A 224,208-nucleotide genomic window follows, 5' to 3' on the forward strand; every position below is an offset into this window, starting at 1 on the left:
AGATTTGGAGTAACAGGCATGTTACTGGGAGGTAAGCAGACTTCAGACATACAGACACCTGGGACTGGAATTGAACCCAGAACCTTGGCAACGTGAAAGAGCAGCACTTACAGTACAGCTACACCACCCCCTTCCAAATGCCTCTGTCACTGCCATTCAGTACATTCCTTCATTCCCTTCATAGAGTGTGTTGTCTGCTTCAGGCCTTCAGCAATTGATCAACAGTCTAGCGTGATGAGCACAGCTCTCCTTGCCCCTGCCGGAATCCGAACCCAGGTCCCAAGCACGCAGGGCACCACTCCCTAGACAGAGGATAACTCTGCTATGCCAGAAGGCCAAGCAGGTCCTCTGCTACAGCAGAGCTTTATAGTGTCTAGATTTCAGAGAGGGGTGATGTCACTTCTGTAACTGGCTCAGTGCGGGAGCCCTGGTACAGTATATCCTCCTCTTCTCCATATTCTGCTGCAGCAACCTCACAGACAGACACCAGTCTGAGAAATCTGAGTCACGGCACCAGTGTGAAGTGTGTTGGTCTTCCTGCCTGCTGGGATTCGATCCTGGGTGCTTGCAAGCTCTCAGCATACACAGTGCCCCTCGCAAGATAACTCTGTCACACCAAAAGACTGCAGCAGAGTTTCACACTGCCTACATTTCAGAGGAGAATGACTTTGCTTCTTTGACTGGATCAGTGCGTGAGCCCTGGTACACTTACAATCCAGCACTTTCAGGACTGTGGCTTCTTCAGTTTTCAGGAGTTTTCTAGCTTAGACCACTGCTCGTACTTTATGCTTCTGAGATGTCTGACCTCGAAAACTTTAAATAGATGGTCCAAATCAAAAAAGGAGTCCCCTAGATCTGGCAGGGAGCCATTTTTTTAATGATAAAAAGATAGATCGAGTTTAGATTCATTCATGTTCATTAATATTTTATTCTTAGATATTTAGTCTCATATTGGCCTAGTACAGTACGTTTCTCAAAGTCTCTGCTGCTTACGTACCTCAAAGTCTCTGATATGAAGCCATATACAGTATGGTTAAACTGTTGTGAAATATAGTAAAATTCCTGATAATTAACAAGGATTCAAATGTGACAGATTCGGAAAATCAGTCATTAGGAGAAAAGAGAAAAAGGCGCAGGGGGGAAAATAAGTTAAATGGAAAATTACCTGAGCAACAGGCTGTTTAATCCTGCTGTCAAGAGTAGTCAATAGTGGTTTACAAAGAGGGAGAAATCAGAATCGAAGAATAGGCACTGTCTAGCACTTAAGGAAAACTAGAAGACAGTGGTGATAAAAATAGTGCATGGAAAGGCTGTTTCAAAATGAAAAGAGATTTCAATGGGAGATTGATCACAGAGTCATTCTTATTTTAAAGACATGGTTTCTGCATTGAGAACAATGTTGTCCAAAGAGTGAAAGTTTCACCAGCCATGTGCAACATTGTAGCACCAAGAAAGCTTATCTGATAACTGAGGGAAACATTTACAGTCAGCATGTTAGTGAATTAGGATGTCTGAGAAGCAGTCTTTAGGATCACATGTCAAGCTTACCTGTCTATACTATAAAGGTGAGATAAAAATACAATATCTGTGTGAAGAGCAAGTTGTAATTGACTATTCCTGTCTTGCTGTAACCCCTATTATTCTAGAGGTGCCATTTGTCTGCTTGGTTTGCCATTATCACCTGTATGGCTGAGATCAGTGGGAGCTTTCGCCAGTAAAAGCAAATTTCTAAGCTTCACATTGAAAACACCCTTAGAGAGAATAGGGTCTCTGCAGCACCGCTGGTTTTGGGGTGTCTTGTGTGAGTTTTGAATGCACAAAGGATGACTGTCTGATGGCCATGGGAAAAGCATAGGTTAATTCAACACTGAAAAGTAAAAGGAACAAGAGTAAAGGTTTCAGCCATGGAGCCTTCCTCAGGTTTGCTCAGTGGGAATAGAGAAGCCCTCACGTTAAACTCACAGCTCCCTGCTCTAACATCTTCTGATACAGAAGGGTTTTTTTTGGAGATGGGCTGCCTTCATCATGCTTTGCCCTCTCCCTAACCCAACACACGTGGAGCCTATTTTGCTTTAGAGCAGTGAAGAACAAGCTGAGGGGTAAACTAATGCAGAGACTCATCTGCGCGTGATTTCCACCCTAAAAGCATCACCCAGTGTAACGCCGTTGGGCTACATGTTGTTGAAATAGCAGACAGACAGGTAGCAGACTGAGCTACTGCACTGGATATTCTAGTCCGAAGAAGAACGCCTTGGGCCCACAGCAGACCTAGCACTGAATTCAGGAGCAAGCAGCTCTATCCCAATAATACAGAGAGGCCCAAGGGTCAAGTAGCCTTGCCAACCTTATTTCTCCAAACTAATTGTACATCCTTGGGTCTCCTGGCCATGGCTGGCTCACAGCCTAAATCCATCAGGCAGTATCTGAAATGGAGCACTCAGCCTGGTCTCCAAATCAGCTCCTTACCCTACACTGAGTCATGTGGGGGTCCGGATGTGACAAGGTTCCAGCACACGGGCACTTTTGAACGATGTGTATTTACTTTGTGTGGCAGCACTATGTTTATAAAACATGAATACGTTTATGGGTGGAGTGCATTGGTGAATGTTAGACACAGATATTTTTCAAATGTCAAATGCGGAAACAAGCACCTTAATAAACGTAAGTTTCTTTTGTAGATTTCTTGTGAGCATACACGCGACATTAATCTTGAATTCTATGGGACATTTTTCAAGAAGTTTTGGGCTTTTTATCCAACATTTGCAGCCCTGTTTGCACAACTCCAGTGTCTGCAAGTCTCCTTACCACTTCTGCTCTTATTGACTTGATGTAGCTGATCATTAGATTAATTGGACCAGTTTAACACTTTTCAAAGGTCTTCAGCCGTTAATAATGTAAAGAGAACTGGAAAACTGGCTAGATTCTGGCCTTCGAGGACTGGAGTTGTCTGCCTATGATTAAAGATCAAAGGTCTGGCTTTATTCATGTAATCAGAGAGTGTGCAGGCTGTGTTATTTCAGAAAGTTTAGGACACTGGGTTTTCTTCTAACACAGGATTTCTCAGACTTGACCCTCAACACCCTGCTGTGTCCAATCTTGTGATTATTTAATTTAGGATAAGACTGGACTTGTGACTTTCTTTACACTGTCTTTTGTGAATGTGTGGGGGTGAATAATTATGGTATTTGAGGCAAAAATATTTTACTACATTTTTTACTTTTACTAAATTTAATAAAAATTGATTGTTTGCTTTAAGTAAATACGTTTCAAACTTTTATTAATTTCACTTTTACTAAATCAAGTCATTTTTACAACAAGTTGTATTCAGTTTGTGAATTACAATTCATACTCAGGAACTGAGAGTATGAATTCAGAATAGAAATTATTCTGAATTGAGAAATCAAAATCACTCTAGCTCACTCGCTATATACAGCACAGTAAAAGAACAAATAACTTGCTCTTGTGAGATGGTAACTCAATGGTAACGAGGTAATTGTTATGTGGTAACACAATGGTAATATGATTATTGTTAAATGGTAACACAATTAATTGGTAAATTGCTGGGAAAGTAGCCACACATATTATAAGAGTCTTTAATTGAAATCAGCCTCTTTAAATCTTTAAAAACATTAGGCACTTCATGTGACAAAAACTACAAACCTCCATTGTAGTACACAACTTCACAACACAAAGAGGTGCTGCAATTAATTCCAGTTGCTAAACATTGACAGAAACTTGACAATTGAATAATAATTACTATTATTCAGTAGTTGTTAAGCAATGTAAATCCCTGTGAAGAAAGGTCTAATAAAACGATATGGTAATGTTAATCCAAATTGTAAATCCCTTTAGTAAACTAGAACATAATTTCATCAGGCATTAAAATGAAACATAAACTATGGGGCAACATAGCTTTAACTCCATTTGAAAGGAAGCAGTTGGTTCTACATGTTAAGATAAGGTGACAATATCAGATGCTTGGAATGTTAAACCTTTTGGAAGTAAAGAGCATGTGAAAGTCAAAGATAAGAATGCTATTTTTTAGCAGCATTTATCACATCACTGCTTGTAATACGTACTGTTCGAATTGCTGGAGTCTGATGCTGGGCAGTATTTATAGTTGAACATGAGATAATTAAAGATATACTGTAGTCATGACCTCATCTTTAGCCGGTTGTACTAATCACAGGCTTCTTTATGGAGCAGGTCACTGCAAAGGCAAAGAAGCTGTTGTGACCTAGGCTCATCAAACAGCATTGACTTACAAAAATAACAACAAGAGGCTCATATTCAACATGTTTCATATTGAGAGGCGCCAGTCGAGTCCTAGATTTTCACTGGACGTCGATCTCCGGGAATGCTCCAGTCACCTAAGTATATCCAGCATCATGCTGACATTCCTGAGTGTCTCGTGTAAGGTCCACATGCCTGCCGAGAGCAGATTCGCAGTTAACAGGGCAGAAAACAAACCTGAGAGGGCACTTCATCATTGCAGTAGGTTTCCGAATTCAGATTGCACAGCAACAGCACAGAGAAAAATAATAGAGTCCAGAAAGGTCACCTCACATGCTTGATAATCTGGAATCTTCATCTGTGCTGTAGAAGTGAATGGTGGGAACTTTGCAAAGACAAAGGGCAAGGCAGTGGAAAATATATAATGTGGCAAAAAAAGTTTTCTTGACAATATTTTTAAAAAGAAAATAGATTTTGTAACAATTTCTATTTAAAGAAACGGATAACAACGCTGTGAAGCCGATTGATTACCAAGCCATACCTTTGCTATTTTTAACCAACAGCTTTTCATAAGGCTTTTCTTTTATTTGAGGAAGGGTGGGTCAGTCAAATTTATTTCACTGACTCGTTTTGAAAGTGTCTGAGATCATGTCAGGTAAGCTTATTGCACAGATTTCACTTAACGATAAAAAAGAACATTGCAGTTTACTGAAAAACAAACAAAACAATATAAACATTAACAAGGAAACATTAACAATTTAATACTAATTGCATTACATCAGTAAATCATGTGCTGACTGCAATCAGTGCAGAGTGAAAATACTAGCCATTGCCATTGCCCTGCCATTGCACTGTCCATGCTACGCTCCCTGACAAAATTGTCAAAGCACTGAAAGATGTTGTACCTGTACAGTATGTGCTCCAGTTCTAGATGTGTATTGAGAGAAAAGACGTTAAGTCATTCATGAGTTACAGTGGTAGTGAACTCATTCCTTCAGATCTGTACATTATTTATTAAGGTGCCAGAGCAGCTCCTTCTGCTAGGGGTCAGCAGGGACATGTCTGAGTCTTTTTGTGATTATTTAGGGCATGCCATTTCATTGCCTATCAATAATGGAACGAATCTGTGTTTTGTTCCGGGGACTGCGGAGAAAGGTAGACTTGGAAGAAAAAGCACTGTCTCGTCTTTGTCACAAGAGTTTTTCTGGGGCTTTCATTAGTACCAGTGCACACTGTTTGTTCCCCAGCATCCCCAGTATAATTCATTAGAATCTGTTTGAGGTGTTACTCAGAGGTCTGTAACTTATCATACTAAAAGCAGTCCTAAACAAATATTTGCTACACAATTACTGTGCGTATTCAGGAATTCTGCTGAATTCTACACAACCTATTTTGCACTACTGTATGTACAGTATATACAAAATACTTCTACACTCTACAAATGTGTCACAAACACATTTGAGATGTACAGTATACTCTGGTTCTATCTACAGCGTACAGTACATGTGGTACCGTAATAGCTTAATAAAAAGCAATGAATTCCGATTCATTACCGTAGAAGGAAGAACAAGAATTTATTTTAGAACAATCTTTTCAGTTTAGGAAGACTAAACGAATTTTAGTGTTTAATAAACGAAATATTTTCTTTTACTTTAAGCGTGTTTCTTCCCAGCCCGTGTGTGCTGACGCAGCTCCCTACTGCCTACAAATTCATCAGCATTATGATGCGAGTATTGACCTATCGATTTCATCCACTTTCAATGAAATGAAATGGAAATCAGGTGTTGCAATAGGCTCTGATGAAAAATATGTGGTTCTCTCAGGCAAAATTAAGCTGAAAATACACATAACTGTATACAAACTTGTTCCAAAATAAAACCCGTTTTCTTGACGTCCCCGGGCATTATTACTTTTTAATGCCTGAAAAAGGGGCACTGCTATTGTATATGCTGAAAGAGACCTTGTGTAGTTTTTTTTAATTTAATGTTTTATAGCATTTCACACATATTAAAAGTACCAAGCGTAAAACACCCCCCTTGATTGGTACAGCTTATCGCAAGACAGCGTCCCAGCTTGAACTGCCCGAACAGCAGCTACCAAGCTACCTTATCTGGGTAATGAATTACCCGGAATCACGTCTGTTACATTACACAAAACGAGAAGAAAATAACTAAGCCGGCACAAGGAAGTGTTTAGTGTTACAAAACGCCGGGTTTCTGCGCTATTCTCCGCGTTGACCCCCTACACGCTCAGCCAGGCCCACGGCACAAATTGAACTTGTTGGTCGTTTCCATGACTACGAACCCCCCCCCCGATTGAAGCCAATGAGCAGGTCCGCAGCGCCACTGGAGGCACCAGCCATCTTGCTTATTATGGGAGCGCGGTGTGGCAATATTCCCCCCTTTTATACTGGAATAAAATAATTTATTCACTGGAAACCAAGGGCTGAGGGGAGCACGACGGCGGATGATCGCGGGCGCTGAGCATGTTGTTACTGTGCTGCCACCCTGACTATCCGGCGGCAGCTAGCGTCTGGACCCTAGACTGGCATGTAGGATGCAGAATAGTAACGTGACTCTGCGTTATCTCCTGCTCTGCCAAGCACCTTGCAAGCCGTGTTTTGTCTCCCTGTGAAGAGACGGCGTTACTGCTGCAATGCAATTTTAGCGGACCGCCGTCCACCCCGCAGGAGAGGAGCGAGTGCATCCCAAATCCGGTGGGGGGTGTGCTTCCCTGCGCCCACAGTCTCGGAGGAGCCTCTGTCGGACCGACGCCACCGGGAGAAGCAGGTGTGTGATTGTCGCCCGGGCTCCGGCGTGAGGAGTGGACTGCAGTCCCCGCTACCGCGAGTTTGCATGGACCTCACCTCACTTTGCCGCAAGTGCGCTGGGTCCCCTTGACTCCCGAAACGCAAGCAAGCCGATTTTCCTGGGATAACCCGGCGCTAGGTAAGGGACAAGGTAGCCCAGATGCGTCCTCGTCTGCCTGCGAATCCCTTTCTGGATGGTGGGATTCAACCAGATTTCACCTTTGTGGGTTAGATATCTCCCCCCCCCACACCCCCGCCGTGCGCCTTCAGCTACCTTTTAAAAATAGGCTGCTGCCTTTGTTACATGCTTACTGTTATAATGTATCATCATATAAACGGATATAGTAGCCTGCCGTTTGTCAATCACCAGCCGGCGTATTATAAAGGAAAAAAAAACATAGAGGAGGCTGAAGCCATACAGTATGTAATGTTGCAAAAACAAGAAGGCAAAATAAAGGCATTTAACGGCCCGGTGTTATTTCAAGTGAGCGGTACTGGACATGCATTATTTATTTTTACTTATTTATTTACAAATACTCGAATAATAAGAGTTTGGGTTTCAACGCGACAGCTTTTCGCCGAGTTCTGCTTTACATTGCGCTGTAGTTATTGTCTCCGCCAGGCAAATGACTGGGACCGCAATCAAAAGCCTTCATTGTCGGGGCTGCTGTTCGCGGTGGTGTCTTCAATCGGCGCTTCGAGATCGGGGGGGTTTTGAAGTCCGATACACGTCGGGGAAACGGGAGAGTTCGGCCGTGGCATTCTTGTGAAGCACTTTGATCGGAGGCTGATTAGAGGTCATTATCTCGCCATGCCCGCGTCGTTTCCAGTGGCACATTGACGGAGGGAGTTGTAATAAACCGGTTTTCATCAACCCGATTGTGTTTATACAGTCAGGTTTGAGCTGACTGTAGGTCACTTCCACAGTAATCGTCGAACACTCCGCTGTTTATGTGTATAGTGTATAGATAGATTTATGTGTATAAATAGAGACCGTGCTTATTCCCAGAGAACTATATTTTGTATCGAGCCTTGTGGATTTACAGGAAATGCTTTTAAAAACTTAATTTGCCAGAGGAAACGGAACGCGTCACCTTAAAACCATGAATCCTGATTTCATTATTAAAATTGCAAAGGATATGCTAGATGTTCATTACGGTCTGTTCAGGCATATTCAGTTGCTTTCCGGAGTTTTTTTTTTCTTTTAAGCGTTGAAATTAGGTGATCGTTTCCAAATTGTAATGCGTTTTCGGAGTTATAAAAGTAAACTAAATTTTAATAAAGGTATTTGCAGGTTGCTCCCCCCCACCACGATTCAATCTGTGTTGACACATTTCACACCTTAACTGAAATCTTATTTGAAATTTGTATTTGTTTCTCATTTAAAAGCGACTGTAAAACAATGACGTACTGTAGATTCATCGCAGCCTTTCAGCAGTTTATATCACGTGATCGGATTGCATCGCATTATAATTTCGCACTAGCAGCTCTGTTAATGAATGCCAGAAACAGCAAATCAACTTATTTTGCCGCTACCCCCCCGAGTTGCCACACTTTAAAAGTATTAACCTTTTAGCACAGGATAGGACAGTAGCACAGGACACTGTAGTAATCATGTTGGCACGCTGCCTTAAGGTAATATCATTTAAAATTGCATTCATAGTATCGTGTCACTGGTTTTAACAGCATTGGTCTTAGATTATGGTTGCTATACAGTCTGTGCACTGATGCAAGACAAATAGCCTTTTTGCTGCTGATATTGTAGGGGGGATTAATTGCTGAATAATTAGTTTGTTCTCGGGCATCTCTAATCAGTCACTTGAACTATATCATAGAAATTCTTAAATTCCCTTAATTTCTTAAAATCATAATGTACCAATGGGATTTTTTGCCTTACTAACTTAATTTAACATGTAAGTTATATGGGAAAGCTTATATACAGTATATAGCTTACATATCAAACAATAAAATTTATCAGTATTTTTGATGCTCACAATGTACTGTACTGATGCTCAATGTGGCACAATGGTTTGCAATGCACAAATAATTAACAATAGAAACAGATTTTTACACAATCACTGAAACTGTAAAGACTTAAAGCAAATGTTATTTTTATGAGCCACTAAAAGTGCATTTGCTTAGCAGTATTTACAGAAATTGCCAAGTCTCAAGTGCTGTTCTCTGAGATCTGCACAAAGCTTCTCAAATTATCCATATGTCAAAGATGCTTTGCTGTCATCGACACAATAAGCATGTCAGTGATCACAGCTTTGTGCTGTGAGCTTGTAACCAAGCCATGCTGCTATTCTGTGCGCTGTCTTCACCAGCGACGGGATGAGCTGGTGCCGTCTTCTCCACTCCAGCTGTCCACCTGCTTTTTGTATTTCCACGCCGATGTCATATGGGTCAGGAGCCTCCGGCCCTGGCCTGAGGGCGTTTGTCCTGACGGGTGCTGTTTATATGGCAGTCTTTTGAGGCCACGTCGCGTCAGGTCCACGAGCGTCTCGGCTTTCACGTTTTCACACGCCCCCTGGAGGAAACCTTGCTCCTGGGGGCCTGCTTCTCTCGGTAAGGTAGTGTAGCAGCTGAGACTTGCCAGTCTCTGAAACATGTTTTTAGAGACACCTTTTAGAGAGATCTCGTGCTGATGCGCATCACTACAGCTTCGGTGAGCTTAGGGTCTGCCGAGCACTGTGGAGGATCTGCTTTGCTGTCACGATCCTTCTTGGTGATGCGTCAAGGCAGACATTTATCCCCGTGGAGCTCCACGACTTTGTGTGTGTCCCCACCCTCATCGCCTCAAACACACGTTTACCGACATCCTAAGGAAAACCAGCATTATGCTGGCAGAAAAATACATTTTTAAACGGGACAGGAATCATTTACTTGCGAGTAAAATGACCTTTAATGATTATTTCTTTTTGTTTAGTAAAGCAGGGTTCCGATTTTTTTTTTTTACTAGTCCCATTCCAATCGCTGTGGGTTTTCAAGTGGTGGCAGGACGGGAGGCCAGTGCCAAGATGAGAATCGTGCACAAGTGTGGGTGGAACATCGGTTCATCAGAACCTCTGAAGCGCCAGCACACTTAGCATAAAAACGGTGTCACTAAAGGCAAGCGCAGCTTGTATAATAACCTTAAGCAAAATGTTTACAATGCGTGAGTGTGTATTTACCTCCGGCGAGTGATGTCTCATCGTCTCCAGGCTCTGGCCTCATCAGGAGTGAGTCAGATGTACTGCTCTGCACCAGGTTATTAGTCCTCGTGATGTTAACGTTGTCACGGCGGAAGAGATGGGGCTTGATTTTGCCAGGCTGATGCTACGGCTTAACTAATAAGCTAATGCTGATCACTACTGAAATTAAACTTAGTCTTCTGTCTTCAGCCCTTGCACTACTACTTGTGTCTTTACTTCCATCCTTTTGGCTTCTGCCACTGGCTGAAATTTTTTCATTTGATGTGGTGCTTTTAGGTCCGCTAAAATGATCGTCAAGAAATTATTTATAGCTGTTTGAATTTGTTTTGTGGAACAAAATAATAGATTAAAAACCTTGAGGTGTCAAAAAAGGTACCTTTTTGGCTGAGCTACCATATACAGTGGATTATGAGTGCACATAGGAGGCACTCTTTCGGACACACACCTTCCCTTGTTTCCTGTCCCGTTACAATGGAAACTGCATCTGAGTTCACACAGGCTGCTTTCTTCTGCCACACTTCCTGGTCAACTCCTATGGCATCCTATTCCAATGAATAAGGCAAGAAAAATGCTGGGCCATATACACACACAGTGGTAAAATCCAAATCAAGGATATGTTAAGAGTGTATAATGGATCATAAAACCTATTTTATTAACTCATATTACTACTAATATGAAAGTGTATTAACTGAAAGTAGGGTAGTTTAGAATATTGTCTACAGCTTTTGTCGGGGATGTGATACAATTATGCAAGATCCTCAAAAGCATTGACAAAGGCAGTGGTTTTCCTCAGAATGAACATGTGGTTGAAGCTAGTATTCAGTGTTCCTTCAAGAAACAGCTGGATAAGATCCCTGGACCGATAAACTACTAACGACGTAGTGATACAAATGACCTTCTTTCATTTCTAAGCTTTCCTGTGTTCTTTGCTATAAAGCACTTCACCTGACCTTGGCACATCTCCATGTTTTGTAGTGTTTCACTTTGGTTGTGGCATCACCACCACTACCTTGTACAGCCCTTACAGATGATTTCCTGCTCATTAATAAAAACTGGAGTTGGTGCTTCTGTCAGCTACAGCTGACACAAACCCACTGTGTTCTGTTAGTTCTGCTGCCTAATTACTCTCTTGGATGGAGTCATGACAGGTGCAGTCATTTATGTACTTGAGTTCGACTTTGCTGACTGTAATCTGCATAAACTGGCAAATTTAATCAAAAGTGGTTCTTCCTTGGTGATAGAAGGCAATGCAAAAAGAGAAGTAATGTCTTCATGAGAAATGCTCATCTTCGTGTCTTCCGTTGTATTCCTTCCATTGGTGTCTGCCCAGGATTTTTTTGGACTTCTTGACCATGTACAGTATGTGTTTCTTGCAACGCATAATTGTCCTGTTTTATTTGGGGGATCTTTACGGAAGAATTTATACCTCCCGCCCGAAGCCTTAATGCAGTCTGCCGGATGTTCAGGGTGAATTTGTGATAAACTCAGAGAGGTGTACAGTAAGTATGCAAAGTCAGACTACACCCTGTATCAGATGCCTTACAGTCACGGGGCGTGCACACACACACACACCGCTGACAGAATCCAGTTAATCGGGTCAGCATGCAAAGAAACCAGTGCACCACGCAAAACACGCAGAATCCACACAGATCAGCAGCCTGCAATCGAACCCAGGGCCTGAGGGCCATGAGGCATCCACAGTAATTGCCTCAACCCCATGCTGCCCTTGCCTTCTCCTCATGCTGTGCATGAGGTCATTTGTCTCCAGCTTGACTAATTACTCAGATTGACCATCTTCCCAGCCCTACTGTCGCTTTGCCACATTTGATGGCAGCGTTGCTGGGGTGGAAACGGAGAAAGAGTGAGAGCTGGGGAAATGTTGTGCTTTACTGGAAATATCAGTTAGCAGAATCTGGGATGAGACAAAGCGGTCTGATTAAAGCATAGAGCCTTGCCTTGTCTTAGAGGAGGTGATTAGTTATAGTCAAAAATCAGATTGTTCATTGGGCTTGAAGCCAAAAAATAATAGGGTCTGTCAGGTGTCTTTGCTTGTCCTAGACTTTCAGTGTAGGGATTTTCTAAACCTAGCATACCATCCCCTTCCAAGAAGTGGATATTAAATACTAAAATATGAACAAAAGACGACTGCTCAAGAACTACCAATCAGATGTCATTACTTTGCTAAAAATAGTCATTGATATTGTAAAATTCAGTGCATGGATTCACAACTGAACGCTCCCAGCAATCTGCCCAAATGCTTTTTTAGATGTAGATTCGTACTACGTAGTTTAAAGTGATCATGATTCAAGTTTTTCCCAATGAAAGTCTGTGTTTTCTTGTTTCACCAGTTTAGTGACCTAATATGTTTCTTTTCAATTGAACAGACAATAAAAATAAAATGTGATTATTGGCATTTAAATTAGTCATGCTGAAAATCTCATTAAGCCATTTTGACTCCTCATTTTCAATGACCAGATGCACACAGCTTTTTCTCACTACGATTGATAATATAATGGTTGGGGAACCTTTCTGCCTAAATTTCAGATTCAGTTATCTCTATGATGTATTACAGTATACTGCATATGTGCAGGTTTTATTTGATATCTGGTAGTGCATTGATCTTTGGTTCACTGTACATCTAAACTGCCAGTTACTCCTGAAGATGGGTGCATTTTTCAATTTTAACTGCCCCTAATCGATTATGAATGCATTTATTTTGGAAAATCTTAAATCTTTTCATTAATTGACCAAAAGGCACATGCTATACAGTTTGTAGAGTAACTGCTCTTTCGTTTTAGATCTCATTCTGTTAAAGTTACGGGCATGGAACAATAGCAAATATCCGGCACTGATTCACATTTTGTAATTTAATTTCTCATGCAATATAGAGATATCGACATTTCAAAATTCTTCATGTATTGCTTGCAAAGAACAGGTCAAATTAATTAGAATGCTGTAAGACTTCTCCTTTGTGTCAGTAAAGAGCTTGAAATAGCAGAATTCAGGAAAAAGTAGTCTTTCTTATCCATGTGCTGTGTCAGCTTTTTTACTAATAATGCTAAGACTTTTCCTTTTAAAGTTAAGAAGGCCTTTTCATTGTAAAAGGTGGAAACCTGTCCCATTCCATTTTATGGAGTGGCATGTATTTTCTGATGTGCTTTGTTTTCAACATGGGGACATTGAGCACTTTTTTGCTCCTTCCAGGCAAGACCTAAAAAATTACTAGATTTACTCTGGCTTTTCCCTTTCCAATTATACAACTGACTGTCATTGCTGTGTTAGCAGTTCAGGGATTTCATTGCTGTGCTAGCAGTTCGGGGTTGTGAAAAAAAATCATCAACCATTTTTATTTATAGTTCCTCTGAAAGGTTTGAGGAGCACGGACCTAAAAATTTTCCTGGTCATCTATACTGCATGTACTGTAGGATTTTTGTTAATATCATAGTAATGCACGTCGGAACCTGGTTAGAAATATTGCAGTTATGCAGTTCACTAAATCTTTAGACCAGTTATGTACTGTAACTGAGAGTTCAGGAACAAGGACCTGAAGACACCTCTGTGATACAGGTTTGAAAACCCTGCACTGAAGGGACACTCCGACCCCCCCATCACAAAAATAAATACAGTCGAAACTATATCGCAGAAACGCAGGGATTTAAGTTTTCTACTGTTAAATGAGAAGTGAATAGAAAATATAAAGGTATATGACTAAAACAGCACCAGCATTGACTGGTGAAGCACAGCCCTGATTTTTGAGAACCTTGCAAAGGCCCATGCTTTTAAACGGGGAGTTAAAAAGGACACAACTTGTGTTGTAATTGTATGTTGGAGGTCACGGGTCGAATGTTTGCTGAGCCTTAACTTAGCCATAAAAGCGTCACAGGGACCTGACTATTTGGCTTTGCATTCCAATGTTATAAGCGTCATCCCTGGCAATACTGTGCAGAAAATGTGAGATGGTCAGTTGTGGAATTTTATGGAATATAGTCAAGATGACCCTTAGAAGGCCATCAGTTTTCTGTCAGTCCTTAATGGCTTAGTTAGAAAAGCGAGCACAGTGCTGAATGAGGAAGCTCTTTTGAAATCTGAATCAGCAATGTCTTTTTATAGCCCAAGTCTCTGTTTGACTTAAGACTGATGAAATGTTTTTAATTTTCTTACTCAGGCTAACATCTCTAGTCAGTCTTTTGATTTATGGTTTGTGCCTCCTAAGAGTAACGCTTCAAGGAGAAGAGCACTACTGTGATCTTCAGTGCAGATTAAATCTCTTGCTGTACAGCAAAGCTGTATTCCTACAAATGTGTTGATGCTTGCATTAATACATTTGCAATTAATATTTTACAGTAGAATGCCTGCTGTCCCCAAACTTGTTTACATTTTGTGAGGCGTGATATTCATTTTGGTATTACAGTTAAGTGTCTTGTTTTTTTTCATGTCTACAATAGTAAAGTGTCTAGTACAGTATAAGCTGCTGCATACAAGTTTGAACACACTTTTTCTTACATGGGTGGGCAACTCATTTAAAAAAAAAACACTAATTTAGAAGTTACAGTGGATACGCAAAGTATAGCATAATATTTATTTTCAAGGTTTATTTTTTGTACTTGTATAATTACTGTAACTGGGCATGTGGTGCATTCTGCAGTCTAAAAGTTTAAGACCATGTAATATGGGCTATACCAACATAAATGTGTATAATTTTTTGGCTTATTCAAGCCTGGAAGTTATGACTAACAGGAGCTACAGTATTTGCCATTTCAAAATGCTTATTTTGTGTGACTATTACATTAGCTTGACCTGCCAGTCACACAACAAAATCACAGGGTGATGTAAGACGACATGTCTGACATCTTGTCCATACTGTATAATGGTTTGACTTCCTGTAGGCCCAGTTATGCAGCTTCATTCACACAGAATTCCTTTTCATTCAAGGTTAGCTGTCCGAAATGTATCCCCTGTAACACGATCACTGCTGAAATACAAGACTGTGCTTCAGAATACCTTTGAATTTGAACAGAGAAAGGGTAAGGCTGTTCAGTCACTGCGTAAAACTCTTGGGGGGAAAAGTAGTTTGGCTAACAGTGCACAGTTAGGAATGTCTGAAAACCATTTGCAGACTCCATTGAATTTGATAATACTGTGGCTATTTGATGTTGCATTTTAATAGAGCTACGAAAAAAATTATTTGATTACACCCGCTCTTTGCCAGTTTGCAAATAATACAGGGCAATGTGTGAATAACAGGGAATCGGAGAATGCCACCCGTTTGTCCACGGGGAAGAATGCTAAATTCTGTGGCCTGAGATGAAACGCATCTTAGTGTTGTTGTTTTTTTTATTTGCATTATAAGGCAGACATCCCCTTGGTTTCTTTTCAGGGTCTCAGTATCTTCAGCTTTGACCCCCACGTTTTTGAACACTGCACCTTAGAAGGAGGTTTTTTTTGTTGTCACCTCTTCTAGCCAATGAACAAAAGTAAATTCACTTTTTAAATTAAACTATTGAAGCATGAGTGCTTGTTCTTGCCCAAAACCCGAGTGGCTTTTCACAACGAAAGAGGTAGGTTGCCGGTGGTATCTCTGTCTGAATGAGGGGAAACAGAGTTAACTGTGAATCTGTTTTAATAGTCAAGCTATAAGAGTCTAATAGTGAAATCAACCTGCCAGCCAGGATTCTGATAGATTCAAGCCTTATCAGAACCTGACATCTGCTAACAAACAAGACACAGACGCTGGTAATGACTAAATTTTGGTAGCAATGACTAAAAGCTATCATAACCACCCACCCCCCAGGAAGAAATGCTTGAGTGAAAAAATTGAAAAGAAGTGCTTTGCATGGAAATGTTTTGAAATTACAGTTATTTCCTTGTTATTCTCCACAGTGAGCTTGACACATTGTACTTGAAAGGCATTACACCTGAATGTTAGAAAAAAACACACTTTTAGAGAGCAATAGATATACATTTACTATAAACGCAGAATATTTTAATTAGGATTGGTTATTTGTTTGTACATCTATGAATGGACATTTGACCATTTGTATGAGTATTATACAGTAAATTCAGGTTTATTGAACATTAGCAGGTGGGTTACCTTCGGAATTCCAGATGATATAGTTATCAGTATGGTATTAGTTGTCGTTCTGTGATTTATGGCACGGGCACACCCTGTATTGTCTGTGTAGATGTCAGTTGATTAAACCACATTTACCCCGTTGCAATCCAGGATTACTTGGTCTTTGTGAATGTGTCCTCTAATGATTGTTTAGGGGGTTATCGTCAGTGTTGGTCTTATGGCGAAGATAAAGTTGCATTGAGAATTCAATGTCCGTTTTCCCATCGCTCATCACTGTAATGGATGTGCAGTGGGTCACGTTCCAGCAGCTGGGCTAATGTGACAAACCTTGCAGAGTCTTTTAAGAACTGCAGCGACATTTTACGTCTGAAAGCTGAACAGTTTGGTTTTGCTTATTTAAACGCAAAGAGATCGGCTTAGCATAAAAAGCAGTCACTTGAAATGTGCCACACCACTGAACCAGGTGCAAAGCCCCTTCTGACACCTTTGAAGCACAGGCCTGTACACACTTGTGTCCTGGAGTTGGACAGGGACACAAGGAGCTTAATAACTTGTCAGGCTGGAGTAACAAAGAGGGGAGAGAAGTCACGTCTGTGAATTGAGTGTGAGAAAGAGATCAAGTCTATTTTTGTTTTGTGTAGGATTGTGCTGTTGTTCGTTGTATATTGGCATCTACTTTTATCCAAGGTTAAATGCTGTTATCTGATGTAGTGCCGTTTAAAGGAACCTTGCAAAATCAAAGCTCACTGTGAACAATGTACAGTATTACCGCAATACTGAATAGAGTGGTGTAGCAAATTGCAGGAATCTGCCTGCATCTCTACACTGAGAAATATAGCTAAACAGATGCTCACAGGTAAAGTACTGTACCTCATGATTCTTTCCCTCATTAAGTGTCTAATTGCAGGACAAAATGTCCAGAGAGCAAACATACAGCAGGGGAAGAAGGTGAAATGATGTTTTATTGAACATTTTTACGGTTATGTTGAACAATGGTTTTTTTTGGTTGAGCAAACCTAAAGTTTTATTGTTTCTGATTTCCAGGGGGTTATTTGACCTCCATAATGAGGTTGCATCTCTTACTTTAGTTAAACCATGTGCTTTAAAAACATATCCACATACTGGGAGGTTTCCAAATTTCCAATTGCTCTTTTGCTATTAAGTACCATGTATGGACTCCAAATCTGTATTCAGGAAGAAGGATGACTGTTTGATGTCTGAAATCTGCCTATGTGTTTCCGCAACACATTCATTATTTACATCCCCTTTTTGATCAGATTCTGCTTTAGAGTAAAGATACTTGAACTGTTTGTTTTTTTTGTACCATTGTATATTACAAAAGAAGCTCCTTTTATAGAAAATCTGCAGCAGTATTTCCTTTTAGCACTGTCCACTCGTGCTCCCATTCTCCTATAGCAGTTCGATTATAGGTCCTCACTAGGCCATTTACTATGTTTACAGAGCAAATATAGTTCTGAGCATATAAAACCAAGTATTGCTGAGGTTTCTTTTCCCTGGGATGCAGATAGGTGCTGTACTACTAGGAGTGTTTATTGTGTAGACTTCCTTTTAATTGTAGCTATTTATAATTTACCGCAAGGAGGTTAATGAGATTGCATTCCTAGCTTATAACGTATTGGCTGTTGAAACCGAGTCAGTAAGATGATGTGGAACAGCTCTGCCTTCTGCCATGAAGTCCACAAGGAAACTATCTGGATGTACAGTGGTGGAATGTGCCCTCAAATTAAAGGTCCTCTAATTAAAAGGGGGAATGAGGCTGAGGTGAAATGAGAAGTTTGGTGACTAAACAGATTTATCAGTTTGGGCGAATATTAGTCACTGGCCTCCTACTCATTTTGTGGTCCTGGTTTGTACCCTACTCTTCTAGGACAGGCTCTGAGTAAGTGCACCCCTTGCTAGGAATTAATGGTTATCTGATGATAGATGGATGTTTTTCATACTGAAAATGTCTTAGACCTTCACAAATGGACACCTCTGTGAAGTAATGGCTTTTCAGACAGCTTTTATTTGTCAACAAAAGACATGAGGAAGGCTGCAAGCAAGAAAAGTCCACTCGGTCTGTCTACCCTATTAGTTATCAGGTGATCCGACAATCTCATTCAGTGGTTTTTTGAAGTCAGAATATCAGCTCCAAGAACATGGCTGGGTCGCTTGTTCCACACTCCTGTGCCTCCCGTTCTCAGTTTTAAACAGACTTCCACACTGTTCGTTGTTGATATTGAAGAACTCCAATGATGGACTGTCAGTGTCTTTGGGGATCTGGAAAACGTGAATCAGGTCTTCAGTTCAGTTTATTTCTTTAAGCCTGTTGGTGTAGGACATACTTCCCTGGGCTCAAAGGAATCTTGTCCCTCTTCTCTGGACTGGCTCCGGGCACCAATATCCTTTTTTGCGAGTGTGTTTACAGGCAGGTGGTGCCATTGGTGAAGGACACATCTCTGAAGGAGTGCTGAAACTCTGCTCCAGAAGTGCGTTGACAGTAACACGTAATGAGGTAGTGACCATCTTCATGGACAGTATTCTTAATGAGGCCTTACTAGAGCTTTGTCTTTCTCAGACCTTTGATCTAGTGTAACCTTTCGGAATATTTGTGGTGGAATAAAGCAGTAATATTAAATCTCACCTTTCAGGTGCCCGACTGTTGCCAGTGTTCTCATGTGTTTTATACAGTGTGGCCAGAGCTGACACTTGAAAAATGAATGGCAGTATGCATTTCAGATCTTCCTGAAGTCTTTTTGTCTCATGTTAGACAAACCGTTGTCCTGGTTGCCATCTCTTCTGGGGATCATTGTTCTTCATGATGCTTGGCTATTGCCCATCAATGCCTTGTGTGCAGCAGCAGCAGCTCTGTGCAGTAATTTGCCCCTTGGTTATGGACGTTCGGATTTCCGTCTTGCTCTTTGGGTTCTTTAGTGGTGGTCTCAAAGCTCAAGATAAACTTCGGAACATTGGATAAGGGAAAGTGTATCCCCCAAGTATAAATGACCTCCCCGTCCTGCCTTCAACACTATCTCAATACTGTCCACAATGTGATTTTACTTACAGTACATCAGACGTGGGTAAGCTGAAGAGGTCACCTATGTTGTCAGAAGCACATGCCCTGTCTCATAGTCCCACATTGCCGCTCACTGCTGAAGGCGAGCCTGGGCTTGACCTTGCAGCATTGTCATACCGACTGCAGTGGTTCCTGCAGAGCTTTTGGAAGCTCTGGCAGATCTGCCCTTTTGCAGGATCCTGGCATAGAACCCGAGTCATAAATAATGCATAGCCGAGATCTATTGTTTCTCTTGCACATCTTCCCTTTCAGAGTAGCAGGGAAGCTCTTGGCTGTGCCTTGATAATAATGATGGCATGTTTTGTTTGTCGTCGCAGATCCTACACATCCATTTTGCTGTGGAAAACCTTTACACTTCAGCTGTACTTTTACTCTGGTTGGTGAGAGTTGTGAAAGAAGATTAGTTTTATTTCCACTTTGCTGTAAGACCTGGAAGTTTAATAGAAGAAAATGCCTTTGCATTGAAATACAAATTGGCAATTGAGAACCTGACTGCGCAAAGGAAGCATGTCATTCCCACTGGTCAACCACTTACAGTGCAAAAGTAAAACAGCTGAGCAACAGTATTTAAAAACTTGTCCTTGGTTCACCAGTGAAGGCATTGTTTTTCAAAATCATTTGGCTTAGATTTAAACAGCACAAAATGTTTTATATTGTGGTCTGTACAGAAAATAACATTTGTTGAAGGGGCATATTTTGGCCGTTATGAAAGTCCTGAGTAAAAGCTATTTCCACAAAGTGTAAAGATGTCTTTTGAGTCAACTCAGTGTTTCAGCTGTTGCGTCTTCTTCAGGTGTTTTCTTGTTCCACTGCAGCCAACGCATACTGTTAGAGTCCCCATTGGATTATGCAGGTTGGAAGAGGGTCAGAACACACCATATTGGAGCAGGGAGGTGGGACCAAAATGAAGGGAGGTCCCAGGCTTTTGTGGGAGCTGGCTCAAGCTTATAAATAGCAGTGGAACCAGCTATTTTCTGCGTCTAGTCTGGGGGGAATTAGTGATTTTTAATCCCGTTAGCAGAACAAGCCTGAGGGAAGCCAAGACTGCACTCCACACCTCTTTGTCGTGACAAAGAAAATTGTTTTATTTGTTACAGGGTTTTGTACGTGGACAAAAATCAGATCCTACAGGCACTATTGAAAGATTTTTTTTTTTAGAGTAGTGCAAAATAATATAAGTCTTCCTTCATCCTATAAAGATGGTCAAGGTATCTTGATTTACCTTTGTCAATTCCAATTCCTCGCTCCATTTTTAATTATAGTAGAAAACTCACTGAACTCTTTCTTTCCAATGTTAATCTGTGATTATCTTGGTCCTATTTTAACTCAAGCTGAGCATTTATTTTTAAGTGCTGTTTTTTAGGAAATAGGCCAGAATACTCTAAAATCTCTCTAGTTGTGTTATTTATTAATTGATTAGTGATCATATTGATTTTAAACTTACAAGTAAAATAGAAGACATAGAGCAAGCCCTATATGTTTGTGTAGGAAAAATCATCATCATCATCATCATCATCATCATCATCATCATCATCATCATCATCCAGTTCGGGGTGCAGGTGGCCTGTCCTGGGAAACATTGGGCTCAAGGCAGGATATACTGTACCTGGAGAGGATGAAACAACACAGAGCCCATCAGAATGCTGAAAGTGGCAGCTGTCGCACATAAAATGACTACAAAAAAACTCCATGCGCAAATTGCAGCCGACACAAAGATTTGTTTGGTGTGGGTTGCGGAGCTGGATATAGAAGCCTAGTATTTATATACCACTGGTGTGAAAAAACTACAAGTAAAAATGTTGTTCCTTCTCATTTGATTGTGGTTTAGCAGATATAAACACAAATGGAGATTTGTTTGAGTTCTCAGCTCAGACTACATTTTCAGTCATTCACAAATTGAAGTCCTGGTTTTGGGATAATGGATCTGGAATTGCAATATTATAACCCTGTATGTCACTGAAGATTACAGAGGATCATTGTGTTATTGACTATTATGCACTGCTTATATATGTGAGCACTGCATTATTTAGCTTAAAAAAAAAAATCTGTGGCAGGCTTCATGCAGTACAGGGCTAATTGCAAACACTGACACCTACTGTATAGTGTTTCTCTGCATTAAAGTTTGATTGAAAAAGCAACATGGCAGAAAAACATCAAGTGGAGAGGTAGCAAAGTATGACAATAAAGAAAATCACGCTGTGTCCATGGTCTGTCCGCAGACCTTGTGTATAGTGAAGGACCTGCTGAACTGCTTCAGTCAAGGGGGTGGGTCTCTAGGATAAAGTGATGGCCTGACGGGGTGTGCACACCGCTGTAGATGCACCCTCAGACCAGTCAGTCTGACAGCTTTCACCAAGGGCAATCTCGGGCTCCAGATCAGCTGCTTCTGGTTAGGGGACGTTTGGTATCAGTCTGGTGTTCACGGCTTTTGAGTGGATCTGTGAGATGCAGAAACTTTCCTGTCCTACAATTCACTGCGGAGGGCTTTGGAGTCTGTGGTCACTAATAAGTATATATATGTAGGGCATATATTGTACTTGCTGTATAACTGAGTTTAACTGTCAGTTTAAAAGTCATTTATAAAGCAAACTTCTTTTTTTCTTCCAGGGAGACATAAACAACATATGTTGAACAAGAAAGGGTCAAGCGGTCAGCTGTGAAGCACAATACTTTCATCGGTTTGAAAGACACTCAAAGCACACATCCAGAACCCTATCTTTTCTTGTTTCTGCTGGTGATTTTTCAGATCTGTATACGTTGACTTAAAACTGCCACACTGTGCTTTTTAAAACTTTTGCTTCACGGGTTTCAGCTGTAGAACTTTGTTCTCAGACCTTTTTGGCATACATCGAAATGCTGCGATTCAGTAGTTGAAGCATGTATTGTGTGTGTGTGTATATATAGCTTTCCTGCATTCTTCAGAGTTTTGGTGTACTAAGTGAATTGGTTCGGGATTCAGCCCACTGGTGGTTTGGTGATTGCGTTGCTGGTTAAGCCCTGATTAAAAAATTATGCTGACTTGGCTTTGTTTTCTCCTCAGTTGCATTCTGTAGATGACAGATAGTATGATTTGGGCTAGTTTTATTTTGGATTTCTCTGGGAAGCCACCCAAAGCATGCAATAATTAATGACCACATGTGATCAAAAGCCAAATGTAAGACTGAAATTGAAATGGCTGTCTCACACCCCTCCGGACAGCCAGGGATAAAGACACTTCATGGTGCTTCCAGTGGGTGTTGTCCACCTGGAGCAAGCCGAGCCTTAACTCCCGACCCGTGAGTGTGTGCCTGCAAGGAGTACCGAATTCACGGGACCGCCTGGCCCCGATAATTAACGATCCGAAGTGAGCAGTCACTTCATTTATCTTTGCACGGCCGCAGTCCGACAGGATTACTTTCTTGGCTTGCTCTAAGCGGTGTCCGTCTCGCTGACGGACGAGCGCTGCCAACAGCATGAAGCTGTAGCAGGTAAAAATAGAACCCATGCCAACCACCTGAAACATCACGTACAACTTTAAAACCCCTTTTGTCAAGAAATCCCGCTAGAGTTCCGGCAGTGCCGTCTAGAAAGAGGGCTGTCCTTTTACGGGGGAAGCTTTGGGGTGCGCGTGCTACAGTACCTTTCAGGCTGCGCAGTCTGCCAAGGCAGAGGTGAAATCAGAACTTGTTCATAAAGCGCTGCCAGAGTTATCTTTGATGGTTTCCCGTGGCGTTAATCTCACAAGATGCATGCCTAGTCGTCGCATAGCTGAATTGCTCCCATACTTCACACAAAGTTGGTCCTGTGTATGTGTTGTCACTTTTCCCCAGAGCGCTGGAGTAACTTTCCAGCCCTGGATATATGGGTCTGCCTCTGAAAATAGCGCAAACCACACAGACTACAACTCCAGCAGGAACTGCGATTCTCATGCTCTCTCTTTTGCCTGCAGTCACCAGGAGCGGGCTTGAGTCTAAACCCAGAAAGAACAGCCAGATCCTTTGAGCAGAAGGGAAGAAGCTTCATGTGGATCTTGACTGATGTCCAACCCTCCAAATAAGTAGCTGAACAGTTTGGTAAGATTTATTTCTTTGTGTTCTTTTGTTAGGCAAGTTCCATTACGTTTTTGCAAGATACGTTTGAACACAACTAAGTGTTCTTGCATTTATCTGATTTGTGTCTTGATCTGATCTGATCTGATCAGTGGCTGGTTGACTGCTGTTTTTCTGTGTACTGTAGTTGACAGTTTCCCTAGTGCATCATGTAGATTTATGCACAAATGAACATTTTATAAATTAAATGTAAAATAATGATAAAAATATAAATCAATTACTGTAGTATGAAAAGCAGATAAGTGGTAGCAGGATGCTTCGTCTACTATGCCGTGATACTGAACAGTATTTTGTGATTGCATACTATTAGACCATATGGATGCATATCCGAGATCCAGAAGTCATTTTACTTATTAGTGTCTTGTGAAATTATCCTTCAGTAAACAAATACCATCAATTAAGTTTTTTTTGAAAAAGCAAACTACAGGTGAAATATTCCAGATTCTCTTTTTATTACTTTTATTGCAGGAAGGATTCCTTCTTGAAATTGTTTGACTTTCTTTCTTAAAGCTACAGTAGGCGAAAGTATTTTAAGTTCATGCTTAACCCAAGGCATGAAAGCATCTTATTTGCAGTTTAAATCATCAAGTCCTTTTCCTTTGATACTGCTATTTGCTGCTTCACCGTACTTTCCATCAGGAGATTTGTTGGATCAGGTTATTGCTTTGTAAAAAGTAAAGAAAAGAAGTGGTTCCTTGTCGGCATTCTCCGAATGCTTCTCCGCCTGCATCCCTGAGAAAGAGGGTTCGATTCCATCGCCTGACTGACGGGGATGTGAATTTGGAGGCTGATTGTAGACTCCTGGAGACGTGTTGGGAGAGGTCACATTCCCTGTGGTCAGGGGTTTAATTCTTCCTGTAGGAACAAAGCGATTACTAAATGGTTCTTCTTTGCCACAGAAATAACACGGTTGCTGAAAAAATCTGCCATTCTCTGTCCAGAAGCATTCGATTACATATGAACTTTACACTTCATATTTAATGTCTTGTATTTGTCTATGGTGAACCATTAAAAATGTTTAGTAAACTGCAGCTTGCATTGCTTATATACTACGCTAATATGATGTTCCTAAGAAATTCAATGATTTAGCTTGTTATATGTCAGTGTAATAAAGTGTAATCACACTTTATGCAGTCTTTAGAGATGGTAGAAAGCTTTCTTAAATTGTTTTTAAAGATCTTTTTTGACTTGACACCTTAAGTTTAGTTTTCAGTACGTTATCCCCAAATCACCTGAAGATGAAGACAAAGTGAAAACCCTGTATTCCCACACAGAAAGTAAATAATTTACTTCCTCAAAGCCATATCACACAAGCCATTAAGTAAGCAAATGTTGCTGCCTTTTTCCCCCTCCCGTCTTCCTGGTCCCCTTTGTGCTATTGTGTTGTGCACACAAATGCTGTACGTGAGCCTTTTACTGTTGCACATAATCGGGTTCAATCAGGGAGATCCCAGAGGTCCGAAGGAATTTCGCCTTCTCCTTCAATACACGGTGCTGCTTTCCCCGATACACACAGTAGCACTCTGTGCCAGCCCTCCGCTCGCTCAACACTGCGTCTCTTATAGTTGGCTGCAAAGAGTGACGTTAAAAATCCGCGAAGACAAAATAAATGTGCCGGGCTTTGTTTACACAGAGTGTGTCTGGAGAATTTAGCATCTCTTTTTTTATATATAGCTTGTTAAAGGTGAAATCTTACATTTACAGAGTACAATGGGGCATTGATACACGGCGAATGTAGTGTGAAATACCTTGTCAAGAGGAGTGTATCATGAATTATTTTTTTCGGGCTTTTCCTTTTTTTTTCCGTCAAGCAGTTGCTCAGCGAGTTATTTTTTAACACTTCAACAAAAAGAAAAATTCTCAAAAGAGACATACTTACAAAAGCCTTTTCTTACATTCGGTTAAAAATTGAGTTACTGTATTTTATTTCTTTTTTTCATCTTCTAAAAAAATCAGCTACAGTATGTAAAACTAAATGTTAGAAGGTCCATGAAGAGAGAACTGAAAGAACTGCACACCTGTTGAAATCACTGTGTGTCACTATTGAATGTGACGGTGGACTTGGTGTTAACTTGAGTATTTATGTATTTTAAACATGTCGGTGTGTGTGTGTGTAACTTTCCTTCAGTCCCGATTGAGCTGTTGTGCAGAATGGGATGTACTGTACCTTATTTCTTCTTTCCACTGGCAAAGATTTCTCTTTGTAAATAGTACTGAGTTTTTTTTTTGTTTTTTGTTTTGTTTTTGATAGACCTTTTAACCATTTTTTCAACTGACTTAACAAATAGAAAACTCTTTGAAAGTTTTGGTGAAGGTGAATGTCTTGGGTTCCTTTAATATTTTATTGTCATTTAGTAAAGGAATTATCTTATTACACGACAAGTAATCCATACAAACCTGAAAACAACTCGTGAGAAATGTAGATTATTACCTGATAAATATTTAGGAATTAAACATAACCTTCATGTTTGGGCTGAGCCTTGAAATCACCCTTTTAAGAAGTCTTACTCTTCGTTTAAACAAGAACCCAGTTTAATGCTGTTTTCTTTCATTGTTTTGGAAAACAATGCGTTTACAGTAAAATCAGAAAAAATGTTTTCCACACGAGGATTATCGTGTTACTAATACAGCTTTCAAATTCTCATCGTGCTCTGAGCAGCAGGGTGTGCATAACTCCTACTGAGCTGCTGGGAGCTGTCAGATTACTGTATGTATTTCTGAAATCGTGGTTTACTGGTATGATTCTGAAAGTATTTAACATGCGTTTCAAACTCTATAGGCTAGATGTCAAAGCTTTGCTTTTTGAGCACAAAGCAAATATCAGCTTGGTTCTCTAGGCCCTGGAATTTACTATTCCTAGTTTATTACTCACAAAGCAAAGAAAAGACCCTGTCTCCATTTACAGGAACACCACTGTATTGAAGTAGTTTCTGACTATTGATTAATATATTTCATGGCTCATTGATTTGACAGAAAGCACAAGACACTATTAAGACCTGATTTATAATATGATGCACAATGTTGGTCACTACTTTTTTTTAAAAAAGATTGGAGTAGTGAGGACTGTTCAGGCCCTTCTCGGGCTTGCAGGAAGGATCTACAGTACAATGGTAGGCTGAAGGAAATTAATCTTTTTCAGTCTTGAACAGAGAAAACCACATGGACACCTGATCCAAGTATTCAAAATACTAAAAATGGAGTCTTTTAGAAATTAAGAGTTGACTGCACAGTTCCACAATACTGTATGTAGAAAATAAATCACAAGTCTGGTGGGGGACAGATTGCAGCCTTTGGCAGAAGCTATAAGGTCACTTAGTACATGATTGTGATAAAAATGGAGAGCAACAATGACGCCTTTTTCCCCGGTATCAGGAATAATGTGGTTTAGCTTTCCTTGTTCATTTCCATGGAGATGTTGTTAAAAAGGCTCACCATTGAGATTGTGTTTCATCTCCCTAGCTAACACAGAGAATACAAATATCAAGTCTTTCCTGATTATCATTGGTAAATGACAGTGACCCAGCCAATTCATGAGTGGCTGACAGCAGTAAGTGATATCTGGTGCAAAAATGTCTCGGTCAGCAGGGGTATTTTGCAGATATGCATGGAAACACAAGAAGTCACACACTGAAATAACCTAGCTTTTTTTTTTGACAAACGAGTTAATTTGCTCATCTTATGAATTTGGTTCATATATTCTAAATTGGTGCTGAAAACTTCCAGATCGCATTTTCTGAAAGTAGTTTGCAGTACTGTATATTAAACATATGCAGAAGTCTGTTTTTCTGAAGTGAAAAGGGCATTGTTTGTACATATGCTTAAGAGACAAATCTTTAAAAAGACAGTCCTTTAGTCTCTTGGTTCTTTAACTTCATTTGAACTGTTGACCTTTCTTGTTTTTTTGTATAAAACCTCAGAGTGGCCTGTTGTTAACAATTGACGGTATCCTTTTAAAAAGAGCCATTCGTACCACTGCAGTTAAAGGAGTCAAGCAGTTCCAATTCACGTTTAGCCATGCAGACACCCTTAAAGAAGCCAGCAGACTTGTTTTGTGCTCATGACCTTGCTTGGACTAGGATGGTGTCTTATCTCCTCTTATCGACTTTAACGACTAGAAATATAGCTTTGGTTTCCTGACACTAACAGATTTGAGAAAGGAATTTACAAGTTGTACCCATACTTTAGAAATAAACTTGTGGTATGATCAATGTTCAAGTATAAATTTCTTGTCATTGCCCGTTATTTTAAAATACCATTCGTGTACAAGATTTTTTTTCCTTCATTTTTATTCATTAGCACAGCGGTGTGACTTATTCACTGCAAGTGTGAATAGTTCTTTCAGAGTCAAAAATATTGCAGAAAATCTTAAATATTCTAAATGGGGGTATTGTGAGACATTTAATGAGCCTTTCAATTCCCGTGACATGTGCGAGTATTACAGCTGTCCTTGATTCCTATGTCACTGAAAAAATATTTATGCTGGCAATTGACTTCACATCTGACAATGCTACAGCAGCTAAGCTAAGAGTAATCTGCAACACAACTATAACCTCTGAATTGCTGTTAAATTAAAGGCACTTTGTTTCAGATAGTTCAATTTAAAAAAAATTTTTGAATCAAATTTGTTCTGTAGTTGGTTTTTATGTGTCGTATCTGATAATCTCTCGTTTCTACTGTATGTCTAACGCGGCAGTTTTGTTGTTTAATGAAAACTGAACAAAAACCTAATTCTGTAGAGCTACAGTAGGTTCTGCTTCCATATTAGTGCTCGTTTTAAGATGCAGGTGAGACTTGATACAACTCCTCAGAAGAAAACCAGTTACCGTGCAGAGACAATCCCAGAGTTTTGGAGGAATGCCCTTTTTCCTTGTATTTGCACAGGGTTCAAGTGTGTGTGATCTGTAACCCTGTGGGTTTTAGAAACACAATGCTGGACCTGATTGTTTTCTCAGCAGCGGTGGTCTTCTCAGAGGCTAATGGATCGCTCATACAGTATGGACACAAGGCCTGATGGAGCACCACACACTCTGGATATGTCAGTCCCTTTAAATGTTGGGCAGATATCGTGAAGGAGAGAATTCCACTGCGGTGGCTTTTAAGTGGAAGTGCTTGTGTGTGTTCCTGAGCTTTATCGCATGGCTTTCAAAAGGGTCAGAGGAAGTGCAGGGTAGAACACCCTTATAGGAGAAGAGGGATGCATTCTTGTGCTCTTGGCCACTGGAGGAGTCCTCTTGAGAAGCTAAATGGTGTCCCTTCCACGAGTGCATACAATACAAATGAAGGAATGTACAACAAGTGATACAAGGAATTTAAATTAATGTGTTCTGAATGACCAGAATAATGTTAGATTTTTTTTTTTTTTTTTTTACTTTTTCCATCTAATTAATTTCCCTTAACCAAGCAGCTCAGACCCAGTTTTTTCATATAGGTTATTGCATTTTTACTGTAGGTATATATTTCAGCTGGTACAGTATGTACATGAATTCATTCATGCAAAGTAAAAGGGGGCGGCAGTGCAGTTCCTGCAGCTCTTGCGGCCCGAATTGCCTCTTGCAGGCAGTTATTCTTATTCCAAACGTTTGATTGCGTCTCTGTATATATGACATTTCTGTGTTCTAGCTACTGTATACCCAAGCCTTGGCCTTCCAACTGAAAACTCATGCATATGCCTTTGTTCACATTCACTTATGTGGTGCCCGTAATGTCCAGAGTGATGGAAAGCAGTGAAAGTATTGAGAGCTGAACAGTGCCTTTGACATTGCTCGCAGACAGATGATGTCCAGATGGCGAGTATGCCGAGCTGTGAACAAGCAGCGGTTCTAGACAGTGGCTGTGCTGTTGGATGTGAAATGTTCCTTTTCATGTGCAGCAGGAATGAATAATTGATTAAGAAAAGTGTCCCTGGCGATCGGTGTGAAAAAGCATACCCTGTACAGTGTGTATATATATATGTCATGGTCCTGATAGTGCGGAATGATGTGGATTGCCCAGACGAGAGTTTGCTTTGGAAGCCCTTCCTGCCCTATTTCTGCTCATTTTCCCCAAACAGCCCACCCTGAGGAGAAAAAAAAAATATCACGGAAAACACTGTGCACATTTTAAACTCCTGGAGGGAACTCATCACGGAGGGCGGAATGCCACCCGGTAGGGTGATCTCGATTATGTGTCTGTTGAGCTGGTGCTGTTGTTTCAAGCAGAATGTCCTACAGGAACCTGTTCCATCCATTTTCAGAAACATGATTCTTTTTAACAGTGGTTTTCAACGTTGTAGGACTGACAACCCACTTGAACTTGAAAGTACTTAAAACGAGCCCTTTCCGAACTAAAAGCTGTTAGCGCGAGGGTTTTGCCTGTTTTGCAGCAGAGCACGCTGAGTGACTGTGGGATTGTTGACAGATGTTCCTGCCGGCCATGTGCAGCCAGAAACATGGCTGACAGTGGTGAAACATCTGTTTCACAGGCACATCGATTAAAAATGGTTCATTTGGATTTCTACAGACATTCCGGTTTCCTCTCGCCTTGCCTGAGAGTCTGTGGGCCCTACAGTGGACTGGTGTCCCGTCCAGGGTGTATCCCGCCTTGTGCCCCTTGCTTGCCAGGATAGACTCCGGCTCCCCGTGCTGCTGAACTGGAAGAAGCAGTTGGATAATGAATGAAATGCCTCCCGTGCTGTTTTTGGCTACTTGGGAACTGACCCTATCAGTTTTCTGCCTTGTGAGACTGAAGTTTCAGTGCGCTACTGTTGGAGAGCTTCGCAACATTTCTTCCCGTTTTCCCTTTACAATTCTTCTTTTAGACACCAGAATTGTAGCCAACAGTATGTTACAATAAATATTGTGTGTATCATTTTCAAGTGTTAATGCTAAGCGCGTAATTTAATGGCAGCCCATTTGTGCTTAACCCCTGACCCACAATGGGGTCCTGACCTATAGGTTAAGAATCAATCCCTCAGAGGGGGCAAGGCTACACCTTGAGCAGGGCGACAGGCTGCATGAGGGCACACATACGCACAGTAACGTGCACAGCCTGCAGTAACTGGTGCAGGGCAACATTCCAGTCATCTCTTCTAGCTATACAGTAGTTACAAGCATTAGGAACAGATGAAAACGATAGTAAAAAAGAATGTGTCTATTAACTTGGAGAAAGTGGATGGTTTCATAAACCATTTTATCAACATTTCCAAACTGTTTTAGGTACTTCACATTTTAAATCGTCATAAAATAGTTAATGTTTCATGAAACGCACCTACCCACCCCAGTTTTATGTCCTTGAAAGATGAAAACAAAGACAATGTGCTTAATTCTTATTTCCATAGAACACAAGTTAGCCGTTACGAAACTATTCAAGAAAACCCGGACGTCCAATGAGTCAGATATCCAAGCTGGACAATCTATTATCCACCCCCACAGTTTGTGCGTATTTGTTTCAGAAAACAAGCTCAGACAGTTTTTTGAAGAAGTTGGGTTTTTTTTTTGCAGCATTTCTGAATACATTAATAAATTACTGTGGCTACTTTTCAAATGTTTGGAAGAGGTTCCAAGACAGGCCTAAAATGTGCATCTACAGGTAATGCACAAAAGCAACCTTGAATAAATGAGCAACATAAAGTACTGTATATTGAAAGCTTCCACATGGGTGTGGCTCATTCATTAAGCAAATGATATCCCAGCATTCTTTGCATAATGTAGAAAAATGCTGGACAGGCCTGTTTGCCATAATTATAGCTAGTATTGCTGCGAGAGGAAACCTCAGTGACTTGAAAATTGTTGGGGCTCATTTGGCAAGAGCATCAGTGAACAAGACCAAATTGCTGTTGTTTCACAAGCAAGGATGTGTAAGCTGATGTCAGCATGTCTATCCCAGTGGAAAAACATCGGCAAAGGGCGACAATGGGATGAAAGAGACGCAAACTCCAGGATCAAGCGTTAACCTGAATGCAAGACGAAAAAAAAGAATTAGGAAGTGCAGATCAGGTAACTGCAGTTTGACATGGTGAGAGCATCCAGCTGCATTAAAAAATGGGTCTGAAAAGAAGTCCACACAGTAGGATATCAGTCAGGTTTCCATGCCCAAGCCACTCAACACCACCCCCAGTGCACAGATCACAGGCAGTGGGCTACTGCGCAGGGCTGAAATGTGATATGCGGAGATGAATGATCCTTCACCATGTTCTCCACAAACTGGTGAGTGCGTGTGTGGCGCCAAACTTCAGCACAGCACAGCCTTGGGTGCTTGGTTTCAACAGTGAAGGGTTCTGGTGGCTCTTTGAGGTTGTGGAGCATATTTTCCTGACGTGATGTGGGTGCACTTGTTCCCCTAGAAGGCAGAGCCCATGCTAATTCCTAGTTGAACTGAATGATCATGTTCACCTGATGTTGCAGCATTTCCTTCCTGGCTGGAGAGCCATCGTCCAGGATGACAGTTCCCCCTTCTTTAGAGCTCTGTGGATGGCCAGTGACCTGATGATCAGGACACTCGAGTTCTCCATATGTCTCAGTCACTAGATATGACCCCTGTTTATGGGATGTTCTGGAATGATGCCTGAGATGGCATTCTTCACCTTCACCTTCATCAACCAGGTGTGAGTTGACTGCTTTCTTGTGGACAAATGGGGCTGCGTCCTTCTTCCAGATGCTATGAGACCCTGTGCCACAGGACGTACAGGTTACTTTGGCCACACATGGTGGCTCAGCACCCTGTTCAGAGATTTGCCATTGGTGGCCCATGTTTGTTTTTAACCACTGTCTGTATTTTTTGTAAAAGCTAAATGCAGGAGTTTATGCAGTTGCTAGAATTCTTTAAGACGTCTTTAAGCCTTCCCTTCCTTAAGGTGTAATCATGCTTATATGCAAAGCTATGTTCCCCTGCATTAAATGTGTAAAAGAGACAAACAATGCAGTGAACTAAGGATTACAGTCATGAAACCAAGAGTCGTTCTGTACAGTATATGGCAAATAAAAATTAAAAATAAATTATACCATTACTTTATAGTATTGAATATTCAGTCTGTGTCTCCATGGACTATAGCTGCTGTTCTAGAGCTCCATGTTTCTCATAATGTTATAATGTGAACACATTTAGGCTGGTGAGTTTCCTGGAATCCTGAGGCTTGATTTAAATTCTGCTCACGTGATTGTGATCACCAGAGCGGGCGCTGTGATTCTTTCAGCTATCTAGAAAATCTGCTCTTTTAAAACAGATGTCTGCAGTTAAGCTCTCAAAAAGTATGTTGTCCATCGTGATAAAGATGTGTCTGTCCTGCTCAGGGCTTCAGCTGTTGAATCCTGCCCAGTAATTACTTCCCATTAGCATGAAGGACTAATTAATTTCTTGTTCAAGAGTGCGGTCTGAAACTGCACTTGAACTATTGTTTTCAGCTAATGTGCTGTGCCAAAGAATGCAAGATATGCAATGTTATATAAAATAATGGACTGTCTTTAGTCCTTTGGAATTTGTTGCTAAAGATTTTTCACGTTCATGATTTGACACTTGCCCAGCAAACACGGAGCACAAAGCAGCATTAACCCAGTTGAATAGTGAATTTAGAAACATGGGAAACCCTTTGCGTCTTGTGTTGTCAGATCAGTTCCTTGTCAAATGTTTAAGAATGTACAATGCTGTATTATGTAATTTCATTAGTCATCTTCCTGTTAGTTGCTGTTAGTTTTACTTACTTCACGTGTTCATGGTGGGTCCTGTATGATTGTGGACGTAATTGTAAAACAAAGAATTAATCTCTATTTCAGTGAAATGTGTGATTTGTGTAGTGTGTCCTAGCAGTGGATACAACACAGTAACTTGCTTTGTTTTTGGATGGATGAAATTTCAGTTTTCCCCGACTTGCAAAGATTGATTTGGTTAAACTGCATCAGCTGTAGTTGTCAAATGTAGTTTTTGTTCACCACTCAAATTAGCTTAGCTCTACCAAAACCATTTGTCAGGATGATATAAATTACAAATAATTGAACTCCAACTTAGTAGATAATACTAACTTCCTCCTAGTAATAAATGAGAACTAAAAGTAACTACAGCTAAAGAAGAATAGAAGTAGGTTATTTTCTCTGCAGAAGTATGTGGAAGATCTTTACCTCTACAGTTGTGTTGTACTTTATGTAGTCATTATGCAGACATTGTACTATATAACATGATAGTGTGCTGCAAAATACTCTTTGCCCTTGTATAGAGCAGTGGGCTGGGGTTATAGTTCAAGGCAACTGTATTGTAATTTCTGCTGCAATCCAACTGCTGTATTCCCACATTTGTGTAGTCGGTTGGTACACTTTCTTTATCACTCACGGTTGTTCAGAACAAACAGATGTGCTCTGTACTGTAGGTTAAGGGTCAAAATCATGATATCAACATTCTGAAGGTAAGGGATTTTGTGTTTAATTTTTTCTTTGAGTGTTCTCCAGCATTCACGATCATGGTTTGAAGTTACAGATGAAAAGATCATGTCAAACCGGTATATTTAAGTGGAGAAATTAGTAATCAAATTAACAAACCTGCAGCTTGTATTGATTGTTAAAGTTCTGCTATAGGGCTTGTTGAAGGTGATATTGTGCTTAAGAAGGAAAAAAATCTGTTGTGTGTTTGTGATCAAATCTAGTTGTCAAGCGAAACAGACTGGCATGGTCTGGATTTGATTGTAGTGTTAAAAATCAATATTAATAATCTAATATAACTGATGGCGGAAAACAAACAGGAAATTGTTGTGGAACAGCAGGTGCACGAGCTTTGATTTAGAAATTGTGCGATTACTCTGCCTGTCAGAATGAGCTTGCATTTGACATTGGGTCACTAAGCCAAGCAGTGTTAAAGACTGCTAAAGGCAAGTGATTTAGATCTGAAAAGTGATGGAATATATGATTATTTACCCCTGGAAACTGCATTTAAGAGCTGTAGTAAACAAAAACATATGAAAATGGCTTGCAGAAATTAATTTTGATCACTATCACTGTCTTGCATAACTGCATTTCCTGCATTTCTGTGCCTAATATTTGTACATTTCCTGATTCCACCCCTGCTCTCATTACTACCATTGTTCTACTAAAAACAGTCATTGTGACGTCACAATATGCACATCCTGGGCACATTTTCTGAAGTGTATTGAAATATGTTTATCAATGATTTAAAGGAAGATCTGCACTAGAAATGCGATATCGCAACAAACTTTGTTGTCTTCTATAGAGAAAGCATTAGCTCTTCAGACAAAGCTTGCCTGTGATATAAATGCCATTTTCATTTTAACTGAAAACACCTTTTAAAGTATAAAAATACTGTAATTTAACAATTTACAAATTAATCCATAACTTGTGTGTGTGTGGCATCATGTTCATGCTCAGTCATTTCTTTATTTGTTTTCCAAAGTCAAATGTTATGCTTTTTCTTTATTGTGAAGCTATTTTTTTATAGAACCCCTTTCTAGAACAGTATTTGTTTGCCGCAGCAGCAAAATAACCTCTAGAACTGTAGCAGCTCACAAACCTGCAAGATAATTCGCAGTTTAAGAAGAATTTCTTTTTTTTTTTTAATCCGTAGATGGTTTTATAAGACAAATCTCATGAGTGACAAACAGGCATAAATTAACGCTGTAACAGCAGCACATTACAAAAAAACAACGCTAACCCTGCTTTTCCACAGTCCACATTGCCGTGCTCTCCCAGATTATTTTAGGAATTATGGTAAGTAGATCAGACCTGGAATCCACATTGCATGTCAGAGTGCACCTGCAGAAGTAGAGCAGAATTCACAACAATGCTTCTGAAACTTCAGTGCTTCTCTGTCACTCTAATAAGGTAAACAGGAGTGGCCGTCCTTCCTTAAGAGGGGCATTTATCCTCTCAATGTCACTACGGAAGGCGAGAGCTGTACCCCCAGGGGAAAGTTATTCAAGAGAGACTTATCGTCTTCCACCACTTTTACAGTGCATGACCCTGAGCTTCAGAATAGTCCTGTACCCAGGTCTTGTGTTAAGTTATTCAAACATTCCAACATTCTGATTTTGTGGGCATTAAAAGTAAAAATTCTATTACTGGAATTGCTTTCCTTGAAGCAATATTACAGAAGCAAGAACAGTCCAGCTACTAACTAGGTTAGAATCTTTTATTTTTTCTTTCCAATGCAGAGTTTAGAAGATTTTAAATACAAAATGTGACATTGTTTTTTGTACAAAATGCAGTTTGTATGGAGTGGTGTGAACAAATTAAGATACATTTATGGGATAATAATAATAATAATAATAATTAATATATTTTGAACTGAAGATGAGAAATATCTCAATATTCTTGATGGTTTAGTTCTATTTAAGCAAATTGTGTTAATTTGATGTTCATTTTTTAATATCACTTTTTTTTTTAATTGGCTGTTCAAGAAAACTGTTCTTCCTAGTGCGCAGTGCAGCATGATACTGTACCACATCTGATTAATACCTTTTAATAATGAGTGGCTTGCTTTTAACCTCTTTTGAAATGTGAGATTCGATCTGCTCATTTAAGAGGAAATGAAGTGCAGTCTCAAGAGAGCACTTAGAAGGCTAATGAATTACTATTTTTCCTGGGGTTCGTTTGGGGTTGTGGAGATTGAGCCGCCTGTCAGTCGTGTTAAGGTCTCCAAACTTCATCAGCGTGTCATAGGAGGGGGGAGTCGTACAGTATGTTAGGAATCCCTGCTCTCAGGTAATCAGGGACAGTAATCCAGGACTCACGAGGCCTTGACTGGGACCTACAGTGCAAATAGAGGGTGAACTACTGAAGCAAAGTGATTTAAAACACATGTGATACTGAGCATATACAGTGGAGAGAACTTACCTCCTACCATACGCTATATTTTAAGAAAAACCAAGAGCAGGTTTGCTGTTTATAGATGAATATTCCCATTACAGGTGTGAGTGATTACCGCCGTGCTGATCAGAAAACCACCAGCTGTTTCTTGCAATCAATTGCCCTTACTTTATCATTACTCAAACCTGCTCTGGCATGCCGTATATAAAAATATTAACAGCTCTGTGCACATTCAACTTTCGTTACAATAGAAATTCACGGGTAGGGTAAACTATATTTCACTAAACTACAGTATATTGTCTTGAAAGCATGGAAACATTTTTTTAGAGGACCGAATGGAAGCGAAATGTGGCTTTCGGTGCTACTAAACAGAGAAAAACCAATAAAAAAAGCCATTTTAATTTCTAGATACCACTAAGAAGAACCAGATCAGATCTGTTTCCAGAGTTTAAACATGTTAAGCCTGTTTCATTAGAGGTGGAGCTCTGTATAATAAGAAAATCAAATGGCTGTTTTGGTAATTTATGGAGAGTAACAGACTTTGTTCAAACTCAACCATGCAGAGAATTCTCGGCTGGCTTGTAAATCTCCTTAAGTGAAACTTGTTCCACTATAAATAAAATCCCTATTCCTTGTAGCCATAGCTTTCACAGAAATATGTAACTAACTAAAGGGTGCTCAAGTCACACCCAGCGCATGAGAACTATGCACAGAGCTAGTATTGTAGATCTGAAATGAACATGGAACAATGGCACAGGAAATCTGTATAACTGTGGTACCACAGTTGTTCTAAAGGATACAGTAAAGATATCCTATAATCTGTAATGTACCTTCGTGTAAGCAGGCTGAGTCTCTTCACTCCTCATCTTATCTTTAGGCTGTTGTAAGAGGCGAGTGTAGAAATAAACATCAGACATAAACTGTGTCAAAGTGCAACTCAGAATGTATTACATCATTGCAGGATACCCATTTGCTCCAAGACATATAGCATATTGATTGACAGAAAATGCCCTGCTTGCATTTTGCAGGGACTGTGGACACTGTGAAACAGCCACACAAACACTTTAGGCAGGGAGTAACATAGGACAAAACCTCATAAATCAACAGGAGGCCGTAGTACACATTCAGAAATTGACTCTGTCCTCCATCCTTCAATTTTTGCAATCTGTATAGCTGCCTTTAACTACAGTAGGTTGTAAATAACATACACTTGTAGTATAATGAGTAAATAAGATTGGAGAATGAATAGAATATCGGGAGCCAATTTAGAGAACATACAGTATTGCACAGTATGATTACAACTGTGGGATCAGAAATAGGCCAACAGCCATCTCTGCACACGTTTTGTGGGCCTGGAGACTACACAGGGAGGACTGACTTTGTGGTGTTACAAAGCTGTATCATTATCCTTTGTTCCAGATCAATAATGGAATGTGCTCTGAAATGCAGTTACAGTAGGTGTAGTTCAGACTTTTAAATTCTTGTCAGATTTCCTTTTAATTGTCTAGATAGGTGATAGAAATTTATTTTATAGATGGTGTTGAAAATTTCGGTTGAACTGCTAACATCACAGATGTGTTTCTTAATAAAAAAGTAAAGTAGATTATCGATTCTCTGGAGCCAGAGGGGGGCAGGAGTTGCCTTATTTTCATAAACAGTGGACAAAGCATCAGAGCTCTTTTAACTGTTTAACTTTTGCACATTCTTCTATAAAAGTGTGTTTTAGGGTGTAGGGCAGTATGAATGTTTTTAGTGTTCTTAACTTCTTTAATGTATAAAAAGGTTATGAATTAAGTATGGAGTGCAAACAAAAATGCAAACAGGCTACATACGGTACAGTACATGTTTAACCTGCTGTACAATATTACCTGTTTAATGAGGATTGAAATATGGTTTATGAATGCTGTATGACATTTTCACCAGATCACTTGAAAATGTTGGAAGATGAATTATCGTTCACCAAATAATCAATGATGTAATGTAATAGCATGTACGGTAATTATTAAGAATCTTAAAAATAGCAACTTTACAGTTGTTGCACTTCAGCCCCGTTAGTATGTGGCCCTGAATGTCTTCCAGTTACAGTATCTTTACTCTGAACTGTGTCCTGTAATTGCTAATAGCTGATGGGCACTCGGGGACACTGACCTCCTGTGACTTTTCTAAGGATGCTGCAGTGTGAGAACATGAGGGCAGCTCTCCTTGCCCACCCGGTGCACTGTGGTAACTGAAAACAGACTATAAATAAGACTAAGCAGGGGACAGAGCAGGGTTACCAAGGGAGAGCTGACCAGATTTACAACAGCAAATGCAGCAAAGGCCTTATGTGCCAAGAGCACCAATTTCTTTCTTCCGGCATGGAAATGTGCAATCTAAGCTTGGATTTTCTTTCCTCACCTATGATGCCGTTAAGAGCATTTAATATCAGTACTGATGGCTAGTGAGTGTAAGCAGTAAGAAACGCCTTACTGATACCACAATGCAATGCATTCAATATGGGCCCTCATTGAGTTGCCTGTAGCTGTGCATTGGGCTCTTGAATTATAGCACTCATCATTTTTTGCATGAATAATTTATATGCATACGTTAGGGTGCCATTTAACCGAGAATTTACAACGAATGGCTGTTACACGCAATTCCATTCAGTGCTTCCAAATTGTGAGGCTTTCCCACAACTTTCTGAAATCTACATGTATAGTACACGTTCTGAAACTTGGAAAAGAAACCAACTTGTGGAGTGTTACCTCTTTGTATATTAGTTGTAGATCAATTGTTTTTTTTTCTCCCTTATAATGATATTGTCATTAGCTGACCAAGTACAAGTGGGAAGAATGTACAACACAGCTGTTTAATCAAGGAGCCACAATCTGTATTCAAAGTAGCAAAATAATAATTAGCTACAATGGTACAGACTGTGTTGCAAGTTTGTATTCTAAGGATGAATGAAAACAGATGGCTCACCGGCTGACCGTTAAAGGTTTGTGCAGGCATGCAGGAATGCAATAAGAAATTGCAAACTGGGAGTACTAGGGAAATAAAAATCAAACAGGAAGAACCAGCGTACATTCTGGAGGAAAGCGTGGACCATTCAGTATCACCCTCTGTTTTGATACGAGGGTCACAGGGATGTAGCCGAGTTAAATAAACAAGGCATTTTTCTAAAAATAAAACAAAGGGCCCTACTATGATCTTGTTGAAGAGCATTCTTATAGGTTTTAGAGTAGCTACATTCTGTCAACGAGCCGAGACCTAGAAAACGTAATAACTTGTGCTAATTAAGGCACTTCTTAATCGATTTGGAGCTGGTGTGCGGAATGAGAAATAGACTCTCTGTGGTTTTCTTGGAGCAGCGTTTTGGCGCAGGGCAGCAGCCTCCGTCCGGAGTTGGAGCTCTTTACAGCACGTTTGTGTTCCTGCACGGCAGAGGCTGCATCTGGAAGGCGCCCAGTGGTGCTGGAACAGCAAAATCAATGAGCAACATTGAGCGAATGGCGGTGAGAGGGGCTGTTGTTGTCAGCTTGAGAGTGCTTTCTTAGTCCATTTGCTTTGGTTCTATATATGATTGTGGTATTGACCGGCTTAGCTGCTTGGCTGGCAATTCATCAGGCCCTGCCAGCGCAACCCGTACAAACATAGCGTAGCGGTTCGAAATAAATCACTCAGTCAGTGCTGGCAGAGAGGGCTCAGTGGCGAGTCTGCCCACTGCTAAGCACGGCTGTCAGAGAGGATGAAGAGCTGAACAGTTGATGGGATCGAAAAATGTTTCCATGTTCTTTTCATCAGGAATTCTAGTTTAACCAAGATTCCACGGCGACGTTGTTTTTGAAAGTTTAGTGATTGAATATCCCTTTTCCGCCTGCCACATCTGTTGTCTCCAAGACTGCTCTCCTTCATTAAATGCTGATGGGTCTGTGCGACTCTTTGATTACGCTGGGCGTGTTTGGTGTAAATAAAGTAGTATTTTGTGTGTGCTTTAAAGATTTCTGGGGAGTTACATGCGAGATTGATTTTGAGGTTGTGTTTAGATTCTCGCCATCTTTAGGCCTCTGTGAGAAGCAATCTTTCACTTAGTTGAACGTGGCCCACGTGTCAGTTTTTGTAACTTGGAAATTTCCCAAATGTATGTGCTATTAGGACAACTTTCAATGTTATTTCAGTGTTATTTCATACAGCTCAGTCCGGTGAAAAGTAACTATGCCTGTCGTTCAGCAGTTATAATTCACATTGACATTCGCGTCTACAAAAGGTGAATTGTAGAGCCAGCATAATGTATTGAATTGCTGTCGCTAATCCAGCACATTAACCAATCAAATCCAATTGACTTATCCTTAGATGACCATTGACTTCAGTTTTCCTATTCAGTGCTATGAAAGCTATTACAAAGTTTATCATATATCCTTATGTCACCACCATCAAAATGTCTGTTGACAAAGAGGAAAAAATGAGTGAAAATAGTAGAAAAATACAAATTGGCTAAGATTTTTGTGTATATATTGGAATCGGGAACAGTAAAGGCATCAGTGCTATACAGTAGGTTATAAAGTAAAGATAAATCATAATGGTAATATTCCATCAGTTATTAAAAGCTTTTTTTCCTCCTGGTTATTATATCAGATGTAGAAGCAATATGGCCTGCTGTGTTGTTTCCCAGTAAACACTCACTTTTTTCCTCTTAAGGAGAATCCTGTGTTACCAGGTTGTGCGTGGCATGAATTTTATGTTGTCGTACTCATTGTTGTTTATTAAATGCTGAAATCGACAGTGGGCAGCAGTCAAACTTGTAACGGTGCGGACAGTCCGTTAAAATGCCAGCGGGCAGCGTGGTCTCTTTCCACGACGTCCCCGCGGCACACCTCTCTCTTCGGGACTGAAGGCACACTGCAGAGAAGGAAAGGAGGGCTGGCACTCTGACCTACATTTCCTCTGCGTGTGTGCCCGTTTCTGTTCTGCTTGAACACGAGCTGAACATCACCCAGACTCCGCCACGGGGACAGTGGCCCTGGCGTGAGGAATGGCTTGTGTCCGGGGTGAGGGCTGTGAACGGGGGCGCTACGGATGAAACCCGCCAAATACCAGACTAAACAGGAGCATTGTATAGTGTCGTTCTCATTTGTGGCAAAACTGTTGATAAAAATTGGTTCCCAAAATGTGAAGTGTTAGACCAAAGAGAATCATCATTGAACTTAATATAGAGAGAGATTATACTGCAATGTCCTGCTTATTTCAGCCAATTTATTTCATACAGTGTGCACTTGTATGGGGGAGCTGGGCATATTTAATCCTTAATGTCTGTGGTGGATCTCAGTCCTCCTTCCCAGGTCATGGTCTGCAGAACCTGAGTCAGGAAGTCTCTCCGCCGAATCCCTACTCCCAGTTGCCTCAACTTGAGAGAAAATAGCTTTTTTTTAAAAATATAAATTATGACAACAATCTGTGTTCACTGCATCCCGTGAGGTCTGTGTTAGACTGAGTCCCTCTCCATCCCTCCCTGAGTGCCGATTTCAACCTGCACCTGATTTCAACCTGACCCTGCTCCTTCTCTCCATATCGACTCATCAGTGACTCCACAGCAGAGTGGAAATTTATCCGGGAAGACCAGGACATGCTTCTGCCCCCGTCGGCTTCTCAGTCTCAGACTTCCCTGGCTGTCAAGTTATACATCAATCAATGGAAAGTATAGTCCCTGCTGCGTTTTAATAGGTGGGTGGTGCGATCTCAAGATCAGCTGCCTGGCTCAGTTGGGATGAACAGTGAACCAGGGGTCACTAGTGCAAACTACATGGAAGTGTCTCTAAAACAGAGAACAGGAGGTACTTCTTTACCTCTAGTGCTGTGGGAGTCTGGAACGCGCTACTTTCTTTCAGGATGCAGCTTGAGCAGATTTTAGGTTCGGTTACTAACTACCAAATGATATAGGCCTCCTCCTCTCATTCTGAACTTTCTTCTTTTCTCTCGTCGTTCTGATGTTCTGAAGCGGTGAAGCGTCTTGTGAGTTCGCTGGGATCTCTTCATGCTGTTTCCACTGGCCTGATATTTACTGGGCATGCAGGATGTCACGCTTGAAAACGGACCCAGTCGCTGGGTGTGAAGACACCGAGTTGGCCCGTTTCCACACAGCCCACTCTTCACACTTCACACAAACGTTTGACATGGCTCCAGCCTGCCGCATTTCCAGCTTGGGCAACTTTTTTATACCCTCAGTGGTACCGAATACTTGTGTGTAGCCAGATTGGTTTTCCAAGTTTAAAGTGCAGTGCCTTTGCTATTTGTACTCCAGTGCTGTCACACGACACTGCGCCGCCGTGTACTAACTGGTACAAGGAATATGAGAGTACTGGTGCAGCACGGTATGTCAGTAGCAGGGTCTGCTCACATGCTGCCATCATTATATCCACCATTCACTTCAGGGAAGGATATCAAAACGTATTCAATGAATGTATTTCCTTTCAGTTTGGTTGCGAAAAAGGAAAATGCACACTATGTTTTGGCACTAGAATGTTAAGTAGCTGAATCCTAATTGAAGCTTTCAGCGTTTCTTGACTTTAGTGTGCAACAAATGGATATTAAATCCACAGCCACATCACAAGGTGAAGGTGATGTTTTTTCTGTACAGCAGCGTGAGAGAAGATATGATGACACAGCTTTTTCATTTCCAGACAGATATCAGACCTGAACACGTGCAGCCTTCTGTAAGACGTAACGTGTCGATCTATACCAAGAATACGACTGCGTGCATGTTCATCTGCTACCGTAATTGCTCCTTTACGTACAGTAAGCTGCCGTTGGCTTGCTGTACAGACGGTGTGCGTTATTTCAAACCAGGAGTCAGCAGAGAGCCATAAGGCAGGGATGAAGCTCCACCTGGTTTTATTTTAGCTTATCATCCAGTTCAGGTGTGTCATACCGTACAGTGTGTCATTCGAGTGACACTTGCCTGTTATTTTGCTGAAGCCACCTTTCCCCCTCGTAATCAACCTGTGGCACTAAGGTACGCTGACTCTCCACAAGGCCCAAGGACTAAGCACTGCCACCTTTCTGCTGAAGATGTAACAACACACTGACGCAGGAGCAGCAGTAACATCAGAGGCATTTGAATGCTCTGAAAATATGACAGTTAAGTGGGTAAATTGAATGACGTAGAGACTTGTAAAAAGTATTGAATTCAGTTTTTTTTTTTAAGTATGTGTTTAAATTGGCTCTAATAAAAAAAATACATCAAAATAACTCCATAAAAGAAATAAAGCATTTCATGTGATGCTAATGAAATACTTTGTATCCCTTACGCTGCTGAGCACATTTGGAGAAAAATAGTAATATAATAATAAACAGCTTTATTTTATATAGTGCCTTTAAAGGTGTCTTCTCTGATATACACAGGCTTTCCTACAACCACAAACATATACAGTATGTGACGTTAATTTAATAACTCTATCCTAAGCTGCTTAAAGGCGAGAAGAAAGGAAGAAGAGAATTCAAACAACCATAAAGTACTGTTGAGGGAAAGGCAAGGGAAATTTAGTTTTAGTTGAACTAAACTGAATTTAGTTGTATTTTTTTTGTTTTCTTGTGCTTTCTCCAGCAGTTGCTGGAGTTAAAGCAGGGGCTGTGCTGGACGTTCCTTAAATAGCTGCACTGTCATAACTCATTAGGCTCTAACAGACAGGAGGAGGTAATGGATTAGACCCTGCTTACATATTTGTACACTCGGGCAGTCTTGTACACCAAGCATGTCTCCTGTCCCGAGGTATTTTCACACAGCTCTGCTTGCGTGAGTGCTGAAATGCGGGACGTCCCGGTCTCGGCATCCCTGCCGCCTTCAGCTTAGGTCCCAGATCAGGCGTGCTCGTGTCTGCGGTCTCTCCAATCCGTGCCATTTCAGGATCTTTCTAAAATCACTGGCAGGATCAGTATTGCAGTTAAAGGGCTGGTACTATCGGAGCGCTGCTCTGGGGTGGGTGGGCTGGGTTGCAGGTTGAGTATCCCCGCACTCCCAGTAAATCATCACGAGGCGCCGATCCTTCATCGTGTGTGCTGCACAGTTAACGGCCTGCAGGGACCCTGTCGACTGAACATTCTCCTCAGTCAGGCTGACGGAACGTAGCTTAAAACTGTAGCCGTTCCAGTCAACATGAAACACAGATGTTTGGATGTGGAGTTACACTTAATTGCCATCAATCTTGAGAGTAGCGCAACTTAAATAAAATAATTGACTTGAGTGTTTTTATTAACTGCACGTTCTCGGTACAGACTCGCCCTGGTAATGTTTTCGCTGCCAGTGTGATTATATTTTAAAGTGCACCTGGCTGGCTGGAAGCACCCCAGTGTAATTTGTTGCAGATTTTAATTTATTTGGACTTTATATAGTAGATACTAGGGTCTTTTAATTAATGAGCATTTAAAGAAACTGCAGGGTAAGCCTGTTTTAATATCCTGGAAATATAGGTTTGTTCAAAGTGTGCCTCTTCAGAGAACTTGAAAATAACCTGAATGATGTGGGCAAAATTTTAAAATGGCTTCTCGAGCACCTGCATGACTTATTTAAAAAACATATTTTATGTTTGCAGGTCAGCGTTTTTTTAAATCTTCAGTGTGTGTCTGTTCTGTATATAATTGTTACAGATGGTATCAAATTGAAAGAATTCTGTTTGAGCAGAAGTGGATATTCTTGCATTTCTATACAGTAGTCGATGTAGGAAAGGGAATACTTCTGTCTGTGTGATATTTATAATTATGTCCAGAGATAAACATTCTCCTTATTTATTTTTGTAGGATCGCCTGACGATTACAGTATTACAATAAAGCGACAGATTCACCATGAATACAGGTATGTCAGTGGCTACTGCTATTTGTTTTGTTTTTTTCCAGTTTAGGATTAGAAATGTTTAGGCTTTGTGTAGCAAAAACAGAAGTCTAGAGTGTACAGTATGTTTTTTTTATTGAAAGTTACTTCCAGGACATCATACTTTATAAGGCTCTAGATGTTTATTAATTTGCACAGATCCACAGGCAATGTCTTACAGACAGTGATCAAAGCGATGGGTTTAGTGTGCATAATAATATAGTAAAAGTAAAAAAATACATTTTATATACAGTAGCACCTTTTAAAAGCAATCATGTTTCTTAGTGCTGCAGTTTCTAGCATTCTTGAAAAACGGAACATATAGAGAATTTGTAGTGATAATTGTCCATCTGACAAAGAAAATAGTGTAGTGACCATTTGTGTGCTAAATGTGCTAAAATAGACAAAACAGGTTCTGGGAACATTGTTATAGTTGCTGCATTATTTTTATAGGAAAGGTTGTGCTTAAGTGTTTTAAATGTTAAACCAAATTGTATGTTCAAACTAAAAAATAGCAAATATTCTTTCATGAAGAGATACAGTATGTGAATGATCCTGCTACAAGCCATTCACAAAATAAAATCAATCTACAAAGTAACAGCTGTGAATTGTAAAATGTATTGAAAAGAAGGAATTTTCAAAGCCTAGATATTTTTCAGCCTAATGGTGGCATTGAACTATTAATAGAAAATTAACTACAGCTAAGAGATTCTTTTCATATTTCATATTCACAGGTGTCTCTTTTGTGTCCTCTGTAGTGTTTATTTTGCTTCAGCTTCCAATAATGTCAGCTTTCTGTACATCATGAATTATTGTTTATGCACAAGAGCGTCTTGCAGTTGTGTCCAGAGAAGGTCAGGGGAGATGTCAGTCACAGCATGTATAGTGAGGAGCAGAGTCGAGGCCCTGTGTTCTCAGTACACAGTAAAGTGAACTGCAGTGCTGTCTATGTGTAGGAGCAGAGTCAGCAAGGGAAACAATGATATCTTTCACAGGCAAATAAATCAGGCTGTTTTGCAGCCGAAATCTTGGTAACCGTAGTCTGGTGAATAAAAAGATTTTTCTTGAGGGAAGGTACAGTAGGTTTGGGATATAAACACCTCTCCAGACCTTGTTGGGAAAGCAAGGAGGCAATGTGGGATTGAGTGATGCCTTCAAGGCAGAAGCTGGTTTACCCCTGCTGGAGTAAGAGTTTGAATAAGACCAAGAGTTTAAAAAAAAAAAAGAAGCATTTTCTCTACATTTGATTTTAATGTGTACCATGGTATGTGTGCAGTAGGAGCATTATGTGTTATTCTGCATGACTGCTTAACTGAATGTGGTCATTTCTAAAGATTTTTATTTGGCTTCTCCTGATCACATGTTCTTGCTAAGGGCTTTCTGTTTTATTAATGTGACTATTGTTTAGGTTTTTTTTAGCGTGAATCGAAATCATTGACATTCTTTTATTCTCTTGATTTCTGAACACCTCTAATTAAATAGTAGTTAAATAGTTAACAAGATTTGCCTCTATGGTGTGTTAAGATTTCTAGCCTTAATGATATGTCTTTAACCCTGTTCTAATCCTCTGCATGCTGTATGATTTGACGACAAAAAATGTGGTAATGTGTTTTAATTTCAGTGGAATTTGGCAGGCATGCGTGTTTAATCTGCATTTCCAAATGAATTTGTTTTGCAATCGGCGATAATGCATGTGCTTGCCTCCTGCTGCTGGGGCGTGCGTCTGTCTGGTGCTGCGCTTTCCAGACAGCGGTGGATGTGCTCGCGAAACTGCTGCCGTGTTTGTCACATTAAGACCTATGAAGAGAGTCCAGAGTTCTCCAAACCTGTATGTGGCTGCAGGTAGTAACTCCGACTATTAACATGCATGCTGATAACTGACAGAGTTCCAATTCACCCTTTATTTATTCTATTTATTAGCACTGACTTTGAACCTCAGCTTGAAAAATCTGAAATGTTTTTTTTTTTATTATTGTTGTTGTGAGTAATTTCTTTACAGGCCCACCTGCAAGTGACACAGCATTTTAAATTCTAAAAAAACAAACTTCAGATGTTAAAGGCCCATTTTGCAAAGCGTGGCCCTGGCATGATTTGCTTTCCTTTTTATGGAAACAAAAATTCAGACGGCAGTGTCCCCCACATTCCATTTTCATCCGTTCCTGCCTGCTCTGTTCCTGCAAGGGCTGTTTGTGCCTGTCAAGCGCTGCCTTTCCTGACTACTTTGACCTACAGTAGAAGCAGCCACCTAATGATGTGAACCGCCGGGGTCGTAAAGGCAGTAGAGTGGGTTTAGAGGTTGGAGCTTTCACGTCTGGAATCTGCAGTGAAATTAAATCGGTCAGGATGGGGAAGAGAGGGCCACTAGATGCCTGTGGTAGTGGTAGCTGACCTGTAACTATTGTCAAACAGATCCATGGCAACCGTTAGGTTTTTTTTTTCCCTCATCGCCCTTGCTTCCTGTCCATAGCCCCTCTTTGTTTGAGCGGTTTCGTAGACTGTTACCACACAAAGATCGCGCTGGTGGACTTCAGAATGACATAGACTGCCAGGTAGCTTCAGATTGGGAGTCTCCTGAGCTGGTCGCTAGCTGAAATCCCCGGGACACCTACAGGATCGAAAGGGGTTCTTGAACCTCATTTCCTTCGGTGCCTTTGAGTGGCTCCTAAGCAGCTCGGCTGCTTCAGGATGTTCCTAATAACTTGGCGATCACTGGTTTGATTCCAGTGGCTGGCGAGATCTTTGCTGACACCACAGTAAGTGGGGGGGGGGGTTGGATTCTGGGTGAATCACACACCAGACACCCCATGAACAGGCTCCTTCGAACGTGTGCCGTTATTGGCGAACACTGTCTCGACCGCTCGTATGGCGAGCAGGAAAGATTGCGTGGAGCTGGCACGGAACTGTGCGTGGACTGGGGTCTGAGTTTGTTTAGTACAGGAAGGACTGTGTTTAAGAAAGAAAAGAAAAACAAGCAGCAGGTACAGTATTTACTGTTTTCCTTGTTCCTTGACTTATACTTCTGTGTAGAACTCATTAACGTAATGCCATCTGTATTATGAAAATTGTTTTTAGTTTAATTTATCCTTTGAATTTTTAAAAGGCCATAAACCTTCCATGGTTTAGGGAGCCAAAATTGCTCAATTTTGCAATGAGTGTGATAAGCCCACCTCTGAAAGCATGGGCAGAGAGTTACAGGAGCTGCAAGGAAACCATTAAGCAGCAATAACACAAAGTCTGAACAGAATTAAGGAAACAAATATTGACTGCCAAGTTTCAATTTTTCCCAGTCCTGATAAAAACTGGAAAGTATTGAGTGTTTAGAATATGTTCCATTTTACTCAGCAACTCTTTGCTTTGCTGGCCCATCTTAATTAAGCTGCTTAGAGACTAAACAGCAGTATTAACAGTAGCCTGTGGGATTTCAAGCCCTTTCAATCCGATTGCTTTTCTTTCCACTAGAACATAGAAACAAAGCAATTTTTACCTGATTCAAGCACCTTTGAATGGAGGGTGATTTCTGCAATATAAAATATAAATGGAGAGCACCCCACTGTAATGTCAGAGGTGCTCAGAGCCTCCGAGAACAGCACTGACTTTCGTTCTGTCTTCCTTTATTTCCTTCCTTTATTACCCCACTGCTGACAGAATTCTGCTGATAGCCTCCCTCCCCCGAAACCTCTCAACAAAGCAAAAGCCCATCAATTTGATTCGCAAGTGAGAGGCACTGATGAGGCCAGGCGGTCAGCTTCGATCGCAGTGACCGTGGCCCGCCTGGCTCTCAGCAGAGTGGTGCCATGACCTGTCCCACACAGGTGTGTGTGTGTGTGTGTTTTAGGGTGTCCCGATTCTGTTATTGCAGGGGTGCCCCCGGGCTTAGAGCAGATTGGCTTCAATGGTCTGCTCTCGTTTGCATTGTTCCACATGCTGCTCTGAGCTTGGAGTGCAGATGCCTACACTGCCCCTCCTTTGACTTTGGAAATGGTTCTCTTTTGTATGTTGCATTGTTACTGTGTATTTACTGCATGGGTATTGCTTGCAAATGTCACACAGTAATTTTGAAGGTTTCTGTTGCGCGTTTACAGTACATTTTTATTTCAGTATCCAAGTTAAAAAAAGGTTTGAATACCAACATCCTTCAAGGGAGCAGTAAAATCGGGTCGGTATATCCCCCGATAAAGAGTCCTCCTCTTTATACACATGAACTGAATGGGCGCTCGTTAAAAACGATGCATGCTTTACATGAATCTGCTGGATGTTTTCTTTTTTGTCCACATCCACTAACCCATCTGGCCGTATCCCAGATTCCCACCTCCTTGCATTCCTGAGGTCTCTGTGAGGGGATGAACAAAGCCCTTGGAATTTTCCCACAATCTCCCAACCCTGTCGAAATAATAATCCCGCTCAAAAGCCCTCTGAGCAGGTGAAGGCCCAGATCGTCTGTCCCGCTATCTCCAAATCTGCCACCCCTTTCAGCACCACATTGAGCACTCATCCCATCTCAGGTCTTGTCAGTACAATTCGTCTAGTGGCTTAATCAAAGGGCCATTTGTTGTCTTTCCCTTTTTACTGTGTAATTCATTCTAATCTGAATAGAAAATGTTCTGATGTTTCACCATTTTCCTTTTTTGCCATGTCAGAAACGTGAACAGCTTTGTACATGAGAAACCTTGAAACGGCCAGATATCTGCTGTGTCACGCGGACGCTTGTTTGAGAAATTAAAGGCTGAGTTTGCATTGCTCGATCTGTTAATTTAAAATCCGACGTGAAGCCTAATGTTTGTTCATGTGTTGTGTTGTTTTAGGTAATGACTCACAGTCATCGGATTCAGGTAAGAAATTATGATGTAAACAGGTATGTTCCCCGTACGTATGAAATAGTGCAACAGTGCATTCAGCATTTTGTTGTGTTTACAACTGTCATAGATTAAATCTAATAAAGCATGAAAGTAAAAAGTACCTTGGGCAGAAGAAAACGTTCTTTGCTTCTACATTGTGTTTCATTATTCTGTAGATGTCTGGAGATCCTACAGTGTGAATGACGGACTTAGAAATGGCGAGGCAAGCAGTTCCTCTCTGGCTGCGAAAGGCTTCAGAAGTGTCAGACCGAATCTCCAAGACAAGAAGTCTCCAACACTGGTAAATCTAGATTCAATGTTTCCACAGTGCCTTTAGTGACTGGGGGCAGCAGGCTGCTCTTCCCAGCTATTAGCATTTGCATACTTGTTTTGTGAAAATGCTACAGTTGTATACTGGCAGTTATTTACCACTCCAAATGTTGGAGAGGCATAAACCTAAGCGTTTCATACCCTTTTTCACTTCCCTTCTTTGGTTTGCCATTTTCTTTTGCACTGTCTTTTAGCCTACGTGTCTTTTGAACCACAATAATTTTGGCACTGTAGGCAAGAACCTTCCAACCTTTCCTGGGGAAAGCACTTTCGAGTGCTGTGGTCACTGAGCCTGTACTTGGTTTCACCAAGTCAAGAAATATTCAAGGTCTGAAAGCCTCAATATCATACCCCTCATCAAGCCTGTGAGGCAGCTTTCTCTACATGAGAGATGCGCTTTTCATAACACCTGCTGCTGCATGGGCTGGGCCACTCAGCTACCTCAATGTATTTTGATTGATACAGTATGTCAGTACGAACGAGAATCAGTCACTTTCTGTGACTCACATATAAAAACTGCACTTGTAAGGACTTCTGGCCCAAACAGTCACCTCCCTTTTTACTCTTCCTCCTCTTCTGTGGAACCTCATCCCCACATCTCCCGAATCACGCAGCACAGCAGACGTAATGAAGTCTACGAGCACTCAGCGTATTGCCTTTTATGTGAACCTGGATAATGCTTCCTTTTCAGAGGAATGTTTAAGGTCAATTAAACCCAGCACAGCTGCTTTAAGGCTTCATGAATTTTATTACGATTTTAGCAGGGGCATCGTGCCAACTTTGACCTGCCCATTATATTACATACACGTATATGATGAAGTCTGAAAATGCTTAGGAATGTACTCGTATGTGTATTTGGTTGCGGAGTGGAAATGTCTATGGCTCTTTATTGCTGGGATGTATTGTAACAACAATTCTGAGAATATACCAAGAATTTTCTGGCAGTGTACACTGGCACAAAGTTTTAATGGATTACCCTCAATGTTTAACGGTGAAGTGGTGAAATGTTTCACAGTGACTGCTGAAATCCATAAATATTTTCTTTTCCAGCTCTCATTTATTAGCGTCATCCTTATAAGGGCAAAAGTGGACAATATCACTCTGTCTGGAATATATTTCTGGTCTTGGAAAACAACAGCTGCATTAAAACCTACTTTTCTTTTTAAGGTTTGATCTGACAATATCAAGAAAGAGCATGGACTAAGGGCCTTATATTTCAAAACTCTTAGGATCTTAAATATCTTAAACAGTGGAAATTTAAGCACTTAAGTGTCGTGAATATAGGGCCCTCAGTGTTCAAACAGCTTGGAACTATACTGTATTCTCTGTGGGCATTATTTTAGCAGTAAAAGAAGAAAAACGTCACTTTTCATTCTTTCTCTTTTGTCTTGGTTGTCTGCTGTGTGGATCTCTTTTGGCTTACAACTAGGCGCCACTCCCACCTCCAAGGAGAGACAGTTTTCACAAATCCCCAATAAGCACTGTTCCAAATAACCCACCTAGTTACATTCACCAGCATGTGCGTGAACAGTCCTTTGGGACACTGTACATGAAGAAAACCAGGAATGAGAAATTTGTACAGAAGGAGGCTTACTCGAGAAGTACAGGCTCGTCCTTCTCCCACAAGGAGGACACCTCTGTTACATCAGAGGCCACTAGCTCCACGTTATCTGTGCCCGGCACTAATATTTCCTCTCCGTCTAGTGGAAGCCAGGTTCAAGAGCGTAGAGTTTCTTCCCTCAAACTAACATCCTCAGAGGGTCAGAGTGCAGCTAGCACTCCCAGAGACCCGCTGACACCTGCGAATGTCACGAAAGCGAGCCCTAAAGAGCACCGACCCCCATCACCAGAGGCATCTAGAAGCCAGCCTGAGAAACACACAGCTTCTCTTTCCATCCAGATAGCTCCACAGGCCGCTGGTCATAGCTCAGTGCCTGGGCCAAAGAGTACCCAGGGTCAGGCCTCGGCCACTTCTTCAGAAACCAAAGGGATGGACTCAAGCGACAAAGGACAGAGTTCGTCACTTCCTTGCTCTTCTGGGGCTCACGTGGTACAAACAGTTTACCCCGTCTCCGAGCTAATCCGCTTCCCACATGATGTGTCCATCTTCACAGCAGCACGACCTACCTGTGGCACCTTTGACTAATCTCCCACTTCCACTGTAGATTTCAAAGGCCAAAATGCATGTTTACAGCTTATTTGCAGAGACGGCTGGTCATTCCCAGAGGTCTGTATAGTGACATGGGCTCGAAGAATATACCTCAGTATCGTAAACTATTACATTAAACTGATAAATGTAGATGCTTCTGGTCAAAAAGTAAGAACCTGTGAGGTCATCAAGGGACACACCTCTCCACCAATGTGCACTGACTCTCCTGTCAGGCGCTGCTGAGTCGGTGTGTCAGAACATGAATGCCTCTAACAGATCAGTGTGCTAGAGGAAAGTGTTGACTGGTCCTCGTTCTGTCCACAGACCGCAGGGCTTGTTGCCAGAAACTCAAGTCTTAAACAGCCGATGACATCAAATTTGTTAGGTATACAATAGCTCCAAAAAATAATGGACAATTCTAACACTCTACAAGTTCCTCACCAATGCATCGGTGTCACATACAGGACTCGCTATGAATATGTGTTTTGGCCTTTGATCACGACTGCCAAAAGGACTGCTTGAACTTTGCCAAGTGAAATCAAAGTGAGATTTAAGTTGTTTTTAAAAGGCGTCTTTAAATGAATGTAACGGCTGACGTGACTCGGTAAAAAGTTCCAGCAGTTCCATCAAATCTGCAGTGTAGTTTAGCATCACTTTCACAATGTACAGCAGTTAAGGATGATAGTCTCTATAGTATTGCTGTGTTTGTGCTTCACACTTACAGTAGTTCATTTCTTGATTTCATTTATTGCAGACTCTTTGTTTGGTTTCTGGATTTAGCTAATATATTATAGTTTCTATTTGTGGTTCAGCACCACTTTGGCAAACTGAATTTCAATTATGGGATCCGTAAAGGGCTATTTTTTCTGCTTTGCTACAAAAATCTTCTAGATCCAGACCATTAAAGAACTCCACCTAAAACCAGAAACTAAAAACAGTATATTCCACTGCTTTCTTTAATCAGATTTCCCCTCCTGTCTGTTCTTTCAAAGGCAGTAGTGCATTTTGGCTGTAAACAATAAACACAGTGTCCCCAGTTCTGCAAGTACCGTTACTTTTAGAGAATTTTCAAAACAAAGCATTCATTCTCTGGGGTTTCAAAACCCTGATGTGGTCATTTTAACTGCAATAAATACCACTTCTCAACATGGTTTACAGTAAAATGAATATTTTGTGATTGTTGATTTCATTATAAAGTACTTAGATGGTGTCCTCTATCTCCCCAGCAGGAGAACCGTACTACCACTGAGCTTCAGCTCTACCGATTGTACGGAACATGCACAATAGCCACTTCAGTATCCCCTGTATTCCTAACCTGTCATTTGAGTCGTACAACGTTCGTTTTTACCCGGCCTTTTCTGCTTGCTTGTTTACTGAATCTGTACGTTTTTTCCCACCTTCAGCTTGGAAGCCCGAATGTTTCTTCAAACACTTCCCAGACGCACCTACAGCCATCGCCGAGCCCGTTCCATCCGTCCTCCCTGTCGCCTGTTAACAGATCCCGTTTCCCACCCGAGAGCGGCACCCGTGTAGAGTCTGCGGAATCGCTGCCCGCTCACCTGCACAGAGCCACATTCCCGGTCCCTTACTCCCCTTCCGAGTACAGCTGCCCTGGCCCAGACATCACACTGCATCTGAGGGAAGCCACTTCCCCCGTCACAGACTCCTCGCTCAGCGAGCTCTCGTCCCGCACCCTGAGCGAGTCGTCCACGGCTGTTCTGGAAGAGCTCCAGATCTGTGGTGCTGGCACCAACGAGAGTTCAGAAACACCTTCCCCAACACTGAGTCAGATGTCTGCTGTCACTGACGACACCACCTTAACCTCCACCGCTACAGTCACTAATGTAATTATCCTTCCACCTTCCTGGTTCTTCAGCTCCATAAAGTAGGAGCCCTGTCATCAGTCACTAACCCGGGGATGATCTTTGCTAACGTTACTGTGCTGGTTATCCTCACTTTTGTCACTCACCGTCTCGCCTTGCGAGAAAGATTATTAACGTCCCCCCTTGTGTTTTGTCAACCCTGCCTTTCTAATTCAGGTTCATGGAGTAAAGTCCAACGTACTGCAGGTGTTTTGGCCCTACAGCTTCTCAGTGGGCTGTGTAGCTGGTAACCGTGTATCTGAGTTGTGGTGCAGAATCATTTGCATGCTGAATGTACTTTGCAATTTCTATTTTTGTTCTTTAACAGTCAACGAATTCTTAAGGGCTGATCACCCAATTGTTTTAAAGTTTGTAATCTGTTACTGTAGTTCCCGATACCAAGAAGATGCTCTTGTCTTGCTGATGGATGACTTGTAAACTACTACCATAGTGAATTGAATTTTGTCCATGATATGATATGTCAACAAAACTCAGATATCATCCCTGTTATAAAATACTTGGAATTTATTTTCTGCTGCAGCTGCATAGGATCTTTGTCTTTGTACCAATATTTGTACAGCAGCAGGCAAATTAAACTATACGAGAAGCTCTCCAGAAATGTACGCAGCCAACGTGCTGTGTTAACGTGTTGATCTTTTAACCCTCTGGCCCGTGCCGGTAACTTGTACTCTGCCCAGCAAAGGAGAAAAAACAAAACCAAGGTGATCTGTTTACAGCTCCCGTGACAGAAAAGCTTAGAAATTTCCCGAGCATTGCAAAATCACCTGCAAATGGTTTTCTGCTCACTAACCGATCACGGGGAAGCCCTTATTCCATGAATTAATCACCGTCTGTCTTAAAGCCTGCATCATTAATGGAATGTCCTGGTGGAGTTTTTTCTTGGCTATTGGTGTCTTAAGCAACGGCAAAGCACCCTGCACTCTTCCCCGTAACCATGGTTTCTTACTTAACACTATTTTTTTTTCCTGAAGTGTTTGGGAGCTGACATTCTTCTAATGCTGACGAGACTCCAGAGCCCCGTTTGTTCCCTGGTGCTTGGGGAGGTGCCTCCTTGTGCAGTGGCAGTGACTCTGTGTTGTCTCCCCCCCCAGGGCCAGATGACCATCAATGGGAGCTCCGCCACGGCCAGCAGCCCCCTCAGTCATGTGCAGAGGTCCTTCTCCCCCCCCTCCTGCCCCCCCGCCCCCCCCTCCCTCAGCCCCAGCATCGTTGTCATGCAGCACAGCCGGCGCATGGGTGAGGAATGCCGCGCAGAGCTCGTTCTGCCGGGATTAATTAAACTCTCAAAGTTAATTAAAACAGAACAATGGGCCTTGAGGTTGATTTTAAAACGTAACAATGCACATTCCTGGGGTCTTTCAAGGGGTAGCACAAAAACCCAGCTGTCAGTGTTGCGAGCAGAGCATGGAAAAGAAGGAAGCCTCTTTATTCACGATTCAGAGTCATATCGGTCAACCAAAATGTGATGGTATGAAACTGTTGCCGAAATTGCACACAGTCTTGTTTCTTTGAGTTCTTTTCCTTTATTCAAACCCCGTTCTGCTCTTCATACCATGCTGGTCTGAGTATCCGTGCAGATGACTTGGAACAGAATGAATGTCCATGTGCTGAATGTATTCAGGGTGCTGACATGGACTTTCTCATTTTGCCATTTTGCCGAATTGGCAGTGACTTGCCGTTTTGTAGAGCCCGATCAAAGGCTCATAATAAGAGCAAGCCATCATTTTTACAAACACACTGCATGGGCAGCGTACTAGCGCCATGTCACCTCCCAGCTCTGGAGCCGTGTGTCCGACTCGAACCCGGGACAGCTGTCTGGGTGCAGCGTGCTGGTCCTCACGGGACATGGATGGGTCTCCTCCCACTTCCAGAGTTCTGCCACGAGGACACACCGGAGAGGCTGATTGATCTTTCCTAACAGTCCTTTGCAGTTCAGCACATTTCACCGATTAAAAAGAAAATGAAAATGAAAAGGTGATCACACATTAAAAGGATTATTGTAGCTCTAACCTGTGTGAAAACAGGAATTATCAGCTTTACACCAAGAAATGAAAGCAGGAGTCCGAAATGTAACAGAGTTACATGTAACAGATGTCAGAGTTTTATTTTTAAATAATGCTGTTCCAAGCTGGTGTAACACCTACGTTTCATTTTTGTGTTTTCAGTTAATGCACAAGTTTTTTTTTTTATAGGCATGACATTATATTGGTATTTTTCCAGATTGTCAGCAAGCTTGTACAGTATATTGTACCTACTGTACTGTACTGTAAATGTGAGCAGTTCAAATGCCTTGTGTTTGTCTACTTTAGACGTTTGCTTATTAGTAAATGTACAATATTATTCAATTTAGTTTATATTAATACACATTATAATCTAACAGAAATTATCTAAGAATGCAGTATATGCTCTGTTTTAGGAGATTAAAGAATTCAAGTGAATTTGTGGAATCAGGTTTTCAACATTTTAGTAGGAGATACAGACACCTGTCTGTTCAGTTTAATTGTCATTGTTCAAATGTAAATTGAAGAATGGCATTTAGAAGTCTGTTTTGTGTAGGTGAATAAGTACCTTGCAGTGCAATTCTGTGACACAACATTTACAATGAATTACTTTTATAAGGCTTTAATGAAATTTCACATACAATGGCAATCTAAATTGATTACCTTTTGTGCAATAAGTTTAGGCAATTTTCTCTATGCTTTGTGTCAGATATATTTTCCAATTATCCTTGGATTGATCTGATAAATCGGCATGTTTTTTTACAGTTAATCACTTACAGAGGCTTTTTAGAGTTGGCTGACAGATATTAATGTTCATTGTTCGTTTTAAAGTACATTTTCTTTCCTTACTTTTCTGGCTAAATAAATTATACATCTCATAACCTTAAGAAAAGCAATGTGTTTTTGTGCACAGAGTGCACTTTTCATGTGAAAATGCTGTTCACGTCAAAATTAAAATGAATTTAATGTAACTGTAAGAGCTGCCCGTTTGAAATTTCATCAAGACGGGACACAGAGTACATTCACGTCCTCAAGACACTGACACAATCGACATCATTCGTTCTACTCTTCTTACTATGATTTTACGATTTTGTTGTTGCTAAAATATTAGACTGACGCACATCTTCAGGATAGGATAGTTATTGTTAGGAAATTACTGCTCTGAGTGAAATTACTTATTTCGTCTGAGACTGTACAGTATGTTGCCTGTCTGCGTTAAGTGATCTCTTTAATCTCCCTCACCAAGCAGCAGGGATTACCCGTAAATCTGTGTGACGGAGTATTTTAGGAAAAAGGGTCTGGCACACTGGGATTAACATGGCTGCGTCTGCAGTTTATTCTCTGTTGTCTGAAAATCATACACCGTCTTCTTTTCGGGTGAAAGATATTGTGGATTTATGCATTTAAAGAAAGGCAGTTGCAGGCAAGTGAAGAAAGTAAGTGCCTTCCGCACATTTTTTTTCCCCTTTTGTGCTGATATGAGGCAAGTCTTTTCTGGGGGAAAAAGAAAGCCAGCAAGGATAAAGGATACAGCACGTGGCTTTCAGCAGAGTGGGGTACCTGAGTGTTCTGCGCCTCTGTGATAGACATGTTGGTAATTCAGCGAGTGACATCCAAGCACCTTGCTCTCATGCCCCGTTTCAGTGGCTTGTTTTGCGTTTCCTTCTGCAGAGTCGTCGGAGTCCATCACCCACGAATCCCTCTCTCACAGCTACTCTGCTGTGAGCACCATTCCGATCGCTAGGTCTTCAGAAGAGGAGAAGAGAGTGTCCGTTATTAAAGCTCCCCATTATGCAGGAATTGGTCCAGTGGATGAATCTGGAATTCCAATAGCAATCAGAACGGTAAGAGAATTCCAGGTCTTTTATTACAGGTCTAGCATTTAAACAAACTGTAGAAAGGTTACAATTGTGAAGATGCCATATTAAGTACATTGTTAGTAGTAGCACTAGAAATTGTTAGTTTGATTTTTTTTCCTTTCACTTTCTAAAAAGCTCTCCTCAGCCGCGGTGTTGATCAGTACAGATGTGTTTCCTTTAGTATCCAGGCATTGAGAAAATCTGTGGACTAATACCCAGTGTAGCAAAGTATATTTTGTATTACATGTCTCCACATATTGTAATTATCCATTATCAGTCTTCACATTTAACCTTAAAGAAACTGTATATGTTTTGTAGAAAGACAAACACAAAATATCCACTTCTTATTTTGTACTGTTTCAGTTTAAATAAACATATGCATTGGTAGAAGATATGAAATGTTCTCCAAAAGCCGAGAGGAAAAATAATTCTGCCTGCTCTGCTTGGATGTTTTCTTTGCTTTTATTTTCCTAATCTAACGACAGTTCTTTTCTCAATTACAAATACTGTCGATGTTTGAGAAGGAATATGAACCGGTGTTTTGTAATTCAAGATTAGTGAATCATTTGAATTTAACCTCTAGTTTATTCCTGTATTCCTTCTTTGTTATTTAGTGTTGTGTTTAGTGCAGGCCTCATAAGGAAATGTTTCTGTCCTGCACACAATAATCCAGTCTTTGTTTGCAGTAATCATAGACTGGGTAAAGTTCTTCTGACATTCCAAAGATGAAGTTGTTTACATTTTCAGCCACCATAGCTATGCATTTTTGCACTTTGAATACAATACAGTTGATTTGAAAAGTTATTGAAAGCCCAGCATTTAGGTCAATCTTTAATACAAACGCATCTTGGCCATGCATTCAACATTTCATTTCTTTTGGTGTACAGTATTTGCATCCTAATGTCACAGCAATCCCTAAACCAGTGTTGGCTTTTCCTCCTTCTGTAGCTACAAAGTTGCATCTGCGTGTTATTTAAACATGTAAGATACTCTGTTGGGTTTATTGCCTTTTCAACTTTCTTCAGGTGTTGTTGACCTGAGCCAGAAGCCAACTAATTTATAGTCCATTTCTCAACACAAGACACAGGCATCTGCAGACAGTCCTGGGCAGCACAGCCAGTGGAGATGGCTGCTTACAGCACAGGCTGAGCCATGTACAGGAGGCTGGATTGTCGCCGATTTGATTCCAGACAGTGCCATTGGCAGCTGTCTTTGGGATTCTCCCAGTGGGGCAGTATAGCACCAGTTAAATGCCAGTGTGGTACATAAGAACTGTTACAATCAAGAGACCGTTTGGTCTGTCTAGCTCTTTTGGTTGTTAGCAGTCCATTGATCAGAGGATCTCACCCAGAGGGTATCCGCTTCAACCACATGGCTGGGCAGCTTGTTCCAGACTAACACAATCCAGCCTCCTGTTGTCGGTCTGAAACGCACTTCCACATCTTTCCTCTCATGTCGTCTAGTTCGTGATTCAATCTTGACGTGAGTTGAGTGGGCCAGAGTATCTTCGGCCTACTGGGTAACAGCAACCTCCTGTGCTGTTGTTGAAGGGGGCTTTACTCCCTCAGACGGTGCTCTCTGCTGTTGTGCTTGTGAGGCAGGGGATTCATGTTGATGGACAGCTGGGGTTGCGTGACTGGATCTTAAAAGAAGAAAAACCTGTTTCTTATCGTCATTTGATTTTGTATGAAATAAGTCGCAATAGATCGTTATTTTGGTTATTAAGTTGGAAACAGTAAGGCAACTAAAGTACTGCACTTTTTTGTTTGTTTCACATAACTCCTAAGCATGTTGAATTTGTTGTTTTTTTCTTATTAGACTGTGGACAGGCCAAAGGACTGGTATAAGACCATGTTTAAACAAATCCATATGGTACATAAACCAGGTATGTACATAAACCCAGTTTTCGGTATAAAACAGCATGCGATGTTTCTGTGTAGCCCAAAACCTAAGCACATTTACATTGTGTATCACTGGACATTAAATACTATGGTGTAACATTTGATTTTTGTTTCTTGCAATGTTTGCCATACTGTATCTACTCTAGAATTTACATTTAACCAGTGACATTTTGAGCTTTTTTTATTTTTTGAGCATGGCATTTTGCAGAATGGGCGTGCTTGCAGCTCTTCCATTTTAACTCCGTGTGATTAATGGTGATATGACCCTGTATTTACTGTAGTCTGCCATGAACTGGCGGCACAATCCTCCACTCACTCCGTGGACTGTAAGTGTGCCTCCATATGCAGGGTAGCTTCTGACCTGTTACTCGCTGGTACTCTGAAAGGTGAAGGCTGGGAGGGAAAGGCTGCTGCAGAAAAAGAGTAGCTTGGCCTTTTACGAGCTTGACCTCGGCCGCCCCTTCGCCCGCTGGCGCGAGGATTGTGGAGACGGCTCTGGCTGTACCGGTGTGCTTGTGCCAGACCTCGTTAAGATAAAGCTCCATGCCGGCAAATTAGGCGAGGGAGGGGGGAGAGGGGGGTGATTGGTATGAAATTATAGGGTCAAGAGTACAAAATTAAAAGCAGCATGTTTGAGATGCATTATGTAAAATGCAGCAGGCTTTGGATATTTCAGACACCAGAGTAACCTTGTTACTTGAGTAAATTTGTTTAAGAAAAGGTTTTAAAGAAAGATGGGTTTTTTTTTATCAAAGTGTCAGTTTCACTTTAGAAAAGGTTTGGTGAGAGTTGATAGTGCCTACAGGGTTATATATATAAAGTAAAACTTTCTAAAGTGGACTAGCTACAGCAGGGGTAGCTTACTGTCTCAATTCACTGTGCTGTCTCAAGCACCCCCCGTCTACTTCTGAAGAAGTGGTTTGGTAGTAAAGGACTATTCTTAACTTTCAGCTTCATCATTCTCTAATTAGTGTGCACATGATTTGATCCACCCAGTCGTACTGCGACAGCACTTTGCTGATGAAAGTATGTTTAATGGGTTTAGACTTCTCCTTACTGCATGTAGTAAATCAGGAATATACTGGAATTCTCCTGAAATGGCCACTCTGGTCTTTCTCCAAACTGTATGTTTTGCAGGGTTTGTATTAAAATAAAGTTGAACTTTTTTCTAAATGATACAGCATGCTTATTAACTCTTAGAGTTATTAGCAAAACAGATGTTGTGAAGTTCCCTGAGCTTAAAACATCCTACGGCTGAGTAGGTAGTAATGATTTGGAAATTATCAGTGTCATATGGGATTAATCCCAGATATTTCTGAACAGCACCTTCATTTAGACCCAAAGTTAATCACCCTCTGCACAGGATCACAGGGATTTAAAAAGATAATAACAGTGACGTTGAGACTGTATGTTAACAATTATGAATATGGCACTATGAAGGTAATCGTTTAAGAATTTATTCAGTTTTTAAATCCTTTTCAATGCTGGATTCTGATTAATAATTGAGTCACCCTTTGTTTTCAGTCAGTGTTCTGGACTGAGGCTGTTTGGGGACTGTTGATGCTTGTAGCTTTTTTTTTATTAACAGAAGTAGAATACAGTTCTCGGAAGTGGGTTGAGGCTGTGGAGGTGTATAGTGTTATAGAGTCCCTCTGGTTTTTAAGTTCATACAGGTCAGTGACTATCGTATTTAGTAGTCTCGGGCACTTGGTTATATAGGAACACTTCGTTTTTACAGTATATCCCTAAAGCAATACCGGTTGCCATAATTATGTGAATGTGCTTTGTGAAACATTTAATTTCCAGTGAAACCTTAATGAGAAAACTAAGCAGAATCTGAATATAGCTGATGACGGTTCTTTGTTGTCCCCTGTGGGCTAAGCGCAATCTATACAAAATGAATTAATGGACACAGCACCCAGGTTAACCATAGGCAGACCCGTGCACCAGTGATCTCACAGTGCTGAATCTTTTCACTGATCCTGTACATTACAGTGGACTCTCCTTTTTCATGTGGGTAGCTGCGTCAGCATGCGTAGGCTGCAAAGGAACAAGTAATAGATTTATTCCATGCTGAAAAAAAGAAGAAAGAGAACACAACGTTTCGGCCTTGGAGCCTTCTTCAGGTGTGAGAGAGACAGGGCAGTAGGCAAAGGTAAAGTAGCGGGAGAACAAAGGCTGGGAGGGAGGAGGAGCGAGAGGCGGGAGCAGGGGACAGACAGAGAGGCCAATCAAGAGGTGTGAAGTCAGAATGGGTGCAGAGAGGTGTGAAATGAAACTTCTCCTTTTCCTTTTTCATGTTTGCTCTCCAGTTCAAATGGTGTCTTAATTTTAGACTAGGACACAACCATGCTCTGTACCTGTGTGTCATTTTAGGATGTTGGACGATGCATGATCGGCAGAGTGACAGGACGGCCGGCGATACTGACTCGCTGTTCTCTCGGTGTTTGTGTGCGTTCTGCTCTGGCCCCCCTGCAGTCCGGACACATGTTGTGTGTGTTAATTGGCAGCTTGGCATTGTCCCCCGTGTGATTGCAATAGGCACGTACCCTGCCAAGAGCCAGCTGGGTTGGGCTCCACCTCACCTTGGCGCTCTTGAGTTAAAATATTAAAAGGGCTCAAACTCAAAATGGGTAGATAAAAGGGCAGTAGGTCTAGGTTGCGGTAACCTTTCTTGGGACGGAAGAGCTGCATGGAGAATTGTTGGTTGTATTTTCATCCTTAGTAAATGTATACTGGGTTTGGATTCAGGCTCGGAAGCAGGTAAAGAAGTGTGGCGATCAGTGTGCAATATTATTAACGATCCATTCTGTTTCCTACAGATGATGCAGATGGAGACACGTACAATGCCACATATGCATTAGTAAACACGGGTAAGAATGCGGAAATTATGTCTTCTCTTTTTACTGACATTATTCGGCACTCCCATTTAATTGAAGAACTTTAAGCTTTTAACGTATTGCGTTTACTGAAATGTGAACAGTCTGAGATGTTTGACTTTCAGCAGTTTTTGTTAATGGAATATATAACCTTGGTTTTTTTTTCTGTATAAAGCACAGCTGCTGTTTCCTAATCACATTTGAATATTTGGCAGGAAAGGTAGATGAAACAGTTTTGGATGCAGGCTGTTTTATTAGTTTGAAGTGGTACAATATAATGAAGTGAATGCCTTTTAAAGTTATCAGTTTTAACACTGCAATATATATTGCTTGATTTGGAAAGGCTCATGACTCTTATTTTACCGTACTTCAGGACGGCAATTTTTTTGTTTTCTATGATGCAATTATAAATTTGTTTTTTTCATCCACCAGATTGGTATAAGCTAGACTTCAGTGTTCTGACCTTATTTCTAGGGTTGTGTAATCACCTACATTTTGTAGTATCTTGCCTGCCTTAATTTCTAATTGATTGCTTGGTTTTAACTTATTAGTGGTTTATTTAAATATGGTGATTTTATTTTCCCAAATTCTGCAGAGTCCCTGTCCATAGATTTTAGCTGGTGAGAGACCAAAAGCAGAGGAAAGATGCTTTAAATTGAACAGGCACACTAGTATTTTTTAAAAGTGGGTGGATGAATTATATTTACAGAGACATGCAAAAAAAAGGGAAAGAGAAACAAGAGAACAGTGGAACAGTAACTTACTGAAATAACAGACTATTGGAATAACATTGTAAAATTCTATGTAGAATTAAAATTCTGTGTAAAAGTCAATTTACAGAAACTTTACTGTGAAGACAATATGATGACTTCAAAAAAAGGCACTGCGGCACAAGAATCATTTAACAGAATACCTCATGCATCGTAATTTTGCATTACCTGTGTGTGATTTAATGAGCTGGGAAGGTACATTGCTTTCATTTAGTGGGCTGCACAACAAAATTTGTTTTTTTTCAGCCCTGCTCTTGTATAGTGCTTTGGGGACGTATTTATTAATAGCTGTTAAAAGAAGGTAACTGGCCTCCAGAAATTCAATCTTCTGCTTAAACCTGGGTGGGAAAAAATCCTAAAGCAGGACCATTGACCCAAATGAATCCCATTTTTCAGTCAAAAATCCTGAACAAAGCATAGTCAGTTGAAATTTCATGTGTGCACCCCACTGCATTTCAAATTAATGTCTCGGGGGAATCAAGTTGCCTGGTAAATTCTCCTTCTCTGACAAAACTGTGTTTAATGTCAGGAGGGTCAGTTTCTGTCGGTTTTGACATTTGAACTTTGTGCTGCAGTACTGAGAGCACAATTGTTGATGGGTGACAAGTATTGCCTGGAAATCTCTAAATGCCAGTTAGCATTGTGACTAGTTGAAAAAGAATAACATGTTTGAAACTGCATGTGATTTAGCCCCGGCTTATAATTATTATTCCATAGAGGACTTTAAATTTATATCTGCTGTGATAGCAGTGGCAGGCCTTATGCCTGCCTGAAATAGGAGTTTTGTGCCTTTTCACTCTTGTATCAATGTGGAACGTTGCCCGATTAATTGTAATTGACCACGCACACAATAATGGCAAGTTAATTCACCATATTCGCACTTTTCCAAAACCTGATCCTTCCCTGGGCGTGGATTAAAAACCGATTTCTTGAAGGGCCGCGTCTCCGCCCGTCTTTTCGCCTTCCAACACAACGCCGGGAGCTGGTTCTGAAAGCGTGGGCTTGCTGCTCTTGCAGATACCTACGGCGTGCCTCAGCCGGTCCAGGCCCACCCGGCGCCGAAGACGCACACGTACCGCCCCCTGTCGAAGAGTACCTCGGACAACGGCCCCAGTGCCTTCAAGGAGTCTTCGCCCGTGCCCCCGCCTCCTCCCCCGCCCGCGCCCTCGCCGTCGCCGCTGCGGCCGCGGGACAGAGCCGCGCCGGAAACGTAAGCCCGGTGCCCGACGACCTGCGCGTGTCGGCGTCTCTCGGTGTAGCTTGCCAGCTTGAGGGTCGCCCAGTGAAGCAAGGCAATGGCCGTGGGAAGAAACGGCAAAACCAACACCTAGTATATTCCGGGGGGGGAACTGTGGGGAAGAGGGCATAGTTGAGACGCATTCGTAGCGTGGTAAACCACGGGAAAGCACGTGCTGTATGATCGTATGATTCACAGCGGCGCGTCGTTCCCGCCTGGCAAGTTACAAACTTTAAGGAGCCATGATGTTTGAGTTTCAGAACTTTGCTTTCCCCCTTCCCTCACCCAAAGGAATGAATGGGGACCTCCAGACAGAAAAGTAGATACCAGAAAATACCGCGCTGAGCCCAGAAGTATCTTCGAGTACGAGCCAGGAAAGTCCTCCGTTCTGGAGCAGGAGAGACCAGTAAGTATCCTTAACATGATCTCAATAAATAGTCATCTTTTTTTTTCTTGTGTGCATATAATATATGTTCCGTCTTAACTTCCTTCTTCACAGGAATGACTGCCACCCCTCGGGCTTACTGTAACAGGGGCAGTGATTCAGTAGGGATAATTGCTGTTTCTCTCGGCTTTCAGGTAGAGGTCTCCCTCCATGTGCAACCAGGTTAATGATAAATTTAAAGAGTTGTTGGGTGGTGGGTGGCACTGTAAGTGGAGCAGTTCAGCAGGAGGCGACTCCACTTTGTTAAGAACCGTTAAAGAGAGGAAACGGGCACTGTGTCAGGGTCATCTTGTCAAGGGGCCTATGAAGGTCAGCCGTGACATGAAATGTCATAGAAGGTCAGCGACCTGTCCTTTCGCCACTAGTATTATTGCATTGTGTTTCGTTGACTCCTTGTAATCAAGAACGAGGACAACCTTGACATCTCGGTTCTGTGCACTCCTGTACTAATCCGGTGTCTGCCAAGGCTGTTAATTAGGAGTTATACAACTTGAAAAGTTGCCTGGATTATCATCTTCCTCCTTGCGCATTTATATTTTCGTAGCTTTCAAATCAAATTGTACAGGGGAAAAAAAAATCCTGCCATCTGTCTCAAAGCCTTTTGAGGAGAGTTACCGTAGACATAAAATATTGCAAGCTGTCTTAACTTTGCATTAGACAACTACAACATCTGCCATTTATTTGTCCCATGACTTTATATCACTTGCAAAGACAAAAACATCCTTCTTCCAACATAAGCACAAAATATTTAGTATAGTAAGAGCCAAATCACATTCCTTAAGTACATTTAAAAAGGGCACAGTGCAATTAAACTATTTCATAAATGTTATTGGAATTTTGCAATAAAACAGTATTACAAAAACAGTGCTATCTGGGATGAACATTGCCAGCAATTATATGACTTGTCTTTACTAACAGTTCAGGTAAATGTTTATGGTTGTTAATAGTCCAGTTAACACAATTTCACATGTGAAAAAATACAATTGAAAATAAAAAATGAGAAGGAATGTTACCAGCTGTTAACACTGAGAAAATGAATTAAAAAGCGATGGAAGTGTGTCTTCAGACATTTGTCCAGGACAGCCACCTACAGTTTGTTCTTTCATACACCTGAGTGAAAATAAACCGTTTCAGAGTAATATAGAACACTGCTGACTGATTTTGCAATCTGAACTGTAATCTTGAGTCTTAATGACATCCTGAAAGGAAGATCCGGCTTTCCTTACTCCTGCGGAAGGTGTTAACCCTTGGTCAGAAGTGTGCATTCCTTTCTCATACAGAGCCCTCTGGACATCTTTTGGAATCTGAATTGTGTAGCGCCCTCATCAGGCAGTGATGGGCACCAAGCAGAGCAGTGCAGCTGGTGATGTCAGCCCCGGGGGAGCATGGGATAGCTGGCAAATATCAGGGCATTGGGAAACATGGGACAGCCACACACGTACACTCACATACCATGTACACAAACCCCTGTCCTTCCCCCCCCCAAGTCCCAGGAGTTAGCAATGTCCCTGATAGTTCCCAGCTATCCCAGACAAGTTCCCATCTATCCCAGCATGCTCTCCTGGGGCGGACATCACCAGTTCCACTGCTTGTCTGCCTGACGAGGGCGCTACAATTATTTCACATGAGTCACATGACTATCTGGATTAGAACCTAGTTCGCAAAGAAGGGTACAAGGGACACCCTATTGTAATAATGTCATGTATACAGTATGTGGATATTATTACAAAATTAAATCTTCTTCCTGTTTCCATTCATTTAATATTACTGAATCGGTATGTGCTTCTGGATGTCATAATGTTTGCTGCAATAATGTTCAGTTTTATTTTTCTTATCAAACCTAACAAGGCTGGTATGTTCTGATTAATGCCTTAAAAATGGCTTTAACGGGTATTTTGAAACCTCAGTTTCTACTGGTTTTGGGGAGGAGGGAAATCTGTCCTAAAAGATTCCAGATTGTCTCACCTTTAAAAACTGTAGAAAAATTACTGGAGATTTGGAGGAAACAATGATTAATCCCATAAAACCAAGACAGTTATTAATTATTTACCTTTAGAAATTAAAGTTCTTGGGGATCTTTTAGCCTCTTAAATATGTCTCTGTAAATTATTTAATGGCTGGAAATGCTTTAACGCTCCCTAATGGATTACAGGCTTAACAGCACTGGAAAGGATGTCATTTTATATTGATGTGCTGAGACAAAAACATTTGTGATTAATGACAAAGATCTTGCAAGACAAGCGCTGGAGATGTAAAATGTGTTTTGCCTGTGCTAAATTATGAATAGGATTGCCATTTATCTGTGGATATTTTACACGTCTTTAAAGCTAAAATATATTTTTGGTTACATTGTGCTAACATTTTTGTGAATGCCTATGTCACTGATGCAGCATTCAACTCTGATGAATTTAATGAATTGTTTCAAATAATACTCACATTGGGGAAAATGTGAAGACAAATACATATTATATATATATATGAAGTTTGACACAAGTCCAGAATGAAAACATTACAAAGTTACTAAGGATTGTCATGACCTCCCTGAGCATGAGCACATTGGTTGCTCTTTTCTGGACTGGTCCCAGAGAAGCCATGTGTCTTCTATCACATGGTGACCAAAACTGGGCAAAGTGACCTAAATGATGCTGGTCTTACTAGTGTTTTATCCAATTTTAACATAACATCCCTTGAATTAAATTCTGTGCTTTTAACTATATAACTTAGCATTTTGAGGTGATGAGAGTCGGGTATTTAAGCAGTTCTGCTTAAAAGCGTGTTTTAGACTGTATTATCAATGAACTCCTAACTAACCAGGTTGGACAGACCGAATGGCCTTCTTTCGTTTGTAACCTGTGGAAGGATGGGAAGATGGAAACACAGCTGTAGACTGTTACCTTGATTCCAGGTGTTCAGAGCTGAAGCAAAGGAGCAGAATGTGAAAGCCGGCTACATTGTGTGATTCTCCTTACATGACCCGAGTTCGGAGGTGTTTTAAGCAGCCATCGCAGGGAATTTCAGATTAAACCCAGCTTTGATTAAGCTTTTGGATTTGTGCACTGATGCCTAACAGAACCTTCTTGTACTTGTAATTATTTAATAGTTCTTCTTAAAGAACTTATTCCATGCAGAGTTTTAATAGTTTATAGCTGGTTACAAAATACAAATCCCATTTCTCAAAATCAGCCTGTCATGATTCATTACATTGGTGTACGAGATGAAAAAGATTTTTTTTTCGGCAGCTTTTCCCTCAGCGCCCTTGTAAACAATACAGGGACGTTTTTAGCAAATGAAACACGACAGCTAACATTTTCTCAGCCGGACTCCAGGTCAGTTTAAGGAACATAGTTGTTTCCTTCCTGTAGGAGTTTTTTTCCCCACTTTCAAAAGAAAATACTTAAAAAAGTATTTTTAAGTTAAATGTAACATTGCTTTGTAACAGGAGAAATCAGAGCAGCACCATCTCCATATTGTGTGGGTAATGGGATTTGATAATGTAGTCAAGAGTGCATGGGTTTGCTAAAAATTGACATATATTATTTTTCTAACAATTCATTGCAAGTGGTTTATAGCCAAGTGTTCTGTAAAGGGCTGAGGTGACTGTTCATCTACTTCCAAAACAGAAATCTAGGGATGTGTTAGTCTTAGGATCTGATATTAGCCCTAGTTTTTTTTTTCAAATGATCATTTTGCAGAACAGTTTTTAAAGCTTACTCTTGGAGCTATTCGTTTCCATGTATTTAAAAAAAACCACACAGAGTCTTTCTGTGAAACTGTATGTTGAGCTTCCTCATGTAAACTGATCTGTGTTGTCAAACTGAATGATTAATGCTTCTTGTATTGCTGCCAGTGTGACTGTGGGAAGGGGCAAAAATGACTGTGCTGCCCTCTGGTGCACAAACTGTGCTATAACATGTTACCTTGAGAGAACTTAGGAAGAGGCTCTTTGGTTATGCCCAAATATGCCCATTTCCAAGACTGTATTGCACTGTATTTGGTAGGATTGGGCTTCAAACAACTTCAGACTTAGGATTGTCGGGCTTGACCACTCAGTGTCCACAAACCCTGTGGGGTTGATCTCCCAGTTAGTGTCTGAGTGACTCACCCTGAGAACTTTGTAGTAATCAATAGAAATAACTTTTGTGCCTCAGTGAATTACATCAAACATTGCTCCTTGGAATAACTCCTTCACGGGAATTGTGCGCGTATGTGGTTCGCTGCTCTGCGTTCTTCCGTTTGTTGCCGTTCTCGGTCGTGTGTCACTTTTCTTTGCCGGAAACGCGTTGCATGCGTTAGGCTTAAGATTTATGACAATCCATCTCGCTTAGTGTGCTTTTTTTTCCCCCCTCTTCCTCCCTCCCCCCTTCCTCCTTCACCTCTGCTCCAGATTAATGACTTAATCCCAGACGATATAGATTTAGAAAATGAACCCTGGTATAAGTTCTTTTCCGAACTGGAATTCGGACACCCGGTAAGTGTGAAGGCCTACACAAGTAAACCAGGTGCGCTCGGCCTGCTGAGGCACTGCAGGGCCGACCGGTGGGGCGAGCTTGCCTGCAGCTGAGGCCGAGGCTTGGCATGCTGCGAGAATGGGCCGTGGTGTGTGGGTTTGCTTCGTGCAGTGCACTAATGGAATGGCGATGTGCTTGCCGTGGATGGCCTCTAGGTAGCCCACATACAGTAGTGCCGTACTATGAAATGGCTGGTAGGAATAGCCAAACAGCGTGGCAGGTGAAATCGAAAACCTGCGCCCTTTTAATTTGAACCGTGCTTTGGCTTGGCTTCCTCTGCCACCTGACGGGGTGTGAGAATTTACTTTAGAAGAACAGTTCGCCTTCGGTCCAGAGAAAGCAAAGACATTTTCCCACTTGCTTCTCCCAGCTTGCGAGCTGTGGGGCGGGTGGCGTATGTTTTTTGTATGTAGACGTTTTGAGGTCACCAGGTTTATTTGATATGATTATACCTAAAAGAAGGTCAAGCTTGTGATTTCAGTGTTAAGTGAAGGCAGGCACATCCTGCTGTTTTTATTGTATAGTCCTGTTGAGCATGACGTGTGGGCAGCAGCTATGCTTTCCAGACAGGAGAATGAACAATGAATGCACAAGGCACAGGAACACAGGTGCAGTTCAGTTTCATGGTGATGACTCGTCCTCACTCGTGTGGAGAATAAGGCACCCAGCGGATCAGTAAGTGAAAAACCAGACTCGGATCACAGGTGGCACAGCAGAATACCACGGGGATCTGTCTGTGAAGAGCCTAAGAGCCTGCTAAGAGCTCTTCTGTTGTTTAGTGGAGCAATAATGGAAGGCTTATTAAGCCTCATATTCACAATGATATGACATAATTCTTAATTTAAAAATCTCCACTTTTTTTTTTCACCAGTTGCTCTACAATGGAGTGGTCAGGTAGTCTTGTCTTTTACGTAAAAGAAAATTAGCGCATGTTAGACAGGCTTGTGGTTTTCTTCACCTTCCTCGTTATCATAGATTAAACGTCAGTGTTCTCTTAATCTACAGTATCTGTACCATTGATTCAGGCAAGAACTGGCACAGACAGCTGTTCTCAAGTCCAAGATGACAATAACTATTTATCCAGTAAGCCAATATGCCAGATCATATATTCAAAAAATATATAGATTCTTAGATTGAAATAATATTTATGTAAATGTGACTCAGATTTTGATAAACTTTTGGCTTCACTTTACTCCACTACATGTGACTGTTTCTGTGCTTAAAATAAATTTGTTTTTGATTACTGCTGTATGTAGTATTGAGGGGATGAATGGTTAAATACATCTATTTTGAGTTTAATTTAGGATGAGTTACCTTTGGCTGTACTGAACAAGGGCTCTTGAAATTCAAGTCGGAAGTCATCCAAAGTGGTGGTTTATGTCTTGTGATTTCAGTTGACGGACACAATAAATTTTCAGCTAGCGCAGCCTGTCTGAGAGCAAACGGGATGATAATTCTTCCCTGACATGTGCTTTCATATCGGAGGAGATGATACGTTTTAAGCCTGGATATAAACAGATTTATCAGATGAAAGTTCTGCAAAAGTATTTGTGTAGATATTGTTTCCAGGAAGTATTATAACAAAAAATAGAAATGTCAGGGGAAATTATCATGCCCTGATGGTTTGAATAGCTGGAATAAAAGTCCTATTTTTAAAATCTCATTTTTGCACCAGCCATTTATCTGGGATCTCCTTGCTTCACTTTGTCGCTTGTTTTCCACTCTGCATGTGTGTGTTTGGCGTCTGTCTGCTGCTGTGTGTGTTTGGCCTCCAAGCTGCCATGTTTGTTTTCTAACCATGTCACTTTTTCCACGTTTTTTTCCCATGGTGCCATTGACTTTCCTTCACCTCATCTCCGCATCTCTTCCTATTCGCTGCTTCCGGCACAAGCCTCCTAAAACACTTTTGGATTATATGCCTGAAAGCTCGCCGTGCGTCTCCACTGAGGTAAAAATTAGTTTTTAGCTGCGTCAGCTTCAAGAAAGTCTCTCGGATCTGTCCAAATCCTGTCGTTGTCCTCGATCAGAAACTCCCTGGTACTTCCGCCAGGTTTGCTTGAAGCAGCCAGTTGTACTTGTGGTTAAACTTGGCTGAAAAACATGAAATAACTTTTATTATGGAGTTGTGTGGCAGTGTGTGGAGCTACAAGTGTGACAAAATGTTATATTTTCGTTCCCTAACCCTAAAATAGTTATTGCTTGTAGTCTCTGTCCTCATTTTCAACTGTTAAACAATTGAGAACGTGATCGTGTCCCTTCCTTAGCTTCAGAGATTGTAAGAAGATGATCTGTTTTTAGCGGATGGGGCCGAGCACAACACAGAGCAAAATTACTTTTTTATGGCCTTCAATTGCACATCCCCAACGGAACTGAAAATTAGGAAAATAAGAAACTAAAAGTTTATTGAATCCTTTGGGCTTTGAAGCACTTCTGTGAGCTGAAATATTAACCAATCTGACCATAAACAATATTACTGAAAAGGGATAGATGTTTCCAAATACGAGGAGCAAGGAAATTGTAGTAGTGTTCTCACTTTCATTACGTCTTACAGGATAAGGAAAACGCTACATAAGGAAGTCAGATGCTGTTAAAACCGGTACATAGCCCTGAACGTGTTTAAAATGGTCCCTGCGGCCTTGCAACCCAATTAAGCGATTGCTGTGGAGGTAGTTGTCACTTAGAGAAGTATTTATGTTGACAAGTGACCAATGTAATAGAGTGACTCTGCATTCCAGAAGGTGAAGATCACTGCTACTTTTAAAGATGGTTTAAAAAAATGTATCAGGTCTTGTTTGGCTGAAGAGCCCCACTCAAGATGAGCGGTGCTGGGCTCAGCCTGGGGGAGAATGATCGCTTTTTCAAGCAGTGTTTACAAAGAGTTTCCTGCTTTATTTGATCTCGAGACACTAGTGAGTAAATTCCAAGGCTGTGTCATGTTTTGGGTATCAAGCTATTTTGACAACTGGTTGCTTTTCCTGCCCAGGCAGCAGAAGAATCCTGTTAACTGTCTTGCTCTCATTGCTAATACTGGTTCAAGAATTTATCTTTCTGGGTCATGTCTGCCAGATTATTTGCTTGATCTCAGTCAGTCCTAGACTGCCAGAGGAAGCTAAGAAACTTGCAAGAAAAAAAATCAAGGAATGTTATTCACTGGAAGTTAATTTTCGGTTTGTTTTTTTTGTTTCCACAGACTTCATTATATCACTCTTCAGCAGACAGAACTCCAGAAAGACCGTCAAGGTAAGCTTCTTGTCCATTTTGATGTAAACCTGGAATTTCAGTGGAATACATTTTAGCTTTTGAAGAAAAACTGATTTATCACCACCTAGGCATTTGTAATCTTAGGCTTTGAGAGACTAATTTGCTTTATGGAGGCAAAAATGTCCATCGTCTTTGTGTATTATTTGCATAGTTGTTGCTCATGGTGGTGTTAATTGCTTATTGGCAATAGTGAGAATTGTTGTGCTTGATGAAATGGATTTTTACATTTCTGTTCTCTCCGGAGGAGTGTGTGTGTGTGGGCCCACGTCTCTTCTCACAGTAAATCGGGGAAGTATTAAATGTCGCTTTGCACAGACAGCACTGGTAGCCCTGTCCTTATGGGCTGTCAGCTTCGTGTCTTCCATCGCTGTGATGACCTGTCTTTCCTGACCTGTCCTCCCCCCACGGTCATTTTCTAAAGCGTTAATGTCCCATAAGTGGGCAGTATTTAGTGGCCAGAAACTCGCATTAACATACGCCTTCACGCACGGCCCGTGCTTTGTATGCACATACTGTACATAAGTAATAACTAACATGCAGAATTCTTGTTCCTGAAAATGTGAAGACTCATTCCCAGTTCACATGTACGGAAGGGGTCATTATTCTCATTTACTGGGCATCACGGTGGCTGATTTAAACTAAAGGTGTTTAACGTTTTCTTTCTTGAACCTACTCTCAATTACAACACCCACTGCAGGCGTGTAATCAAGCTGAGGTCCTGATACTACTACTACTACTACTACTACTACTACTACTACTACTACTACTACTACTAATAATAATAATAATAATAATAGCAGAACTGTAGAAGAACAGATGTGCGGTAAAGTCATGAGTTGTATGAGAGACTTTGGCTGCAAGGATTTCTCTTGGAACCCTGGTTAAAAACAAACCTGGTCTTAACCACCCTGGTGACAGAAGTCTTGTCATGCCTCCTCGCCGCTGTCATTGTCTGTAACATGGTTCTGACATCACAATTCATATTGTTTTACAGCTCGGCAAGTGATTACAGAAAAAGAAGGAAGTCTGAGCCTGCTGTAAGCCAACAGAGATCCCAGAGTGATCACAATGCAAATCAGACTTCACCAAGGGCTGCAGACCCACATAGGATTAATAGCACACTCAGAAAGCCATTGACTAGTTCCTCACCCTCATCCCCATCTAGAGCAAAAGGTAGGCATTTACAGAAGTGTAGTTTACAAACCCTTTTAACTCACTGCATAAGACGTGCCTTGTATGGGTAAACCGATGCCTTAATATGCAGATGAATCTCCCACCAAAGATAATGTTATCTCATTATGAATGGTAATCGTAATGGTAATTTTATCTCTTCATATTATCTTTTCGGCCCTTATTCTGCATGACCTTCTTTAAGTGGGTTGTAGAATAAGTTTTGAGCTTATATGTCCTTCCAGCATGTATGGGAATCAACAGGACTATTCTTACTGAGTTTTAAAGAGAACTGAATAGTCATTTAAATACTGTCCACCAGAGTTGTTTATTGAGTTGGCTTTTAAGTCCACTTCAATAAATTAAATGCCGTTGCTTTTTAAGAAATGTTTTGGCCTCCTGGAGATAGTTTCACGTGGTATAGCTACATTTTGGGCTAGGTTGGACAGCCTATTCCTGCCTTTCATTTTACAGCTTTACTCTCTGAGAACACTAACGCTCTTCTTTTCTCCCTGCTTTTTATACGCGATTGTCCTTGCGAACCTGTTAATGTCTTCTTGTATCTTTCTCTTGCCATGCTGCTCTTGTGGATATCAAAGGTGGGGATTTTAGCAAAATGCACTCACCCCTTTTAAGTTGTTCAGGTCCCAACCACAATGCCTCGCACGAGTCGGACTACAGCTGCTACAGCGATCACTCTTTCCCCGTTATCCCTCTCGGCTCGAAGAGATCCATCTGCTTCAAGAACGGGTGGCAGAGCCACCGCCAGAATGCGGAAAACTGGAGCAGTGCGGAGGAGGCCGTCTCCCCAAAGCTCAAGTCTCGTAGCTGCGACGACCTGCTGACGGACGAGCGCGACAGCTTGACGGACACGCAGACGCGGTCGGAGAGTGTGGGCTCCCTGCTGTGCGACGAGGAGGCGAAAGGTGCCTGTCATGGCTGCCGGGAGGGCCCGGACTCCCAGAGGCCCAGAGCCCGTCACCGATCCGCGCACGACGCGCCCGGGTTCCTGAAGCTCTACAGGAAGATGCACCACATCAACCGCAAGGATCTGCTGACCTCCGAGGTAATTTGTTCGGTCAGGTCCCGGATATTGCAGTATGAGAAAGAGCAGCAGAAAGACAGGCTCGCGGGATGGAGGGAGTTCGGCGACGAGGTGCCCAGGGACATGGTGCCAACAAGGATTTCTGAATTCGAGAGACTCATCCAGAAGTCCAAATCCATGCCGAATCTGGGCGACGAGATGCTGTCGGAGGGAACTCTCGGGTCCTCTAAAAGGGGAAGCCGCCCGAGGCGTCGCTTTTCCATCGAGTCCTTGCTGGACGAGGAGAATCCCAACAGGAATCCACCCGAGGGCCAACCTCAGTACTTGAAGAGCAAAGCAGTTGTGCCAATCCACATCGAAGTCACCAGCGATCATCCGCAGCGCGCCGCGTCCCAGTTCGACTACTCGGACAGCGAGCACGACGCGCTGGTGTCCGACCTCAGCGACTTCATCCAGATCGAGGGCTCTTCCTTCTGCAGCGAGAGCGACTTCGACCATTTCTCCTTCACCTCCTCGGAGAGCTTCTATGGGTCGGGCCCCCATCAGCACCACCACCACCATCATCACAAGCACCTGGTCAGCTCCTGCAAGGGCAGGTGCCCCGCCTCGTACACCAGGTTCACTACCATGCTGAAGCACGAAAGGGCTAAGCAGGACAGGAAGCAGCAGCTGAAGAAGGAGGAGGCGGAGTCCAACCTTTCCAAGTTGGCATTCCTCGTCAGCCCAGTGCCTTTCAGGAGAAAAAAGTGCTTGCCTCCTCAGAAACAGACTCATAAGCCAAAATCTAAGACCTCAGTTTATGAAGCGCTGGACTCAGCTCTGAAGGATATCTATGATCACATTAAAGCCGAGAAGAGGAGAGGAAGCCTCCCGGACAACAGCATATTGCACAGACTCATAGCAGAACTGATCCCAGATATCCCTGAGAGAAACTCCTCCCTCAAAGCCTTGAGGAGGAGGAGCCCCGAGCAGCAGCCTTACCTCCACCCGCCACCAGATGGCGGCGTGAATTACACCTCATACCCGCCAGATTATGGAAGATCACCCTTCAGTGCCTCTTACCAAGATATGGATGCCAACAACAACCAGGGGAATGATAATGCACGCTGCTTTCAAGGTTGACCATACGGCCCCATTTTCATTCGTTTTATTTTTTGCCATGTCTGTCTCAACTTGCTGAACTTCACTGAAACCCCATTGTCCATCTGTCGTGTGAAAGTCTTGGGGATAGTGAAAAGAAAGTCAGCTCTAGAAAGAGGTCTTAAGGAATTTTTAGATGAACTGTTATTAAAGAGCCCCTACTGCTGATATGATGGTTTGTTTTAATTGCCATTATGTGTAAATACTGGAGTTAAAGACGATTAACTGCAAAACAACAATGAAAATGTTTTTTATAGGCATACTGAAACCATATTCGGATAATCGCCTCGTATATATTGTGAATGAGCAAGGATCTGTCTGTATTGTGTCTTTAACTTCAGTAGGTAAACTCTTTGAAGGGTTTAGTGTTCGTTCTGTCCTCCCATTGTTACCCCTTCGTTTTTACCTTGTCTGCAAAGTGAGTTCTCGTGAAAGTAGCTCTCTTCAGTGACAGCTCGGAGCTGTCTGGAAGAAATAATCCAAGTTTGTGATCTAAAACGCTGCTAATTTTATTTAAAAAAGAAGGATGGACACTTTCATTTCCGCTCTGTTTCCCATGTTGTCATCACCGTGTTCCATCGTTACGTCGCATCGCTGGGTGAAATGTGGAGCATTTTATTCCCTTCCTTTTTCGAGCATCCTCTTCATAGCTGTCTGCAGCTGCTCTGCTGCTTGCATGTATAATCACCGTTTTCAACTGGGGGCTGTTGGCTAAGTGTTGTGCGGAATGTCCCTCTGTCTTGTTGAGTGTTGTGGTTCTCCGTCATTATAAACGAACGAGTACATCGTTCAGAATAGTCCTTAACAGGTTCATACTGTTTCAAATTGACGTGTATATATACAGTACGTGAATTATTGATGACCTGTATTCTTTTATTCCTGTGCTGATACCAGTGTATCATAGCACTAAGCACAAAACAGAGCAGGCATGAACACAGCCGTATGTGGTAGTTTCATGTTCACAGCCTCTCACTTGCAGCATGTCTGGTCCTTCAAAATGTTAAGACAGCTAGAAGGTATTTTCTTTGAAAGACTTCATAAGCACATAATGAGAGGAGTCCTTTCAGCCCACCAAGCCCTTTTCTAGAGTTAGTAGCTTATTGAGCTGAGGGTCTTGTCCAGCCTTTTCTTGAAAGCAGCTGGGGTTTGGGCTTCGACAAGTTGGGTGGGCAGCTTGTTCCAGACAACCCCAACTCCAGCGTCCTCCTGAAATACGTTACGGTCAACAAACACAGCGCGAAAATATATTCAAACGCATTATCCTCGCGCTATGCGTCCTTTTAACAAAATGCTTTCACTTACAGAAATAAGCAGTGACATTTGATAAGTGCAGATTGGAGCAGCTGAAGTCGAGTTTAGAGCTACAGGGAGTCTAAACTGGGGCTTGGGTTCTGGCAGTGACTGATAGTTTTGCTTCAGCTATTTTTAAGCCTCTTTTTTTAAAAAAAAAGATCCCTGTGCTGCCTCACTTTCCCTCTTTGGTGAGCACTGTCTATATTTGAAAATTTCCCTGAGTGACAGACTGATCACTCTAATCATGTTGAGGAGCGCCCTGCATAACTTAAATATATCTGCTATACCTTTATAAGCTCTTGAAGTATCCAAGTATCCCAATTAACAGTTAGCACTGAGCTCTGACTCTGGGGTGAATGGAAAGAATGGAAAAGCTGACCCAGCTGCAGATGTTTAAATTGAGCCTGTGAATTATATTTAATAAGCACCGCGTTTAATATTGGCAATGAAAAATTGGTTCAATTTTTATTCTTTTGAGAAGGCAATGAAATGCAGCAGGATTCTGTGGCTGACATTCTGCCTGTGTTTTTGTGCTTGGTCCTTTCCAGCAACATGGAAAGAAAGTACTGTCGAGCAGCTTTTCAGAGTACCATAAAAAATCTAAAAATACTTTCTGTAAATGTGCTGAACATTATTTATGGATGGGAACCCCATCAGATTCATAAACAGGTCATAGTTTCCCTGTCCTTCATGCACTGGTATTGATCTGAAAAATGCCTAACACTATATAAGTAAAAAGGGTAGTCTTTAACCCTCTGCTGCACACTGTAGCTTTACATTCCAAAGGAGAGGAGGCTGTCTGGCCCAATTGGTAATTAGTGGTTAATGGATAGCATGTTCTCATACAGCCAGGGTATCTGCTTCAACAACATGGGTGGGTAGCTTGTTTTATACTGTCACCGCCCTGTTCGTAAAGAACTACCTCCTGTGCCTCCTTATCTCAGTTACAAATGGAGACTCGCATAGTTTTCTGCTTTTTAAATTGTCCGAGCAGTATGGGTCCATTTAAGTCAGAAATGCAAAGAAAACCTCTTTCCTGAATGCCTGCAGCACAGAAAATGCGATGTCCAGTTAATATTAATTTCTCAAGTGTACGGCTTTAATATAGAGCCAGGCATCTTGCACATTTTCTCTGTAGTTATGGCTCTGTGATACACTTGTAGTCCTTAGTTAGATCCCAATGAACGTGAATGGGTACGGACTGCCATAGTGCAGGACACAGGGTTCCTGCTCACTGTGTGCCCTTCTATTGTGAATAGATCAGGAATCCTCAAGAGGCTCGTCTTCTTTTCCTGATGTGGGTCAGTGCACTCCCAGAGACAGAAGAGCTACACCAGACAGAGAGGTGAGGAGGACACTGTGTGCCTGTGCATTGTTTGATTCATTCAAAATATGAGTAGCTGACGTATGCTGACATGTAAGATGTAATCTTATTAGCCAGCAGCCATATCACTCTGCAACTCACAACTGGCAACCCACTGAAGCTCAGCAGGTGTGAGCCTGGTCAGTACCTGGATGGGAGACCTCCTGGGAAAAACTAAGGTTGCTGCTGGAAGAGGTGTTAGTGGGGCCAGCAGGGGGCACTCACCCTGCAGTCCATGTGGGTCCTAATGCCCCAGTATAGTGACGGAAACACTATACTGTAAACAGGCGATGAGAAGTAAAACCGAGGTCCTGACTCTTTGTGGTCATTAAAAATCCCAGGGTGTTTCTCGAAAAGAGTAGGGGTGTAACCCCGGCGTCCTGGCCAAATTTCCCATTGGCCCTTACCAATTATGGCCTCCTAATAATCCCCCTCTATGAATTGGCTACATTACTCTGCTCTCCTCCCCACTGATAGCTGATGTGTGGTGAGCGTTCTGGCGCACTATGGCTGCCGTCGCATCATCCAGGTGGGGCTGCACATTGGTGGTGGAGGTGATCCCCATTATCTGTAAAGCACTTTGAGTGGAGTGTCCAGAAAAAGCGCTATATAAGTGTAAGCAATTATTATAATAATTATTAATCAGGACTTTGATTCGCATTTACCATGATGGCAATTCGATCATGTTTAATCCTCCAGTAATTTAAAGTGCAGTATGCCATGTTGACACTAGAGGGGGCGTTTGCGCAGCAAAAAAAGTTTTGTGCTTAACCACTGCTCTGTTATTTTCATAGAGTGATGCCTAGCTAACATTACCTCTTATTTTCATATGCTCTTTATTAACGTTAAGCCTTTATTTTATCCTCGACAGAAACAGCCTGCCAGAGCAATATATGACTTTAAGGCACAGACTGCAAAGTAAGTTTTATGTGCTTTCCTGATGTACAAGACGCAAAGCAGATCATATCTGAGCTTGTAATGCATTCTACAATTTTGCAGTTTCTGGTTATATCTAGTTAGGAACATTTGTGTCGTCAATACATTCTGAATAATATTTTAAATCGGTAGCAGACATTGTAAAAATGTATCAAAATTTCAAACTGGTTATGTTTTGTAGAAAACTCTCGCTTGATTGTATAGTTTAAAATTTAATTTCATGCCGCTTAGGTGTTTGGCCCGTTTGCGTGTCGTCAATAAATTCAGGTCACTAATATTTTGGTAATTTTGCAGACTGAAAGAGCATCAGTTCATTTCGTGGTTACATAGGGTGGCGCGGTTGCGATGATATCACCTAGTACTGTTCAAGACCCGTGGCTCATCAGCTCTATTTATAAATGCTGGGGCAGAGCTTTTCAGAAAGCTATTCATCATTGCAGGAAGAAAAAATTAATAATCTGGGGCAGCAGTGAGCTGGAAGCATATGAAGTGTTGCTCCTTCCCATAATGCTCAAGCCTTGCCGTTCTCATGTGGAGCTGAAAAGTGGGAGTTTGTATGGTGAGGAGATCTGCACCATATCGGTCATTGGATGGAACACTAATGTCTTCTAGGGAGCTGACGTTCAAGAAAGGGGACACGGTGTACATCCTCAGGCAGATCGACCAGAACTGGTACGAAGGAGAGCTCCGGGGGCAAGTCGGCATCTTCCCCATTTCCTACATCGAGGTGCGCCAGCCCGAAAGCCGCTCGAATCTGTTGGCACCTTTCTCCGCCTCCGGCCGCCACATCTCCCCCCTCTGTCCCTCTCTCTCCGCGCTCCCGCAGAAACTCCCGCCCGCCGAGAAGCACCTGCCGGCACGGCCGCCCCCGCCAGCACAGGTCCGAGAGATCGGGGAGGCTGTGGCCAAGTACAACTTCACCGCGGACACCAATGTGGAGCTCTCGCTGAGGAAGGTAAACCAAGATCCTGACTCCTTGAACCCCAAGGCGTTTCTCGAATAGAGCAGAGTTGTAAACCCGGTATTCTGGGCCAAATTCCCCCCCTGGTCTTTACCCACCATGGCCTCCTAATAATAATCTCGCTCTGCTCTCCTCCCCGCCGATACCTGAAGTGTGGGGAGCGGACTGGTGCGCTCTGGCTGCCGTCACATCATCCAGGTGGGGCTGCACCTTGGTGGTGCAGTGGGATCCCCCATTAGCTGTGAAGTAATTTGAGCGGAGTGTCCAGAAAATTGCTACATGAGTGTAAGGATATTATTCTTATTGTTATTGTCATTAGCCCTGGGTCTCCTATCAGGTGCTGTGGATCTCGAGCGTCCCAGATGCGAACAGCCCTCACAGGTGGCCATGTTGGGGAGCGTGTCCAGGTGCCACTCTCGTCCCCATGGTTGCAGGAGCCCCGTGTCAAACTGAAGTCAGGAAAGAAGCTGCGGTGCTCGTCCCGTTCCGATTCTGACAGCCTGCCTTCCTTCCAGGGGGAGAGAATCATTCTTCTGAGACAGGTGGATCAGAACTGGTACGAGGGGAAGATCCCAGAGACTAATAAGCAAGGCATCTTCCCTGTGTCCTACGTGGATGTCCTCAAAAAGTCCCCTACCAGGAGTCCAGGCCACTATCCTGACCCGCCCATTCCTCAGAGCTACTCCAGCGACAGGATACACACCTTAGGATCCACAAAGGTACGAGGCTGTCCCACTCCCTTTTAAACCAGTGTTTGTCTTCCGGTCCCCGGAGGTGTTCCGTAACTTAGAATGATCTGATTTTCCTAGCACCAGTGATTTTGTCTGTTTCACACGTTGCCTCTCTCTTCCGCGGTCTCGGTAAACCACGTTTATCAGAAAAAGACAGGCGCCACTCAAGAGTGAAGATGTAGCAAATGAGCTGTAACATTCAGCAGAACGGAAGAATGAGATTGAGTTGACATGTTTCGTTTCAAATGCTGGAAAAAGACCGTCACTGCACAGACAGACTGGTTTAACTATTTTACTTCAGACAACAGCATTCCAAGCACTCACATAAACTGCTTTGAGGTTATTAACGTATTTAAAATTTCACATGAAACCAACTGCTCTCAAACTGCGTTGCGATCCCAAGGCAGGTCAGCCTTTTTGATTTCATAGGTTGGCCTGAGCAGTTTTTTAAAACCGCTGTCAGCTTCAAATGCCACTATAATTATGTGAAATTGCAGTTTTTGTGTTATCATGCGTCAGTAGCCCTACGTCTGCCCTGGTCAGGACTGAATGAGACCGTTACCTAGCAACCAGCTGAGTAGGTTGTGATTGAAGACCATTTGAGAGGCTGCTCTAGAAATAGTTTTTTTTTTTGCGTTGGGCTGTTTTTTCGGAGGAAAGGGGGAAGGAAGGAGAGTATACGAAGGAGAGACTCCTACCACCTCTAGGAGAAAAAGGGGCTGGCCGCATGATTCGCACAGAAGTAAAAAAAAAAAACAAGAAATGGCAAACATAATTCAAATTATTTGGAAAGTGGATGGTAGTTGCTCTGAGGCGGACCCATACCCACAGAGTGTGGCTTGATGTGTGGAACTTCTGGCAGAATTGTCTGAAATTTAGACAGCTCTTTAATGGAAAAATAAATACAGGGCCCATTGCGCTCTTGAAGATGATGTTACACGGGACCCTGCTTCGGGGCTCTGCGCTCGTCCGTACAAGCTCGCCTCTCCCATAACCTGCACGTTTTTACCTGTTACTGCTGGAAATAAAGTTTTAGACTGTGTTTTTTGTAGCTATTGCCTTCTAGTATAATATTGCATTTCTTGTTGAAAAGAGTATTAGTGGTTCTCATCCCACAAAGGATACTGGAGTTGTATAGTAAGTTTTTCGGCATCAGTAATACACCACAGAGCAGAGAGGTGTGACGCTAAAAAAAATACCTTTTTGTTTTTTTTTAAATACTTCTTTTGTCCATATTTTTGGGATTAAGTGAAATGTTATAGCCAAGTGGTAAGGAATTAAATGTTTGATAGCCATAAAACCAGTACTGAATATAATAATTTAAAAGGCATAAGCAGTACAAATGTATATACTTTATTTTATAGTTATAAGAGATAAATTAAGCATTATCTGAAGTCTTTTGATAAGTTAATTTAACATTTTTAAATGTTGCTGGCATTAACTGATTGATGAAGGTCTTCCCTAGTGTACTTTATAACTGACAGACTTCGATTTCATATACACTTCAGTCAATTTCATTTCATGTCAACTCCAGTCGAAAGTAGAAGGGATAAAGTGAATACCCAGGTACTTATACAGCTTGCGTGGACTTGAACAGTTCTGTCTTGGAATGGATCAGATTAAAAGTATTACTCAGATTAGTTCTTAACGCATTTTGATGCAATGCAAGCATGTCTTTAAGTTTCCTGCCATGTGGTCATTCGAGCTACTTCACCTTTGGATAATTTAGTCCCTACATGGCCACAGTAATGCTGGAATCATTGTTAATACCGTCTTACGCTGTGACTAAGCTGTTTCCCATTGGGAAGATGTGCACTATAGTCAACATCCACAGTCATTTAACAGTCCCTTACCAGCCAGGGGGAGCCATGTGTTGTTTAGTGTGGAAAGTACTGGACTTGGAGTATCTCTTGACTCGGTGTGATGTTTTCACGCTTCACAGAGAAGCTTAGCTCAATGCTGGGGATCTAGCTGCTGAAGCACATAGAACTCAATAGTGTCTCCCAGTGCGGTTCTGTGCTTGGTTTTCCAAGAATTCTGAGCACGGCATATAATTGTAGGAGAAAGGCAACAGGATGAGTAACAGGTATAACTAGAAAGTAAAGGTGATCCTAACTGCATACACCAAGTTTCTGTACTTCTCCCTGTGCAGTCTCTCTGAGCCGAGCAGCATGTTTCTGTACAGAGCAGATTCTCCAGATTAGAAGAACATGAATTTCTCTGGGGATGTGTATTTCTCTTTCACATTGATAATGAGCTTCATCCTTCAGTGTTTTTTTTGCTGCCTGCCAGCTGCATGAAACCAAGGGAGGCTCTTCTCTGAACGATCACAGGTCGGCATCCCTTTGCTTTCCTGCTTCTGAGGCGGTGTGGTGTTTTCCTTTATCTTGCCTTCTGTTCTCCTCCTTCCTAAGCGCCTGTCTTCTCTCTTCCAAGATCTCGACCCGCCCGCGGTTCAGCACCCCGTCCCCCACTTTCAGACAACGCTCGTCCCCTTCTCTCACCCCGCAAGGGGCCCACCTGCAAGCGGTCACCAACGAGTGGATTTCCCTGACTGTAGGGATGTCCCCCAACGGCACGCCCGCGCCCACTCCTCCCCCTTTCCCTCACAGCTTCCTGTCTGACCTGGAGGACCTTGATTCTGTAGCGTCCCCAGCTTCTGCCCCTCCGTTAGGACCTTCCGCCTCCCGGAGAATCATCTCCTCTAGAGTCGAGGAAGGGCAGTTCATCCCCATCGCCTCCCCTGAAGCCTTCTCCAGCCCGCCAGAGGCGGCCCCCTCTCCACTGCCCTGTCCGAACCCGAACGGCCTGAGCGAGGCGCAGAGTTCAGACTCCTCGCGCGGGAAGGAATGTGGTCCCGGGGGAGCGGCTGGGTCCCGCCGTCCCGGCGGCGCGGTTGAGTTTGACTCCGATTGGCGTCTTTCCGCGCGCCAGGGACTGTCCCCCACGGCAGACCAGGAGGAGGAGCTTTGCCAGGAGCTGCTGTCCATCACCCCAGCCAGCCAGTCACAGGGGGAGGTTCAGCCAGGGGCGGGGTCTCGCAGGCGAGCGCCAGGTGTGCTAGGGGAGCTTCCTGAGCTCTACATAGAGGAGGAGCCGGGCGAAAACTCACAGGCTCCCCCAGCGTGTAAGAGCCTGGCCCCGGTGAATAGCGAAGATTCAAAGTCAAAGCGGCAAGAGGTATCATCTGCGTTTTTTACATACACCTGTGGTTGTGCTTTTCGTCTTCCTACAAACCTGCATACCTTAACCCATTAGGTCCAGCAGTTATTGAAGTGCAATAATAACTCCTCCTTGACGTAGTGCACCTATGTTGGGGCAAGTATGAAGTTTTTGTTTTAACCAAGCATAGCATCCTGGGATAGCCTTTGTGGGTGAGGCAGAAGCTCAGCATTAAAATAAGCACAGCGGACTTATTGTGATTGAGGGAGACCAATATAGTAGAATTTTATACCTACTGTTTGGTGAACTTAAACAGGCACAGAAAAACTCTGATTCCTTTGTACATGTTTGATAGACTCAGGCTAGTTTACATCTTCAGAAATTAGTTGAGTGCTGTGCTCTTTGTTGCTTTCTCCATTGCCTCTTTCACTAGGCTGCTGTTTCTTCAGAGGCGCTGCCGCCTGCTCCTTCTTCCATTCCTTCACTGCCTGCACCCTCTTCGAAATCATCGTCCCCCCCTCCTCCCCGCTCCACGCCCCCCCAGGCTGCTGTCACAAACTCCCCCCCTCTCTCTCCAAAGCACTCTCCCCGACTGGAGTCTAGGTCTCCCAAAATTAAGGTAAAAAAAAGCTGCTGTGTTTTTCCCCGTAACTCATTTAACTGCACCGCTTGATAACACACTAAACGTGTCTGTGGACTCTGTCTTTGACATGCTGTTTATTATCCGAGCATGGCTGTGAGTTCACACTGCTTACCTGTGCTACTCTGGACTCCTCACACTACACACTGCAACACTGTATTACAGAAACAGCAGTTTTTTATTCCCTCCAGCACTTGCCTGTTTTTAAGGCTGTAGGTTTAACAAGATTAACTGAAACTTTTATTGTCAATCTTAAAAGGTAGGAGGGTGACCCACACAATCATGGGTGGAGAAAATATTTGATCATTTGAATTTAACGGATTATCTAAACAATTATTTAGTAGAGTCTGACTTCAAAGGCTAGTGATTTTTTTTGTGCCAAGTGATTTATTTGCCTTAGAAAGCATGATTTCCATCTCAGCCCAGATACCACTGTAACTAAATCACAGCGGTTTTATAAGTTTTAATTGTCCTTCTATTTGCAGCCTCCTCCAGCTGCCTTTGAAATAGAGGCTGAATGAGCAGGAAGCTGTCTGTATACTTAAAATTTAGATAAGGATATTGAACCATATTTAAAAACTAACATGCATATAATATGTTATTAATTTCCCCTGCCTTCGTAGCTAAACCTTGCAGCTTAATAACTTAATAAAATACAAACACGTGCCTACTGTTTTGTTTTTTTTCCAGTAGGTGATGTTGTACGTTTCCAGTTTAAATCTGTGGACTTTGTGACTTTGCTGTGAAATTGCTGTGACAGTAAAACCCCTTTTTGTTTTTCGTCCACAAAATCATTCCCGGCTTGTTGACGTTGTCCTTCACCGGGAATCTTCAGAGAATGCTCCCGGGTGTTGTTTGGAGAAGCATGTGCGTTCAGTGTGTGTGCCCCTGCCAGCTGTAACGTTCACGGGGTGTTCTGATTCTTTCAGCACGCTCTCAAACGCGATGTTGTTGTTGTCGGTAAGCCTCCTCGTAGCCCGGTGATGTCTAGGAGGTCCTGTGGATCACCGGTTAGAGGTCAAAGCTTTTCGCCATCACATAGGGTATGGGGGATGTGTCCTCTGAGTGTGTCCTTTCCGCAGGTGTGGTCATGGGTCTGTCGCATAATCTTTAAAGTTCACGTATCCCTTTTTTCACAATTGTTACACCATACTTCGTAATTGGTTTACTGGAGTTGATTCGGGGTTTTGTAAAAGGTAGCGTCAAATTATTCATTTTGAAATGTACTCTTTTTGTGGATGCGGCGCTGGGATACCTTCAACTTTAATGACTTGTCTGCGTGTGTGTGTGTGCATTGAGCATTGTGAGGAAAGTAAAGTGTAACGCAGAGAGGCTTTCACGGGCTGGGAAAGCACAAGAAGGCTGTGCTCTGGGGGGAAGTGGGACTTGTGCATGCAAAAACCACGTGCTGGAGTGAACCTGCATGAGCCCTCTTGGTGACATCGGTGAAGTCAGTGTGGACTTTGGGAAGTGTTTTGTTAACTTCTGCTGTACTCAGTGGTTGAATTGTAAAGGGCATTACGATTGTGTTGCCTTTTCGGAAGTTGTTTTTTTTTTTCTTTATGATCTTCTTGAGAATCACAAGGCATGTGTTTTGGTTGAAGATAGCAGGGCTGAATATATAAATCTGTAGCAAAGGGTTTGGCTTGCACATGGTAGACATTATCCTAAAAACAATATCATTTTGTATCTATATGAAATGTTTTTTTTTCATCTTAGGAATGTTGAATTATGTTTTCTGTGTACACAGCTTAGACATGGTGTACCTGCCAGGTCCAGACAACCATCCCTTTCCCCCAAATTCCTTCCAAAAAAGGGGAGTACAGTCCTCGTTGTCAGCATTTGGCTTTGTCCTCTTTGTGCTTGCACAAGGCCGGAGTGTGCAGTGGCTCTGGCTTTTCTGTCGAATGCTTCAAAGTTGTGCTGTGAGACGTTTCACGTGAACTGTTGCACGCTCGTATAATTTTGCATTTTATTTTTCAGCCACAGCGTCCGGCGTTCGTCCAAGATGCTTTACACAGTGGCGGAGAACCGTGAGTGTCCTTCGCTTCTCCTGGAAAGATTTCGAAGTTGACCTTATTCGACAGCTTACCAAACAAATTTTACACTTGTAATTATTTGGTAGATCAAGATATAGGTATACTGTATATACAGTATGTTATTTCCACTCCACAACATCTTGAAGCCTGTTATTGGTGTAATTATGTGAAGAGGGTGGAAATGGAAGGCAGCGATATTCAGTAGGCAGGGGTGGGTGAGAGCACATGCTATCTGTTCACCCCTGAACAGACAATGTGTCCTCTTTAAAAATGTGTTGAGGAGGAAGTTGTACGATACGAGCCTGATGGTTGTAATGCTTACTAGGAAAGCTACTTACTGTATGTGGCATCACACGCCTGCTAAAAAGATCCATTGGGCAGCCATTGCATCCACGAGACAACTTCTTTGGCAGTGTTTTTAATATGTGTTAGAGATGACACCTCATGCTATCTGTTGAGGAGGTGAAGAACAAGCAAAATTAGTCATTTATTTGGCTTTTATCCCGATTGACTTAAGTTCACAGCTGTGAAAATACTGCCGTGAATTTTACCGGAGCGATCTGGGTGAAGCTCAAGGGTTCCATAGCACGGTCTCACCTAGGCATTGAACCTGCAACCCTGGGTTTAAGAGTCTAGAAGTCTGACCACTGCTCCACCCTGCTGGACGCGGCCCCTCGGTCCATCCACGCATCATCTGTTCCTCCCCAACTCTGAGTCTCGTTAGGCTCTTCTTTAAAACAATCCTGTTTTAAAGATTGTTTTAAATCCTCAGTGGTCACATGGGTGTGATTTGATACTCTGTGAATATAAATGTGCTCTTTTGATTGTGTCATGGAAAGACCACTCTTTTTTGTGTGTGGCTTGACTGAGCTCTGTAATTATGTGGCCCCTCCGCTCCCCGTGCTTGATCCTCTGAGCCCCAGCGCATCGCTCGCTTGGTCCTCTCTCTGGCCAGCGCCGCAGGTAACCGGGCCCACAATCTCTCCCCCCCCCCGCAGGTTTCAGGCTCTGTACAACTACACGCCGCGGAATGAGGACGAGCTGGAGCTCAAGGAAGGCGACGTCGTGGATGTCATGGAGAAGTGCGATGACGGCTGGTTTGTCGGTGAGTGTCGCGAGGCCCAGAACGAGGCGGGTGGTCCGGGTTCGGCAGGACGGGGGCAGCCAGTTCTTTATCAGGCGGCCCTGCGCGCCGCGCCTGCCGCCATTCCTCCGCCATGACGCGAGCCGTTTTTCCAGATGTGAGCCCACCAGGTGGTCTCCGTTCTGTCAAGAGCAGCTGTTGCGAGCCGGCGGGATTAACGAAAGAAACGCGCAGAGGCGTGGGAAACCTGAGAAGTTGAAGAAGGCTGCTGAAGGTCTACCCAACCGAGCTTGTGCTGGCCTTGCCTTCTCTCGACTGGTCCTCACGCCTCTTGGCCATACTGACATGCTCCAGCAGGGGGAGCTCCTCTTCATGCTGCTTTCCCTGGAGCTCTTGGTGTCTCGGTACAGCATAGCGTCGCCTGCGAGCGACCAAGCTGTGGATCAGCAACATCATACTGATTGAATATGCCCATACTAGCTGGATGGCATGTTGCCTGTAGTATCTTAGGTCAAGTAGATGTTGAATCAGTCGTTGTGTGGCAGTCACCTGCGATTTCTGTGCAGATCTGCATGACTCACCAGTCCCAGCGAAACATATTTAGGATGAAGGTACCTGAGCGTGTCAAGAGGCTTGTGCTTTCTTTCAACACCTGCTGTGTTTCCTCCCTTCCCAGGAACGTCAAGGAGAAGCCTGTTCTTCGGGACCTTCCCTGGGAATTACGTAAAGAGGCTGTAACATTGCAGATTGTTGTCGGTGATATTCTCGCCTGCTCAGCACAACTCCTACAAGACATTGGATAAGAACAGCCAGAGAAGAAAAGGAAATACCACACAGACGCGTGGGTTTTACACTGAAGATAACCTTTAGCTATAACTAGCCATCTTTCTAGAAAAGTAGTACGGTAATGTTGAAGTAAATTGAATTATGTTTCAGTTATCAACTTAGCCAGGGAGAAATACAATGGAGGAAAAAAAAGGATGGAACTCGTCCCCCAGCTGAAGAAAGGAATGAGACCCCCCCCCCTCTATCTCGCCACAGTCCAGAGGGGTAGTGCTGCTGAAAAGCATTTCATCTCTTTATTTATTAGCAGTGATGTGTGAGATGTGGCTGTTGCAGAGGGCAATGAGTATGAACGGTTCGGCACAGGACGATGGAAAGCTTCTTTGTTCGATATCGTTCTCTTTATTAAGAATCTTCAGTGAGTCTTGCTGATAGATTCCATAACTAGGATATTGCCTTGTGCATCGTTGCCTTTTTTCTGTTTTTTTTGTGAGGCACAATGTAAGTTAGTATATTAGATTACAGTAGATACATCCTATAGCTTTTCACCATAGGGAGAAAAAGGTTCACGTTGCATCGGATGTAGACGGGACTTTGGACTTCAGACTGAATCTTCCCGAGAGAAAACGTAACCAGTATGCAGTGTTATATTAGTGCCAGGCATTATGGCTTTCATCTAAACCATTCCTACATTTAAGTTCAACTACAGTAGATGAAGGATCTTGAAATCTCGTTACTATAAGAGGTACAGTATCAGAGGTATCAAATTGTACTATAACTTCAGTGCATTAAATGAAACTAGTCTGGTGAGGAGCATTTGGAGATTTAGAGGTCTGAAAAAGACGTCTAAGCTGTTTTGAATTGAGATTTTTTTTAAAACAATTCTTACCAGAAGTTTCTAAAAGTATTTTACAGATAATAAAGACTTGGGTGCTCGAGGTTAAGGATAAACACCTGTACATGAACAAAAGCCAGTTTGAAAATCCTATCTTAAAAACAGATTGAAAACTCCCTTTTTTTTTCTTCATCTGAAACCAAAAGCTGTAATAGGCAAGGTTTCTAATGACAAAACTGCCTGCCGTCTGTTTCTAAGGTTTTTGTGGAAGATGATTTGGGTCTCGTGTAGTGTTCAAACTTACTGGGGTGGGAGGGCACCTTTTTTAACTAATCTTGTTGCATTGCATTTGGCACTTGCTAATGCAGATTGGAGTTGTTTTATATGTTTTTTTCCTGTAATTGATATGACTAGAGAAACTGGGGGAGAGTATACCTGACTTTTAAGGGACAACTATGATTTTTTTTTAAAACAAGAGTTCCTTAAAGATCAGTATAAAGCAGTAATCTGGTCATTGCGCATTTCTTTCTCATGTCCAACAGTCAAATTCCTTATATATATATATGTGTGTGTGTGTGTTTGTATGTATACGTTAATTATTTAAAACATTTATGAGGGACGTAAATCCCCAAAGTTTATTTAATTGTTCGGTAACTTGTTTTGAACATTGCTTGACACATTTATTTCTTTACATATTGGAGAAGAAGTAACTTCCTGCCACAGCAAGGGCTTCGCCAGAATATTCTAGGGAGTGTTGACGTGAAAGCCGTGGCATCCCGCTAATTGAAACAGGAAACAGAACTGTGTTTGTTGCAGCTGAATGGTTCACATTAACACCACGACTTCTATCATCTTTTTCCACAAGAAGCAGTAGATCCCTCGACATGTGAAATAATACTGTGTAGGCACTCAGTATTGAAAGTGGTGTGATTGAAAACACAAACTACACGTATGGCAGTATCATATTTTAAGCACCTTAAAATGTCATTCTTTCGGTTTTCACATCCATGCCTGAATTTACCACATTGTCTGTAGCGTTTTGTAAGTCTTTTGTATGGAAGAATCCACTGCTTTATAAAGTATTTCTCACCCAGCATCAGTTTCCTTTTATTTTATTCCTTAAAACGTCTCATGCATCACATTGTTCACATTCACATCTAGATGGTCCAAATCTGCAAAATAGATTTATGCAAAATTTAAATCATTAAAAAAAATATTAACACTAGTATTACCAGCAAAAAAAAATAATAAACTGTGTACATAAATCTTTGTAAGTATTGGGTTACAAGAAATTAAGAAATATACGGTACTCTTTTACAGTACAACTTTGTTACAGCAACTTACAGTGCGTAAAGTTTTGAATTTTGGGAGATTTCAATTTTGAATTAAAGCATGCAGCTTTGCTACGAGAGTCACCTCTGTCAGTGGCACTCTTTACAATGAACCTGCAGTGTTTTGGTCCGTTCCAGTGAGACTCTTTTCATTTTATTTTAGAAGAGTTCTTCATCTGGTGAGCTCTTAAGGAAATGATGCAGTGGCGTTCTTACAATCAATGTTTTTTATGTTTTTTCTTCTTTTGTGGAATTGTATACCTAATAAATTCTGCCTGATATGTTTTTGCCCTATTTTTATTTTGTATCAGCCCATATATACGATTGGCATTTACTCATGATTGGTCCAATACTAATATTGAATGCCCCTTTTCTTAAAGATGGAAATAGTGTCAAAACCATGCAAAGCCAGTTACAGTTAGCTCATCGCATGATGTCTGGGAAAGCTCACGTGGGTGTTGTGTTTGGGATAAGTCGCTGGAAATAGCTGGGCGCCCAAAGGGAGTTCAATACTGGCACCCTCAATCGCAGGGCCATGTGAAAACAGCTGGACTGATTTCCTCGGCTGTAAATTACTGTGTGTGTCCTAACATTCATGAGTTCAACATCTGAGCTTTCTGCAGGTGGAAAGGGGGGAGGAGATCTGTAGATAGTACATGTTGAAGAATGGAAACAAAATAATGCAGCTGTTCTGTATCGTTCACATGGAAAGAGACACAGGACAGCTGCATTAGGAACATTGCATTTAAGTGATTGTGGATGCATTCACTAGAAAAGTGATTGCATTTGTATAGCCCCTTTTTTCTCAAAGGATACTAAAGTACTTTGACATATACAGTATAAAAGAGAACCTGCTCGATCTGCTGTCAGCATTTTGTCCTCCCCTGGGTGATGCAGTTCTCCACCAGGAGCCCTGCTACACTGCAGATCGGGTGGAGAACTGAGGTTACCTCGCCGGTTGAATTGAGGGAGAAATCCTTTGAGGACTGAATTGAGGTTGTCTGGGTTCAAAGCGGAAATTAGCCAGGACACTGGGTGAACACCACTACTCTCGTGGGCAGTGCCTTGGAGTCAACTGAATCTGGGACCTTGGATTAAGGTCACATTTGGAGGGTGAAGTCTCTTTCATCACAGTGTCTGCTGTTGCCATACGTGAGCATCTGTTTGGAAATTCTGACCATGGGAGAAGAGTGCCACCTACTGGTCCACCAACACCCCCTACAGCAGCAAGCTGGTTTCCTCAGAGGTCTCCCAACTCAGCACTGCCCGGGACCAGCCCTGCTCCATGCCGACGATCGGAGGGGTTGGGTACAAGGCGCTAATGCTCTGGATGTAAATGAGAAGGCACACCTCAAAGGTTTTATTATTAAAAAATGACATTTTTATAACAATACACCGTTATAAAACAGGTTTTAGATTGCTGTCGTTTTTCCATCGCTGTGAGCGGAAAATCTAAGATAATGTGTCTTGGTTTTAAAATTGAAATGGAATAAAAATTGTACAATTGTGCCTCCTACGAAACTAAAGTGGGTTTAAATTCAAATTGTATTAAATATTATTCCTCAGTGCTTTCTGCTACCTTGAAAAATACAAATATTTTTCCAAAGTTCAGTCCTCTGAAACTGAAAGTTTCTTCTTTTATTAAATGTATACCCTTTCTTGATCGCTGCAAAGAAGCCATAAAATATATTATGTGAAATCTAGCTACAAACAGGGTGGCATAGTAGCAGGGTGGTCAGCATTGCTGCCTCACAGAACGGGGGCTCTGGGTTCAATTCCAGAGCTGCTGTCTGTGTGGAGTTTGCATGTTCTTCCCACGCATGCACGGGTTTGTTCTGGGTGCCCTACTTTCCTTCTGCACTCCAAAGACACGCTGGAGGGTTAATTGGCTTCTGGGAAAACTGGCCCTGGTGTGAGTCTGTGTCAGTGGCCTGTAGCTGTCCAGGGGGAACCCCGCCTTCCACCCATTGCATGCTGGGATAGACTCTGGCTCCCCCGTGCCCCTGAGTTGGAAGATGTGTTTAGAAAATGGATTGATGGGTAAATTAAAATATTACATAATAAATGGCTTAAATATTGTATGCCTTCAATATTTTATCACATCTAATACAGTTTTTGTTTTTGCTGTTAACTACATTATGAAATTGTCTCCTTCTGAAAATACTGTACATGTGCTCATGTGCCCATAGGCTGTTTCCCCAGAAGCAGTGCCAGCTTTTCACATAGGCGTATTGATGGACGCTTCTGTCAGCAAAAACAGACCAAATCGCTTAATCGTCTTTACTTTACCTTGAGTGTTTTTCTTGCTTTGAAAAACTTGGCCGTGTCTCAAAGTGACTAGTAATTCTGGAGACGGGAGCCGACCCTAGCATAACCTTCCTAACTCACCAGGCACGCAGTAGCATTGCTACTTCTTGTCCTCTTGGCGTGTTTATCACATCCTAATCCTTATACTCTGTGCTCCCACTTCCGGATACTGATCTTAACCACTGGACAGGGTCCTCCTCAGCACCTCGCTGGTGGGAGTCTCCTGCTCTCTCTGCAAACCACTGTCCTTAATCCCCCTTCATTTATGTGAAGACTGTTTGGTCTCTGTGCCTCCATAGCAACCACTGCTAAATAACTTGAGTCAAGAAATCCACTCCAAAAAGACCTTGGAAATCTGTTTTTCCTGTCTTGGAGCAGAGTCATCGCAAGGACTTTGAATCGGAAGCGAGCGCAATTTACCAATTAAAAACGGTTGAATTTTAAGTATGAAAAGTTTTACTCTATTTAAGAATAGCTGCCATTTAAACATCCCTTTGTTTAAATGTACAAAGATTTATTATGCGGCTCGCAGGACCATCAAGCAGGCTAAAAGCGAAGTTTCTCCTTGTGGTGATTCCTAATGACAAAGAGCCCCAGAAGGTACTGTACACACACACCCAGGGGATTAATGGAGGAGGAACCACAACAGAAATGTGACTCTGCTGCTAACCAAAGGATTTTGTGTGTAGGAATTCAAAAAAAAAATCAATGGCATGTGCTAGTTAGCGAATTTTCATTTAGACTCCAGAGCCTCTTCATAAAGAAAAAAAAAACTTGCTGGGTTTGTTCCAGATCAATACGTCAGGAATGTGTCTGCATAATCTCAGTTGCCTGATCAAGCTTTAACTTCAAACCAAATAAGGACACAAGTTGCCAAACTTAGCAGAGCTGTTTAGCCTTGGATCTGAGGAGAGGGGTCGGCCCCTGATGAGAGGAGAACGCTTCTGATGCAGAGCCTCTGGAAAACAGAGGGCGTTTCAGCAGAGTCAACCCTCACCTTTTACCATATGTAGTGTTATTTCGTTTTGCCCGTATTGTTTTTGACTGTCAGTTTATAAGATCCGTGACAGGATGGCATTTGTTTTCTGTTTCTTAACCAGCTCGTTCCGCACCGCTGGTGCTGTGTAATAGTTTTTCTGAACCGGAGGATAAATGACAGTTGGCGTTTTCGCACGGGGGTGTGATGGCAGTCCCCTGCCGGGTCCTGCTCTGGGGATCCTGAGGTGGGAGAAGAAGCCGGATGCCGCGTTTGTAATATTTCAAGAACATTTCAAAGAAACCTACGAGTTTCTATTCCAGTCGGGGTCCTGGAGCCTTCTGCAAGCCCGGTGCTGGTGTACAATTGTTAAACAACTCAAACCTTGTACGGGAACATTTTTAACCATTTCATGCGAAAACCCACCTCTGGGTGCCTCAGATCAAAACGTTCGTCTTCAGACATCGCTGTTGAGGCTTCACAGGAGTGAGTGAAGGGGGGGCCTGTGTTGCTCCTGCAGTCTTTTTCCTCTGTGGCTAAGGGCCGTCGAGTCGGGTGCGCAGGTGTGCTCGCCGCGCCTGGCGCTCACGCGGTGGGGCCGGGGGGCCAGGGGGCCGGGGGCTGGCAGAGAGCAGGCCTGGGCTGCAGCAGGTCCCCCGCTCTGCCCCATGAGCTCACTCGCAGGCAGAGCCCCGCCTTCTGCCAGGGAGGGTCTCGGAAAGGGCCCAGGGCTTAAGAGCTGCTGCTCAGCTCCGGGGAGGAGGCTGTTGCCGGAGGAGCGAGGGCTGCACTGATCGACCGCTCTGCCGCCGGCCGGGAGGCGCGCACGGGACCCACGCTGAAAATGCCACAGAACGTGGTTCTAGAGGGTCCAGCCCCGTGGGGATTCAGACTGACGGGCGGAAAGGACTTCAATCAGCCTTTAACTATTTCAAGGGTGAGTCCCTTTAAATCCGTGAATCACAGGGTTCTTGATTCAGGGCTCTTTAGACAGTCAAGACGAATGTGTTGCATACAGCATGTGTCTTTTTCTGTTTTCTGATCTTGCTGGTCCTTTTGTAAGTAGAGAAAATTGACTAATAACACGATAAGCCGTCGCCCAGGATCTTCAATTACGGAAAAGGTTCCAGAACTGATTAACGACTTAACATGCATGAATACAGGAGAGGCTGCCAGAGAAGAGCAATATCCACAGTTCCAGGTTCTGCCGATATGCATGCAGCACGTACTCTAAACAAGTTTGAAAAAGTGTCCTAGTTTGATGCAAAAATGTCTCAACCAGAAGAAAGACAACGACGCAACAGCAGAAACTGATAAAATATTGTCATGCATTCCCATTTCACCCTTTATATTCTACAGCTCTGAGCTCCCTTTTGAGAGTTTGTGCAATGCCTTGGCAGTAGCAAGAGTTGCAATTTCTCTTATTTCTTGAATATAATATCTGCAAACTGGGGTCACCGTGCAGCACCGTGCAGCTTTGTGAATTGGTGATGTGGCTGTCTACTGTCATCCTTAGCAAACTGAGATTTTAAGCTACATTTTGGCTAAATTATTTGATTAACTTCAAATATTGTTTTAATTGATTTCTGAGGACAAAGAAAACTGAATACAGATTGAAATCAATTACATACTGGAAGGATCAGCTCCAGTAAATAAACTGTAAGATAATGGAGGATAAGTACAGGGATGTAGTACATTCAGTAAACTGACAAAAATGTATAATCAAAATAAGACCAATAAATGCCATCTTCTTTTGGAAGGTCTTACTCAGATCTCTCGGGCTGCCTTAGATAACAAACTGGTCTAGGTATTTATATATTAAGTTTTTACTGAACAGCAGTTAATAAACAAGAATGTTTTGAAACAAAAGTGTGCGCCTTGATTAAATGTAAATGTGTATATTGCCACTGATATGATATACTCTGATAAGAAATACACTGCCCTTCCCGTAATATCAGAGATTGGTGTCTTCTGTAGGAAATAAAACTTCATTCCAGAATATGGTACATCCCAAGATTCCCACGGTCTGTTAAGCAGTAGCAAACCAGACCTTTACATCAGCGTGCTGTGCTATGTTCATGTAAGGTACTTCCAAAGAAACTCAGATGATGGTGTCAATTCTTCTGATGTACCTCTGAAGGAAACAGCAGACCTGCCTAACGTATCTATCCAGGCAGCACTAGGGTTAAGAGGCAATGTCTAATGGATAAAGACACCTTTGCAGAGTCCAATTCAGGCAGAAAGATGCTCCTGAGTTACCGTATAGATTTCATGCAGATCTCCATTAACTGTCGCTGTATCTCCACAGGCACCTGAATCTTTATTGGAATCAATGCATTTTACCTGTTGCGTTTCTGGTCGCTACGCGAGCCCCTGTCTGGGTAGAAAGGTGTATATGAGTATATCGAATCCTCACTCAAACATACAGCAGAGTGCAAGAAAATGTGTAGATCGGGAATGGATAAAAATCCTAGCGTTAGATAGTAAGAAAATGAAAACTAATGAAAGTTTGGCTAGGTGTGTTTTTTTAATGCTACTGTAGCAGAGCACAGCCCGACTGTATCTTTTCTTAGTATATACTGAGACACTCGGTGAAACTGGTCTTCAGAATCATGCTTGAAATATCGGCTTTACGACAGGTCAGCCAGGAGCACTAACGAAAATAGAAAAGCCACATCGCACGATGAACGGCTTTTTATACCGCCCTCCTCCCTTCAAAATCACACCAGCCCAAAAGTTTACAAAGTGAAAAAAGCCGTCAACAATGCACGTCTGTGGGGCGCGATAAATGCATTTATGGGTTGTGAATCATTTTCGTTACCTCTGCCATTTTACAGTTACCTGCATTCATAAGATTTTCATAAACAGGAAAGACGGCGTCTTTCTATAAAAGGCACTTAAAACACTTAAAAGGTAGATTAAAAGTCGCACTGACTGCAGAAGGGCCTGTATTAATAGAGCACACGCGATGAATCTACTTTTCTTATGCTCAGCGATTTCGGTGACCGTGCAATCCAACAATTAATACGCGAGGGCTAATCCTGTTCTCGAACTGGCTATATATAGGCATTTTGTTAAGACCCTTGCCGAAAAAGCCCCATGCTCTCACAGGAGCGTAATGCGTGATGTTTGCGCCGGCGGGTGAAATGAAACACTGCAGGAGTCGCCGCACCTGTTTTCAGAGCAGATGTCGGTCCCCCTGGCCGCTCTCGTTAGGCAGCCCAAAGGCCGTCAGGCAACACTAAACAAGCTGCTGGACTCCGTGTTGAGCCAAAGACTAATCAGGCTGTCCCCTGTAGTAATGAGGTCGCAAAATAGCGAGCCGTGCCTTCCTGCAAGGCCAGCGACAGAAATGGGTTCTGAGGGGAAATTAAGGAAGACAGACCAGCTTGTGTCTAACAACTTTATCCAACTTTTCAGTCATTTTGGGGGAACATCCACCTTCGGCAGGATCTTTAAGAGAATTTCCCCTTAAAAAAACGAATCAGAAAATAATACACTAAGTGAGTCTTCCATATTTTTTCCACGCTCGATTGAATTCATCGGTCCGCGCAGTGAGTTTTGTTTGGTTACTTTTTCTTCCCATCTTGTCCTTATTTGGTAGGCTCGTCCAAAGGACTGTAAACCCCCCACTTTTTTTTATAGGAATCGAGACGAGGCTTCCCATAAACAACAGGACTCTGCTTTCCTTCAAAATGACTTTTATTGGCTGAAAAGCCCCAGGATAAGAATCAAACTGCGGGCCGACGGTCCGAGTTTGTGGCGAGCTGCGCTTCAGTTTTGCGAGCTGCTGGCGCTGAGGCCGAGTACGACAGGACTAGTGAGAAGGGTTTGTTTTGGGTTTCAAATAGAACCGCATAAGACACGCACTTTCCTGACATGCATTAGCTCTCGTTTTTTACTGCGTGACTTTTATTTTTACGCCGTCTCCCGAGCCACAGCACACGATCATTCTACGTGCAAACAAGAGACAAACAAAAGTACGCCACATACAGTACTGCACAGGAAGCTCCCGCTTTCATTTACTACTGGGTAAGATTTATTTTTCAGTTCAAAAGCAGGAGGGCAGTACAGATGTTCAAAGCACTTCCCCCCCAGTGTTCCCGTTTAACGCGCTGCTCGTTAAGAAGCTCTTACCTGCCACAGCGTCTGGACGAGCGCCCAGTCCAGTATCGGCGAACTTACTGGAAGATCCCGGTTCGGTTTCAGACCGGGAGCTGCTGTCTAATGACGGATCAGGAAGCAAAGCCCCAGCTGTACGTGATACCGCACAAAGGAAAAACCAACAGGCTTTGGCAACCAGCTCCTAAATCGTTATTAGCTTTTTGACAAGTGCCAACGGGCTCTGAACGTACACGGTGTTTCATTTTTCTGACTCAGAAATGCCCTCCGTCACAATTCACAGTACCGAAACAACGGTCGCCGGCCTGTTCCAAGCCACTGTATCATTACTTGATACAGACATCAAAACTTTGAAAAATTGACTTCCAGGAGGGGGGTCACAGCTATATAATTAAATAATTCGCTGATAGATACTATAATATATATATATGCAATACACTATAGATGCCATAACTCACCAGTTCAGTGGGATCATCTCACTCTCTTTGCAAACTGTCGTTGGACAGAGATACAGAGGCTTGTTCAGCACATTTGAGCAGATTCTCAGACGGTTCAAGGTCATGTTATATAATTAGATAATTAGATCATTCGTCGATTATTTTTTTGGACTGAGGGTGTCGCCAACAGAAAAATCGGGGAGGGGGGGGCAATTTCCGGGAGATTATGGATCACCTGTGGGAGTCGGGGAGGACACGCTGATTTCCGGGAGACTTGGGATGTCAGTTGATAGACGTTGGGCACAAATGGTGACCCAGGGGGGAATTGTGACCACAATGACAGATTGACACAAGAGGGACCTCCATATCAGCTCAGCGTGACGACTGTTTGTATCCGTGGCGCCTCGTACTGTATGTTACTGCACAGGTAGGACTTACAGCGGCTTCAGGTGGCGCAGTCTGCACAGTCACTGTCTGTTGAAACATGCTCCCCGGTTCAACTGCGCCCACAGAGATCTATCCATCCCTCCATCCATTCTCCACGAAGAGGCTGCTTATTCCTGGCCAGGTCCATGACGATCCTGAGCCTGCCCCAGAAGCACAGGAGACGAGAAGGACCGGCACCCAGAACGGCACCCCAGGGCTCTGTTTGGAGCACACGCACACTCGTTCATCCTGGGCGTGCCATGAGACCCCGCCAGCCTGTGGTCAGGGAGAGGAGAGACCACCAGGAGTGGAGCACCCTGGGGGCGAGCACGTGCCAGCTCCACTCAGACAGTGCGCCAGTCTGGAGTTGAACCCGGGACCCAGGAGCCGTTTGGCAGCTGGGCTAACGCCTCATCACCGTGCTGGTAACGCTGCTGGATGCAGAGTCCTCCTTTTTATCAGAACAAAATCCGCCTGGATTTTATTTGTATTGACGGTTCACTAGGGTTAGGGTTTGGTTTAAATCCAACATTCGGCTTGACTTGAATATGTCATGTGCATCATCTTGCTCATCGGCAGGGCCATACTTATGAGGGCCATTATACTGTAACTCTCTGTTACCTAATTATTCTGGCGTTTGCAAACGTTTACGTCTCACTTGTTTTCCAAGCTCCAGTACAAAGAACAGAAGAGCCCACCTGAAGTCCCTACAGTATGAGTTGACCTCAAACATTAATGGGTTCTTTGTGCTTTTACAAAAACCTGCAGTGAATTAAGCGTGAGTTGTGTTCTGTACAACATTGGGGAAAATTGTTCTGAAAACCTGTACTGCCCCCCTGCTGTCTAATTAAAAAATAAATCTTATCCAGCAAATGAAAGTGGGACCTTCCTGTTCAGCCTGTGCCGTAGACTGCTTGTCTCTGTTTGGACTTAGAATTGTACATTTTTTTGTTGTTTAAAATTCGCAATCTGAAGATTTAGCATATTCTCAGACGTTTATAAAACCATCTCTAACATGCAGTGACATGTTTACTAAACACTGTTTTTCTGTCTCATTACAGATTTCTCTGTTGACCAAAAACAACAATTAACAAAATAGTTTAAGCATCAGTTCACCATCTGTTTGTGGCCTTAAATTTTTATTTTTTAATCTTAGAAAATACACAATCGTTTAGAACTGTTCACTAACAATTACATTTTCGGTTTTTTTACATGCTCTGTCAGTTGTGTGCTTTCTGCCGTAGAGACTCCCTGCAATGGGTTTTATACAGTCTGGTTGCCTCATCTCTCAGCAGCGCCACCTGCAGGGGTTCCTTTGATAGGCAGGGAGGGCTGAGCCGGGCTGTCTGCAGACTCGGGTGTGTTGCGATGTACCGCACAGTGAACTTGCAAAGGGATGCGATGTGATGCAGGGCTCTTTCTGACAGCTTGTTACTCCACCTCTGAAAAACCCAGCTGGTTTGTCAGTTCATGGGGCTTCATTCAGATTCTCAGTACCGTAAGGAGCAATAATCTTGACACCGCATGCAATAAAGAATAAAGAAAAAGTTTTATTTATTATAATGCAGTAATTCAATCCTTGCATTTGTGTAGGACTTTTGCTTCCCAAATGCTCCCAAAGTACTTTAAATATAAGAGGGAATCTCCCCCCACCACTGAGGTGCAGCAAATGCCTGGAAGAGATCCTGAGGTCGATCTGCTGTCCCTCCACACGCAGCAGATAAGATGCAGGAGTGTGGGGTTGCTCCACTAGTTGAATTAAGGGTGAACATTAATTGGGAGACACTGTGCTTGCTCAAAGAGGAATTTCATCAGGGCACTGTTTAAACCCCTAGTATTCCGAAAAAGCGTCACATGATCTTTGAAAACCAAGTAGTCAGGAGCTTGGATTCCTGTCTCAACTGGAAGATGACACATCCTACAGCAGTGTCCCTGCTCATCATACTGGGATAATATGCGGTTTGGAAAGTTCTGCTCCAGGGGTAAGATCGCCCCCTACTGGTCCACCAGCACCACTACCGGCAGCGACCTGGTTTTCCCTGGTGGTCTCCTATCCCAGTTCGTCCAGGCCCAGCCTCCCTGAGCCTCTAAAGTCTGCTGAGATCTGGCCAGAATGTAATGCAAGACGGTAGGATGAACTATTGTACAGTAAATGATTACTCGGGAGGTTTGGGAATATGCAGTTGCATTCGGTTCAAGTGAAAACCAACAACAACATATTCCTGGATAATTTGGATACAAGAAAAACAAACTGTCATGTCTAACTTTCAGACACTGAGCTGAAGAAATACAATATACCTCTTGGGCAAACCGGCACAAAACTACAAAATAACATCATGTTGTGGTTCAGGCTATGACGGGCTATGTTAAAGTGTGGGATTTGTCCAGAAAAGCAAGAAAATGTCATATTTGTGAGCCTGTCACAAATCTGAAATAAGTTAATGGAACTGCAGTATGCAGGCTGCAGTAATACTACATTATATTAGCAGATGCAGGGTATTTTGCTGCACAAAAGTGTGTGGTAATGTATTTTATTATTATAAATTCGTTTTAATTATTTCTGATTTGAACTATTCCTTTTACTGTCCTTTTTGTTATTCGTGGTTACCTATACAGTGAAAGTGGTCTTTCACCTTTTTGTTGATATCATCAATCACCCTAGTTTACAATGATTTTCCTGATCAAACTAGTTAGGTGATCAGCTGCTTATATGAAAAACAGACTGAAGAAGCATGAAGAGGCATACAACCCAACTCAAAATAAAAGGCTGTCGAATCGCACACAGCTGTTTTGATCTCACGATACATAATTCTGCTTTAAACCTTAAAATAAAAAGTCTCGGTGACTCAGAAGACCTAAAAGGGAAGCGCTGTCATGAACAGGAGGCCCAGACTTCTCCAAAAGATAAACTGATGAAGACGAGCAGCTGTGCAGAGAAAGAGAGGAATGCCCGGGGAGCTGTTGAAGGCAGTGTGAGACGAAGGACGAGGATGATGATGTCAGGCTCAAACTGTGGCTTTTGAGCTCTGTCTGAAGGCAGGATAAATGCCTCTGCGATTAGATCAACGGCCGGTCAATGAGAAACTCCCTCCCTCGTCTTGTAGTATGACACCGCACTCAGATGAATACATCCTCACTGATCTATTAATAGTTCATTTTCAACACAGAGCTACAACAACCCCTGAACAGCTATCGCTCTGATCTTCTTTCCATTAATTCCGTGTCTCTTTCTAATAATTGGCACAGTAGAAATTCTAAGACGAATTTAATTTCTTTTTGAGTCACTACTGAATTGACTGAGCTGATTCCTGGCCTACAGTCATTGCGGAGTTTGTGTTCCCTATAAAATCTTGTCCTCCCAGACCAGGAATAAGAGGAACCTGCGTAACATGTCCAGATGACCAGAAACAAGATTAGAGAAAGTGATTCTGAACAAGGTCGGTGAGATCGTAAGCATTCAAAGACCGTGTGTTCATGATTTGTCAAGAGATGGATTTCCACATTTAGAAGTCTTATAGGGTTGTTAAAGGGGGAAAGTCGACGGAATAATAATTTCTTCCTCCTGCACATCTCTGCTTTTCTGTAGATTACTCCAGGAAGCAAGGCTTCGCTAGCTAACCTCTGTCCAGGAGACATCATTCTGGCCATTGAAGGGGTTGCAGCTGAGGGTATGACTCACTGTGAGGCCCAGAATAGAATCAAGGACTCCATCAACCAGCTGAATCTGAAGATTGAGAGGTAAATATGCCTATCTGGGCTCCTGCCACTAAGGCATTTCCGATAACAAGCAGGACGGATGAGCACAGATGGGTGATACTGTTGTATCCACATTGCCTCGGAATGAATCCTCCGGGGCTGCAGTCTGAGGAGACGTGAGTCAGCAACAGCCAGTCTGTCTGTGCTGGGGTCGGTCGTACACACCCTGATCACACTCTCTAACACTGCAAAAAGCACATTTATGTTGACAAAGTGCAAGCACACTTGTGCACCTGGCTGGAGGAGCGCATACAAACTCCTACTGTAGGTCTAGGCAGTGATGAGGGCAGAGCAGTGGGGCATGTCCATGTGGCGTTTTCTCCAGAGACGGGCAGTCAGCTTTGAGAGCTTACTCAGTGTTTACCTGGTTGTCAAGGCCGAGCTCATCCGGCCTTTCTCAGGCTCCGCCGAGTGAACTTGGCTGAGGGTTTGCAATTGCATTCCTGTGTCTTGATTCCTCCCCTCATGAAATCAGAAGGGGAAAATAAATGTTCCTGTTGAGGTGGGGCTCTTTAGGGCAGTTTAAGGTTGCGGCTCAGGAACTTCCTTGGTCTTTTTTTATGTCTCTTTGCCAGCTTCCCTTAATTAATAGGCCCATGACCCTGTCCCACAACAACCTCATTCACATCTTGGGGCATTTCGCTGGGAATCAGGCTCACTGTTCTTTGTTGCAGACCGGAAACCGAACTCTGGTCTCCACAAGTCACAGAAGATGGCAAAGCGCACCGTTTTAAAGTTAATTTGGAATCTGAACAGAAGGTAAGTAGCACTACACTACACATTGGAGCTGTATGATTTTTTTTATTATTATCATCTGCTCCTCTGGGCAGGGATATATTATTTTTCATGGAAAAAACGGTGACATCTTTCACCTTTGTATTGGCATTTGAATTGTGTTCAACAGAAACACCACAACGTTTTTTCCACCTGCTCTTCTAAGGCTCTTGCATTTCATAAAAATGAGACTACTGTTAATACCTTACTTGGAATATCTCTAATGTACTAAATATTGATCTCTGAGAAATGTAGAGAGGAGTTTAAGGTTCTCCTGTTCCTAGTGTAACACTAGGAATGGTCCAGGTTATCTTAGCTCCAGGGTGTCTTTAGGACTTATTCTGTGAGTATAATGCAGCTCTAATCTGAGGTCCGCTGATTCATTCAAGACTAGGACCCAATAAAAATGTATATGCTGCACCTTGTCTGTGTTCAATCTAGTGTCCTGACTGTGGTAGTTTTTTTTTTTTCATTTTCCAAATTGTGTCATTTGTTCAGCCAGAATCTAACACAAGAATTGTGGGAAAGACCCAGAATTTAAAATTACAATCAAATCCTTTTTAAGAAAGATTCTTGCAGAGATTACTGAGTGCACACAGCTGACTTGAATGTCCGATGAACCTTAACCAGTTATGCAAGATTGTATTGTGAAGTTGACCATTTACAGTACATAAGGTTCTTATGTCAGCTGCAGATCTGTCAGTGTATGCCAGTGATTACTGGCAATTGATCATTTACTAAAACTAAGAAAGCTACTCTGATTTTTCCAGGAATTTAGTCCAGACTCCTGCAACTGTGACCCTGCAGTAATTCTGTTTCTTTTTCCCAACTGGAATTGAATTGTTTGTTTCAAAACATTCATTGCTTCACAATAACTGAGTAAAATAACACTTACACTGAGTCTTTGTTTAAGAAAAGCACTACACATCTCAGAATACATTCTTAGGTAACTGGTTGTAACTAAAACCTGGGCAATTTACAGAGGCCCCAGGGTCACATTGTCAAAGAGCCACATACAGTTCTCAAGTGCTGGGCAGTGTGAACTTATGGTTGCGTCTAACAGTGTGACATGGTCTGTGTTTCGCCCTGGTGTGTGCAATAACTTGACAAGACCAGTGCTTGACAAGAAGACTCAACATGGTACCAAGCAGCTTTCCCGTCCAGTTCGTTCAGGGACCTCTTACCTTTTATATATCTTTTCTGTTCAGTATCACTCTTAAATGGGTTCATTTTCAATAACCTCAGTGCATCAGGTATTGATCTGTAAAATCCAGCTTGTTGTTGTGCTTAGGCTTTTGAACCCGTGGTAATGTAAAATGAGCACTGTGTGATTTTGCCATATGTTTTCTACAGCGTCAAGACTGAAAATCTAATTTAATTAAAATCATTTTATCCATTCCAGTTCGTTTATTTACTAAGGAACACTATATTTGTTTGCTTGGACATGTTAACTTACATCAAGCACCGCTGCAATGACAAGTCGCTCAATTAAATGCTGAAAATATTCAAAAATGCTGATAAAAGGCTTGGAAATCACAGCCCTTTCTGCTAATATCACCTATAACCCAGCCATGTTTCTAGAACTCTGCCAGAAGCTTTGACTTACATCGTTTTTCATTCCATAGAATTCCTCTTGAAAGAAAGAGAGATTCTATAGACCTTCTATTAATCTTCTTCCATGGATAAAATAAGTCTGAATTTATCATTGTCACTACCAATTGTGGGTTAAATGCACACGGAGTGACAAAAAACCTGTGGAAGGATATTTCCCCTTTACTAATTGACTAGTTATTTACTTAGTTCAAGCAGGGAGCTGCGTCAGCTTGCAGTAGGCAGCAATGGAACAAGTCAAGGTTTATTCCATGCTGAAAAGAGAAGAAAAGAAACGTAACGTTTCAGCTGTGGAGCCTTCTTCGGGTCCGCCTGAAGGTTCCACAGCTGAAACGTTGTGTTTCTTTTCTTCTGTTTTCAGCTGGAATAAACCTTTACTGGTTCCTTTGTAGTTATTTACTTATTCCTGGACAGACTGATTTCACTGGACCAGTTTAACAGCTCGCAGCTCTTCAGACGTGTCCAGTCTCCAGACCTAGAAAAGGGCTCCAATCCCCACATTCGCCCCCGGAACTTGCATTTTAGATTGATAAGGGAACTTTTTAGCGCACCGTTCTAGTTCCCAGTGTACATAAAATACATAACTCTATATTTTTAAATGTACGCAGTTTTCACTGCTTTATAGTCTGCTTCAATACAGATGATACAGATTTTTGAAGGACAGATAAGCACCACAGCCTGCTCAGAGCCGGTTTAGGTTTCCTCCCACCCTTCCCACCACACAGTAGAAACATGTGCTCCGTGTGCGGCTCGGCCAGCCTGCAGTGCATGTGTAGGGTCTTGACCACAGCATGGGGCTCTGTGTGTTTCTGTCCGCCTCCACGTGCAGGAGTATACACCCATTGGCACAGCTCACAACAGGAGGGCCCAGCCATTTGTCGCTGCCGCCAACGTTGACGAGAGGAGGCAAGTGGTGAGCTCGGCCTACAACTCTCCGATAGGCCTGTACTCTGCTGGCAATATCCAGGATGCCCTGCAGGGGCAGCTGCGCGGCCTTATCCACGACAAGCCTGAGGAGGGGTGAGTCCTGTGTGTTTCCTTCGGTCTGGCTGGCATGCTTCCCATTGAGCCCTGAAGCCCAGCTCTTGAGCCTGTCATCCACTCTACTTCAGGCCTCCTTAACTGTGGAATGCAGGCCGCGACAACTGTGGCCGTTAACCATCCTACTCATCACCCTAATGCTCGACCTCCGCATGTAACACAAACCTCACCTTTTTTATGTCTTGCAGGATCTTGGCTACTTCGAGCACAAGTTTAATGTCAGACCAAAGCCATTCAAACCACCAGGCCAAAGCAGGTTACATGCATTAGACGTCCCCTGCCAGCACGCAGTCTGTATTGTATGGCTGTCAAACGATAGATTGAAGATTGATTGATTGATAAAAATATAGAATGAACAATTCGCTGCTGAGCAGAAATCCAATTTAGGCACTTCTGACAATGAAAAAAAACATGAATTCCCTGGGCCCAGTAAAATCCTGAGGATGGATAACTCCAACCCTCCTCATTTTCATTTAATAAACACCTCTGATGATTACTAGGACTTGAACTATTGATATAGAAAAGAGGACAACGTCTTTCTTTCAGGCTTTAATCAGCTGCTAACTGAAGTACTTGTTACACTTGTAGGATTCTGTAGGACTCTGGGCCTGCAGGGCTGGTTTAGATCAGTGATTCCCAATCCTGGTCCTGGTGACCCACACAAGCCCTGAGTTACACACGCAAACCCTTTATTGACTTAAGAATAATAAAATGAATTTGAAATGCTTGTTCCTAGCTCTTAAATGTGTCAGAGTGTCAGAGTTTAGCCATTGTATTTTGTCAAATTTGTGGCGAGAAACAAAATGCAAATATTCCATTGAAGCAATGTCTTGGATCAATTAACGTTTTAATTATCTAACGAAGGAGGCTGGAATGAAAACCATCAGGTGTGTGGGCCACTAGAACCAGGCTTGGGGATCTCTGGTGTGGACCAAATCGAATCAATCAAGTTCGATAGCTTAATTTGTGAGATTAAGAAAGAAGTGCCCTGTTCTTCATAAATATCCTAAGCTCATGCACTGCCACAGCATGATGGCTAGCTGTAACAAAACACCAGGCTGTAAAGCATTGCTGCGGTCTACAGGCCCCTGAGGTGATTTTCAATTTCTTCTTTTTCATATTCCCTGCTTCTATGATCGATAGTTATGGCCATTTAGCAACAAAGTAAATAGGTCAGCTCTTAGTCTGCAAAGCCTGGGTTCAATCAGAAGAGATATTCCCCTCCTTGTTACCGTACAATATATAATAATCAAGAAAGAGCTTGCGGGTCAATTCAAATTGAAATAATGCTGTTATTGTTATGATTATGATGCAATTAGCGAAGCTTGCTCGCAGAGTTGTTTTTCATGTGCATGACGCATGCCCGCCTTCACCACAGTGCCCCGAAGGCTCAGAAAATGTTGCCGCATGCTTCATGAAGCTTCTCTGCACAGCTTAAAAGAAAGTATTTTAACTCTTCATCTCTGACCTCTAACTTTCCATTGTTCACGTCGTTTCGCTGTCCCTGGTCCCCGCTCCCGTCTTCTCCTTGGCTGGTGTCGCTGTCGTGTCCTGGTCATTCAATGTCACCTCCCTTCGTGGCCCCACGGCGCCCCTCAGTGGTTTCAGCAAGCCTGTGGCCTTGGCTCAGCGGCCCCCCCTGGTGGCTGGTAGCACCTCCTGCAGTGCCTCACAAGCAGCACCCCCTCCTGTGAACTGCAGGGCTGGCCCGACAGGGGCTAGGGTCCCCAGCTCTCAGTATAACTCTCCGCTGCCGCTGTACTCAGATGCCACTATTCTGAGCACGCTGCAGGGAAAGACGGCGACGTTAGGCGAGCAGGCCCATCTCAGGTAATCAGAGCTCTGAGAGTGCCAGGACTGTGGGCCTGCACAGTCAGTGCACGCTTGTGCAGTGTTTTTAGTCCCTTTCTCCTCTGTTGTATCTTCCTCCAAACAAAGAAACGGTTCAATTGGCTCCGGCGTCACTGGCATAAGCCTGTGGTAGTTGGTAAACGCTCTCCAGCGTCGGACGTGGCACCTTTTTGTACGTCAAATTCTCGCTCAGATGAAAACGCAGAAGAAGTGCCAGTCTTGGGGTGGCACCATCCATGGGGAATATACAACACCGGATTTAAAAAAAAACAAGAATACATTTTTATTGAAGATTACCCTTAAGTAGAGACACTACTTAGGCCTCAGCTTCCGTCTGGGGCATCTGTGCCTGACTCCGGGCAGCAGCAGAAAACGGGTTCTGGAAAGATGCGCAGCACCGCGGTGGCCTGGCGTCCCGCGCAGGGCGTTGCACCCGGTGCTCACCCGGGATAGCCCCCTGCTCCCCCACGGCCCTGTGTCGGGTAACGCGGTCAGAAATTGGGAGACCTGCAGGGGTCGTCTTCCTGGCGGTCGCACGAGTGGCCCGCTCACGCCCGCGCGCTGTCCCCCGCAGCGCGCCTGCCACGTCCTCCATAGAAGACTCCCACGTGTACCGGATGCTCCAGCAGGACCAGGAGGAGCCTCATGAGCCGCGCCAGTCCGGCTCCTTCAGAGCCCTGCAGGACTACGTGCAGGACGGTGAGGACTTTCACGCGCCCGCCGGGGCTGCTTCCGCTTCACGCCGCGGCTTCTGTCCGACCGCGTCCTCCTTTTGCCCGCGCAACGGAAAGCATCCTGGTGCTGTGAAAATACCAGGCGCATACCCGCAGACGGGCAGGCCCCTTTCAGACTGAGCCTGTTCAGGCTGCAGCGCACTGTGTCACCAGAATGACAGCAACACGTTAGATTAAGGGTCCCAGTTGTAATAGATAAATTCCTTATAGATACAGAATTACAGAGTATTAATAGAGTGTTAATAACTTAGTAATAAATGGTCCCTAGTAATGGTAAATGGTAATTACCACTATTGTCAGGCGTTTATAAAGGGTTATTTACAACCCCTAAAGTAAAGTAATTTAGTTTAATCTGTTCCTATTGCTTTTATTGCTGTCATTTTTGGTACATCCCATTTTTTTTCCATTATTTCCTTTATTTGCCTTGTCCCTAAATGTCGGAACATCCTACACCAGATATGTAGTCATCATCGGCACGAGGAGTAGACCGTTGTTCTGAGCCGTTGTTTGGAAACAGAAACAGGTTTTTTTTCATTTTCTTTCGGCCTTTTGGTGATGTTTCTGTTACATCGCTACAGATCCAGAAAGTTGAGAGTGTAGTCACACTCGGTTTGCTCGCAGACATCCTGCTCCTCTTGAGCCCTGACTGAGAACTGCGCAGTGATTTCTGTCTCAAATCAAATCAAAGATTATCTATCCAATGCACAACAATGCAGTGTGCAGCAGTAGTTGCTGGCGATGAAATGTCTTTTCTGTAAACTCACCAGAATCACAAAAATCACAAGAATCACAAAAATCACAAAATTAAGGTTACGAAAATAAGGTTACATCATAATGGATGTAATAATGTAATGGAAGAGGTGTTAGTGGGGCCAGCAGGGGGCGCTCACCCTGCGGTCCATGTGGGTCCTAATGTCCAGTATAGTGACGGGGACACTATACTGTAAACAGGCGCCGTCCTTCGGATGAGATGTAAAACCGAGGTCCTGACTTTCTGTGGTCATTAAAAATCCCAGGGTGTTTCTCGAAAAGAGTAGGGGTGTAACCCCGGCGTCCTGGCCAAATTTCCCATTGGTCCTTACCAATCATGGCCTCCTAATAATCCCTCTCTCTGAACTGGCTTCATCACTCTGCTCTCCTCCCCACTGAGAGCTGGGGTGTGATGAGAGTACTGGCACGTCATCCAGGTGGGGCTGCACACTGGTGGAGGGGATCCCCATTACCTGTAAAGTTATTATTATTATTATTATTATTATTATTATTATTATTAGAAACGGAGCTGCTGTCTCCCCCGGCAGCGGTGTCCCTACTTTAACAGCCCCGCCTGTTTGTGACTCCTCCGCCAGGCACGCGGCCCAGCGGGATCCGGAGCGTGAAGGCCCCTGTGACGAAGCCCCCCAGCTCGAGCGGGACCCTCCAGAAGCTGCCCATCTGTGACAAGTGTGGCAACGGCATCGTGTGAGTGGCCACCCTGTCCGCGCGCCGCTCGGAGCCCCGCAGAGCCATCCCAGCGCCGGGCAGCGCCGGCCTCGCTTCCTTTCCGGGAAAGAAACCAGAGTAAAAAAAAAAAGCAATGCGGCCCACGAATAACACCTGCTGCTCGCATCAAAAAGTTCCTTTTTTTCAAAAAAACATCTCAGATTTGGCATTGGTGGGTTGAAAGGGAGATTTGGGGTTAAATCTTTGGGGGAAACGTCAGGAGAGCAGGTCATAGGCAGTGAAAACGCGGTCTCTTTTGCGTTCGTCTACGAGCTTGTTGGGCTTTTGGCGATGCAGTCTCCCTCCAGGGGGTGATTCCGTCTCAAACTCGTTTTTACTTTCAGAGGAGCGGGCCAGCGGAAGTGGGGAGTTTCTCTTTTTTTCTCCGTCTGGGCCTTGACACTTACCACGTCATTTATGCTGTCTGCAAAAAAAACTCCAGCGCAATGGACAACGCGAGGCAAATGTTTTGGTTCGTCGGTGCCGTGACAGTAAAGATGTCTGGGGCGTGGCGTTATTTCCTCTGACAGGAACCACTGTCCTTTCCTCCTCACGCAGGGGGACGGTGGTGAAGGCCCGGGACAAGTTCCGCCACCCGGGCTGCTTCGTCTGTTCCGACTGCGACATGAATCTGAAGCAGAAGGGCTACTTCGTCGTGGAAGGTCAGCTGTACTGTGAAAATCACGCCCGGGCCCGGATGAAACCGCCAGAGGGATACGATGCTGTCACTGTTTACCCTACAGCTTAAAACGGACTCCGAACTGCAGACCTCGTCCAGTCTGACTGTTGCAGTATGTCTGTTCAACAGGTCATAATCCGCACACACATAAAAATCGAACTATTGATATAGCTGAGCTGTAAAAATCTCTCTTTTTAAAAATAAGTCCGGCTGCATGGTCGGTAGGTATCATAAGAAGGGATTCAGTCCGATAGGTTTTTAATCCTTTTGAAATGCACGTAGGTTAATATTGAGTCAGGCTGGAAGATCGCAATCTTAATACCTTATTCAGTAGACTGACAAAAGTCGGAGGAAATCCACATTTGTTTCCCTTAAGTGTCAGAACTGAGAATGAATCTTACACGCAGTGGCCAGTCTGTCAGATACTGTATATAAGGTTACATTCAGCTTCAACAGGAAAGGCTGTTTTGCAGTAAGCAATTTTATTAGCATATGTATTTGCATGTGCTTAGATTGAGTTATCCAAACCTAGCACTGAAACGCGATTTCTCTTCTCTATCATGAAACACTGCATTTTGTTTTGTTTTTTCCAGTAACTGAAGTAGGTATGATTTGTTTTTCTTTGTTTATCCAGAATACAAATCACTTCTGCAAATGGCTTTAATGAGTAAAAGGTATATACAGTCTTTAGAAATAGTGTAATGCAAGAGTTTTGATGTTGGGAATGGCAGAAGCATGAAAAAACATACAGAATTCAAATGTTTAATGAAATGAAATGAAATGTTTAATGCTCTAGGTGCTCTGGATGCTGGGCAGGTACTTCAACACATGTAATTTCAGAGAAATTTAGTTTTGCTTCTTGCCCACGTGAAAAAAAAATATAGCAAATAGGCAAATAATATGCTGGATTATTATGGCATCTACTTACATATTTTAAAGTTGCATTTTGCACATTTAGTCTCATGGAGAATGTATTTCATTTAAATGAATTTCAGCTGTTGCTTCCCTTCAACAAAGCGATTCAGACTCCATCGGTTTAATCCTCTGTTTTCAGCACAATAGCAATTAAAAAAGCAGTGATGAAAAGGTGATGGCTTGTCTTTCTCTGAAGAGCATTTATATCCAAAACATCTGATATACAAATAGCCGCGCAGACCACAGAGTTGTGCTGTCTGGTCATAAGGCAGGATCTGTGTCACATTAGAGAGTTCCTGTCTTGAAAACAGACGTGATTCTATTATGAGTCACAGCCACGTGAAGCAGTGTCAGGGCTAAATATTATCATGATTCTGAACATCAGTTTGTGAAAAAGCATCATATATAGTGCTTAGTATACTCCCTGTGTTCTATTTAAGATGCACCCATCCAGGATGTATCCTGCCCAGTGATTTTGTTTGACAGTGAAAATGAATGGATGCTCCCATTTAAGAATGGACACCGAGCTGTCACACCAACACTGAGACAAAATAGGACACAGAGAGATGTAGCAGGAGCACATAAAGAGGTCAACATTAATTCCTGCTTGAAGGGCTGTTTACATGTCGAACTGGGAAAGACTTAAAACCAAATTTTATATATACATACGAATCAAAGCAAACATTTATCATTCGGCTGCAAGACTATTGAAAGTATAAACACCTGAGATTATGGTTTTCCTATAACTTTGTGTACAGTGGGAGTGGGAATGAGCTGAATTCTGCTTTACCTTGATGTTTAGTCCTGTGCTGATGCTGTGAAAGTCTTCCGCAACCAATAAGTTTAAGAACCTGGGAGTCACTGCAAACCAACCAAGTGCATAGTCACATGAATGCTCACACAACCTCAGTGTTTAATAGGCCATATCCTCTGTGTTCATATCAGGTCCATTCACGACCAACATCACAAAAAAGCCTTAAGAGCCATCATATGATATTCAGAGATATTCATATGCTGTTCTTGTAGTGGTCACTCAGAATTAGTGGAAATTTTAAATCCATAATTTGAACGTGTTATTATTATACAGTACCATTACACATCCTCCCTTCATAGGCAATATACTTTATGACATTATGACATCTCTGCGTTGTGGAGGTATGAAACTAGCTGCTACTGAAGACTCCCATCTCAGGTCAATGGGGGCACACCGGAACACACTATGACTGATGGGGCCCCAGAGATCTAGGATAGCCTCTAACTTTATTAACACATCAGCTCTCTGGTGCATTAGCTGTGGCCTACTGAAGGCACTCTCACCCAGACTGAGGCACCTTCCAGCCGAACGAAGCCAGAGAGCGCACTTACTCAGTGAATGACACTGATTACAAGAAGTGTCCTTTCAGCTGAGGCTTTGGCCTGGCCACTACACCCCCGCATTCCCATCCAGTCTGCACGATCGATACCGTTCCCGCAGGCCAGGGGTTCCCCGTCCCGGACACGGGGGACCCCTAAATGTGCTGGTTCGTGTTCCAGCTGAGCTCTGAGTCACCGGAGTTTATCATGAGGAGGGACAGCAGCCAAGTTCACTTTCACCTCAGCGGCCCTAACTTGTAATCATTCCTGAAGTCGTTTCCCAAATTAAAAAAGGCCTTCAATCCCTTTCGCACCTTGGTATATTAAACGATCCCTGAGCTGACTGGCGTGTTTAGAAAATGGCTGGATGGAAAGATATTCTACAATATCAACGCACTGCCATATTGGAAGGTCATACTGGAACACAGAAGGAATCTGTACGACTTGGTCTCGGGCTCAGATTGGACACCTTCCCAATGAATGTCAATGAATTAAGGGATTACAAAACCGGAAAAAAATATGGTTGATGCTACAAGATGTTTGGGAGTAAATCTTCTTTGAAGGGACTCTTCTCCAATGGGTGTGTGCACGAGTCTCAGAGCTACATGAGGTGCTCCAAGGAGTGTTGCAGTCGTGTGGGGTTTTTCACTGAAGGCAGCGCTAGATTAGAAAAAAAGCTTAACATGGAGAAAGGAAAACACGCACATCCTAAATATCAGATGGGAAACCCAGGAGACAAGCCCTCAATTCTGATTAATACCCTGTGGGCATCCCTTTGGCCTCATAAAGGGTGTAGTGTTACAGTGTCCGTAGGAAAATATTATCCTTAAGCTTCAATCCTTCCTTGTCAACGGTGACCTGGGTCACACTCATTTTCAACCGCTGCCAGATTTGTTCCTCTATCCGAAAACCATCCCAAAGATCAAGTGTCAAGTGTATTCCATAATTTCACGGTGAATTAACCTCTGGGGCATGTGTAATTCTATTTGGACAAGGTTGCCTTGGTGACATGCAGTGATGACTAAATGCTGGTGTGAAAATTCTCACAAGGATGTATGAGGACATTTCCTGGCCTGCTCATTCTGCACAGCCTGCAATGTGAATGAAGACGTACTGTTTTTTCTCCCATAACCACTGTTAAATCTACTTAAAATTCATAAAACACACTTTATCCTTTTAGCTGTGGCCTAGATGCACAAAAACTATAAGGAAAATTAATGCTACATAATTAATAATACATTATTATTACTTTTTTCCTAAGACTCAGAGTGGATTTCAGGACAACTACATTGCATAGTAAAAGCTTAAAAATCCCAATTTGTCAAAAAGTTTATTTCTGTACACTATACAAAGAACACACTCTTTCGATTTTTTTACACTACTACTCCAACTGCGGGTGTCATTCAAGATGGGGGTCAACACCTGGTCAATACGTCTCTCCGGTCAGTCGGTGTCCAAATCAAGCCAGGCTGCTTCAGTCAGAGTGCAGGAGAAACATTGACAGCTGCTTTGTCACAGCAAACCAAATACAGCAAGTTATTCCGAGGAGCACCAGAAAACACAAATCAGTTGGTAACAAATACTTCATATTTTTATGTTCGTTAAAAGATGAGGCAGAATATAAAACTTTCTGACAGTCACTCCAACACGAAAAAAATCATGCATATGAAAAATAAAGCTACATATTCCCTTAAAAGCAGATACCATATTAAATGCACTAGGCATGAAAAGGGCCATAGTACATAATCATCCATCGTTAATGAGAAACAATGTCAGTGACTGGAGGCAAAGTGCACAACATTAGAAAGGATACAAACAAGATGAGGCCACGTTTGCACATAGTTAATGGATCTTAGGATCTCAAAGAGCTCTTCCTGTATGAAAGCAAGGTATCATTTTCAGCAACTTGACTGGGTATATTGTACCAGGCTCCCACAACCCTTGGTGTAAAGACGTGCCTCCTCTACCTGTATCCTATGATATGTACTTCACCATTATTCACTGATGCCTGGTTTACAGCCTAATCTGAACAGATGTTTAACGTCTCCACTGGTACATTGCTGGTCCTGTATAGACCTCTACAGACCTTTATAAATTTTTGGGTATAGCTTTCCAATCACAGTCCAAAGCACTTTTGAATTAAGACATGGTCCCAGTCATTCAACTGATGAACAAAAGCCCCAGTTTTTATATTGTCCCACACTGGCCCTGGAAGTGACGCTCCTACAGTATTTAATCACAGTTAAATGACCAATTTCAGTTATATTACACTAGTTTCACTTGATGTTATAATAAAGCGATAGAATACGACTAAAGTAACAGAAATCATGGGCTGTATTTTGGAAAGCTGGAATGTAATCATCTTCGTGCAAGATCTCAATGACTTTGACATTTCAGGCCAGTGGTAAAATATGATTAGGGATACTATTAATGGGACGGATGTTTTTAAGTTTAAAACTGTTTTTTCCCTCTTTCAAATCCTGCTCCACAAAGGAAGTTTCACATGCTCCCAATTTAGTAACATCTTGTATTTCTGACCCCGAGGACAAATACTCGAAGACAGCCTGCCAGAAAAGGATGGCTGTAGCCTTTATAAATAGCTTATGGTAGCTGACCATGAGTACTTGTAATAAATAAAGCGCTGGCATCAAACTAGAAATGCGCTCTCGGATCTCCTATTCGTGTCATTCCTCTTTGGTCACATAAGGATAAAAAAGACTCAGAAAAAAATATTCCTCGGAGGGCACTTCATTTCTGCGGAAGACCCGGCAACAAATTATTTATGGAAGCCTCTTTGGGAAAATTCTGAATTGTGAAGCATATATTCATTGAAATGGAGATTTTATTTTTGCACATCTTCCGCAAGTACCTTTGAAATGTAACTTGGTATCCGTTTAGCTGGGGGTCACTGTGCTGGCAGGCGGTTGTGTCCACATACTTTTGGGAGAGTGGTAATGGCCTAATTAAAAGACTTTAACACTTCACAAGGCAAGAAGTATGAGGGGAAGCCAGTGACAGTCTGTATACACTGTTCCAGCGACTACTAGTGTACATCAGTTGTCATCACACCATTTAAGTACTTTTGAACTTCATTTTCAAGGAGGAAAGACAGCAATTATTCTTTCTCGTATTCTTATTATTATTAGGAGGGCAGCTCAATGGAGTCCTCAGTTCCATTCTGGACCTGGGGTGCTGTCTGCATGGAGTTTGTATGTTCTCCAGGTGCTCCAGCTTCCTCTCACAGTATGTCGCAAAGACACACTGGAAAGTTAAGTGGCTTCTGGGAAAACCGGCCCCGGGTGAGTGTGATGCGATGGACTGGCGTCCTGGTTTGCCCCGCTATGTGCCCCTTGCTTGCTGGGATAAACTCCAGCCCCCCTGCAGCCCTGAACTGGATGAAGAGGTTGGAAAATGAAGGGATGGACATAAGAGGCACTCTTATCCAGGTCTTTTAACATACAAGAATTACACTTCCTTAAAAAAAAACACAGATAATATTATTGTTGTTATCCAGTTTTGCACGTTATAAAGTGTACTTCACAACCCTGAAGTCAGCAGAATCACAGGAGGGTTATATTGTACCTACATGCTGTAAATTTAAAGGTACCGTAACCTTATTGCCTGTGTTATTGTTGTTTTATTCAGTTACTCAGTTTAAAATATTTTGAGTTATTTAGAATTCTCTATTTCAGTTGGTAGTTAGATTAAGGTTAATATACTTTTGTTTTGTTTGTATTCTTACAAGTTTCGGGATAATGTAACTAGAAAAAGAGCGAGATCGGGTAGAGAGAGAGTTTTGAATTATCCAAAGAATATTCTTCCCATCCTCACTGGCAGAGAACCCTTCATTATTCGGCCTCCATCGGCGACACTTGGCGGCGCAGCTGGCGGGCTTCACCCGCGAAGAGCTGCGCTGCCACAGCCGGGCGCCGCGCTCTCCCGGCCGGCGCGGCTCCACCGCAACCCCGCGGACTCAGAGGCCGAGGCCGCGGCCGGGCAGTGTTTGCGTCACCATGGCAACACCCCCGGGGGAATCCACCAGGACAGGAGCTGTCAGTTGCGGGGCCGGTGAGCAACTTGAGGGCGCTTGAACGGCGAGGATTTATTTTGCAACTTAAAACTGCAGAAAAGGAGTAAAAGCGACAGTCACATGGCATTGAGAAACTAAGGGCTTTTGGCTGTGTTTTTTTTTTGGAAACGGTAAAACACTGCGATTTTGTTTTTAAAAAACATCCCAACTGATATTTGTCCAGGGTGTTTAGGCTGAAGATAAGCAATTGTAATGAGTTTAATTTAACTTCAAGACGCCCCGTTTATGATTTATTCTGAATATTAGTTTTTTTGGTAAATAAGTGCCTGGTGCTTGGCAAAAGTTTATTCCTGTGCGTGTTTTTAACCGCAATAAAAAAAGCGAAATAACCTATAGTTTTGCTGACTTTTGCTGTGTTTATAATTGCACTTGATTGGTTTGCGCTGTGAAAGCCAGATGCCTCTTCAGCAGGATAATTTGTTCGTTTTGCATGTGTTGAAAATGAAGGCTGCGGTCTTCCCTGGACTGAGATGGAGAACCAGGACGACTCGGCCTTGAAGGTATGCAACAATTGGATCGATACTTCTTATTTCAATCGGAGTGCCTGAGAAACGACCCGGAGATATTGAAACAATGTTTAATCCTCACATGCTAAATACGTGGTCTATGATAATATACCTATTGTGTTGCTATTGTTGCGTGTTGACATTAAAAATGAGGAAATCTACATACTGTCTTTAAGCAAGTTGAAATGACGCTAGGAATACTGTATCTATTACTGAAGTCGAGATGTATTTGAAGATGTCTTTGCTACTTTATGCACGTCATTCGTAAATCCCAATCTGATTTTCCGAGGGGGTCGTTCTTCCTTCACGTCCTGCTCATGTCTCTTGTTAACGCAGGTACTGCGACAACAGCTGGAAACGTTTGAAGCGCTGCGTCTGCAGACCTTGAAGACCGTCTCTTCAGTGAGTAAAACCCCACCCCGGGATGATCCGTTCTTGTATGGACCCAGAGCTCCGTTACAGGTCCAAACTGTGACCGCCGGCGGCTGCCTGTGTGCTTCAGAACTACAAAAGCAGTTCCCAGTCAGGCAGGCTGTGCCCTGAGTACAACAGGGGGGCTGGTGTCAGTACTGCGCAAGAACAGAGAGAGGTCAAAAACCAGAAGAGGCCATTCAGGCCAGATAACGCGTCCAGATAGGTGGCACGGTGGCTGGGGTCCTGGGTTCAGATCTGGGAGTTTGCATGTTCCCCCTGTGTTCGTGTGGGTTTCCACCAGGTGCTCCGGTATCCTCCCCACCGTCTAAAGTTTTCAACGAACAGTAATCGCGCCTTGGCTAAACCTCATAGGCTAGACGTGCACAGGCTAAAGAGGTGCTTGACAGTTAACTGACTTCTGGGAAAACTGGCCCTGGTGTTTAGTGTTTAATGTTTCTTTATTAGCCCTATACAATTTCTTGCATTAGGAATTCGTCTTTTCGCATACCCCAGCTTTTCACACAGACAGGGAGAAAAGCTTGGGGTCAAAGCGCAGGGTCAGCCATTGTACAGCAGAGCAGTTGGGGTTAAGGGCCTTGCTCAGGGGCCCAACGGAGTAGGATTCCTCTGCGAGCCGCAGGATTTGAACCGGCAACCTTCCAGTCACAGGCGCAGATCCTGAGCCACAGAGCCACCACTCTGGTGTGAGGGAGTCTGTGTCTTTGTGCACCCTGTGATGGCCAGATGCTTGCTGGGATACTGGGAGAGGCTTTACTGGATAAAGTAAAGTGGTGCGGATTGGATGGATGTTTTTCATTTTGTGAAGTATCAGGTCTCCTCTTAATCTTCTCTGGTCAAGACTTAAATGGTTCAGTTCTTGTTTCCTGTGAGTGTAGGACATTGCTTTAAGCCCTATATGGTATCTTTTCTGGACTGATTCCGAAGCAGCAATATTTTTTTTTTGGTGGTGATTAAAATTGTGCGTAATATTCTAAATGTGGTTTTACTAATGCATTATCCTTTAAATATGATATATCAAACATGAATCTTTAACCTGATTTTTTTCTAGGTCCAGTCAGAAATTAATGAAATATTGAGCAGTTCTGAGCCTGAGTGCAGAAGTGATCGTGCTAGCCCTTCAAATCCCTCAGGGTCAACTTCTCCAAGGAGGGAATTGCAGGTACAGTATTCTTTTTCATCTAGCTGTAATTGTAATTTTTAATAAGCAGATTGAAACTTACTGTATTTTCAGATCTTTTAAAATGTGAGAAATGCTTTATTTTCAGGGCGTGCAAAATCCACTTTTTATATCTGCATTACAAATTCAGTTAGTGTGTTAAGTATTCAAAAATACCGATTTCATAAATTACATATATCAATTATTATTAAATTCATAACCATTTGATTAGTTATTATTGACCTCTTATACTGTTGGCTAGCAAAATATTTGATCAGCTTTATGTTTTTATTTGAATGTAAAAGGATAGAAATAGGTTCTAACGTGTTTGATGTTATTTTTCCAAACTGCTTCTAAAGACTGGAAGAAATGTGCCAGATTCACCACAAGGGGGCGCCGTGGGACCTCTGCAGACTGATGTTGGGAGCAATATAACGCCCGTTCCGTCTTTAAAGAACAGCCTCAGCCATGCGGTGACCTCATCTCCAAGGGAGTCTTTCGTCAGCACTTTGTCTTTTAAAATGGGAGGACAGGAAATTAAGCGCGCCTCTAACGAAAACAAATCACACAGACAAGAACCCTTACACTGCCTTGCTGATGCTGGTATGTATCTGGACAATGGTGGAGGTCCCCAAAACCGACATTCACCAGCTGCATCCTCCACAGTGGGCAGATATCCCTTGTCCCAGGCTTCTCCAGACCGTAACCAGGACCTCTGGAGCACCCTGGAGAAAGTCAGCATCGCCAGCGAGCTGATGAAAGAGGAGATGGAAAGGTCCCAGAGGCGGGAATTAGCTTTGGCGCTTGAACTCGAGTACCTCAAACAATCAATGAGGCCTTCCTCCAAAGGACTGAGTGATGATGAGATGAATCACAGTCCAAGGGGAGCTTTTCATCACGAAGGAGACCTGCCAAATGCTTCAGGTCTTCCATTAAACACGGATGGTAAATGCGAAAGGATTGCGAAGTTAGAAAAAATGGTAGAGAGACTACAGAATGCCCAGGTTTCCCTGGAAGAAAATAACCTGAATCTCAGGAGGCCGATCAGAGGAGGCAGTGAACACCAGATACCTGCAGATTCCAATTGCACTCACCCGCACGCTACCCAGGACACAACACATACAGGACAAGGAATGGCTGATAATAGGAACCTCATTCCCAAGGCCAGCCAGATGCAAACAGCACAGTTCTGTGTTTCTGAAAATGGTTTGGAAACACAAAGAGAGGGCCCAGGCAGTGAGGCCAAAGGTGATCGGAAGGAGACCAAAGTCCTTGTAAGGGAAAGTGAAATGCCTGTGATGATGAACTCCTTGCAAAGTGATAAATCAGAAAAAGAGGCTGAAGACATGTCGGCGCTGAAGGGCCTTGAAATTGTAAGGCCTCGTGAGCCCTCCGAAGAGCAGAATCTGGCAGATGCGGACCAAGTCACTCGTCTCGAGAAGGAAAAGCAAGAGATTGAAAAAAAGTTCAAGACGATGGAGGAATATAGTAAACAATGTGTTAAGGAACTGAAGAAACTCTTGCGAAAATATGAAGACCTGAAAACCCGTAACAGAGCTCTTGATGGCCAGAACAAGCAGCTCTTGTCAGAAAAACAGATGTTAATTAGCTTCCTTGACGCAGTGAAAGAGGAGAAACAGAGAGCTCACGACAACACACTCAGCATTTTGAAGGAGAACGACAATATCAAAGACTTGCTGGACAAGGCGAATCAAAGCTTTGCTCAGCTGAGAGGCGAGAAACAGCAGCTGCAAGGCAAGGTGGCTCTTTTGGCGAGTGAAGTGAGTCACCTGACAGAAGCGCTTGGAACCAGTAAACTGGAAATCCAGAGACTTGAAGGGAAGGGCACTCTGCTTCAGCTGATACAGGAGGTCCACGAGGAGAGGCCCAGTGCTGATCTGGCCCACCAGGATCCTGACAATGTGAGAAGGATCCTGCAGAAGGAGGTGGGGCAGCTGGTTTCCCAAAAACAAGCAACCGAGAAAAAGCTCCAAGATGATATCCAGACAGTCCAGGCAGAAAGAGTCCTGAGCAGTGTGAGCAAAGAGTGCGAGGTGCTATCTGTTGTGGTGGCCCAGCTGAGGGAGGACAATCACGTCCTGAAGCAGGAGCTCGAGCAGAGCGCTCACCAGAGCCTGCTCCTCGAGAGCACCGTCAAGGGACTGAAGGAAGAGCGAAGGCTGTTGGAGAACTGTCTCTTCACCGTGCAAAGCGAGAAGGAAATTCTGCAGCTGGAAGTTCGAAAGCTCCATCGGGATTACCTTGATCTCAGCAGCACCGTCGCCGTTCAGCTGGGGAACAGAAGCCTGGATGTGTCCAGCAGTTCTCTGGGCTTAAAAGATTTATCTGATGCTAAAGATGGCGACTCCATACATGATGGCCCAAGAGGTAAGGTTCATGTTGTTTACTCTTACATAGAAATACTATTTCATCACGACTAATAGTAAATTATTATATCATCACATATGGAACTGAAATATTTATATTTTATATATGTACATAATAAGCGCTGTTTATTGCATAAGAAATTTAAACTCTGTCCTTGATCAATTCTCATATTTCGATTAAAACAAAATCAGCATAACTGTTGTACATTCTCTACCTTATCAACCCCTAAGAAGATGAAAACATTTATTCCAAAGATTCTACCATTAGTGTGTTTTCAAACCTTATTTTTTAAGGAATTTAACAAAAGCTTTTGCTTCACACAAATAAATAGGACTTGGTTGTTTTTCTCTGTTTCAGAATTATGCAGACAAAGGTCTCTACAATATGAATGTTTTTTTTACAGTGTATATATTTTGCAGACAATAAACTATTTAAATTCTTTGTGCTATCAGTTCAAACACAATCTGTCTGTCTTCATGGCCAATTTCTTTAACATTGAAAAAAAACAGTCTTCCCCACTGAGAAGAAAAGCGAAACACGAAGCTGCTGGGCATTTAAAATAAACATTCTTCACACACAAAATAGGACTGGTTTCAATTCAAAAGCTCCTTCTGAAAGGTCTGATGTGGTTGTGATCCCACAGAGAAACTGCAAATCGATCTGATAAGGAAGCGGTTTGAGGAAGGAGAGCTGAGAAGAGAACAGAGATCTAAAAGTCCTGGGGGTCGGTGTGACCTGAGGCTGGAGAGAGGCCAGGCAGACAAGGATCCGAGCATCACGTAGCCCCTTGTCAAATCGCCACCAGCAGGAATGAAGGAACTCGACCAAACAGGCTCTTTTCAAGATCTCAGATGAGCTAAATGAAGCGGCGTGCTCTTAAGGCACCAAACATTATTTTATTTTCCAGCAGCAAACTACAGAAATAAAAATATGTGCTTTTTTTAGTGACTTTTCTTTGTTTATCCTTTGCGCAAAATTCCGTGAAGCAGGGTGATGCTTTAAGTTCTTCTGTATATAGAGCAACGTCAATCCCACTCTGTGCCACAGTGGCTCACTGGGTCAGAGCCTATCCCGGCTTCCTTATGCTCCCAAGGAAACAAGCATGTTTTTGCATTCACAAGTCACTCAAAATGCTCTTCATTCAAGTTGCAGAATATGAAAACAAGATAAGTGATGTTTCAGGTCTCTTAGAAAATGCTCCAAGAAGACTTCTGAAATATTGCCTTGTTCAAGCTTCCTATGGCACCTTTACATTCCATAACAATCTTCCTGTTTCCTCCCTCCATCATTCCTGTCTGACAGAATCAGCCTAATTTATCAGCTATGTTGAATAACATGTTCTCAGTAAATAGATCTACTCTTTAAAACATAACTTTATTTGAATAAATAAAGTGAAACAGTCTCCCACTGACTGAAGTGGTTTAACTGACACTCTTTCACTGTGGTGGAGTGGAGGAGAAAGGTCCACGTGAGCAAGAGGAAGACGTGAGTGCTGTGGCCACGTCTTCTTCAGAACAATCCCAGGAGTCTGGGGATCAGTATGCCATGACAGCAGGTATGCTCATGTAGTTCCCAGCATGCACTGATCTAAAACAGAATGAAAAAGCCCATCACATCAGTGTCGGTGAACAAAACAGTGCTTTACTTCACTGCCTACCTGCAAACCTGCTAATAAGACATTATTGTCAAAAAGGACATAAAACTTTTCATTTCAAAGGACTCCCAAAGTAATTCATATGTACAGTAGTAAGGGACACAACCTCTCATGGTCTCCACCAATCCATAGCAGCAGCATAGCAGATCAAGTCTTGCCATTTGAATTAAGGGGGAAAACGAGGAAGACCAGATTGCACAAGCCCAGAGTGGAATTAAACCATGACACCAGAATCAACACCCCTCCTCTTCCGAACATTAGCTTAGTTTCTTTAATGACATTGATGTGATGAGTCAGCTCATCACCAGAGCAGCACTTCCTACAAAGTTGTCTCGCTGGTCACCAATTCAGCTTGAATCTGATACATTCCAATACTTTTTGAAGTCACAAAATACCCATGTTTTCCTTAAGAACAGATTTAAGTTGTTTTGAGGTCGCCCTGACTGAAATAATTGTAATAAATTAAACACCGGCATCCTCCAATTGGTTGTTTTGAGTTTACCCTGGTTGACTACTGAAATAATAAAAACTGGAATCCTTCAATTGTTTGTGTCCCATACTCTCAGTCTTAGTCTGACCTATGTCAAGAGCCAGCTGTGATCAAGATTCCCCAAGCAGCAGTATATTACAGGACTGGGCGGCCTTGTCTTGGTGAGAGTGTGGGACTTGAGGACCGTGCCCTTAACTACTCCTGATAACAATTACGCTCAAGTAGGCGCTGTGAGGCTCGCGCGGGATACGCCCAGCAGCCCTAGTGCTAGTGCTGGCCGAAACTGTACAGTCTGTTCCTGTCCTGGCGGGAGGTTTGCAGCCATAAAAGCTGTGCCGATTAAGAGATGGCAATTCAAAGGTGGCGAGGACAACAACAAAAACAACAGGGGCTGGTGATTCTGTTATTTTAAAGACAGGATTCAATTCAGTGTAACATACCTCGTGAAAAACAATTTCCTCCAATACTCACAGTTACTCACAGGGAAGCTATAGCATTTGGGGTCAGTATCTCTCTCTTCCACTTGTACAGATATGATATTACCTCCTTGTTGATTTGCACCATTATTCCAGAATGTCCAATATACTATTGGTTAAACTTCTGACTAGGAATCTTACTTGTTGACGTTTGCTGTGATGATGCTTTTCACAGGCATGCTCTTAGGTCCAGGTGATGGGTGGAATATCTTCCCCTCCTTGTTGGTTATGGCAAATTTGGGCTTCTTCACGATGTATAGGTCTGCAGAGTGGGAGGGATAAGGATCGAATGTGCCTGATTTCATGCCACCAATCTGGAACAAGAACAAAATGAAAAAAGGCTAATTTTCATTTAGTTATATACTGTATTTGTGGGGAGTAATCTACCAATTGCTTTTATAAAAACTCAACCAACTTGTAAATTGCTCTTAAACCAAGCTTAACAATGCCCATGGCAAGGAAGCATGACCTGAGCGCTCCTGCAGCAGGCTTACCTGGTGTGCCTCCTGAGAGCATCTTGACCTGGTTTGCCTCCTGACAGTATGGTCACCTGGTGTGCCTCCTGACAGCATGCTCACCTGGTGTGCCTCCTGACAGCATGCTCACCTGGTGTGCCTCCTGACAGCATGCTCACCTGGTGTACCTCCCCACAGCATGCTCACCTGGTGTGCCACCTGAGAGCATCTTGACCTGGTGTGCCTCCTGACAGTATGGTCACCTGGTGTGCCTCCTGACAGCATGCTCACCTGGTGTGCCTCCTGACAGCATGCTCGCCTGGTGTGCCTCCTGACAGCATGCTTGCCTGGTGTACCTCCTGACAGCATGCTCGCCTGGTGTACCTCCCCACAGCATGCTCACCTGGTGTGCCACCTGAGAGCATCTTGACCTGGTGTGCCTCCTGACAGTGTGCTCACCTGTTGTGGCACCTGACAGTGTCTTGACCTTGTTTGCCTCCTGACAGTGTGGTCACCTTGTGTGCCACCTGACAGCTTCTTGACCTGGTTTGCCTCCTGACAGTGTGCTCAACGGATGTGACACCTGATGACACATTCTATAGTGCCTTACAGGAGAAAGGATGCTGACCGGAGCACAAGTGTCATTTCTGAGTGTGAAGCTGAAAAACCACGGGTGACCTCAGCCCACATTACCCTAGCAGAGTTTCATCAAAAGTGGATCCCTATGTGGGGATTCTGGCAACAACTCATTAATGACAGTCACACTCAACCTTGGACTTGTAGAAACACTTGAGAACCCCTGACTTAATTGATTGAATCCTTTGTACTGTAGAATTCACTCAGGCATATCTCCTGTACAGTACAATTGCAGGCAGATAAAGGATGCAGAAGACCTGTTGTTTGACTCTGGGAGTGACAAGTTCACCTTACTGAAACAGCGTGTGACAAACAGTTGAACATGTATGGTACACAAGAAACTCACAGGAATGGAGCAGTGTTTGGATAATGAAAGGCCTTGGAAATGGCCTTTTTATTTTAGATCAGAGCAGACAGACAGAGCAGAGCACAAAAGTACATTGTGCTGTCTTGCTTCCCCGCTGTATTATTAAACTTACAGTGAAATGTGTAAGGATGGATGCTGTTCTTTGGGGGCGGATTCTATATGAAAAAATACTTACCTTTTTGGCGGGCGAGCTTGGCTTAAATGGCGGTGTCCCTTTCTTCTTCTCTTCTGGTTTCTTTACAGGCGGCAGGGGTTTATCGAACTTGTAGGGATTGGTATCGAAAACCTCCTTTGGGTAAAGGTTTAAACGAAAGGCTCCTCCCTTGAGCATGGACCTGTGCGCTGCCACCTCTTTCTGCAAAACAACATTGATTCTTTTTTCTCAGGGAGAAGAATGGTAATTTACAGATGTGAAGCATCGCGCATTCAGTCCCCACGTGGTCTCCGTTGTGTTCCTTTAAACCCGGCCGCAGCAGACGCCTGTCCTTCTTCAGAGTTACGATCCATCCACCCGTTCCCTAACCACATTATCCAATTCCGGGTCATGGGAGAGCCGGAGCCTTCCCAGCAAGGAACGGGCGCAAAGCCGGATACACCCTGGGCGGGACGCCAGTCCATCACAGGGCCCAAACACAGACACACGAACACTCACACCTAGGGCCAATTTTCCCAGAAACCAATTAACCCACCGGTCTTTGGACTGTGGGAGGAAGCCCACATGAACAAGGGGAGATCATACAAACCCAACGCGATAGAGCGTCCCCGGTCCAGAATTGGCTTGTTTGCAGAGGGCTTGGATTTGAGGGGACATAGCTGATGAGTTTCAAACCATACATGTACATGAGTTATCTAGCGCGTTGTCAGGGGAATCCTGATCCTGGAGAGCTGCATGCCTGGGGGGTTTATGAAACACCTCACGTTTCCAAATGCCTGAGAGACATTGAGTGCAAAACAATATAACGAAAGAGTCAGACCATTCAGTAACTGACAGCCTCAGGGAATGAACACCCACACGTACACAAGACTGTATGTGAATCACCAGCGAGGAATTTATAGAACTAAAGACAGGTAGACTTCAGCAATAACAAAAGTGATTTAGATGAGTGGGGTAAAAGTAAATGTAGCTCAGTTTACTACCACATCTTGGACAAGTACTCCTGGATAAAGCAAGAACAGAATCATGAAGCTGCTGACAGGAGTAATAAAAAATGCCTGGACAAGCACAAGTAGGTGACGTGCTCCTCTATTCCATCTGCATTCTTTGTGTCTTTTGTTTAAATCTGTTAATTGGCTTTACAACAGAAAAACTACAGCTCTTGAGAAATAGCTTGAAAGCTACTTCTCTGTAGGTTAAGAGGTAGTTTTACAGGGTGAACATATAAAGACTCTGATGCTAACTTGTTCGAATTATTTAATGACAGGATTTTTATGAGTGCTTTTCCAAATTTAAAACATTTCATGCCTTTGTGTTGGAAAGACATTGTTCCTAAAGAAACAACTGCAAAATAATCCCGTGATTATTGTCCATGATGATATGTTTGCTACCATCCATATGATAGCTGTTTTTTTATCAAACCAAGCTCACCTTCCTGATTTCTCTCGCTCTATCAAAAGGGTCAGCAGTGTATGGGTACTGTTTAGACAACGTGACATTGGGATACCTGGAAGAAATGAGTTAATAAATAAGAAAATAAGAAAAAAACGAACTGAATATGGTAGTCTAACTTAATGATTAATTTATTCTGAATTAAATAAAATTGTAACACAAAGAGAAAATTGAAACTGTTATTGCAAACACGATGCATGGTCCTCTATTTCTTACCCGTATCCAGTTCCCATTTTTAAGGGGTTAGTTAAGATGTTCTTTCCTGGAGACTTGTAGGGCTTCTTGGGTACCTGCAGTGCACTCATTGCTGCAACAGGGCCAGACAGTGTTCCATAGCAGCTGCCAAGTCCTGACCTTGAGCACACAGAATCAACACGATTTAAGCCAGAGTTGCCACAGTGACTACAGTACCTGAAGATCTGGGTCTCCCTGTGAACCTCTCATCTGTGTTTAACAGGCTCTCTGTGTTTAACAGCTGTTTAATCATGTGACCCAATTCACTTTCGTTGTCACTATGCCTTGAAATATTTACTTTTAATCAGCTGCGAAAAACTTTGTTACAGCAATTTCCAGCAATAAAATGACTACAATGAAAGCCCCGTGTTTCTTTGGCTACCGCCTCGCAGGCAACAGCATGGGAAAAATGCTCCCGGCGTCAATAATCCAAAATCAACCGATAACCTGACAGACCCACTCCGACCAAGAATATCCAGACATCACGTGTTTGCATAAAACAAGACTTTAGCAGTGGGCTGCAGGGGGCGCAGTTACGATCACTGCTGCCCCCTGCTTGGGCCCTGGGTTCAGTCCTGGTCTGCGTGAAGTTTGTAGTGTATATTCCCTGCGTTCACGTGGGTTTCCTTCGGCTGCTCCAGTGTCCCTCACATATCCCAAAATTATGCTGGTACGTTAACTGGGTTTTAGGAAAACGAGTCCTGGTGTGAATGTGTGTGCCTTTGTGTGTGCCCTGCGATCGACTAGTGTCCTGCCCAGGCTGTGTCCTGCCTTGGGCCCATTGCTAGCTGGGATAGGCTCCGACTCCAGTTAGAAATGGATGGGTGGATGGAAGTATTTATCAGTTCGGCAGGGCCTCGGTCTCTTCATAATAATCTCTAGTTCTGGCTCGAATGAAGCTTAGCCGTGCCCTCCAGAGTGTTTAACGGAAGACACCACAAGGCACACAGTTCACATACAATAGAATCAATTGCTCCCACGACCTGCGAGAACATCCCTTCAAGCACACAGCAATGGTACTTTTGTGGCTTCGAATTTAGTTTTTCAAATGGGGATATCGGGACCACAACCGAGCGCGTCATTTATACTGTCGGCAAACGCAGAACAACCCCCCTCCCCCCCATGTGTACAGTTAGGAAAAGGGAAATCCTTACGGTTTCTTCTCTCCGTTGCTGGGAAGAAAGGCCTTTCCCACGTTCTTCTTGGACTGCTGCAGCCGGAACTGTCTGCGGAGCTTGATCGGGTCGCTGTAGGCCTCTTTCTCAAAGATTCGTTTGTACTGGGAGTCAAAATAGCCCACCTGTAGGGCAGACTTCACCTTGGTGCCGCCTGGCATCATCTGCTTGCTCTTCTGGGCAGATTCATTGAAGGGCCCTTGCACGCCAACAAGTAATAAGTAACTAATTAGAAACGCTGACCGTAGGGTTTCAATCGATCTATGGTTGGAAATATATTAGTCTGCAAGAAATAAATGTTAATGACTACAGGAGGATTTACATACCTTTATATGATAATGTACCTACTATATGAGAATTTACACCGTGTTATATTATACACTGATGGTTCTTACAAATAAAACGTGTGACATAAGAGCAACGTCAGGAGGCTGTATATCTGTACATGTTCCTCTGCATAGTCAAATACGTCCAGTTAAGAGCTAAGCTGGGAGTAGGTAGGTGATGAAATCCTTCAACTGGCCAGTACAGGACTTAGATCAGCTTACAATTACTGAAACATATATATTTTGGTTTTTTTTTCTGACAAATTTCAATAACACAGACAAAAACCCATGATGGGAATAAAAAAGCAAACCCAACTGTTGTAGGGGGAGGTGTACTTGTCTCCAATGGAGATGTAGCCCATCTCCCGGAAGAGACCGATCCTCTCCATGTCTGACTTTCCTTCCTGAGGCATGGCTGGGGAAACAGACCGCTGTGGCGCAGAGCAACACCGAGGAAGACTGTTCGGTCAGGAGGGTGTCTGTCTGGAAACAGAGCGAATGAGACCAGCTGCCGCAAAAAATCAGAGCTTTCACCGTTTCTCAAAAGGATTGCTTTCCTATTTGCAGAATTAAATGATTCCCTTTCCAATTCAGCAGCATGGATTTAGATCCATAATTTAAAGATTCTGCTTTGCCATATTTATTATTGTATTTGTATTTGTACATTGCTTGTACAGTATGTATTATTTGTATGTATTTCAACTCATCATTGATGTCTCATGTTTATGTTGCAGACAGGGAATTAAATTCATCCTTTTAATGTTAAGAACTTCACTATTATACATGAACTAAGTCAAAAAGAAGGACAAAACAGCATGGGTGCATTACCTAAAATAAAAAATAAGAAAACATTTTTTAAATACCTTGTTTAAAAATCAGGACCTATCACCACCTGCAAAGCGTCTGTAGTCTATGAAGATGAAATAATAATAGACTTTTAAGCAAGTACCTGGACCAAGTAGATTTGCAGTCAGAACCAAAGTGTGATTAAAAAACAATCAATTGCATGAGGTTTAATTAGGTATCATTATCATGTAACAATCCATACAATAAAGCAGTATTTATTTTCATTTGCATGTTTTCAGAAACAAAGGCAAAAAACATTCAAAACAGCAGGAAATCTCACCCGAGCGATTCAGTATGTTTTTTTAAGCTATTAAATGAAAGATACTCCGCTTTTTCTGCAGCACTTACCAGCCGCTCATGCCTGAAGCAGATTGAGTCTATGTTTCTTGCTGGCTTCAGATTTGTTTACACCGTTACCTTGGAGCCGGACGGGCCCACGAGAGTCTGGCAGTCAAAAAGGATGGGGGTGAAAATGTATACCACGTAAAAAATTAAGGAAATGACTAGAATATTTATAGACGATTTCTGAAGATTTAGTATTTAAATTTATAATTCTAGAGGTACTAGTGTATGTCACATTTACGTTTTCTGTATACAACAAAAACAATTCTTTATAATATAGTCACTACCACGTCATACGCTTTGGTCTTGTCCAAAAGGTCAGCGGTCGCAGTGCATTGTGGGAACTGTAGTCCTAACAATAAAAGAGTTGATCGTAGCCTGCCGAGAAAATCTGTATCTTCTCAATTGCCACTCACAATCAGTCTGGGTTTCTCACAGCGCAACCTTACAAGCCTGAAGGTAAACTATTCCTGAAATTTCTGGATATGCTTTGCGAGCCGAAACACTACAAATACCATGGGAGGCGTGTCTCTCCGGTACTGCGTAAAGGACACGTTGAGTAAGTGTGGGTACGTAGCATGCCCTCTGCTTAAGGGCTTTCATGTTCTCTGGGAAATAATATTGTATTTAGGAAAACAGAAATATCCGTTGCAGACTGGAAAATGGTATGTCGTTTTATTTCTTTAAAAAAACAACTTGTATCTGCATGCAGTCAATTTATTTAAACAGTGCCCACCCTTGATTTTGTGTTTCTAGTACAGCTGACGTATATATGCCCTTACTGCTGTTCCGTGTTCAAAACAGTGCAGTTTGCTGCTGCCCCCGGTTTCAACAGACTGCCAGGTTGAAGCATTTCTGTAGCTTCATATCTGAAGCTCAGCTGCTTTCTCGATTTCACCATTAATAGTATCAGCTATTTGGAAATTATGCTTTGATAGTAGCTGCAGATAATCTTGGAGCACTGAGTAGGCAGTAACACAAGACCCCAGTTAATTTGCTTTCCGGTATGATTTGTGTCTGCACTAATGATATTTGTAAATTGTATTTCGAGGACTACTATGACGGACGATATTTTAGATGGTCTGTCCTTGCTACGATGTGATAATAATTCATTTTAAATAATGAGCAGACTATAACTTACAAGATCTATTTCAGCCATGTTCAATATTTACAATCCCACATTATTCTGGTAAAACCATAACCTTCTGGGTTTAAACCTACAGCGACCGAAAGCCGTCTCCTCCGTTTTGAATGTTTTCACGGTCATTCCAGGTCGTTTCGGACCCCTGCGATGTCAACAGCATTATTTTTCGAGTCAGAGGAGGTCTGGACCTGAGCTGTCGGCTGGACAGTACCGAGGGTATGCATTAAATTGATGGAAAATATCGACGAGACGCTTGTGTTGGCTATTTTATTAAATGAAGTTTCCGCACAGAAATAATCCGATTTTGACCAAGCAGCCTACTGCGTCCTCCTCCTCCTTGTATCCAAGGATGTATAACTCAAATGTCTGTTGAGTAAACGTAAATTCACATCTTACCCTGAAGGTCCCTGGTCACAGTGCAACAGTGGTGTACTTACCGTGAACAAGCACTCCGCGCTTGACGGGGGCTTTATAAAAGGGAGGTTATTTAAGGTGTCAAGCTTTTCCAGAGAAACAACATCTTACATACAGTACACGAGTCGCAAAGAAGTATCCTGTAATACAAGCACAATAGTTGCTTTTAAAGATGGAAGTGGCCTTTAATTATTTAGCTGGATGCAGTAAAGATCAAATCAATAATTAAAGAACCTGGTGAAGCGCAGCCCTTCAGTCCAGAGGACTCCCAGAACACAAGCGTCAGTCCCGGAGCCTCATCTTCTACCACGACTCGTAAGAGACGGGCTACGTGCGGTGAATTGCCTCGATTTTTTTTTTTTTAAAACAGAAGCCGTGCACCGAAAGGGGATTGCAGTAAGACATCCGTGGCACCTGTAGGGGAGCTATCCGAGAGGGCAGAGACTGCCGCTCTGTCGTGAGACTCGAAAGCTCGCCAGCGCAGCTTTTGGAAGAGGCCTCAGGAATGATCTGTTGCAAAGTGGTTCCTGTCCAAAGCAGGGTTTTTATACACCTGCTCATGGATATTGCCGTTTTGCATTCAATACTATGCATTGCCTTTCTGTTGTGGTGTGCTGTAGTTATCGTGTGATACAGGTGTAGTTAGGTAAAGAGGACTCATTGGGCCAGTGGTTTCTGTAGCAATGAGAGCACATGACTCTACCTCTGGGTGGTACACTGGTCCCTTGCAGGGATAAACCACCCAGCAGCGCGGGTCCCCACTCAATACAGCAGGGTGAGCTGGAGCCACTGGGGTATAGAACCTCACTCCAGGGACAAGGGCAGCGCCTGCGGTGAACTGAACCCCCAGACTGTCTCGCACACGGCTCACCCCCTGAACCGCACTGCCCCCGCCTGTACGAGCTGGAAGTGTAGTCAAAGCCTGGCGAGGCCTGCGGCAGAGCGCCTTGCAGGACTTCAGAATGCGGATGCGTGGAAAGAAATGCAAGTGAAATAAAAAAAAATGAATAATGAATGAAACTGTCCTCCCAGGTTTTCCTTTCATTGCTTTTCCATCCCACCCATTGCACGGCCGGCCCCTGTGTCGTTTTCAGAGTCCCAGGTGAGGGAGGCCCTGGCCAGAGCCTTTGAGCGCCTGCGTGCCGAGCTGACCTCCCCGTCCCTGGTCTTGGGGGTCTGTAACAGCTCCGTTTACATCTGGCCCAACAGCAACCTCCGCATGACGCCAGCTGAGGTGACTGCGGACACGGCCTGCGGAGACCTCCAGCAGCTTGTCCAGTGGGTGCCACCGTCTTCTGTTCAAACTTTTGCACGAAAACACCGTCGGCGTGTTTCAATACAGATTGGCCCGTTTTTACTTCCTGTTGCAGTTGAACTTGGCGGAATACTGCTAGGTGGAAACTGTGCCTCCAGGAAAAAAGAAATTCTCTTCTGAAATGTGCTGAAATGCACAGGACGTCCGTTTAAAACGTGACGCGAGAAATCGTATGGTACAGGAACAAAAATATTTCTCCCATCATCGGATTGATTTGTTAATGACGTTTGAGTGGGCAGCTGCGTCGGCGTGCGCAGGCTGCCAAGGAACAGGTGAAGGTTTTTTCCCACGATGAAAAGAAAAGAGACAACGTTTCGGCTGTGGAGCATGAAATGAACCTTCACCTGTCTGTTTGTTCATGTTTAATCGCTGTGAAACAGGCTGAAATGGACTGTTAAAGGTTTTTGATTCATGTACGCTTATAGCCAGTTTTCTAGGATTTGGGGTCATTTTTCAGTTCATCTAAAGTGTATTTAATCATATTTTTAAAGCTGCTTTTTGTTTTAAAAATTTTTACGGCGATTTCCTTCTAGGGCCAATGACAGCGATGCTGCCAAGAGACCAGGGAAAAAGAAAGACAAGAGAAACTCAGCTGCTGTAAGTTTCAATTCTTCCTTCTGTGCTGGGGGAAACAGTATTGCCACTACGGATACTGAGAATTGCATTCGGCTCCTGTCGTTCGCTGTAAGCAGAGCTCACTTTCCTGTTGCCTTCAAGAGCCGGAAACGTTTTACGCGCTCTTTGGTGCTGCCCTCCGCAGAGCGTCGTGAAGGTGCAGCTGCTGGCGGAGGCGACCGGGCCGGCCCGCTCTGCGGCGCCGCTGCTCCTGAGGGCCGGCAGGAAGCACCACTGGCTCCACGCCACGCTGCCTGTGGACGCCGCGGTGTCCGCGCACCCACAGGAGACGGTTGGAGGGTACGTTACCCAGCACTTGTCTTCTCGTGCCCCGAAATCTCAATGCGGGAAAGAGCGACGGTTTTTGTGAAGCGTCTTTTTTTTTTGTAGCTCAAGTACAGTAGGTGGCTGCGTCGGCGCGCGTAGGCCGCAATGCGAAACGGCGAAGGGACAGCCTGCAACGTGCTGCCCAGAGTGATCACAACAATTAAAAGGCCAAACTGCGATGGCAAGCGTTCTGAACTGATATTAATTGTTTTAATTATCCATTTAGGTAATTAGAGTTCCTAAGAGCCCCCCCGACCCCCCCTGTGAAAGCTTTCAGAACAGTCACACGCCTGCGCCGTTTCGCTCATGGGACTTCTTGTGCTGTTGTGCAGTGTGGCAGGCCGCCTGGTGGGGGCGCTGTGCTCCCAGCTGTCGGACATGGAGAAGTCGGCCCTGCAGTACGTGAAGGGGACGTCCCTGCGGGTCCCCCAGCCCTTCCACTTCCTGCTGCCGGAGCCTGCGGGGCTCGTCACGGTTGTGTATCCGGCAGGGGTACCTGACAGCCGACTGGACACGGTTCGGCAGGCAAGTCCCGTCCGATTCCCGAGGAGATGGAGCCGCGGAGAAAGACATTGTCACCCCTGTTAAAATAAGGAGCCTTATTTTATACGCTTTACAGTAAGAAAGCAATGCACACTACGAGAAGAGACAGCAGAATTACATCATTACAGTAAGGGAATAGAGTGGGAAAGCACAGGGGCAGATACAGAACCAGATAGGTAAGAAAAAGGTATTGAGTCTTGATTTGAAGGGAAGGTGACTGATTTCCCTGGGGAGAGAGTTTCAGAGCTCTGGGGCGCAGCAGGGCAAGGCCCTGTCACCCACAGAGTGTAGATGGGCTTGAGGGACAGACAGGGGACCAGAATTAGATGAACGAAGGTTGCACGGTGGGCAGTAAGATGATACGTCCTAAAAATGTTCAGCCATCAGTTTTGACTTTTTTTTTAGGGTTATTAAAGGGACAACAGATTTACTACAAAGAAGTTATAAGGAAGAATAAAACAAATCGTTGAACTTTTCAGTTGAAAAGTTTTTTTTTTTTTTTTTTTTGGTGGTGTGGTTTGGCTAATATGTGTCGTGAGTTGGGGCCGTGCAGAATAGTGGTTCGAGGTTGAGATCTTCGAGGTGGGTGAGGAACGGACCCTCGGGGTCGCTGCTGTTGTACCCTTCAGCAAGTTACTCATCTCTCGGGACCACCTAGCGGTGCCAGTGCTAATCCTGACGAATCTAGGACGATCTTTGGCCTGGAGAGCCACTAGGCAGGAGTGTGGTCTTCACCTACCTTTTTCTTTGTTGTGTTGCTCGAACAGGAGTTGCACGCCAAGTTTCAGCTCCCACTGGACAGACCCTACCTGAGAAGGGCCAATGCCTATCACTTTCCCGACGAGCCTTACAAAGACGGCTACCTCAGGAATCCCCATTTATCCCTGCCTCCGCCCAGCCTGGAAGACAGTAAGGTCTGTGGTGTAAGGTGTAGAGGGCTGTGCAAATGTGTGCACAATTATAGGAGCTGAAAATCACTTCTTGGCTTTTGGAGTTCCTGTTTCTGTAAATATTTAGTTGATTAAAGGATCAGTGCGTTTTGATCCACTTTTAATGAGAACTTTCATCTGCACTTTCCTCTTTCCGCGCTTCTTGAAAACGCTTCTTGGCCCTCATTGTCAAGCAGGATATCGCGGAGGCCATCGTCGTTCCGCACTGGCACATTTAGTCAACAATAAATTAGCTGTTGTAAGGCAGGTTGTAAAACGAAGTAGATACATAGTAAATGAATGAAATTTGAGTAACATCTTTCTCAGTGGTGTACTGCAGGGGACCATTTTAGGTCCACTGCTCTTCTTGATCTTTGGGATATAAAATCCAACTGGGTATAGGGAAGCATGCCTTTCCACACGGAGATCTATCTGGGTGTCTGGAACAGGTTTCCCAGAACATTTCCCAGAGATGCTTAAGGAGAATGATGCCTCCACATGGCCCCTCTTATGTAGCCATTCTTAAGTTCTGATGGGTGATCCCAAGCTACACACAAGAAAAGCATTACAGAAGGTCAAAAGCACTTTCATTAGAATTCTAGAAGTCTAGAATTGGGTCAACACTGTAATTTAAGTAATGAATGAAACTAAATATCTGTGCACCGTGGGTGATTCTGTACTGTAAAAGCAAGAAGGATCACATTTAACATGCTTATTAACACTGAGCTGATGCTACAGCTGTTGAATATACCTGACTGATTCTTTCACAGTCACTGTTTACAGTAGATGTGCCTATAAAAGGTCATTGGTGTTTTTATATTATTATTATTATTATTATTATTATTTATTAATAATAAATATTTTACACATTTGAGCTCTTAGGTTGCCACACTAAATTTAAAGAGTGTTTCCAGTGTTTCTCTGCAACACACGCTGACTGAGCCCATCGTGTCTCCTCCTCCTCTGCGGGCAGCTCTATCTGGTCCAGGGGGTGTACAGCTATCACCACTACATGCAGGACCGCGTGGACGACAGTGGCTGGGGCTGTGCGTACCGCTCCCTGCAGACCATCTGCTCCTGGTTTCAGCAGCAGGCCTACACGGACAAGGGCGTGCCCACCCACAGAGAGATCCAGCAGGTATGAGGTCGGCGCAGGCCAGCAGAGCACAGCGGCGAGAGCCGGGGGCCCTGTATTCTGGGCGCGGATGATCTCGTCAGTGTGTGAGTGTAGTGGATGCACTGCACTTTCACAGTAGTGCTGTAACCTGCCCAGCACTTCCAGTTAAAAACACTTTTAGTGTGTGTGCCCGGCGCAAAGTTATAAAACCGCAAATTTTTCATGATAAGAGAGCTCTAAAGGGGAAGTGGTTTTACTTTATATCATCAGAACACGATAGCACATGGATGCCAAAGCCATCGAAGGTCTGGCTTCGCTTAAGGAATCATTTTGAAGTTGCAGTTGTTTGTAGGAGAGGGCTATCCTGAAGAGGTGGTTGACATAGCTCTTTAGAGTTGTGTGTCGTTATGTTCCTTATGCAAGTTTTTAGAGTGAAATAAAATATGTAGCAGTGAGTGCTTTTTTTTATCAGATTTCCTAAGCTTTTCGCTTAAGTGAATTCAGCCTTAGTTTGAGCCAAATGAAATTAAGCTATACAGCCTTGACATCTTTCTGTACGTGTATCGAGATCATTTTACTGTATTCCGTAGTGCACAGTAGCAGTATAGTCTTACCAAAATTTGTAAAACAGCAGGCAAATATTAAAATCTTGGAGCATTTAGATTAAATGGTTTAGAGCAAAAGTTGTAAATAACGGAGCAGAGTTTGCGATTTTGTTGGGAAAATTACATTTCAGTGATTTAAAGTCCACCTCTTGTTTCAGGATAGCTGTCTGAAGTCTTGGTATACACTACACAGACACAGCCTGCACTACAAAACTGAAATAATGTCAACTTGTCTCATGCAGGCTCTGGTAGACGTTGGGGACAAACCTGCTGCCTTTGTTGGGTCGCGGCAGTGGATCGGGTCCATTGAAGTCCAAGCCGTATTATCTCACCTGCTGGGGATCAGCTCTAAAATACTCTTTGTGAGGTACAGTGTGTCTTCGTGCAGAGCATGTCGTGTGAAAACACGTGATCACTTGACCGGCGCTGAAGAGGGGAATGTGTTAAATTTTTAGATTAGATTGAGGATTACATTTTTTGAGACGGAACACCTTGGATCCAGTTTATTTTGTTTCCACAATAGGAACGTTAAAGGATGGAATAGAATCTTTTAGAAAAATAAAATCTCAGTATGTAGGTTTCCTGTATTTTGTCGTTGTTGTCCCAGCTGTAACACGTAAAGCTCCTTTATTCCCCGCTGATGTACATGAATCTAATTCGAAATTGTTTCCCCAAAGCCAAGGGTCTGAATTGGCATCAAAAGGAAGAGAACTGGCAAATCACTTCAGTATGGAAGGGGCGCCTGTCATGATTGGTAAGTCAAATTGCTAAGAAAGCCAGTAATTAGAAAAAAAACCCACCATTGAGCCACTGAAAACAAGATTTTCGTTTTGGTGATTTTTTCTATGTGTTCTTTTTTCTGGAGCTTTCATTTGTTCTTAGATGTGAATTTAATTGAAAAGGTTGCTGCTATGTATATTTACCTTTTTTTTATTTTAAGTATTGGTCTTACTTGTCATTTATACCATTCTTAAAATGATCCCACGCTTTAAGAAATGTAAACCAAATGGACTGTATTTTCTCATCATGAGAGACCGCACGTCCAGTGCTATTAATTAAGATTTGCATACTTCCTTACAAGAATGTATACAGCGTGGATATTTATTCATGTTACGTGCAATTCAGCATCTTACAAGATCGCTAATTCACCCTGAGGTGACTGAGTGAGGAGCAGCGAGGACTGGCCAGCTGCTCCACTCCAGGGTCTTGCATTTAGAGTCAGTGTGTGTGTGTGAACAGACATGTGTCCCCCAGGTCTGTGAGGGTCTTGTCTCCCCCATCGCCCAAAGATGCGCACTGTAGTTTGACTGATTATTTAAAGTCACAGGGTGTCCTGCCATAATCCCAGGAACTCTTACAGGTCTCCTACATCTGTCCTTCACCTGGAGCTCAGCAGCAGTTGTTTGAGTGATTGATCGATTTAAATAATTAAATGTTTCAGTGGAGTGTGCACTTGTCTTGAAGGGCTGAAGAATATTCTGATTTTCATTCTAAGTGAACTGTAAATTACAGAACTGAACTCGCCCACCGCCTGTTGAACGGATCGTGGTTAGACTATTGAAGAAATTCAGAAAGCATCCTGTTTGTTTCTGTGCCAGGTGGAGGGGTGCTGGCGCACACCATTCTAGGAGTGGCGTGGAGTGAGACCACAGGACAGATCAAATTCCTCATACTGGATCCACACTACACTGGGGCCGAAGACCTCCAGGTTATTACTGAGAAGGTAGGGGAATGACTCTTGACCATACTGTAGATCAATTTCAACTAGTGCTGCCATTCCAGAGCCAGGAAACCCCTTCCTCATGAACTGCGAGGCAAGACCTGAACCACATCATTTCTAAATACATCCCATTCTCCCTGATTCATGGAAGGCGGAAGCAACATTGTGCATGCGATACAGGAATTAAATAGCATGTTGAAAAATGTGCAGTGAATTTGTCAAACTACATCACAGAACAGCAGGAATACTTGATTCCCACAACCGACTCAGTGTTTTTCAAAATATCACTAAAATTTTCAAACGACAGCTATTTCTGTCCTTGTGAGGCATCCTGCTAGGGTCACGGTGGATGAATGCAGGTTATCCTGTAATTGTGGCACTATGTAAGGAACACAAGGGCACGACCAGCGCTGCATTCACAGTCTTTTCAATCCAGGACCAAGAGCATCAATTACAAATCTCACTCTCTCAAGTTGCACTCTCTCCGTGGCAGCTGTACCTATGGATAAACAGGGCTAGAGTAGCAGATGTCACATTTATTCGCCTTGAACGAAACGTTTCCTTTTGAGTGTTCGCTTTCATGAGATTAAGTTTTAAACCTGTTTTGTGATTTCAGGGCTGGTGTGGATGGAAAGGACCTGACTTTTGGGATCAGAATGCGTACTACAATCTCTGCATGCCTCAGAGGCCAAAGGCTATATAGTGTGGTGCCCACTAACTCAGGTGTTGTCAATGTACCTGCAGAATACATTTTTTTAATAACATCAGAATTTACTCTGGAGTCCAAAATAAAACATTGAATAAAAAAAGTGTAAAATTTTATTTTAAGTAGCAGCATCATTTACTCATCAGACCTCAGTGTTGTAGAATTTCCTTAACCTTTTTAACAAACACTTAACAGCAATAGATCTGACTCAAATCATCTCTAAAAGTGTTTAAGTTAGCAACTTTTCAGATTTCATTTCAGGAGAGAAAATGACATTACACAGGTTTGTCTTTAAAAATGCTTCAGGAAGGGAATAATACACACGCAAAAAAAAAAACAGCTCAAGCCCATACAATGGGCCAGTAAACAAAAATAATCACAAAGAATTGTGACTAATTCCAATGTTGCTAATTTAAAGAATACATCTTGAATTTCCTGTTAAACGATTGCTCTCATTTTAAATTATGCACAACACCTCATTCCAAAACACAACTGTATGTCTTCTTCATGGAAGAAAGAAAACCCTGTTGTTCCAGGATGGAGTCTGAGTCGGGTTGATATTCTGCACAGATGTTTAACCCAGGGGTGCGTCAGACAGAGACAGTCACAGTAAAGTGACTTTGATTATTTCGGTTGCTCCAGGCTGAAACTGGGTTGAAAAGCGTGCAGACTTCAGGCAGGAGGACAGCTGGGTCTCTGCGACTGATCACATTTAAGTCATAGAGGAGCAAAGCGCCCTGCTCCTGATGATACGAGTCTCCAACCCCCTTACCTCGAACGCGCCCCGCGGGACACCTGCTGTACAGTTTGTACAGAGGCGGTGTGAGGTCTCCTCCGGTTTGAAGACAGACTTTGTCTTCAAAGGTGAAAGCTCTTGGGCTGGAAACGGGGCCAGCTGACTCGCTGCGGGCAGTGGGGGCCAGATGTCTCACCAGTCCCTGGCCCTCTTCCTCTCGCCCTGCCCGCTGTCCGCGCCGCCTCGTTTCTGCCCCGCCCTGTGGAGCTCCAGGGCAGCGGTGCGGGTCGGCGCTCTCGGGTTCAAGCTCCGGTTGCTCCTGGCAGCCGCCAGGAATCTGGCACAGTCGCTGCCGCCGCTGGCCCGCGCCAGCCCCTCTGCTGTCAGCCCGTCGCTGGTGCACAAACTGACGGGGGGAGAGACGGAAACTCGGTTATGCGTGCAAGACGCAGAACGCACCCTTCTCCCAGTGCAGAGTAAGGTGGAGAAACTGCGTGAAAGTCACCTCCCACACAGACCATCCACAATCTGGATTATTTGCGCATGGAGCCCACGGTCCCTCTCCCTGCTTACTGAACACCACTGTGGCTGAGCTCCTGCCAGCGAGAAGCCCCCCCGTATCCCACCACTGCTGCACAAAACCTAGGAGCTGTGCAGGAACCAGGACAGCCTTCCACCAGGTTTCTGCTCCTGGTTCTCGGCAGAAGTAGCCGGGAAAACCCTCAAGTTGCCTGCCCTCTCCCGCAGCGCTGGGGAAGCGATACTCACTCGAGCCGAGCGTCGCTGGCGACCAGGAGGCTGACACACTCCAGGCTGCCCGCCCTGGCGGCCTTGTGGAGCGGAGTCTCCCCGGAGCAGTCCTAAAAACAGAGGCGGGAACACACACGTCAGGAACGAAGCTCAAGCAACGCCATTGGGCGTGGTCGCGCCTTTTAACGAGAATCTGGACCAGCGAGCGGTCCGGCCCTTTCTATGCTGCGTTCCTGTTCTTGCGCAGGGGAAAGCAACAATTGCAAGCACTTCGCCTCGAAATAATACGCGGCCCCCCGGGTCTCTCGCAAACGCTCTGCGACTGTGGTACGAAACCAGACCCCCCTCGTCATGGAGGGCGCCTGGCGAGTTTCTTCCTAAAAAAAAAAGCGGGTTCGGTGGCTGACCCGAACTTGGCTGAACCGGGACAACAACGGGAAGACGGGGTTGAAAGAGCATCATCACCTGCTGGTTCGGGTCCCCTCCGGTCTGCAGCAGCCAGAGCAAACAGAAGGCATCCCCTCCAGACGCGGCCAGGTGGAGAGGGGACTGGCCGCACGGGTCGCCGGCGCAGTTCACCGCAGAGCCCGCCTGCACCAGGCCACCCCGGCAGTCCAGCTGTGCCGGCAGAGGGGAGCACACACACAAGCACACAGCGGGCGTTACTGCAGGAAAGGGCGCTCTTCGAAGACCGGCGCTCGGCAGCGATCAAGGTGGGGAAGAGCACGCTGTCCAGCTGTCTTGCTAATGAATTTAGCAAGAGGCTAAATTCATTAATTTCACATTCCACTCTTTTAAAAAAAGAACTGCATGTATGGACACGCTTCGGTCACAGTTAAATCGCGTCTTTTGACTCGTTTTACCCCCTCTACGATTATTTTGTTTCCCCTGCCTTTTAAAACGTTCCGCAGTGAAGTTATTTTTCCAGGCCAGTAAAGACGCCGGGCGTGGATAACTGCAGCGGCAGACACGCTTTAACGGTACGCTTTGCTACAAGGAACTCGCGGCGCTAGAACCGAAGACAATAGGAAGCAAAACACGGCATCAAAAAACCTCGGATTATATCGGCCACCACAGAGCCCGGCGAACAAAGTTAAGAACGGGGACGACGTTCACCCGCGGTGAGGGCTGACCTGCGAGTCCGGGTCCAGCAGAAGCATAGCTGCGCAGCGCGTCAGGAGCACGGCGAGAGCGAAATGGCCGGAGAGCGGTGCGAGCTGTTCCGCTTTCTCCTCCTATAAACCTCCCCGGCCGGCTCGCCAGCGCACGTACACAAACAAACGCACATGGGGGACCCGCGGGGGGGGGGGGCGGGGCGGCTGCAGCAGGACGCGTGCGCGGCACGCTCTCAGCCCCGCCCAGCCGCGGGCCGGAGCAGGGCGCTGTGCGCTCAGACACGTACACACACACACACGGCCCTGCTGGGGGGGGGGCCGTGCTGGGCTCCTGCCAGAACAGGGAGATGTTTATCGTTCATCTTGGAACCCTCCCCCACCCAACGCATCCTCCAATTAAAAAATAATCCGCTGGAGAAGTGGAAATTGGAGAAGAAATTCCGCTTGGGGCTGCAAACTGGGGGGGTTGGAGGGGGATCGCTTTGAGTGGCGTGTCCAGAAAAGCGCTATATATAAGTGCGAGCAATTACAATTATAATGCAGCGCCACGCAGGGCGGGCTGGGAACAGGGACTACGGGACTGTGCATGTAATATAGTCGGGCGGAGAGTGGGAGACAGCCTCTTCCCTTCGTGTGTGTGTGTGTGTTAGTGAAGGTGCAGCGCTGTAACCCCTGTCCCTGTGTGTGTGTAATAATAATAATAATAATAATAATAATAAACTATTTTATATAGCGCATTTAAAGGTGGCTTCTCAAAGCGCTTTACAGGATGACAATAACAATAAATAAGAGGACTACAACAATAAATAAGAAAATTTCACAAGACAGGACACAATTATAATTACAACAATAACAATAGAGGAGACCGTGGAAGATGGTATTAAGAAGAGCAGAGGGGTGAAGAATGGAACCAGTTAAGTAAAGGCTTTTCTGAAGAAGAAGGTTTTGAGTCTGGATTTGAAGGAGTTTAGTGAAGGTGACTCTCTAATATCCTTGGGCAAAGAGTTCCAGAGCTTGTGTACCTTTCCCCGGTTCGAGTTAATAAATGTGTTGTTCAGCCCCATCATTCCCCGAGTCCCACGCCTGCTCCATTCCGTCCCGAAGCCCGCGGTCGTTACAGTAATTATTAACAGCAACGCTCTTAGTCTGCAGTCTTCTCTTTCCTAGAGCATCCAAGATGGAAAAAGGATCAAGTCCCTCCAATGATTAACGTAAAAGAACAAAGTTACGGTTCAACACGTTGTTGTGGCGCATTTTCTAGACGTTATCGAGGAAGACCTCAGGAAAGATTTTAGCAAAAGCTGCTAAAATTACAAAACCGAGCCGGCACCGTCATGAGGTCGGCTAACTGCTTAGAAAAGAGAAGGACTGAAGGCAAAATAAAAAAGGTATCGGTGCTACTAAACCCATCTTTACATAACCGAATGTGTATATTCTGTTATTAGAAGACAAACATTGTTCTATAGAACATATACATACTTTATATAATAGGGAGGACCTATTTTTCTATTTGAAGTTGAGATTAAATCACTCCATTTATATTTAAAACACAAAAACGACGAAGAATGGCGTATGATGTTATGCAATTCAGAAACAACAAACGCAGGGCAATTAGTGATAATGGTTAACAAGAAGCGCTCTAAAGTGCACCTTAATGCGATATGAGCCAAACAACCTGGCTCATAACATTTAAATAACCTTTCAAATGTGATGACTTCAGAACTGGACTGAAATGAAGCCTGAAATACGCGATTGTAATGACTGCAGTCCTGTGAGCGGTCGTCAGGGAAAACGTCACCTGGCAACATCACAAACGCCGCTCTGAGTCACTGAGAAGTGAATGAACCACGCCGAAGAATGGATTTGCGTGGACTTTCCACCAAAGCCAAACTCTTTTAATGCACGGGAGGTAAGAGCTTTTGAAGATTTAAACACCGGCTGCAGTGGGAATCCTGAAATCTCCTCCGCAGCGCGCACGTCCATTGTGAAAGAGCGCTTTGCTGGACGAAGACGCGCGCCTTGAACCGTGAGCCCTTCTGACTTCACTGTCCACTTCTCTTAAAGGACCTGAAACGGCATGGAGCCAGGCTGTGCCACCGGACCTCTTGCAGAAGGCAGAGCAAAGCAACTCCTCCAGGCGCTGAGAGGCTTGTACAGCGAAGGGCTGGGAGATGTCGTGTCGGCCAAAGAGCCAGGTAACAGAGTCGGTACCGAGCTGTGGCTCAGATCTCAGGCGCTGAGCCCTCCCTTCTCCACAAACAGACACCTTCCTGCCGGGTTCGGAGATTTCTAGCCTGCTGCAAGTTTCCCAGCATGTTTACAACCACATATTAAGGTATATACGGTGCATCTCTCTCTCAGTATAGCGGTTAAGACTTTGAACTGCGCTGTACGCGCACAGGAGACAGAAGCAGAGATTGACATGTACTCGGGTAACTATACGTTTGTTCCAGGACTTTAGGACAAAAAAGTATAAATAAATGAGTTAAAACGTAATGGCAGAAGCTCAAAGATGATTTTGATGTACTGTCTCATAAATACAGTAATGAATACACTAGGCAAACACAAGACTGTTTTCGCAGGGTTTTGGGGAGATTCATCATCAGTGCAGGGCAGCTGTGAGACCCTTGTGGTAGTTTTCACCCTACAGTATCTGTCTGGACTCTGCTGCCTGCGCAAAGACAATTTAAAGACAGCCCTTGAATCGCTCAGTGCCCAGTCTCGGGTACTTTCGTCCTGAGCAGTGACTGGGAGGGACAGTTGAATACCCAGCACATTCACATACATACAGTATGAATACTGTACCAGGAATCCCTGAGGTTCATTTCAGAAGGGAGCCTGTTTCTCGATGCACCAGCGGCTGGCCTGTCCAGTTACAGAGTGTCCCTTTGCAGCCCTGAGACCAAGGTTAACCAAGGTTAAGCGCGTATGGAGCATTCCTCTCGGAGCTCCTGAAGCATCCAGGTATTCAAATTTGCCGGTTCAAATCCCGCGGCCGGCAGAGGAATCCTACTCCGTTGGGCCCCTGAGCAAGGCCCTTAACCCTAACTGCTCCAGGGGTGCCGTACAATGGCAGACCCTGCGCTCTGACCCCCAGCTTCTCTCCCTGTCTGCGTGTCTGTGTCTCCTTGGAGAAAAGCTGGGGTATGCGAAAAGACGAATTCCTAATGCAAGAAATTGTATAGGGCTAATAAAGAAACATTATACATTATTATTATACATTATATAAAATGCCTCCAAGGCTGAGGGGTATCCCAGTGGATTCCCACCATCAGCAGCACACAACTGGAAACCGCAGTTACTGCACAAGGGCGAACGGGGGGGGGATGGAGGCGGGGGCCTGGAAGCTTCCCCCACGAGCGCCGCCGCCCCGCGCCCCGCTGAGAAACGGGCGTCAACCGGGCCGACCAGCCCCCCCCCCCCTCGCCTGAACCCCCTCTCTCGCGTCCCCCCGGCAGGGGGCTGGGCCCGTGTGGCGGAGGAGGCCGAGAAGCTGCTGACGAGGCAGGCCGAGGCCGGGGACGAGCAGGCCCTCTTCCTGCTGGGGCAGCTGTACTTCGAGGAGGTACGTGCCGACCTCCCCTTCCGCCGGCCCCGCCCCTTTCCCCCCGCTGCCCTCTACTGACCCCGCCCATCTCCCAGACCCCGCCCCCCATATGCCAAAGACCCGCCCCATATCCATCGACCCCGCCCACATTCCCCTCCCTCTGCCAACCCTGCCCCGCCCACAGAACCCGCCCCTTTGCCTCATCTCTTCACACCAACACCCTAGAATCCCACAACACTGCTCGCTTATTCCTTCACGTGTAACATTCCCAGCGGGAGCAAACGGAGAATATACAGCACATACGGTGGCTCTGCTCAGCAGCGTACAGGGAAGCCCTTCGGTTGTTCAAGTATTGCTTTTCACTCACTATGCAACATCCGGCGTTTGCAGTTCTGCCCCAAACCGTTCCGGGACCGAGCCTGTAGTTTTAAAGGAAAGATGGATTTACATCGCCATTTGGAAAGGAAGGGGTTAAAGAATGTTCACTTTTTGGGAATACTTTTGGGAAAATGGATTATTACTTAGGTTCATGTGAGGTTGATCAACGCCAACATATTTTTTAATTTGCCATAGGGGTTGTATGCAGAAGCTCAAGATGCGTTTGAAACACTGAAGGACACGGACTTGAGGGCTCTTTACCAGCTGGCCGTGATGCATTATGATGGACTGGGAATGGAAGCCGACCCAGTAAGTGAGCCTTATGGCTTCATTTCACCTGGTCAGAACTGGGATGGGAGGCCTCTGAGGGAAACCTCTCCTGGACCAGCAGGGGGCGCCTCTCTCCTGGAACAGAACGTCTCCGCGCTGTGCGGAGGTGCCGTCCTGAGCTGTTATTAAACCGAGTTCCTGGCTGCCTGGTCATCAGCAATCTCATGGCGCTGTTCGTAAGTGTAAGGTCATCAGCCCCAGCGTCCGACAAGAAAAGAAAAGACACACAACGTTTCAGCTGTGGAACCTTGTTCGGGTGGAAAAGAAAAGGCACACCCGAAGAAGGCTCCACGTGTTTCTTTTCTTCTCTTTTCAGCAGGGAATAAACCTTTACTTGTTCCTGTGCTGCCTATGCATGCTGACGCAGCTCCCTAGTTTAGTTTTAATAACAGCAGAGTGTATTGGTCTATAATTACCTGATTCAGCTTCCTCATCCTTCTGTATAAACGGGGACTGCATGAGCAGTTCTCCAGTCCCTGGCTAAGACTGCTGGACTAGTTCCGTCAGTGGCTTCTGAATAACATCTCTCGTGTCCTTGAGAACAACTGGCAAGATACCGTCAGGCCCTGGGGATTTAATCATCTTGAGAGCTTCTGCCTTACCTGAGACACTCCTGCCTCCTCTCTGCCGATACTCTCCACTTCCCTTGTGAAGACGTCAACAAGAGCCCTTAAACAGTTTAGTGCTTACGGCCTTGTGCAAGTTTTTTTTTTTAAAAGGCTCGGGGTGCACTGCAGTGAGAAAACGGAAGAAACGGTTCTCGCCCGCCTGTGTTTGTGAATCCGACAGGAGAGAGCTGTGGAGTACATGCTCCGAGTGGCCTCCTCTGACCTGCCCGAAGCTCGGCCGTTGAAATACGCCGCGCTGTACAACGTGGGCAGGGCGTACCTGGAAGGATGCGGTGTCCAGCCCTGCGACGCTGAAGCAGAGAGGTGACGAAAGTTAGCTCTGTCCGTCTCTCTCTGTCCTGCCCCTATGACCCCCGAACAGCCTTACGACTTTCCAACACCACCTGTTACTCAAGTAAGCACCATAACGGTTCCATTAAGGGGGCACTAGTGCTTTGATCTCTAAATTACTACATTTTAACTGATCACCTACTTATTTTTTGTACAGCTAATCCCAGTTTTTAAGACAGGATGAATTAATGACCTTGCCGCACCAGGGCTCTCCAGGACCCTCGAGTTCCTCTCTTAAAGGTGGTTTATTCTGAGATCCACAATAAAAGGCAAAGGGGGAACAAATCCAGTTTTGAGGGCTTAAAAAAATAAATAAAAAAAAAACAACAACGAGATGGCAGTGGGAAGAAAATCAAAGAGCTCAGGGACTCAGACACCCTGCCTTAAAAGAATACTCATTTCCCACACCTGACTGAGGCTTGACTGGAAATGTCCCGTTTTTCCTTTGCCTGTCCCTCCCAAGACTTTGGCTTCTCGCCGCAGACGACGGAAACCCAAAAGCCAGCGTCCAAGCGCAGACTGCCCTCGGCATGTTTTACAGCCGGCCCGACTCCTTAGATCTGGAAAAGGTGCGTCCGGCGCGTAAAACCCGCCTTTCATTTTCATTTGAATCACCGTTTCGGACCTGCCAGAAGACAAACACTAAAGCCACGTCAGAACACGCTAGATGTTTGTTTTTTTTTAAAAAAAAAACAAAACAAAACAAAACAGGAACTGGCTTCAGCTAACGAGCAAGAAATGAAAGTTTCGTTGCGTTTAAAAACGGCTCATTAGCTTCACAGACGGAGACGGGGGCTCTTGTGTTCCCTGCGCTCCAGGCCTTCTTCTGGCACTCCGAAGCCTGCGGAAACGGCAGTCTGGAGTCCCAGGGGGCGCTGGGGGTCATGTACCTGTACGGACAGGGAATCCGCTCGGACCCCGAGTCGGCCTTCGAGTGCCTGAAGGAAGCGGCCGAGCGAGGGAACGTCTACGCGCAGGGACACCTGGTGGCCTGCTACTACAGGAAGAAGCTCTTCTCCCGGGCCGCCGAGCTCGCCAAGAGGTAGTCTGCACCGTCGCGCAGCACGGCGCTCTCTCGGGAGTTCTGGTTCCGCTGCACCGGCGGAGTTTAATTTCGGGGGAACCCTCAGCTGGCTCCCCGAGCCCCGTATTTGAGGGAACGAATAGCAAATTGAAAATGACCCCCTCCTTTTTATTCGCCTCCGCAGACTTTGAAAAGCGGATGCTAGCGGTTAAATTAATCGCGCCCACCCACCCCCCACCAAACTAAAGTCAGCAGCTTTAATTAGAAACCAGAAGGGTTGGTGAAAGATCAAATTCCATTCCCCCCAAAAACAGAGACAAAACGCAGAAAGAAAGAGAGGCCATACTGTGCAGTGCTGTGACCATTGCGTTATTGTGAAATTGAGCCTTATGTAAATGGGGTTTATCCATGATGGAGGGATTCCGGGTCTCAGTAAGTAGGAGGAAATACCCAGCAAGATCAGAGACAGATCGCATAGGGGAGACTGTTAGACGCTGATCGGCTGTTTCAGTTCAGAAGAGCCTCAGCTGACACAAGGACTGGCCGCTGGAGAACAGGGATTCGAGTCACTTTGAGCCCGAGGACAACCAGAATGGGGATTGGGAGATTTAGTCTGGGAGCAGAGCAGAGGAAGGGCAAGGCAGACAGACAACGGGACACGGGGGTAGAGAGCGAGAGGGGGGTCTGGACTGACCTGGGGCCGGTGCAGTCACGAGTGGTCGGCCAAGCCATCCTCTCCGTACTGGAGCCCAGCTGCTGGGGGTGGGGGAGGGTCATTCTGTATTGCTACAACCCAGACCAGGCTGTGCCATTAGGGGTACCCCACCAAGCCACCACTCAACTCCCCACAGCATCCCCTGCACATTACCAGCCACCTGAATGCAATGAAAGGCAAGGCTGCGAACTCAAGACGGTCAGCTGGAACTGTTACACGTAAGGACACACCGACGACCAAACAGGGCCGAGCTGAGAAACTTAAACAGCAGGTAAACTGGAGCAGATCTGCCCCCCTAAACTACGCGCGGCTCTTAAAACGGGAGCAGGAAAAGAAAGTGTGTTCCGTCTTGGATTCCCGCCCAGGATAGCGGAGTACGACGACATCCCGGCGATATCGCGGCTCACCGACTGCCTGCCGGAGTTCATCGCCAAGGGCATGGCCGTGGCGCTCTTCTGCTACGCCAGGTGCTTGCAGCAGGGCCTGGGGGTGCAGCAGGACAAGGCGCAGGCGGAGCTCTACTTCTCCAAGGTACAGTAGGCGCCGCCCTGCCCCGATCAGGGTGGTGCTCTCGCCGTGTCGCGCTGGAGCGGGCGATGGCGGTACACAGCCCGAGCACGATTATCGTCGTGTCTCTCGGGTGGCGACACTTCCTTACCTACAACCTCTCCCAAGATGACCTGAATAGCTGAAGCGGGTCTCGGGGTTGATTTGCTTTATATGCACCAGGTGAGGAAACTCTGGTTTTTTTTTGCGAGAGAATCTGACCGATGAATTCTGTTTCCCAGGCTGCTGTGCTGGACTTTGACATTGCTGCCGATTTACAGCTGGATGTCGCCTACGGGAGAATTTAGCCGAAGAATAACTCCTCTGCGGCTGGTCCTGGCGCCTAGCGATGCTTAATCAATGTAGTACTTGACAGTCTTATCACCAGGAAACAACATTAAAAACTGGACAATTTAGTAGATTTTGTTTCATGTCTAACTACTGTATGACTTTAGATGTCAGTTTGACATACAGTAAGAACATAAGAAAGGTTACAAACGAGAGAAGGCTGTGCAGTACTCAACTGTCAGTTGATCCCAGGATGTCCAGACATTTCTGGACAGAAACCAGGGTAAGGGCTAGACCAGTATGGCTCTGTAGCTTGTTTCAGACCCCCACAACCCTCTGGGTCATCATGTTTGAACATTACTCAACCCAGGAACTGCTGGGCTGTGGCCCGGAGTAGAAAAATACAGTAGTCCACAATCCTCACAGAAGTCAAATCTAGCTCGCTGAAAATACCTGTACCTATGAGTGTTTTTTTTTGGTCTGACAACAAATATTTCGTGTACTATTATTAGATGAATAGCCATGATTGAATATCTAAAAGTAATTTATATGCTTAATATGCATCTATATAAAAAAGTGAATAAAGGTTTTGTAACCAATACAGCCAATTTCTTTTGTTTACCCTTACATTTCAACCTAGTGATGTGGTGATACAGATGAAAGTTTATTTTTCTAAAAAGCATCAGTGTGTGCTTGCCTTGTCTCTTGGAAAATCCAAATGAAAGTGTTTTGAAAGCAGGTGTTCTGTGTTTTTAATGCCCCTCGGATAGCTGTAAAAACCAACCTTACAACGTCAACCATTTGTATGCTCAACCTGCGGCGGAGAACCACGCCACTCCAGATCTTTTAGCAAGGCTGTAGATATCTGGTATAAACCTCATTTTTTCACACATGGTGACAATGCGGCAGCGGACGAGCCGAGGCGACACCCCGTGTGAGGTTAAAGGGAACCGAAAGACGACAAAGCAAAAAGGAAAAATAGAAAAATGCGCCGTTATGTGAAGCGGCGCTGCGCCGTCGGGGCAGAACGGCGGCCCCGGCTGGACTTACCCCATCTAATTTCCAGCCAGGAAAAAAGACCCCGCTCGGCGGCGGGGACCAGACTGGACGTGCCCATTCTAGCGAGGTCCCGTCTGGGAGCGCAAGGCTGAAAAAAATCAAACTTGTGAAAATGGAACAGCCTGCCCCCGCGGAACTGCACAGCGGGACAGGCGGGGGGAAAAAAGAAAAAATATCGACCTCATGATCGGGCGCAACCCCTCTCCAGGACTGCCGGTGTGGTGTAGCCCTGCTCGCGGTTCTGTACTGCCTGTGCAGCTGTTCATCACCAGGCGAAGGCGGTCCAGCTGTGACTTCGTCCAGGGCCCCGCCCCCACACTGAACACGGCCCTCGCGTACCACAACATCAGGGCAGGAGCTGCACCCCTTTGTTTCACCTTTCTTCACAAGTCTAGCGACATATCCTTTTCCAAAATCTCTTCATCTACAAGGCAGACCGGGGGGTTTAACCACAGAACCAACCGCTTTGTGTCTCACACCTCCGGGAAAATTAAAAATAAAGTCAAGTAATTTATTCTTTTTTTAAAAAAAAAGTTTGAAAAGACCAGTTGTTAGGAATTGCTACTCTTGAGCTGAGGCTCTTGAATATTTCATGTCTTTGGAATAAATCCCGTTTGAAATTTAAAATCCAATGTAAGACAAATCTTACATAGTAATGTTAACAGCAAATGGAAGTATACACACATATGGTGCTTATCTGGCTATGAGAATTCCTATTGCACAAACGTTAACAAATAAGCATAAAGAGGATAGCATTAGATTTTTGCAATTTATTGCTTATAAATGCTCTACGCTATCTTTGTTAAAAATAAAATCTATTTCTGGTCAACAATAAAATAGTCACAATGACTTTACATGAAGTATTGCACAGTAAAGCTCTTTAATAGACACAACAGAGGACAGGAATGTTCAAAGTACTGTTTTTTTTTTTTACATGGGTACAACATTCATCATTTCACAACTATTAACAATATACAAGACCCTCTCAGGTCTCCAAAAAATCCCTGGATCTCTCCAAAATAAATTGGCAGTTAAACAATCAACCTTTTTAACAAACAGAAATAAGGAGACTTGAAAACAAAAAAGAAGATTTGAGTGCTACACCATCAGGTCAGTTTGGATAGTGGTATTAAAACAAAAAAAAAATCCACCAACATATTCACCAACGCTCTCCTCTGTAACAAGAGGATATTACAGTTCATGTCTACATGAGCAGACAGACATATTCCTTCACTTCAATTTTCCTTGTGTGTGCTTTTTTGTCAGACCTGACTCAATCGGAGCTCATCTCCCTTGACTTCCAGTTCAGGACAGAGTTCTAGAAGCAAAGTTTCCAAGAGAACCTGAAAAACAGAGGCGACAGCACTTTTATTGCTACAGTAGCTGCAGCGCCGCTGACTGCTCAGAATTTGAGAAGCAGTCCCGTTTGTGACCACTGGATGGGAAAGGTGGACATTATTAATCATCCAAGGGAACGGAGCAGATCCAGGCGATCAAGTGCAAAGTGCAGCCTGTGTTAACTGAAGGAACTAATGCCACCTGGTATTCAGACTTCATATAATAAATCTGGGAGATTACATTTAATTTTTATAAAGCCTAGTAGAGATTAAGATCTAGAGCTGGCATGACTAATATAATTTCCCACTTTGCTCCCTCTCAAGAGTGAGACATCGTTGAAGTCGTTTTTTTCAGTCCCGTACTCCGCTTCCCTATTAGACTTCCTACAAATCTCTTTTAAGCAAGCAAGCGCAGTTTAGGTGCAAGAACTGCATTCCCAACACCAGACTGCCGATGGAAAGTCAACCAGTCCCGAAGGGCGTGCGTCGGAAGATCTACGTTAAGTTTTCAAACGTGAAGTAAGCAGAGGGGTAAAAGAAGCAGCAGGGCCCAGCCCGCACGGGCGAGAGGGAACGCTCAATTCAAGAAAGGGCAGGATGTGGACAGGCGGTTTCGATTACCCAAGGCAGCGATGAAAATGCGCGCAGAAAGTCTTCTCTTGCAAAACAGACCACAGATAAAAGAGCCCTAAGAGGCCAAGAGATGAAGCGCCTGAGATGTCCTGGATGAGTCCAGTTGTAACGTGTTCGTCTCTGTCCTTTAGGAATCCACTGCGGGACAGAGGCCCCCTGGGACTTCACCTTGCTGTGCTGGGAAGATTCAGCTCCACCGACGAGCTGTCCTCCTGCCTGGGGTCTAACCCCCTGCTGTCACGGACATCCAGAGGGACTAACCGTGGGGAGCAGGAGAGCGGAAAAAGACCCATATGCGTAGAGGCGAGACGGGAAAAAGGCCCGGGCTCATTAGTGCAAAGAGTTCAGGAATGCCGTACAGAAACCTATGCCCTCAGGGAGCGGACGTGGGGTGCCCTGGTGCTAGGCGGGTCTCAGGACATCCGAACGTCAATGCTGAGCAAGGACAGAGTGCAAGACCCGGAAATATATAGCCCAAGGGAAAGAGAGGGACAGGAAGGAGAGCAGACTGGAAACTAGGGACAGGACAGAGAAGGAGCGCCCTCTGGCTGCAGAGGGCGTGACACCTGCTCTTTTGGTTGCTTTGCTCCAATAGATATACTCCGATCTGTTTTCTTGTGCTTCTCTTTTGGTCTGTACTTGCCATCCCAAGCCTTACATCTCGGAGATCTTTCCTGGGCTCACCTGTAGCTTCTGGTTCAGTTGCAGACCCGCGGTCTGAATTTCCACATCAGACTGCTAATAAAATGCGCGCGGCACATACCGCGCACCCTTGAATTCCTTCCTCAACAGAAGACCCTCCCAGAGAGCTTACTCTTACTTTTCAAGAAAAAGAAATGAAGACACCTTCAGAAACGCGTATAAACTCCGTTAACTGACACTTACGTAAAGCAGATGCTTGTTGGCGTCTCTTTCCTGAAGTGCATTAAATATCTTGACGATTCCATATCGGGCATTCTGCTGTCCAACGAGGTTCTGTAGTGCATCTAAAGAGGGACGTCAAGCACACACAGACTCTCAGTACAAAGCGCTCTGCCAGTTCCTGCATCGGCTGTTCAAACTCAAGACTCCTAAGTTACAGGGCAGATGTCACCACCTTTGCAGAGATCACCTGGAAAATGCAAGAGACTTTTCCTCACTGATCTACAAGCATGGGAATTCACTTTGGAAACAAAGGAAAAATGACACGTGACTAATCAGAATGCTTTCGGTAAAACAGAACTTAGTTAATAATAATAATTGCTTACACTTATAGAGCGCTTTTCTGGACACTCCACTCAAAGCACTTTACAGGTAATGGGGATCCCCTCCACCACCAGTGTGCAGCCCCACCTGGATGATGCGACGACAGCCATAGTGCGCCAGAACGCTCACCACACACCAGCTCTCAGTGGGGAGGAGAGCAGAGTAATGAAGCCAATTCATAGAGGGGGATTATAAGGAGGCCATGATTGGGAAGGGCCAATGGGAAATCTGGCCATGACACTGGGGTTACACCCCTACTCTTTTCGAGAAGCGCCCTGGGATTTTTAATGACCACAGGGAGTCAGGAGGATGGCGCCTGTTTACAGTATAGTGTCTCCATCACTATATTGGGGCATTAGGACCCACGTGGACCACAGGGTGAGCGCCCCCTTCTGGCTCCACTAACACCTCTTCCAGCAGCCACCTTAGTTTTTCCCAGGAGGTCTCCCATCCAGGTACTGACCAGGCTCACACCTGCTGAGCTTCAGTGGGTTGCCAGTTGTGAGTTGCAGAGTGATATGGCTGCTGGCTAAGACATTTGATGTACAGTATGCTAAAAATAATTTGCAATATATTCAGAGTTTACCTGTTTCTGTCATTATTATCAATACTGTACAGTTTATACAGTTTAGATGTTTGATTTCTGATTTTTTTGTTTTCAAAATTGACAAATCTCTCTGGAAGCAATTTGCTATCAAAAGGTTCACATGGCTTTCAGTCGCAGAGCTTGGTTGCTCTTGACTTCTCTTTAAGGGGTCGTGTATATCTGTAGAATTCACTGACCCAGACCGATGAAGTTCAATGATTACAAAACACATCAACTTAATCTTAATGGAGTAGAAAACAATTAAAAACTGAATCTACTGCTGGAAAGCACGTATTAAATTCCCTTGCTTTGTGGCCAGTGTGAATGTCTCTTATTGGAAGCAAATCGGTTATAATTAACCCAGAGACAGCGGGGGAATTAAGCAACACCAGCCAGTACCGCAGAGTGGACTGAATGAAAAACTGGGCTCCCCGTCTCTCACACAGGCGCCCTGCGAAGTGAGAAGCTACCTGGGATATTGTCCAGCAGCTTCTGCTGCGCTCTTTCCTTCGTTTCCTGTCGCTGCGATTCTGTCCTGGGCGCCGTTGGAGGCGCAAGCTTCCCGTTTGGCCAGAAGGTGTCCCGGAAAACGTTGATGTAATAAACCAGCATCTGCTCGCTGAAGATCCAGTTCACCGTGTCGCGGATCTGCCTGCAGGGGAAAACCCTCAGTCAGATCTCTTGCAGCAGAAGCTGTGTCTAGGGGCAGGGCTATTAAACTCCTGGTCTGGTCACAGCCCGCTGGGCTTTATTGACAATTGATAACACTTCATGAGTGAAGACATGGAAACGAGACGTTAGAATGTACACTTATTAAGTGAACAATGCATTCAAAGCAGTGCCATTAAAAGTCTAGGATGGAGCGTATTCCAAGATCAGGAGTCAATATCGTTGGCCTATGGGACACTCGTACAGTTCAGGAAAGTACTGAGAACATCACACACTGTGTTTGGCAGTGTCTGATACAGTATATACCGTACACTGTACTGTACATGCAATTGTTTTTTTTCCCCCCTCTTAACAGCTATGCATTTCCCAGCTTAGGAGACAGATGACGGATGAAGAGTCCCAGTGAAGGAACAAGCAGAATGCTTCACAGACTGGGAAACGTTTCTTGTTCCACTCTGTGGCCAGCTGTCCATCTTGCCAACTGCCTCAATACACCTGTCTACAGAGCTGGAATCGTGGGCGATCACCCTGGCAGCGAGGGGACACATGGGAAAGCACGTCACTGTGGGTGGGGAGCTGTATTGTGTTCTCCCTTCTGTATGGGGACAGAGCTGTGCTGCTGCTGCACCTACACGATTTACAAGATACAGCCGTCTGAACGAGCCCCTGCCCTAAGTAACTCGCCCCGTATGTGCGGGACCACGCCAGCACACACATGTGCCGGAGTTTAGAAAGCTGCCGTGTGTTGAGTGGATTTGGTGGGAATACTAGAAATACTGGGGCCCTTCCCGTCTTTGAAATATTACATTAGCGATCTTGCAAGTGTTCAAACTCTTTCAAGTGCTTGCGAACTGGCGAATCTTCCCCTCCTCCCAGTAATCACAAAAAATCAAATGTAAGGCTTCTGTCAAGCTGCATGATGAGAAGACAATTCAATTTGGTGTTGATGTGCAGTAAGCAGTCATTTTAAGGCATCACAGTGCTGAGAACCCTCTTCTACACTAATGGAAGGACCCATTGTCAATATCAGATTCTCCCAGTCAGTCAGTCACTCCTCTGATGGTCATGATCAAGGAGTCTTTTGGCAGGATACTGTAGGTCAGCTTCAGCTGATGCAACTGAAAAGGATTCATTCTTGCTAATGGAACAGAGTAGGGGAGTGTCCTGTTAAGGAAAGCACTTCACATTGTAAAGTGAAAATCAGTTACTCGTAGGAGAGATGTAGGTGCTGTTTATGACCCCGATCAATAGCAGCAGGAACATGGACATCATCCACTCTCTGTGATTACATCATTTAATCTGCAGCCATTACTGGGAGAAAAACAGAAATGCTGAAGTCACAAAGTGCCAACAGCTAATTTCAGCTAATAGTCATCATGGAACAAGAGGTACTGTAATTGCAGCGTGTTAAGTGCAAGCAGCCTTTTCCTGGAAAAGAGAGACCAATTGTTTTTTTTTCCCCCTCTTAACAGCTATGCATTTTCCAGCTTGGGGGACAGATGCCGGATGAAGAGTCCCAGTGAAGGAACAAGCAGAATTTTTCACAGTCTGGGAAACGATTCTTCTTCCATTCTGTGGCCAATTTTCCACCTTACCAACTGCCTCAAACATCCACCTCCAGCTTGCAATGAGCACCTATTTTTAGGTGCAATTAGCAGACATTCTTGCACCTGACTGAGTCTCGGCAGCTCTTCTCAATGTCCCTGAAAACTCACAAGAGCCTGGCGCTCTGCAGGAGCTCCTGACACCAGGACTCCTTGGCCGACTCAAGGCTGTCCAGCTAACTCTGTAAAGCCTTCACCCCCCCTTGGACTTTTTGACATTTTATTGTGTTTCAGAATGGAAACATCACATTTTTAACTGTAAGTTTTTGCCCCTGCCCGTTGATCAAAAGAAAAAATCCCAAATAAATACATTATAATTCTATTGTAACACAGTAAAATGTGAAAACATGTGGGGGGGGGGCTGAATACTTTGATAGCCACTGTAAGTCTTCAAGTGGACCATCCTTTTCTTACCTTTCCTTACAGAAGTTATGGTTCTCTACTGTTACACAATAGTTCAGTCCAGCATGCCCCTTACTCTAAGGTGGCTGGAGTAACTATTATGGTTCCAAATTTACAGCGCTTGTTAGTGAATGTTACTTGGACATTTTCATCTTTTGTGCTACATCTGCATAACCCTAATGAGTAGCTCATCTGGGAAGAATAAGCAGCACTTACTTGTTAATGGTTCGTCCAAATGTGACTTGAACTAGTGCAATTAGTGTCTTCCTCACCCACTTAAACACTACAGTAGAAAGATGCCAAAAGACAAAAAAAAAAGAAAAATGTTTTCAAAACATTCATGTGATATAATATGAATGCTCATAAAAAAACACTTTTGCACACAGCAGAACAACAAAGTTTAAAAGCTAAGCAGTGGATCCTCTAAATTGTCCAGTAAAATTTCCATTTGCTTGTTATACAGACACCAATAAACACCAGGTGACAAGACAAATTATTTTTCGCATCTAGTATGAGCTCTGCTAAAGGACGGTGTCCATTAAAATAAAATATGAGCTAGACCTAACAGTACTGAGGTATGGCAAACCAACACTGGCATATCTAATACGAAGTAAATCAAAGTGATATCATCTGAATGACTAGACATGGGGCTCTTATGTCAGCAGCTGAAAACTAATATAGATGGTAAAGAATGCTCACAAGATATCTGAATGCTGAGTACTGTGCACTCGGGTATATATATCTCGGGTGCACTGAGAAGCAGAGCAGACACACATGCAAATGTACGAGTTATTCAACAGCGAAACTGTGGAGAGGCCTCAAGGGATTTCACAAGGAGTGCGTTCACCGTGTACGAAAGGACTGCGAAAACTGCCACAAGCCTCAGCTGTACCTTGTCCACTTGAGGGAAGCATCTGATAAAACTGTTATTTCGAAAGGACATTCCCATCGCCTGCGACGGACAAGTGCCGAAAGCTCTTTAGTAATTCAGTGCGCTGACAACAAACACAGCTATTGAGGACCACAGAGAGCGGGAGGCAGGTCTTTATCCAGAGGGCTCTGGGGGTACAGAATAAGCCACCCAGCCTTGCTGTTGAAGCCAAGACACAGCTGGATGAGATCCCTGGATCAGTTAGCTATAAAAGCAGGCCAGAGGAGCCAAATGACCATGAAAAGCGAACTGCTGCGTTCTTTTTCCTGAATGGGCTGATCCCTCCCTTTGGCCTGTAATAACAACAAGGCACACCGAGTTCCTGCATTAAACTCACAACAGAAGCTACACTGAATATTAATACCCCTACATAATCAGGGTGTATTTGTATTACAGTATATAAGCTACTGTATATAAGCACCAGAGTCCAAATGCAGAGACTACAATGGACACTGCTCCACGCCAAGCCACAGGGAGTATCAGGTGCAGGGAGAGAAGAAGATTAAATTCAGAGATACAGGAGGCCAAATGAGAAGAGAAATGTTCCCACCCCTGAACACCAAGTTAATTTAATGGCATGTCACACAGTTGTAGCACTAAAATTGTATTAAACCCCAAGCTCACCTCTGAATTACTTTTTACTTGATTACATGTTATTTATGTTATGTTATTACATGTTACTATTATTGCTATTGTGTTACTGTCTATTGTCTTATCTTCTGTCCTATTTATATACTGCACCTGAGTGACTAATGAGAAACACTTTTCATTATACTATGCACCTGTGTAAGTTTAATGACAATAAAGTTGAATTGAATTGAATTGAATTGAAGCTGTGTCCTAGGCTATTTACTGTATTGGCACCTACAGAACCAAGAACTGTCTTTCCTGAAAATGTCTGCTGTCATTGTTTAACAGACATTAACGATTCGGTTCAATATTTTCTTTTTAAAAAACTCCTTTCTGTATAAAACACCAGCACAGCTCAAATAGAATATAATTGGAACCAGGGAAAATGCAATCTGCTTGTAGCAGACAGCCCGGGGAATAGTCATCAGATTAAAAGGATACTATTCTACAGCTGTCTGGCAATGTTGATCAATTTCATCTACATTCACCTACAGCCGAAATATGATATACTTCAAAGTGCACAGAATCTGACATTCCAGTTAAGTAGAGATAGTGTCATCAAAACATAAAGAAAATGCTGCATCAATCCAGCTCTTACTAGTCCAAGAAGTATTTAATCTCTTCATTTGATGGGGGGAGGTGGAGGCAAATATCTCTGAGTGAGATGAGCCAGTTGTACAATCTCAAAAGGAAATTCAAAAAGAAACTCCGTGACTTGACAGGAACAGCAAGCTCCTGCCAAGTGTCTGTGACATGACCTCCGGGAAATCTAACCTAACAATCGCACTATTCAATTAAAAGGATGGTGTTTCTCAGATTCTAACACAAAGAGGCAAATGAGTCGCCAGAAGTGGCATCACAGCCCTGGATGTTTACCAGCAATTCCTCCAGGGTGTTTTTTTATAAAGCAGTTCAGCCCCAGCCCCATCCCCAGTCCCTTCATGGGAACCCCAGGGGCCACAGTGACTTACTGCCCCGGAGCTCGAAGATTTCTCCAATCAGCATGAAGCACGGCTCCGCGAGAGAATCCTTCTTCCCGTCCATCTCCTCCCCGTAGTCCGAAAGGTCGCTGTCCTCCTCAGCTTCCTCCTGATGGAGAGAGGCCCCCGTTACAGAAGGCAGGTCGACTCCTCCCCCCGCACACTGCAGCGCCGCTTACAGGAGCAGAGGGTTTCCCACTGTGTTCTGCGCTACTGTCGGCGTGTGTCAGTTCGGCGTCTGTCCGGAAGAATCCCGGCACGCGGAGGCCACGATCAGAGTCATGCTGCCGACGCAACGCTCACATGAAGGCCTTTGCTCTGTTTAAGCAGCAGATAACGCCCTTAAACGGTTAAAAGTGAAAGTGAAAGAGAACAAACCTCTTTGCAGGTTTAAGAGGGGCTGGAGCCCTAAAACTAGGCTGCAATGGCAACAGGGGCTTCATCAAGGTTGCAACGCACCGATGAGACCTAACCAAGCCACACCTCGTTTTATCTCTTGGGGGTACTGATATACGTAAGAGAACAATCTGAGAGAATCAGTTTCCTTCTGCCTGCTATACACACACTAGCTAATACTGGAATAATTAATCGAGGCACAGAGCTTAAACTGTAGCCTGGAGGATACTGGAGGGTGAAGGATACTTGATCCTTCATTGAATCCTTTGAATCTGAGTCACTGCTCAAGGTTGAAGCTATGGCTTTTTGGACCTTAACTGGTCAACTCATGATTGATTAGTTAGAGCGTCTGGGACTCTCTACGGGTTTGCACATTATAGGGAAAAAAAAAGACTCCAGGATTGTGCTTCAATTATGGCCCATCCTTGCAAGGAACCCAAAGAGAAAAAGAAACCTACTTGATGCCTACTTGACAGGACCGCCAATCTCCCCAAGTTGCAAAGTGCTGGGCGTTGCGGGCGGATGGGTTTTGTTGCCAGCCTGTACGTACTGTAAAGGTTCTTTTCTCGCCCCGAGAACACGTGTGGTAAAAGCCCCGCAGCTGGTCGCCGGGCCGGCCCTCACTGACCTCCTGGTGAGAGAAGAAGTCCCCAGGCAGCCGCTCCAGGAAGGAGGCCAGGGAGAAGGAGGGCTTCTTGCCCTGACTGTCGACGGCCTTCAGGTGCTCGGGGGAGGGGCTCAGGAAGGCGTACAGGGCCTCGCTCTGACACAATCGCTCATCCGTCAGCGTTTTCTGTTCAAGAGCGAGACAGAGGGGGCGACAGCTATGTCACCGGAGAACACACTCCGCCTTCCAAACACGCCGGAATCTAACTTGAGCCTCATTTCATCTGAGGTACCTAACGAGCCTGTCGAGCCAGCAGACTTCACAGGGAACGAGCAGTGGTTTCTCACTGCTGAAACAATTTATGACGCTGTATGCCGCACTGAAGAAGAAAATCTCCTTCATGTCGATGAAGGACAACTCCTACCTCACTAACATCCAAAACAGCACATTTACAAAGGTTCCTATTATTTTTTGACACGAGCACAGTGGAGTTAAATCACACACAGAAATTTGGGATTTAAAATTCATCTGTTAATTGCTTGACGAGGTCAACTGTTTTCAGAGGGAAATTATTTCACTTCACTATTGTGAATTCATCCTTCCCAAGTCTAAATAGGAAACAAATATAACACACTGTGATTACAGACAGAAAAGGGCTTGAACAGAGGTATGCATTAATTTCACAGTAAGAGCATGTCTCACCTGTAAGAAGGTATTCAGCTGGTTTTTGGATTTCTCCAGGAATTTTTGGTCTACGGATTTAAACGGCAGCTTGCTGACAGAAGGCAGCTGTACTTTTTTCAACGATGGGAAACACTGGAAAAAACAGCGGCGAGAATATTGAACTGCAAGACTCGGACCTCGCTTCCCATCTTTTCTTCGGGTTTCAGGACCAGTTTTCCCCCGAACGTATCAGGAGAGATGCATCCCCGCTCGCTCCGTTTCTACGACAACACAGCCACACAGTGGGCTGCGTTATGAACGCTTTTCCTGGACCTCCCCCCCCTTCCGAACGACTGCACATCGCCGCCCGCGAAAACACTCGGAAGGAACTGTTAACAGATGCTTGTGGGCGTCGTACATTAGTGGGGAGCAATTAAAAAAAATTACCTCACTGAGCTTCCTGTGCAACATCTGGAATTCGCTCAGTCTCCTACAAACTGTCCACCTGTTCTTCTCCGAGTCCCCGGCTTCGAGCAAGTGCACGGAGACCGAGTACACGGGCATCTGCTCCCCGTTCTCCTCCGTGGCCTGCGGGAAGGAGAAGCCACAGCCCAGTTTTACCCTTCGGAATGGCAAAAGCCCAATCTCCCTGATCTCGCGTTTTCGCTTAAAAAACAAAAATCAGTCAACCGAAATTCCCTTCGCTAAAACAACAGGTACTGTTCTTTTCCCCCAGCCCACTTCGTCCAAGGTGTGGAAAAGGAGTCGTTTTTTCAGGATACTGGGCAACCAGAAATAACCGCGAAGTATCTTTTGCAGGACTTGCATTCTTTCAAAAATCGAAATGAAATTCACGATCTGCATTGTGGAACACAGACATTATGATTGCCACCAGCAGTGGATTTCATTATTATTATTTCAACTTCATCTCTGCAGTTCACTCTGCCCATGCAGTACAGCTGCTCATCAATTCCCTGTGTGATTAAACCCCTCCACAAAGCTTCAGTGATCTCAGCAGCAGGTTATTGCCATTCATTCATGTCCACAGTTAAGGCGCTAGAAGGCTCACGTCAGTCCCAACAGCAGAGAGGCAGAAGCAGAACCGACGAGCGGAAACCTCTCTTTGCCCTCCAGAAGAAACAGGAAAGCCTACATGCCTTTCGCAGGGTCGGGGGGGGGGGGAATTGTGAGATTGACCACTGAGGCACGTGGCCCACAGCGGAACAGCGGCTCGAGAAGCAGAGGCAGGCAGCAGCGCTCCGACACGCCCCCCGCGGCCCGCTACCTCTCCGCTGTGGATGAGCGCTCGCCACATGCCCAGGTTCTCACACCACCAGTCGGTGCGCTTCAGGTGGAGCTGCAGGCTGCTGTGCTCCCTCTCCATGGTGCCGATCTCCTCCTTCAGCCTGGACACGATCTGTCAAGAGAGGGGACAGGGCTTGGGACCCTCCTCTGGAAAACAGGCAGGTGAAGGCCGCCTCGCCGGCCTTTTCCGCAAGGAATCCGGGCGGAGGGACAACAGAACGCATTACTGGGATGGAACAGGTCCAGGATAATTCCATCCCAAAAGGCAGAGGAAAGGAACACAACGTTTCGGCTGTGGAATGATCTTACTGGGATGCTACTGTCGTCACCGGTCTGGAGCAGACAGACGTCTAATGTTAATAAGTGCTTTTTTGTAAAGGCCGTGCTTTGTGGAAATGACAGAACACAGAAGATCAATGACCTCTTACGGCTCAGTGCTGGGTGACATTTCTATAATTGGAAGGACACGGGTACTGTGCTGCAGAAACTGACAGTTACGTCCCTCAAATCAAGAGAGCACTGTTGCCCTGCGGGGGGAATATCAATGAGGCAGAAGGCAGGGGACATTACAGAACGTGACTGCCGTCGGAGCACACAAGAAAAGAAAATGACACAACACAGATCTCCCCTGGGCCACTCATCTCAGAACCTCCAAAGTCATTGATGCACAAAGCTGTGAACACACGGGCTGCACAGAAAGCTCAACGCTGAGCCCTGCCTGGGGGGGGGAGAGGAGTTAATCCAGATACCTTCCTGTCGGGTTTGGGCGCGTTCAGAATGGAGCCCAGAGCCTGCCTCTTGTACTCCAGCTTCTCGTGCAGCTGGCTGAGCTTGCTGGCAGTGTAGGTGGCTTGCTCATTGATCCCAGTGCTGCCGTCATCCAGAGCCCCCTCACTGCTTTCACAAGCCTGGCTCTGGAAGAGCAGAAACCAGCCTGACAAAGGGCAAGACGTGCCAGGGGCACAAACTTCATCTTAATTGGTTAGACAATTAAGGGACAACCTCAGCAGCTTCGTGCTTTAACTTGTTTTCAGTCACCTTGTTCATCTTATTAACTACCTGGACCCGACCCAGGGACATTTGCCTAATTAAATAAATTACCCCTGCTCCTGCAAGAAAACCTTTTTTTTGGGGTCTTTTTGGCGGAAATTGCGTAACATCTTTTAGAAATTAGTATTGCTTCTGTCTAAAAATGAATCGGCTCCTAGTTTACATCACAGACAATAATTATTTCGGTGTCACTAGCACATATCGGAAACCAGAAGCATTCCCTCATTTTCAAAGGCACGTGTGAGGAAAAAGCAATACAGCATCCATGCTGCAGATTGACCAGAGCCTGACAGTACAGCCCGTGAGACTCGAGATACTGTATCTGCTGCTAGGGGGACACAGCCCCCTGCAAGAACACAACTCACAACTCACAGAACACAACCCAGCACGAACAATTACTGCCCCACTCCAATCACTGATTGAACTCTAAAACTAGCGACTAGCGCTGGAAAACCGACTGGGAGCTCACATGTCCCATGAACAGTGCTGTACCCTTGTCTGTCTTTCTTTGAGGCTCCTTCCAGTCAGGAGGACCATTCATTAGATCGGTCCTGACATGGGCCTGAAGCTGTGATAAGGGTTGTGGGAAAACCCCCCTTTCCAAGACAAGGAAGGAGGTTCAGGCGGCAGAGGTCCTGTGGTTCCGGGGGGTTGGGGTTTGTTGTCGGAGACAGGCCTCCTCACCGCCTCGTCCTTGTCCTCGCTGCTGGACTGGGAGCTGCTGCGCTCCTCCTCCTTCCTCATCAGCCTGTCGTACACGTCGCTGACCAGGAACGAGGGGTAGAACCGCTCCTTCATGGTCTCGTAGACGTCGCCCTGGACCTTGCCGAAGACCTCCGTGCCCTTGTTCCCTATCAGCGTCTGCTGGATCTCTTTGTACAGGGCCTTTTCCACGGGGATCTCCCTGCTTTCCACAAAGAAGTTCTGGTAGATCTCGCCCACCAACTGAGGGATTTCGTTCTGTGGAGCGGTGGTGTAAAAAAAAAAAAAAAAGTTGTCAGTACATGTGCCGGTTACATATGGCCATAAAGTTCAACAGGTTTATTGTATATGCAGTGCTGGCCCTGGTGTGTGTGTCTGTGTCTGCGTCACAGTGGACCAGCGTCCCACCCAGGGCGTACCCTGCCATGAGCCTGTTGCCTGCCAGGGTCTCCCCCGTGACCCTGTATAAGGGATAAAGCAGTTAGACAATGGCTGGACGGGGTCTGTGCTGCCTTGTGAGTCACCCGATTCTTGAACCGCTCGTCCCACTTTTAACGGGACATCTTCTGCAGCTCCTTGAGCACAAAGAAACCACATGAGACGTTCTAGAGGGGGTAAGGGCTGGTCCTCCGGAGAGCGTGTGTTCTCTGTGGCTCCCGAGCCCTGTGGGTCTTGTCATTACACGTCACTGCTTCTGTCTGAAAGCAGGCTCCTTCGGTCATGAGGACTGCTAGGTTTGTACAATCCTTATCAACCTGAAGGTGCCACTGGCCTGTCTTAGTCTCCCCCAAGGCACAACGGGCAGCTCCTCGCAGCCCGAGACTCCCGACCTGCCTGCTGCTCGCATTGGGGCAGTGACGGACACCAGGTGGCGTTACCTTGTTAGCGTTCTTCAGGTACTCCACGGACTCCCAGAAGCTAACGAGGGCCCTCTTGTCCACCCTCTCCATGTAAATGCGGAAATGCTCGCGGTACTTGGCGCTGGACATGATCTCCTCGAACTGAAGGATCTGGCGAAACAGACCGCTCCGCGTCAGAGGAACATGCACTGCACAGAGTGGTTTCAACAGTAGAGCCAGGAACTACAGTTTCAGTCACCGCTTTTTTAATCTGGCAGGTGTGGAAAAACTATGAAAACAGGCATTAGCAGATGTCATACCCCTCCCCGATCAGACGTATGACCCTTATTGCAATTTTCCATTCGAAGAAAAAGAAAGTTTAGTCCAGCAAGCTTTTACCAGTGGGGTTTGGGTTGTGCTACTGATCTCATCATGGTTAAATCAGGACGTAGCCCTCATGAGAACTACTGTGGAAACCATCGCTAAGACAGAGCCCACTGAGATATTACAAACCATTCTTTAAACATAGAACGGGATTCAACATCCCATTCCACCTCAATACGTGTGATCAAATTATGTTCTAAGGTGCACACTGGGTGTATTATGACTTAATATCAAGACCTACACAGTGGGATTCCTTTCCTGACAATAAGGTTTATGAAAATGGATCATTAACATTCCAAAAACCAATTTTCCTTGAGCTGAGTTTTCTGCAAACACACTGCACTGATTTACCGCCCCTGTTGCGCGGTCGGTGTCGGATTTGAAATTATAATTTTCATCGAGCCGCCAGCGAGGCTCGGGCAGTGGCTGAAACGGATACCAGCCAGGAGGGAAATGAAGAGAACTTACAAGGACGCCACAATTATGTGCATTGTACATTAGGTGTTCATTTTTACTCGGCTTTTCTTTTGCTTGATGAACGCAAGGCTGAGAGCCATTGAAGTAGGACTGGTGTGGCTTCTCAGGTTCAGGGGCACATTTTCACTTGTTCATTTACAGAGCTGCACACTTAGACTTTTCCCTCGTAGATAATTTTAAAGGATTTATGCTTCACATCCGAGGTATAAAAAACGCTGGCAAATCATAATTGTTTTCTATTCTAGATCAAAGCATGAGGTAAGCTCAGTTTAACGCTGAGTAAGGGTTTGCAAGAAAAAAATGAAACATTTTAGAGACAATTTATATTTTTACAGATTACCATGACATAAGGAGAAACCGCAGTATTTAACTGTACAAATGCTACAACCTATTTCCTTTTTCTGAACTCCTTGTTAGCCCCCGCTTTTTACGAAATACTTTTAAAAAATTGCATGGTTTGCACAATTTTTTTGCTGCCATGATTGTTGATTATGCGCAAGGAGTGTAGAGAGTGTCGCTGGTGCTGGTTCATTTGTTGCTCATCTGTCACAAGACTCCAGCACTGCTGCAAACTGACAGGAAGTGTTCTTGGCCCCGTCCAGCAGGTCATTTGCCCATTTACTGACACAGGAGGCGACAGCGCGGAGCAGCATTACCCTGGTAGATGGGACCCTGGTCTCCCATCGGTTCAAATTCAAAGTTACTTGAGGTGCTCCACCCATCACCCTCCAGAGCAAAGACCATGCCGTATGACTGCTCCCGCTGGGGTGGTCCCTACAGATTTAACGGGCAAATAAATCTGTGGGATGAACTGATCACTCAGCCATCAGATGACTCAGCGCTGCCACGCTCTGTGGCAGATCCCCTCACTGGAGTGACCTCACCGTGACTCACAAGACGCCGAGCGGCAGGGCTGCAGTTTTGCGCGTCAACGATGGTGGGGTTTAATGCCGAATCCCAGTGCCCCGTCTCGGAGAGGCAGCGCGCAGGAGAAACCCAACAGGCTCAGCGGCTGGCGGAACGAAGGGCTGTTCGGACAGAGGCAGCACGAAGGTCCGCGTTACAGTCCTTTCGGGCTTGAGGAGTCGAACCAGGCAGAGCACCGGAGTGGTAAACTACAGCAGGTGGTGCCTGCGGGTCTGGGTTGACGCAATTACAGACCTATGCCACTCGATGTAAGGAGGAAGACACGCGCGGTGCTCGTGCTCATTATTCAGCCTCCTTCCTGATTTCTTTTTGACAAACCCCTGGTGATGAGACCCTGAAATGGGAAGGAATGTGTGGTGACAAACACTGACTCGCTGAACGCCATTGAATACAGGATTCTCATCCCTCCCCGAATGTGCCTCTGTACTTCACCCATCTGTCACAGTGATGACATCTCCACTGCTCTGCAGACAAAACTGACAATTTGCTGGGCGTCTAATGAACAAAACTAAAAATATCCATTATGACAGAAACTCGCAACCAGAGTGATGCATCATACATACAGTATTCTCTGACACCGCAAATGGACATTTTTGGCTCCACAAAGTTTCAGACTGACAGTTTCTACACTAATGGTTCTTCTTAGTTTCAGCGAAATCGAAGGTTATTTTCCACACGGAACGCCGCTCCACGAAAGGGAGTTTATTGGATTTAATCGATCTAAAAACGACCGCGAATGCCAATCCCTTCATTCCACCTGTACAAACAGTTCTTGCGATTAGTACAAGCGGGACCTCGGCTTTGGAGCCCCTGCAGATGGTGCCGCAGGTAAGAAAATCAAACATGTACAGGCCACTGAGTGAATGACAGCTGGACGCGGGTGTGTTTGCAGGCTGGTACCTGCACGTGCCAGCGGGTGTCTACAGAGTTGTGAAGCAGCTGAAGACTTACTGCCGGTGCCACCTGCTTCCTTCAGTCAGGACTGTCTGGTTTCAGGAGACCCGTCTTACCCTCTGGCTCTGGGGCTCCTCGTTTTCATCCGAGGCTCCGTCGTCCGGCTGGTCGTAAGCTGGGCCTCCCAGCAGCCGAATCCTCTTCTCACACTGCTTCTTGGCCACGGTCAGCTGGTTGATGTACCTCTTCATGTTCCGGGCCCTCAGCAGGTCCGCCTTCATCGCCGCCGTCTCCTTGCCTTTGCTGTCTGCAAGGACACAGGAACGACAGGCTGGACTTTCGCCGTCCCTTCTTCCTGGAAATCACTGATAGCTTATATCCTCCCCTTGCCCACTGGGCCTAGACATCCTTAGCTGTTCTTTTATTTTTTACAGCTGTGACTCCCGGTCCCTGCCTGGATGAGGACCCGGCGTGTCGCCCGCCCTGGGAACCGGCAAGCCAAGTGGCCATTTCTCCCAGAGGCGACGAGACCCAGGCTGAATAACAGCCCCACCCTGCCAATGGGGCTCAGCTCGAACCCGCAGCATCCAGGCCACAGAGCTCCACCAGCGCCCTGAACAAGCACCACCGCTGGCTGGAGAGCCCCGGCCCAGGTCCTTCTGCTGGGCCCGTCGTGCATGCCCTGTCACACGCCCGCCGCAAGGACCGTGAGGTTGTTAAGAGCTCACACTGGAGCCCAGAGCCTGGCCAGTACCTGGATGGGAGATCTCCTGGGAAAAACTAAGGTTGCTGCTGGAAGAGGTGCTAGTGGGGCCAGCAGGGGGCGCTCACCCTGCGGTCCATGTGGGTCCTAATGCCCCAGTATAGTGACGGGGACACTATACTGTAAACAGGCGCCGCCCTTCGGATGAGACATAAAACCGAGGTCCTGACTCTCTGTGGTCATTAAAAATCCCAGGGTGTTTCTCGAAAAGAGTAGGGGTCTAACCCTGGCGTCCTGGCCAAATTTCCCATTGGCCCTTACCAATTATGGCCTCCTAATAATCCCCTCTATGAATTGGCTTCATTACTCTGCTCTCCTCCCCACTGAGAGCTGGTGTGTGGGGAGCGTTCTGGCGCACTATGGCTGCCGTCGCATCATCCAGGTGGGGCTGCACATTGGTGGTGGTGGAGGGGATCCCCATTACCTGTAAAGCGCTTTGAGTGGAGTGTCCAGAAAAGCGCTATATAAGTGTAAGCAATTATTATTATTATAAGAGGAACTCGCCTAATGCACGTGTCACCTTTCCACCTGCCCTCATTTTGGGTTCATTCTGTGGTTTTAAGATATTCACTACCCAGACTGGCAAAGCTACGTTTGTTTTGGAATCTCCATCTTTACTTCAGAGACGCGTCATTCGTGGCACACACTGCCTGTCATGCTCTGCAGCTGTTTCCCATCATTTCCCATCTGCTACGTTAATTCCCAGGTCCTCGAGATCAAAGAGCTTCAGACTATATCCACCAGGGATAAACATAATGGGAGATGAAATCAGTGTTGTGCTCATTTCACAAAACTTGCCTCATTTCACCCGTTCCGTTCTTCACAATCCACATTTTTCCAAATCGCTGCACTTTTTGGGATTTAAACTTATGAAAGATTAATTATACAGATGAAAAATCTTTCAAATCGGAAAAATTCATTAAATGCAAGTTAAGTGGGTGGCGCAGAAAACAGGAAAAGGTTTCTAGATCTGATTTATTGGCACGTCCAACACAAACACACAGGACGCAGTCGTCGAGGAGGAACGGGGATGCGTGGCTTGTAGAGAAACGATGGATGACCCTGGTTCACACAGACCCTTCTCCCAGCTGCTCTCTCCACAGAGCTCTCCAGTGATAGACGGATGGAGGAACAGTTTGCCCATTACGAAGCAGATGCTAGCACACATATTCATGAGAGACAGAACGTGAGCCCTGTGAGAAATGTTCATTTCCCCACCCCACTGTCTAAATGTTAGGACTGCGCAGGAGTCCGTGGCCCTTCTATCAGGCTAAAGGGCTACAAATTAAAACAAAGGAAGACAGGAAGCAGCTGAACACACCGCTAATTTCACAGTTACGACACGTCGGAGGAAGAGTGAATTAATCTCGTTCTCAGACTCAGTGACAATGACCTTTCCCAGCAGGGAAAGGGCAGCCACAGCCACTAAACAGTCAGTGCATTTCCTGGTCAACCCTTAGCTCCCTGAGCTGCTCCATCTACATCCTACTTTCATTATTATTATACTTTTATACTTCTTTCTCATATTTATTTCGGACAAACTGCTGTCAGACTCAGGCTGCGCACAGATTTGTCGTTTGGCTTGCAATACCACCTGCAGTGAGCAATCCTGATCCAGTGCTCCTGGCCTGTAAGATTCAAAGCCATTCCTTTGACAGAATGTAGTGTTTTTTTGCACTTGATCCCTGATGACATATCCCCCCCGTTGAGTACAACTGCCCCACTAGGCATAAAATCTGACTGAATCAGGATCTGCTTCTGACCCTGTATTTAAGATCAGCCACCAGAAAGAGTTGCTCTAATCAGGTCAATTTACCACCCTACAACTGTACTGTGATCTCACCTGCAAGACCACAGCTCCTGCTTGGGCAGGGAGATCAGGGTCCTCTGCCCAGGCCAATGTAAGTCCCAATTCTGAATGTACTCTGTGCTGCCCCCCGGTGGTGAAATGACCCACCTACCGCAGGCTCACTCGCGATCGTCCGGAAGAAACCGAAAACTCTTCAGAACATCTCTTCTGAACCTACTTAAAATCCTCTGGCCCATGATCGACTTCCTTTTCCTGAGCACCATACAACATCCCAGCACTTAAATAACTCTGTGTCTACAGTTTTCTGTGATTTTATTGCTGTTGCTTTATGACATTACCGTTAACCGCACCCTCTCTGCCAAATTGATAAATGCAAATGTCTGAAAATAACGAAACGATGCTGTATCTCTTCAGCGTTCGGCGATCAGCTCTTCCGATCTCATGAAACCTCAGACTGTGCCACACGACAGACTGAAGAGACCAGGAGCGGGTCAAACTCCTCGACAGAAGACAGCTGAGAAGTACTCGTCTCCGCACACAATTAGTGATGGTGGGAGACTCAGACATTGTAACTGTCCTTTAGCTCTGCCTGGACAAGAACAAACGATCGCAAAGTGCCAGAAGCGGAGCCGGAGCAGACCGGACGCCAATATCCCCGAGGGGCTTACTTTAATGGAACGCGTCACGCCGATCTGATTTATAGATTTCTTTTTTAGATGTGGCATTACAGTAGATGCAGCACGAAAAGTCACATCGATAAATGCCTAAGTCACACAGTTTGTAATGAAAACGAAAATGATTCATCACTCATTCAATAAGCCGGGGCATTCAGCACAGGTAACCTTTTGAGGTTTACAATCACACAAGGGCCGCGGTGCTATCCATCACCTGCTGTCAAAAACGTGTTGACGGAGAGCACCGGAGGATTCGTATTGACCACCGTATTATCTGCTGAGACTCCAGTGATGAAATCCACTCTGCTCGCTTACAGGCACTGCTTGTCTGAAGACTTCCATCCCCAGCAACATCAGCTCCTACAAGCACAGCTGGTCTTCAGAGACATCAGTAAAAGGCCATTTTCCATTAATTTTGTTCTGAATGGCTACCACAACTACATAGAAATTGCACTGCCACCTGAAAACAGGAACCATCAGTTTTGTGTGCCTGTACGTTACCAGGGTAGATTTTGGAGGTGCTCCGTCTTACACTATGCAATACGTGAGTTGTCTTCCTTTTTTGTAGAGGGAATCCCTATCAAAGCATAATTTCATGACTGCTATTTAACATTCGTCATGTACATGTTTTTAATAGCAGCCGCCCTTACGAACGTGGTAAATGCACAACAGCATAATCAGAACATTGCAATGGCTTGGGCTTGTGTCCAAGGTTGTAAAATGCAGTGAAATCAAGGTCAACCCACTGTCAAACCACAGTAAAACTTTTAATTTAAAAACCCTCAAAACTCCTGTGATTATAATAATAATAATAATAATAATAATAATAATAATAATAATAATTGCTTACACTTATATAGCGCTTTTCTGGACACTCCACTCAAAGCACTTTACAGGTAATGGGGATCCCCTCCACCACCACCAGTGTGCAGCCCCACCTGGATGATGCGACGGCAGCCATAGTGCGCCAGAACGCTCACCACACACCAGCTCTCAGTGGGGAGGAGAGCAGAGTAATGAAGCCAATTCATAGATGGGGATTATTAGGAGGCCATGATTGGGAAGGGCCAATGGGAAATTTGGCCAGGACGCCGGGGTTACACCCCTACTCTTTTCGAGAAACACCCTGGGATTTTTAATGACCACAGAGAGTCAGGACCTTGGTTTTACGTCTCATCCGAAGGACGGCGCCTGTTTACAGTGTAGTGTCCCCGTCACTATAATGGGGCATGAGGACCCACATGGACCGCAGGGTGCTAATGGCATAAACTGATGGCTTTCTCACGAGGAGGTGCTCCAGTGTGCGTGTGATGGCAACATGGTGAGACCCACTCAATCACAGACCGGCACCCTTCGACGTACGGTGTACCGAGAATGGAAGAAAGATGTTCACAAATATTTTAACTAAGTCTCTTTTTGCTGTTGTGGTAGCATCCACAATCAAAAAATGCTGCCAAGAAAAGCCGATTTTAGAGAAACCCTTTCGTCCGGTTTTTAAAACTGTCAGTTTTCTAAGCCACTACAGCAGCGACAACAGGAATAGAGCAGAAGCCCCATGCTCAATCTCTTTCCACTCTCTACTCAACGCAGCTACAGTACACAGAGATCAAGACCCCAGGTCCAGAGAGGAACAGAGGGCCTGTAGCACAGGAACGCAGCAGGCACCATTCAATGCGATACTAACAGTCGGGTTCCCAGCGTGTGTGGATAAAGGAAACATCTCAGGTCACGTCAATAAAACGTTAATTGGTTTAACACCTGTCCTGACACCTTTAAAGGTACAGGTACAAGAAACTGAGTTCTTCAAGGTTTCAAAAGCCAAAATGCCCAGGTAAATAACTTAACATCTCGACCACAATTAATTTGAGAGTGAGTGTCATCACGCATGGAAACAAACACGTACTTACATTAAACGTATGAATTAACAAGGGAAAAACTTGGAACAGGACAGAGGAAATATTTTTCTAACACCTCAGCTCCCTCCTGTTACTGCAGCCTCACCCTCCAGAACATAAGAGAAAAACCTCAAATTCTCCATCTGAGACCCTCAGCAGTTCTTTTTAGCTTTATATACAGTAGCCTAGACAAAGCCATGCAGACCATTGCCTGACCAATTCTGATTCTTCACAATTTTCAAAAATTGGAAGGGAACAGCTTTTTGACAGCAAATTATAAGATGAGTGATGAGCTGATGTCTGGGTATTATTAATAACAAAAACAACCCAAATTAAATGTTAAGTCTAGGATCAGGAGTGGAAACTAAGAATGATTTTCCTCTCCAAATGAATTCAAAATAGAGTTGGAACTTTCTCTTTCAGAAGCTTCCATTTACATTTCGCAGAATGCCTGCCAGTATTTTTAAGGGCTTCAGAGTGGATCTGAGCACTATGGAGAACTCTGACAGGCGGAGGTCAATAATGGCATTTAAGTCCCAGCCGGCCTCATGATAGCAGACAATGACAGACTTCTGCAGGAATCAGGTCTTACCTTTCTGTTTTTTCAGCTGTGGAAGGCTGCTGATCGTAGTTGCCTGAATGATTTCAACCACAATCTGGTACCTGCCGAAACAAAGACCCGTGTCACCCGTTCGGAAAAACAAACAAACATCTTTCACCCTAAAAGTCTTCAGTCTTGAACAGAAAAGTCTCAGAAGCGCCCCGATTCGTCTATCCAAGCTCCTCAAAGTCAAACCAGAAAATCAGCGTGAAACATGAACCACTGGACATGAACGGAATCTAAGGGGAAAATGCACAAGACTGAGAACAGATTCTGTTCAAATACATTCAACTAGATATCTACTCACAGTCACACTGTAGTAGTTAAACCCATTCAAGAAAGGCTTGGCTGCGATTCTGGAATTAATCAACCAAACGAGCTGGAAGTACCAAAGACTTTTTCTTGATCACCTTTCTTATGTACTGAATGTTCTGCATCCACCTGTTACTGCTGAGAACACAACTGACCAGTGGTCTTATTTTACACAGCAAAATGACGTAAAGCAAAAAGCTGGGGCAACCAGTTGAAACACATATTTTATAAACAATTCATTCATAGGTTCCAACAAAGCACGCTAACATAGCAAAAGCCTAAGGCTTTCCATAAATGTACTCAAGGGGTGATTTTAACTCATTACCCATTGGTTTACAGCACCTGCTGAACTAACCCTCATATTCAGATATATACCTGTAGCACTGCAATCCAGAAGAGAAATGTCAGGCTTTGGTACTTGTTCTAACAAAATTATTCCCTTCCAGGATCTGACTAGGAAAGCTTGGGACATGATTGTTTTTTATTACAATAACACCTCGCATATTGTGCAATAGCCCTGAATACATATATACAAAGCATCAAATTATCACTCTTATTTATGCCTGATAGATCTGAAAAAATAAACGTACAATACATGGATTTGAGGTGTTGATTGCAAGTTATTGGAATTATTTTGATTATTCATGAATGACGGCGATCAGTTATGACTGTCAATTAATTTAAGAGATCTCAAGTGCAAACTCTGCTGGAGTGTAATGATTGTTACATAAGGAAAAAACACCGTTCTAAATATAAAAAGAAACGAATCACTCTATACAGTATATGCATGCATGTTTTTAGAAATTACTGCTTTATTTAAGTTCGATACCGTGACACAATAATATATGATGTCTAATGTTTTGACACTATTTGGATTAACTGATCAGTCATGACTGATCATGAAAGCCGGGCATTGATGCGATGTGAACACTAAATCGTTAGCGAGAGAGTCACCTGGGAACAGGTAGTGAGGTGACTGCCTGTTGAATGTCAAGCCAGGTGAACATCGAGAAAGAACAAAAAGCACACACAAATGTCCTCCGTGTGAGATGAGAACACATCAGCTGTGCCCTGGGGATGCTGGAGACTGGGCTGAGAGAGCACGACATCTGGGGTGATCACAGCCTGCAATTTGTATCCTGGCAATATGTTACGCTCATAAATTCATTAATTGACAACAATTTTTTTTTTATTTACACTAAAAGTAATTTCTTATTACAATAAAGGCTGTACAACAAGGGCTTGAGGTATCTCTATTTATTCCCAAGGATTGACGTCTCAGGTGTTGGGTGTTCCAGTCTGAGGAGAGCAGATCCTTTAGTTGGAGGGTCTGGGGGCAGGGCTCTGGACGGGCTTTAATTAAAAGACTCTTCTTATGGTGCGAAGCGAAGAGGAGAAGGGGAAAAGAGTGAATTGCCACAGCAAAAGCTGCCATTACTAAGACGCTCTTGATCAAGGAATTCTTTTCTCTCTCGTTAACTCCCTGAGTGGCTCGGCTCGTGAAGCAGGCGGATGGAGGCTCTGAATGTACGCAGACTCCAGCGCCACAGCAAGTTAAATTTCTTTACGCACTTGCGTTCCATTTTTAGACTAGTGCCATAACACACCGTCCTTCTGCGTCTGTTGCTATCGGCAATCTTTTATAGGCTTGATGTTGCTATGGAAATTCTAAGAGGCCCATCACCAGTGTGAGGCAAGCCAGCCGATAAGAAGCAGACAAAGGTTTGTCAGCTCGTGGCGAAAGATTAAGGGCTGGGGCCTTTCTGCTCCTGTTTCTGCAACTGTGGGGATCGAAACCGTTTGGGACCAACTCGAATGTGACACGTCTTGACTTGCGGTAATTCCATTTTTTCTAAGAAAAAGGCAAAAGACACACAGACGTAATCCACATGTGACGAGATTGTATTCCCGTTCCCTTTAGCCACGGTAATGCCTCGGAAATATAATCCAGGATTTTCTCCTTCTCAATCAAACATTTGTCTTTTACTGCCGATATAGTCATGCTGTTGGCGTGTCTCCCCATTAAGACCCAACAACAGTCAATCATGGGCCCTTTCTAATGTGCAATTATTTATGGCTTTTAACCATTAGAGCTGTTTTGCAGCCTCTCAATACGCAGATGACAGAACATCTCCATTATGGCACATTCACAACTGCACACGGTGTTGAAATCTGGAAACACCAGGTACAGAGAGGCTGAGGGGAGACACCAATAGGGCTCATATTGCTTCACCGTCATCTTACACTCATTAATGTCTTGTGATCCTTCAAAGTCTTTTACAATATGCTACCAATCCTGACAAAGTTACCCTAAGCTTCTTACTTTTATTATCCCAGCTGGGAAATTTGCTTTGCAGGCATGTAAAAGACACAACCCAATACACAACACATGAACAAATCAAATGTGTGTATGAAGAGAAAGAAAAACCATATAAATGTGCAATCAATCGTCCAAGCTATGCAGGTTATTAGCTGTGGCAATGAAAGACAACTTGGTTCTACTGCATCTGAATCTAGGCAGTCTAAATCGATGCCCAGAAGGAAGGAGCTCGGATTCTCTGTGCAAGAGGAGGTCATGACAGTCAGTGATCAGATGGGTCTTCCACACTATTTACTTGATGTCTGAAGCTATGGCTTGTGTGCACCAATACTTTCTCAGGCTTGGTGGCAGGTCAGCTTGGTTCCTTATTTTAGGAACACTGTACCACTTGATCAGGTGTGGGTTTTTTTGGGGGGTAAATCCCGTTGATGCACATATTTGAACCAATGCTTACATTGTGTTTTTTTAAACATATGGCCATCCCATGTTCACATCCCACTCAATACAGAAACAACATGGAAGCGGGCAGAGTTGCACACAAAGCGTTACTTCTTCCTATTCAACTGAACAGATCTCAAGTGCAATCACTGCCGTAAGCTGTGTTTCAGAGTGTCAGCTGTGGTTCAGATATGTCCTTCGATGTGATTTACCAGGGCTACACACACACACTTAGGGCCCACGAGAGAACCAAGCTGCTTCGTTCTCAAGCCTGCATCTGCCGCTGGGAGTCACTGTACACTGAATACATTACCATACAAATGTATCCATTTCCCGAAACTGATAAGTCGTTAAATCTTTACATTCCAGCTCCTCTGCAAACCGCGGCACAAGACTAATTATTTTCCTGCTAGAGTCTACTGCAAACTGACACAAACTGACACAACCAGAAAGCAAGTTAATGGGAAAAGAGCAGGATATGGACAACCAGCCCACAGTTGTTTCGAAACAGCCTTTCAAGGCATTTCAGTGAGATGTGGGCAGGCTGAGACCTTCACTTATCACAACTTGAAATTGCAAGGAAGTTAGGAAATGAGATCAGTCAACGTTCTTACTTATGAATGCTTGTAAAGTACCTACCTGGTTTCTGAAAATGTTTACTACAGTTTGTGCTTAAGTGAGGGACTCTGCGCTCTAAGAAAGACACAGCTGATCTGTAACCTGTTGAGCAGCTGTAATCACACCCAGTGATCTGTTTAAAAAAAGTAATCTGGCCACCAGGGAGAGCTATAAGATCAAGGAATCTGCTCTCTCTAACAAGTTTTGTTTTACTTTTCATTTAGAAAAAAAAACATTTTTCTATATACGCATCATTTAAATATTTATTATTTAAAATTTAAAATTCCAATTTTTCCCCACTGCACACAACGGTCAAAGTAGCACTATGACTCATTGTTGCAACTGCTTAGAAGTCTGGCAAATTTTGATGCTTGGTTCAGCTGTGAAAATAAATCAGCTCACATTTTATAGCAGGGCACACTGCTCATCTCCTTTATTTGGAGCTGCACATTTATCTTTTGGCTGCTGTTACACAGCAAATAACTTAGAGGTAAACGGGAGTGAAGTCACTGCTCTGTATCAGCCAGTCGCAAAGCCAGAGGGCATTAGAAACAGTCACGCAGTGGGAAAGCCACATCGTTCTTCCGACCATCTGAAGAAAAGTGTGAAATTGAGAACTGAAATGATCATGGCAAGTGCATGGAAAAACGAAGAGCAAATGGCAAAACAGGGCCTACTCCTTTTCAGGGGGTGAAAACAATAAAAGCTCTGCTCAACGCACGAACCGAATGCAATATGTGTTCTTGGAGAGAAAAAAGCCACAATTTGTACCTCAGCAAACAGTAAAGTGAAACTTGCCACGCACGTGCAGTTCCTTAATTACTGCAAGAAGGTCAGGCAGGTCTCTACAAAACTAGGCTTTCCCTCATTTACAAATATAAAACGGTTCATTCGTTTAATTAAACTTCTGTCGATTCTCTGAGTTTGTGATACAGTTTAACACTAAACACACTCCCTAGAGCGCATGTATGCACACTGAGCATCAAATGGAATTTATCCCTCATAACGGTGACAAATCCATAGTCATCAGAAAAGGTGCAAAATCTTTCGCACTGACATTTTAATGAACAGAAAGGATACCGGCAAACTGGTCAGGCCATCGATTGGTCTGTTGAACTATTCTGAACGGCTGTACAAAGCTTCTGGTTCTGTTGTACCAAACGTCATGTTTTTGCCCAACATTATCTTGCACAAAACGAAACTGCTGGCGAGTTCTCCCTAGGTGCCCCAACATACTGGTGCCACACAGGTATTGTCCCACCGACAGGCTGGGTATCAGACTCGGGTCTTTCCAGCGGATTTTCATTGGATCAGGCTTGACTTTTAAACGGGTTACATCACCACAATCACCGCCTTTCACTAACGAGGAGAAACATGACCCTCAGTACGATCGCAGGCCTGCAGGAGCCCAGCAGGACACAGGGCGGCTCTTTGTGTCGGAGCTCACACAGCTCTGGGGGGCCACTGTAGGCGAGGCTCAGGCTCGAACCCTCGATCTTCACTCAGAGCAGCGCCCGGACTGGCTGAGCCACCGGATGATTCATCCCCGCACGACTGTGTGAGAGGCAGCCAACGACAAGTGAATTTAATGGCCGAAGAGATTTGTGGCAAAGGGGAAGGGAAAGGTGAAGCGCTTGTGAAGAGATTTACTGACGAACCTGCGGCACATTTCTGCTTCCCAGCAGATACATAGGCGGAGGGGCAAAGAGCTCAAGAGGTCACCAGGTTACAGCATGCCTCACATAAACTGCAGAGAGGCCTCTGTTCCAAACGGGCTACTTTACATCTCTATTCATCCCAATGTCAATAATTCTTCACACCTGAAGAAGGCTCCGCGGCCGAAACGTTGTGCTTTTTCTCTCTTCTTTTTTTCAGCAGGGAATAAACCTATTACTTGTTCCAATGTAAATAAAGCCTATTATTAGTGTACTGGTGTAATGTGTATTGCACAGCTCAGGGTAGCGAAGACCAGCGGTCTGAGAAAAAGGGCAAGAAAGCCGAAGCGGAAACTTGAAGAATCTTTTCAAACTAAATCACAACCGAAACCACGAGGTTAACAGTTACGGGCTACAGATGTACGCACTGGGAGTTTCAAACCGACTGAAAGCCAGTGACGTTTTAAGACTTTAGGACTGCATGTTTTCCTGACAAATCTGCCACACGAAAGGCTTTTCCCCGCTGTGCCTCACACGGGTTTCGGAAAGCAAGGCTCAAGGAAGGGACCGCAGATCCAGCTTCGGCACAGAGGGCGCTTGCCGACGCGGCCCGCGAAGGGAGAGGGGGCCCACCTCAGCTGCTTGAGGAAGTCCACGTCGGAGCTGCTGCTGATGAGCTTGATGAACTCCTCGTAGGAGGGGGCGTAGGTGTAGGCCTTCTTGTGGTGCGCCGTGGCCTGCTCGCGGTGCTCCAGCTGGGCCAGCAGCGTGCGGTTGATGTAGTCGGGGTCACTGAGCGCCTCCACCAGCGGCTTCAGCACTGCAAGGCAAACCACCCGTTCTCAGTCTACCCCCCGGAGACGCGGACCCCCGCCTCCCGCCCGCCGGGGGTTAAACCCAGCGCCTCTCAGGAGTCACCCCAGAGTGAGCACACTGCTTTCTCTCTCCTCCAGAGGGAGAGGCTCCTTTTTATTACTAACAATACCCATTTTATGTGAAGCGAGCGATAAAACATTATGAGGCTAAAAAACTGTTTTCTGTAGAGGCCAATCCGGCTCTTCGCTCTGACATTTGCTTTGCCTGACTCCGGCCTGCCGCAGAACTGCTCTTTCACGCGAAGGAACACGTGCCGAGAGCAGAAGAGAGGCGCAGACTTCAGCCAGACTGAAATACGTCCAGAATATCAGTAATCTGCCACAGATCTGAGATTTTCCTGATCCTGGTGCTTGGCTCTGTTTATTCTTAAAAAGACAGCTGTTATTAATCGAAACGCATCGTCTGTGGAAAGAAAGTGCTGGGGAACTCAGAGATCGGGGATGCCGAAGTTGTACAATGAGGACGTTTTTAAACTCCACCCCACCCAAACAAACCTCAGACTCTGAGCTGCACCTTTAGAATTTAGTTCGCAGGTTCCTCCACGTCCGATAGAGAAAAGAAACAATTCGCAGCACAAAAAAAAACTAGACGTCTACATGCTGCTCTCTTGGAACGGCAGCTCCAGACATGAGTCAGTGAATGAAAAGAGAGACAACGAGTGCATTATAGAAATTTCACAGATAATCTCTCTGAATTAGGTTCAGTAATCTAATCATGTAAAAACGGTTGCAGCGAGCACACTCTTGGACTCCTTTGGGTGATACACATCACCAGAGCGCCTACTGCCAAAAATGAAATTACGATGTCCACAAAGACTACACAAGGAGAGAGAGCCTAAAATATCAGTAGCCTAAGATTCCGATGTAGAATACTGTTTGGTTATACAAAGGCGCTTTGTCCTGAAAATCAGCTTTGCGCTGTTTTCCTACGGAATCATGAGGATAATCATCCCCACAAAGAGGGTTTAAAATAAAAAAGGAGAACAAACATGCACTGAAGCTCCGAACACAAGCTTGACACCATGTGCAGAAATATTAGTTAAGTCACTGTGACAGAATCTGGAGGACAAAACACATATACAGTACTGATAAAAGGCAATTATTTAAAATTCATCAAGGCTATACATATCGTATACATCACTGCTAGGGACTATTAAGAAGGCCTAGGCATGCAGCTTTGTTGTGCGACTAAGGCAATGAAGTCTTTTCTGCGGTTTCTTCGGTTTCTTCAAATCATAGCTGCCAGCTTGGGAAGAATGGTTTGCTTGAAAGGCACAGCATAAAACAATGTCTGACTGGTAGAAACGCCTCAGCTCTTCTTTTCACTCAGTGTGTCTGTCTGGGACAGCTGAACCTCCGACACCATCTTCCATCAACAATGGAACCCTTCACTTCCTCCATGTCCATTATTCCTACAATACCTACGATCGTAAATATCTCTCCCGCACCCCTGAGAGGAGCTTTTCAACGTGAGTTTGTGCCGTACAGACTGTGGACGCGAGTGGCCTGGAGCAGCAGTGACAGCATGAGAGCGTCTTGTGAGTCTCGCATGTGACGGCCAGCAGGCTGGTGCAGAGGTCGGGGGCCTGCACTCTGAACCGGGAGGTTGTGGGTTCAAATCCAAGGTGCGATGCTGCTGCTGTACCTCCGGGCAAGGTTCCTGAACCCATAATTGCTCCAGGGAAGTACCTGGCTGTACAGCTAAAACCCCAGCTGGATGAAGGCGTGCAAGTGGAAGCAGTAAGGCACTCGGAAATAAACACCAGCAGCCACATCACCCTGCAGCTCACAACTGGCAGCCCACTGAAGCTCAGCAGGTGTGAGCCTGGTCACTACCTGGTGGGGAGACCTTCTGCTGGAAGAGGCGTTAGTGGGGCCAGCAGGGGGTGCAGTGGTCTGTGTGGGCTCTGATGCCCCCGAGTTGCAGGGTGATGTGGCTGCTGGTGTTTATTTCCGAGTGCCTTACTGCTTCCACTTGCACGCCTTCATCCAGCTGGGGTTTTAGCTGTACAGCCAGGTACTTCCCTGGAGCAATTATGGGTTCAGGAACCTTGCCCGGAGGTACAGCAGCAGCATCGCACCTTGGATGTGAACCCACAACCTCCCGGTTCAGAGTGCAGGCCCCCGACCTCTCCACAGCCAGCTGCGAGACTCACAAGACGCTCTCATGCTGTCACTGCTGCTCCAGGCCACTCGCGTCCACAGTCTGTACGGCACCAACACGAGGAGAAAGACCCCCCCCCCCCGTGCTGTGGGAATCCGTACCTTTCGTGGCGACGACCTCTGCCAGCGCCACCCGCAGGCTGTGGGCCCGGGCGTCCTTGCGGGGCAGGAGGCAGGGCATGAGCAGCCGCGCACAGCTGCGCAGGAACCGCAGCTCCTGCTCCGGGCTGCGCAGGCACGGGTGGAGACGGAAAGCCCGGGGCGGCTCTTCCTGCCTGCAAGGGAAACGCCACAGCGGTGATCGCGCCGCACTGCCGGAGCGGGCCGGGCGACAGCGGGGTCACCGCGCGGAGAAAGAGACCGACAGTCGCAGTGAACGGAGACGGGCTCCCCCGGACTGCGGGAGACCAAGGCAAAGCAGTGCAGTGGGGCCGTGGCATTTGTTGTTTGCAAATACAAAAATACTAGAATTAATAATAATAATTACACCCCAACTCTCTTCGAGAAACGCCCTGGGATTATTAATGACCACAGAGAGTCAGGACCTCGGTTTTACGTCTCATCCGAAGGACGGCGCCTGTTTACAGTATAGTGTCCCCGTCACTACACTGGGGCATTAGGACCCACACAGACCACAGGGTGAGCGCCCCCTGCTGGCCCCACTAGCACCTCTTCCAGCAGCAACCTTAGTTTTTCCCAGGAGGTCTCCCATCCAGGTACTGACCAGGCTCACAGCTGCTGGGCTCCAGTGGGCTGCCAGCTGTGAGTTGCATAGTGATATGGCTGCTGACTAGTAATTAACATTAAAAAAGAAGCGTGGCTTTTTTGGCAGCCAGGCTTATTGCCAAGGTGAGAGGACTGATTTGTCATCTTCCCCCCTGGGCTCTCCTGGGTGTACTGTCAGCGCCCACACGTCGTGTCCTCACCGCTTCAGGGTGTGGTCTGGACACTTCAGTCTCTGCTTCACTCCCTCTATGAACCCTTTCGGTATATCGAAGGCTGACAGTGAAAATAGCACACTGTGATGCAATGCCACCCTCCTCCCGGCTGCAGAGCGAACTGACCCAGAAGGTGAAATCACATACTGTACCTCTTCTCAATACAGACCACAGGGTGTCAGTAAACCGTTCTTCTGTGGGAAACCAGTACAACACAATTGGAAAGCAATAATCAATAGCTGTGACAACTGGGCAAGCGGGCGACATGGCAATCTGAGACTCTGCTGAGAACCTCATTTTCTTTATCGAATCGGAATATTCACCTCTCAGGGAGCTAATTATCAGCAGCATCTATACCAAGCCTCACCAATCCTTGAATATGCAATGATAAACTACACCAGGTTGGGAAAAAATGATGCAAAACAGTTTTTCCTTCCTGGTCTCATAGGCACATAAATGACAGGAAATTATTGTGCAGTTATTCAGCAAAAAAAAAAAACCATAACCCGTATATACAGGCACACAACCCATTCATTTTCTTACACAGAACCTTTCCACATATCGATAGTTAAGTTTCCAGTTTATCGCTGCGTTGCGTTAACGCCACAAGTTCATTTGCATCTGAGCAGTGTGCAGGCTGCCATCTGTGCATCACACAAATCTGCTGTATGCCTAGCATGTCCCCAGAGAGATAGAGCTTACACATATAATACACTGATATACATAAAGCCTCTCTCGATCTGAAACTGACTGGCTCCTCTCATGTGCAGCACACCCAGTTGGACCACACACTGAGAACTGTTGTGTAGCTCAGCTGTCCCTCCTCTTCCTGACAGCCATCTCCAAGAACGAACTGCAGCCACCTTGGTGTGTCCTGAATGGCAGCATGTCACTCTTACACCGAAGTCTCTACACTGGCTGCCTATAAAGTCACATATTCAATGTCTGGCTCCATCATACATCCCTGATGCTTACACTCCCTCGTGTAGGCTCCGTTCAGCTCAGACTTCTGATGGCTGTGCTTTCTCGATCACTGCTCCTTTGTTATGGAATGACCTTCCTCCGACTCTTTGAGAGAGAAATCCTTTACCTCTCCTCACATCTAAACTCAAAACTCAACTTTTACCCAGGGCCTATGTGTGACTGCCCTGCATTATTCTATCTACATCTATATAAACCTGTAGACTCTTGTTTTCTTTTCTTTTATCACGATCTACAGCATCCTTGGGTTGGGAAAGGTGCTTTACAAATAAAACGTATGATTATAACTTTGATTATAATAAAAGGAAGCTGCACTGCAGAACAACTGAAGAAAAGGCCACAAACGTATGAAAAGGGAAAGGGTATGTGCTTTTACTGTAAACCAACACTTCCTCTGAGTGTCTATGTGATCAGGATCAGGATCAGCATATTTTCAGATTGTGGACAAAGTTTTTATTTGACATCTTGCTCAGTGCTAAAAGCAATGGAGCAGCATTTTGGAAAAGCAAAGATTATAGCCTCGCTTCCCACAGCCCCACAGCCTGCAGAGGGGATAGATTTTCAAATCACAGACGTTTTTTTCCACAGGTAAAACAAATCTGAGCTTTCATTCAATTTTATTTGCATTTTCATTCATTTTAGGTTTGGGTTTTGCTGTGGGAAGAAATCTTTTTACTATGCATTTCCAGAGACTTCTGAAGAGCAACAGAAAGATTTTTACTTAGATCTTCTGTGCTTCTGATGTGCAATCCATGGCATTTCTGTCTGAGCGGTTTTCCTGTGCAGTGAGTAGTGGAATAAAATGTTCAGACGGTCAACAACAACAAAGGCACAGAGAAAATGTCGTCTGAAAGGGGGGCTGCATCACCGTGAAAAAAGAGGTTAATTCCAACCTGAAAAGTAAGTAATTAAAATAAAAACAATTTCAGCTAATGATCCCGATGAAGGCTCAAGTGCGTGACATGAAAAAATACGTTATCCATGAACAGCCATTATAAAAACACCTGTCTAGTTTGTCCCACCAATCTTTTTTCAGTGACTACTTGATTCGAGGATGCCACCCAAACTTCTTCTTGAAAGAAGCCAGGATTTCTGCTCTGACAAAGTCTGCTGTTCCAAGAAAAACAATTCAAATTTAGTTCACAAGGGCGCAGCGGTGCCGTACATCACACAAAGCGTTAATGACGATCCTGGTATAACCTGTACTGGGGGGGGTTTGTCAAAAGTATAACTGAGAACTAATGAAGTGTAATTTAAAAGTTCTGCTTGGCATCACACTCATCTTCATGAGCTTGTAAAGAAAAATGATAATATCAGGTTCAAAGTCTAATGGCTTGACATTGAAAAGGGGACTTTTGCTACAGTGGAGCCACATTCCTCAACAATATGCAAATTCAAATCCCATCTTTTCCCTGGAGCACTACTGCTCCTTTTAAAGAATCTCTCCTTCGTCCACCAGCTCATCGTCCAGGCCCGCGTCGGTTTTTCGACTGGACAGCTTCAGCTCCCTGCCTGCTGCCACCCCTGATCCAGTGCTCTGCCCTCTCCACACTCCAAACATCCGCTCCCCTCCGAGAGCCCTGCCAGCCCCACTGGGTCCCACCCAGTTCCTAGACTTCGCGCACAATTCCCAGGATTTCCCACCCTGCCTGTGTGTCCACTGTCCTTCCTGAAACTGTGAACGCCAGGGCTGCGCCCTCTCTGTCCTTCTCCCAGTGCCTGCTGTACACCTACCTTTCCGAAAGGACACGAGCCGCCCATCCTTACCGCTGGGCTCCCTGTCCTGCAGGGGATCACATCCCACTGTGCCTCCCACTACAGCACAACACAGGACCACCTTTCCTCGAACCCTCTGTTCTGCTGTACTGCAGGCACACGGCATGCTTCTCACTCCACTGCTTGTTTTCATTCTCTACATTACTTTCAGCATTCACACAGCTCATTCCTCCCCAACTCAGACATTCAGCATTATACTGTACACAGGAGGTTACATCCTACATTTTGTGGCACAGCTCTGCTTCCACAATACTGCACTGTTATTTTTCATTCCAGACTGTAAGTTCACAATGCAGTCAGGGTGTAGACTGCAAGCTGCCTTCAGTGCCAAATTAACATTTTGCTTAGAAAGTCATGGTACAGTATATGTTTTTCAAATGAATCTCCGCCCCCCTTTTCGCCATCAGGCCATTTCCAAAATTCATTTCGGAGCTAATTAACTTCAGATCTCTGATTAATCCGGTTTTCGGCTCGCCATTAGAGCTGTGACCCAAGAATTAAGCCACGGGTCAGTTCTGCTCCCCGTCAATGCAGACATTCAAGTCTGTGTGCATGACTGCAGCGCGTGTGATGTGTGGGGGAGTGTGTCTGTGTTTGGGAGGGGGGGCAGTGTGAGTGACTGCATGATTGTGTACGTCTCGGTCAGCTCCACTGAAAAATGCACTACAGTTTAAACATCAAACATCATTATAATGGTTAGTAATAAATAACTGCTTCCATAACTGGTTTTCCATCATTACCCAATACATTTCACCAGCATTTCAAGGTACAGTATCTACAAAGGGCTGAAGAAATTTGAACATCCTGTTGATGCTTAAAGCTTTAATGCTTGAATGCTTGTTCTTAAAGTTCATATCACTCCTAAGGCGACCCTTTGAAAAAATGTGGCCAAGACTTAAATATTCTCAGCCCATGGCACTTTATCATAGGTCCAGTAGTCTGCGTAAAAAAACGACAAAGCAAAATAAGACAACGCCATCATCACAGCACGGCTGAATTGAGTAAGAGCCAGCGAGCGACACAGCACTTCTGCAAACGCGGTATCGAAGATACTCAACAGCTGGCTTGAAAACGAAACAGCTCCAATCATTACCCTTTTATTGTGTTCTATATTTACACCTGGAACTAAATTCATTTCTTACCATGACTGACATTTCAAGCCTGTGTTATCAAGGACTGACATTCAACCTTCGGGTGTGTACCATTACTCCAGTTCTCAGCATACAAGCCAAATTAAACATGAATGGCGTGCTCACTCACAAATCACAGCCTGATAGAGATCTGAGCATTTCTTGCACTACAACTGCCGGCCCAATAAGAACTGCACAGACAACAACGCATATTTATGTTAGGGAATGAGGTCAGCTCATCATGTGAAGGAAAGAAAAAAAATCTGCATTTCAGGGTAGAGGAAAGAGCACACTTAACAAACCCTTTCGACAGAAAACACTGGGAACAAAAACAGGAGAGCATGTATTCACGCGCTCAGATATGCCGTGCACCAAATTTAACGCATCATTACGATACAGTTGCAATCAATTCCTTGAAATGTATCTCAGTGTGTGACCTTCCACAACTCCAACACATAATTCCTTCTCACTGTGCGTCGTGTAGTTTATACACAGTTCTAAATAAATTGATTTTCAGCAATGTTTTGTACCTGTCAGATTTTAAAACTCATGCTATTTTTTCCCAGTTGTGCAATGCCACAGTCTTCACTGTTTTAAAATAAAGAACTCCAGTTACCTGACCTTTTAAGTCCTGTCTTAATCCTCATAAAAAGGGAGCCTGTGACATTTCGCTGCAACAGATACACTCATAATGCAGACTGAAGGAAGCCTGGTTTAGCCAGTTAATAATGTCTTTTCCCTACACAATGCGAGAGCTGATGCTTTTTTGTTACTGAAGGGAACAACATGGTTTAGCCTCATGTTACCAGAGAAGCAGAAAACGCCACTTATTTTAGTGTGTCTTTTGTCTTCCCGGGAAGACATATAAATTATTGACCAGCCAGCACCTTAATGAAGCCTCAGGAGGAAAGATGCTCAAATTATCTGCACAACACTTTTCAAATATACCATAACATTTGGAAAACAAGTCAATTAAAATGTGGCTTTTTCACTTTTCACTGTTTATTTTCAGCTTTTGCCTCTCTTTCTTGCATTCTAATAAAGACCCACATGCACTAAAGGGACTGTCTCTTGTAGCGTTCATTTTCAAAGTACTGTAAGTGCTCGTGCTTGAGGGTAAGAGACTGAGAGGATGGCGTTTCTGGCTGAAATCAAACCAGCCCTGCAGAAGGACCGTGTGAATTCCATTTACAGAGGTGCTGGAGATGCAAACTATGAATTTTACATGGAAATGCCCATGAACGCGTGCCGTTTCCTTGCATAGAAAAGCAGTACTATAAACAGAGCAAGCTGGGGTAGTGATACGATTCCCCACAGTCATGTCGTTACAACCGAATTCCTCAACAAACCCAAAATCAAATCGTTAAGTACTATTGGATAAACAAAGAAATGTCTGCCAAGTTGAACTGACAGGCTGAACGTTTCGGTCTTGCAGAGTGTTCCCAGCATGCACGTCAGTATCGATACAGCCTTCTGGGCTAACAGGACAGCTAACAACGAACACAAAATGGGGTCAACTAGCATCAGCTGGTCTGCAAGCATCTGCTGGCACTCGAGAGCCCTCTCCTCTCGAGGGAACACGAACCGATCAGTACCTGGTGTTGGCGGCTTTGAGGTCACAGAAGTGGGCGTGCAGGGTTTTCACCGTGTCGTTGCAGACCAAGCTCACGACGTCGATGCCGGCCAGCCGGGTCCTGAGCTGCCTGGCGATCTCCCAGAAGTCCTCAGACAGCATGTGATAGAGCTGCCCCTCGTCCCTGCTCAGCTCCACGTACCAGGACAGCACGTAGTCTCTGTAGCTGTAGTCGAACACTGCCACGAGGAAACAGATGAAAGAGAGGGTGAGCTGGGAGACGCCAAGCCCTGCCTAGAGGAGTCGGTGAAGAGTCTCGGGAGAGGGAAAGAGAGGGAGCTTGCATGGTACCCAGGGTCTGAACCATCAGGCCAAGTTACAGATCCTGTCCGGCTCTCCTAAATCACTCAGGAGGTAACGTGACATAACATTCGCAAAGTGATCAAACTGACATAAAATGAGGTCTCCTAATTGAGCATCTCAAGACATTATGTAGAAACGCAACCTGGTAAAACTTGACTGGAAATGGTAAATGTTATCATGCACCAGAAACACGTTGCTTTAAAACATCAAGTCTAAAGGATCAGAACTGAACTATCCTGCAGAAACCTGAGCTTGGCGTCTTTATTTTGCCAACTTTTGCCGTCCCCAGTTGCAACTATAGGGATCAGCTATAGATCCATGAATAGCAGCCAGGGAAAAGAGCAAATCTGAAACGTAATACACAGCTCCTCACGGGAGACTCAACACTGCCCATGGGCAGGTGTCTGCATTTCACAGCGATTGTGACTCTCCAGAGGGCCGTCAGGGGCTGGAGGGGTCGAGTGGACGGCTCTCAAATTCACCGCATCACACCAGGCGGACACGCCCCCTCTCCTGGGGAACAGGAAGCTGTGTGCAGAAGTGCGGGGCGAGGAGCCGTGTGGCACGCCAGCGGTGTCAGCCATGCTCTCGCTTGGATGAAAAGAAAACCGGCAAGCAGTCTTTTTTGCTGACCATTACACACTTGTTATTCAACTATTAAAAAGGAAAGTAAATCCGATGAAAGCAATACAAAAAAAACAACAACTTTCGATTCAGTTCCTAAAAAGAATATCACTAATTTTACACATCTAGGCTGTGCTGCAGATCTGCAAGAGGCGACAGATCGATCGTGTTCAATACAAGGCCACATTAGAGGCAGTGTTTTCCGGGGACCGGTTTGCTGGTCTCTGAAATGGTGATGATGATTTGTATTCATGGCCAACAGTATAATAGTATAACACATGCATACTTCGTTTGAGGTCCACTGCAAAGACACTGTGGTAATAGCCCACAGCCACTGTCACATTCCACGCAAGACCTCAGCGCCGAGTTAGAAGCACTTGTCTGGATCGTTAGGTTAAATCCGTCCTCTACATTCAATCATCTAAATGAACTCTTCCCTGTGTGGGCGTTTGGATTTCAGACACGCGACGCATTTCAAAGAAACCAAATGAGTCTGAGACTGTCTAAGGCAAACTAATGGAAAAGGAGCCATACGCAGAAAACCGACAACCGAAGGAGCAATCAGCCAGGCAAAGACTGGTCCTTAAGTAGGCGGCACTAATCTGGATGTTGCAAAATGTATAAAATTTCAAAATTTATGAAACATTTATAACTAGACCGCTCAGAGGAATCCAGGGTACAAAAAAGGTAGAAGAAAAACCAAGTGTCACACACCAAATGCTATTCGGTTTGTAAAAGGCCCTCCCACCCCCAGTTGGACATGATCATTCCTGAAGCTCCCCACAGAGATCTGTGGGACTCATCTCAGGGCAAAGGTCACAGGGACGAACTGTCCCAGAGATGAGTACGACACCCCCCCCCCCCCCAACCACCCCAACGCAAGAGGAAGAGTCAAATCCAAACCGCCTGGCTCTGGATGGGGCTGAAACAGACAGGTTCATTTTTAGCTTGGGTGCTGCTGTTGTGGGCGATGACTACAGTGGGAGGAAGGCACACAGCCAGCTCACACTGGGTTTCTAAAAGCGCACTGCGCAGATCGGTTTCGCAACGCGTTCCGGCAGGTGTTTCCTCCAGAGCGCTGGGGTGGAAGGCAGACGTCTCTTCATGGTGCTCCGTTCACCGTTCAGACATGGGGGCGGAAGCCGTGGAGAGCCTTCCGTGTGCAAATCACTGCAGCGCAAGGGCCTCAAGGCCAGTTTCCTGTGACATTTTTGTGGAAGTCATTTTTAATTCACAGGAATGGGACTTTCATCTGCAGAAGGTGCTTACTACACACTTTCCTAAGAACTGTCAGATCCCAAAAGGCAGATCTGTAAGTGTTTAAAGCCACGACCTTTGCCAGCTCAGTCTTGGGCACTCAGGTGCTGTGCTCCTGGCCTGTGGAGCTCACTCGTGCTCAGCATGAGAGTGGCTTGAAGCCAAAGACGCCAGCGCAGACGAGGGTATGTGTGATTACTGGGGAACCAAAACTGCTCTCAGCATAAAACCTGATTTTGCTTAAAGTTCTCCTATCACAGTACTGAACAAATTAATTAACTGAACCAGTTAATGCAGTTAGAGTTTAATTGGCTTTATATCATGTTGTTATGTCACCATTTATATAATAAAAGTGAGATAGATACCAGCAGCCATATCACTCTGCAACTCACAACTGGCAACCCTCTCTAGCTAAGCAGGTGTGAGCCTGGTCAGTACCTGGATGAGAGACCTCCTGGGAAAAATTAAGGTTGCTGCTGGAAGAGGTGTTAGTGGGGCCAGCAGGGGGCACTCACCCTGCGGTCCATGTGGGTCCTAATGCCCCAGTATAGTGATGGGGACACTATACTGTAAACAGGTGCCGTCCTTTGGATGAGACATAAAACCGAGGTCCTGACTCTCTGTGGTCATTAAAAATCCCAGTGCGTTTCTTGAAAAGAGTAAGGGTGTAACCCCGGCGTCCTGGCCAAATTTCCCATTGGCCCTTACCAATCATGGCCTCCTAATAATCCCCATCTATGAATTGGCTTCATTTCTCTGCTCTCCTCCCCACTGATAGCTGATGTGTGGGGAGCGTTCTGGTGCACTATGGCTGCCATCGCATCATCCAGGTGGGGCTGCACACTGGTGGTGGTGGAGGGGATCCCCATTACCTGTAAAGCCCTTTGAGTGGAGTGTCCAGAAAAGCGCTATATAAGTGTATGCAATTATTATTATTATATTACAGAGATATTCACTGCATTGAAGTTAGTGTTCTTCTTGCCTATGCTGACATTAAAGAAGCCCAACTTTCGCCTGTACTTTAACAAGGAGCTTTCCTTGTCCTGTAAATGGATATGATAGAACAAAACGCTTGAATCAAAGGAAATCTCTCAATTGAGAAGGTAGCCGTGAATGAAAATTAAATAGGGATTACGAAAAGACATTAAATTCATTGAAACACAGTACATATCAGACGGAGTAGTGTTCTGTTTGGTTTATGTACTCAACTGGTACAATGTTCCTTTTCACATTTAACATAATTAACTTCATTAAGCTCTGCTTACAATTCTCATTAGTCTTACTCAAAATTCTTCACAATAAAACCCTGGTACTGGTGGAGAATTATGAGCAAGCAATAAATGGTTGTTTCTTTGGTGCTGAATCTGTCTCTGGTGCGCTGCCAGGCAATGGTGAGGTACTATGCCAACTCCTCAGATGCAGTCTCTCTGAAACAGTTTCATTTAGCAGGCAAGACGTGTTGCCAGATGACAGATGGGCTGTAGCAAAGCCAAAAGTGTACAGTCGCAAGGCCAAAGAACGATAGATTCTCAGGACTTGTAATGGGCCTCTGCCTTTGATATTTATGAAATGTACTTCAGGATACAAATGTAGTGGCCAGAATAACAGCAATGAACATTATCTTGAGCTACTGTTCTCAATGTCTGCTTTGCTAAAGACTTAGAATTTAGGACAAAACATAATGGATAATTTAATGCTTACTAGCCTGTTTGGCAAGTGTCTGTATCGATCAACGAATTTCATCAAGCTGGTTTTTTGAGTGCTCCTGGAGAATGACCATTTTTTGCAGCCTGGCAACCCGTTCCTTATTCTGGAGCAGAGCAAATCCAGAACCGTACAATATTTAAAGCATCACTTCATTACACAAGTATGATACTGCTTTTTGTAATGCTTCTTCACTTTAAAAAATACCTTGACGAGAACACAGAATGGAGTTGTGAAACAAGTTTTGAGCCTATACTTTAATACTGGTATTTTTTATGGTAATAGGATTGAGACCGATACCACCACACAGCTTTGTGGGTAAGAAACACAGAAACACTATTATGACTAGGAACCCCCATTCCTGCAAAGGTCAAAATGAAAAAAAATGATTATCTGATTAGTATGCTACAATAATAAATGTTTTCTTTCATTTCTTGAATGCTTGCAGCTGGATCTCTTAAAACGTCCATGCCTTTCAGTTCAAAACCTATAAACAAACATTCATCAGAGAAATCCCATGAAACTTCCTGTGTTTCTTAGACACCGCTAAAGAATGAAGAGAAAGAACTCCTTAGAGCACATCTGACACACAAAATTAAAACAATCAGCTCTAGATGGGGCCATTTTGTTTCTAGAGAACGCACAGCTGAAGCACTGTATCTCTAGAATTTCCACAGATAAACCAAGACCAAGCTAAATTAGGCAATCTTGTAAAGGCCAGACGTACAGAACATACTATGTTCCTTCCCAGGGTGTTAAAAATACACAGATCAAAATGATAAGATAAATACATACACCTGTTTAGCCTGCAGGCTTTATTATTACCTCTATAAACCTGAATCTGCATAAGGAATTCTAATATGCAGTGAAAGATTATGAAATTACTACCACAAAAGAAAAACTCATCTTATCAAATGTCGCCTAGAAATAAAAAACACATCTTATTGCAAAAACTTTCTCTACCCCAAAGTCAATGGAGGAAAAAAAAAACCTTGCAGGAACACTTTCTAATTTGGACAAGACTCAAAGTATGACAGTTGCACAACCACCACAAGCAGCCAGTATTAACGGACATCCAGCTACAGTCCCTGTAGAATGGGTTCTTGTTGGTGTCAGTCTGCTGTATCTGTAAAAACCTGATTCCTTATTCAATGTCAAGCACAGGCAGGGAGATCAGGGGATGGATGCAGGATGGAGGTGAAAGAACAGAAAACAAGGAGAAAGAAATAATAAACGGGTTAACTGTGGTCAAACTGATGCCAACAGCAGCTGCGCGTTTACTGGAATACCTCTTACTTTCCGTTATTGAAAAACCCACAAGATGAAAAACCGCATCAAGTTGCAGCTTATTTGCTGGGGCACACATGTGAACTGGAATTTATTGGCCTGCCCTTGCTTTACTTCCATTATTCACACCAACAAAATGGGCGCCTGTCAGTGGCATAGGTGTCCATGTGCTTAGACTGAAGGTCAAAACAAACACTTCCCTGCTTCCAGACGGACAACCCGGCCCAGCCGTTTTGCAGACTCCTAATGCTAATAGATTCTCGCATAATTTAGTGATATTTACAACAGGGAACAGGGGTTGAGCTGGTATGTGCCAGCGTGCACAGCAGCTAAATACAGAGAGTCACCATGGTCACCAACCTGGGCCCAAGGGCTCTCCCTGAGCTGTTCAGGACCTTAACATGTCTGTTTAATTTTGCACAATTACACTACAGAGTCAGCAGCAATTCTGAAACGCCAACAGTTTTTAAGCAGCACTTTACATACTGCACTCAAGGTGTTTCTATTTCGTGAAGTGCAAGCACAACAGTTTTTAAAACAGTTCTACATACTGTTAGAAAACACTCTTTCCATGATTATTTAGATAAAAGACTATCTGGAGGACATACAATCTCAACTGTTTCACTCTGCTGCTGTGCAAACTTAGATGATAAGACCCCTTTGGTTAGATAGCTGGTTTAATTAGCTGTAGAAGGTGCAGTTGGCCTCAGTACATTATAAAATCACCTTACCAAACACATCTCCTTACATAATAACACTGATTGGGAAAGCTCTTCCACTAATTAAAAATTACTGCCTGACAGCTCAGAAGAACGTAGTACCAAATCAGGAAAAAAAATAAGGATTTGAAGGAAAAAATACCAGTGATGAAATGTTAAATGATAAAAAAAACATCTACTTGTGAGCACAACCCACACAACAGGCTTTTAAATTTGTGGAGTAAGTGACTATTTATTTTTTACTAAAAGGAAAATGAGACAAAGTTTAATCATCTGTTGCTCCTGTTCCAGTATCGCAGGAACCACTGGAGGACGATGCTAACTCCTGTAAGCACCCAAAAAAAGGCAAAGTGGAAGGCATGTCCATCAGTCCTCAGACTGCACCCCCCATTAACTCCGCTGTGCAATCCTGAATGACTGGCTTCTTGCTGCGTAATGGCCTTGTGTTCCAGCAGACTAATGATGTGCCCCCTCTTCCTTCTTGTGTCTTCCAGGATTCTTGCACAGCGACAGCATGCAGGAACAGCTAACCAGGCATGCCCACCCTGCTCTGGGTCTGTATCCACTCCGACAGTGTGCATGCCCACCCTGCTCTGGGTCTGTGTCAGTGTCTGTGTCCACTCCGACAGTGTGCATGCCCAACCTGCTCTGGGTCTGTGTCAGTGTCTGTGTCCACTCCGCTGTTGATTACGCACAGAGATGACAAGCAGGGCCAGCACAAAGCTCCCTCCCGGGGCCTACTGTCCCTCGAGTTAGCCAATTGGGAAGGAAAAATTAAATCGATCGCAGGTCTTATTAAAACTGTTGCTTAGGAGGGTCAAAATAACCTCCTTTTCTCTGTAACCACAGGAACCCCATTTCTTTAGGTTCTTCAAACACTGAAGTGGCTCTCCTTGCAGTGCCCATTGACAGAATGATGGATTCAGAGCTGATGTTAACACATGACAAGATTACCTAACGAGAACAGTTTAAAACTGGTTGGAAACGAGCACACAGCTGGAGTTTGCACTCCAAACAGAAGCAGTTTGTAATCATTACTTAGCTGAAGTCTAAAGGCAAGGCAGCTCATTCTCAAAGCAATTCCTTGATTACACAACTGCACAACATAAAGCTTAGAATATGAAGGAGAAAAGAGTATGTTTATGTGCTCATCACAGTAATAAGTGATTTTCTAACTAAAGAAGAACCTAAGGCAAGTTATAAATAAATACCTGGTTCTACAATTGCCATCACAAAAGGGTTCTTAGAAATTTGCTAAGTGTGTCAGACTTGGGCACGAGGATGGTAATGAAAAAAGCAAGTGCTCCAGCTTCCTTTAAAGTGTTTTCTTTCCCCACGGATTCGATGCTGTAAAGCAGGCTTGAAACTGTGTCAGTGAACGTGTGGGAGAGGTTTCAGATTTAACATGCTGTTGTGTTTCACCCAGTGCAACCTACTAAGAACATTCAGGCGCCCTCATAATACATATTCATATTGCTGATATTAAAACAAACAACACATTACACATGAGACCGGTATGTCTTAGGCACCTTCACTGTGCCTGTTTTTTTTTGCTGGAAAGCACTGCAGTGTATGTCAGAACTTTTAACAGATGTAGGATGAGGAAATAAAGAACAGAAACATTTTTTTACAGGAAACTAATTTAATGCCAGATGCACCGAGAAAACTGAGCTATTGGGCCAAGTTAGCTACTCCTGAAGCCCGCCTACCAGTACATCCATAGACGAATGACAATTTCCAAGCAAGACAGAGGGGCATTCTGAATTTCCTACTACACAGCTAACCTGGTGGTCAACAATTGGCTCTGAAAATACTGTTGTGAGGCATCCTGTCTTTTGCCCTGTGACAGACTTTTGTTCTGTCCGGGGTGTGGTCCTGTCTTGTGTCCTGTGATGGACTAGTGCCCTGTCCAGGGTTCGGTCCTTTCTTGCGTCCTGTGATGGACTGGTGTCAAGGGTATGGTCCTGCCTTGTGTCCTGTGATGGACTGGTGTCAAGAGTGTGGTCCTGTCTTGTGTCCTGTGATGGACTGGTGCCCTGTCCAGGGTTCAGTCCTTTCTTGTGTCCTGTGATGGACTGGTGTCAAGGGTGTGGTCCTGTCTTGTGTCCTGTGATGGACTGGTGTCAAGAGTGTGGTCCTGTCTTGCGTCCTGTGATGGACTGGTGTCAAAGGTGTGGTCCTGCCTTGCGTCCTGTGATGGACTGGTGTCAAGGGTGTGGTCCTGCCTTGCGTCCTGTGATGGACTGGTGTCAAGGGTGTGGTCCTGTCTTGCGTCCTGTGATGGACTGGTGTCAAGGGTGTGGTCCTGTCTTGCGTCCTGTGATGGACTGGTGTCAAGGGTGTGGTCCTGTCTTGCGTCCTGTGATGGACTGCTGTCCAGTATAAGCTCCGAGTTGCCACCACCCTCACCAGGAATAAGCACAGTTCTGATTAAGATGGACAGATGCGCTTGAGGCAACATGTGTCATAAAGCCATTTAAACCTGCTTAGTCTGGCTCCAAAAATGCATGCGCCACGAAACCAAGCAGTCTCTCCTGATTTGAAACTCCAGTCTTTATTGCTTTGTGATAGACACCAGAAGCTTGAACCATATCAAGAGTAAAGTGGACTGAAAAAGAAGTACCGAACAAAAACGACTAATGCAAACCATCACAAAACCCTAGCAAGGTCATTTGCTTAAAAAGTATTGCAAGCATCTTAATTTTACTTATGTATAGCAGACCTTTACGACAATGAATGAACGAATAGGACGGTAAATGACAAATGAAATGAAAAGTAATGTTTTATTTTACAATTAAGATTATTGTAACTGCTAGCCAATGAATGTAATTGCAATAGGATAGAGTCATCAACCCTGACAGCATATAATTATTATTAGTGACTGCAAACATAGTGTTATGCTACGTTTATTATGCCTTTCAATGCAGGCGCCAGCACTTGACGTCTCTGTTAACGATGGTGGAAACTTCCTGGGATGAACTTCCTTTGAACAAACAGCAGTCACTCTTCCAAATTCAGCCTCTGTTAAAACCCTTACTTTTTAAAGGTGGAGAAATATTTTGAACAATTGTGACATCCTCCAAATTAATGTAACGGTAGTAATACCACTGTAGAAAAAAGGACACTGTCTAATTTTTCTTACTTCCAGTGCTCGAAACATGGGAGTCCAGTCCCTCCCTGCTAGTACTGACTCTCAGAAAGCAATAATATCTGCTCTTTAGAGATCAAGAGATCAATTACTGCTCCGAAGCTTAGCACTCAGAAAAAAAGCTTCGCCAGGCTTTCTGCTGCAGTAATTGTATTAATCCAGCTCTTTCAATAGTCCCATTAATCTACCGCTGGCTCCACGCAGCTGTCTCTCGGTATATTGGAAATCAAAACCAATCTATAAATCAATGGCTTGAAAAAGCTGATAAGAACAAGTGATGTTCAGAAGACGCTCATATCACATTACTGATAAATTAAGCATTATCCATATAATTAATGGTAAGAACAAATGCACTGTCTTGCATTTGCCATTTAAAGACTAACACCGAAGCATTACAGGACCTACACATCACGCATGGCTACCGAGACGCGCTGATTATTTTCAGAACAAAATCAATACAAAATGACAGAGAGGCCGTGTTTCAAAAGACACCCTGATCCTGTAAAAAGATTTAATATTGGTTAGTGGAAATCACAACAGTTATAATCTCAACACGGCCTTACATTTCGTATCATGAACAACTAAGGAAATGAAAAGAAGACTGCTCGATTTCTGCATTCTGACTGCTGGACTGGTGCAGAACACAGGAATCTACGATGCTCATAAATAGCTGTGACATTAATTTGCACGTAATCCTAACAACCAGCACTAATCTTCAGCGCTGTACTGTAACCCTCTTTGAACATAGGCTACTCTATAACAGGTGCAAAAACGTGGCTGAAAATAGTTTGCCAAGACATGAAGAGAACACAGACCATCGTCAACATGGGTCAGAGGACAGTCCTCAGGGACGTGCGTCCTTATCTCCAGCAGAGATCCACCCGGCCGCCCGAGCTGTGAGCCCCCTGGGGTTGGATTTGAGACCCCTCAGGGGCCAGAGAACGCGTAAGACTAGGGGCCACGCTGACTAAAGCCAAAGTAATAAGACACTACGCTGCATGAGTCATTCCATGCGACAGTCATTAAACTGGAAAAGAACTTTACAGCATGACAACATCCCCAAATATCAAGCTGTCATATATCATCATGTGCCAAACACAATGACCCGCATGCATCATGTCGATACAGACAGAATAACAAGCCTTCACTGCTAACTGACACGAATATCTGCCCAATACTCCAATACTGCTCACTGTAAGAAGAGCATTAGGCACAGGCTCGCAAGAAATCAGTGTTTGGAACTGTGGACAATGTTGTTTATTCAATTACAGCTTGAAAAACTCTTGCATATCTTAATTTCACAGAGCTGGAGAAAGAAGGTTTTTCAGACTGTATACATGACATTTTTTTCCAGTTTCAAATCCTTCCGCGTGATGGCCCGATAATGTCAGAGAAGAGACGGATCGCATGACTGGAGACCTACCTTCTTTGAGTGCCTTGTCCACATTGTGCGATATGACTGGCCTTCTCTGCTGCATGGACTCACACACAGGCCCAGAAAAATGGCCCTGAAATTCAAAGAACATCCTGTTCACCCCAAAACACAGCTCAAATGCAAAAGCATGCAAAAATAACAGGCAGACCTAATCTTAAAATGCTTCATACAACAAGGTCTCATATTTATACATTACAATTAACACAGAAACTAAAAGAAGAGGCACTTCTTTACTTGTTGAAAGACGCAGGGTGTTAGTTCAGCATCAAACAACTGGATAAGACCTCCGGTCAGTCGGCTCCGAGCGCCTAACTCGCTACATGGGCTGAAGAGTTTCTTTCTGCTCAAGACCAGAACCTTCCAAATCTACAGGAGACACAAGACCTTCCCTGCAGGCAGGGCTGAGGTTTTCTTTAGCGTCCAACAGTTGTCTGAGTTGTTTGCTACCTCCTCAGACAAACAGCAGTGTGGAAAAGAGAAATGTGAAATTATACTACTGCAGTCTGCGGGTAGCATCTAGTTTACATACAGTATGTGGGGTGAGAAAGGCCCAGGAAAAAAAACTAGGTACTTAGGTACTAAAAGTACCTAAAAATTATAAATAATTTAATTATAAATAAAAGTACTAATTTTAAAAAATGTTGTTTACTTGCTGTTTCATTTCTCACCCATAAAGAGCGAAATGGGATTCTGCACCTATTTACCATCATAACATCCTGATTAAAGATTTGCCTGCAGTGGAAGGTTACACGATTCCTGGGCAAACCGTTTTGGCAAGAGTAATTCTATTTTAAAAAAGCGCAAAATCGAATACAACGATAATGACTTGACAGGACCGTAGCAGTACCCTCTGGTGTGATATTATTCTTTTCACTGTGATATTAATATATCCCAAATATAGTATCACGCCATAACCCGGGGAATCAAATAAATTAAAAACTGCAGCTCAATATTCTTGAAATCGAATGCCACAACCACACACACCCGCCCCTGTTATAATCAGTTCTCAGGAATGAATAATGATTTTTATATGTTTAAAACCCCAAGTATCTTGCATACTCATACACTCCTCAAACTACCCGTCTGGCAAAGATGCTGTCTGACAGCTCGTCACATGTGAGCCCTCTCGCCCGCTACCTTCCCTGAAGCATTCTGTTCAAATGGGTCAGCTGACTGGAGACAAGCTTCCATACTGTTAACTTACACTGCTGATATGCAGGCAACTCATCCATCACTAGGGTGGCTGCTTTATAAAATTAAAATAAAAAAAACCGTACCCTATCGCAAAAAGTTATCAGACATCTTTCTGTTTTATACCTGTCGTCTTGTCAAATTATATATCAGTGTAGCGGCAAGAAACGTGCTCTTATGCTCTCAACATAAGCTAGGAGAGCTTTCTACTTCTCCTGACCTCTAAGTGAAAAAACGACAAAAGGTTGAGCTCTACCGTAGGTTAACAGAGGGAGGAACAATGTGGGTTTCATTGAAAGGCAGGCTGCACCGCGTGGTGGTAACGTTTCAGGAAAAACACACCTGCCTTGACATTAATTTCTCCTGTGATGTTAATAAAAGTTTAGTTTATATAGCGCCTTTAAGAGTTCCACCTCAAAGCGCCTTACAGTAGGTGTAAAAAAAAGGACGAAAGACAGTTGTAGGGGATAGCAAGTTGCAAAAATAACAATGTAAGAAAGAGCAGTTAGCGGTGTAGCAGAAGATACGTGGTCATGAGAAAGCCAAGACAACACAGACACTAATTAAATAAAAGCCTTTCCGGGAAAGTCAGTGATAGCAGGACCTAGCGCTTGCGAATTCAGGTTCAGCCTTGCAATTCGCTTTCAGACTTTTCTCTCTCTATTCACAACGCGACAAAATCATGCTGCCGACGACATTCTCCGAATGCTTTCTTCCATCGTTTCGCGAAAAGACAAAACTGCGCTGCAGGTATCAAAAATATGTTTTCTCTCTCTCTCTCCTGGGTGTTCCCAGGGCAGCGAAGTGCATCCCGTTCTTCATCGGTGTGATTTGTTCTGTCAGACTGTACAGTGAGGCGCATCGCTCTACCCACGCACCTCTGGGGCTGCAAGGGAAATCTCACACGCCCCTTTATCGCCCACGCCACGCCGCAGATGAGAAGCCTCAGAGGACCGCAGACAGGCAGGGGGCAATTATTGTGCTCACGGGCCTCTTGTTGAGCCTTCGTCCTCCGTGAAAATCCCCCCACACACTTAAAACACGTCCTCACAACTCCCGATGTAGTGTCGACATGCAAAAACAACGCGAAGTCTTCTACCGTACACATTCCGGCCACTGTGGTCTTCAAAGTCGGTGAGGGTCTAATAGCTCATAACGAGGGGGGCAATTCGCGTTTGTGCTACCGTCATAAAAGAGAAGTAGTTGTGTCTGACGGCGTGACAACGCCAGATTGCCTTCTGTCGTCACTGCTTGAGACAGGCTTGGCCAGTACTGTCCACTTGTTAGCTCGCCCTTCAGTTTCCACCAGCCCCGATCCCGTTACCCCAAAATAATGTATGTTCCTCCAATTCACCCCCTATTTATTTTATTTCAGGCGTCACAAAGCAGCTATAAGGCAGAGGGACGCTGCCTGATCTTGACGATATATATTCCCCATAAGTGACCGAGTTATGTGCTAAAGAACTGAAATCCGGTGATGTAGGATTGAACATGTTGATGATGCACAGCAGGGTTCAAGGTTCAGACGCCGGCTTATTAACGCGAAAGCAGTAAACCTGGAAATCTGTCAATCATTTATTAGAATCATGACGGGTCTTCTTTTTTAAAATCTACAGCTTTGAGGGACTGCTTTCGGTGTGTGTGTTTCTTGGGGAAAAAAATAAACAATTCCTCTGGGTGTAGCACCTGAAACAAAAATATCAGTGTGTGTTTTCTTGCGCTTTAGGCGCACACTTTGGGAAACGTCCTCGGAGCAGCGGGGCAGACGAGATGGGGCCTCCAAGCACCTCTCCCCAGCCCGATCCACCCTGCACATCTGGACACGTTCTGCACGGCCGGCCAGCCAGAGGCAGGACAGCGCGCCACATCTGCAGGGCACAAGCGCTCTCTCAGCCGGCTCGTTCCCGACCAGTCCTTACAATGACAATCCGTGAGGACACCAAAAAGACCATCGCCTCGCCTAGCAGAGCAGCCAGACACAGCCACTGTAATATATATATATTTTATTAAAATAAAACTATCACGTTATGTTATGCAAGTGCTGCAGTTGTTAAAGCTCTCGGCAATAACTTGGGTTTGATTTACAGAAGAACGCTTTGTACTGTATATTGCGCGTTCGTACTACGGCCGAACGGCACTCAAACCGACGTGGTGATATAAACACAGTGTACATCTGTGAGGGCACGAAAGGGACGTCATGCTTCGCAACGCAGGAGCAAGGAGCAGGAGGTTTGCTTGCATCTGTGAAATAGGTGTCAAAATGTTGTTGTTCTCGTTCTTGCTTTCACGATTGTCATACGAAGCCATTCAAATTGAACGTTTTTTCATCATTCAATTGGGCGCTAACTCGCCCTTTCCCCAGGATAAAGGTAATAGGATTCTGAAACAGAACATTGTCCCCCGTGCAAAATTAAACAGGATAAAGGGGTTGTATATACTGTATATGTAGCCTGGACGTTTTATGTTTAAAGTTCGCAATTAAGTTTACTTATTAAGCTGTGGTATACAGGAAGAGTCAGTATTAATGTTGGGGAAATACTTTTGTAATCTCAGAGGAACTGTATTTGCTGACATGGCGAGAAAAGACAACGAAAGGTTTCTGCTGTCCAGGGTTAAATGGTAGAATAGTGATCATTAACCAGAGGTCAGCAGTGCTCGGTGTACAAACACTACTTATTAATGAACTCCGGTTCTGTAAACAATTCTACTGCAGCTACATACTGTAACTAGGGGGTATTTTAGCAGAGAACAGTTGTGTTTTAACTTCTGAAAGAAAGTTATTTAAAAAAAAACCTCGTACACTAAACCCCTCGCGTGTTCCAGCTCCCGAGCACCGATAATATTCAGTCACCGCATCAAAACGTGTCAACCAGCACCGGCACACACAAAGGAAACCGAGCCATTACACGATAACGACAACGCAAATGACGCTGAGGATCTTACCATGATCTTAACAAACAGCCCCGACAGTTGCGTCCTCCTCGCCTTCGGAGGCTCAGTCCCGACGATCCCGGTGCGGCTCTGCTTTACCAGCATGCCGACCGTGCCGATGGAGACGCAGAGGAGGGCGAAGGACAGGTAGGCGAGGAGCCGGAGCAGCACCGGGGTGAGGACGAACCCCCCGCCGGCGGAGTGGACGAGCGCCGCGGCGGCGAGACCGAGCGCCGCGCCGGGCAGGAGGAGCCGGGCAGGACGGGGAGACGCGTCGGGGCTGCCGCCGCCACTGCTGCTGCCATCAGGATGCATGCTGCCTTAACTGACATTTCCCCGAAAACGACACGAAGAGGGACCTCGACCTTCTCGCGTTTGACTGTTCCTCACTCATAACACGCAGCGCGATCCGGGCACGGCGATGGGACCGGGAGAGCGGCGCCGCTTACGACCAGGTGATCCGGGGAAAAACCAGTCCGACCCCGTCTGCGTAAACTCGGAGTTGCATTTTAGGACGGGCAAGCCTGTCACTATTCATGGGAAATAAAACCCCTTTTTTTTTTGTCTTTGTTAAACACCCGTAACTAGCTCTGCCTTGGAAATACGAGCGCTGCGAGCGATAACCAGGTGGAAATTGACAGTATCAGCCAGGTAATGGTGTTCTCCTGCTATGCTATGCTATGCTTAAACAATGACCACCCGCTGAAACGCTGATTTCATCCTTTTTTTTTCCTTTTTAATCTCTATCGGTCTGTCATGAGGCAGCGCTGAAGTCGTTCACGCCGGGGGAGGGGGGAAAAAACGCCTAACCTGAACTGTCTAACGTCCACAGGCACAGCGAGCGACACCCATGTTTGGGTAAAACCATAATGAGCACCTTTTTCAATCCCGGCGTTTCCTGTTTCATTTCTTCTTAGTCCAACCTATTCACCAATCCGAGAGGAAACAAATGCGAAAGTGCACGTAAGAGCTGCGGGCCAATCGCACCGTGTGCCTCATCCTACAACCGCCTGCTCCAGTCCTATAGAAATCCGCAGCCTGCCCCCGGACTTCAAAATGTTGTTTCCTCCCCCATTGTCGTCCGTGTGCCTCCTCGCAGGCTTGGGACGGCGTCGCCCTTTAAGAAACGGTAACCTAGTCACGGCCCCTAGGTGTCTGTAAATGCAGAAACCTGTGGAAATTAAGACCGGCGGAGCGGTGTGTGTGGAGAGAAAGCGAAATGCTCAGTTCTTGACGTTGCAAGCCTGCGCTTTGAAAGAAAACGGCTCGGGAGAGTAATAAGCGCCTGGAATTATTTAATAAAGCGACATGGGGGGGTGTTGAACGGTCACACTCTTTTTATATAAGGCTTGGTACACTATGCAGTGACAGTCCAACTTACAATAACGATGCAACTTTCCTTTTCCCCGAACCATCAGGTTGATTTTCTTGTGGGGATCCATCTCGTACGACCATGTGCACCCAAAACTCGGACACAGTATATACATTCTGTGTTAGGATTACATTGCATTACAAATAAAAAAAAAACAAAGCAAAAAAAAAAACCCTGTGCGTCTTTGGGACGACATGGAAATATTTGACCTTTTTCTGTTTTATATTAAGAATTTCCAATTCTCTGGAACTGCTGGATTGTCGTTTTAGTGTGTGTGTATGTGTTTTATTTTTGGTTTGTAGTTAAAAAAAATCCCCTGGCGTTACAGATGATATCTGCGTTACTTTTAACCATTAACCAGGTGGATGCTGCACATTGGTGGTGGTGGAGGGGAGACCCCATTACCTGTAAAGCGCTTTGAGTGGAGTGTCCAGAAAAGCGCTATATAAGTGTGAGCAATTATTAATTATTATTATTATTAACCAGTAAGCAGCATTATTTCCAAGGGATCCCCACTCCCTATGTAAAACCGCGTCCGTACCTGTGCCAGACTCCGGCCGGGCGGCGCCACCTGCTGGAAGCGCCGCGGAGGTTGTCAGGAAGTGACGTTGGTTAGTAACAGCTGTCCCTACCTACCTTTTTTTTTTTGCTTGTGTGCAAAAGAGGGAGAGGGATTTGCGCGTCAGGGCATGGTTAAAAAAAAACACGCATTGAAGAGGTTTTGTCCAGTTTTCGCTGCAGTGACCCTACCGCTTGTGGTTTTTGCTGCCTCCTCTCCTTTTTTTTGGGGGGGAGTAGGGAGATTGGGCCTGGCAGCGCCGGGACGCCGTGTCGCTCTCGGGCTGCACGATTTGTAGGAGCAAAGCGATTGAGACGGGTAGGTGAGCCGAGCCGAGCCGAGCCGCTACTGCACAAGGTCCGAGGCGTCACACTCCACAGAAACGGGTTTATTATGGCGTATGCCGGTGCTCGGGGGTGTTGGCGTGGGGATAGCTGTCACCGCCTGCGTTGGGCGATGCGTGTTCCGCCAGAAAACGTCCAAAAAGTGCAGGAAAACCCAATTGCACGGGTGCAGACCGGCCGTGGGGATGAACGAGATCCGGAATGTGCAGTTATATTAGTCAACAGCCTGGGAGCTGTCTCCTTTCGTTTTCTGTATTTTAAGCCACCTATCTTTACAGAATGAACCACGGTTGGATTTTTTTTTTAATGCTTTCTTTTTTTTTTCACCTCAAGACTTTTGATCGTCTTGTGCTCTCCCGTGACGTGACGTGACGTGACGTTTCTGCAGTCGAGCGGTCGTGAATGTCGAGGGGTCGTAACTGCAAAACGGGCCGACCTGCTCGTTAGTAACGCAGCCAATGACGAGAAACGCAGACGATGAGCTCAGCGCGGTTGGATTTCCTCCCCCTCGAAACTCTTGCCTTGTCCGAGGTTTACAAACGAGAGGCGGGCACGTCGTTGCGTGAATTGCTCAGACCGTGTGAACGGGGCTGCCTGTCACCTTCTCCGTCTCTGAGTGAAGGCGCTCACAGCCCGATGTCATTGCGGCCGAGTCGCTGTTGCAGCTGCTGGCCGCTCAGATCGTGCAACCAAGACGAGGCGGTGCATGACTGTAAAGGTGAAATGCCTTGATTAAAAAAAAAAAACAACAACAACTTCGCGTTCACACGTGTTGTGCAAAGGCCAGACTCGAACCACCAAGCTGAGCGGTAGGGTGGGGGGGCTGCGAGGGACATCTGGCCCGTGTGCCCGGCTGGGGTGCCAGTGGTGGCAGCACTTCAGCAGGGGGGGAACACGGCGTTGCGTGATGTCCGTCTCCTTGGCTCTCTGGCCCTCCCCGACAGACAGTCATGTAAACTGTTCCTTCCCTCTGGCTAACGCCTCTGCGATCGTCAGTGCTGGGCTGATTGAAGCTCAGCTCCTGTGTCGTTGCCGCGACGGATCACGTACTGTACAGGACACAGGCGGCGAGGTATTTTTATCCCGGCGGCGTGAGGCACTGCGCCTGGACCACTTTCCTTTTTCTCTTCCGCAATCCGCGTCGGGCTGCCTGCTGCTGGCTTGGTCCTGCTGCTGTAGGAGTCGTAGGTGTTAGATAGATACTTAATCGAGCCCGTGAGGGAAATTGTAGAATTTTTTTTTTTGTCTCCAAAGCACCAGAATTATATACAGGATAAACGGCACAAACAAAAAGAGGAAAAGGCAGGCCATTACGGTCAGTTCGTGTGTAACGAATGTGCTGAAGCAGTGTGATACCAGGACAGTAACGCAGTCATGCCTTCCCTAGGTTTCTGAAGGCCGAAGGGCAGAGCGAGGGCCCGGTCATGTACAGCCCCAAGGACTTGGAGGGGGAGGTGGACCACTCCTTCTTCGACAGCGACTTCGAAGACCCCGGCGGGGACGGGGGCGTCCGCAGGGACGAGGAGGAGCCTCCGGAGGCCCGGGCTCCAGGAAGACCGGGATCGGCCCCGGGCAGAGAGAGCTCCTCCGAGGAAGAGAGGGGGAGGAGCGCAGGTTCCCCGTCCGGCGCCTCCTCTCCGCTCTCCTGCGGCGCCGGGTCCGAGCCGGAGAGAGCCCCCGGGAGCCGGCTAACGGTCCCTGTCCTGGCCCGGATCGCGAGCGTGTCCTCGGGCGAGGGAGAGGACGAGGGCGGCTCCAGCAGGAGCGAGGGGGACAGCGAGGAAGAGGGGCCGGAGCCGGCGCCCCCTCGGTGCCGGTCGGCCCACCACGGGGGCCCGAAGAAGGCCAGCGGAAAGTTCCGGACCCACAGCCCGTCCCCGTCCTCCTCCTCCTCCTCCTCTGAGTCGGAGGGCTCGAGCGGTGAGTCGGGGGGCCGCGCCCACGGGCCCCCCCCGCGGCGGAGGCCCCCAGGGCTGCTGTCGGTGTCGTCGCCCAGGCGCCGCGCGAAGCTGGGCGTGACCAGCGGGAAGGAGAGGCTCCGGCTGCCGGAGGAGTCCGAAGACACCGTCACGGACGTGACTCCCTTGTCCACCCCGGATATCAGCCCCGTCCAGTCCTTCGATCTGGCCCTGGAGAAGAAAGGGGCCGGGAGGCAGGAGAACCTGAGCCTGGATCTCTGTGGGGAGCTGGGAGATCTGGGCTCTGAACAAGAAGGTGAGAGGAGCTTCCCAAAGACAGGCCGAGCCTCGCTAGAGTCTGATGTGGGTGCTAGGCATGGCCACAAGGTCTTAAATGATGCCATGGATCTTAATCGGCTTCTTAAAGGTACTTTTCTGCGTTTTGTTGTTTCCCCAGTCCTCAAATTTGAAATTGCAGTCGCTTGGCCTTGATGTGTGTCTTGGTTTATTTGTTATTGGGTCCTCAGATCTGGAAAACGAATCAATACCTCTTGATCTCCAGTAGGCAGCTCCTTAGACGCCTGACTCGAGCTTTTTTGTTCGGTTTGTTTATTGGTTTTTCAGGGAAAAGAATATTACACGGTACCGTATACGATAATGAACAGGTGGGAACAGTCGTTCAGACCTCTTTAAAAATGTTGCTTGCACATTGCTGGGAAGGAACAAGTAAAGGTTTATTCCGTGCTAGAAGGAGAAGAAACGCAGCGTTTCGGCTGTGGAGCCTTCTCTTTTTCTCTTTCTCACACCTGAAGAAGGCTCCACAGCCGAAACGTTGTGTTTCTTTTCTTCTCTTTTCAGTGTGGGATAAACCTGTACTTGTTCCTTTGCAGCCTATGCATGCTGACGCAGCTCTCTACGTGATGTCTGGAAACACGGTCTTGTTCGTCCAGGGTACCAGTGAACCAGCCAGAAGCTCCCCCTTAGGATGTTGGTGATCTTCACCGCTTGAGTGCTGATTATTTTAGAAGGTGTGCTGACAGGCCTGGCCCTGAGTCTCGCGCCCGTGCCCTGTTGACTGGGCGAGGGGGGGGGGGGGTTTCTCCGCGCCCTGGCACACAGCTGGTGCAGTGCTGCCAGTGATGCGCTGGGAGAAGCCAGCGAGAGCTCTCTGGGCTCTGCAGTGCAGGGAGCCCTGCAGCCACCGGGACGTTTGCAGTGCTGTCGGCGAGCACCGCCATTCCAGCACCTTCCCCAGCCAGCACTGAACCGATCCGGCCAGCCCGAGTGAGGCTGTGCAGTGGTCTGGGAAGGTGATAGGGGGCTGCAGTCTCTGTTTCTCAGATCAGCTATTAAACCCCGGGTAACAAAATAAATTCATTGAGGGTATTGCAAAATGTTACAAACTCCCAGATCAGTACAAGCTCGGGAACCTTTTGAAAATCCCGTATGATTGGCATTGTTGTTGCAGTCTGCTGGCCTCTTCGGGGGGGGGCGTGCGAGAGTTTGCACGGATTGCGACATGATGCGGCCCTTCCTGCTCGCTAGTCACTCTGATGATTGACGTAGCGTGATGTACGAGCGAATAAATGCAGGTCGTGCAGCAGGCGTTTCACTGCAGAAACGTTCCAATGTGATCTGCGTGCCGAGTTAACAAGCAGTATTTGTCAGTAAAACTGTCGGAAATCGAAAGGAGTATTTCTATTGGATTAAAAGAGATGTGTTCACGAGCCTGCTTGCTTACAATGTCATAGGGCCGCATCACAGCGCAGGAAGTTTTGTTGCCTCATTCTGATATCGCAGAACATGGCGCTGCGCAAGCCTGGAAGTTTTGACTATTTTGTGATGTAAATTGGAGGTTTTACAAGTAACTGCGTACATTTTACATTTACTGTGGTTTGGAATGCACTCATCTAACCCCAAAATATAAAAGCAGTGTTGCAGTTCCCCTTGAAAAACACAAAATGGCTTCTGGGTGGTTTCAGTTTGCAGTTAGTGATTGATTCTTAATGATAAATCTACATGTACGAATATCCATCCGTGCATTCTATACCCTGACTTTCATTGCGGTTCTCCGGTCTTTTCCGGGAAGCTTTTATGAGCCTCGAGAGGAAGATGGAGAGGAGTCTGGTGATTGATTGTCCTCCCGGACAGCCCCGAAGGAACTTCTCCTTCAGCAGCGAGGAGGTGCGGCGCATCGACGGGGAGAACCAGAGGCTGCTCAGGGAGCTGTCCAGGCAGGCGCTGAAGCCCAGGGGCAGAAACGGCCCCACCAGGAAACCGGCCAGCCCCCCCGGGAAGCTGTACCACAGCGCCCTCAACAGGCAGCGCGAGCAGCAGCGCATTGAGAGGGAGAACATGGTGAGGCGCGCGGGCTGCCCCCGAGGGCGCCCTTTTTTTTGGGTCTCGGGACCTCCGAGTGTGCCTGCTCTCTTCGTGTTCGTTTTATCCAGGTGCTGCGCTTTGCTCTCGCTGGGTCAGTTAGTGTCCCTGACGTGTCCCTGTGTTTGCGCTCCCCCGGGATGGAGGGGTGCCCAGTCTGGAATGTGCTCCTGCCATGAACCTGTGTTTCCAGGCGGCCACGCCCCTTACCTGGAATAAGCCACTTTGAGGAAACTGGATATTGGAGGTCAGAGGTGGCCACGCACAGTATCAAGTACTTTCACCCACCTATGACCCATACACAGTGCCCTTCTCATTCTGGTGCCTCTGTCTCTAGGATTACTTGGTAGGTGTGTGTCTCCTCTGGAGGTTTAGACCTCCATGTTCTTTATGAGTGTAAGTGAATGGTTGTGCTGTGGCACTCAGTTAGTATATCATAGATTAAAGCAGGTACAGTGTTGTTATCGACAGGTTTCGAGAGTATCCCTACGAAGCAGGTCACGCAGCGTTTCGCAAGTCATGCACTGGGTTTTGCACAGTGTTGACGGGAAAATCGCTATTCCAGAGGCATTACATGAAGTTTGAATGTGAAACGGAATCGAAACAAATTAGACACAAATGTATATTAAAAATCGAGCCGAGTTGCAATTCTGGAGACCTGCTGTTAACTCTGCAGCGCACTACTTAGAAGATTTAGGAGACATGATCCGAGCGTGTTCGGTTATTTTGCATTTGTGGCAGCTTGCTAATGTTGCTTGTTCCTCAGCTCCAATAGTATTGAAAAGTCTTTATTCGTTTAACAGGTGCATAAGTAAAGTCTTCTTGAAGTGGTCCAGAGCTCCGTGAGAGCACTGTTTGTGTCTGTGTGTGTTGCTACATTTATCCATTTCTGAGTTGCTGTAGTAGCTAATGATACTTTGCCAAGAAGTAATTACAGGTTGTACATATTGCAAGTGGCCCTCAAGTGTAACTTGTTTGTTTTGGTTTTTTTTTATGTTTCCATATGACTTCATCCAGACTCTTTGAAATGAGACAGAATTTGTAGAACTGCCCTTACGAAGAATGGAAATGATATGAACGTTAAGCTTTGAAGGTTTCTGAAAAAACTATTGCTTCTTAATTACCATGTGCAGTAACCTTAACTCTGATCATTTGTTCACTCTTTCTTCCATTGAGCAATGGTCTGCTCAGTATTCCCAATGAGTGTCACCCTACTTCCTGAGCAAGGCCCTTAAACCCAAGCTTCTCTCCCTGTCTTTGTGTGTCATGGAGAGCAAGTTGGATATGTGAAAAGGCAAAATCTTTTTTTTTCCTTCATATGCTGTATAACTGTTGAACTGTTCCAAGAGGAAGAGTTTAATTTAGGCCAGCAGGTGGAGCTGTAGGTCTGCTTTGTCAGTGGCTGCGCTTGGAAAGCTGGAGAAGAGCAGTGTTACTTGTAGGCTCTATTTGAGGTCACTAGTCAGTGCTTTAACATTATTATTGTTCTGTATTGTCCAACACCTGCTGTATGCTGAAATGCTTTATGATATATGTACACAGCCACATACAATACATATGGCATTACAGACATTTCTAGTAAATTAACAATAGCTTATTAAACAGGTGTTTATAAACTTATTAATATAATATTAAATATTATTGGGCAAACTATTGATATCTACCTGGCATTTTTGGAGAAAATACACCCAATAGGACCTGATGACATCTTGTACTGATGTAATATGTGTAATAAAATGTCTGATATACAGTAGTTATCTATCTTAGAATTTGACACGGATGTGCAATCCAAATCTGAATTCTGGTTTATTTTCTCAGTGCAAGAGGAATGTTGTGGGAATTTGGCCTGTTTCTTACTGAGTCATTATTTGGGGGGGAAAAAAAGGTCCTTTTTTTTTAAACTATTGACAAAATAGCTTTCCAATGGGAGAGGTTGAACGATCTCATCGATATGAAAATATCTGACTGAACACAAAGTCTTGCCCTCAATTTGGCAGTCAAACAGTAAGAAGTAGCAGACGTCCTTCATGTAGATAGACATTCAGCTTAGCCTATACTTTCTCTTATCGCCTGAGGGGACCTGCCTCTGTGCTTCATACTCTGCACGTGAGTTTAGATAAGTCCTGTTTAAAAACTGAGATGCCCTCTCCTGTGAGGTGTCTATCTTTTCTTGATGTGAGCACATCTGCTAATTCTATATTAAAACAGTTGATCCAGTAACCTAGACCCTGTGACGGGAGACATTAAACCATGTAGAGCTGTTTGATATATTGGAATAAATTGTTAGAATTGGGGGAAAATGTGTCGCTTGTTGGGGCTGGCTGTGAACATGGAGTATGCTGTATGTTTTCTGTGTCTGTGGTCTGTGTCACAGAGGGTTTTACTAAACCCGAACCCCCAGTTCTCATTCATTTAGCAGGACTGTTAAAGCCACACGAGCGAGCTCAATCGGTAGAAGAACGTAACTAGAGGAAGTTCAGAGCAGTGAAAGTAGAGAAGGCTCAGCAGAAATAGATGACAACAGGTGCTCAGAGCACAGCAGTCAGCTGACAGCACAGGGCCACAGCCCTCGTTGAACCTCAGAGATCCTGCCGTTGCGTGCCAAACTTCAATGACAAAGAAATAAAGCATTAGATGTTTTATGTATTGCTTTGTCTAAGCAATATTATTATAAATGGCCTGATCTGTTGGTTTTTTTTACATCTGCCTTGGTAGCAGCGAGCTCCTCAGTTCATTCCGTGTGTGAAATGGTCTGGAGACTGTTCTGCACTTGATCTCTAAACTTAGGACAGGGTAACCAAATACTGTCTGTGATCGTTTTTATTCTCTGGTCCCAAGTGGAAGCGTTTTTAGTTCCCGAGGCTTGCAGTGGGGGGCTGTGGAACTGATGGCTTGTGAAGTTCAGTCCTTCCGTAGGATTGTGCGTGTTTCATGATTTCAGACACATCCGGATCGCTGTGAGTCAATCGTCTCAAACAGCGGCAGCCACGCATCTGCGGAAGGGGCCGTCAACACCGACATGAAGTCACTTTAATTTTCCACCACTGCAGTCACCTTGCCTTTTAATCCCTACCCTGTCCCACACAAAAAACACAGGCAATCGCCAAAGTAGTTAGAGACAAGAAAGGTCGCAGACAACTGCCCATTCGGCCTGACGTGCTTATTGGCTAGCTGGACACTCACTGATGGCAGGGTCCGAGGGTCTTGTCCAGCTGCTCGTCTCCCTGCTCTTCGCCCTGCGGGGTGTTTGTCTGCTGTGAGCCTGGCCATGTCAGCGGTTTTGGGGGTTTGGCACTTGGTCGCTGTTGGATGAGCTCTTTGTCCTCGCAGGGCTCCCTCTGGAAACGGTGCCCGTCTTGCAGAGTACGTGCTGTACACAAAGATGGACCGCAGTGTGCTGGGCTCCCCTCCCCTCCTCTCCCCTGTGCCAGTCCCCTGCACTGCCCAGATCCCACCCAGCCCCAGCAGTCCTGCACACGGCAGTCCAAGATGGGAGCGTGCGAACAAGTGAAAATACCGGGGTGATTCATCAAGTTGCTCGAGTCCTTGAGATGATTTTAATAAATAAAACAATCTTTGTGGTATTCCAGCGCTGACGTCGGCCGTGTGCACGAGTGTGATGTTCCCGCTCTGTGATCATTTAAAGTTACATCCAGAAACATCTGACTGCTGATCGCGTTTACTTTTTGGGGGTTATAATCATACAAATCTCATGTAGCTGCAGTTGAACATGTGTAACTTCCCACCCAAAAATAGACACACTTCATCCTTACATTTAACACAGTTATAGTGTGTGAGTAGGGACATTCCTGATTGTGAAGAATGGCCTGTTGCCCGCCTCAGACTTCGAGGTGTTCACATGAGGGGAGGTAGGCCCCCTCACAAGCCTTAACATTAACGAGCGAGGTCTTTATAATGAAACGATTATGCAATTCTGCTCTCTGGACACCGTGTGATCGAGTGTTGCGCATGCCGGTGATGTGACATTTGGAGACTGTGCTTACATTTCACATTTAGGAATGGTACAACTTTATCCCTCAGCTATTTTGGGCTGGAGTGCTTCCTAGGGCTTCTGCTTACCCAGGTATTTCCATTTGACGCTGAGCAGATCAGTCCTAATCCTGCTCCCTGTGACGCCTTGAGTAGCAGCCAGCTATTATTTTAACACTTAAAACGGGACAGGTTTTATCTAACCTTTATTATCTCTTATATGACGGCACGACAGCTTCAGCTGGTGTTCATATGACATTCATCCATATCTCCTACAGAGTGGATGGAGCTTGATGTACTTTCCTTGACATCATTTTGAGATTTGATTGCCAAACTTCAAGTATCTGATTTTATTTTTCCAGCTTCAATATGTTCAGTTTTTTTTGTTTATATATATTGAACGGAAGAGTTGAATAAGCTTATGCCCATGAAAGCGAAACACTGACAAATAACACATTTTGCACTGAGCTTTGAGACGTTTGGAGCCTGCCTGGATGTTTGACCATCCTTTTGAAAGCACATTTATCTTAACTGTGGAATATGTTTCAGATTTCCCCTCCTGTAAAAATGACTTTTTTCACAATGGCATTTGTACAAGAGAGGCATGTGGTTAAAAAGCAGCTCCTGAGAGCCTGCTGAGAGGCTCCAGTATGACTTTACTGTGGCAAGGTCATGGCAGTAGGCCACAGAGCGCCTGTGAATGGAGCAGAGTTCAGTGCAGGCTTGTGCCTCAGTGGTCCACAGCAAAACGCAGGCGCTTCAAAGATCAACTTACGGTAGCCATGTAGAACCTTAAGGTTGTCATAGAATGAGCAAGAGAAGCGAGCATAAATAGTTGTACCAATTATTAAGCTTGGTGGTGTGTGTTTATTTTCATGAGTCCATAGAAGTGTAAGGAGCAATAGAAAACCTTGTAAAATATATAAACTTCCACCTGACAGGGTGTTCGGAAATGGTTGTATAATTATCAAGTAATTACAGACTCTTAATTAGTGAATTACATTGTTGGAGATGGCTGATAATGTTTGTGACTATAATGAGTATATATGCTAGTTTGTTTTTAGTGTCGCCAAGCAGATCCATATCATTCAGGTCAGAACAGAAGGTGAAGATAGATGCAGTGCCATGTACCTACATTATTTGTATATGTTGTATACGTTCTGCAGATTTGCAGTGTTCTGCACAGCTGTGGAACAGTTCCCTGGCTTAAGCTAGGCATGAGATGCTTGAAGAAGTTGTTGATTTTGCTGAATGTAAAAAAAAAACCTCCCTCGTCTGTTTTTAGGCGTTCCTGAAAAGACTGGAGTCCGTGAAGCCCACCGTGGGGATGAAGAGATCCGAGCAGCTGGCAGACTACCAGCGGCAGACCAGATACCTGGGTACAGGGTTGTCCACCAGATTTGACAGGTCCCCCAGCAGCAGGGCAGCCTCCTCAGGTAAGCTCACTAATCAAGACTGGAGCAAGATGTTGCTGAGGGGAGCATCCATAGTTACTGCAACATTCCCAGTCCCAGACCAGTTAAAAAAATTAGAATATACAGTGTCACTCAATATCATGTTATACCGGTTGTGCATGCAAAGACTTATGTTAAAGACCTAGGTTTTTGTGCTAATTTTATTAAATTTTTGGGGGCCGGGAATTCTTTGAATTATGCGGGATCTCACCAGTGGGGCTCGGACTGTTTCAGATCATGTTCGATCACTTTACGCCATTCATATTTTTTTCTGGACTAAGAGCTGGACACTGTGTCTAAAGCCATACCTAACCAGAACTGGAAATGTCTTCTCATTGTGAACTGAAAATGCACATAGCATAGCAGTTGAGTTCCTGTTCAGTTACACCCATCCCTTGATTTCTGAACACCCAGATTAAGAAGTTCCGCTGTAAAGAAGCAGCCACTTCTATAACTTCTTTTGTATACTTACAAAGAGATTTTCAACAAAGGGGTGTTTTTCATCGCTGAATGGAAGATGCTATCCTCACAGCCTGACCTCTCACAACACAGGTCCTCAGTGTGTCTGCACTCTTAGAGCTGTTATACATTTTATCTTGTTTATCTTAACTACTACACTAGGGCCAATATTGTAACCATCATGAACAAGACACCATGTTCTTACTTTGATTCGTGATTCTGCGATGCTGGTTGATTTTCTAAACCTCGAGAATTAAGTTACTGAGGATTTAACATGTGAAGTCGTTGAAATTTTCTTTTTTTGGTTTGCAACTTCTCACCTTGCTAACAGTTTTCCGGGAACCAAATACGTTCATCAATTGACAGATGAGTGTTTGGTTTTTTTTTTACTGCAGCTGTGTAAAGGAACTTCTGCTGCCTTAGTCATGTGTGAAAGCCTGTGCAAACAGACCATTCTCTGGGCTGAGTTTGCTGGTCTTTTTCTGTGCTGTAGGCAAGCCCTCAAGACCATGCAGTGCCTCGGGTGCTCGTGGTACCAGACCAGCCTCCACCATGTCCAGATCCAGCAGGGCTGCTGAGCCCAGAACAGCTTGGTCCTAATCCCCGCTCCGTACCTCCGTGCTGTTCGCCGCATGCTGAACACGGCTCGTATCCTGCAGTACATCACGCAAGTCTCGTTGAGCTTCGGTCAAAGTGGACAATGCAGTATCGGAACTGCTCAGACCTTGAAAATATCCTTATCGAGCGCAGAACAAATAGGCTATCGATATTTTGGTAAGAGCTGAGCAGTAAATTTTGTGTTTGTGTGAGGTAGTGTGACATCTGTGAGGAGATTTGTAAATCCGTGGACCAAAATTGTAATCCACTGAATACATCTTAATTTCTAATTTCTAACTCTTGTGGCAGAAGATTTATATTTTATATTGTGGCCAAAATGTATTGTTACTGTTTGTCAATAAAGCTTCTTGTTACATAAAGTTTCTATTTCTTAGCTTTTAAAAGAAGCAACAGACTCTTGTTTATGTACTGTACATACAAATAATGATATTAAAAAAAAACTGAAAATAGTTTGGATCCTAAATTAACTGGATGTTTACATCTCTCTCCTTTACATGGACTGTGCAGGAAAACATTTTGTGGGTTTTAGCTTAGTTGTAATACTCACTGAATACCTTCTGTGTAGCAGGGGTTTTCAGCCTGTTTCAGCTAAGGCAAACCCTATTGCACCCTCTCCATTAGGCCAACCCCAGTTTAAATATAAAATCAAATTCTAGTTGATAAATAATGCTCATCACGCACATCATGTAGGTCTGCTTCTCACACATTAAGAGGTATTAAGAAAGAAAAAAATGCTGTTTCTTCATGCATGGATTTTCATGCCTCAGCAGTTTGACGACGTGCTGCTGGATGAAGTCCACTAGGAGTGTTGATCATAAACATCCCCAAACTGCTGGATGGGGTTTGAGGATCAGTAGGGATCCAAATAAAAAACCATAGCATGTTCTTGAAATGATCTGAGCTGTGATGATAAGCACAGCTCATTCATAAATGTATAATTAAAGATTCTGGAGATCAGAGGGTGACTGGATCGTGGCCACTCAGTGTAAGTACGGTTGAAATATGATTTTGTGCAGAACTAGAGGCACCTAGAAAGCCATTGCATTACTTGAAAGCAACAAGTAAATATACTTGAAATTATAAGAGGAAAACCAAGCCCATCACTGTAAAGGACAATTGCATTATGAACTATCTGTTATGTTCACTACCCCAAAAACGGTTGGTTTACGAACATCCCACATAGCATTAAAGTAAAATATATTCCGGAGCTGTACAAGACGTATTGAAACACGTCTTCGTTCAAAAAGCAAACTGGGTCCATGTCTGTTTTACCAATACGAAGTGCTCGCCCACCCCTTCCCAGAGCCCAGGGCAAATCCTGAATGATGACCCGGAGAAAACAGTTCAGACAGCCGGGCACAGCAGCCTTTTAATCTCATAGTAAAAGAACACATTGGATTGTCAGCCCCATTTGGAAAAAAAAAAAGATAAATACCGCTGTAAAAAAATCGGTATAAAATAAATGAATACAGTAGGATTTTAAGACATTCTGTGCTGTCTTTTCTTTTCCAAATGGAAATTCACTTTCTGTGTTTAGCTCAGAAACATCCAGGACTGAAGCACCCATATTGCACAGAATTTCGCGGTGATATGTTCAGACTGGAAGAGACGTTGGATCTATTACCTACATGCCTCTACCTGTTGTGCTACCCCAGCTTTGCCGCCTGGATCTCGTCTTTGTGTGGTTGGTGCAGAGCAAGAACACCATCCTCTTCCTCCTCCTCAAGGTCGCTGCCCTTTAAATCAGTTTCAGCACAGCACGACACAACTGAACTTCGGTGCAACTGCATTTAATACTTAGACAACTTTCTTAATTTCATCGTACAGTACTAATACGAAAGCACCACCCATGCCTCTCAAGACGTTCGACCAGGCACCCTTGAAGAATGCCTTGGGCCCTTCGTCTTTTGCAATCTTTTTCCAGCAATCGATTGTGCCCTTGTACATAATGTCAGCTGTCGAAAAAAAAAAAACAATACACTTGTGAATCAAATTATCCAGCATTTTAGCTAACCCCTTCAAAGTTAAACTTAAAGCACAGAACCCCACATATAAATGTATTTTGGACCGTATGCAGCGAATTCTGCCTTTAAAATCAAATACAAAATCGTTGGTATGATGAGTCTATGGGTTTGCACAACAAACATATCTAATCATGATAAATCCGTTTTTTGTTACTTCTTGTAATAATTTATCGGTGTGCAGATCGCGTGTGACGTGATCCCTTTCATAAGTATTGCGTACGAATGATCCTCATACTATCAAATAGCTCACCTCCTTTCCGGCCTGACTGCATCATCATACGACGTCTGACGGTGTCAAAGGGGTATGACACCAAGCCGGAAACAGCGGTGACGGTCTGCGCAATCATCCAGCTGATGATGATGTGCACGTTTTTGGGATCCGGCATCATGCCTGAAAACAAAAGCACAATGAAAATGAGTCGACTGTAACAACATTTAACTTATGTTTCCAGTTGTACTCTAGATTGTAGAGTCCAAAAACAGCAAACTGGATGAAATGCCCTTTGAGTGATCCCAGCAGCCTTAAACGACGCGCAAATCCATTCACGCAACCCGCTTTCCCCCGTCTCTAACGTCGTGTGTTGGAAAGAAGCTCTCCCTTTAAACGCGGTGGCTTCTTCTAAGAGATACGGACTTTCCTTCTTCGTACAACTTGGCGTTACAGCGGTGCCATGAAACGTGTGGTTTTCCGGGAATATAAAGTCTGGGTAGGTGCATAAGCGCAGCAGCTACCGTTCCACCGCCAGGGGCTCACGGGAAAAGCACAGGCTTACATCAACACCCTCCTGTACTGTTTCCACTCGCTATTACCTTTAGCAGTGTCGTAGATGCCGAAGTACGCGGCTCGGTAAATGATGATTCCCTGGACTGAAACGTTGAACCCGAGGTACAGGCCGCGCAGGCCGTCGGACTTGAAGATCTTGGTGAGGCAGTTGCCCAGGCCGCTGAACTCCCTCTCGGTGACGCCCTTGCCCACGTCGGCGGCCAGCCGGGTCCGGGCGAAGTCCAGCGGGTACACGAAGCACAGCGAGGTGGCCCCGGCCGCGCCGCCGGACGCCAGGTTCCCGGCGAAGTAGCGCCAGAACTGCGTCCGCTTGTCGACGCCTCCGAGGAAGACCATCTTGTACTTGTCCTTGAAGGCGAAGTTCAGGGCTTGCGTGGGGAAGTAGCGGATCACATTGGCCAGATTGCCTCTCCAGAAGGAGATAAAGCCCTGCTCTTTGGGGATCCGCACTACACAGTCCATGATCCCTTTGTACTGTTGCTCCACGGAGATCTGCTTGCTTGCGTGCTGGACCTGGAAGCAAACAATTAGATACAACAAAGATCAGTATCCCCTCCAGCAAACGGCACCTCCGGGCGTCAGGTCGATGAGGAAGATGAGGAGTCCCTAGGATGCTCTCCTATGAGGTGTTTTCTCACAATGTCTGCCTCCGATGAGAAATCCATCGAAACCATTCTGTTGAGTTGTTTTGTTTTGTTTAGTTTTTGGACTGTGAGGGGGCAGTTACGCACGGGCAGCTCCCCGCTCTTGAGCTCCCTAACACTTCACATATTACGTCATTCAAGGGCTGAGGTTGTGCGCGTAATGGCGAGGGGCTAATTTTAGGAGCGCACACGGAGCGAGCGAGTCTTAGTACTCGCAGGAGCTGGAACAAACCCTCACTGGGGTTTATCCGGCGTCAGAAGACTCGCTAAGAAGAATCCAATTTATGTCCGTAATTCCCTGACAAAACAGGACTTGCTCGGCAAATGCGTTAGGTCCAGCTCCCATCGAATGCACACATTTTGACCGACTTCCAAAAAGCGAAAACAAACCCGGCACCAAACAAACGCAGATAAAATAAAGTTAACACAACGTCTGAATTAAGACGCGCGACAAAGACGCAGCACCATGGAGAGCGAACATATTATGGGACTAATAAGGGACGATTCCTTAAGGAACGAGTAGGACACGTCTTTGGAATATTTATAGACATTATTATGCAAGGCGTTCTTCACTTGTCTAGCAAGAAAGCCCACAGGAAAAAAAAAAATGTTGGGTGTTCATGGGTTTCATTCATCGCTCCGCCGGACGGCTGAAGAGCGCTCGCTGCCGGTATTTAACGCCTGGACACCTGTTGAGCGCCGATGACCGCACACGCCTCCAGGAGAGCCGCCGAGCGCCGCGCTCACATGCCCCCTGCGCCCCCGGCTCCAGCTCAGAGACTGCCTCACCTGCAGCAAGAGTTTCACCCTCTCGATGGGGGCGACGGCGGTCTTGGAGATGGCCGCCGCAATGCCGCCCGCCAGGAAGTCCTTCAGAAAGCTGACCACTGCGTCCGTCATCGCGAATGCCCCCGAATGTGCCAGATAACGGTCAAGTTACACACTGCGCCCTTCTCCACTCAGCAACCCGCCAGCAGATGGGTGTCCCTTCAAATGGACGATGGCTTCCCCTCGTCCCTAATATATCCAGCCTGTCTATCGCGAGACAGGGGGGTACTGGGAGACCCGCTGGCCAACATCAGATTGGTGCGGCTGAATAAATTTCCCAGGTCACAGTTCAATGCAAACGCCATGTTTATTAAAGAAAGTTTAGCGCTCTACCGCCGGGGACATTTAAAGGGCAAATTAAAAGTTGAACCTGCGTCCTGTCAACCCTGAGCACTGCAACTTTCAGGAATGTCTCAGACAACGTAGCACATTTCATAACGCCGGAGAACTGCTCAGCCAGTGTGCCTGTGAAGTCAAACTAGATGTAAAGAAACAGAAGTAAAGTAGAGCAGAGCCACTTGCACATTTGTCATTCGCTCTCCCGTGTGCATTTCGTGTTTAGAAGTCAGCTACTCAGCGTTGCTCTCTTACAATTTCAGAGCGGAGAATTTAAAGAAAAGAAATCAGGTATTGTATTCAATAAAAAGAAGCAGCATATATACAGTTCGAAAGGCGAAACGTTTATTTGCAATTATGAATTAATTCACTTCAGAAACACTCGAACATTTCCCGGGTAGAACATTTGGCGACACTGGTTATCAGATCATGTAACTGTCCACTTGCACATGACCCCGTTTTATACTGTGGCCGTATGAATGACATTCCAGGTTTGAATGTATCTCATATTATTTACAGCCTGCTTCAACTTTTTTTTTAATTATACCGGTGTGTTTTATGTTTAAGCAGACACCGGCAACAATACAAACATATAATCTCAGATCAACTCGATCCGGACACAAAGGTGACATTGACTTTTAGTACACCGTCATAGGGGTGGTCTTGTCTGGTGTCTGAGGCCCCTACAGTGTGAAAGAAAAAAAAAGTGAAAACGAAGAACCATTTATTTGCATTAATTGCTGGCAGTCTCTCAAGTTCTAGCATATCAAGGGAGTCTGGTGATCGAAAGCTCAGCAATGATATTGAAACGAATCCATCGGCCAAACCGAAGTTTGAATAGTGTGTCACAGGGGGGCGAATTGGAGAACACGCGTACAGGAAGAAAGGAGGGACATTTCATCACCCATCGTTTTTAAACTTGACCTCCTACCAATGTTGCCGTGGCGTCACGAAGGCCGGCGGACCACTTGCATAGTGATAACATTCGTTTACATCCATTTACGCATGTGAAGACTTTTACTGCGTAAACTTTTAGAACTTTTAGAATGTTGATCCGCCGTTTCTGGATGACTGAATTACTTTCAATAAGAATCTTTATGGGTCGATTTACAACATCAAGGAAAATCGCCACTCGAGTCCCCGCGAGGTTTAAGACGGTAATCTCTCACAGAAAAAAAAACAAAAGCATGACGTCCGGAGACGATCATGGCACACGGGCGCTTGGCGACATGGAGTTTCTTCTAATTGAACCTCGGGGCTGTTGCAAACATCCCAGGCTGTCTAGAGCCACAGCAGTGCCGGTCCTCCAACTGTTTACCTGACTGAATACACCTGATTTCCCTTTCCTGACAGGTCCCGTCACAAAGCAGAGATTTCACTTCCACGCACCCTCCACAGTGTTTTGTTGTATTTTAAGCAGAAGCCTGGCTGGGACATTCAGTCTTCCTCAGGAAAATAACAGAGGAGGGAACCCTGTCGTTTTGAGGCCGACCTGACTCGACTCTGCCCTCTCTGTTACTATGCCCGTGACAGACTCCTTGCTTTGAGAAAGAAAACTGCAAGCTGGCCTTGCAGGCATCTTTGTCCCTGTAATTAAACTGCGAAGAGACGCTTGAAATGTTTCTCAGGATCTGATTTTAGCAGCCCAACCCCCTTGATTTATTTACCTGCTTTTTGGGTTTAATTTGCTGAGAGACATTTTGTAAGGTACTGCCACCTATAAAAGAAGGTTTACAAGCAAGAACATAAATCTATCTTCGCACAACGTCCTCTATTTATTGACCTTGGCGGAACAGAAATTCGATTGCTCTCTTTTCATGTTAAAGCAACCATGGATACAAACCCACCACACCTTGTGTTCTGACTGGGCAGGGTAGGATACGAATTAGGA

General features: G+C 44.5%; 10 protein-coding genes and 1 long non-coding RNA gene across 37 annotated transcripts; 6 read left to right on the plus strand and 5 right to left on the minus strand.

Moving 5' to 3' along the window:
• Nucleotides 1–6,549: 6,549 nt before the first annotated feature.
• LOC148677500 (sorbin and SH3 domain-containing protein 2-like) lies at nucleotides 6,550–91,942 on the plus strand. Of its 8 annotated transcripts, none has more exons than XM_088639504.1 (28): nucleotides 6,550–7,181; nucleotides 23,314–23,437; nucleotides 45,022–45,076; nucleotides 46,838–46,933; nucleotides 49,894–49,920; nucleotides 50,103–50,227; nucleotides 51,686–52,306; nucleotides 53,809–54,249; nucleotides 55,380–55,524; nucleotides 57,960–58,132; nucleotides 59,966–60,032; nucleotides 62,871–62,921; nucleotides 64,715–64,907; nucleotides 65,226–65,340; nucleotides 73,078–73,127; nucleotides 74,143–74,321; nucleotides 74,918–76,480; nucleotides 79,056–79,141; nucleotides 80,031–80,077; nucleotides 80,708–80,822; nucleotides 80,922–81,050; nucleotides 81,572–81,775; nucleotides 84,722–84,967; nucleotides 85,383–85,568; nucleotides 86,519–86,632; nucleotides 87,573–87,622; nucleotides 88,627–88,733; nucleotides 89,389–91,942. In XM_088639504.1, the coding sequence occupies exons 3-28, from the start codon at nucleotides 45,067–45,069 to the stop codon at nucleotides 89,448–89,450; spliced, it is 5,202 nt and encodes a 1,733-aa protein (XP_088495630.1). In that variant the 5' UTR covers nucleotides 6,550–7,181; nucleotides 23,314–23,437; nucleotides 45,022–45,066; the 3' UTR covers nucleotides 89,451–91,942. The 8 variants fall into 8 exon arrangements, with proteins under 8 accessions (XP_088495630.1, XP_088495638.1, XP_088495665.1 ...); XM_088639512.1 differs by having other exon boundaries at nucleotides 6,550–7,022; XM_088639529.1 differs by lacking the exon at nucleotides 6,550–7,181 and adding an exon at nucleotides 22,737–22,852.
• A 3,034-nt stretch (nucleotides 91,943–94,976) lies between these two features.
• Nucleotides 94,977–112,940, plus strand: LOC148677501 (PDZ and LIM domain protein 3-like). Of its 5 annotated transcripts, none has more exons than XM_088639986.1 (8): nucleotides 94,977–95,881; nucleotides 103,516–103,667; nucleotides 104,360–104,444; nucleotides 107,300–107,367; nucleotides 108,711–108,941; nucleotides 109,537–109,661; nucleotides 111,043–111,154; nucleotides 111,734–112,940. In XM_088639986.1, exons 1-8 carry the CDS (start codon nucleotides 95,789–95,791, stop codon nucleotides 111,921–111,923), a joined length of 1,056 nt encoding a protein of 351 aa, XP_088496112.1. In that variant the 5' UTR covers nucleotides 94,977–95,788; the 3' UTR covers nucleotides 111,924–112,940. The 5 variants fall into 5 exon arrangements, with proteins under 5 accessions (XP_088496112.1, XP_088496120.1, XP_088496148.1 ...); XM_088639994.1 differs by having other exon boundaries at nucleotides 108,720–108,941; XM_088640022.1 differs by lacking the exon at nucleotides 107,300–107,367 and adding an exon at nucleotides 106,900–107,090 and having other exon boundaries at nucleotides 94,981–95,881.
• A 90-nt stretch (nucleotides 112,941–113,030) lies between these two features.
• On the plus strand, nucleotides 113,031–123,646 carry ccdc110 (coiled-coil domain containing 110). Of its 2 annotated transcripts, none has more exons than XM_088639688.1 (6): nucleotides 113,031–118,322; nucleotides 118,660–118,712; nucleotides 119,055–119,120; nucleotides 120,202–120,312; nucleotides 120,669–122,697; nucleotides 123,341–123,646. In XM_088639688.1, exons 2-6 carry the CDS (start codon nucleotides 118,683–118,685, stop codon nucleotides 123,478–123,480), a joined length of 2,376 nt encoding a protein of 791 aa, XP_088495814.1. In that variant the 5' UTR covers nucleotides 113,031–118,322; nucleotides 118,660–118,682; the 3' UTR covers nucleotides 123,481–123,646. The 2 variants fall into 2 exon arrangements, with proteins under 2 accessions (XP_088495814.1, XP_088495803.1); XM_088639677.1 differs by having other exon boundaries at nucleotides 113,031–118,190.
• A 406-nt stretch (nucleotides 123,647–124,052) lies between these two features.
• Nucleotides 124,053–131,406, minus strand: cfap96 (cilia and flagella associated protein 96). 4 transcript variants are annotated; one of them, XM_088640115.1, is made up of 9 exons: nucleotides 131,311–131,406; nucleotides 130,980–131,026; nucleotides 130,433–130,595; nucleotides 129,770–129,989; nucleotides 128,598–128,735; nucleotides 128,361–128,436; nucleotides 126,951–127,130; nucleotides 125,459–125,631; nucleotides 124,053–124,284 (listed from the first exon to the last, which is right to left on the minus strand). In XM_088640115.1, the coding sequence occupies exons 3-9, from the start codon at nucleotides 130,527–130,529 to the stop codon at nucleotides 124,233–124,235; spliced, it is 936 nt and encodes a 311-aa protein (XP_088496241.1). In that variant the 5' UTR covers nucleotides 130,530–130,595; nucleotides 130,980–131,026; nucleotides 131,311–131,406; the 3' UTR covers nucleotides 124,053–124,232. The 4 variants fall into 4 exon arrangements, with proteins under 4 accessions (XP_088496241.1, XP_088496221.1, XP_088496231.1 ...); XM_088640095.1 differs by having other exon boundaries at nucleotides 130,433–130,599; XM_088640105.1 differs by lacking the exon at nucleotides 131,311–131,406 and adding an exon at nucleotides 131,243–131,263 and having other exon boundaries at nucleotides 130,433–130,599.
• A 111-nt stretch (nucleotides 131,407–131,517) lies between these two features.
• On the plus strand, nucleotides 131,518–140,855 carry ufsp2 (ufm1-specific peptidase 2). Of its 3 annotated transcripts, none has more exons than XM_088639871.1 (12): nucleotides 131,518–131,763; nucleotides 132,577–132,664; nucleotides 133,957–134,140; nucleotides 134,711–134,774; nucleotides 134,938–135,092; nucleotides 135,452–135,644; nucleotides 136,430–136,576; nucleotides 137,565–137,729; nucleotides 138,556–138,680; nucleotides 138,991–139,067; nucleotides 139,912–140,036; nucleotides 140,650–140,855. In XM_088639871.1, exons 1-12 carry the CDS (start codon nucleotides 131,533–131,535, stop codon nucleotides 140,734–140,736), a joined length of 1,641 nt encoding a protein of 546 aa, XP_088495997.1. In that variant the 5' UTR covers nucleotides 131,518–131,532; the 3' UTR covers nucleotides 140,737–140,855. The 3 variants fall into 3 exon arrangements, with proteins under 3 accessions (XP_088495997.1, XP_088496004.1, XP_088496012.1); XM_088639878.1 differs by lacking the exon at nucleotides 131,518–131,763 and adding an exon at nucleotides 131,818–131,969; XM_088639886.1 differs by lacking the exon at nucleotides 131,518–131,763 and adding an exon at nucleotides 131,863–131,969 and having other exon boundaries at nucleotides 134,072–134,140.
• ankrd37 (ankyrin repeat domain 37) lies at nucleotides 140,835–144,021 on the minus strand. The gene is made up of 4 exons (XM_088640181.1): nucleotides 143,359–144,021; nucleotides 142,691–142,843; nucleotides 142,244–142,335; nucleotides 140,835–141,881 (listed from the first exon to the last, which is right to left on the minus strand). Exons 1-4 carry the CDS (start codon nucleotides 143,383–143,385, stop codon nucleotides 141,668–141,670), a joined length of 486 nt encoding a protein of 161 aa, XP_088496307.1. The 5' UTR covers nucleotides 143,386–144,021; the 3' UTR covers nucleotides 140,835–141,667.
• lrp2bp (LRP2 binding protein) lies at nucleotides 142,822–151,726 on the plus strand. Of its 2 annotated transcripts, none has more exons than XM_088640043.1 (9): nucleotides 142,822–142,938; nucleotides 145,405–145,535; nucleotides 146,799–146,905; nucleotides 147,461–147,574; nucleotides 148,385–148,527; nucleotides 149,018–149,123; nucleotides 149,373–149,596; nucleotides 150,659–150,824; nucleotides 151,082–151,726. In XM_088640043.1, exons 2-9 carry the CDS (start codon nucleotides 145,418–145,420, stop codon nucleotides 151,145–151,147), a joined length of 1,044 nt encoding a protein of 347 aa, XP_088496169.1. In that variant the 5' UTR covers nucleotides 142,822–142,938; nucleotides 145,405–145,417; the 3' UTR covers nucleotides 151,148–151,726. The 2 variants fall into 2 exon arrangements, with proteins under 2 accessions (XP_088496169.1, XP_088496160.1); XM_088640034.1 differs by lacking the exon at nucleotides 142,822–142,938 and adding an exon at nucleotides 144,903–145,249.
• Nucleotides 151,727–153,047: 1,321 nt separating this feature from the next.
• Nucleotides 153,048–204,943, minus strand: snx25 (sorting nexin 25). Of its 3 annotated transcripts, none has more exons than XM_088639613.1 (19): nucleotides 204,641–204,943; nucleotides 200,495–200,579; nucleotides 189,992–190,208; nucleotides 183,674–183,846; nucleotides 181,167–181,353; nucleotides 175,182–175,252; nucleotides 169,564–169,754; nucleotides 166,805–166,936; nucleotides 165,909–166,184; nucleotides 164,924–165,088; nucleotides 164,155–164,286; nucleotides 163,317–163,457; nucleotides 162,909–163,022; nucleotides 162,228–162,392; nucleotides 161,195–161,312; nucleotides 158,879–158,945; nucleotides 156,458–156,639; nucleotides 155,042–155,142; nucleotides 153,048–153,529 (listed from the first exon to the last, which is right to left on the minus strand). In XM_088639613.1, the coding sequence occupies exons 1-19, from the start codon at nucleotides 204,941–204,943 to the stop codon at nucleotides 153,449–153,451; spliced, it is 2,901 nt and encodes a 966-aa protein (XP_088495739.1). In that variant the 3' UTR covers nucleotides 153,048–153,448. The 3 variants fall into 3 exon arrangements, with proteins under 3 accessions (XP_088495739.1, XP_088495758.1, XP_088495748.1); XM_088639632.1 differs by lacking the exon at nucleotides 204,641–204,943 and adding an exon at nucleotides 202,576–203,020; XM_088639622.1 differs by lacking the exon at nucleotides 164,924–165,088.
• Nucleotides 204,944–204,946: 3 nt separating this feature from the next.
• On the plus strand, nucleotides 204,947–218,060 carry cfap97 (cilia and flagella associated protein 97). 7 transcript variants are annotated; one of them, XM_088639917.1, is made up of 6 exons: nucleotides 205,010–205,083; nucleotides 205,217–205,279; nucleotides 208,291–209,228; nucleotides 210,891–211,159; nucleotides 216,456–216,606; nucleotides 217,577–218,060. In XM_088639917.1, the coding sequence occupies exons 3-6, from the start codon at nucleotides 208,328–208,330 to the stop codon at nucleotides 217,681–217,683; spliced, it is 1,428 nt and encodes a 475-aa protein (XP_088496043.1). In that variant the 5' UTR covers nucleotides 205,010–205,083; nucleotides 205,217–205,279; nucleotides 208,291–208,327; the 3' UTR covers nucleotides 217,684–218,060. The 7 variants fall into 7 exon arrangements, with proteins under 7 accessions (XP_088496067.1, XP_088496043.1, XP_088496035.1 ...); XM_088639941.1 differs by lacking the exon at nucleotides 205,217–205,279 and having other exon boundaries at nucleotides 204,947–205,083; XM_088639909.1 differs by lacking the exons at nucleotides 205,010–205,083; nucleotides 205,217–205,279 and adding an exon at nucleotides 206,577–206,877 and having other exon boundaries at nucleotides 208,301–209,228.
• LOC148677509 (uncharacterized) lies at nucleotides 213,083–215,051 on the minus strand. Its single transcript, XR_015940141.1, has 2 exons — nucleotides 214,364–215,051; nucleotides 213,083–214,254 (listed from the first exon to the last, which is right to left on the minus strand). It is a non-coding gene; the product is annotated as an uncharacterized LOC148677509 (long non-coding RNA).
• Nucleotides 218,061–219,475: 1,415 nt separating the features above from the next.
• On the minus strand, nucleotides 219,476–222,160 carry slc25a4 (solute carrier family 25 member 4). The gene is made up of 4 exons (XM_088640136.1): nucleotides 221,943–222,160; nucleotides 220,536–221,022; nucleotides 219,976–220,116; nucleotides 219,476–219,656 (listed from the first exon to the last, which is right to left on the minus strand). The coding sequence occupies exons 1-4, from the start codon at nucleotides 222,051–222,053 to the stop codon at nucleotides 219,499–219,501; spliced, it is 897 nt and encodes a 298-aa protein (XP_088496262.1). The 5' UTR covers nucleotides 222,054–222,160; the 3' UTR covers nucleotides 219,476–219,498.
• Nucleotides 222,161–224,208: the final 2,048 nt, after the last annotated feature.

The sequence above is a fragment of the Lepisosteus platostomus genome, chromosome 1 (assembly GCF_059453375.1).
Source record: "Lepisosteus platostomus isolate fLepPlt1 chromosome 1, fLepPlt1.hap1, whole genome shotgun sequence".
Classification (NCBI taxonomy): Eukaryota; Metazoa; Chordata; class Actinopteri; order Semionotiformes; family Lepisosteidae; genus Lepisosteus; species Lepisosteus platostomus.

Bases quoted from the DNA above. Each gene is read 5' to 3' on its own strand.
- cfap97 (XM_088639941.1), top strand. From the start codon at position 208,328: ATGTACAGCCCCAAGGACTTGGAGGGGGAGGTGGACCACTCCTTCTTC. The intron at 209,229-210,890 runs GTACTTTTCTGC...TTTTCCGGGAAG, and splicing joins TCTTAATCGGCTTCTTAAAG to CTTTTATGAGCCTCGAGAGG. The intron at 216,607-217,576 runs GTAAGCTCACTA...TCTGTGCTGTAG, and splicing joins CAGCAGGGCAGCCTCCTCAG to GCAAGCCCTCAAGACCATGC.
- snx25 (XM_088639613.1), bottom strand. From the start codon at position 204,943: ATGCATCCTGATGGCAGCAGCAGTGGCGGCGGCAGCCCCGACGCGTCT. The intron at 164,287-164,923 runs GTATCTGGATTA...CTCTCTTGACAG, and splicing joins CGCCCAAACCCGACAGGAAG to ATCGTGTCCAGGCTGAAGGA. The intron at 162,393-162,908 runs GTGAGACATGCT...GCTCTTGAACAG, and splicing joins AGCTGAATACCTTCTTACAG to AAAACGCTGACGGATGAGCG.
- slc25a4 (XM_088640136.1), bottom strand. From the start codon at position 222,053: ATGACGGACGCAGTGGTCAGCTTTCTGAAGGACTTCCTGGCGGGCGGC. The intron at 221,023-221,942 runs GTGAGGCAGTCT...GTTTGCTTCCAG, and splicing joins GGGTGAAACTCTTGCTGCAG to GTCCAGCACGCAAGCAAGCA. The intron at 219,657-219,975 runs GTGAGCTATTTG...TTTTTTCGACAG, and splicing joins GCAGTCAGGCCGGAAAGGAG to CTGACATTATGTACAAGGGC.
- ufsp2 (XM_088639871.1), top strand. From the start codon at position 131,533: ATGTCACATTTACGTTTTCTGTATACAACAAAAACAATTCTTTATAAT. The intron at 134,141-134,710 runs GTGGGTGCCACC...ATTTCCTTCTAG, and splicing joins GACCTCCAGCAGCTTGTCCA to GGCCAATGACAGCGATGCTG. The intron at 135,093-135,451 runs GTACGTTACCCA...GCTGTTGTGCAG, and splicing joins CCACAGGAGACGGTTGGAGG to TGTGGCAGGCCGCCTGGTGG.
- cfap96 (XM_088640115.1), bottom strand. From the start codon at position 130,529: ATGCCTCAGGAAGGAAAGTCAGACATGGAGAGGATCGGTCTCTTCCGG. The intron at 128,736-129,769 runs GTAAGGATTTCC...TGTGTGCTCAAG, and splicing joins AGCAACGGAGAGAAGAAACC to GTCAGGACTTGGCAGCTGCT. The intron at 127,131-128,360 runs GTGAGCTTGGTT...GTTGTTTTGCAG, and splicing joins GAGCGAGAGAAATCAGGAAG to AAAGAGGTGGCAGCGCACAG.
- LOC148677501 (XM_088640022.1), top strand. From the start codon at position 95,789: ATGCCACAGAACGTGGTTCTAGAGGGTCCAGCCCCGTGGGGATTCAGA. The intron at 108,942-109,536 runs GTAATCAGAGCT...TGTCCCCCGCAG, and splicing joins GGCGAGCAGGCCCATCTCAG to CGCGCCTGCCACGTCCTCCA. The intron at 109,662-111,042 runs GTGAGGACTTTC...CTCCTCCGCCAG, and splicing joins GCAGGACTACGTGCAGGACG to GCACGCGGCCCAGCGGGATC.
- lrp2bp (XM_088640043.1), top strand. From the start codon at position 145,418: ATGGAGCCAGGCTGTGCCACCGGACCTCTTGCAGAAGGCAGAGCAAAG. The intron at 145,536-146,798 runs GTAACAGAGTCG...TCCCCCCGGCAG, and splicing joins CGTGTCGGCCAAAGAGCCAG to GGGGCTGGGCCCGTGTGGCG. The intron at 149,597-150,658 runs GTAGTCTGCACC...ATTCCCGCCCAG, and splicing joins GCCGCCGAGCTCGCCAAGAG to GATAGCGGAGTACGACGACA.
- ankrd37 (XM_088640181.1), bottom strand. From the start codon at position 143,385: ATGCTTCTGCTGGACCCGGACTCGCAG. The intron at 142,844-143,358 runs GTCAGCCCTCAC...CTGCCGGCACAG, and splicing joins TGCTGGACCCGGACTCGCAG to CTGGACTGCCGGGGTGGCCT. The intron at 141,882-142,243 runs GTGAGTATCGCT...TCCCCCCGTCAG, and splicing joins GCCAGCGACGCTCGGCTCGA to TTTGTGCACCAGCGACGGGC.
- ccdc110 (XM_088639677.1), top strand. From the start codon at position 118,136: ATGGCAACACCCCCGGGGGAATCCACCAGGACAGGAGCTGTCAGTTGC. The intron at 118,713-119,054 runs GTATGCAACAAT...TTGTTAACGCAG, and splicing joins AGGACGACTCGGCCTTGAAG to GTACTGCGACAACAGCTGGA. The intron at 120,313-120,668 runs GTACAGTATTCT...CTGCTTCTAAAG, and splicing joins CTCCAAGGAGGGAATTGCAG to ACTGGAAGAAATGTGCCAGA.
- LOC148677500 (XM_088639504.1), top strand. The intron at 46,934-49,893 runs GTAGTAACTCCG...GTGTTGTTTTAG, and splicing joins AAACCTGTATGTGGCTGCAG to GTAATGACTCACAGTCATCG. The intron at 81,051-81,571 runs GTAAACCAAGAT...CCTTCCTTCCAG, and splicing joins TGGAGCTCTCGCTGAGGAAG to GGGGAGAGAATCATTCTTCT.